The sequence below is a fragment of the Triturus cristatus genome, chromosome 1_2 (assembly GCF_964204655.1).
Source record: "Triturus cristatus chromosome 1_2, aTriCri1.1, whole genome shotgun sequence".
Lineage (NCBI taxonomy): Eukaryota > Metazoa > Chordata > Amphibia > Caudata > Salamandridae > Triturus > Triturus cristatus.
Genome location: NC_140580.1, coordinates 1,018,755,835 through 1,019,044,192, shown reverse-complemented (window position 1 = coordinate 1,019,044,192; position 288,358 = coordinate 1,018,755,835). Strand labels below are relative to the sequence as shown.

Here is a 288,358-nt window from a genome sequence, read left to right as displayed (position 1 = left end):
GTACCTTGGGCCTAGCTTATGGGTGAGTACCGTATGAAAAGGGAAGGTTAAAGCCTGGCTAGTGGGTACACTTGCCAAGTCAACATGGCAGTTCTAGACTGCACACAGGCTCTGCAATGGCAGGCCACAGTTACATTTACAGGCTGCTTATGTGGGTGGCCCAATCAGTGGTGGAGCCCACTAGCAGCATTTTGATTTACAGGCCCTGGACACACACAATGCACTCTACTTGGGACTGACTAGTAAATCAAATCAGCCAATCATGGAAACACCAATCCATAACAACAATTTACAAAGGGAGCACTTGCACTTTGGCACTGAACAGCAGTGGCAAAGTGCCAAAAGTATCTAGACCAGCAAAACGGAGTCCAACACACAGCAACAACGCAGGAAGCAAAGGCAAAAAATGCAGGGGAGACCCACGCAAATGGTGCCAGGTCTAAGAGCCTTTGACAATACCTGTGGCAGGAGGTATCATGACTACTGTGACTCCACAAATCATAACATAAGCTAAAGGACAAACTCCTCAGAGACCTAATGTCACCCAATTAAAGTTTAAGTTTGAAGATACTGTAAATGGTAACATGGGGATGGACTTCTTAGGACACTACAGTGAGAGTGAATTACTTTACATAAGTAAGGAGGTTGCAAGAGTGGACCGAGAGGCATATGCGAAAATGAAGAACGTGGCGGATGAATGCGGATTTGACATACAGCCAAGGATGTTGTGAAGTAATGTCTGGATTATGACAAGGAATTGAAGCGGTTAAAACTAAGGTTATTTGCATGTGAGGGTTTTGATTGAGAATTGCCTAATCCAGGACTAGATATTGGCCCCAGTGCAGGAATAAACATGAAGGGAGTCTTCATGTCACATTGAGCAAATACTCAAGGAATGGGAGGAGGTCGAGTAGGTATGCCAGGAAACCAGTGCTTAATTTGTAAAAATATTAAGTTCAAGGGCTCTCGCCAGGAGGCCACTACAGCTTTCACCACAGATTGTCACTGCTATTCTGCCAATGACATTAAAAACACAACTACTAACTATCACACTCCAATAAGTGTGACAATTCAGACTATTTCAAGCACCCAAAGCTATAAGAATGGCTTGGGCAGCAGGTAATAGTCATTTTTAATGTTTATTAAATTAACAATTCACTGTTGCTGTAGTCATCTCTAAATTAGCCAGACTACACCACCTTGGGCTGACTGTCATACGTGCCAGTATTGACAATTAAGTGCAGATGCCGAGGACTGGAAATCACAGGCTCCAACTCAGCACTGTAGTAAACAGCATAAGCGTTTTAAAGAAAGTTATCCCAGTTACATCTGTAACAAGGTCAGTCATTGCAAATGGGAATGTCACTAAAATCCTGATCTACCAATTATAGATGTCCAAGCTGAAAATTTCATGATGCAGGGAGACTTCGCCCAGTACCTAGACCCCCATTGGCAACTTCAAAAATCCCCAAACCAGGCATACCACAAAATCCCCTTGGACCTGTGAATATGCAAGCCCAACCCAGCAACAGAGTTCCACACAACTCATTTATACTTCAAACTGCACTGATTCCCATAATGTTTGGGAGCTCCACAGACTTCGTATAAGCCCAATGACGGTGCCTGAGAGAGTCGCAGAAGTGCGTGCTTAATGGAGGTCTAGAAGCAGATCATAGTGGCACATATGCGACTAGAGAAGTTAATCAACATCCTGTGGTCTTTTTGATAGACACTTTTTCAACTGTTAGAACAGTTGAGGTCCCAAACCTATCCTTCTCAAGAAAAGAAGTCCAAGTCAGAGGCATTTCAAATCAGAAGTGTACGAATCAGGTTACTGCCCCGGTCCCAGAGAAAATTGAGGACAGCACCAGTTTGTTGTCTGTAATTCGAATATTGTAAATTTGTTGGGATCTCAGTAATCTCAGTTGCGTCGTGTTCTGTACACAAGACGGAGTGGGTTTGAAAATGCTGACACTGAGTTCAAATTGCAGGCAACGGAATCTGTATTACTGTTATACCTTGTTCCTACGAAGAAAAACTTACATGGAGATCCGCCTAATGCAATAGTAATATGAGAGAATCTTCTAACGGATTCTGTAGTCAAATGTTTCTTCTTGCTCGACTTTCACTGGTGCATACCCTGGGAAGCATGTACTTGTGTAGTGAGTGTATGCAATTCTTTGTCTAGTGTTCTGCTTTTTAACTGTTGTAGGGACTCACTTCTTTTCACTTTTAGAAGACAAATATATGCAGGATTTCCTATTAAACTTTGCGGGGTTCTTTGTACCTTGATTTATACATCTATCCTTTAACTTTACAGATGTTTCAGCTTATGTATTTTGCTTTTATGTTCTTTGAGTAAACCTTTTCAATTTTAGCCCATGTCTGTCATTCTTACTGGGAATGAAACAGCCTAATTCTAATGTGTAAGATTTACCAAGCTCGAGACAGTTCCTCCATTAGGAATAGGACTCCCAGTTGGAAGCAGTCTCCAGATGTTATCAATCTGGCCTCTGTCCATGTGGATAGTTGCCCTGTCATGAAGAAGGGTAGTGGGTCACCATGGGGGAGCCGACCAGTGGCAAGGAAGGTGAGTAAAGCGGTGTCCCCATCGTCCACCTTGTGCAACGTTTCCAACACTGCAGGGGTGTCACCAGCAACACCCCAGGTTTGTGGATTGCCACTGCAGGACTGAGTAATCAGGCCAGTAGTACACTCTGGCTGTGAACTACTCTCACCGTGCCTAGCTTCTCAAGTCTGGCCCTATCAAGCCACTGGGTGACCCATTGGAGTTGTGCTGCAAAGATATACATCTCGAAGTTGAGCACGCCTAGGCCCCCTTCTTCAGATGGGCATCTCAGGACCTCAAAGGAGACCCTATGGCAGCCCTATCCAAGTCCCAGAGCAGCAAGTCTCACTGTTGGAACCACGAAAGGTGTATACTGACTGGTAGGTTAAGCAAGAAATACAACAGTTGTGGAATTAAGATAGTCTTAGAAATTGAGATCCTAGCCATTATGGGAAATTTAAAAGACCTCCAGAAACAGATGTAGATTTTAAGGGATTGGAGGCTCTTCCCCAGGTTGCCCTCCCGTAAGTCCTCCAGAGAGTGGAATATATAAATACCCAGATATTTAAAAGTAGAGGGGGCCCAGGCCAACTACTGCAGTGCCTCCAATGGCCGTTGGGTATCTAGCATTATCGGAAATAAGAAATTCTTGGCCTTGTTGACCCAGAGGTCAGAGAGTGTTGCAAATTCTCCTAGGAGATGCAGAGTTTTTCCAGCCCCTGTTGTGACATCAGCTAGATTAGGCAGGAGGCCGTCAGTTTAGAGAGAGATAATATACTCCCGACCCTTCACCTCTATGCTCATACCCACTCTCTCCTGTCTAAAGAGTCCTGCCAGGGGCTCAATAACCAGTGCAAAAAGGAGGGGGGATAAAGGGCATCCCTGCCTAGTGCCTCTGTGGATGTTATATTGCAAGGAGATAGTAGTGCTTATTCTGATACACCCCATCGGGGCAGAGTAAAGCAGTTTAAACCACTTGATCCAGCGCCCACTCAGTCCCATCCAGTGCATACCATCAAGTAAGAACTCCCACTAAATTAAGTCAAAAGCTTTTTCTAGGTCCACTGACGTGTGATCCCCGGCTGAGACCGCACCTTTGGTTGATACAGGACATGGTACTGCCTCTTGAGGTTGAGGGACGTGCTGCGGGAGGCAATAAAGCCATTTTGGTCCTCATTGATCATTATGGGCTTGTGAGGAAGCAGTTGGAGGGCCAGGACCTTGTTAAGAATTTGGAAGCCAATGTTAAGCATGGACTGGGGGCAAAATGCCATGGTGCGGTCGCCCGTGGACTTCTTCATGGGTGGATTCAGGCAGCGTTCTATGTTAAAAAAGGTAATTTTTATAAAATATGTGTGACAAATATTGTTTTTTCAGAGTTAGTCTATAGATACTACTTCTAAAAATGAAGCATCGCAAAATGTCTGAGGAACTTACCGTTATATTTGCACAAGAGCACTGACTTTGAGTGTGTTTAGTGCAGGCAGGACATTATTGAGAATCCTGTGTTCAAAGACTCAGAGTTCATTTTGGTCACCTTCCATGTGTTAAAGAAAGCGGTGAGTGTCGGCATATTGGGTGGCCATGTGACCCAAACTCATTGGCTGTTAACGCTCCATCTCATATCACGAACCTCTTTGGCCTGCTCCTGACTTCAACATCATTTAAGAATACGGTATATTTCATGCGGCCCAAATGGACATCTTTGATTGGCATTCATTCAAGTGTTACCTAAATGCATCTTCAACTCCACCCAATGTCAACATACCACTGTTTGATTAAACAAAAATTTGGTTTGATGGCAATTCGGTACACGTTCCCTCAAACAACTGGTAATAATGTTGATATGCGTCGCAAAGGCTGAGTGAAAATTGTAAATGACTCATCTCAGAATTGGAACTTGGTCTTCATGGTGGTGCCATCTTGATCAATGTTTCAAGATGGGGGCACGAGAATCCGTGGCAGACATTTAATTTGCCAGCAATTGAAATCTGTATGCTCATGCATGCTCCAGTAATGGCAGGTGATGCTATCATGAAGGTAGTTCATTTATTTATGCCAGGCATGTCCCCATCCAAATAAATGAGTGTGACTTTAGGATTAAGTGAACGCTAAGACTATGCTCAGAAAATCGAATTTAAAGCAGCTGCTGGTCGAAAGAAGACTCCTGCAGTCACGGATATTAGACGTAGTGGTACTGGGAGCACACAACTCAGCTCTACTGCCAATAGCACTCCTTGCTCAATTGTGAAATACACCAACATATGTATTAGGTAGAGGACTATTGGTACCCTCTAGCAACAGGAGTCCTTAATTTCCTTTTACGTCTTTTCTTGTGCTTAACGCAAACTCCTCTGTAGAAGACTGAACGAAGCTCTAACATCCACTTCCCCGGTTCATTTGTCATTAGTTCGGTTTCTTGGAAGAAAGCAATATTTATTTTTCTGTTGTTGAAAAGACCAGAGTCCTGTAATTCATTTAATGGGATTGTTCATTACATTCACATTCCAAAAGAGCAATTTCAGCAAATTAGGCATATCCTAGTCTGAGAGTGATTATTTTGTAGAGAGTCTTTGATTCCGGATGCAAGAGTGAACTGATTATTTATTCGTGCCAAAGCAATGATGTTATTAAATCCCCCCCTTGCTTTGGGAAAATCCCCTAGAAGGAAGGCAATTGCTGTAGATCGATCAACACTACTGTCTTTAAAGCTCTCATACTTGCTTCAGCAAGAATCCTATAGTCACCAGTGCCCTGATGAAACCAACAAAGGAAGTCATTATTTTTGACACTATTAGCGCTGATTGCAGCCTTTGATACCATAGCTCACCATGCTCTGTTAGCGAACCTCTCTTACCACATGGGCATCTCCCACACAGTTCTAGATGAGTTTGCATCTTTCCTATTGGAGAAATGCCAATTTGTTCAAATTCACAAAGCATCCCTCTACCTCAGCCAATTGTGGGGCTCCCACAGCTCAATAGTTGGAATTATTCTGTTAGTTCTATAGTCCTGTACATTGAGTCCAACGGTCAAATAACCTAATCAGTCCGCTATTGACAACGTATCATTGCCCACAGGCAAGCAGCGTGTAAAACATGTGTGTCGGTACCAGACATATCAGGATGTCTTCATCCACCTGGAGCAGAAGGCAACTAAAATTCAACTTCATCTCATCATCAGTGATGTCATTCCATCTCAAATACTCTCCTGGCTGCTCAGTGTGACTCTCAATCGCTTCGCTGGTCCATTCATCCTCTGTATCAGAGCCTACGGCTTCTTCATCATTTTCAATTCATCCTTCAGGAGCTATGTGGAAATGAAATCCCAAATAAAATAGTAACAGCCGAACCTTCTGTTTGACGTAAGTTAGGGGAGATGTGAGATACTTTACACCAGTGAACGTGTGAGTGCTTACAGCTCCAAACTCTACCCCAAGAAATCCTAAATAATTATCCTCAAGCCTCACATTTTGAACTATGATTCCATGACGTCAGCGGTGGCCAGGCAACCTGGATAAAATTGGGATGGCCTCACATTATCATTGGGTCAATGCTACTTTTTGGCTTAACGCAGGGCTCTTGGATCCTGATCGCAAGAGAATATCCTGCTATGGGTGGTGTAATCGAACATGGTGCTGAAATGGTGGGTCCCCTTCTCTTGGAATCCATGCCTCTAGCAGCTGAGAGGAGATAACAAACAGACAGATACAGCTGCTGGGGGCAAAGCTGTGTGCTTTGCTGCGTGACATGTATCTACAGGGCCTTTGATGTGCTTCTTATTGTAAAGTCACCTGGCACAACAGGAACACTAAACTTTCAAAAAAGTCAACCACAGGAAGAGGTGCAGCCTTTGTGGGGGCAGTATGGTAATATCGAGTTTGAAATATCGTCCTACAAACATATTGTATCCAGAATTTCAACTATTACAATATTATGGAGGTAAGATTGTATAGTTAAGTGTTAACTCATGTTGTGTTAAGTTTCTATTTTTATGGTTATATTGCTGCACTGCTGTCGTTGGTGGACAGTCAATTGGTGGGTACCAGTTTGGGATTCATATTTTTGCATTATAAGTTTATCTGAAACTGCCTGTAATTGGCTATGTGTTCCGTGAAGAGATACTTCATCTTTTCCCCTTGCCCTGAAATAATTAACCCCTTGAGTGCCCCGCCCTTTCCACGCCCTGTGCCGGGCGTTTCATTAGCGGGCGGGGCTCATGACGAGATAGTCTCGTCATGGGCACAGCGCAACCGCGGCCCATGACGAGACCATCTCGTCATGGGCACTCAAGAGGTTAATGTTTCACTCAAAATGCCATCAGAGCACATAACGCGGGGTGTTTGGCATCTGCAAAATCCTTCGATTGTTTCTAAGGAATTTTGAGAAAATGTATAAAAATCCAATGAATATGTATTTGCTGGAATCTCATGTGACTTTTTATGTTGGAGCATGCCTAGTGTAAAAAAGTCTTGCAGATGAAAATCGCATCAGATTATGACCAGAATGAGACTGGTTTGAGCAGGACTTGTCTTAGTCAGAGCAGGTGCAGAAGATATTAGCCCTTGCAAAATCAGTCTCTCCCCAAGATCCTTGACCCCCTAGGATTTTGACCAGTCTAGCCAATCATCTGGCACCTTCTATAATGAGGTTGTTTAACCTTTCTTTTCTGTGATAGTACAAACTGAATGGAAGTGAGCGCAATTATCTGTTTTTTTAAAAAGCCCTCTCTAAATCCTGAAGTCTTATCGAATTACAGACTCATTTTATTCTTACCCTTGCTTGCAATAGCCCTAGAAAGCCTCATCAACAAACAACTAATACCTTTCCTAGAAGAACACAAGATTTTAGACCTTATATGATCACCAGATACAACGGCGGACCTCTGGAACTGCACCTCCCACACAATTCCTTTCAATTAGAAAATGGTACACTTCATCCAAGGCATCAGTCAACATGTTTCCTTCAACAAAGTTAAACTTTATTTGGGGATATATCTATATGTAAGACGAATGTCTCCCTCGGGCAATGATTTCTCAAGAAGTCCCATCCGGATGATACTGGTCTCACGGTGCTTGTTTCTGGTCCAGGGAGGACATGGCTTGGCAGTTCGGGCTGGACTGTTCCCACAAAGAACAGGGTCAAGGCTGTTTTGCATTTGGCTGGGTCCAAAGTGGGGTGGTGTGGTGAGCAAAAGAATAATGGATTTAACCTAGATCCTTGTGACTGGGGGTGAATGATTGCATTGTCCAGCATTCCGTCCATCAATTGTTTCTTTTCCATATGGATGATAGCCACCTCATTTATCTTAGTAGTCATCCATTTCAAGGTAGGGTTACAATATCCCCCAACTGCAAGAAGTTTAACTATCTTGAACGAAACACGTTGTCTGTAACCATCTCTGTTTTTATGAAAAGACCTCAAAATGTCAATAAAGGAGATAATTAATATAAAAAAAGAAATGTGGACTTTGCGTTGTTGGGTGCACCATACTGTGTTTTACCTTTACAAGATTTTAGACCCTTCACAATCGGGTTTTAGAACGCTACACAGCACGGGGATGGCTTTGTTGGCAGTCACGGATAATATACGTCTCTCGTTAGATACAGGAACTCTATTCATGCTATTATTACTGAATTTATCTGTGGCTTTTGACACGTTCTCCCATTTTATTCTAATCTGCAGACTACATGAAACAGGTATCCATGGCAGAGAGCTACACTGGCTAGGGGAACTCCTATATAATCGCACACAACATTTTTGTCTTGGTCCTTTCAAATCAAGAATGATTTATATCAACAAAGGGGTTCCTCAGGACTCGTGCTTGAGCTCAAGCTTATTTATCCTCTATGTAGCACCACTGGCACAGACTGTGAGATCATGAAGTGTGGAGATCGAGCCATATGCAGACAATACTCAACTCCTCATTTTCTTTGGTCCTGATCCTGACAAAGTGAAAGTCCAATTTGCGTGATGTATGGCAGAAATTGCCAATTGGATGGCTAATATTTGCCTTCAATCAACAGTGTAAAAACTGGGATCATGCATGTCGGCGAAGACCAAGAGCTATAGTCAGCCCCCCGATCTTGGCCTATTCCCCTCATCTAAGCAAGTGGTAAAAAATCTGAGTGTAAAAATTGATCACACACCGTCCATGAGAGACAAGGTTAACTCTACATGCAGCATTTGTTTTGCCACAATGAGGCTGCTAAAGAAAGCTTTTCCCTGGCTCCCTTCGACTGCCAGGAAAACCCTCATCCTGACTCTAATAGTCAGCTGCCTGGACAATGGGTATGCGTTACTGATAGCTGCAAATGACACTTTGCTGACCAAATTTCAAGTTGTGCAGAATACAGCTGCATGGTTCATCTGCAACCTTCCAGCACAGTCTCCTTCTGCCCCCATATTAGAAAAGTTGTGGGTAGTCTTCAAGCTGTGCTGTTTGACACACAAGGCATTGTACAAATCCCTATCTGTTCTTCTGCATTCAAGACTCAGACATTGGCAGTCTCCTAGACAACTAAAGTCTTCAAATAAAGCTTTTCTGCAGACTTCTCGCATCTGTATGGTGAGATTCGGTGGCAATTCCATCTAATACTTGGTACCTAATCACAGGCACAAAATACCTATTCACATTCGTACCTGCCCTGATTGAAGTGTTGTCCCTGTGACGAATCAGGAGCAACACGGGTTCACTCACTGCTTAAGGGGAGTAAAAAATTAGCTAGCATTTGCGCCAAGAATTTTCAATTCTATTAAGGACACGGAGGTGAGGATTATGCTTCTCTTTCGTTTTATTGCCACTCACAGCAGCCAATGAAAAACGTTTTATAACACAAACAAACTACACATCCCATGATGCTTGTTGCTACATCATATCCTGTTAGACCCTATAAGAGTCAGCATTCCTCTTCCTGAGCCTCTTTCTTTGCTCAAACCTTGCCCATATAACATTAATCAGTCCAAACTGTCAACCTCCAACGTGGAAGAACCATAAATAAAGGAACCTATATGCCATCTTCAATCAGAAGAACATCTATTCCGTCTTACTTTCGGAACCTGGAAAGAAAAATATAAGAAACCCGTAACTTCTGATAAAACAGAATAAAGTGCCTACGGGTGGGCATTTATTACAACATTGTAATATAACCGGGTGGGATAATCCTCGCCTCCGTGTCCTTAATATAATTGAAAATTCTTGGCGCGAATGCTAGCTAATTTTTTATTCTATTACAGGACCGGAGGCTTCAGATTATGCTAGTTTAACGCTTATCAAACACAACTGTAGCTATATCATCCACCGGTTTATAATAAAATTGCTTAAACGTAGATTCTGATAACCAATCAGCTGGTCGCACATAATCTTGAATAGTGGAACCCAACATGAAGGTTTTGGATGCCATAGCACCCCTAACAGAATGTGCTCTGAACACCTGGACATCAATGCCTGCATCTTGCATAAATGACTTCAACCACCTGGCTATTGTAGCCACTGTCACTGGTTTATAAGGTTTTTGTAATGCAATCAGTAATTGTGTTGAATCATCTGGTCATAGTTTTGTACTACTAGGAAAAGCATGATATTCAATACTTCTTGAAAAAGTCTTTGTCCTGCCAGTAATGTTAAATAAGACTCCCTCCAAAGTAAATGCTCTACCTGTAAGGTCCAATGCTTTAACGTCTGATGAACGTCTGCAGATATACATAACAACATTGCCAACTTAGATGTCAACTGTTTCCTGGACAACAAACTATCATCCGGCCACTTGTCGAATAATGAAAGAACTACTGAAACATCTCACAGCGAAGAATATTTTGGCTTAGGGGGAATTTGCTACTCTGATTCCTTTTAGTAATTTACAATCTGGGATAAGACTGCCCTCACGGGATCCATGTGCTGTTCCATGCACCAATGAACTAAGCCTTTCCAGGCTGAAGAATATAATTTTTGTGTGGAAGGGGCCCAGGCTTGTTTAATGAATGCCGCAGCTTTGTCTGAAAATCCAGGCCATTCCCACAGTTGCCCGAAAGCCTCCATGCCATCAGGGACAACTGCCTCGAGGAATTAGAATGAATGGAGGGAAAGCATAATTCGGACCCACTGACCAGTTCTGGGACAGGGAATCGGTCGCTTTTGCTAACGGATCCGGTCTCCAGCTGAAAAACGTCTGCAGCTGCCGATTCCATCTGGACGCAAAAAGGTCTATCAGGCAGGGGCCCCATATCGCCTGTAACCACTGAAATATTTGAGGTTGAAGCAGCCAATCGCTGTAATCATGGAGGTACCTGGAGTTCCAGTCCGCCACTGTGTTCAATTGTCCTGGAATATATTCCGCAATGACTGAGATCTGTTGACTCAGGCAGTAATGCCAAAAGTCCTTCGCTATCTCCTCTAGTAGAGATGTCCTCGTACCTCCCAACTTGTTGATATGTCTCACTGCTGCGATATTGTCCATCCTGAGCAGGATACATTAAGAGACCTGTTTGGGGGAGAGGGTCCGGATTGCAAACGACCCCGCTAACAGCTCCAGGCCATTGATATGGAGATCTAACTCCAGGAATGACCACCTTCCTCCTGTAAAGACATCTCCACAGTGTTTTCCCCAGCCTCGACGGCTGACGTCTGACTCTTTAATGATCTCTAGCTGAGAGCCGAAAAGGGCTCTGCCGTTCCACGCCTCTACGTCTCCTAGCCACCATTGTATCTCTTCTCTCTCCTCCTGAGAAAGAGGCACCAGATCTGTATGAGACAGTCCTTTTTGGAGATGTTTGATCTTTAGTCTCTGAAGGGCCCAATAGTGATGGGGGACCAGAAAGATTGTTAGAATGGACGATGCTAATAGCCCCATTACTCTGGCAATTGTCCGTAGGGAAACTGTCTGCCTTGATAACACCGTTATGAGCTCCTTCTTGAGATCCCTCAATTTGGAGCATGGGAGACTCAGTTGGGTTGATTGGGGGTTTATGACAAATCCCAGAAAGTCCACCGTCAGAGACGGCCGCGGGGACGATTTGGTCTCGTTGATCACAAAACCCAGAATCTCTAACAGGTACACGGTCATTTGTAAATGTTGCGTGGCTGAGGTCTGTGTCTGTGCCGTGATGAGTATATCGTCGAGATACACAATCAAGCGGGTGCACTGTTCCCATAAATTAGCAATTACCGGTTTTATTACCTTGGTGAAGCACCAGGGAGCTGAGGAGAGCCTGAAAGGAACGGCCAAGTACTCCAAACATCTGTTTTGCCACCGGAACTGCAGGAAACGACAGTGGGGCTGAAAGATAGGAATTGTCAGATAGGCATCTTTTAAGTCCAGTTTGACCAACCAATTGTCTTTCTTTAATAAAGCCATTAAGAGATAATTGCCCTCCATCTTCAAATGCTTGTACGTCATAAACTGATTGAACTCCCTCAGATTTAAAACTAACCTGTGACCACCACCTTTCTTCTGTACCAAGAAAACATTGCTTCAGAAATCGAGAGGCCAGCTGTCGCAATAGGCAATTGCGTGTTTCTGCAGCAATTCTTCTATCTCTGCGTCTACAAAGGCACACTCTTGTGGTGAAAAAACTGAGTTGCCTCGGTTGAGTATCTTGGAAAGGGGTTTGATAGACCTCTAATTGGAATCCCTGAATGGTCTGTAACAGCCATTCGTCATGTGTTACCATTCTCCAGTTGTGAACAATAAACTGGAAACCCGCTTGGTGTCCGCCTCTGTTGAATCGCCTTCTGTTAAAGCGTTGTCTCATGGGGTAGAAGGTACCTCCCCTGGTGGAGTCCCAATCTCCACGACCACGTCCGTAGTCACCTCTGGGAGTACCTTGGAAATATTGGCAGCCTGGCGAGCGTCCTCTGCCTCGCCCGGCCCTGTTATAAAGGCGTGCATGAAAGACCCTCTTGATTCCCGACTGGACTTTGTCCAAGGAGGTAAGAGTGCTCACATATTTATAGACGTCTTTAACGGATCTGTCTCCAAAGAGGTTACCCTCCGCTAATGGGCCAGGTTCTGTCACCACTAATTCCGTCAAATTGTGTCCATCCTCATCAATAAGGATTTGCGTTTCTCCGTGGAGATGGCGCAGTTGGTGTTCCCCAATAGGCATATCGCTCTTTGTGTCCAGCCTGCTAACATATCCGGGTCCACAGGTATGGCGATTCTTTTGCTAATAAAGCCATCTCAAGAATTTAGCTAATGGCCCTGCTATGTCTAAGAGTTTGTCCTGGCATTCCCGCCAGGCACGGTCGATCCCTTTCTTGGGATCTTCCACAAATTTCTTAACAAAGGTGAGTAGACTTGTGTTCTTGTTGGGCGTCTCTGCCACCTTATCCGGAATATACGTCCGCGGGCATTCTAAGCGCAGTCTATTGCGCACTTCCTTGTCGAATCCCTTCCTCAGGTTAGCATGCAGATAGTCTGCTACCTCAGGTAATGGAGCCCAATCGGACGAGCGTGGATGCACAATATCCCCCGGATTGAATGTAAATGGAATATTAGGAATATCGGAGGTATTATATACTACTTTCTTGGATCATTTATTGGGGGGGCTCCTCATCAGTGGTGTCTATTCCCGTGGTGTCCTGTGTCTGTGTGCACCTTCTCTTTGCATTTTGCTTTACCACCACCGGTACTAGAGGGGTTGAAATAACCATGATCAGGAGCATTAGCCTTGGGTAATCTCGCGAGTGCATCAGCGTGTGGCCATGACCCTGGCTTAGGCTTGCCTGTTCTTCAGGCTGGGGGTCCGCAGGGACTTGAAATCCATGCTTCTTCGCAAAAGACTCCAGTTGCTTGGGGATGGGTTTTGAGACGGCTGCCAAGGCTTGCTGCACAGCACTAGGGACTGCCTTCTCTATGGCCCTGTTGACTGACTCTTGGACGGAACCATCCAGAGCGTCCACAATATTCTCCTCCAGGATAGTTTCCTGCTGATCCTCAGATTAGACCTCATCCTCCTCATATCTCACCCACTCTTCCATTACACAATCTTAAGGGTGTCTATGTATATTTTAGTGCAAAGTACAGGGTACTGGAGGACTCGGGGGGGGGAGTGAACCCCAAGCACACAATACATTTGAGTGAGGTACCTAGCTCCTCAGCAATGCTGTAGTTTATATTTTTCCAGCCCACCAGGGCGTAAGAGCCAACATTTCAATACCAGGAGCGTATGCTCACTCTAAGGGCCAACCTACTCTCACAGCCGGGTAGGCATACAAAGAAAACTGCTCCATGTAAAACTCGAGGCAATCTGAGCCTCGGAGCAAGCAGGGGATGCGCGCAATGTGTGTAGCCCAAAAGGCACACAAATGTAGCCTATTGGGCCACGCACGTCGGAATGTTATCGGCTCGATTCCACACTCAGCAACTGGGGTAACCCTTCGGCGGTGTGGGCACGAGAACGCGCAGTGATTAAGAGTGGGAATCTCTCAAAAAGCACAGAGAACGCTGCCGAAGACAGTGCGGTACCTGCGCTCCCGCCGGAGCGTCCTGATTGTTTGCCCGAGCGGGCTAAATGCTTCAGCGCTACTCTGCGCGCACCTGCGATCCACAAGGCAATCAATTACTCAAGGGCATATTGTAACCATCGCGCATGTATAACAAATAAAGAACTCTTGCATAAACATCACTTAAACATAGCACATAAGCATCGCGCATGTATAACGAATAAAGCACTCTTGCTTAAACATCGCATAAGCACAGCACATATAGATCTAATGTCAGCACTCAATTCTGCGTGAGCAGTAAAGAAAGAGGCTCAGGCAGAGGAAGTGCTGACTCTTATAGTGTCTAACAGGATATGATGTAGCAATAAACATCAGGGGATGTGTAGTTTGTTTGTGTTATAAAACGTTTTTCATTGGCTGCTGTGAGTGGCAATAAAACGAAAGAAAATCATAATCTGAAGCCTCCGGTCCTGTAATAGAATTTGTGTTTGACCCCTATGGTTTGGTCTGCAGTGCTGTGGTCCCGCGACCACGTGACGGCATTAATAAAAGGAAGCCCTGCGGACGTGACGTATTAGAGGACGCACAGTAGCCGGAGCTCCGAACGTGTAACCCGAGTCCGTGTCTACTAATTACTGCGCAGCGCAGCCTTATGTCATGGCGCACGCACACTGAACCCAGCAGGTGTTTAATGAGAGACTTGCGTTAACAAAACAACACAGATTTCCAGAAATTCAAGACCATGTCAAAAACATGGATGTTTTGAATGCACCACCTTTGCCTGTGCTGCAAGAAGCAAGATACTCATTTGGGAGTGAGTCACACGCTATAGATTAATACATTCATTTTTTAATTAGCAAGAACATTTTTATGTGAAGCAGTCTCCTTAAGCAGGCATTATGTGAAACTGTGTAATGTTACATTTCAAGCAGGGGCGGCTGGTGACATTTGAAAGTGGTAAGGCGTAAAAAGATTGGCATACTGCACCTTAGCAAGTGAGCGAAGCGAGCAAGCCCGAACATCCTAAGGGGGCTTCGTGGGGATTCTCCCCCCGAGAAAATTTTGAAAAAAGAGAGGAAAAATGGTGCATTTTCAAGCAAATTTGAAAAAGCAGGAAGGTTGATAAAGCAATTGTCAAAGTGCAGTTATTACATTAATAAAGAGAAGTCATATAACATAGGTAGCTGCTTATTCAGTATAACCACAGAGATTCATAACAGACTTCAAGATACAATGAATTCCTGAGTACCTCACTCATAGATTCTCCACGAGTCATGACCTGAAAGGAGCCGAGCCCCTTCCCCCCACAGCCCGCACCTCCCCAATAGGCCACCGCTGCAGAGAGAACAGGTGCCACGAAGGTGCATATGGAAGAAAAAATGGTCATGCTCGCCTTCTGTTGTATTCTGCCAATCGTCGATTGTCCCAAAACGTCACTCTGTGGGTGAGGTAACCGGTCTTACGCTTAGCCACATGCAGCAGGCCCCCACTTTCATGGCGAACTGTACGTTATTCAGGAGTACCCGGCACCCATGTCACGTCAGACCTCCTCTTCTCCACAAGTCACGACCTGAAAGGAGCCAAGCCCCTTCCCCCCACAGCCCGCACCTTCCCAATAGGCTGCAGCCGCGGAGAGTGCAGGTGTCACGAAGGTGCATAAAAAAATGGACTCGCTCGTCTATCATCTATTGTATTCTGCTAATCGTCGATTGTCCCAAAGCGTCCCTCTGTGGGTGAGGTAACAGGTCTTACTCTTAGCCACGCACAGCAGGCCCCCACTTTCATGGTGAACTGTACAGCAGCACATTTATTTTTATGGTGTGCACCACATGGGTGGTCTGTCCGCTTCACAAACCTCTTTAACATTAAATGGTAATACACCTTTAGTGTTACCTTAACTTTGCAGTAGACTACTCCTCGCTCCTCCTGTAGAAGAGACACGAGTTGACACCAGCACAAGGTCCGTCTGTGTGGTGCCTGCGAGTGAGTGCGAGTGACTCGTGACTCCGTGGCGCGGTGACGTGCCGCCGGAGCCGGACGCTGTAACGACAGCGTAGGAAATGGCCAATCACTACTGCATGGCTTCACATAAGCCACAGTGATTGGCCAAAGTGCAGCAGTGCCACCACTCACGGGTGGTAAGCATATGCCATTGCTTACCCGGCCTCAGGCTCAGGCTGCGCAGACCCTCAGCCAATCCTGGCGCTTTCAATGCAGCGCCACTGCGTCAGGATTGGCTAGGGGGGCATGGTTACTCCTCAACCCATTAGGCCTCAAGTCCCTCGCCAGTCGCTACAGAGGGAAGGTATTACTGTGCGGCATGTGCGCATTTCGGGCTGGTCATAAAAATGACCAGCCCAATTTTGGACATGCGCACTACTGCTGCACTGTCGGCTGTGCTGCCGCACTCACTCAGCTGCTGCAGCCCCACCCCCACGGGCCCCAACCCTTCAGCCAGCGCCGTCCAATTGAGCCGGGCTTGTCCTGGAAGTAGGCAGCCGCAGCAAGAAGTTTGTTTGTTAATGTTACGTGTTTGAAATTGTTTGTTAACTTAATAGTGAATTAAATTTTAGCGATGCGTGCATCCTCCAGGTTTAGTGGGGCAACGCCCCAACGCCCCAAAGGACGCACCGCCGCTGATTTCAAGTAATTTTGCGAAGTTCATATAATGCCAAATTCAGAAATGTTGTTGAATTTCCTCGAAATCATAACAATTTGGCACAGGCCTGTTGTCAATTGTGATAGAGGCATGACACAGGAAATGGAGGGCTAATCGCTCACAGCAGTTTCCCAAAAACATCCGGCTACCATTGTCCGGTGCATTCAGCATCTGGGCAGGCTAATTCGATGTGCCATGCATGCACAAATCATCTTGGCCTCCCCTAGTGCGCTTGGTGCATCACTGTGCCTTCCATTTTCCCCTGAAAGTCGTGCATCATCAGGCAGCAGCGGCTGGCTCTGACATGTTTAATGTCCCTCCACCCAAATCAAGGAATTGGCTCCTAGATGTGCTCATGCAGCTAGAGTTCCTGCAGCTTTCACCAACACAGTGGGGTGGTGTCGGGCCATCAGCTTGAGCCCTGAGGCAGCAGCACATGTGCACAGTCCTGCCCCCACCTACCTTGGTTTCCTGTATTCGTCACAGTCCAGGAAGTCTAGGTGTACCTCGAGCTAGGCTTAAGCCATCTGCCTGGTTTTGCTCCAGGTTTTCTTGGATCCTCGAGCCCAAAACGAGCCGAATACTTGTGCGGCTTCTGTCTGACACCCACACTCTAACCTTATGCATTAAGAATTAAGCACCAAGCAGGGGACGCGAGACAGATTCCCCTTTTAATGGCTGAGTTGCACAACGTGGAACCATAAAACCCGTGATCAATTCTGGCTTCCTCGCTTTATCAAATTGTGTGATCCTGGATAAATATTTTATTTCATAGAACCTACTTTTTACTTCGCTGTTACTTATGAGAACACCTTCCAATACATTAGTTCGGAAAATGCATTCCACAAAAACCTCATGTTTGTTTTAGTAAACTGCAATGATGTTCCTGATAATAAAAACAAGGCCGCATATAGGGTGCAAATGACAAGTGCCTTGCCTCTTGGTGCACCAGTGGCATTGTCGGTGGTAGACATGAGTATATCTATATGGCTGTTTAAAAACAATCACCTTCAATACATGCCCTTTATTGTACTGATATCATGTTATGTAGTAAAGTAAAACGCTTCTGCGTGTTCAGTAAATGCAGTTGTTTGAATTTGGAAGTGACTTCATATTTTGTTGCATGGTTTACATGCCAGAGGGCTTGGCCCGTGAACGGATTCCTAGAGCCAAGCCAGACACTTGGTTCGTCTCTGGCTCTGGTTGACCTCTCCCTGTTAATTTCTAGGCTCGCCCACCAATATAAGCCACCTTGCCATCCGCTAGGTATTAAATGGTAAATAGAAAGGAATTATATAGAGAAAATACTCATCTTGTTAGACCATTCAGCCAATGTTCTTGAGCAGCCATTTGTAGGACAAAGAGCCCCACAAAAGTTCAACAGAGTTCTTCCTTTTCCATATGTAGCACACAATAAGGGTCTCATTTACGAGGCCCTAGCGGCAGTCAGGGTGTCACTTTTTTGCTGCTTTGGTGACGCAAATGTGGCGCAGCATATTCACAAGGCCACGCAAAGCCACTTTATTTGGCTCTTAATGGCCTTGTAAATATGTGTCCCTTTCACGCAGAACACTGTATGAAAGGGGCATTGCATAGGTGTTGCTGTGGGTGTTCCCACACAACATCCATGAAATCTGAAGCATTCTGTATCTGCATCTGTAACAACGCGAAGCCTTTACTACGCATGTTATTACATTGCATGCGCTGTTACAAGGCAAGCGTAATGCGATCCACATCGTTGTGAGGAAACTGAGGCTCTTCCGTTTCCTCACAACGACGTGCACCAAGCACCGCCCCTCTGACGACGCTGGAAGGAAAAGAGAGGAATCACGAGGAGAGAGAGGTAAGAGGGGGTGGGTCATGCAGGGGGTAGTCTTTTAGGATTAAGGGTAGTGTTGTTGTGTTTGGGGAGAAGTGTTTTTAGGTTTAGGGTAGTGTCGTGGGTCGTGCAGGGTAGTGTTTGTGTGTAGGGACAGGAGTGGGGGTCGGGTGGAGGGTTGTGCAGGGGGCAGTGTTTTAGGGATTATGGTAGTGTTGTGGTGTTTGTGTAGTGTAGGGTAGTGTTCTAGTGTTTAGGGTAGTGTCGGGGGTGCCGTGCAGGGTAGTTTCGGAGTGTGGGGAGCGGACTGGGGGAAGGGGGAGGGTCTTGCATGGGGTAGTGTTTTAGGGTTTGGAGTAGTGTTGTGGTGTTTGTGTAGTGTAGGGTAGTGATTTAGGGTTCAGGGTAGTGTCAGGTGGGACATGCAGGGTAGTGTTAGAGTGTAGGGACAGGTCTGGGGGTAGGGGTAGTGTCGTGCAGGGGTAGTGTTTTAGGGTTTAGGGTAGTGTTGTGGTGTTTGTGTAGTGTAGGGTAGTGTTTTAGGGTTTAGGGTAGTGTCAGGAGGGTCATGCGGAGTAGTGTTAGAGTGTACGGACAGGTCTGGGGGAAGGTCATGCAGGGGGTAGTGTTTTAGGGATTAAGGTAGTGTTGTGGTGTTTGTGTAGTGTAGGATAGTATTTTAGGGTTTAGGGGTAGTGTCAGGGATGTCGTGCAGGGTAGTGTTGGAGTGTAGGGAGCGGACTGGGGGAAGTGGTGGTCGTGCAGGAGGGTAGTGTTTTAGGGTTTAGGGTAGTGTTGTGGTGTTTGTGTGGTGTAGGGTAGTGTTTTAGGGTTTAGGGTAGTGTCAGGTGGGTCGTGCAGGTAGTGTTAGAGTGTAGGGACAGAACTGGGGGGTGGGGGAAGGTCATGCAGGGGGTAGCGTTTTAGTGTTTATGATAGTGTAGTGGTGTTTGAGTAGAGTGGGGTAGTGATTTAGGGTTTATGGTAGTGTCGGGGGTTAGTGCAGGGTAGTGTTTGCGTGTAGGGACAGGTCTGGGGGAAGGGGTAGTGTCTTGGTGGGGGTAGTGTTTGCGGGATTAGGGTAGTGTTGTTGAGTTTGTGTTGTGTAGGCTAGTGTATTTGGATGTAGAATTTAGCATAGTGTAGGGGTATTTTTTAATACAAACAATGCGTGGAAAAAGTATGCAGGGTAAAGGGACCTGTTGTAATTTTTCAAAGCATTTCCAGGAGCTTGCTATCTAATGGTATGCGTAGAAATAAATTGCGTTGCAATGGTACTTGCGAACGAATAACTTTGTGGTAAAAGTATGCGTTGTTTTGCATTGCGGTGTATCGACATATATTCACAGTGCATTCCTGCCCTTTTCTTTTGACACAGGGCAGTGCAGCAAGATTCCTTGCGGCGCTGTACTGCACCAAAATATTATAAATGAGGCCCTGAATGAACACTAACCAACTTTATTGTTTCTCAAGGCTAGATGGTGGGAATAAGCCATCAATGCAGCATCCACCGCTACCATTCCTTAACCCCTTCCATGCGGGGCTGATTCCCCCGCGGTGCTGACTGCTGCTTGCGCGGGCGTGGTCATGACGGAACGGTTCCGTCATGAGCACAGCTCAACCGACGCTCATGACGGAACCGTTCCGTCATGAGCGTCGAAGGGGTTAAAAAGGGTTTTGCATCTTCAATATAAACACATTGAAAGAAAATATACTAAACATGCTTTATTTGTTGCACTAGTGATTTATCATATTAATCAATTTTGGATGTTATTCGCATCTGCTTCACATAATCTCTTTAGTGCTATTAAGACATTGTACTAACTACACAATTGCTCATGTTACTAATTAACTCCCGGGTTGTATTAAAACAAGTCAACCATGCTGCTTCTGAAGGGAATCAGGTATGTATAACATTAACATAAGGCATCAATAACAAGCCCCAGGAACGGCTCGTGGCTGGGAAAAAGAGGTGGGGGAAGGGGACGGGGAGGGGGGAATGGGGGACCACAGAGACAAATAGAAAAAAGTTAACAAGAACTTACCTGCGCCCTCCATGATCGTGTTGCGTCACGCTCTTTTGCTGAGCTCTCCTTCCCACTGCCAGGCTGCACAGGCTCCCAGCCTGCCAATCCTGAAGCTGCTCTCATCATCATGAAAGCAGCTTCAGGATTGGCTTGGGCACCAATGATTTGCACTCCAGGACAGACATGGAGCCTGTGCCTGCTCTCGCTAACTCCAGCAATGCAACTGGGGTTAAAGAGAGCATCATTGCGCATGTAGATTTAGCCGGCCTGAGACAGCCGGAGAAACCCACATGCGCAGTGAAGGCAGTGCCCAGCACTACCCCCCTCCCCCCCCCCAGCCTGTCACCACCCTGGCCCCACCCCACGCTTCGGCACAAAGTAAAAGAAAACGATAATAAAACGTTTCATTATTGTTTCATTTTTCACACTTTTAAAAGTGCTGTCAGTCGGGGGCTATGCTCCTCCACCATTGCGGAGGAGCCTACCCTCTTCTTAACGTAATTGTGTGACAGTCAAAGGGGAATGTGTGGTCAATAGAAAATAGTTCAAACTTTCTCTGGCATTCAATAAAACATGCACATTCTTTTCTAGGTATGGATGACACTGATAAAAAGAATTGTCACTACAACAGTTCACAAAGCTGCATTGATGATCCTTATTAATCTATTCTACATGTTTATAACAAGCCTATGGTCATTAAAGGTATGGATGTCCACAAATGCAGCACCGGAGATAAAGACCATCTGCCTACCGTTCTTAATTTTCCCAGTCCTGCGACTCCTTGTTGACCAACAGGTCTTCATTGAGGTGCTTGCATTAAAAAATGCACTGATATCTCTGAGTCTCTCCCTGGTAGTAAGATGGGGTTGAATTGGGGCTTTATGGTGTACCGACCGCAGATCTGTTCTCTGAAGAGGTAGAACAGGGCGCCTGTCTCTAAGGGTGACTGAGAAGGAGCAGCCTCTGTGCCCTCCTGGGGCAAGGGGCACTCTCCGTGCATGGGACACTACCGGGGCAAGCGATCGTTTCTGGGCGGGTCCGTGTGATGCCTGCCCAAGCTTGGAGAGGCATGGAAGGGAGTGTACCAGATGGAGGGTGTTTCCGAAATGTGCCCCCCACGAGACTTGGAGTTGCAGCCAAGACTTGCAGCCCGGGGCAATCGGGGGCCAAGTCTCGATGACGACTGCAGTGGCTGAGGTCGACCAAGATCCTTGGGGGGATCACTTTGGCTGAGGGCGGGATTGAGATCCCCCTGGTTCCGCTATGCCCATGGGGCGGCACCCACATTACACCCAATGGCGGGTCTGTCACCCTACTCTCCCCCGCCTCGGCATTGCCACTAATCCCCTCCATCCCTCCGGCCCATGCCCTGAACGCAGAGCCGGCCGGCCTTCAGGGGAGGCACTACACACTGCTTCATTGCCCATGGAGCTCTGCATCACTAATGCATGAGGGCTTCCTGGACAGAAGGAAAAAGCCATGGCGGTACCGCCAGGCTGAGCTCCTCTTGATCGAGAGTTGCTCCCCCGCCGTGCTGTAAGTTGGAGTGAATCCCCCTGCATCGCTGTTGCTCCGGGCAGCCACGGCATGCCGGTCCCGACTGCAACGGCGTCGAAGGCCCCCGGTTGGATCCATGGCTGTCATTGAGCACGGTGGCACCGGACACCCCTGCCTCTCTGCTGATGGCTGTAGTGGTCGGCCAGGGGCGCCCCTCCACCTGTGCCATAAGGAAGGGGGGCCTCAGCCTACACCCTACACCTACACCGTTAACCGGAGATCTTGCCATCGCTGACAGCGAATACGGACTGCAACACTGGATGGTGTCTACAATCTTTGTTCACACAGTCTTTTTTCCTCCCTGCCCACTTCAACCTGGACATACCCCAACTAGGAGAAACTGGGGTAGGACTACGACTAGCTCTCCAGCAACAGACAGCCATATTGGAGGCTCTCCCTTCCAGTAAGGGCAAAAAAAATAATGCTAAAGGTCTACTCCTTCTCGAGGATCTATAGGACTGTGTACACACACACGGGCAACCGATTACTCATTACATAAGGACACCAGAGTACGTGGATTACATACAGGATACGTAACAAATACATGCTACTAAACACAAAACAAAACCTAGATATAATCGACCAGTGTTGGCGGGAACTGAGCACAAAGAGTATTGGCAGGGAGTGAGAACAAAGAATATAGAAATAGCATAATGATATTATATAGCATAGGATGAAGATATACAAAGTGAACAGTATATACAGAGAGTAGACAAAGGACAGTATATGAATCGATATATGATGGAAGTGTACGCTGATCCATTTTCAGATAGATGGTGGACCTACAAACATGGTAGTCCTTTTGTCTGCAGCCATCAGGGACTGTGCCTCACACGCCTACATTATATGGGTTGCAGCAGAAACACATTCCAATAGCTGTGATCACTAACGGAGAGCGAGAGATAGTGGAATCAATTGCACTCTCCCACTGTGGAAATGTATACACAAACGGCAACCGATTACTCAAAGATTCTTACGGGAATAAATCCGGTTCCCTATTATGTCAGGATGTCAGGTGTAGCCTCGCCGTCCCAGAACCTTCTCCATCGATTAATCAAATGTCAACTGGTCCTCGCATTTGAGTTCCTATTACAGGGTACTAAAGAAGCATGTCTCAGATTTACTAAGATCCAGCTGAACTTGTGCTGAACGCCGCGCAATCTACATAAGGGAAACCTGGGGCTCGATGAGCACTGTTGAAAATGTACCACATCACAGTGTGAGCTCATAAATGTGCTTCATTCATGCCTAATAAGTCGCAATATTAGCTAGTGGTGGGGGCATGGCCTGGTGGACCAAGATATCGAACATGCTTTAGTAGGGCTCCTGCCCAATACCCCGACAATCCTCCACCATCCTGCACTTTAAGTGTCCAACCTAAGGCCACTTTACACATGTATGCAGTGGAAAGGTGACCTGGTGATGCACATACCTTTTATTCCTGGGCCTTCTGTTTAAGAAGCACAACTGGTGATGGTAGATTAAGTGGATCCCACAAGGGCTTCATTGTCTGGTAAGTGGTGGAGGCAGCTTCAGAGATCCAAGGAGGACTGATGGAGGTTCGGGCAGTGCCTGCACGTGAGTGGCAGTGGGAATTGTCCTCGTGGTGCAGTCCTGGCCAGCATCAGCATCAATGCAGAAGTTCCAAGTGAGGGGGAGAAGCGTGCTGTGGGCCAGAGCTCAGCTCCAGCCATGTGGAACTTATGACAAGGTTCATGGCCTTGTGAAGAGGAGGACGGAACCAGCAGTATTGGGCCGCATGGAGTACCTGGGCACCTGGACCACAATGGTGTCTGAAGTGATGGTGAGGCCCAGCCTGAGGCAATTTGGGAAGGGGGAGAGGAGGCCAGTCCCCCTTGCATGCCTTGATTGACTTAGGTGAAGGGCAACACCTGGAAGTGAACACCCGACTCCATAGTTACCTGATGTGTATTAGCAGTGTAGCATGTGCTATGTTCATTGACAGCGCATGGGGGCTCTGCGAAACAGCCCACATGCCAGGGACGTAAATACTTGCACATGGTCTCAGCCGAAATTAGGTGAATGAAGTCCTCCTTTAGGAGGGGTCACGGGGGCGGGGGGCGGTCAGCGCAGTATCTGGGTCAGTTGAAGTGGAGGCAATTCGTGGGCTCAAATGCATTTGATAGTATGATAGCCCAAATGGTGATCCCCTCTTGCTAAAAGACCACCCATGTCACAATAGTAGAATAAGAGATGTTGCTGTGCTGGACCAGGCCCATGTGAGTTGCCACGGTGCGAGGTTCTCTAGGACTACATAGCTCTGCACACAGGGCCTTGATCGCTCTTGGACCAGCTGAAAGAGCATGTCATCTGACCAGACTGATACAGATTATAAGCATTTTGTTCTTTCTAGTCAGGAAATGCAGGAAGTATTGACTATAAAAGATCTGCTCCTGTTTCCACGCAAATTCCATTGAAATATTATCCACCCCTTTCTTCCATGTTGACATTAGTTACACAAACCTTAAGCAGTTGTCGCCGGTGCAGGTAAGCGCAGTGGGGCGGGGGAGCAGGGTGGGGTGGTGAGGAGAGGAAGGCGACAAACGACGGAATAGGTTTTATTTCTTTATTTAATTTTGTATTCTGTCATCTGCTGACCACACCGCCTCTCCGTACTTACCTGCGGCAGCAGCCACTGACCTTAAATAAAGTAATTCTCACCCTGTAAGATCTACTTACATGTGGTGAAAGACAGTGCAGCAACTGATGTTCCTGCACCAAGTTTTATGAAATGGAGAGAGCAGAACATCTTCATGTCCACTAAGAAACGGCACTGTATTTCTCTCACCTTGCTCTGGTACACTTCAGGCAGGCTTGCATCACACATATACCCTTGCACCATGGTGAAAATGTGTGTGCCCGATGTCTAGAAGAAGTCTTGTACTAGCAGAATGCCATTTAAGTACAAAATACTATTGATAGAAAAGTTTAAAACTCCCACGTGGTGTGTTTGCTGTACATCACAGCACATGTGCATACTTGAAAGGTTTGGAGGAAAGGGAACATTTCTCCAAAATCACTCCTTTCTTGAGGGAGTGTACATTTCTGTAACAAAGACCTGTCTATCATTTTTAGTAAATAGAGCTTTGCATCAAAAACCATAGATGTTTCAATAAAATGTGCTGTAAAAAACATAGGTGGTTGACAGGGAACCCAAAGGAGCACAAAGGAACGCAAAGCGTTAGTTACTATGCATTACTTTAGTGCTAAATTCCAGCGCAAATCAGGATTTGCACTAGAAAGTAAAACTAAATTCAAGCATTTGATCCAGTTTTTATCATTGTTTGTGCCACTGCACTGACAGAAAGGAGTAATAATTCTGGCCCGATTAATTCAGACTATTATAATCAGATCCTTGCCTCACAGCAATAGTGCTGTTCTACCAGGCACAGATTCAAACTTAAGTAGTCATAGCTGAGACACTGTTGCCTCACTGTGTGTTAATGTCAAGGGTAATGAGGGTCTGAAAGATGGGAATAATTCTGAACTACCTATTACATCTTGAAATATTGCAGGCTTTGAACAGAAGATGGAAGACCCAAATTGGTCCCATTTCAGATTTTTCTCTCTCTCTCTGTCTATTCATGGAAATTTGGGCAAATACTGTTAGCCTTGCAGCTCTCGCCTGTAAGAGGGATGTCCTTCAGGGGCTTAGGGTCTCATTACGATGGCGGAAGGCCTGCCACTGACAGCTGGTCGGTGGCGGGCCATCCGCCATCGTACTGCTGTTTCCCCCGCCTTATTATTATGGCGGGGGAATAATTGGGTAAGGGTGGCAGTCATAAAGAAGACCTGCCATGGTTCTGACAGGCTGTCCTTTTCCGACCGCCTGTTGGAACAGAAACATAGCCCAACATTACGGTGGTGCCTTTCCTCCGTTCATTTTTCAGCAGACAACTCGCAGCAAAACGAATGGCAGAAAAGGATTTGGTGGCCCGTAGCGGGTCCCCCTTAATCTCTGGGGCAGGGAGATGTAGCCTGGGGGGCACCTGTGGTGCCCCCTACATATCCCTGCACCAAGTGGCAGGCACGGCATTGTGCTGACCGCATCCCCGCCACAATGCAAAATATAGGTGATGGGATTTGGGACCGGCCATCATCCGGACTGAAGTCCATTCGCCATCGTAATGAGCCCCTTAGTGTTTTGAGCCAAGTAATTAAAAAATGTGCGTAATTTATGCCAATTATTTAGACCTACAGGTAATTCAACTATTCCACCCAGAAACAAAGAGCAAAAATACGAACATCCGGATTTTTATTTTGGTGGTCGGACGTCTTCCACCAGGGCGATGAATTAAATTACTACATCGCCCTGGCAGAGGTTCCAACAGCCACATTTAGAAATGTCCCTCGGGGCAACGGAAATTTCTACCATTCATAGGAACTGCTGTAAAGTCAGTTCCCATGAACGCATTGTAACTTTGCTGTATGTTTTTTTTTTATTTTAAAAAACAAAGTCCCTAAATGGGATTGCATTTTTAAAAAAATTAAAAATCAATGCTCCCTCCCATGGCGAGAGGGCCATTTTTATGTATTTACTGCCCCTTACCGCTAGGGTTTTTCTGGCAGCGATGGGCAGTAAAAACATTTATAAGTCCACCCATCCAAATTTGGTGGGCAGATATATAGTCAATTCTATGTCACCACTTACATCTTACCCCAAAGGGCTACCGACGAAGTTTGACAATGGTGGGCACAGTTCAGTCTCACCTGTGGCCAAACTATAGTCCGCCCATATTTAAAAATATGGCGGGCATACCATTATGTTGGCAGGAGGGGTACTCTGTCATCGTTGCGACAGAGTACCCTTTCTGCTAACATTTGAATCAAGTCATAAATATGCATTATCACAAACTGTACAATTATTTGATTCACTTTAAGTATAACATAAAAAGGATCACACTGTTCTCATTGCTGGAGATTGTAAAACTATATTTGCCCATTGTCGTAATATAGAGAATGTGTTGTTGTTAGCCCTGGGCGTAGTGGGTGTAGCGGGGCTACGCGGAGGGCCACAGAGTTGAGAACAAACTCTGTGGAACTCCGCTACCCCATCCGCCTCCACCCCCCCTATTAACAATTAATTATAAATGACATAAAAGTAAAGAAAAACCCGGACTGTGGTGTCCCCGGGTTGCCCTCCTCCTCTTCCTCGCCGTCTCTGTGAAAACTGCACATGCATGCGCGCTAGCGCATGTGTAGTTTTCGCAGCGATGGCGAGGAAGAGGAGGAGGGCAGCCCATGGACGCCACAGTCCAGGTAAGTTGTTTTTCTTTATTTTTATGTCATTTATAATTAATTGTTAATAGGGGGGTGGAGGCGGGGGCTCGCCAACTCCGCTATGACATGGAGGGTGCGGAGATTTGCCTTCTCCGCGTTCTCCGCGGAACACGGAGGAGGCAAATCTCCGCACATTCCGTGGGCAGAGCGGAGGTCGCCGCCCGTGCTTAGTTGTTGTATTTTACAGCCCATATATGTTAAAAACACATAGGGGCATATCAACAACAACCGGCGATAATTATCTCTAAGCGCATTTAGCGCTAGGATAATTTTCGCCGGCTAGCGTGAATTTTTATCGCTGAGATAGCGTGCTATTAGCAACGCTCATCTCAATAGCGATAAAAATTCTCACGCTAACAGGCTAACGTGAGATTATCGCTGGAAACCCAGCGATAATCTCACGTTACCTTGTTGATAGGGACAGGCAAACTTAGCCATGATATCCTCCTTCCATAGGATATCATGGCTAAGTCAGAAAAATACCAGACGTAAAAAAGCAGCGTTAACCGCGGTTAGCGCTGCTTTTTTTGTCTCTAACAGGGTTAGCGACATTCTTGATAATAGGAGAAATGTCGCTTAACGACATTTCTCGTATTATTTTACTCTGGAACGCCCCCTTTGCATCTCATTAGAGATGCAAGGGGAAGCGTAGAGTAAAAGGGTGCTAACATGCAAATTTGCATGTTAGCACCCTGTTGTTGATAGGGCGCTAGTTTTATCTCTCCTTTTTTGGCTTTTAAAGCCAAAAAAGCAGAGATAAAGCCCTCGTTGATATGCCCATTTGTTCTGAGCAATCTCATTTTGAGCTTGATACTTACACAGGGCTGAGAGCTTGCAATGGTCATAAGCCTTCAGATGCAATTCCACATAAAACCAATAAAAAGGCAATTAAAGCTCTAGAATTTACTACATAAATATTAACATGGAAAGCAAGCATCTGGTTGTGGGTTCGGCTGTGATTGGACATCTTGAAATGGATCAGACCCCCACCCTTGTCTTAGCCTCAGCTTATATTTTCATGTTTATCTATATAAAAGATAAAGGCCTCACAAACTATAGATTTATTGCATTAGGCAGTGACCACCAGACCCAACGTTGTCTCCCTTCGGCTTTTCTCCACGGCACCTATCATCTATGTTTTCGTTTTTCCACAAGTTTTCCCTGTTACTTCTTCAGCTCATATCTGGGCAGTTTCACAGATATGATCACATCCTTAAATCTTACTTCATCCACTAGATCAACCTAAATTTGGAAAACCCTACTACACTTGGCTCCTGTGCCCTTTGCCAATGCCTCCCATCTGCGGATCATTAAATGCTACTCAATGGAATTAAGCTAATTTCATGAAAAAACAAGCAACCCGCATGATCATTCTCAGGAACTTGTAAATCCACCAATGCTCTCAAAGCTAGTGTGCAACCTGTGAGTGATCATGGGTGCTAATCTTCCTTTTACAGCAGGTTACCCAGTTGTTTATAGGTGTCTTCTAGACGATTTACAGTGTATGTAGCATCTTTCCTCATCTAGGATTCCCTCACTGGGAGCAAGCCATTATCAGTCCAGCCTTCCACATCTAGATTATGGCTATAAATTACCTATCAGTAAGAAAACTGATTATCTACTCTGCAGACTAGTGGATTCCGAATGTATATACTAGATGGGAGAGTTCCTATACATTTGCATGCACAGCAACATCACGGCTTGTCTGTAAGCCTGGTTGTCTGTGGCCAGATAAGTCTCATTCGAGGCCTCTGCCTTGCCCATCATTCCACTATGCTTCTAGAACAGTCTTTCTTCTACTCAAAATTGTACACGCCACCAAAAACGACCCTCATATCCAAACTGGTCACACTCCTGGAAATCCCTTCCTTCGGCAAGAGCCACTTTTACTGCAAGTTTTCCTCAGCCAAGACAGTTGAGCTCTCAAACTCACTCCCAGCAAGAATAAGGACCAACCACAACCACCTTGAATTGCAAAGACACTGAAAGACCCCATTAGCTACAGGTCAAACTAGACAAAGAAGGTATGTATTTATTTGCCAAACTCTTTTCATCTACACGTTTCAGCTGTATTTTGTCTCTATGCACATCTGCAAGTTTTCCAAGACATGATATGTGCATAACTTCATGGACATCATGTAGGGGTGACCAGGGATCGCAGTTGCGACACCTAGTTTCCCCCTTGTTACACCTAGCACTGCCCCTGCAGCCCTTGGCATCGGGTTGCGAAGACGCCATTTCGCCCCTCGCCCCAGATGTGACCTTCATTACAGAGACCTGCCTCAATCCTGCATCGGCCCATGACATCGCCACAGCAACACCAGTCGGCTGTAAGATGAAACTTCGCAATTGCATCAACAGACACTGAGGTGGCATCGCCATGCTTCACAAGGAATCGATCACCTGCACCATCAAGCGATGACAAAATCACGCCGATCATGGAACACATGAACTTTCAGCTCTGCACTGACAACAAAACCACCATCAAAGGCACCCTCGCATACAGACCGCCAGTACCACGAACCGGCCTCAGTGACCCCATTGCTGAATTCATCACCCAGCTTCCGATCAAATCCGAACACCGCGTCTTCCTGGGAGATCTCAACTTCCACCTGGATGACTCCACTGACACCAGCTCCTCTGACCTCCTGGAAAGATTAGACAACATCGGCCTCAAGCAGCTGGTCACTGACCCCACGCACAAAGCAGGACAGACGCTGGACCCCTTTTTTCTGTCCACAACAGAACCAGATACAGCCACACCTCAGAACTCACTTGGTCGGACCACTCCATCATACACTTCACCCTCACCAGACCTCCCTGCAGTGCCCCCAACCTCCACAGCACCCCCTACAGCAGATGGACCAAGGTCAATGACCAACAATGGGCCGACATCCTCAGCATCACACAGCCCAGTGGCACCATCAGCTTGGACCAGGCAGTAAAGAACGTCAACGCCTGGATCACCAGCTCCAGCAGCAGAGTCACCCCTGCCAATCCAGCCAAAATACACAGACCTACCAAACTAGCCAGCTGCTCCAGAACTCAGCACATTGAAGTGCAGGTGCAACCAACTAAAAAGAAGATGGCACACCAGCAGGAACCACACCGAATGAGGCACCTTCAAATCAGCCCTCAACAACTACCACTGCCAGCTCAAAGCCACAAAAAAGAAGGCCCTGACCCACCGGATCGAGACCAGTGCCAACCAAACCAAGGAAATCTTTTACCATTGTCAAAGAGTTCACCTGCCCATCAGCCACTGAAAAGTCGACCCCGCCCTCACAGGAACTCTGCGATACCCTCACTGACCCCTTCCACAACAAGATAGCAACCATCTATAGAAACTTTGGTTCCCAACCCTCCGACCTCCTCAGCAACTCATTGACCACCACTGCCGACCAACCACCTGCTCACCGCCTGGGAACAAATCAGCACACCAAACACAACTACTCTTTTGAACCCATCCACTCGGGAACACCCACCGATGCATACCCCCACAGTCATTTCAACCTCGGAAGAGATAAGATAAGGCACCAGCTCACCACTATCCTCAGCACCTCCATACCCACAGCCACCTTTCCCGATGCCTGGAAACACACAGAGGTGAGACCTTTCCTCAAGAAAACATCATCAGACCCCAGCAAACTCCAGTACTACCATCCCATCTCTCTGCTCTTGTTCCCTGCCATAGTCCTGGAGAAGGCCATCAACCTCCAACTCACCGAACACCTGGAGAGAAAAAACCTACTGGACCCTTCCCAATTAGGCTTTAAATCCAACCACAACACAGATCACTCATCAGGAGACATCCGCACCCTACTCGACAGAGGAGAATCAGCGGCCCTGATCCTGTTTGACCTCTCAGTGGCCTGAAACACCATCTTCCACCACATACTCATTGATTGATTATGCCAGATTGGAATCACAGACGATGCACTCAAATGGATGGCCTCCTTTCTCATGGGTCGCACCTAGAAAGTCTGCATCCCTCCCTTCACCTCACAATTCAAGCACACCATCTGTGGCTTATCCCAAGGCTCATCCCTCAGTCCAACCCTCTTCAACATCTACATGACTCCACTCACAGTCATCGTCAGATTGCACAACATCAGCATATTCTCCTACACCGATGATAGCCAGCTCATTCTTTCACTCTCATCGGACCCCACCTAGATGAAGACCAACTTCCACAACTGTATGAGGAACGTCTCAGCCTGCATGAAGGATAATTGCTTGAAGCCCAACATGGTCAAAACTGAAGTTCTGATCTTGGGCAGACACACTGCTCTCTGTAATCACTCCTGGGGGCCAGGGGAGCTTGGGCCCACCCCAATGCCGAAAGACCCCACCGCAAGCTTAGCATCATCCTGGACAGCAAACTCTCCATGAGATGTCAGGTCAACGCCGTCTCCTTAGTCTGCTTCCACAGGCACAGCATGCTCCACAAGGTGTTCAAATGGCTCCCTGTCAGCACCAGGAAACCAGTGATGCAGGCCCTCATCACCAGCCGACTGCACTATGGCAATGCACTCTATGCAGGCACCACCACGGAACTCATGCAAAGACTCCAGATGATCCAGAACACAGCCGCCAGACTGATCCTCAACTTGCCCATGAGGACCCACATTATCCAGTACCTGAAGGACCTCCACTGAATCCCCATCCAGAAAAGATGCAATCAATTAACAGCCTATAAAGCACTCCATGACCAAGGACCCACCTACATGAACCACTGCATGCACTTCCACCAACCTCCCAGGAATCTCCGTGCACCTCATCCTTGCACAGATACCACTCATCTGCCACTGCCGCTCTGGAGGACGTTCCTTCTTCCAGCTCACCGCCAAAGCCCAGAACGCCCTTCCCCCTCCACCATGCACCACATCCTCATTGACCCATTTCAGGAAGGGACTCAAGACCTGGATCTTCAACTGATATCTGCAGCACAGCGCCTGGATACCCTCTCGGGCGTAAGCCGCACTATACAAGTACAACCCGATTGATTGATTAATTGGAGACAGCCATAGTATTTGCTGTTTTTTCATTAACAAATTTTCCTACGTTCGCTGATGGAACACCCCTTGATGAAAATTAACCTACAACAAAGAACTATTTGTGATACGAAATCTTCACTTTTTTAGAGCAAAAAAGTCTTGCAGTGGAAAGTCAACGCCATATCAACGTCTATGTCGCCCCTCTCACAGCACTTCTAAGAAACATAGGGTTTATCCCCATTTCCTACACGGATAATACTCGGCTCCTCCTCACCTTCGACAAAAGCACCCCTAATATCGAAAGCATCTTCGCAGAGGTCATGAAAACCATAACATCATGGATGAGTAGCAACTTCCTGCAGTTAAACGCAGAAAAAACAGAAATAATGCTATTCAAAAACGCATCAACCAGCTGGTCACCCAGCTGGTGGCCAGAGGAACTAGGCCCCGCTCCTTTCCCAAAGTCAGTGGTTAAGAACCTTGGAGACCTAATAGATAGCAAACTCAACCTGGATGAGCACATAATTGCAACCAAACGGGCTTGCTTCCATGCACTCAGCTTGCTCCGCAAAGTCTTCCACTTCCTCCCCTGTCCCACACGCAAAACCCTGGTACACGCCCTGGTACTCAGCCGACTAGACTTCAACAATGCCCTGCTGATCTCTGTCAAGGAAACCTCCCTGAGAAATCTACAAGTGGTCCAGAACACAGCAGCCCGCCTAGTAACCAGTGCTCCCCACCGCACCCCCTCACACCCCCTTCTCCACAAACTACACTGGTTACCCATATGGAAAATAATTCAATTCAAAATATGCTGTCTGGTGTTTAAAGGCCTAAATCATATGGGACCAGCATACTTGGCGGACAAACTGGTCAGACATACCCCTTCACGTACCCTCCGCTCTAAAGGGAAAGGTCTCCTCACCGTTCCACACATAAAACAAACCAGACTAGGGGGCAAAGCGTTTTCCTACCTGGCCCCACAAATCTGGAACCAACTACCCTTGGACATCCGACAATGCACTAACTATATGACCTTTAGAAAAAAACTAAAAACTTCACTTTTCTAGTTCCTAGTCAATACCTCTACACATCCATAGCGCGGAGATACCCCACCCGGGGTGATTCAGGCACTCTACAAATGATATAAATAAATAAATAAAATAAATATCAAGACTTTGCACCATTTTGCATCACTTTGCAAGGCTTTGTGCCTGCGCAAAGTATTGATAAATCTATTTCCAAGTGTTGTGTCCCTCACTGGTAAGTGTTGTATGATGTGCGTTGTACAAAGAGGGCAACATGTCTATGTGATTTTTAAACATACTAACCTATTGTGTGCTATTCATTGCGGCTACTCTGACTCTATGATTTGGAAAATCTTCCCTTCAATGTAGCCAATCTGATAGCACCAACAATGAGGGTATGTGATGTCCTTTTTCTATGATGTCATAACAGGTCAAAGGGCATGTGATGTTACTTGTGCTACCCCGGGCAATTTGGTTAATTGACGTCCATGTACCACGCTTTACCTTAATCAAAACTCTCACAAAATCTTCCCACAAAAATCAATCTACTATAACCCTACATTCCACCAAACATGCATAACAAATAGCGAGGCTTGTACCCTACTGCTGAGAAGATGTCATCTTCCAGCATACTTCTCTGCTTTACACCATTTCGTTCCAGACAGCAGTTTAAAGCAGCAGCAGTAAGCTCCAGTGGCATAGCAAAGGTGCCATGGGCCCATATACAAGCAGGGGAAATGGATCCCCTTCACCTTGTTAGGTTGTAAAATAAAACCATGATTTGGGTCCACTGCACCTGCCACTCTCTTGATAGCCACGCCCCTGGAAAGTTCACTATAAAATACCCGGAGTCACCCTGTAAACCTCAATTAGAACTCCTTTTGCTTACCACGTAGGCTACAACACTCTGCCAGCCATGTGTCTTTAGTAAACAGCATAGGGTTTATTTATGAGCCCTTGCGTCACTTTTGCGCCGCCGGTGCGTCACTTTTTGTTATGCACTAGCAGGGTAAAAAATACGCCATGTTGCGTCATATTTACAAAGTGACACATCTAAGTAGATGCGTCACTTTGTAAACCCCTGCGCCACATTATACCTGCGCCATGTATAATGTATGCGGGTGGGCGTTCCTACACAAGTACGCCTCGTAGAAGTGACGCACTGAAATCTATGAATTTCACTGTGTCAGTTCTAGGACGCAAATGCGTCAATATCTTACACCTGCCTCACAGCAGGCGTAAGACTGACGTAGGCTCATTTGAAATGGGACTTGCCCATGTGTAGTGACCCATTGACGGAGTTGCGTCACTTGTGTGACACACTCCAGCAATGCGTCATTTTTGCGCATACAGATATGTCAGAAATACTGACGTATCTGTAACTCCTTGTGACATGATGCATCATACAGTAAATATGACGCATCCAGCATGTCGCATGGAGGGCGCAATGAAAAGTGACGCATTGCTGTTTTCACGCAGTGATGCGTCACTTTTAATAAATGAGGCTCCATGTTGGACAGAGCATGCAGATATTCTAATGTTCAGCATAAACACGTTTTTCAACCAAAGGGTCTGCTAGACTGTGAGGTCTTCCCAGATGACATGCTTAGTATTTATGGGGGATAAAACTGAAAGCGGCTGCTAATTACCTGCCAGCAGAATATTTCTTGACAGAAATGGAGTTAAAGTTCCTTTTCATCTGTCCTCACCGCAGTCATTGTTTATTCCAGCCGAGCAGTGTTCGGAGACTGCTGATGACAGCCGCAGGAGGCAGGGTGCCTGCAGGAGATGCTTTTAAAGCTACCCAGAATACTCAGGTCAGACTGAACTGCGAGATCTGCCCATGTGGGAATCCATGTCTGAATGTACACGGCCTTCAAAGAGGTGAGTCACAACAATGGCATCTTAAAAGACCCCCAGCCACCTCAACTTAAATTAGGGCTCCTGCGGCCAGATGTACGACCGTTTTTAGCGGTTGCAAAGTGGAAATCGGCCTGTCTGTGACCCCTAAAAAGGTGTGTGGAATGTACAAACCCTACTTTGCGAATCGGTAACATATTTTATCGACTCGCAAACTAGGATTTGCGACTCGCAAAATGGAATGGTCATATATCTGGCCCTTCATCCAGTGCTCTACTGCAAAAATCATCAAGCGATACAAATGCTCACATTTGATGTGGCGAAAAGTTTACCCAAATTCAGAAATTAATTTGTAACAAAAAAATAAGTGCCAAGGCCCTCATGCAGAGACCACTGCAGCTTACACCACCCACAACCCCTGCCAGCCAGGGTCAGACTGGGACAGAAAATAGGCCCAGGCTCCAAAATGAAATAAATGTAGCCCCTTTAAGTGAAGCGTACAGCTAAAACAAAGTGTCCCATATTTGCAAATCGGATCATTTTTTAACTTGTAAAGTCAAGCTGTATAGATGTTCTGCAAGGTTGAGGAGACTGCAAAAATTTGTGTTTCCTGCATGCAATGTTTGCGTCCACCACTGACCTGTCAGACCAGCCAACCAGGCACTGGCTGATTGACCTGTAGGAAATTCTGACCCTGCTGCCAGCACTGCCAATGACTACTAACCATCGCACTCCTACAAGTGTGGCAATTCTGACTATTGCAGGCCCCTAAGCTATAAGAAGGGTTTGGGTTGCAGCTATTAGCCATTTTTAATGTATATAGAATTAATAAATAACTGTTATTGTGCTCATCTCTAATTAAACAAACAGCACCACCATGTGGCAGACTGTTGCCAGTGTTTACAATTAAGTGCTAGTGCCGAGCACCTGAAACCACGGCTCAAATTAAGCACTTCCCAGGATTACACAAGAGGTAGAGGAACTTACAAATATAGGTGTGGTATTGTTACACCCACAATTTACAATTCAGTGGGGAGCTGTATTTAACAGGAGCAGAATTAACACACCACTCCGAATGGCAAACCTCAAAGGGGAGGATTCTGTGGTCGTGTTTTATTTTATTCTGAGTTGCCATATTAGGCAGGGTTGTATATTGAACGATCTGGAATTTCATGCATGTTGCCCACACAAGGTACACTAGGTTTACCTGGCATAAACAGAGTGAACTAACATCTGTGAAGAACACAATTTGCGCCTGACTTGGAATCTCATTTTGAGTCAATTTTTTTGTTGCTGAGCTCTATCTGAAAAGCTGAAAGCTGTGCCGCTGCTCTCAGTTCTAAGTGTTTCTATAAAATGTGAGGGCCGAATTTGAGTTTGGTGAGCCATAGGACTGCCAAACTCGCGGTGGAGGTGCAGTCGAGGTCAGTAACTGCCCCACCAGAGGTCTAACCACTGTATCACAAGTACAGCAATCAGACCTCCCTAAGACTGCTGAAACCGCCAGAGATCCACGATCCCTGGCGGTGGCATGGCGGTCTTGAGGCCACAGTATGCTTGGTGGTGTCACTGTGGCACCGCCAAACATAATATGAGTTTCCTTACCGCCAGCGGTCTGATGGCAGTTCTCACACAATTAAACTGCTGGCAGTGAGGAAACAAAGGGGGCCCTCCAGGGCCCCCTCTTGCCCCTGTGCATGGGGGTGCATGCAGGAGGGCACAAATTGTACCCCCCTGTGTGCATGCACCACTGTTCCTGCATAGCATGGACTGCACAGTCCATGCCTTCCAGTACGTGCATTGGCTGTCCCGCGGTGGTGCAGGTCCAAGGCTCACATATGAGCCTTTGTACTGCACCTCTGTGGGCCTGGCATGCCACCCACATGCCAGACCATGAAATAACTTGTAATATGGCAGGCAGGTGGCGGTGAGGTTTGATGGTGTTGGAGCAGGGCGGTGGCGTGGTGTCCCACTCCCTCACCGCCAAAATCAGGCCTTTAGTCAGGCTATTCAAAAAGCTAACTTATAGTTGTGAGTACATTTACATTTGTAACTTTCTCTTACTTGTGAGTAAATTTATTGTTTTTGGCTATTCACAAAATCTGAGTATAAGGTTAGGTAAAAGTGTTGACTTATATGTCTATATCCCCCCAAAAAGGGAGTGGAGCCTAACTTAAAAGTGTAAATTACTATTAAAAAAATAACAGCATTAAGTCTATCACCACACATGGCCAACCCCTTTTAGTGTAAAATAATGTTGATTTAAATAAAAAAAATTCAAATAGTTTAAAAATAAATATAATTTAGTGCTAACAATAATTAAACAAATAGTTCATATTTTTAATTTAATTATAAAATATTATCATAAAGTTTCTTGGAATTCAAGTATTATAAATATAACGTTATTACATATAAATCAAATAATTTGTATACATCACCTCTTATAAATATTAATGCTTAATAATTTTTAGGTCTCGCGCCTAGCGTTGCAGTGCGTAGCACTCCTCGCACAGTGAGAGACCTCTTGAAAGGGGTTTGAAAACAGCCCTAGGAATCCCACACACTCGTGCGTGTGCTTTCCCTTTTGGGCCACGATTTTGGCCTTTGCATGCATCTTTTTATCCAAGACAGCACGCAATTGGCCAAAGGTGGGCGCATTGCTCCACCCATGGCCTATTGGTGCCTGTAACATGCACCGCTGCCATGTGGTTTCAATTATCGTGCCCAGACACGCGATAATTGAAACCACATGGCAGCGGAGTTGCGCGCGCGTGCGCACCACTTGTTTACGTGGTTCCTAAAACTCAGGATTATCTTTTTTTTTCTTCATGGGCGCTCCCAGGTAAGGACTCTAGCCTGTGACGCACCAGTGGGTGCACACATTGTGGTCTAACTGAGAGCCCCGGTTCCTAGGACATGTTTTCAAGATTCACAATTTAACACCAGAGCACTTCATTCAAGCGTTGTTATTAATCTGCGGCTCCTTTCGGCCTCTCTCACTTCCTCCACCTGAATAAAGGCTTGGGGGGGCGCACGCCACCCTGAGGGCTGTAGCCTGTGACTTGTCCGAGCGGGGACATGTTTACATGGTTTTGGAGAGCGGTATTTGGGGTCAGAAAGGGCACAGGTCAGTTCCTCGCTAAAAACGCATTGCGCACATTGGCTGTTCCGGAACATTTCACCGAAGTCGCGTGAAGCGCTAGGCGTGCTCCGGCCCCTCCCTCGAGGTGCTTACTGTGAGCTTCAGGTGCTCCAGGAAGATGTCTTTCAGCTGGGCGATGCACTCGTTGATCCGGTCCCGCCTCTTCTTCTCGATTAGGTGGTGCGGCAGCTTGTAGGTGTCCTGTGGGCAGAGGGAGAGAGCGCTTAGCGAGGCTGGCTGGATGAGGGCAGCCTTCAGAGCTCTCCCTAGTCGGGAGTACTAGGGCTGCGAGCAAACTTGCGTGTATCATCCAATTCCTGTTGTTTTATTGATCAGAAAGTAGCGTTTTTAAGCAAAAACATTTTTATGTGCTAAATAATTTGGGGGACTTTTAAAATACAGTGATTAATTGGGAATTGAGAGCAGGCACACTGACACCTACTCACGCTGCACTATCATTCTCTTGCCTCGCCTTACCGCTTTTGTTTTGGGGAAGGCGGCGGCGGGCGCCATCTTGGGTGTGGGCTGGGGCTGCGCTCTAGTCGCGCTGGCCTCCCGCCCTCCCCAGACTATTTAGCTGTGATTTTATCGCCGCTCGCTGCCTTCAGAGCTCTCCCTAGTCGGGAGTACTAGGGCTGCGAGCAAACTTGCGTGTATCATCCAATTCCTGTTGTTTTATTGATCAGAAAGTAGCGTTTTTAAGCAAAAACATTTTTATGTGCTAAATAATTTGGGGGACTTTTAAAATACAGTGATTAATTGGGAATTGAGAGCAGGCACACTGACACCTACTCACGCTGCACTATCATTCTCTTGCCTCGCCTTACCGCTTTTGTTTTGGGGAAGGCGGCGGCGGGCGCCATCTTGGGTGTGGGCTGGGGCTGCGCTCTAGTCGCGCTGGCCTCCCACCCTCCTCACGTTCTATATAATGAGTACCATGTTCAGACGGCGCAGCGGGCTGGCGCAGCGGGCGCGCGCCGAAGCCGCGCCAAAGCCAAGCCCGTCTGCGCCCGTCCGCGGCCGGACACGGCCCAGGGCCATAACCCCTGCCCCCCGACTGATGTACTCTTCCCGGCACTTAAAAGAGTTGCATGTTGGTAAGATCTGTCCGACCTGTACTACGGCCCCCTTGAAAGATGCGATGGCCACTCGATTATTTGTGTGTCCAGGCTGTGGATATCTTCTCCCCCAATCCAGCATTCCTGTCCATTCTGGCCTACAGGATGGCAGGTCCTATGTTGTAGTGAACAGAGCTTTGCATGGATGTCGAGCTGCGCTCATCAATACGCGCTCACTTCCATGTCATAGCTTTTATATCAATGAATTTATCGTCACTCATGATCTGGATTTACTGTTTGCTACTGAGACCTGGGCAGATGCCGGGTCTGGTCCGGATTTCTGTAATGCTACTCCGGTTGGGTACAGTGTTGTCAGACATGATAGGCCTGTAGGAAGAGGTGGCGGCCTTGCTATTATCTTTAAGGATAAATATCGTACCACACTTGATCCTATAAACTCGGCTAACTGCGAATCAGCCGCTTTTGCCATTAGCATTACCCCCAAGCAGGCACTAAAGGGTGTCATACTTTATCGTCCCCCTGGCCCCCGTAATTCTTTTCTTTCCTCCCTTTCTGACCTAAGTGACAATATTATATGTTCTGATACATACACTATATTGGGAGATTTTAATTTTCACTTGGAAGAGCAGGACAACTCCGATACTGCCCAACTCACAGCTGACTTTTCCAACTTAGGGTTGCACCAACTAGTCAAGGGCATTACGCATCAAGCTGGACATTCCCTTGATGGTCTATTCACGAATGACCCTGGTATATCTGTATTAGATATCATCCCAATTACTTGGTCTGACCACAGGGCCATTATCTTTCAAATAGACATACGACCTGTTGCCCCTTTAGTCTCCAGGCCGGGAACCAGAATGGGCACTCGTGCCTGGAAAACTGCAGATATGCCTCAGATGCTACATTCCCTGGCTTCCTCCCGTCCTCAGGGTGGAAATACTCCGGCACTATCGGCCTCGGCTTTTCAGGACTGGATCCGAAGCGCCGCTGACCTAGTGGCCCCAGAGAAAATTACGAAGCCCAACAGAGTATCCCCCTCGGCCCCCTGGTACAATGAAGATCTTCGACTACATCGCCAACACTGCAGAAATCTAGAAAGGCGCTGGAGGAAGGTCTATTGCCCCATAGCCAGACAAACTTATAAAGATGCCCTTCAGATTTACAAAAAGGCAATCTTGGCCCGAAAAACCGAATTTTTCTCGGCACAAATTAAGACCGCTGCTAACTCGGCCAGAGAACTCTTCTCTGTTGTCACCAGCTTGTCTACCCCCCCTGTCGGGCCGGAAGTGGAGCCCTCACAGGCTTTCTGTAACGAATTAGCAGCCTTCTTTATCACAAAGGTTGCAGATATATATGCTTCCTTTGAAGATAACTCTAGAACTGAATGTAGAGGTGGTAGCGGGAAAGAAGCATTGTCTTACTACAACCATGACCATTTTCCATGCTTTCTACCCGCCTCACATGAGGATGTGATTAAAATCGTCTCTACCATCAAATCGGGCTCCCCACTGGATCCTTGTCCCCCATCCGTGATGTCAAAACTCACAGAAGTGATTTCCCGCCCTCTCATGGAGATCTGCAATACTGCTTTTTCGACAGGCCAATTTCCAAGTATATGGAAGAACGCTGTCATAAAACCCCTCCTGAAAAAACCTTCCTTAGATCCCACAGCTGTTGTAAGCTACAGACCAATCGCGTGCCTGCCCTTTCCTGCCAAAGTATGCGAATACCTGATGAATAGACAGCTCTCAGAGTTCGTCGAGACTCACCAGCTTCTCGACGATACGCAGTTTGGGTTTAGGAAAGGGCATGGAACAGAGACTGCCTTGATAAAGGCCTCTGACGAGATCAGGGTGATCATGGACCAGGGAGGGGCGGCTGTTCTTATCCTTCTGGATCTGTCAGCAGCTTTTGACACGGTCGACCATGCCACCTTGGTCGACCGTGTCACTGCTTTGGGGATTAACGGTTGCGCCAGGGATCTTATCTCATCGTTCCTGGCAAACCGTACCCAGACAGTAAAGTTGGGAGATTTCTATTCCCCTATCTCTGCACTCCCTTGTGGAGTCCCACAAGGCTCCTCGCTAAGCCCCATGCTTTTTAATATCTATGTAGCGGACTTGGCGAGGATAATAAAGGCCTATGGGATACAGCTTACATCGTATGCAGACGATACCCAGCTGGTGCTGGGCATCCATAAGGATGGTCTCACGGTAGCAGCCAACTTTCAGAAAGCTATGCTTGAGGTTAGTAGCTGGATGGCTTTGAACTGCCTTCGCCTCAATTCGGATAAGACCGAGATCATGACCTTCGGAAGACTCTCCCCTGAATGGTCCTTTGGTTGGTGGCCAGAAAAGCTTGGCCCTCCACCTGTCCCAGTAGAAAAAACCAGAAACCTGGGAGTGATCTTTGATAATAAGTTGGTTTTCGACCTCCACACCAACAAGGTTGTGTCGTCGTCTTTTTTCATCTTGAAAAAAATCAAGAAGCTGCTGCCTTATCTCCCGCCGTCAGCTGGGAAGACCCTGGTCTCTACCCTAGTCTTCTCCAGGATAGATTATGGGAATGCACTTCTCCTTCACACCCAGAAGCGTGTCACAACGAAGCTGCAATCTATTCAGAATGCGGCTGCTAGGATTCTTCTCAACATCCCTCGTCGCAAATCTACCACTCCTGGTATTCGTCAGCTTCATTGGCTGAGAGTGGAGAGCCGCGTCAAGTTCAAGGCCCTCTGTATTGCTTATAAGGCTGTACATGGCATTGGACCTAGGTTCCTGGTTGAAGCTTTCCAGCTGTACACTCCTAGGAGGCAATTAAGATCGGCCAATAACAGTCTCCTCCCGGTGCCACGCACAAGATCGGTCACCTGGGGAGACAGGCGCTTTCTTGTGGCCACTCCAAAACTTTGGAACCTCTTGCCACTAGCCATCAAAACTGCCCCGAATCTGATGAGCTTCCGCAGGCTCTTGAAAACATGGCTGTTTAATCAGTAAGAGGATGACTTGATGATAGATTCCAGTTGCTCTACAGCGCCGAGACACCTTCGGGTATTTGTCGCGCTATAAAAGTTGCGTAAATAAATAAATAAATAAATACACAGGGTGACAGGCTGAGTGATGCCCAGCAGGACATAACACATGCGAGTCTACCTCTTTCCATACACCAGTCAAATTTAAATACACTGTTACCACATATTCCCATACCAATAAACAACATATTCCCATACCCTAGTCACAACCAGTTTAAATTCCCCAAACATCCTCCCTCGATACACTGGGGTAAAATCTAAGCCTGCAGCTTCTTCCAGTATACACTATTACACTCCCCCGTTCACTGCCACACTTAGTGCCCGATGCGCCAAAAAACCAGAGCAGCAGTACTCTGCACTAGGGGGTTCACGTCTGACCCAAAGTTCACCAGTCCCAAACTGGAGCCCTCCGGGGTCAAGGAACAGATGTCATGGGTCTGGGGCAATTTAAACACTGCAGACTGTTGCACGCACGCTCGTGCCAATGAACACGTTCATTTGCCCATGAAACACCCGGAAGTGGTGATACATTTGTATTAAATATATAATAATGAATATAGAGCCACGTGATTCCCTGAGATCAGATATCAGTAAGTAAGCATTTGGTATCAAATCCATGCACCACACAACCAGCAGGAAGTGTGCACACAGACAAGACATGTATGTATAGAGTCAGACAGTGTCCGTGACACACCCACACAGGTGCATAAACATATGCACAGTGGTGCGCACACACCAGAACAGAACAGCCAGCAATTCCAGCAAAGAGGAAAACCTATTCCGAGCAGATACAGAGAGGGCTTATGCATGCAAAACGTATACACTAGACTGCCACAGTGAGTTAACACACAGAGCCACCAAGCACTCGAGGACAGGTGGAGTAGACAGGAACCCCCTCGGAGTCACACATGTGCGTGCAAACACTCCGGCGTACACGGGGGTCACCTATAGAAACCCGACGACCCACCGGGACAGTCACAACTGTGTTAATATACACAACAATGTACCCGAGTGTCAAAGGCGACGTTCCTCTGGACTTGCTCGATGTTAGAAGGGTCCACCTCCAGGCAGCTCCAAATCTGATTGTCGTAATGACACAGATGATTAGAGTAGCCAGGTGGGGGAAGGGGTGTTAGGTAGGGAACAGCTGGGAAGGAGATCTGTAATTAAAGTATTCAAGACGTAATTCAAATTTACCTGATTGAGCATTCCAACAATATGTTTTGCCTTTTGTTACAATAGTCACCTGAATTTGCCTGGGCTTAATCAGATGGTTTGTTGATTGTGGTGAAACTACTAAAAGAGAATCACAAAAGAACATACACAGGGTTAAGAGAACCTGCCACCATGTAAAACTCTGTTCATAAATTAAGCAGATTATCTATATAGAAAAAGGACAGAGACTGCGCACCTACCTATGTTTCCTGCCACTATAGCGTCATCTGCAAGCTGTTCTTATTATGTGGTTTGAATAAGGATGACTACGGGACCAGCCTCGCAGTCTTCTTTCAATTAACTTCTAAACGTAATTAGAACTATCCAAAAATTGTCCTTGTAAAGTTCAGGCACTTTCTTTAAGGTATTTGTCAATGAACATCAATTTGAAGTTTTCAAGATCGTGTCCTTTCAACCTTTCAAAATTATGGCCAAAATGTATTTGCTCAAAAATTATCCAAAAAGCTTTCATTGGCAAGAAAAAACTAGAGCGCTCTTACCCGAGTCTGCAGGGTAATACGCGCTCTGCTCACGCTATTCTCTGCACTCGAAATAACTGCAGTCAGCTGTTTGTCCCATTACCAGCGCAAAGTTGAATCCTCCGATACCGGCTTCCGATGTCTGGGAAAGCAGGAGAATAACGAGCCCTTGCGTCCGTGTGTCTTGTTTTCGCCTGTCAGATTTCATCTGAAAGTGGTGAGTTTTTGGATACCGAGGCGATAGCCTCAGTTTTTTAGTCGCTGTTTCGGTTGTCTTCTTGATGTGTGACGCTTTGTCACAGTTGAGGTTGGATCACAAGGTCAGCGCTGTGATGAGCCCTTGCGTCTGGGTGATGTTCCCTTTTATAAGAGGGACCCACCCAGACGAAGAGGCACGCTGGAAGGACGTCTGTGGGGGGTGTGGCCAAAGAGCATTTGTGAGCATAACGGTGGCATGGCAATGAATATACAAAAATGGCCAAAGAGCATTTGTGAGCATAACCTTGGCATGGCAATGATTATATAACAATTGACAAGGCATAATAAGCGGAAGTATCCTTTGTAAGTCTTTTCTCTGGAATTCAAGTTCAAAACACAACGAATCATGTTATTGGGGCATAGTTACACAGCAAGTTAGTTCACTGGGGCATAGTTACATGACACAGGCTTTTCTTCATGATGGTATGTACATCGCCTATGGCAAACCCACCAATAACGTGATGAAGAGATGACATGGTGCATTTTACCGCAGACCTTGCGGGTAGAAAACTCTTTGCGACAAGTGCAGCTGCCACAACCAACAGCTGAGCGGAGTGATGTGACAGCGCCCCTAGAGCCACAGCCCGTGACCATGACACCGAGGAAGGCCATGTGCGGGTTTGGAATAGAGCAACCACAGACAGGTGTTCGGCAAGTGAATGTATCCACGCAAGAAGACCTTTTTTTATAAAACTGTGTTTTGTCTCTGTAACCCATGTGTTTTATGTTAAAAATATTCCATAAAAACTCTTATTTTAATTTAGAAGTTTTTCATAAAAAAACAACTCTATGCCACTTAGCATTCCACTTCAAAGCGCTTCTTAATCGAAGGTTGTGAATAAATGGAGACCTGTATTGAGAAGTGTTAACCGTTTGCACCCCATTTGCCCCAGAGGTAACTAGACTGCAAACGACTGGACCTTGATAACTATATTATAATATCGGGAGAAGCGGCCCTCAGAGGTGTGTCCTAGTGGCAACTTTCAGACTCTGTGACCAAGAACTCTGGGTTTAAATGAGGGGTTTCTAAATGTGTCCAAAATGTGTAATCTTGGGCAAAGGACGCTATCACCCTGTTCTCCAGTTCCATCATCTGCCGAACGTGCAACTATCCAGATGTAACAGTGGCCGATAAACAACAGCAATCTTCCATAACCCACTAGTCAGTCAGTCAGAAAAACTTTATTCGGTTTTTGTTCTAAAACCATAAAAGTTATATAGACATAAAAACAATTTGAGTGAAAGTACATGGTTTAAAATGATAGCCATTTCCATAATTAGAATCAAATAAATAAATAAACACGCCTGAGGAAACAAACTTTATACATCCATACAAATCCTGGATTTAACAGAAGCTTTTAAAAACCCTACTATAAAAAATATACAGTCATCTTTCAGTAATTGCAGGAACAGAAGTGCCGGGCGAACCTGTCTAAAATTAATTCTTTTTAGAATAGGAACCAGAAAGTGTTTGCGAGGAATTACACAGGTGAGAAGTTTATTGACAGTGTTAAAGAAGTGCTGTCATATGGGGAGTTATGGGGGATGATTCCAGTGGAAGCCCCTCTCGCTATCCAGACTTTCAAGGGGCGGGAATGTGGTTATTTTCAAACAGCAATATTTTCAACCAGTGGCGTGACAGCACAGTACAGCACAAAATGCAACACTTCACAGTATACTTTTCATATAGCGCACTGCGAGCTGAACTGCCTCAAGGCGCTTGAGCTGTAGCGCTAGTAAAATGTTCCCTTTTTCTTACCTTACTGTCTGAAAGGTGTCGCATTTGTTAAAGTTAGAGCTGTCTGTGTTGAAAATGACAATGTTTTTACTTATGTTTGTTTATTTGCAGTTGAGTAATTATGTTTACATAGCACTATTGCCATTTGTATAAAAAATCTAAAGTAAAAAACATTGTAATTTTTAACGCGAACAGCTCTAACTTTAACAAATGCGAGACCTATTGCTTTGCAAATGCTTGTTGTAATTGAGGTGGGAATGGCATTTCTCACCTAAACTTTAGAAATGTAATTTAACTTATTATATTTGCATTAATTATGGATTTAATTCAATATTAAATCAATAGTGTTGCATTTTTTATTTTGTTCTACATTTGAAATAAATATATAAAATTAATTTTAAGTAATCTTTAACATGAAAATATTTGTAATATTCTTTTCAGATTTAATAAACTTAAAGAAATGTCCCTATACCTTACCATGCGGACAGCTGTGGCCCGAATGTAGTCTCTCTCTATGGAAAGTATAGGGAAAATAAATAAATTGTATATTGTTTTGCCAACCGTAATTGTGTACTAATTTGTAATATTATGACTACTGAGAGAGGAGTTGTTGCTCTGCCCAAAATTTGATTAGCTTGAACACAGGTTTTGATTGGACAGAAATGCAGTGGTCCATTGAAAAAAGAGTGCCTGTTTTGTGTCTTTTGTACTCTGAGAAAGCTTAGGTCCAAAGCAGCAGGAATGAGTTGGTTATGGTGTCAATAGACGTTTAAAAGTGGTTTGTCATTACACTGGATTAAGGATTGTAGACTGGTATTTTGTTGCAGGAAATCTGACAGATTGCTGCATCAATCAAAGTTGTTGGTGGTGGTTACCTCGTATAGGCAAATTCTGGGGTTAGAATAATGCACTTTGAGAATTCATGTTTTGCCATATCAATAAGGGTTGTATATTGTTTTGCCAATTGTACTTAAGTGCATATTTGTCATTTTATGACTACTGAGTGAGCTGCTTTGGCTCATCTCAAATACCGATTACATTGAGTGTATATATTTTAAATTGACAAAGTCCATGCTTCCATTGAAAAAGAGTGCTTGCACTGCACTTTTTGCCTTGTCGAAAAGTGTTTACTAATACAATTGAACTGACTTAATTATGGAGAGAAACCATTTAGAAAGGTGATAGGCCTGATCTATTTATTCTCAAACGTTCTGACAATGGAAGTAGGCCTTTCTGATTTTTTGTGAAAAGCATATGCCAAACTTCAATAGACCTTTAGGTTAAATTATCATTACACTGTGTTAAAGCTTGTAGAAATGTATTTTGTTACATGGATTCTCACAGATTACCATAGTAGGCAAGGTTTTTGGTGTTCAGTATTCCCTGTGAGAATCCCTAGGGGTAGCAGATCTGCAATCAGAGAATTCTTGTTATGCAATTTTAGTTATGGGTGTGTATCGTTTTAATAAACTTGAAATGTTCACATATTTGTAATTTTGTAACTAATGAGTGAGGGTTGGTTCCTATGCCAAATATTGACTACCTTGAATATATATTTTGATTTGAGCAGAAGTTGTGATGTTCCGCTAAATATAACAGGACTATGGCCCAGTTGTACTAAACAGTTTTTCAGTCGCAAATGCTCCGATTTGGAGTTTGTGACCAAAAAAACTTTTAGCAATGTACTAAACTCATTAGGAGAGTTGGTAACGTTTTACTGACTCCTAAACGGGTGTAGAAATGTATAAGGAATCAACATTTGGAAAGGATGTGTTGTAGGCATCCCTTCCAAATAACTACTCATATTCATATGCATCAATGGTTTAGGACCCAACTATGGCGGTTTACTATCGAAAAGTTACTGATCCCTAAGTTGGGCTGGTAACACATTTGCAAAAGGTAAAAGGTCTCATGGGGACCCCTTACCCTAGTGAATGTTAAAAGAAAATTGTTTTGGAGTAGGCATTGTAATGTGGAGCTGCATTAGACGGATGCTAGGACCGCCTCGGACCAGGAGGCATGGAGGGGCGGGATCTTGGCGGGGCCAGGGATAGCCCGGGAACGTACAAGGGCAGTTAGAGGCAGGTTACCGACAGAGGAGGTTGTGTGAAATAAACCTGTGTATTGAACCCTCACACGTGTCTGCGTAGTACCTCCGCCGACACTACAGCTGGCGACGAGGGTGGGATACGAAGCGCGTGGTGCATGCCCGGAGGGAGAAGCTGCCTGGAACAGTGACGTGAGAGGAGAGCGCTCAGGGCGGCAGTGAGGGCCGCAACGCGGGTGCCTACCCCGGTCGCTCATGTGGTGCAGCCTGTCGTGACTGTGCCTGTGGAACCGAGAGCCGGCGTGCGTGTGTGCAGCCGAAGTGTCTCCCCTCTCGGTGAGACTCCGCGTGGTGGTCCTGCGCATGGTGAAGACGAGATAACGATCAGGGTGCCCACCCCTATCGTGCGCTGCCTGGAACTGGAAGACTCGTGGTGAGTGTCTTCCCTAGCGTGCATGCGTGGAGCATTGTGCTTGGACTGGCTGGAGAGCTGTGGCCTGCGTGGAGAGATCGAGCCTGGAGGGGCTTGTGCAACTGAGGCGGCCATCTTTGAGTCAGGCGCCTGCACCTCTCCCCTGCGAGGGCATTCCAGCGGCCATCTTTAAGTCAGGCAGAGGCTGAGTTGAGCAACAAGCATTGACACAAGCAACTGCAAGCCCTGAAAATCATCAAGCATTGGTAACAATAAAGCGAAAGTAGCAACAAGCATTGACACAAGCAAGTGCAAGTTCAGAAAACCATCAAGCATTGGCAAACATTAAACGGAAAGTGGCAACAAGCATTGACACAAGCAAGTGCAAGCCCAAGCGAACCATCAAGCATTGGTAACAGTAAAGTGAAAGTAGCAACAAGCATTGACACAAGCAAGTGCAAGTTCAGAAAATCATCAAGCATTGGTAACATCACGTTGACAGTGGCATCAAGTAGTGGCGCATGAAATCGTGAGCCTGGACAATCATCAAGCATTGGTAGCATTAAAGGGAATCGTATCAAAAGCACCATCAACGGTGGCACACGGTCCCTGCCATGTCGACGTCACCGGTCCGCCAGTCTGGGTCTACGTCGCCCATTGCTGGGCAGATGGGCATGCTTGGAGTATCTTTCCTGCGCCCACCTGAGAAGTTGGTCCTTGAAACTGGTGGAGGCATGGCCTCCGATGAAAAGAATGGCTCGAGGACTTCAAGGATTTTATGAAAGGGTCGCAGGTGGTGGATCCTGGCCAACAGCTCATAGCGCTACGTAACCTGACAGGCAAGGACGTTGGGCAAATAATAAAAGATCTACCGGCAGCGGATGCGGCATCCTATGCCTCTGTGTGTGCGGCGCTCAACAGGAAATTCCTTCACAAACGTAATACAGACTATGAGAGGTACACCTTCAATCTCACTGCTCAAGAGAAAGATGAGCCCATGAGCTCATTCATCACCCACCTCAGACGCTTGGCTCTTTACTGCGAATTTGATTCCTTCTCGACAGAGGATGCTCTGCGCCTGCGGGTCATTGAGGGGTGCCAATCAGAATCGTTGAGAAGGAAGTTGCTAAAAAAGAGCTATTCCCTCGATTAAATAGAAGAGATGACGCGTGTGCATGACCAAGCGGAAGAACATGCAAAGAAAATGGAGGCTGGGAGAGGTGAGAAGCACGAGCAAGCCTTCAGAATTCAATTGCGCACCGGACTCAGACGCTCACCGGCGAAACACAGGCCGTCTAGTGACAAGAGGGCACAACAGTCGGTGCGTAGGAGACATCGCAGCTCCAGTCGTAATAACAGAAGGAGGGATCGGCGTCTCAAGTGCTACCACTGTGGGTGTGATTTTCCTCACACAGATGGGTGTCCCACCATGGGTCAGGAGTGCCGTAAGTGCGGAGGGGAAAATGACTTCGAAAATGTCTGCGGTAATCACAGAAGGCGCACATCAAGAGGCCATGACAGGGCGTCTCGATCGGCTGGCACCAGACATCAGGCCAAGGCAGTACGGGATCGGCGGGACTCATCAACGGGTTCCTCTCAGTCCAGTTGTCAGTCATACAAAAGTCACAGACAAAGGCACACGTTGTCTCAAGACTCCAGGTCACTATCGCCCATCTCGCAAGACAGTGACGAGTACGTATGCATGGTCGCGGATCCTGACCGACTCAAAAAGTATCCCCGACTCAGTATACAAGTAGGAAAACATCATACGAAGTTTGTCATGGACAGTGGAGCTTCCTTGAACTACATGCCAGTAGCAGAATACCAGCGAATCAAACCTCGCCCATCACTGCGCCCTGCCCATGTAAAAGTATATACATGGATGTCAAGAAAGCCACTCCCATGCTTGGGGAAATTTTCAACGCAACTCACGTACAGGGATCGGACCATCCCCGCACACATTCACGTCATCGAAGGGCCGGAAGCTGACTGTCTCCTAAGTCTTCCAACTGCGGAACGACTACGCCTGGTGGACATCCTGTATCGCGTGGATGATGAGCTTGATGTGACACTGAAATTTCCAAAACTGTTCTCTGGCTTGGGGAAGATAACTCGCTGCCAGATTCGATTCCATATCAATGACCAGGTAGCACCCATAGCACAGCATCACCGGCGGATCCCTTTCCACTTGCAACAAGCCGTTGAGCGAGAGCTACAAGAGTTGCTGGATGCGGATATCATCGAACGGACAGAGGGGCCTACACCATGGGTCTCTCCGGTGGTTGTCGTGCCAAAGAAGGGCGAACTTGACAAGGTGAGGTTGTGTGTGGACATGAGGGCGCCCAATACGGCCATTGAGCGAGACAGACACCCAGGGCCGCACATCAGTGATATGATTGCGGCACTAAATGGAGCCACGATATTCTCCAAATTAGATCTAAACAAAGGGTATCACCAACTCGAGTTACACGAAAAATCAAGGTACGTAACGACGTTTTCCACTCATGTCGGCCTGTTCCGATATAAGCGACTTAGCTGTGGCGTGTCATCCACGGCCGAAATATTTCAGGAAGCCATCAGGAAGGTCATCAACCACATTCCTAACACTCTTAATTACAGTGATGACATCCTCGTGTACGGATCCACCACACAGGATCATGACACTGCCTTGGAGCGAGTATGCCACACCTTGCTGGAAGCCAATCTCACTCTAAACAAAGATAAGTGTGAGTTCCACAAATCCACGCTAAAGTTCTTTGGCCACATCTTCTCGCAAGCAGCAATGAGACCGAACCCAGAGAAGGTGTCAGCGATAAATGATACCCCCAGCCCCCAAGATGTAGGGGACGTTCGATCTTTTCTTGGAATGGCTAGCTACTGTTCGCGCTACATCCAAAACTACGCGACAATCAGCTACCCGCTGCGGCAGCTCACGAAACAAGGGCACTCATTTCAGTGGTCAGCAGAGTGTGAACGGGCCTTTAAGGACATCAAGGCAGCTGTGGAGTCTGCCGACAACATGGCATATTTTGATCAAAAGAAGAAAACGGAAATTACGGTGGACGCCAGTCCAGTTGGGTTGGGAGCAATACTGGCTCAGTATGAATCAGAGGGAGACCAACGACACATAATCGCGTACGCGAGCAGGAGTCTGACGGAGGCCGAGAAAGCGTACTCACAACCAGAGAAGGAGAGCGTGGCTGTTGTCTGGGCCTGCGAACACTTTCACATTTTTGTGTACGGCAAACACTTTACGCTAATCACTGATCATCAAGCTCTTATTACCATCTTTGGCAATCCACGGGCAAAAATGCCCCCCAGAATAGAACGATGGGGTCTTCGCCTTCAAGAGTACACATATACCATTGTGCACAAGCCAGGCAAAGCGGAGAATCCTGCTGACTACATTTCTCGGCATCCCAAGGTAACAACACGATGCAAATCGTCGGTGGCAGAAGAATACATTTGCTTTGTGGCAGACCAAGCCCGGCCACCAGCCGTCCCGGTCGACGCCATCATCGATGCTACTCTGGAGGACGACACGCTGATAGAGGTGAAGAGGCGACTGCTACACAATGAATGGAGACATCTGGAAGGTAACGATAAAAACAGAGAGGCTGACAAAAGTGAGCTGGCTGCCTTCAGGCACGTGAGAGAGGAACTGTCAGTGGCCCCTAATGGGTTAGTGTTAAGGGACACTCGACTCGTCATCCCCAGAAGTCTCTGTCAGGGAGTAGTCAACTTAGCCCATGAAGGTCATCGCGGAATTGTGGCTACCAAAAGGTCTCTGAGGGAACGAGTGTGGTTCCCAGGTCTTGATGACATGGTAGAAAGCACGTTGAGAGACTGTCCTCAATGCCAACTAGTCAGTAGGCCTGATCCTCCTGCACCCCTGCAAATGTCCAGATTGCCGGAGGGGGTGTGGCAGCAAGTGGCAGTAGACTTCTTTGGTCCATTTAAGTCAGGACAATACATCTTAGCCATAATGGATGAATACTCTCGCTTCCCCATTGCTCACATCATATCATCCACCAGAGCTTCAAGCACGATACCTGTGCTGGATGAAGTATTTGCTGCATGGGGCATTCCCACAACAGTGAAAACAGACAATGGGTCCCTGTTTAATAGTCAGGATTTTGCGGACTTCGCCAAGCATCTAAACTTCAGACATCGCAAAATCACGCCTCTGTGGCCGCAAGCCAATGGGATGATCGAGAGATTCATGTCCATGCTAAAGAAAGCCATTCAGCAAGCAGAGGTGGCACGGCAAGACATTCAGACAGTGCTCAATGAAGTCCTACGGGCATACCGGAACACACCTCATTCCACGACGGGGAAATGTCCCGCCACGCTAATGCTGGGCCGGCCCGTACGCACCCGGATACCGATGGTTGATTGGCCTGACAAGGCAGTGTGTCCAGATTCGGACACTGATGACATTGCTCGCACGGACCAACTCAAAAAGGACAAAATGAAAACGTATGCGGACCATCGCAGGTGAGCTGCTTCATCTGGGATTCAGGAAGGTGATTGGGTCCTGGTGAAACAGGAACAGCAAAGAAAAACTGACTGTCGCGTCAGTGAAACTCCTCTGGTGGTCGTCAAACAAAAGGGGACCATGATCACTGCTGAGTCAGACGACAAGAGAATAACCCGGAAAGTGGCTCACTTCCAGAAGTGTAGCCCCAAGGTGCGAGAGTCTCTTGGTAGTCCCATCCAAAGGGAAACCAGTACTCGTGGAACTGAGACCAGCACTCTGACACCAGAAGTGGACTCTAATGAAGGAAGCAGTGATCGTACTGAAGTCAACAGTCGCCCCCGCCGGCACATCAAGAGGCTGAGTCGGCTGATCGAGGAACTGTAACTATGTTAATGTTATTTGGTATATACATAATGTATCCAGGATGAGTGCTTTGAACTTTGTTAAGAAAGGGGGAGGTGTAATGTGGGGCTGCATTAGACGGATGCTAGGACCGCCTCGGACCAGGAGGCATGGAGGGGCAGGATCTAGGTGGGGCCAGGGATAGCCCGGGAACGTACAAGGGCAGTTAGAGGCAGGTTACCGACAGAGGAGGTTGTGTGAAATAAACCTGTGTATTGAACCCTCACACGTGTCTGCGCAGTACCTCCGCCGACACTACAGGCATTTGTCCACAGGATGACTGCAAAGTCTCAAACAAAAAAACAGGGAAACACAGCCTGGTTTCCTTACGGAAATTAAACTACATTCATACGTAGAATTTTAGAATTTCACAGATTACTGTAGTAAATAAGGGTGTTGGTAGTGGTTACTTCTTTTAATAAATCCTGTGGGTAGAAGATTGCTACTGTGATAATTCTTACTAGACCCTCCTAGGAGGGTCTAGCATGTTCAGTTGTCTGTTAGATCTTTATAATAAAAAAACATTAAAAGTCCAAAACAAATACATAGAAAACCTTTAGATCAGTCCTCGTCTGTCTTTTCGAGTATCATACACAGTCTGCTTCTCCCCATGACAAAATATTGTAGGCAGCAATGAGTTAGCTAATTTCTGCCATTGACTTCATTGAGTCCATTGGCTCCTGTGAGTAAGCACATTTCGCCTAATCACATGTGCGCATCCTTCTAAAAGAAATGTGTTTCAGTATCTCAGCTGGTGGGAAGCCCTTTAGTTTTCTATTTTTACTTTTATGAGTCCCCTATAATTTCTGTTCTTCTCCTTTTTTTGGGCATCCTGCAGATAAAATTGACAGTTCTATAGGGCCACTCTTTTGCCATTCATCTGCTTCATGCTGCAATTGTGTGACCTCTAGTCCCAAAATGCAGCACGACCATCTTGGGCTGGTATTGTCCATAATGCATTGTTGTTTTATCGTTCTAAGATGCAGTTCAAACGTATAATTTTGGCCACCTTGGCTCAGTATTTAGCAGTGATATACTATACACTTTAGCATTTGAAGATGACCGTCCAGTGTGATGTTTACAGAAGGACTATTTTGGAATGCAAAGTGTATAATTGTTTTTACCGAACCATGATGGCCAACCCCTTGCTTCTTTCTAAACATGGCAGCTATGTTGGAACTTTAAAACCTCATTACACTGTGTATAATACCACTGTAAGATGGTCATGTGCTCCAATGTTTAATTTTATTTTTGTATTACAGGCAAATGCCCACCAAGTTTAGGTGCACACAAACGTTTGTTTTCTACTTTTACTATATCTAATTTCTCTCCACCTCTGGAAACGTGCATGTAGGTTTTTTTGCAGATGGGTAAGTGGGTGAATGTTAAAATGAGTCAGTGGGTGGATAAATGGGTGTATGAGTGCAAGGATGAGAGATTTTGTGAATGTTGTGAGACATGAAGTGCCTAAACACACTATTGGCATTACCAATTCTTGTATAGGATGGTGCAGGAAACCACCACTCCCACATAACTGCCCCTCCTGATTGCAATGAAGGGGAGGTGGCTAAGAAGAAACAATAGGGCAGACTGCATCTCCTTCTTCCTCTCTACAGGCCAGCTGTGCACTGCAGGGGGGGGGATAGGAAAATATGATGCCACTGAGGGGAGATTGGGTACAATGCTCACCAATGCAGCCCTTACAATCTGACAGTCATAGGCCCCATGCAAGCTGAAAACACACACCTCTCTGAAGCACTATCACTGTTGCCCTGAATTCTTGAGTGTTTCATTGTAATGCCTGACTAAGAGGCATATTTACAAGGAGCTTGTGCCACCGCTGCGTCATTTTTTTTAACGCAGTGGCGGCACTTTCTTTGTTCCATATTTACAAGGTGACATATCTAGGCAGATGCGTCACTTTTTGTCGAGATGCATCATTTACTTCTTTTGTCGGAATTGGCTGTGCCGTATTAGTAGTAATACATGCAAGGTAGGCGTACCTTTTTAAAATCCTCTGTAAAACTGGCGCAGTGGTATTTATGGCTTTTTCCAAAAGTTACGCATTGTCGGGAAGTGGCCCACTGCGCTTGAGATGTGTCAAAATTGCTATGCCTCTAAAACACGGGCTTAGGAATGATACATTGACTGTTGCAGAGAAATTTGACCAGCTGACGTGACCGAAACAGTGCACTCTGCAATCAAGTCAAATCCCATCAACAGGTAAGTGCAAACTTAAGGTAGGTAACACAGGAAATCACACATTACATAACATTAGTGACTTATGTCACCATACATAGGCATGGTAGAACACATAAGCACGCTATGCCCACTTGTATGTGTGACATCCAGGACCAATGTAATAGAGTGCAAGGTGAGTTTTTGTCTTTTTGACACTCTATTACATTGGTCCCCATACAGTAGGTTACTTGTGTCAGTCAAAAGTGACTCATCACCTTTTTTTTGTTGCATTGCTGTAGTTGCATCAGTTTTATGACCAATTACAGCAATGCTCCACTTTTGGGCTAGATGTCTTGTGGCAACCTTCCCATGGATACGTCTGAATTTCTGATGGATCCTTGAGACCTTGAACCATGGCGCCCCATATCGTAAATATGGCACTTCCATAGCGTTGTAAGGATTTTTCACACAGGTGCAAGAAATGTTGACGTATCACTGCCTTGGCGCAGTGATGCGTCATTTCTTGTAAATAAGGCCAAGAGCCTCTGGGAGAGAGATTAAACACAGTTGAATGTTCTGCACCCTAGCATAGCACTGGTATCTAGAAGCACTGCTCAAAACCCACAAGCTAACTGAATCACTTCATTTCATATACAGAGGAGCAACCAGTTCTGAGCAGGCATGGTCAATCTTCCAACAGTACTAAATAACTAAAGAAAGAGAAGGCTCAGGCCCGAACTCTTTTGGAACCTTTTCAGAGTTATGAATAAAAAATGTTTTTCACTGCAGGTGTTGAACGGAAAAGTACTTTACATGGTGATGGACATGCAGCCCTGCCCTGAGTGCCCGAACTGTAATGATGTCTGGATATCTGTTCTTGACTTTTTGTTGTCACAGGTGAACATGGATCATGCGTGTATGCCATTACATGGGCCTGTCTCATGTACTGCAGTCTTTTTAGACCGGGAGCGGCACCCAAAGCATTAACCTCATAGTGGCCAGGAGATAAGCAGCAAGAGCGCAGTGGGGACAGCATAAAGTGTAGTGATCAGTAAGACTGAACAGGGTTTTTTACCTGTGCCAATGGAGTGGAGGTTACAGACTATTTCAATTATAGATCCGCTGCTGTGTGCCTAACCCTCATATGGCCAATATCAGTTTGGTGTGTAGTGGTGTGCAGTGCGTGTATGTTATACATGTGCCTGTGAATGGTACAATACATGGGAGATGATGTGCAATGCAGTGCATGGGTTTTATATGTATGTGCTGGGTGTATGTGTGCCTGTGAATGGCACTATACCTTGATGATTTTGGGTTCCATTTTGGGAGACCCAGGGAAAACTGGAGGTATATGAGGCAGTAGAGGAATCCCCCCAGACAAATTTGTGGATTGCTGAAATCCCGTGATGTGTGTAAGACACACTGGAGGAAGGGAGAGCCAGGATCTTCGGTACACTTCAAATGGTTCTCTTTAATTCAGGGAGAGGTCTCATGAAGGAGATGGGCCTGAGAAGAGAACCATAAAGAGTAGAGCTGAGGCCCTTGGGTAACCTTGTTTTGATACACAAATCACTGTGGATGACATCCAGATGTGAACCACTAGTCAATCCCATGGCCTGTGTTGTGGGGCTATCAGATTTGGAGTCTCTCCTGCTGTGACAGACTGTTTTCCTGCAGAAGGGCAGAGGAGAGAGCACTTTTTAAGAACCAGACACCCAACATAATACATCAAAGACTCAGACTCTAAATCCCTTTTGGTCTCTGGAAATTAGGACTAAATGAAGGGGCGCTTGAGGAATCCAAAAAATTGTCAACTGTTAAGCAGCCAGTTGGGCTGTTCGAGAAGAAGCTCTGCAAGACTTCTGTTTGTGACCAGGACTTGGGTCCAAGGCCTGCCAGTATCCCAGCTGGGTGAGGGGACATCTTCCAGGGACTTCAAGACCACCTGCCTCTGGAGCCTGGAGCGACCCTGTATGCCAATGTGAAGAGTGTTGCCATGCGGATCAGGCCATAGCCCTTGTGCCCTTGTGCAGAACTAAGTCAGGGAACCCATATGCTGGGTGGGACCTCCGTGAAGATTTCTACTGTGCCAATCGGGCCATGGCATGTGTGCAGAGATGGTGTCCCATGTATGCTGGGGGGACCACCAGGACAAGGCAAGGAGTGTGGTCTAGTTGAGACTGCCGTCACGAGGAGGAGGCCAACCCTGTGACACAAGAAGGCCCAGCCCCAACTGAGGACCAGCACCATCAGCATTTCAGTACCCCACAACCTGTGGGTGGGGAGGATCCCGAGAAACTTACCATGCCTCAGAGGTTATTCGAGGACCCGACTGCTGCCTTTCTCACATGAAAGTATTTTAGATATGGGTTGTGAATTGTGTGGTGTTATAGGTTAGGAAATGAATTAAGTAAATTTATGTAATAATTAACATTTTTGTTTCTAAATGTTTTCTGAATAAAAAATATTTATTTGTTTGAAAATTATTTTTTATTTTATTTAATATAATATTTGTAGGTATGTGTCATATGCATTTAAAATTATAATATGCTTTTTTTTAATTTGTAATATGAAATATATTTCTATTTTAATTTTTCACATTTATATATATTTTTTGTTTATTTTGTTTTTTAAATATTGTGATGTTCTTCATATTTTGTTTGTTTTTAATTTTGAACTGACTGGAGTGAGAATATTAATTGTTACCCCTCTGCAATCCAACACCGTGCCTACTGTTGCACTGATTGGAGTGGGAATAGTACATTTGACCCCACCACTATCCAACACTTTCCCTACTGTTGAACTCACTGGAGTTGGAATAGTAATTTTTACCCCTCTACTATCCAACACTTTCCCTACTGTTGCACTCATTGGAGTGGTAATAGTAATTGTTACCCCTCAGCTATCCAACACTTTCCGTACTGTTAAACTTATTGGAGAGGAAATAGTAAGTTCAACTCCGCCGCTATCCTTCACTTTCGCTATTGTTGCACTCACTGAAGTGGGAATAGTAATTTTTACCCCTTACCCATCTAACACTTTCCTTACTGTTGCACTGACTAGAGAGGGTATAGTAAATGTTATCCCTCCGCTATCCAACACTTTCCCTGCTGTTGCACTCACTGGAGTGGAAATAGTAATTTTTACCCCTCTGCTATCTAACACTTTCCCTTCTGTTGCAGTGACTGGAGTGGGAATCGTACATTTTATTCCGTCGCTATCCAACACTTTCCCTACTGTTGCACTCACCCAAGTGGGAATAGTAAGTTTTACCCCTCGATTATGCAACACTTTCCCTATTGTTGCACTCACTGGAGTGGGAATAGTAATTTTTACGCCTCCACTATCTAACACTTTCCCTACTGTTGCACTGACTGGAGTGGGAATAGTAAATTGTATTCCTTCGCTATCCAACACTTTCCCTACTGTTGCACTCACTGGAGTGGGAATAGTAAGTTTTACCCCCCGCTATTCAACACTTTCCCTATTGTAGCACTCACTGGAGTGGGAATAGTAATTTTTACCCCTCTGCTAACTAACACTTTCCCTACTGTTGCACTGACTGGAGTGGGAATAGTAAATTTTATTCCTCCGCTATCCAACACTTTCCCTACTGTTGCACTCATTGGAGAGGGAATAGCAATTTTTACCCGTCCACTATCCAACACTTTCCCTACTGTTACATTCACTGGAGTGGGAATAATAATTTTTACTCCTCCGCTATACAACACTTTCCTTACTGTTGCACTGACTGGAGAGGGTATAGTAAATGTTATCCCTCCGCTATCCAACACTTTCCCTACTGTTGCACTCACTGGAGTGGGAATAGTAATTTTTACCCCTCCGCTATCTAAAACTTTCGCTTCTGTCGCAGTGACTGGAGTGGGAATCGTACATTTTATTCCGTCGCTATCCAACACTTTCCCTATTGTTGCACTCACTGGAGTGGGAATAGTAATTTTTACGCCTCCACTATCTAACACTTTCCCTACTATTGCACTGACTGGAGTGGGAATAGTAAATTGTATTCCTTCGCTATCCAACACTTTCCCTACTGTTGCACTCACTGGAGTGGGAATAATAAGTTTTACCCCTCCGCTATTCAACACTTTCCCTATTGTAGCACTCACTGGAGTGGGAATAGTAATTTTTACCCCTCTGCTAACTAACACTTTCCCTACTGTTGCACTGACTGGAGTGGGAATAGTAAATTTTATTCCTCCACTATCCAACACTTTCCCTACTGTTGCACTCATTGGAGAGGGAATAGCAATTTTTACCCGTCCACTATTCAACACTTTCCCTACTGTTACATTCACTGGAGTGGGAATAATAATTTTTACCCCTCCGCTATACAACACTTTTCCTATTGTTGCACTTACTGGAGTGGGAGTAGTAATGCTTACCCCTCTACTATCCAACACTTTCTCTACTGTTGCATTGACTGTAGTGGTAAATATATTTAAATAGTTTAATGTTTTAATTTAATAGATTATATGTTATTGGTATATATATATATATATATATATATATATATATATATATATATATATATATATATATATATATATATATATATATATATATATATATAACGCTCCAATGTTAAACAACAAAATGACCAGCACTCGTGTTAGTTTAAATCCCGGTTGGGATTTTATTCGTGCAAAGCAAAAACAGACGCGTTTCAGCCGTAGCTTTCGTCAGTGTCGCGTCTCGAGGCGGAAGTTCATATATACAACATTTCATCAAATTAGAGGAAGGACTCACTTACATGAGTTTAGTCGCCATCTTAGAATGTGCAAAATAAACATTATAACATTATATTCGCGTTATCTTTCTCTTTCCTCATCACGAAAAATGCCATTCTCAATTCATTATGATGAGATTCCCACAGAATTAATAAGGGATTTATAATAATCACAATCAAAATCACCAAATTATAAAGAATCAACATAATTTTGGAATTAAATCAAGATTAGCGTGATCAATCTCAATTGTCTCGTGAACAATTCATAATTCCTGATTCACGTCATTAAGCCCTAAATGGGCTGATATTGATTCATACCATCAGTTAAACTCTTATTCCTTTAGATTACAGTTGTATTATATTACCATTACCCTTATATACTTTTAATTCATAAAACATCATTTTTCAGTCCTCCCTAGTTTGTGCAACTTAAACAGATACAGTGCTGCTTGAATTATATGTTATGTTTACATTATAGATGGGTTATCAACTCTTCCCCAGCATTTAAGCCATTAGGTGACTTAGTCTGGAGTTCGATAATATATCTGGATTCCAGACGTCGTAAGCTTCTCTCTCTGTCTCCTTCCCTGATGTCATTGGGGATACAGTCTAGACAGAAGAATTTTAGAAGAGTTCTGTTACTATTATGGTGGTTGGCAAAGTGATGTGCAACAGGGTAATTCTCATCTTTATTGGCAATAGCTCTCTGGTGCTCCAATACGCGCATTTTTACTGCATTCATGGTGCTACCTATGTAGCGGTAGCCACATGGGCACTCTAAGCAGTATACAACATATGTTGTAGTACAAGTCATGAATTCAGTAATCTTATTGTGAGACTTTTTCCCAGGAACCTGATAGGTCAAAATTTTCTTACTGGTGCTACATGCTTTGCATTTCCCACATGGGAATGAACCATGAAGGTTCTGCAGTCCTGAAAAAGAGAGTGGTTTAGTTAAATGACTTTGTACTAGTTGGTCTTTTAGAGATCTTGATTTTCTAAATGTTATTTGTGGATGATCAGAGAGCTCATTCCCTATGATGTTGTCGGATTTTAGAATTTTCCAGTTCCTGCATAGTATGGCTCTTATTTTGCTAGCTGCTGACGAATAGGTAGTGATCAGTCTCAAACTACCCATATTGTCTTTGGGGAGGCAAGTATCCCCTAATAAGGCCTGCCTTTCCACTGTTTCTACTTTTGACTGGGCTGATTGTAAAACTTTCAATGAAATGCCCCTTGCTCTAAATCGTCTGATACTGCTGTTGGCTGCCTGGTCGTAATCTTGCTCCCTTGAGCTGTTTCTTTTGATTCGTAGTAGTTCCCCATACGGGATACTACTAACCAAATTTGCTGGATGACTGCTACGACCATGCAAAATAGAATTACCAGCCGTGGTTTTTCTATACAGGGCTGTTTGGATCATTTCCGATTCTACAAAGACCCTGATATCCAAGAAATGTACCTCTTTCTTACTCATTTTGTGAGTGAAACTGAGATTTAGGTCGTTTATGTTAAGGGCGGAAATGTATTCTTCTGCTGATATCTCAGACCCCTTCCAAATAATGAAGAGGTCATCGATATATCGTTGCCAACAAATCACCTGGTGCACCCATCCACTTTTGTCATCTGCCCAGGCCACCTGCTTCTCCCACCAGCCTACGAACAAGTTCGCATAGCTGGGGGCGAAGCAGGTGCCCATAGCCGTGCCCCTTATCTGTCGGTACTTCTGGCCTTGGAAAGTAAAAATGTTATTATTCAAACAGAATGAAATAAATTCAAGTAACATTTCACTATGTTCCAAGTGTCTTATTGAACGTTGCCCCAGAAAGAACCTCACTGCAGCTAATCCATCCTGGTGTCTTTTGTACATATTTTTTATATAATTTTAAAATTATAAAATAAATTAAAATGAATAGTTTCATAATTGTTTTAAAGTATACATATATATATTTATTATGTATGTGTTTAATAATTTTATTTGTTGTATTCATTCAAATATATATTACATCTATTTTATTTTATTTTAAAAATAATATTTAATATATTCAAGGTTTATTATTTTATCATATATATATATATAAACATCGAGATTTTGTACTACTATATTTTTAACATCAATACATTTTTTTAGATATTTTTATACTTACCTGTTTAAGTATAGACGGTCGATAGTTTTGAATTCTATATTTTTTCATCTATGTGTTACATCTATATTTTTTACATCAATATTTTGTCAGTGAACCAATTTCAACAAACCTTTTCTTTGGTTTACCATCCTTGGACCAACAGACAAAGAAAGAGAATGAATCAGAGATTTGAATAGTAATTTCTGAATTATCTTTTAATGATGTGACTTATAGTGCTACCAAATAATCATACTTTTTCTGTGTGCAAGGTTTTCATGAAAACATTTTTCTTTCTTCAACTCATGTTGATCTTTTGATCTCGTGGTCTTCCTGTTCTTCCTCTGTCATTCCTGAATTGCATTCCTTGACACACGCTGGCATAGTGATTTCTCCCATTGCATTTCCGACATGTCTGACCAAACGCCGGACACGGACCTCGATGTGGAAATTCAAGTCCGCACCTGTAGCACGTTCCTTCTGGTCGTTTCTTCACTGTGTGGTCATTTCAGTCTTTTTTCCATCCACTTGTGCGGTTATTGTTTGTCATTCGGTGTACTTGGTCCACTGATCGTTCCTTTCCTCGTTCCATTTCCTTTGCTTGTGCTGTCGCTCTTGCTTCTGCTCTTGCTAGTGATAGGATGTTTTCTAACGACGTTAGTTCCTTTAGAATTCTTGGGCGAAATTCCGTGTCACAGCAGCCCTCAATGATGCGCAGTCTGATAGCTTGTTCGTTATCGAATTTGTCGAACTCACAATGTGTTACGAGCTTTCGCAGTCTCGTTGCGAAATCATCCAGCGTTTCATCTTGTTGTTGAAAAGCAATCGTGAAGGTGTATCGTTCAAAATTGACATTTCTTTGTGGGTCAAATTTATTTGTCAGGCACGCCTTTAGTTTGTCGTAGGTGGTAGTCTCCTCTTTTGGCAGTGTCACTAGTAGGTCTTCAACCTCATCCCCTACTAGGTTTAGGAATAGGCGTAGTTGCTTCGCTGCTGTCACATCGGTCGCTTCCATGTACCTTTCAAAACGCCTGATCCATTTCTCCCACCATATTCCTGCTTGTGGCTCTAATTTGTTAAATGGTAATGGTCTACGATATTGCGCACTTTGTCTTTCTGTCATCCTTTTCTTTTATTGCTGCCTCTTTATTTGCCTTTGCCAAAGCTTGTTTTCTACTTCTGGTGTTTCTTTATTTGTCCTTGCCAATACTTGTTTTGTCACCTCCGGCCCTTTTATTTGTCTTTGTCAGTGCTTGTTTTCTATTTCTGGTGTTTTTTTTTTTAAATTTGTCCTTGCCAGTGCTTGTTTCCTCCTTTCGGTGCTCTATTTGGCACTTTTTTCTTTTGCCTGACCTCAAAATGGCCGTCGCGCTGTTCTGTCTTCTTATTGGTCTGTTTGCCTGACCTCAAAATGGCCGCCGGTGGTCTCGCGATACTTTTTCTCCAATCGGGGCGCTGCCTGACTTCAAAATGGCCGCCCGCTGTTTCTAAACGCTCATTGTCCCTCTTTCTGCCTGACTCCAAAATGGCCGCCCCTCTTCTCGCGTTCACTCGGCTTTCCCCAGTCTCCTTACCGGGTGGTGCAGGACAGTCTTCTTTCGCTTAATGACGGTCGGGGTGGGCTCCCGCACCGTCTCTCCTTGTGTGGCCGCACACACGAGCCAGTGTGGACTCCTGGTCTCGATGACGGTGTCCTTCGACGCAATGGACCGCCGCTCTTCTTTCCTCTGCTGGGCACACGATCACCCACCTTCGTCGGCAGTTGTCGTGTTCCCGATCCCACAGAACACACGAGAAGCCAGACCGTTTCAGGTATTCTTTATTTCTTTATTTCTTGTCTCGTGCGTGGTCCCTGACCTCTTGCCCTGAGGTCCTGTTTTGGAATGTCCTCGTTCCCCGTTGTCCCCTCCCCTCACCGGAACTGGTGTCCAGAGTCCTCTGGCCTCTGCCCTTTGCCCCAGGGTCCTAGTGCCCCTGGTCTGGGCATGACACTGAGCATGATAAACATTTTCAGGAACAAACACAACTAGTCTCTGACAGTCAAAATCATTCATAGCCAGGATGAAAGAAAGTGCTAATAAGTTCAGATTGGTTCTTCCTCTTTTGATCCTGGTACAAAAATATGGTTATCTTTTCACTTTCTTCCTGTGCATACTTTAGCAGTGAAATTTCAACCACAATATTGTTGGCCCTTTTCTCATTACTCAGTCAATCCTGTGTTTTGCAGCTTGAATTTACCTTGTACTTTGAACGTTCATCCTGTTTTTCATAATGCACAGCTGAGAGTTTATATGTGTGATCCTCATCATTGTTTTCCTAATGAACCAGCTCGACTTATGGTTCATGGTCAATTTGAACATAAGGTCAAGCAACCCATGAATCCCAAGATTTCTAAGGTCATCCTCAATTTTTGAGCCTTGGAAACACTATTCATCCGGTGAAGGTTTGTCGGAAAATTCTTCTGCAATTTATTCTTTCTTCTTGATTTATCATTTCACTTGGTGGGCAGGAGTATACTTTGTTAATCAGAGACCATTCTTGGATCCAAAGAGTCAGTGAGATGTTTACGTTGTTCCACATAAGCAGATGCGAAGGCAGCCTGCTTGGCATAAAGGAAGTATTCCTCATCTTCTTCTCCTCAGACTGTGGGCCACCTGGGGCCAGCTTTGGTAGCCACAATGGGTTTCCATGGTTGTGAGCTAATCTGCATGTGGTTGAGAATGTCAGGCTGAGACTTTGGAAAAAGGAGTATAGTGGTGCAGAGAGCCAGCGATGCCAGTAAGCTCCAGAGCATGATATCGGGTAATTGATTACTCTTCTTGCACCTCCCATTCAAAACAACAACATTTTAATGTGAAGGTGGGTTTGGTTAGAGTTATATTTTCTCCTAATCAAGATGGTCATCTTCTCAGTTTTTGCTGCCAGAGCTTCCTGGTCTAAGATGACATTCAACCATTTTCTTGTCAAGCCATTTCCTGTTCAACACATGTATTTGCTTATTTTTTCTACAGTTGTTTTTCCTTGTTTTTCTGCCTTTCGTAACTGTTTCTTTCTTACTGAGTCCCTCTTAGGAGAGATATGGCACATTTCATGTGAATGTAAACGTAGGGAGGCACTGTGGTTTCTGGTAGGAGTCATCCTAAGTATGAAAGCCAATAGAACTCAGTCAGTCAAATACTTTATTCGATAAAATAAATATCATAAAAAGACACATTTACAATAATAACCAATTTGGCAATTAAACACAATTTTTACACCAGAAAAATAATTTGCGTGTTAATGTCATAAAGCATAACCTGAAACAAGTGATTCAAACCTCAAATCCATATTTGGGCATTTAATAAAATAGTCAATAAATATTATGCTAAAAAAAGATTAAAAAGCTATGACCATTAGATAAGATCTAAGTAAAATGACAGCATCATTCATAATCAAAATACAACATCCCCATGGCCTGCCTTTTTCTTCTTATTATTGGACCGGACCGCTGCCACCCAAAAATTCGCAACATGAAAAATAGTCCGGACATTACTCATAAGTTGTAAATAGATAAGAGCCGGTCTAACCTGAGTAAACCCTGCATCTCTCAGCACTGGTAACAGATACCGTTTCCTAATGTCTGAGTAATACTTGCAGAACATGACAAAGTGCAAGGTATCTTGTAATGACACGTTGTCGCATTTGCAAGGCTCAGCATTATCCGGGACTTCCCAATTAGGGAAATCTCCCATGATATAGTGGATTAAATTAAAACGGAATCTAGTTAACAGAAAACGATGAAAGGGACGTGTAACCAGGTTCAGATAGAATTCCAGGTCTGGTAGGGTCACTAACCCAAAATGTTGTCTAACCAACGGCTTTTTCAATTCTAATTCCTCCCTTTCTGCTGATAGAAGATTGTCCCTGGACTCTTTTATCCAGTCTATGTCCATTTTCTTAATGGTATCCGGAGCCAGAAAAAGTCTGACCTACCAAGTTTTTTAAGAGAGGATTCAATGTATGCAATCCAAGGGATTTTCCTGGCTTTATCTAGAGATAAACAATCTTTCAATATTATGTGGTTTAAAGTTATCTCCTCGTTGAGCCAAGTCTTGAGCCAACATATTATCGGGGCCATTTTCACTTTGTCTATTACATAATCCAGCCCCAACTCCACATGTATCGAAAAAGTAGGTGTTGACTGTGGCACAGATAATACGGTTCTTAGGAATGTATTTTCCACCACTTGAATTTGATAGTCTTGTGAGCTGTACCCCCAAATCTCACAGCCATAAGTGGCTATTGCGAGACACTTTGCTTTATAAACCTTTAAAATAGCTTCCATGGGTCTAGCTCCAAGACGTTTTGAAAAGCCCATTAGGGCAGATGTTGATCTGGCGAATACATTTCTTTTTAATTTCATTTGCGGACCCCAGGACCCTTTTTCATCGAACAGGAGACCTAGATATGAAAAAATGGGAACCCTACTAACCTTATCTTTCCCACATACAAATGTCATCATTTTTTTCTTTCTACTTTGTTCCCCAACAATCATTACATGGGATTTTTTTGCGTTTATTTTTAAATCAAGTAACTCCATAAACTTATCAAACTCGGATAACAATTTATTTAAACCAACTCCAGTACGGGCCAGTAAGACCGCATCGTCGGCATAAAGGAGAACGGGTACAGACAAATCTCCCGCTCTTGGGACATCTAACGATGCTCCCTTTAGGGCTGGTTCTAGTGCATTTATATATAATGTGAAGAGTAGGGGTGCTAAAATGCACCCCTGCCTCACCCCTCTTTTTGAGTTAAAATACTTCGTACACCTCCCATCTTGTGTGACTCGAATAGTAGCAATCAAACCACAATGGAGGTCAGCTAGAAAGTTTACTAATGCACTATCAATGCCCATTTTTAATAAAATTTGCCACAGCTTTGCCCTATTTACTAGGTCAAAAGCCGTTGAGTGATCCATAAATCCCAAATAGAGGGAACCATTTTTAGCTACAGTATACTTACTGATGAGGAGCTGTAAATTAAGACATTGGTTCAATGTGCTCCTTTTTGCTCTAAAACCATACTGTGCGTTTGATAGGATCCCTCTACCCTCCAAATGATCTGTCAACCTAGCTAAAATTACTCTACCTAATATCTTAACGGCAGAGTCAATCAAAGAGATGGGCCTATAGCAAGATGGATCATCCCTTTTTTAAAAACTGGTATAATGATAGATTTTGACCAGGAAGTAGGAAATGTATTAGACCTAGCAGCATTAAAAACATTTGGCAAAACCCTTGCCCAGAATCTGGGGTAACTTTTGTAAAGATCCGCTGGGACCCCATCTGGTCCTGGCGCCTTGTTTATCCTGGTCTCTGAGATAGCTATAGCTACTTCAGTTTCCGTGAAGGCCTCTAATTGCATTATTTCTGGGTTATCGATCACTTCTTGTGATCTCTCGGCCCTATGACTTCCGTAAATTTTCTCGAAGTGGGCCGTCCACCGGTCATCCGGAATGTTACAATCAAGACGTGAATTGTCTTCACCAGAAAAAAAAGGCTCATTGATGATTTGCCAGAATTTCCCACTATCCCTAAGAACCTCCCGTGACAAAAGTTTATCCCAAGCCTCATCCTTAATTTGATTTTTCCTATCCTTAATAGCCTGTTTATAGGACTTCCTTAGCTCTTTAATTTCTTCTCCGATTCTTGGGGAACGCTTTAATGCTTTAAGGAGTGCTGTATGTGCCCTAGTACAAGTTTTATCAAACCATCTTTTCTCTTTGGAGATGGATGTGGAGTGCGTTTGTACCGTCAGATTACTATTAATTTGCTTACAGATGGAATCAAAGGCCTCCATAATCAATGTACTCGGTACGGTATTATCCAGACAAATACTAACTTCCTTCTCTGTATTGGACAAAACCTCCCCCATGAAGGTTTCTGGAATTACTTTTGTCCATTTCAATCTCCTACCCTGGTCAATTGGTTTCACCTCTCGCCTAATTCCCGACATCTCAGAGACTTTAAAACCTAATTGTGCCCCCGGGACCATTTCTAAAATAACAGGGTTATGGTCACTAAAGACAGAGAACCTCACCATATATGATACAACTCTAATTAGAACTGGCGCAGACATAAAGATATAATCAATGACTGTGCCTCTGTCCGTGCCTTTTTAGGTAGCTGCCCTCGGGCCTCCCTCAGTACATCCAGATTCGTAAAGATTTGCGGTGGCCAGAAATTTCTCAAGGGCCTCTCCTTGCAGGGTATGTTCAAAGTGTACTAGAGCTGAATATGGGAGACCCTCAAATTCATCAAAGACACATTCATATCCACATGGGTGTATGTTAAAGTCACCCATAACAATGACCTCAGCCCCTGGATTTTTAACTTTATATACCACTAAAAAGTCCTCTAGGCACCATAAAAATTGGTTTAAACACTCACTATCGTGAGAATTATAAAAATTAACCAGTAATAATTTCCCAAAATGTGGTCGGGATAACTCCACTGCCAGACAATTGTGGCAGCTCATGTCAATCTGTTTTAAAGAGCCTTCCAGATTCAGGGAAAAAAACATTGCCAAACCGCCCTTTGCTCTACCAAACTGGGCATGTTTAGCAGGGATTAAAAAAAGTATATACCCATCTATGATAAAATTAAGGTTTGTATCCCATGTTTCCTGGAATGCCAGTATATCATAGGGCTTTATCTCTTCTAGCCAGGACTTATCACCACACTTACTTTTCAACCTAGCTATATTCCAACTTAGAATTTTACAAGTAGGTTTTTGGCAGTCAATATTAGCCTCTGATCTTTCTGAAACACTTGTATTTTGCACTTCAACCGTCTCCTCCTGGTCAGGGGCTACATTAACCACTTTCTGAACACGAGTGTCAGCTAATCTTTCTGAGACAATTGTGTTTTGGACTTCAACCATCTCCATCTGATTGAGGGTTACATTAACCACCTTCTGAAGGTGAGTATCATCTGATCTTTCTGAGACGTTTGTATTTTGCGCTTCAACCACCTCTACGTGATTAAGGGCTACATTAACCACCATCTGAGCACGAGTATCATCTATAAGTCAATCGCAGTCTTCCAGGCCAGATAGCGCATCATATCTATTGCTCAGCTGTATCCTCCCACCGATACCCCTCTCTTTTTCCCATCCAAAATTCTGTTTACCCCCCCCTCTCCACATTCTCAACTGCATAAAAGTAAGATAAAGGAAGGGGATGAATAGAGGGAACCTTATCATCTTGAAACCATTCACAAATGTAATCCACCACCCTCCGGTCCCTGAAATTGATAACTATACAGTCTCCCTCTACTGATTTTTGTTTATGCCCCACCCATCCTACTCTTCTTGAAAAGAGAATTTCTGCAGAAACATGAGTTGGTAACGGGCGGTTCTTATTGAGCCAGTAAATACACTTATTTCTTAGCTCCTGGTGAGATTCCCTCTTACCCTGGCCTAATGGAGGGGCCCCCACCAGGACCACTACATAAGGTGCGGACTCTGGGGGAAGCTGAATGTTTGGTAAAGAAGCTTCATTATAGCCCCTTTCATTTATACGCAATACCTCCTTTTGTAGTTCAGGTTTACCAGGCTTTCTATATGGCAACATTCCATTATCTTCAGAGAGCTCAGACCTTGGTTGATTGTTAGGGCCTGATACAGAACTATTTTCCCGGGAATTTGTCAGATTTCCGGATACAGATTCTTTGTTTGTCACTATAGACTCCTTTACGACTAAGGGGGGGTTCTCTACTCTATTTATTATATTGGGTCCCTTACCTCCTCTCCCAGCCTCTACTTGATTTCTGCCTAAACCAGTAACTAGGTCTACTTCCCTGCCCCGTGATGAGACTAGTTGCAGTTCAAGGCATACTAATCTAGAGTCTATTGAGTCCAAACGTGCAACTATTGGGGCCCAAGATTTTTTAAACAAACATTCCATTTTTGTCCAGAAGGAAGGATCCAGCTCGCTAACACTCCTCTCCCCGGCAGAATCGTGGTTGTCCCCGTTCTCACACGTAGAGCAGGTATTTCCGAGATTATGTGAAGAACCTTGGGGTACTGAGTTATTGGGTCTAAGGGCTTCCCTAGATTTTATCTTCTTCCCCACGGTCTGAGTTTTGTTACCTTGACGGAACCGTTTCAATTGGGGGGCATGTTCAGTCCTGGACAGCTTCGCTTTTGCCCTGGTATTTGATCGGGTCTTAATACTCGGAGAGCATACATCTTCAATAACCACAGGGATCACAGCATCGATGTTTTTATCTATTACACAGAGGGTAAGGGGCGGCTCATTAATCAGTGGTCCTGCTTTTTCCGGTAGCCCCCGCATCCCCCCTTCTGAAGACCCCAAGGACATCATCGAGTCTTGAATATTAGTCTGACAGAAGTCCGGAGACTGGGCTTCAGCTAACATCCCCATAGATGATCTTTTATCAAAGGCAATGTCGAGAGATAGCCTTTTTTCTGTAACTTTAATGTCCTTCGCGAGTGCTGAAGAAACTCTCACTAAAAAATTATCCAGGGTGCCCATTAGTGCTCCTCCTGTCAGCCTTCTTTTATCTTTAATATTTTCATTACTGGCCACTGGTATGGCAGTCATTACGCCAGCGATAATTTACCCTCCCCAACGTCAGCAACAATTACCTGCACAGGGTCGTATGATGGTCCACTCACTAACCTTAGCAGTAGTCGCAGGTGTTGCAGATGAAAGAGGGTAGGCCCGAACGGGCCCGCCCTTGGCCCGGGCTTGGCCCGGGCGCTGCCCGCGCCCGTCCCGCGCAGCGGGGCACTCAGGAAGCTTAAATGCAGCCCGGGCGCTGCCAGATGACGTCAGCGGCGTGCGCCCGGAGCAAAGAACACTGGGAATTGAAGTTTCGAAGGGCCGTTCCCCTCACGGCGATGAAAATAGCTGGAAAGCTGTGTTTTTAGCTCCAAGTCGGGCCGTTCCCCTCACGGCAGTCTTCACAGGTAAGTCTTAAGGCACCAGGGCACCAGGGCTTAAAAGCTTAAGAGCGCGTCCCCGAACTCCTTTGCATTCACTCTGCTTGATTCACTTATATAACACTGTGAAGCTATTTACCAATTTCACACAACCCCTTAAAGAATGTCTGGGTGCACATCTAAGGTGCTCTGGCACTTCGCACTCAATAAATCTCCTGAATCCAAGTAAAATTGACACCAGAATGCTTACTACACACACTTGCTGCATGACACAATGTATTTTTAATTGTATTTTTACATGCTTTACGATTATATCTCATTAACTTCCATACAAGTTCCATGACAACTCCTGCTTCACTTTCGTTTTTAGAAATCATATTTTATTTGGGTTTCTGTTTCAAATTCATATGTACTTCCAATTTGTATAAAATTTATTTCCTGTCATTTTGTTGCCAATTCCCAAATCATTTTGCATTGTCTCGCGTCTTCATTACAAAAATAATCCTGAAACAGAACATTATGACTAAAGCATAACCAACAATTCCAATTAAAGTGTCCTTCCTTTTACTTCATTATTTAAAAACATCTTCTTGTCCGAAATCGTTTTATAAATATATTTTTTTAATTCTGTCCTGGGAGTAGTTACTCTTTCTTCAGAACATCTCAAAGTAATCAAGAGATATCTTGACTGAATCCTGCTCTGGACCGCTATCGCTCTCTTTCGCCCCTCCATGACGAATAGGTCTATGGAAGCGGCCTGGCAAGTTGCCAGGACATGGCGGTGGAGTGAGTGCAGAATAATCCACTAAGATAGGGCACATCTTGGTTTATTGATCCCCTATGTGTTTGTACTCTGAGATCTTGGGCATACGAGCATTGCAGAAGAGTTCCACGATCTTTCTCCAACTACTGAAGTCTACATACCCCTATCAACAACTCAAGGGGCACAGGGATGTCCTTACACCAGAGTCAGGCACCGACATTTTCACTGCTGTGGGTGCCAGAGTGATTCCTTTAACTGACTCCACATCATCTTTGCTTCATGAAAGCTTTGAGATTTAGGGATGTGCTGTGGATTTGGGATGGCAGCGGTGCTCAGTGAGGGTGCAGCCTCATCTGCAGTCCCTAGTCACACCGTGCCAATCAATTGGTATTTCCCTATCTGTTCCTCTTGGCTGGATTTCATCCAAAGAGTTCATGTGAAGTCAACTCTGGTATCTTGACTAAATTAAGGAAAAAGATGAGCTAATTTGAGCCCCTTGTCTTTCTATCAGGACCAGTGAACCCATAGGGAGGGACTTGTATGGGGGCATCAAAGATCTATTTCAAATTGTGGCATCAAACATGGTAGTGCCACAGGGGAAGTGCATTTTTGCATGAGACACTGATAATTCTTGTACTGTTACTAAACGTCATCAAATCCAATACAGTTTCTCAGTACAAAATGCAGGTCACAGTACTGAGATAACTCCAAGAAATGCCAGCAACATGTGCACGCACATTTAACAAGAATCCATCAAAGCACTTCATGGCGTTTACTCCACTCCCTCCACTGGCACGTGACATGGGTACACTAAACCAGCTGTCAACATGAGGGCTCATTACAAAATACCACCAATCTAGAGAGTGGTTCCTTCCCATGTGCTAGTAATTGTACCTGATTGGATAACCAGGGGTCTGCACGTTGCCGCACTTCAGCTGTCCACGTTGCTGTAGTCCTTGCTCTCATTACGCCTGATTACCTGAATAGGGCTGTGTTTCTGGTTTGCAGACTCCTTTTTTATCAAATTACTTTTAAAAGTGTGCCTAATTGTGCCAAGAATGACGTGCATCTAATCGAACTGCATTTTCTATAATCTGCTAAACTGTGACTTATGATGTACACACGATTGTGTGACTTAATGGCCTGACTCCCTGAAATCCAATACATACAACATCCTGGATGGAGTGTTCAGCCAGCTATGATGTAATCATGGCTGTTGTTGTGCATAATGGACATTGTGACTCACACTGCTGATTTAAATGTCTTCATTTGCATAATATCGTTAACTCATTTGAAATTTCTTTTCCGTTGCTCGTCTGGTTCACTGGAGATAAATTTGAGGTTCTATTTAACAGTACATTACATAGAACAAGATACTTATCTATCTCATGACCACAAAAATAACATAAGGTTACCTGGAAACGTATGCTTACAATGAGTTTGGTACTGCAGTATTTTGAAAAACAAACATTTAGGGATATAAAAAATGATAGCTGCGATCTCAACTGCCGATAATACCTGGTGACATGGAGACGGAATCCCTAAGTCTACACTGGAGGGTTTGCAGGGGCAGTCTTTCTTTCACCCCTCCTGCCTCTTACGTACTCGATCATGCCAGTCTCACTGGTTAGGACTACGTATCCTCAACTGGTACCCTATCTCACTGTCATTTTAAAGTTTTGTCTAGGGAAACCTTCAGCATTCTCGCCATCCTGGTGTAATACAAAAATCATAAATAAAAAGTACACACGCACGCACGTGTTCACGCACACACGCAGTTAAACTGCAGTTATGGGTACCAACTAAAACCAAAAAAACACTTAATTTTGCATATTAATATTTAAACCACAATACAGACTGTAATAATTTACCCTTGATTGACTTAACCAAACCCTCATATTTGTTCTGTAAGCAAAAAAAGAGACAAATTGTGAATACATTCAAGTTTATGTGCATATTAAAATCGCGTTTCTGTCAAAAGAAGTACTGGTTAGAATAAAAAGGGTTCATAAGTCTACTGCTAATTCTTCCGTCACATTTAAATCATTTGGGTCGCGTGTATCCAAATTATATATTCATACTCCAATATCCTTCATATTTTTTTTCTCTATCTCCACCTCTTACATCATTTCGGATCTGTGTTATTCCAAAACAAGCATTGAAAATGCAATAGGTCTAGCCCTTGTTTAAGTTAAAGCAAATCTGTTTGTAATTAGGTGGCTTTTTAGCTTTGCTTTTATTAGTGTTTTTCAAACTCTCATGTACATAACATGCATATGTATGCATGCATTTATATTTGCATTTATATAGATATGCAGACGTATATATATGTTTATATATGTATGTATGTATATAAATATACACATACATATATAAATGCATATGTATATATATATACATATGTATGTGCATATGTGTGCGCGTAGAGAGGTAGCGAGAGGTAGCGAGAGGTAGAGAGAAGTAGCAAGAGGTAGAGAGAGGTGGAGAGAGGTAGAGAGGTAGAGGTAGCGAGGTAGAGGTAGCGAGGTAGAGGTAGAGAGGTAGAGGTAGCGAGAGAGAGGTAGAGGTAAAGAGGTAGAGGTAGAGAGGTAGAGGTAGAGAGGTAGAGGTAGAGACTTAGAAGTAGAGAGGTAGAGAGAGAGAGAGCGGTAGAGAGGTAGAGGTAGAGAGAGAGGTAGAGGTAGAGAGGTAGAGGTAGCGAGGTAGAGGTAGAGAGGTAGAGGTAGCGAGAGAGAGGTAGAGGTAAAGAGGTAGAGGTAGAGAGGTAGAGGTAGAGAGGTAGAGGTAGAGACTTAGAAGTAGAGAGGTAGAGAGAGAGAGAGCGGTAGAGAGGTAGAGGTAGAGAGAGAGGTAGAGGTAGAGAGGTAGAGAGTAATAGAGAGAGAGGTAGAGAGAGAGGTAGAGAGTAGAGAGTGAGTAGTAGAGAGTAGAGAGTGAGTAGTAGAGAGAGAGTAGTAGAGAGAGAGTAGTAGAGAGTAGTAGAGAGTGAGCAGTAGAGAGTGAGTAGTAGAGAGTAGAGAGTGAGTAGTAGAGAGAGAGTAGTAGAGAGTAGAAGAGAGTAAGAGAAAGTAGGAGAGAGTAGGAGAGAGAAGAGTGTAGTAGAGAGTAGTAGAGAGTGAGTAGTAGAGAGTAGAGAGTGAGTAGTAGAGAGAGAGTAGTAGACAGTAGAAGAGAGTAGGAGAGAGTAGTAGAGAGTAGTAGAGAGTAAGTAGTAGAGAGTGAGTAGTAGAGAATGAGTAGTAGAGAGTAGTAGAGAGTAGTAGAGAGTAGTAGAAAGTAAGTAGTAGAATGTGAGAGGTAGAGAGGTAGAGGTAGAGACTTAGAGGTAGAGAGGTAGAGAGAGAGATAAAGGTAGAGAGGTAGAGGTAGAGAGGTAGAGAGTAGGAGAGAGAGAGGTAGAGAGTAGAGAGTGAGTAGTAGAGAGTAGAGAGTGAGTAGTAGAGAGTAGAGAGTGAGTAGTAGAGAGAGAGTAGTAGAGAGAGAGTAGTAGAGAGTAGTAGAGAGTGAGCAGTAGAGAGTGAGTAGTAGAGAGTAGAGAGTGAGTAGTAGAGAGAGAGTAGTAGAGAGTAGAAGAGAGTAAGAGAAAGTAGGAGAGAGTAGGAGAGAGAAGAGAGTAGTAGAGAGTAGTAGAGAGTGAGTAGTAGAGAGTAGAGAATGAGTAGTAGAGAGAGAGTAGTAGAGAGTAGAAGAGAGTAGGAGAGAGTAGTAGAGAGTTGTAGAGAGTAAGTAGTAGAGAGTGAGTAGTAGAGAATGAGTAGTAGAGAGTAGTAGAGAGTAGTAGAAAGCAAGTAGTAGAATGTGAGTAGTAGAGTGTGAGTAGTAGAGTGTGAGTAGTAGAGAGTGAGTAGTAGAGAGTAGAGCATAGAGAGTAGTAGAGAGTGAGTAGTAGAGCATGGAGAGTAGTAGAGAGTTGAGCGTAGAGAGTAGTAGAGAGTAGTAGATCGTAGAGAGTAGTAGAGTAGAGCATAGAGAGTAGTAGCGAGTAGTAGAGAGAGAGAGTAGTAGAGAGAGTAGTAGAGAGAGAGTAGCAGAGAGTAGTAGAGTGAGTAGTAGAGTGTAGTAGAGAGTAGTAGAGAGTAGTAGAGAGTAGTAGAGAGTAGTAGTGTGTGAGTAGTAGAGTGTGAGTATTAGAGATTGAGTAGTAGAGAGTGAGTAGTAGAGAGTGATTAGTAGAGAGTAGAGCGTAGAGAGTAGTAGAGAGTGAGTAGTAGAGAGTAGTAGAGAGAGTAGTAGAGAGAGAGTAGTAGAGAGAGTAGCAGAGAGAGGTAGAGAGGTAGAGAGGTAGATAGAGACAGGCTCTGAAGATGAAACCACGCCTCTGTCTCCGAGGGACATCTGTGTCACTGCCCCAGGGCAGCAGCTCTAAAAGGAAAGAACGGAAGTCAAAGCACAGCGAGGCCAACAAAGGGAGAGGCAGGGCTGCTTAATGGATCGGGGAGGAGATGGGGGGCTATTCTTTCACTGAGCACAACTATGCCTTGGCTGGGGTTTAAATGACGCTACTCGGGAGTAAACACAAAAAAAACAAAAAACGAGAGGAAGAGGGAGTAAAGACAACACAGACAACCGGAATGGCAGGAGTAAGACAACACGGAAAACGCGAGGGGTAGAGGGGTACAGGAGTAAAGACAACACAAACAACAGGAGGGGGCGGGAAGAAATTGAACAGGGACAATGGGAGGTGGGGGTCTGGAAAGGCAACACAAACTACCACGGGGAGGGGGCCGGAGCAAAGTGTACACGGCTAACGGGAGGGAGCAAAATAAACGGGGACAGATAGCGCAACAGGAAAGTTACAATGCAAGCTGAGGCATGATGCAATTTAGCTGTGACCCGGAAGCACGTTAAAGGTCCAGCCAGGTGGTGAAGTCAACAATCCAGTGACATCTCGCAAACGATTTTCGCTTAAAGCTCAGTGTGCCCCTCTGAAGCAAGGCGCCCTTTGCCGGGGTCCAGCTTGCACATGGCCAGACACGGCTCTTGTGTCACACTTGGCATGGGAACCTTGCCATCTGTTGAGGGGTGCATTCCTGCTCAGGCCGAGACCTAAAAATCCCCTTGAGGGTGAGGACAGAAGTGAAGATCCCGACCCGCTTACAGCCCTAGGTGCAAGTACTAAAAAGTGCAAGGACTCTACCTTTCAATCTATAGAAGTGCATGCACTGAGTACCCTTGAGTACCTACCCATTTAAAGCACTATTATTGAGAATGTTTAGTAAGCTAGACACCATGACATACAGGTTACACAGATCTGAAGAGCTGGGAGGCTTCCTTGCAGATCTATTCATATTTTGAAGTCATTGCTCTATGCACTTAAGTAACAGAACAACGTAACACCACTATCCCCCCTCCTTTGCCCGCAAGCACCAGCCCTGTGGACTCCTGCAACAGGCGCTGGTGAGCTGAGGTCTGCAGGTTTCGTGTGAGCACGAGGAACAGGAAATGTTCGAGGTTTTTGCACATGCCGCTTACCTCATCATAACTTCTGGGTATCTCTTTGTACGGAGTAGCTCATGGATATAATATTAGGACGAATAGTCTCCTCTATGGGGGACAGTTGTTTACCCAGGCATGTGGGGAAATTTGAATCATAGTCTTTTACCAACGTCCCAGGTCTCTGTCTGCCCAAGGAGTCGAGGTGTGATCTACTCCAATTTGCCCTTGCCGAAAAAAATGTCTGTAGGAGTACCATTGCTGCGAAGCCAGATGTCTCTGGTTGTCACTGCAAATAAGGATGTCATCTGCGTAAAATGTGGTTTTATCTACGAGACTCTCTGGCCAGTGGAACCCTGTGACTCCTGAGAGTCTTATCATGCAAGCTAAGGGTTCATTTGCCATAGCGAATGAGAGGTGTGAGGGGGTCACCCCTGTTGCATCCCTCTCTTCATATAAATAAATAAATAGCCCTCTCCCCCGCTCTAACCCCAGCTCGCAGGCCAGTGTATAGAGCGCAAATGTAAGCCATGAAGCTTCATCCAAAGCCCATGGATGAGATTCAAATCCAATTGATAACGGAAAATGAGATACATATGCTCACTTTTAGAAACAAAGTGTTTTTCGAGATTACCAAATGATAATGCATGGGCGGTGTGTAAGCCATTGACAGGGAACATTGCATTAAAGTTGTGGCATATACTACGTCTAGCCGCTCTGTGGCATAAAGTATTTGCAACGTTTCTGGCTGCATGAAGCAGAAAACCAAGAAGGCTGCTTCCGTGTTTGTGTTTGATAGCTTATCTCGGTTTCACAGTCAAAAGCCCAACATTGAAATGAGAGGTGTAACGAAACTAGAGGTCCCCCCTGCCCCTTGACTCCTCCATCACCCCACACACACACACACACACACACACGCACTGCGGGAGCCTATGTTACACCACAGAGTCATTACCTCTGACAAGATGTCTGCTGGAAAACAAGTTCACAAAAAAAAGTGCGCATGCTGATAATATACCTACTGTGTCACGCCACGGGTAAGAGATCCAATCCCGCTGGGTGTGGTTAAAAGGAGACAGGGTGGCAACAAACAATGATTGCCATACCCTCAGTGCAATCATTGTCTTTAGCATAATTTGTGACGTCAAATGACGCGCACGAATCAAAGCTGAAAGCAGAGCTAGGACGAGGCTTCTGGAATCGTATCGATTCCAAGAAGCCTTGTAAGACGAGTGCAGCGCATGCGCTGCTTACGTCACGAGACCTAAAAATGATACATTTTTAGTCGCCAGAGTGTTTTTGGTTAAAATGACGAGCCAATGGATAGATATGTTTTCTCGTGTTCTAATATATAAGTTTTTTTCACAGGGACAATTGAGGAGCCTATGTATATTTTAGGGCAAGGACTTTCAATTATAAAAATAAACTGTACACTCAGATTCCCAAGAAATCGTCATTTTCATATATTGTTTGGCAGTTTGTGTGGAGAGGTCAAGTCGTGCGGAAGGCCCCTGTGCCCTCGCGTATGACCGCTCTTTACTCCCCGCCATTGCTCCCGCATTGGGCGATTCAAAGCATGCCAGCCAATTGTTGACGCGCATTTTGCCTGGCTTTTCCTCTCCTGCGCCTGCAGAACCCGCCCTCAGTAGGCGTTTATCGTGAGCCTTATGTGGTCTGTCTTCGCCTTCCCGGCCGATGAACACAAGCATGCTTGCCATCGAACAGCAACAGAGAACAGACACAAAATGAAGCACATGTCAAAACAACCTGGAAAAAGCAAACACTCATAGGAAATGCAAGATTAAGTAAAGCATGTGAAATGTAAGGAGGAACAACGTGGTTACCTTAATGCTTTTACACTCATTATTCAGAAATCAATGAGTGTTTTTGCTTGAAAAGTTGAGGAAATTACTATAGGGCCTAGAAGGGAACCGTTTCAATGTCCATTGCTTATATCCTTACAAAACGTAAGCAGTTTGGTTTATAAAGACCACATCCCTGGACACAGATAAATTAAAATAAGGAACACAGCTTATAATGAACACATTAAACGTTTTCCACTCTACACATTAACTAGGTATTGCAGTCCCTTCAGGAATGCTGCGCTTCCCCAACTAATGAAACCAATGCTGGTCAAATAAAGACGAGAAAACAAAAGTAGCGCTTCACTGGTAAACTTTGTAAAGTGGCGCTTCAGTGTGTGAGTGTGAATACAACCAATCTGGCCACTTTGAGACCACTATGTCTTGCTTTCTTTAGCTATTTATTTCTTGTATTTTAAACCTTTATTTCCTCTCTTATAAATGAAATTACAGCAATATCTCGTGAGAAATGCACATGCGCGAGAAATGCACATGAGCGGGCGCCCGTGCATGCGCATTTGTGAGGAAGAAGTCGGCGATAGAGCAGGAAGAGGGAGCCCCGGGATGCCGCAGCTCAGGTAAGTCATTTTTAATTACTTTTAACATGCTTTTATAGATTGTAAGGGCATTTAAAAGAGGGCGGGAGGGAGGTGGGCAGTGCGTAGTGGGGCTACGCGGAGTGTGCGTAGATTTGCCCCCACTTTGTGATGCCCCGCATAGCCCCACTACGCCCAGGGTTAGTTCTAACTAGTGCCTAATTTTGCTGATTAATACAGAGATTAAATGTATACAACAATTCTTGCCACCGGTCTGAAGCAGGTGCTCCACACTCTCATACACCTTGATCGATGTGGCTTTAATGCCACACCGTAGCACAAGGCACTGTCTGAGACTCCTCCATGAGGCCCTTGCTCACCGTCACTTCCTCTCTCCATACTTAGCTCTAGTGCTACTCGACTTTGAAAAGGTCTTCAATTAAAATACGGTCGACTGGCACTACTTGGGTGTGCTAGAGAGAGTGGGTTTTGGCCCCCATTATCGGAAAATGATGGGAGTCCTTTACTCCAACCTGTCAGCCAAGGTCCTCATAAATGGGGCACTATCGGATTCCTTCCCCATTAGAAGGGGAACCCGACAGTGGTTCCAGCTCTCCCCTCTCCTATTAGCTCTAGCAATAGAGCCTTTGGCGTGTCTTATTCGGTCTGATGAGTGGATACTGGGATGGCGCTGGCAGGGCTCCCTTGAAGACCTGATCACCCTATATGCAGTTCATGTCCGGCTCTTTCTGGCTAACCCGGCCCAATCCGAGCCACCGGAATCAAGCTATCCAGGTGTCAGGGCTGTGGTAGGCGCAGCTAGATTTCCGACATTTTACATACACCCTAGGAGTCAGGCTGGTCTTTTGGTAGGTAGGCGTAGAAAGGTTTCAGTTCGATCGCTTACTGCCTTCTTGCGATCCCCCCCCTCCCCAAGATGGCCGCTGGCTGGTACATCTGCTTTCCAGTTATTTTCAGGTTCATGCAGCGGTGTAGTCTTTTCTCAGTTTTGAAGTGCGCGAGCGCGTCCTCAGCGCGGCGCACTTCAACCGTCAAAATTGGTTTGACAAGACGGAGTTTCCTATCGCTCCGTATTTCTTAGGAATCAATCCCCGTCAAGATTCAGGCAGTCAGTTCTGAGAGAGCCTACTTCCCCTTTAGGTTCCTTCCCAGCCCCTAGTCTTTTGGGTTCCAGTTATTTGTTCCCTCACCTCACCTCAGGAGTACAGTTCGAGTTTCTAGTCACAGCTTGAGGTGAAGAGTCCAAATTCCCTTCCTGTTCCACAACATCTCGACGGACAAGAAGAAGGTAGAATCAATTCTCGAGCTTGCCCTGCTGAGAAGTAAGTGCTGATTTTTTCCTATATCTTGTGGACTCAGGAATCCACAGAAGGCTTTTGTGACTTTCTATCAATTTAATGAGAGAAGAGTCAATCTCACTGTTGGTGAAATCATAGCGGCAGTGAGAGAACAGAGATACGCTATTGCAGAAAATACACAGAGCTCCAGAACATTTTCAGAAAGAAAAACTAGAGAGAAAGAAGTCGCAAGAAACAAGTAAGGGCTACATGAGACCTTGCAAGAGATGCAGCAGAGCATATATAATATATATATATATACATATATGATTTGAACTTTCAACCTTTGTTTTTCTGCATCGCTCTGGAAGTAGAAGAAAGAGTAGTCCGCAAGAGTATTTGGTGAACACTTATTTTGAACAAGACACTATCTTCTAGTAGAATACAGGTAACGACGGACTTCTAGGGGAGGTGGTGTGGAAGGGACATTAGGTAGATCAGGTTTACATGTGTTTCTATTTGCAGGAGTGGTACCCACCTTTCAACTCCACTACTCACCCATTAGAAGGTATCTACTAAGCACGAGCAGAGAGCGCCAAGACACAGTGTCAGGACAGGTACAGTAGGTTAGAAGTCATGTCATATAAGTGTAGAGAGAGTGGTAAGAATTGTTGTTAAGTAATTCTCGTTGCAGGAATCGGAAGACAAGATCCGAGTCCAGTCCAGGAAGAAGACGCAGTGTTGTCTCTCTTTTCTGTCCAATTCCCCTTTCCCCCTCTCTGCTGCTCGTGAGCCCTGGAGCTCGCGGTAGCGGAGTGGAGGAGTGGAGATCAAGCATCGGCTCCTGTGGAAAAGGCACAATCGACTCAGGTACCTTGACAGAACCTTGACAGATTGAAGTGCCCGCAATTAAAATTCCACCCGAGCACGATGGCTGAGGGAATTGATGTAAAGGCTCTAGCAACGGTGTTAGATAGTATACAGAAACAGCTAAGTGACACCTTGGAAGATAACAAGTCCCTGAGAGAAGAGGTTAGGAAGTCTGCTCAAGAAGCTCGTTATTTGCGTCAGCAGTTTGACGAGTTTTCCGGTGGTCCTCATTCCTCAGTAAAGGAAGATAAGCCTCCTTCTTTTGCTCCTGCCCCGTCTGCTGTAGAACTCACTACTCAGGTAATTCATGCTATCTCCCCGACAATTCCATTGGCAGCTCCAGAAAGATTTAGTGGGGACCCACACAAGGCCCAAATTTTTCTCACACAATGTTCCTTACACTATCTCTGTCGGCCAATCATTTTTAAGGAAGATCAATCTAAGGTGGCTTTCATGCTGTCGTACCTGAGTGGAGATGCTGCTGCCTGGTCTATGCCCTTGGTGAACAACAATGATTCCGTTTTGTATGATTTTGAAGGATTCAAGAGAGAATTTTTACGGATTTTTGACAGAAGAGCCATCTCCCAATCCACGGATAATGAGCTGTTAGATCTAAAGCAGGGGAATCGTGAATTAGTGGCATACCTGGCCCAATTCAACAAACTAATTGTGGAAACCAGTTGGCCCGAGGAAAAACGAGCTGCAATTTTCTATCGAGGTCTAAAGGATGAGTTAAAGGATGGTCTATCACAGATCCCAAGGCGTCCCACTGAGGTTTCTGAATTAATTGACTTAGTCCTACAGATTGATCAGCGACAAAGTGAAAGAAAGAATGAGAGACGTAAGGAATTTAGGAATGTCCCGCCTCGGTTTGACAGAATAAAATCAGAGGGATCAAGGTTAAAGGAAGCTGTGTCAGAGGATGAGCCTATGCAAATTGGTTCTGTAAGAGGGCCACTGACGAAGGAAGAAAGGGAGAAGAGACGATTGGGCAAGTTGTGCATGTACTGTGGGAACTCTGGTCATTTTGTGCGGGAATGTACAAAGAGGCCCAAGAACAATTTTGGGTTAAAAGATCGGCTCCACCAGTAGAAGGGGTTGCCCTGGTGGAAGCGAAGGAACAGTCAACTCCAGAACCAAAATTAGTGGCGAATACCTTGCAATCATCGGCGCCACATTTGATCATATCTGTGCAAATAAGATTTGGAGGTCGGATCAAGGATGGGATTTCAGTCATGATTGACTCAGGGGCAACTGGAAATTTTTGCGACATAGGTTTTGCCAAGTCTCTCGGAATCTCCTTTTTGAGAAAGGAAAGGCCTGAGCCGGTCCGCGCAGTGGACGGAACGAGCTTGTCCTCCGGTCCTATTGTGTATGATACTGAGAAGATCCTGTTGAGTGGACCCGGACAACATCTTAGTTCCTTGCAATTTAGTCTGATCGACGCTCCGCAATTCCAGCTGATTTTGGGTCTGCCTTGGCTCACTGAGCATAATCCGCAAATTGATTGGGCCAGACGTTCGATTTGCATGAACTCTGAGTATTGTCTACGTCATTGCTTTCACACGATTCCAGATCCCCCAGAAGTTTCACAATCCCAACTTTTAGCAAGCTTCCCCAAGACAATTTGTGCGCTAGACACCCAAGAAATTCCACTTGAATACGAAGATCTGGCCTCTGTGTTCGATGAAAGAGAGGCAGAACGTTTGCCACCTCATCGGGAGTATGATTGTCGAATTGAGCTTGAGCCAGGAGCCTCCCTTCCCTGTAGTCGGATTTACGCATTGTCTGAAGCGGAAAATGCCCATCTCAAGGAATATCTGAACAGATACCTGGCCAACGGTTTCATTCGCCCTTCCCAGTCACCGGTCTCGTCCCCACTTTTTTTCATCCCCAAGAAAGATGGCCAATTAAGGACTTGCATAGACTACCGCGCCCTTAACTTGGTTACCAAGAAGAACCGTTATCCGCTCCCCCTGATCTCGGAGCTGTTGGACCAGGTGAAAGGAGCGAAAGTTTACTCAAAATTGGATTTGAGAGGGGCTTACCATTTGGTACGTATGGCAGAAGGCGAAGAGTGGAAAACCGCCTTTCGTACCCGTTTTGGTTTATTTGAGTACCAAGTCATGCCATTTGGCTTATGCAATGCTCCGGCTGCTTTCCAGCATTTTTTGAACGATGTTTTGCGAGAATTTTTAGAACGCTTCGCAGTGGTTTACATAGATGATACCTCATATTCTCTGCCAGCGAGGAAGAACATATCCAGCATGTCAGATCCATTTTGAAGAAATTGCTTGAAAATCAACTTTTTGTCAAACTGGAGAAGTGTGTTTTTCATACGACTCAAGTTGAGTTTTTGGGATTTGTGTTGTCCTCAGATGGAGTTTCGATGGATGAGTCTAAGGTGCGAGCAATCAAGGAGTGGCCTTCTCCGCGTTCAGTAAAGGAAGTACAGAGTTTCCTTGGATTCGCCAATTTTTATAGGCGATTTATCATCAACTTTTCTGAGCGAGTTTGTCCACTCACGAGATTATTGAGGAAGAAGACCAAATTTGAGTGGAATGCAGAAACGGAATTAGCATTTAACGAGCTCAAGAAAATCTTTGTATCATCTCCAGTCTTACTCCACCCGGATCCGGGAGAACCATTTTTTGTGGAAGCAGATGCCTCCGATTTGGCCATCGGGGGGGTTTTGTCCCAGCGTCATAAGCAGACAGGTCAGCTACATCCAGTAGCTTTTCGCTCTAGGAAGTTGTCTGCGGCTGAAATCAATTATCCCATTGCGGATAAGGAACTGTTGGCAGTCAAGGATGCCTTCACTGAATGGAGACATTATTTGCTGGGAGCAAGGCATGTGGTGACGGTATTTACTGATCATCGGAATCTCCAGTTTTTGAAATCTGCCCGTACCTTGACTCCACGCCAATTGAGATGGTCTTTATTTTTTGCAGATTATGACTTTGTTTTAACTTACAAACCTGGATCGGCAAATGGGAAGGCAGATGCCTTATCTCGCCTAAATGTGAGCGCCGACAACAAGACTGCTGAAAAAGGAGTCATAATTCCAGCAGAACGGATAATCGGAACACTCTCCTACTCCGACATAGAACAGAAGTTACCAAACTTGCGGTCTTTGGAAGAAGTTAGAGGTTGGACGGCTAAAGGGAAGGAATATCAAGTCAAGGATGGAAGACCCGTCTACCAAGACAAGTTGTTTGTGTCAAGTCGGGAGCTGCAAGAACAAATCATTGAACACTTTCATGACAATATGCTGGCCGGGCACAAGGGAGTGAAGAAAACTACAGAACTGATTAGAAGAGAGTTTTGGTGGCCAGCAATGGAAGCTCAGGTGCGGCAGTATGTAGCTACTTGCGAGTCTTGTATCAAGGGAAAGACACTTAGAAGGGCTCCCCAAGGGTTTTTGCAGCCATTGCCCCCTGCCCCGTACCCGTGGCATACTATTTCAATGGATTTCATAGTGGATCTACCTTCCAGTGAGGGTCTATCTGTCATTTGGGTTGTGGTGGACCTTTTTTCTAAGATGAGTCACTTTATCCCTTTAAAGGCCCTCCCAAATGCTACCCAGCTGTCCAAACTGTTCACACAGCACATTGTCAAGGCTCACGGAATTCCAAAGGTCGTTATCTCCGACAGGGGTCCTCAGTTTGTCTCTCGTTTTTGGAGATCCTTTTTGAAAAGATTGGGTGTAGACTCTCTTCTGTCTTCCAGTTTCCATCCTGAGACTGATGGACAGACCGAGAGAGTGAATCAGGAGCTGGAGCAGTTCCTGCGCCTGTTCTTGATGGACCAGGAGGGAGATTGGCCAGACCTGATTTGGGCGGCAGAGTTCGCTTATAACAACGCTGAGCATGCTTCCACAGGTTACTCTCCGTTTTATTTAAATTCTGGTCGTCATCCAAACGCTTGGGTTGACAAGGAGTCTAGTGATGTTCCTGCCGTGGAGACAGTGGTTCAGGATTTACATAAGGCCTATCAATTAGCTACTAGAAATCTGTCTCAGGCTAAGATTTCCTACAAGAAGCAGGCCGATAAGAAGAGACGTCCAAATCCAGTGTACAAAAAGGGAGATCTAGTCTGGTTGTCTACTAGAAATTTACGTTTGAAGGGGAACAGAAAGTTTCAGCCGAGGTACATGGGTCCCTTTCAGGTAAACAGAATGGTGAATCCAGTCAGTGTGAAGTTATGTCTACCTCCTAGGTTGAGGATACATCCAGTTTTTCATGTTTCCTTGCTTCAGCGTAGTCCAAAAGGGGTTAGGTCCAGAAATTCACCTCCCCCAGTTTTGGTACAGGGGCAGGAGGAATTTGAGGTGAAAAGAATACTCGACTCTAAGGTTCAAGGAGGGCAAATTTTCTATCTCGTAGATTGGAAAGGTTGTGGTCCAGAAGAGAGATCTTGGGAGCCCCAGTCTAATATCCATGCTCCACGTTTGCTGAGAGATTTTCACCGCACACACCCCACTAAGCCCAAAGGGGTTAGGGAGGGGGTTTTGGTGGGAGGTACTGTCAGGGCTGTGGTAGGCGCAGCTAGATTTCCGACATTTTACATACACCCTAGGAGTCAGGCTGGTCTTTTGGTAGGTAGGCGTAGAAAGGTTTCAGTTCGATCGCTTACTGCCTTCTTGCGATCCTTTAGCGCTTAGGATTCAGGTACACCCCCCCTCCCCAAGATGGCCGCTGGCTGGTACATCTGCTTTCCAGTTATTTTCAGGTTCATGCAGCGGTGTAGTCTTTTCTCAGTTTTGAAGTGCGCGAGCGCGTCCTCAGCGCGGCGCACTTCAACCGTCAAAATTGGTTTGACAAGACGGAGTTTCCTATCGCTCCGTATTTCTTAGGAATCAATCCCCGTCAAGATTCAGGCAGTCAGTTCTGAGAGAGCCTACTTCCCCTTTAGGTTCCTTCCCAGCCCCTAGTCTTTTGGGTTCCAGTTATTTGTTCCCTCACCTCACCTCAGGAGTACAGTTCGAGTTTCTAGTCACAGCTTGAGGTGAAGAGTCCAAATTCCCTTCCTGTTCCACAACATCTCGACGGACAAGAAGAAGGTAGAATCAATTCTCGAGCTTGCCCTGCTGAGAAGTAAGTGCTGATTTTTTCCTATATCTTGTGGACTCAGGATTCCACAGAAGGCTTTTGTGACTTTCTATCAATTTAATGAGAGAAGAGTCAATCTCACTGTTGGTGAAATCATAGCGGCAGTGAGAGAACAGAGATACGCTATTGCAGAAAATACACAGAGCTCCAGAACATTTTCAGAAAGAAAAACTAGAGAGAAAGAAGTCGCAAGAAACAAGTAAGGACTACATGAGACCTTGCAAGAGATGCAGCAGAGCATATATAATATATATATATATACATATATGATTTGAACTTTCAACCTTTGTTTTTCTGCATCGCTCTGGAAGTAGAAGAAAGAGTAGTCCGCAAGAGTATTTGGTGAACACTTATTTTGAACAAGACACTATCTTCTAGTAGAATACAGGTAACGACGGACTTCTAGGGGAGGTGGTGTGGAAGGGACATTAGGTAGATCAGGTTTACATGTGTTTCTATTTGCAGGAGTGGTACCCACCTTTCAACTCCACTACTCACCCATTAGAAGGTATCTACTAAGCACGAGCAGAGAGCGGCAAGACACAGTGTCAGGACAGGTACAGTAGGTTAGAAGTCATGTCATATAAGTGTAGAGAGAGTGGTAAGAATTGTTGTTAAGTAATTCTCGTTGCAGGAATCGGAAGACAAGATCCGAGTCCAGTCCGGGAAGAAGACGCAGTGTTGTCTCTCTTTTCTGTCCAATTCCCCTTTCCCCCTCTCTGCTGCTCATGAGCCCTGGAGCTCGCGGTAGCGGAGTGGAGGAGTGGAGATCAAGCATCGGCTCCTGTGGAAAAGGCACAATCGACTCAGGTACCTTGACAGAACCTTGACACCAGGCTGAAGAGGGTGAAACCCCGAAACCGGTCCTAGGATGCTTGTTTCCGGTCCAGGGAGGATCTGGCTTGGCAGTTCAGGCTGGACTGTTCCCATGAGGCACAGGGTCAAGGCTGATTTGCATATGGCCAGGTCTAAACTGGGGTGGCATGGTGAGCAAAAGAATGATGGATTTAACCCAGATCTCTTGACTGGGGGTGAATGTTTTCATTTGTTCTGCATTCTGTCCATCAATTCTGTGTCCTAAACTTACACTACAGGCGCCCCTCTGGTGTGGTGCCTGGCTGCAGGAGGTTGGGACATAAGCAGGCTTTCAGAAATGGGACCTGATAGGCATCACTCACTTGGGAGATGTATGGAGGGGAGAGCATTTGACCTCCTTCCGGGAGCTACAGCAGACATATTCCCTACAATCAACGCAATATTACAAATACCTCCAATTTTGACATTTCCGACCACATGCGATCCCAGAATTTAGTCTGCTGGAAGCTAAGGTCCTCATGGGGAATCTTGGGAACGGGGGAATATCCCAAATCTACCGATCCCTGATTAACAATCCCCGTCCACATTAGACTCCCTGAGGACACGCTGGGAGCAATGGATAGGCCCTTTAGAGGAGGAAGACTGGAGGGATGAATTGATGGCTCCTAGGGTGCTAACCAAAATGGCCAGGCTCCGCCTCATCCAAATTTATTATCTCAATTGTGCATATCTTCTCCCTGTGAGGCTGCACAAAGCGGGCGTCATCCCAATCCGAAAATGCCCACGCTGTGAAGCGGAACCAGCTAATTTTTATCACATGGTCTGGTCCTGCACATGGTCTGGTTCTTTCCAAATACTGGGCGTCGATTGTGACTGAACTGAGTGACATACTGGGCTGGGTGATCTCCCCTAGTCCTCTCGCCCTTCTCCTGGAGGTGTTGGAGGGGATGGATGGTTCCCATGGCAACACATTTTTCCTCAGGACAGCCATACTGGTAGCCAAAAAAGACTTTGCTGCGGCATGGAAGGTCTCGGCATCTCCCTCTATCGAGAGGTGGTGTAAAGGAGTGGACTGGTGCGTCATCCAAGAAAAAAACGTATATGAGGAAAGAGGCTGTTCAGCCAAACATGAACGCAATGGTTGGGCTTGCTGAACTGATCTTCCACAAATGATGGTTGGGAGGGTTGGGGGGCAATACAGGTCTTATCTGTTATGTGGCCAGATTGGGGAAACCCCTGAGAATGCACTGAAATGTCTTATATGTCACAGTGACGCAATGTTTATTTTGTTGCTCATAAATACCAATAACATGTTTTTTTTTAAAAAAGATTTAAACAAATCAAGACACTTTACTTGGTGATTTGCAAATCATAAATATTTGCTGAATCCCGATTTTCACTTATTTTCTTTTAACACTAAATAGTTTTATCAGTAGAAGTTCATGTCATTATTAACACCAAGTTTTAGTAATTTATTTGTGACTGTATGCTCCAAACTTCACCACCTCTAGATACCACACCCAACTTGACCACTCTCCTGCTCAATAGGCACGGCTCATTTGCTCTACTTGTTCTTTGTATCAATTCGGATAAGACCGAGATCATGACCTTTGGAAGACTCTCCCCTGAATGGTCCTTTGGTTGGTGGCCAGAAAAGCTTGGCCCTCCACCTGTCCCAGTAGAAAAAACCAGAAACCTGGGAGTGATCTTTGATAATAAGTTGGTTTTCGACCTCCACACCAACAAGGTTGTGTCGTCGTCTTTTTTCATCTTGAAAAAAATCAAGAAGCTGCTGCCTTATCTCCCGCCGTCAGCTGGGAAGACCCTGGTCTCTACCCTAGTCTTCTCCAGGATAGATTATGGGAATGCACTTCTCCTTCACACCCAGAAGCGTGTCACAACGAAGCTGCAATCTATTCAGAATGCGGCTGCTAGGATTCTTCTCAACATCCCTCGTCGCAAATCTACCACTCCTGGTATTCGTCAGCTGCATTGGCTGAGAGTGGAGAGCCGCGTCAAGTTTAAGGCCCTCTGTATTGCTTATAAGGCTGTACATGGCATTGGACCTAGGTTCCTGGTTGAAGCTTTCCAGCTGTACACTCCTAGGAGGCAATTAAGATCGGCCAATAACAGTCTCCTCCCGGTGCCACGCACAAGATCGGTCACCTGGGGAGACAGGCGCTTTCTTGTGGCCACTCCAAAACTTTGGAACCTCTTTCCACTAGCCATCAAAACTGCCCCGAATCTGATGAGCTTCCGCAGGCTCTTGAAAACATGGCTGTTTAATCAGTAAGAGGATGACTTGATGATAGATTCCAGTTGCTCTACAGCGCCGAGACACCTTCGGGTATTTGTCGCGCTATAAAAGTTGCGTAAATAAATAAATAAATAAATAAATAAATAAGATAATTGGATTTTCACAATCCCGATGAATTCAGTGATGTAACATTGATGGCATCACCCCCACTTTGAAAACTGTTCCAGCACGACTGCCTTTTTGTCTTTTTTTGCTTTCTGCTTCTTGCCACTGTTTGCCTCTCTATTGGTTGTCTCTACCTGTCTGCTTATTTTGTCACTCTTGTTCTGTTTCTGCTTGCTCTTTATGCCAATTTCGTTTTTTGCGTGCTCTCTCTTGCATCACTCTCTATCATTCTGATTATTTTTCCTTTCCCACTCGAAGCTCCTCCCAACTTATTTAGTTTTTCTACTGTCCATTTTTTATGTGTTTCCACTTTTGCTCTTTATGCCTCCTTTGTTCTGTTCCACTTTTGCTCTTTGGACCTTCCTTCATTTTCTGTCAGTAGCCTTCGTCTTGCTTTTTCCCTCCCTCTGCTCCACCGGTGCTCCTAAACTTGTTACTGCCTTCTTGCCTTCCCACTCTCCTGACTCCCACAACCCCTACCTGGATCAACTTAATAGAGACTTCCTTGCAGACCAGCCATTATGCAGGTGCCAAGTGTCCTTAGACGCACCTCTGACATACCTGTGACTGGTCCTCCAACCAGGCCAGGGACTTTCAGACTCCACTACTGTGGTACAAAGCTTCTTCCCCACTCCTCCTGCTCCTTCTCCTGCCACTCTCTTTCTATCTCTGTTTGTTCTGCCCCTTTTCTTCCCTCAGGTTTGTTTTGTTGACTTCTTGGTGCATTTTTATTGTCTTTCAGTTGCTTTTTTGTGTCTTTTTGATATCTGTTTTTGTCACTCATGAAACTATTGATCATTTTCATTCATTCTGTTCTCTTTTTTACTTTGCCATTCTCGCTCATTTCCTATAGTTTTGCTCTTCATTCTTCCCTTTTCCTGAGTTGCCACTTCTGCTCTTTGTGCCTCCTCTGTTCTACTTTTGGCCTTTGGGCCCTAATACTTTTTGCCTTCTGTCCTTTTTTCACACTTAGTTGCCTTCTTTCCCATCTTTCCTTCCCTCTCCTCCCCAAACACTTCTTCCCTTGATTCTTACCTTCTCATTTTCCAGCTATTCAACTTTTTGTGCCCCGACCACTGTCTCCTGCTCTCCTCCAACCTCTCAGGGCCTACTTAATGGCAACTGTATGTGGATTTGCCCAGCGGGCTTGCAAATGATGCATCAAACATGCACCAAAGGCAAGCCTTTCTACACTCGTCCACACCCCCCTGTCCATGCTTACTATCAGAAATCCTGGTCCTATCACTGCTACCCTCTGCAGCCCTCTGCACATTCAACCCAAGCAGTCGCTCTTGACTCTGCTGCCATGCTGCACCTCACAACACTGTGAGAGCTTTCTTCTGCGGCTCCTGCAAGTTTTCACACACATTGCATCACAGGGGATGAAAGGGCTACCACACTCACTGAACACTGGCCGAACACAACAGCAGACTTCCTGCATCCATCAACAAATTCAATAACTGGATCTCTGCCTGCACTTAAACCCTAGCCCCCCTCAAGCACAGCAAAGCTACAAGATTCAGACCTCAAGCCAGTTGGTATAGGGAGGAAATCAGGATGATGAAACGCCACTGCAACCAGCTGGAGCACAGAGACAGCGTGTAGACGAACACCTTCAAATCCACCCAGGCAAGCGCCGGACCACCAAACGTACTGCGCTTGCAGATTACATTGGTGGCAGCATCAACAGAAGCAAAGATATTTCTGCCATTGTAAAAGATTTCACCTCACCAGTGGCCTACCTCTAATAACATCACCCTCTCACAGGACCTCTGCAAAAGCTGTCAGAATTCTTCATGCACAGAAATTTGACCCTAAACCAAACCCAACATATCTTGCAACACGACTCCATGTTTTAACGACCGTGACCACATGGCTCACCATCACCTTAAATTAAACCGCCATCACACAGTCTATGAACTCTGGGCCCCATCGCTCTCCTGCCCCCAACATGCCTTCAACACAGAGCATCAATCCATCAGTGAAGTGTTCACACCTATCCTGAACACCTTCATCTCATCAGTGACCTTCCCAGACACATGTAAACATGCCACAGTCCTCCTCTACGCAACAAGCCCTCTCAGACCCATCAATGCCCATCAACTTCAGACCGATCTCCCTGCTACCATACCCGGTCAAAGTCCTAGATCAACAGATGCCTTGCCAACCATCTCAGCAGCAACCAAGTGCTCAACACCACACAGTTTAGTTTCCGACCTGATAGAGGCACAAAAATAGCCCTCCTCGCTGCTACTGGATGTCTCCATAGTTTTTGTCATGGATTCCGAACCAACCCCATCTGATGGTTGCACGAGACTGGAATCCATCAACCCATTCTCCACTGGATTTACAACTTCCTGACTGGTAGGACAGAGTCAGTCCACCTGGCCATGTACTCTTCGGATTCCCGCAATCTCATTGGAATACAGCAGGAAACATCACTCAGTCCTGCCCTCTTCAATGTATACATGATCCCACTAGCAAGCATCATCTGCATATGCAACATTGACATCATTTCCCACACTAATGAGACACTACTCACACTCTGCCCCTTGGACAAGACTCTCAACACCCGGAAAAATTCACTGCCTGAATGATCAAGGTCCCTGACTGAATGTAGACCAACTGCCAAACCAGTTCAGAATTACAATTGTCAAGTTAAACTCACTGTCAAAGGGGAACGTTTCTGTTTGTATGTCTTGGAACTGTTGGGACATTGGTGTTCTCAAGAAAATTGGCATTCTAGCAACTTCACAGATACCGTTGCTAGCCACCATAAAGTTTAAGATTGCATGCCTTGATCAACTCTTTAAATGCTGTTTGTAAGGTGCTCACTGGTGTGCAAACTTAGGATGCACATCACCAATTAAAGAGCTGAGAACCTCAATTGACAGGAGCGGAGAGGATGCCATGGCTTGGTAAGTTAAATGGTTACAGTGAGCAAATGGCTCAGAATTCAAATCCCTGCTAGGTCAACTCAAACTTCCACACTTAAGAGGAAGGTAAGCAGAGTGCCATTTTAATAACATCTGATTTTTAAGTAACACTTCTGTTATTTCTAACATCTGTAAATCACAGATTTTAATGTTACTGAATTTACCCTTCATTACAGGCTAAGTTGGGCTATTCAAGCTGTAGACAAATGGTATCAATGTCAGGACTGTACTCTTTTGACAGCCTCAGAAGCCTGCAATTATCTCAGACCAAGGAATCTGTCTACATCCTCCTCTCCAGTAGGGTGCTTGGTGCATGAGGCTCAGGCTGACATGGAGGATTTGAGACTTCAAAGACTGTAAGAGTTTCCAAACATAACAGGTGGAGGCTGCCACCCAATCTGTAACCGTCAACCATCACCAGAGTCCACCCAATGGCGTGATGAGATTGTGAAAAGCTGGCCTGGTATATGATGTCCACTACTGTAAGTGGGCACCTTGCACCAGTCCAGACAACCCTTATGGTGATTTAAGAGGACTTAGACAACCTTAAAAAGCTCTTTAACTGGCAGCTGTGGAAAGTGGCCTTCAGGCTTAGTCCAGAAGGAGTGTAAAGCATCTTGTTTTACCAGAATGCAATCTTATAGTATAGATTAAGAAAAAAACGAACCACACATTGTATTTATAAAAATATGTTTTTATTATAATATACTCTCTAACAAGTCTAGAAATGTCCTACCCAGACATAATCACAATGCACACAATACTTTGCAAATAAACACAGTAAATAGCACAGAATACACAGTGGACCACAGGGGGGACCAAACCATATACTAAGAAAGTGGTATAAGAACCACAACTCGGGTCAAGACAGTGTTTAGAGGATAAAGAAGCGCTGGGGACCCAACGAACCACCCAAGGTGAGTAAATAGGGACCCCACGGAGAGCGTGTGCAGTGGGGGAAAACAGCTGCGTGCTCCGTACAACTCTACGGGTAAGTCACGGCTGGATTTTTAAAGATTAAGGATTAAGGATCCTTCCCAGTGGACCCTGAAGAAACCCCATGAAAGACAGAAGGTTGGAGAGCCACCCCACCCATGGATACCCTTGTACCCACATTACCTACTCCAGGGAATACGTGTGAAGCGGTGTCAGAAACTGCTGTTGAACCCAATGGAGGACTTCAGGGAAGTGCCGCTGCTGAAGGAGAAAGTGTCTGGTGGAATCTGAAGATGAATTATAGATGAAAGGTACCTGCAAGCAGAGGGGACAGAGTCTATGTCACTCAGGATTGACCAGGAGACTTGGAAGACGAATGCCTTCCAATGTTGGGTGTTGCAGGATGGATGACAATTACCTTTATTCTGCAGCTGTGAGGACCAGGTGACACTGAGGATGACCAGGAACCAAGCACAAGCTGTCACATATGGGATGTTGAGTGATGCGGGGTCGGTGTCCGGCGGGAGCACCAACAAGCCTTGGCAAATGCAACCAATACAGAAATCAAAGAAGGTGCAATGTCGGGACCAACAATGTCCAGGGGACTCACCAAAAGCAGAGAGTCAGGGCCAGCCCGAGCAATCAGTGGAGCCTAAAAGATACAAAGGTGACCCTCAAATAGACCCACAGGATGGTGGCACTGGAGTTGCGGGAGGTCCTCGAGCAGCTCACTAACCGATGCAGGCCATGATGCACACGATGCGCTGTGGCTGAAGATTCTGGTCACTGGAGGTGCTTGAGGTTGGGGCTACTTGGAGCCTGAAGATCTTCTTGGAAGGAAGCAAACACGCCTTTGCAACTGCAAGTTGAGGTAGGGCACAGGGGTTCGATTATTGCAACCCTCACGAGCGATACTGGCCTTAAACTTGGTGAGAGGGCAGGGCAGGCCTCATGAGCTGTGGAAAACCACCACCTGCATGCAGAACCTTAAAGACCTCATGATCCGCATGCTGGTTGACTTAGTTGTGGTGCCTCCTTCACTCCAAGGGAGATTCTTTCAGGTGTCTTTGATGCCCACAGGCCTTGGAAGGTTCCTGTATGGTGCATTGGCACAGACGATGCAGCAGACTGGAAGGGAGGCGAAGTCGGGCACAAACGAAGTCCAGCGAAGTCGAGAGTGCCCAGATGGTAGAAGTAGAAGTGATATCTGATCTGAATATTGTTCCACGACCAATCTAGGGACCTACACCCACAGGTAAGCCCTTAAGTACCCTTAGCAAATCGTTGGGACGATCCAGGGCAACCTCCCAGGGGAGGGTCTGGACAGGGAGGAGGTTACTCCCCTGTCCTTTGTCCAGTTTCGCAGCAGAGCGGGAGCTCTCCCCCTGTCGTGAGGAAGACCCGTGAGCTGAGGTGACTAATTACACTTCAAGCACCAAGGTCAAAACATCAACACTGGTCCCCCCCCCCGTGGGCCTGCACCCGTTATCATCCCTACCCCATCCATTTTACAGATGATGTTTCTCTATGCACCTTTCTTGAAAGAAATATGAACAATACTTTGATAAACCCGTAAGGGATAGGCCCGGATAAGGAACTGGTTTGACTAAAAAACATAGCCAGTTCTTGTGTTGTACAAATTATTGTAATTTAACTCTACATTGGATGTAATTCAAAACCCCTTCTATTCTACTTTATCTGTCCTACGCATGAGCACACCTTCCTTTCCCTCCTCCCCTTTTAAAGCAACCTCTTTATGTATTGAATATGATGATTTGTTTATCTTCCCTTTTTTTTTTTTTTGTCCTCAGCTGCCACACAGGTTTCAATATACAATCTTATAGGTTTACACACATTGTGCTGCCTCAATTACAATGACTGGTTGGAGCAGTAATGGAACGAAGAGCTCACCCCTCAGCAACAATGTTTCAACCAACAGAGATCGCTAATATAAAACCAGAACAGGGGTTACTAAAATCCGGCCAAGGTAGTAATAATAGCACCTAGAAATGGCTATCCCCTAGAATGGGATTAATGGCTTAATCATTGTACCTGGGGGAAAAAAAAAGCCCAGATACTCAATGGACCCAATTCCGAAGATGCCAAAAGGATCTTTTATCCGGATTACCGGTTCTAGCCAGGTCCAATTTAGAGACCAACAGAATGGAAGCATACCAGTCGTTAATAGAAGGAGATGAAGAGTCCTTCCACTTCCTGCATATCTCCCTCCTGGTGAGCAGTATGATGTAAAAAATAAGCTTTTTTGCCGAGGAAGGGACCCCTTGATAGAAACCAAATATTACTGATGTAAGGTCCAGGGTGATGTTAACACCAACACAAAGTGAAAGAGTCTTACTAATGGCTTCCCAGAATGGGGACAAATGCGGGCACTCAAAAAACATATGAATGTCAGAAGCAGCCACCAAACCACATTTCGCACAAGCCACACTACTCCCCACAGTAAATTTGGAGAGACGAAGGGGTGAATAATATGCCCGATGAATGGTGAAAAGATGGTTCCTGCGTAACCATGCAGGTTTGACAATGTCCCACATCAACGTACAAGACAAATTCCAAAGGTGTTGTAGATCGGGATTGGTGACATGCAAAGACCAAAGGTCCTCTGGCAATGAAAAAATTCCATCCGTTTCCTCCAGGATTAAATTGTACCACTGCGAAATCTCCTTCTTGGCAGGCAGTTTATCTGCCAAAAGAGTTATAAGATAGCTATATGCACCCAGGGGATATTTACCACCATGTGGTGGTTGAACAGAATATGCACGAGACCAACTCGAGATTTGGAGATACTTAAGCCTGGAGAGGTTTGGACCAATTTTAGTACAAAGATAATCCCAGGGTAACAAGTCACCGTCAACGAATAGGTCACCCCACTCCTCCAGTCCAGCTTCTCTCATAGGCATAGCTAGTGCACCCCTCAACCAAGATGGACCGTCAGGGAGATCCCACAGCGGTATCCTGCTTCCATAGTATCCAACTTTAATGGCCTTAGACAGCTGGGCCCATATTCTAGCCATACCCCATAACATTTTTTATTTAATTTTTTTGAAAAACTTGGGGTTTCCAAATTTAAAAAGAAACCCTGACTGGCTTACTCCTTCTACATCCAATAACGTAGAATAAATGGACCCCACTCCAGAGCCTACTGGACTTTTTAGTAGAATCCTAGCGTGAGATAACTGGAAAGCCCAGGCATAAGCCTGGAGGTCAGGGGCAGCAAGCCCTCCTTTTTCCCTACGCCTCCTGATTTTTTTCCAGGAGATTCTTGGAAGATGTTTATTCCAAATGAAGGTACTAATGTCAGACTGCAATTTTCTGATAGAGGCGGGATCAAAATATAGGGGTATTGTATTAAACAAAAAAGAAACTTTGGGCAAAACAGACATTTTAACAAGGTTGACCCTGCCCAGTAGGGAGAGCGGAAGATGGGCCCAGGCTTGGACCAGCTTACGACATTCTTTTGCAACTTTTGAAAAGTTAATAATAGTGACTTGATCGAGATCAGCTACAATATCCAAACCTAGATACCTCATCTGACTCCTTGGCCGGATTTCAGAATTCAAAGTACTTTGGTCAATATTCCAGGTCATCATCTCGGTCTTTAAAGTGTTAATTTCATAGCCGGAGACCTTCCCGAACTCCGAGGCCAACTTAAATATTGCTGGAAGGGCCTCATGTGGTTCAGAGGTATATATAAGGATATCGTCGGCATAAAGGGCCACCTTTCTCTCCCAACCCCTGTATGCGAATGCCCTGATGTTAACACTATATCTTAAAGTCTGGGCAAAAGGTTCAGCATACAGATCGAACAGGAGTGGGGAGAGAGGGCAGCCCTGTCTGGTGCCCCTCGAGATGTCAAATGGGTCAGATAGAATACCGTTAACCAATACACGGGCACCAGGGCTCCAATAAAGAAGACCAACTGCCCTACGAAATCTACCCCCCACGTCGAATTTTGCCAAGGCCTCCGACAGATGATTTGTTCATCTTAGGAGAACTTGTGAATAAAACAGTTCCTTCTAATTTGATTTAGTGCCAGTATATCTATTGAGAGTGTACATGTTTTTCTTGCTGAAAAGTATCTGTACTATATGACTATATGCAAATGATAGGCATTCATAATGTGTTTTTCGAATTAAGAATACGCAACAATTCAATTGTATGACAAATCGGTCCAGGACCAACTGTTTTTCTATACCAATCAATACCCAGGTCCGTGGACTTTGCTTTTGAGTTACCCCATTATATATAATGGTCCGAGTCTAGAAGGCTGGCACCGGGAACACTGAGAGCCTAGTTGAGGGCTATTCCAGTGCTTGAAATCATATCATTTAAGGTGTGGGGTTATAATTCCAACATGTTTGATACCAAACATTATAGGATTTGTTGCAGCCATTTTCGAGATGGTCATCGCGTAATTACGCGGTGCCCATCTATATTGTATATGGATGCTTCACTGACAACCCAGGAGAATGGACTCCGTGGGCTGCAGGGGTGTCCTGCTCATGCAGGGGCACCCTCTCACTTAGAACCAACTACCCTGCATTCAGGATTGCAAAGGCCTGCTATAGGGGTCACTACAGGTTTTAAGTGCAGTGACCCTAGATATAGGAAACCTATATCTTTATTAAGTGGAGCTAGCACCATTTTACACAAGCTGTAATGGCAGGCCTGTAGTTCCATTGTGAATCTTCTCCCATGGGTGGCAGAATGCATGTTTCAGCCAACAGGGGTCCTCTAGGGTAACTATGCCCTGGCTGCCTTAGTACCATATACTAAGGACTGATAAGGGTACTCCAGTATCCAATCTGGGATGTACCTAAGTACTCAACATACCAATTTAAGGGAGAATGCAGGTAGACTGAGGTCCTGATTAGCAGGATCCCAGTCAGACTAGTCAAAACCAGCTTAGCACCAGGCAAACAAGTGGAGGTAACCATGCAGAAGGACCCTACCTTCCTACAGAGATGTACTGTTTATATTTGCCCTGTAAAAGGCTGCAGGCAAAGAGATGAAGCGGTGCATGCATTGGCTTCAGTAGTGGAATGTGGTACATCGATCTCCTTCCTTTAGAGAGGTCCATTTCCACCCAAGCACCAACATGTTCACTTCGTGGCACTACACCAAAACAGATACGAAACAGCATTGTTGGCATCTCGAAAGCACAATGTTTAATGTATCCTTTTGGGCTTGCATGAGCTTTTAGTTACATGCTTTGAGGGATTACCAAAGTAATAACAATTGATTGGCTATTCTGCCCCAGGTCTCCTAACGTTCAGAGCAGCTATTAGCATTATTAAACTGAACAGAAATTATTGAATTGAATGAAGGATTGGCTGCACACTGAGATCTGGACCAGTAACCTTTAGTTTGTACAGAGATCAATCTATCAGATGTACTGGCCTATTCAGCTCTCTTACAAAAAGCATTGAATCATGCAGTTTATAAATGCAAAATCCAGAGCACATGAATACTATCCTACAACTATGGAGATATATTTAACTTTAGGGTGTACTTTTCAGCATAAGTGTTTTGCATCACATAGGTACAGTGGCTCGGGAAACAGAACCATACATTTAGCTAGAACAACATTAACCTCAATGCTGGCGCTGAAGCAGAAGGAATTATTTTTCCAACTCTCAAGAAAATAATGACTGGCGGGATCCGTGACGAAGGAATGTTGATTCAGCCTCTTCTGGTAGCCGGTAATGGCTGACACGTGAAATCTAATAGCAAAGCTTGTAAGGATTGAATTCATACAAGTGGCAGCGGAATTGCCTTGATGTATGAGTGTAAAGGCTCGTGGCCTCCACAAAAGCACGATTTGTTTTCCACGAGAGCCCTGAGCGTTCTGGAAACAAGACATCTCCTCATCCTCTTTGAGGACAAGGCAAGAAAGGAAAACTGACACAACTCAGATATATGAAACTAAGCCAGATTGTGTAAAATATGGAAAGTTTGAGAAGCTGAAATCAGTTCAACCATACCTGTAATTATGGCCCTCGTAAAGAGAGGCCTGGTTTTTGATGCTGCAATATTCGCATCAATAGATGCCAACGCCGAATTTATGAGATGCAAAAATGGGCACTTATTTCGTGGTCTAGCCATGAAATGGAGCATAAAGTGATGATTCAGGTGCTTACTGCCACAAATTCAGCATGCCCTGGTAATTACCAGTTACATTTTTCTCCATTTCAATTCCGACAGGTTTGACCGACCAAAATTTAACGTGAGGTGCGTTTTCTATTGTACCAAGTAGTACAGGAGGCGCTAAAAAAAACAAAACTCCTCCTTTCGATAATCTATGGATAATTATCTGGCCAATAGTAATGAGGGCCCATGTGTTTCTGTTTTGCAAAATGAATAAAGAACATTTGCTAAAGAAGACTTAGGGGCAGATTACGAGTTTGGCGATCTGCCTGCAGCACTGGAATTGCTGCGCTGCCAGGAAGACCTCCAAGCCCGTGGTGCACCCATCTGCCAGATTCCAACTTGAAACCCGGGCGGGCGGTGCTGCGGCGGTCTCACTTGACAGCGCCCTCAGCACGTTCCTGCAGAGTATGGCATGCACCATGATATGCATGCCACACAGTGCAGGAAACGGGGCTGCAATTCCAGGGGGGCAAAACATGCATCCCAGGCGCAGAAGAAGCTGGGGGCTCTAGCAGGGGCTCCTGTTAGGGCCCCTTTACTTGCATGTCCGCCACACTTTTCATGGCAGACACACCGCCATTAAATGGGCAGTGAAAATGCAACGTGGAATATGCTTTGCGATGCCGGCACGGCACCCCCAGCGATAAAAATCGACGCTAGCTGGCGATAATTATCCGAGCGCTAAGTGCGCTCAGCGATAATTATCGCCGGTTGTTGTTGATATGCCCCCTTGTTCCTTAACCTGAAAACAACCGGGTGGAGTCTGCCACCCAATCTGTATGTCACCAGAGTCCAGCCAATGCCGTAATGATATATACTGTTTATATTAAAGGATGCTTGAAAGGTAGTAAGGCTTCTCGAGCATGAGCTATCTAAATGCATGCCACAAAAAGCAATGCCAAACTGCGCACTAACATTTGGAGACCCCCCTATGCTTTTGTGATGTGATCTATTCAAATAGGTTGCAGTGCAAATGTACAGTCGTAGGGCATCACAGAATGATCAACCACATGAATATTAATTAGGCGGGTCGTTATTTGCAATCCCCTGTGATTGGCTGCAAATGCAAGAATGTGGCCTGCAATGAACAGGATATCACCATCACTGCGTTTGTATTCCCATGGGCAACTTTTTTTGTGAAAGCAGTCCATGTTCCTTAAATAAACCGTGGTGCTTTTGAAAATAAGTTTTTTCGTTGGGCAAAACATCAGGGGAGCAGGCAGTGCTCCCCTGGACTGCTGCCCACTCCCTCCAAAGTTGTGGACAATACTCACAAAAGGGAGGGTGCTCCAAACAGACAACTTCTCCTTTGTAAATCAGTTATGACCTCCTTCAAGGTGCCGATAACATATCAATGGTTTGTGACCTCAGCGGATACTTTCCACTGCAACTCACGATTCTAAGGGGACACTTCTTTCATGTGCCCTCATAATAGTGACTCAAAATGGTTCAGGAATTGTAAAGGCTTGTACGACTCACAACATGGATTTAGAACATTGAAAACAGTCTTTTTGTAGTTGCAAACTCTGTACATTTATGAATCACAGGGTGTGCAAATGCATAAGGGCTTTGTACATCATGCTTCAATTTTTTGAAGCTTTAGTACAAAAAATATTTAAGGTTGAAGCAGTAAAAATACTGATTGAAGTATCGGCAAGAGGAAAGAGATAGTATCTAGACTGACCTTCATGGTTTTTGATTTGCTGCAAATGCTGTATTCACAGATTTACGAAGAGTTTGTAAGTATGTCATCTGAAGTATAGGGGATCATCAGCCCATTCATTTCACGATGAATTGATCATTGTGTCAATGTCTGGGGGGTTGAGAAACATCAAAGTCAAATGTTCGCACTGGCGTTATGGTCACTCTGCATGTTTTGATAAATGTCCAATTTTTCTCCCAGGGTCTTTTGACACCTCGTTAGTTTGTCCTGTGTTTTGGACATTCATGCACAAGGAGTTGCAGGGCAGGGCGTCAGCCAAGTTATGTCATAGCTTGAATGTATTCTTAGGTATAGCTGGATGTAATCATGGTTCTCGTGGATGTTGATGTCCATGCTGGTCAGTAAATTGCACAGGGATTAGTGCAGGGTTCACTGATGTTGTCTAGGAATGAACTGAAAGATCTACTGAGCATAGTGTTATTGATTAATTTTGTTGGCCTTTATGATTTGGTGCAGAGTTGATGGTGAAGTCAGTACAATCGAACATCTGTGGGGAATGTCAGGTCACACTAAGGGGGGGGGATTATGATGTTGGGCTGGCCGTATCGTAAATGGGACCAACCGACCTCCGGTCCCGCCCGTCTCATTAGGATGCTACCAAACACTGTTCGGTCGCATTCTGACATTTCCCTATGGGAGCATACATTACGGCTGTACACCTGCCATAATACATACTCTCATAGAGTAATGGGAGGTGTTGTTCATCCCTGCACCCCGTGGCAGGCACCTCAAGATGCCTGCCGTGGGGTATAGGGATCAACAGGGGGCACCAGTGCCCCCTCAGCCCTCAACCGGAGGCTACACACACAAGGAGGCCCTGCTAGGGGTCCCCAAACACACTTTCTGAAATGGTTTCCATGTCGGGCAGGCCGGCATGGAAACCATGTCGGAAACCATGCATCGTAATCCCAAGGGCAGAAAGGCCCGCCCTTTGGGATTACGAGTCGGTTCCGACTGGCTGACAGACTTCTTAAGCCAATCGGAAGCCAGCCGGAATGACCAGCCGGTTTTAATTCGGACCAGCTGATACATGATCAGCCGGTCGAAAGTGAAACCGACAATGGGGGTTGGAAATCCTCCGACAAGAGGTCAGAGGCTTTCCGACCTCCATCGTAATAGGCCCCTGAGTGTTAAGGTTCAGATGAGGTTCAGTGCGCTGCCTCTGCAATAGGTTGATTGTATGATGTACTGTTTGGTTTGTTGGGTGGTGGTTCACAGATGAGATATAGTGAGATGGTTTGTGTGGGAGTCATGTGAAAGTGTAATACTAGGATTTCGATGGTTTTGAGTGATGATGGTTAGCAGAGGGAGAAGGGCCATGAAGATGGAAGGATTATGGTGGCACCATCTCTAGAATGTTATTGGTGTGCCACTGTATGCAATGATATAGTTTTGCATGGCAGGCCATCAAAGACGTGAGCGATGGTTGAGTTGAATCTGGTTTCTGTAATGAAAATAGGCTCTGTATGGGTGGTGGTGCCTGTAGAACTGCTGAGCATGTGTGTGCACCTGTACTCTGAGATTTTACTGTGAGCTGTGATAAGTGGTATGTTGATAAGGTTGCATAATTGTGACATATGTGGTTACACTGCATGCAAGGACAAGATATCTAACAGCTGTGCTGTGAAGTGGTTGTGATTATGCACATGAGTGTAGAGATGAGTGGTTATGGGAGTGATGATATGCAAGAGCTGTGGACCAATGCCCTTACAGGGCCTTAACACGCCCACAATAGAGACATACCAATCCTCATTATCTCCTATTCAATAATGTCCTAGTGTGCATTTTTGCATCGAAAATGAGTTCAGGGGAGAGACCGCCCTTCAAGCTTGATTGGAGGATTATTGAGCTGAAATAGCTGGTCACTTGACAGCTGGTAGGCAGTAGCTTCTGATGTGCATAGGAGGTTTTTTTATGTCTCCGGTTTAACCTTTTCAGTAGTCATGGAGGCAGGGTAATGGCTCTGCAAAGTAGGTGGAATTATGGTGACCTGGAGAAGCAGATCAGTTGACCTGTGCTGCGAGGTGCATGCTGGGACACAATGTTATAATGTATCTACTTAATTTTAAGTACCTTAATATCTATTTATTCCTGACTGTAGTTAGAGATTGACCTATGCGGTTTAGTAGGTCTTGGCATGTTTGTGGCGTTTGTGTTTTCTGGTTATTACTTTTTGCGTGCCGATAAGTAAGAGCATGACTCCCCAAGCTGATTCAAGAAAGGGTGGACCAGAGCCTCAGGTCACACGATACTGCTTATGCATGCTGGTGGTGGCTTTTCTGGCCTCTGGCCAAACACTTTGCAGTTCATTGGCGGAAGATGACTCAACAAGTTGATTGCAGAAAAGGCAGGCCATAGGTCCAGATCATGTTAACTATCTATCTATCTATCTATCTATCTATCTATCTATCTATCTATCTATCTATCTATCTATCTATCTATCTATCTATCTATCTATCTATCTATCTATCTATCTATCTATCTATCTATCTATCTATCTATCTATCTATCTATCTATCTATCTATCTATCTATCTATCTATCTATCTATCTATCTATCTATCTATCTATCTATCTATCTATCTATCTATCTATCTATCTTATCTTATCTATCCATCTATCTATTTATCTATCTATCTATCTATCTATCCGTCCGTCCAGCCATCCAAACCCACCCATCTATCTATCTATCTATCTATCTATCTATCTATCTATCTATCTATCTATCTATCTATCTATCTATCTATCTATCTATCTATCTATCTATCTATCTATCTATCTATCTATCTATCTATCTATCTATCTATCTATCTATCTATCTATCTATCTATCTATCTATCTATCTGTCTGTCTGTCTGTCTATCTATCTATCTATCTATCTATCTATCTATCTATCTATCTATCTATCTATCTATCTATCTATCTATCTATCTATCCATCCATCCATCCATCCATCCAACCCTATCTATCTATCTATCTATCTATCTATCTATCTATCTATCTATCTATCTATCTATCTATCTATCTATCTATCTATCTATCTATCTATCTATCTATCTATCTATCTATCTATCTATCCATCCATCCATCCAGCCAACCCTATCTATCTATCTATCTATCTATCTATCTATCTATCTATCTATCTATCTATCTATCTATCTATCTATCTATCTATCTATCTATCTATCTATCTATCTATCTATCTATCTATCTATCTATCTATCTATCTATCTATCTATCTATCTATCTGTCTATCTATCTAACTATTTATCTGTCTATCCTCCTGCTATTTTTTGCTTCTTTCTGTATCTATCTACAGCTGCTTCCTGCGTAAATCTATGTTTCCATATTCCGGTTTTATCTCTCTCTCTCTCTATCTATGAATATCTATCTAGATCTATCTCTGTACCTCTATCTACCTATCTTTCTTTATATTTCTGCCTGCATCTGCCTCGGTCTGCTTCTAACTGCCTCAATCTATCTGTTTGCCTCTATCTAGCTGATCCTATCGTATCTAACTATGTATATCTGTCCCTCGCTCCTTCTGTCATTGCTGTAGCTCTGTCAAAGTCTGTCTGTCACTGTCTCTATCCTTCTGTGTGTCTGTCCCTTTTTGAGTGACTGTCCCTCTGCCCTTTTCTGCATCTCTGTCCCTCTCGCTGATCTCTGTGTCTCCCTTTCGTTTTAGACTCTGCCTCGTTCTCCTCGCCCTCCCTCTGTCTTTCTCAATAGAAGCCCCTTTGGCTGCCAATCTGATGAGCGTTCCGGGCACAACCTGGCCCTGCACCAGCCACGGCCGTCTGAAAAATACCAGGGCCTCTGGTTGCACACAGTTTCCTGGCTTCCAAATCCACAAAGGGAATATGTGAGCTTTAGGAAGGCTTGGAATGGAGAACAAGTAATATCTTCACTCGCCCTCCATGAAAAATAAGCCCACCCATGAGGGTGGATGGACAGGCCCTTAACTCTCCACCCACATAAGTGACGTGAGTGAATTTCATATTTCAGATCTTAAATGGGTGGACTTTTAAAATTAATTTAATCCTAGCATCAGCATCTCTTGAACACAGATCCTTTGTTTTTTTTGCTTAGAGCGGTGGGATTAGAAAATTATTTTCAAAGCTATGTCAGAACGGTGAACTGCCTGCACCCCACAAGCTTGCACCTGCAGCACAAGGCCATGGTCGTTTCCCCAATGGGCTCACACTTTTAACAGTTCCCTTGTTTCCACAGAGACGTGTGTGAACTGAACTTGTCTCTGTTGTTTCTGCATCAACTATCTACTGCCCGGTCTGTCCATTTGTTTCTTTTGCTGTTATCTTTCCCATTTTGCTTCCAAAACAACAATAAATTGAAACGGTCTTACTTAAAAAACCTTTAAAAGTTCATGAAATTTCTTTATGCTGATGTGCTTTGAACTGAGAGACATGTGGTCGTATGTTTAAAAACGATTGCCCCAAAAGCTACCGGTACTTTATTTCAGCTCTTTTCTACAATCGCCTACTGCAGTCCTGCGTGGTATACTTTTGCACTTAGAATGTTTTTGTGACCCACTTCAGTTTTATTCTGTTTAATGATAATTGCCGCCAGGAGATGGGGGTATTGAATCAAGCAAGTGCTCTGAAAGACCATGAAAGATCCAATTGTCTTTTAAAAAGGAGCTATTTAGGTAGTCCTTAATTTAACCTGATGGTTTCCGATTATCAGCTCCGGCACTTAATTGACAACACTGGCACTTATGGCAATCTGCCACATGGAGTCGCTGTCTGTCTAATTTAAAAATGAGCAATTCAACAGATGTTTATTTCAGTTCAAAATGCATTAAAAAGTACTATTAACCCAAACCATACTTATAGTGTTGGGAATCTGGAATATTCTGAAGTGTCACACTGGCAGGAGTGTGATGGCTAGCAGTGTGTTGGTACTGTCATTGGCAGCGCTGTCAGGGGCAATGAGTGTTGCAAGCTGCTGTGGCCCTGGCACTTATGTTTGTACAAATTAAGCACTGTCAGGTGTTGTGAGTCAAAACTAGCCCAACATGGGGTTTGTAAAGCTGATGAATGGGATTTTATTAGTGTCATACCTGTGGTTGTTCACTATTATTACTCATACTTGTCTAGAAGACTTATGTTTAAAATAAATTGGAATACTGGTTTAAATTGTAATTTTGTGTGGGGATCCGGTTAGTGGTTCTTGTGCAGCTTTTATTCATAGGGTTACGTGAAAGGCCATTGGGGAAATAATATTGGCAGCAATGGAAAAGCCGTCTGAAAAACTGTTTCTATCTCACCAAGTAATCACATGGGCTTTCAGAAGCAGAAGTCGAAGAGGAGTTGCCCAATAGGTAACAAAAGAAATATATGTTAAGAACTTTGACGATAATCACGTTGTCAGGTTATCAAAATCTGTACTTTAAAAGGTAGTGAAATTGCGAAACAAGGAAAAATATAACATATTATGAATTGTTTTTGTGACCAAAAAGTAAACACATCACAAGACAAGCAATGGCAATGCCAATAGGTCTGTCTTTAAAGGAATGTTTATATAAATTCGAAGCATTACAAGAAAACATCATGGGAATGGATATCTATTTGTGTGGAAGCAAAGAACTGTAGATTAACATTGGTGTAGGCTAGAAGGTCAGGTGACAGTTGCACTGCCAAGCCAGGCCTAAACTTCCATGAAGGTTAATGACTGACCTCCTCCCATCTGATGATCACAGCTGTGTGGAGGACAAGATCTTTTTTGTGAAAGCAACAGTGGCGGCTCGCATTGGTAATGCTGTGGGGCGGGACGGGCTGGGTAGTGGAGTCCAACATACGACAGCAGATATTTATTTATATATTTACAGTTACCATTGCCGTCGTATGTCGGACTCCACTACCCCCCCACCCAGCCCCGCCCTCACCCCTCCTCCACGCCCCACAGCGTTACCGCTGCAAGTCACCACTGGAAAGTAAACAACTTATGTCCAATCAAAAGGTACTGTGAATCACAGCTGTGGGCATTGAGGGATTCAGGGGACCAGGCAAGAATGCCTTGGATCTCTGACTGCTCTCGCCTGTGTATCTTTGTAAAGTGCCACTATGCTGGCAATGCAAGCCCTTTACGCTTAAAGAAATAATTGATTTACTGACACCTTCCTAAAGTGAATGCATAGGAGGTCCACTGCCTCTGAGACAGGATTTCTTTTAATGTTGGTGACTAGACTATTTGTGGTGTGCAGGACTCATGCTCGTAGTGGGCACATTTGCATATTTATTTCCTTGCATTTTATGTGCAATTCTTGTGAGAATGATGGGTTTAATGCAAGATCATCATTTTTATCATCTGTTCATGAGTATACATTCCATCACATAGTTTTTTCTCTCTAATGTCCAGTTTCCAGTCAATTGTTTGGCAAACATTTGTGTGGTATGCACTTGCATACAAAAGGCTTTTAAGATACAGATGCCAATAAAGGTTTTTCTAGTTTCTGTTACCCAGTGATTGTTCCAAGTGTAATGCAAGAGGCTGAGGCACACATCCGGTTCCATAGTTTCTGTGAGACACTTTTTTCAAAACAGTTTTCCCACCTATGTAGCCAGTGGAAGTAGAAATAATGCGAGAAATTACATGAGCTATGTGTTAGTTAATATTCGTGATCCATGGGATAGTACACTTGTGCAGCATAAATTACTGAAAGGCCTAACTGATAAACCTGACATTGTGCAAAAAAGAGCCCAGATGATTTTGCTAATGATATGCAAACATAGCGTATGTGATGCGACGTGGCCAATCATATGCTTGGCCCATTATTTTATCAGGACAATCCACCATAGAGTCTAGGATTATGTTATTGTAATTGTATTGCATTTATATAGTGCTTACTACCCCCGACAAGGTGTCGAATCCCTTTTCGGTGAGGAACACGCTACTCCGGAACCCATAGAGGATTAGTGGTGAAGTAGTATGGTGAAATATGAAAGTAATTTGAGTGGTGAATATGTTAGTCAGTTATTTGAATTGAGAAGGACAGTAGAGGGATAGAAGAGGGAAAAAGGTTTGCAATTATGTAGCGCTTGCTACCCTTGATGAGGTGTGCAGGACTCATGCTCGTAGTGGGCACATTTGCATATTTATTTCCTTGCATTTTATGTGCAATTCTTGTGAGAATGATGGGTTTAATGCAAGATCATCATTTTTATCATCTGTTCATGAGTATACATTCCATCACATAGTTTTTTCTCTCTAATGTCCAGTTTCCAGTCAATTGTTTGGCAAACATTTGTGTGGTATGCACTTGCATACAAAAGGCTTTTAAGATACAGATGCCAATAAAGGTTTTTCTAGTTTCTGTTACCCAGTGATTGTTCCAAGTGTAATGCAAGAGGCTGAGGCACACATCCGGTTCCATAGTTTCTGTGAGACACTTTTTTCAAAACAGTTTTCCCACCTATGTAGCCAGTGGAAGTAGAAATAATGCGAGAAATTACATGAGCTATGTGTTAGTTAATATTCGTGATCCATGGGATAGTACACTTGTGCAGCATAAATTACTGAAAGGCCTAACTGATAAACCTGACATTGTGCAAAAAAGAGCCCAGATGATTTTGCTAATGATATGCAAACATAGCGTATGTGATGCGACGTGGCCAATCATATGCTTGGCCCATTATTTTATCAGGACAATCCACCATAGAGTCTAGGATTATGTTATTGTAATTGTATTGCATTTATATAGTGCTTACTACCCCCGACAAGGTGTCGAATCCCTTTTCGGTGAGGAACACGCTACTCCGGAACCCATAGAGGATTAGTGGTGAAGTAGTATGGTGAAATATGAAAGTAATTTGAGTGGTGAATATGTTAGTCAGTTATTTGAATTGAGAAGGACAGTAGAGGGATAGAAGAGGGAAAAAGGTTTGCAATTATGTAGCGCTTGCTACCCTTGATGAGGTGTTGAAACGCTTTATCGGCAAGTAGCACGCTATTCTGGAACCCATAAAGGATTAGTTGTGACTTAGTATAGCCAAATATGAAAGTATTTGACTGTTGGATATGTTAGTTAGTTATTTGGATTGAGAAGGAAGAGAGAAGAGTCTAGTAAAAAACGTTTGATGTAAGTTTGTAGCCTTAGGAGGGGGTTTGGGGAGAGTAAAGGGGAGATGGAGGAGATTTAGTATAGGGAAATATAAAATTATGTTTGAGTGGTGGACATGTCATTCTGTTTTTTGGATTGAAAAGGAACAGTGGAGGGATAGAAAAGGAAAGGATGGATACAAGAGGGAAGGGTCTAGATGTTATGCTACAAATGCTTTTATGCTTACAACACTATCACTATAACCTGGCCTCTTTGCACTACCCGTGACTGCTATCTTAGGACAACAAACTGTTATTTGGAAAAAAGAAACTCTTTAGTGTTTCCTGAATTGTTTAAGACTAGTGACACAGTGGAACATGATAGGCAATGCATTGCACAACAAAGAGGAGAATATTAGGAAGATTTTAGCCATCTGATTTAGATGTGTTGGACCATTACCATCCTCATAAATGAAATACTATCTCCAGATAAGGCCCGATTAGTTAGGTAGAAAACATTGAAGTCATCACTGTGACTATTTGGCAAACAATGCAGCGCTAGAGATTGGTGAGGCATGTGCATAACAGGGGAAGCTCATCAAAGAATACCAGGGATGTGCTGCTCTATTCTGAATTTTGCAACTGTAGCACAAGATATTGAAGTGCATTTGAGCTTGAACCGTAGCATTATAGAAGAAGGAAGCACCAGGACTATCACCACAATCACTATTTTGGGAAATGGTCAAGACCTAAAACAATTTTCTCAACATTCTCCAAATTAATCTTTGGCTGTAGCTCAGATTTGTGCCTTCAACAAAATATATTTATTCAACAATGATGCCATTCGATGTTTAGCCAATTTTGAAACAGAGAGACATTGCCGATAAGGATCAAGCCACAAAGCAGGGTCTCCAAAGTTAAGTTGATAGGGGTAAGAATGAAATTAGATTATTTGGTATGGTACATTGGTGAGTTATAGCTAATGATGTGTGGTGAGTGAGGTAACAAGACCGTGTATGGAAGTGTGCGAGTGAAATTAGTTGAAAGGTGGTGCGTAAGAGTTATTTGTGAGTTAAAAGTATGGCTTACAATAATATGAAAAGCGGCGCATATATGAACATTTTTAAAGACAAGCATAAGTTATGAATTTGTCATGGTTGTATAGTTAAACGTGTTTTCCACAAATAGCATAGAAATCAGTGTGTAAGTAGCGCATAAATTATTTTTAAAAAACGATAACTGTAGAATTTCTAATGTTGGTGGAGCTTAATGTGGGTTTGTATACCAAACCTCAATAAAGTTTTGCTAACTATAACTGACGTGTCACCCTCTTTTTTTGTGAGTTTCAATTTTTTTTTTAACAATGTAATTAACAATTATGTGATAGTTGTCCAGTTTAGTTTAGTAGAGTGGAGCGTTATTAAGTGAAGTATGGTACAATATAGTGGCGGATAGTGTTGTAAAGTGAACTCTGGTTCAGTATATTGTGATTCAATGAAGTGGAGTAAAGTGGAAAGAGGTATAGTGGTGTAGTTTTATAGTGGAATGCCATATAGCGGAGTGGCGTAGATTGGAGTTGCATAGAATGGAGTGGAGTACAGTGAACTCAGATACAGTAGTGTGGCGTTTATTGTAGTGGCAAAGAGTGAAGTGGTGTACAGTGAGATAGAATACAGTGGAATTTGGTAAAATGGATGGACACCCTGCAAGTATTGTAGAGTGTATTTGCATACACTGTAGTGGCATGTAGTGTAAAGCTATACACTGGAGTGTTGTACAGTTTAGGGGCCTATATTGAAATATTGTGTGCTGAAATAGTGTTCAGTGGAGTGTGGTACAGTGGAGTGACATAAACTGAAATAAAGTACACTGTAGTGGGGTATACTGGAGTGCTATAGATTGGAGTGGGGTAAAATTGAGTGGTGTACAGTGGGCTCATGTAAAGTGGAGTGTGGTACAGTGCAGTGTTGTAAAGTTACATTGGATAACATGGAGTGGTGTATATTGAGTGCTGGACAGTGCAATTATGTTAAGTAGTATACTGTAGACTACAGTGGGGTACAGTGTAATACAGTACAGTTCAATAGCATATAGTTGAGTAGCATAAACTATAGTGTGATAAAGTGCAGTATAGTAGAATTTAGTAGTATTTAGAGTAATAAAGGTGACTTTAGCGGTGTTAACTGTTTAGACGTGCAGCTATATAGTGGAGTAGTATATAGTACATGATCAAAAGGGTGGATCAGACTAAAAACTGGAAGCTGGTGACGTTGCTTATATATCTTTGCTCTTTGCGCCGACGGGTCATGAACTCCTATGAGATCACCATGACTGTTCAGTATTATAATATAGAAAGTCACAATATATAAGCTGAAAGGGGCCAGAAAAGGAGCAATGTTTGCTGTAATCTGTCTGTTTCTGAAAACAAGCTGCTGACGTTATATAAAAAAAGGCAAAACATGCAATAACACTTTTTTCTAGATATGAATGTTTAAATATTGACAAATAGCTACGTATTATAAATATCTACTATGCCATAATCAAACAACTTACAACTCCGGAATATGTTTTGTTGCCGCAAAACAAGAATTCGATAAAAAAAAAAGGGAACCTGCATCACAGAATGGACATGGATAAATAACTCGTGAAAAAACAAAACTAATCGAACAACGGTGTGGTTTATATACTTTTTGGTTATTGAGTAGTCTATGGAAGGAAGATGTGGCACCGCCTATTTAGATGTCACGTTTTATAGTTTACACGTGCTCACGTTTTATCTGTTTAACTTGTGCAGGTGTTGGGAAAAGTTACAAAATGTGAAGCTATAAAGGTTTCGATTTCCATCGTAACACGTATAAGGTCCTTAATATGTACATACGTTGGAGAGTTTAAAAACTGTTACCCGGCAAACTGTGTCATTTGCATTCTCATGATTAAAAACATCTAAATGCAAGACATAAAAAAAATATCGTTCACATTAGAAGAAAAAGAAATACGTGCTAATATTTGTCATCCTTATGCTGTGAAATAAAAAAAATGCCAGCATTTGTAAAGCGTACACCTCCCCTCGGAAAGGTGGGCTGGCGCTCGGGGGCATTGGAAAGATTAAGCAAGGTGTTGCCCACAGTGAGATAGTAGGGGCTAACATGCTGTTCGAGCCGGGAATCGAACTGTGAACACTGTTGTTCGAAGTCAAGTATTATAAGTGCTGCTTCACACTTTTACTACACTTATATGTTAATTACTGCTAATTAAGTTGTAAACACTGTTAAATTATAAGTAGGGCTTCCTGTTTTCTGATTTTACTGAGTTTTACAGATAAATACAGACAGAAAACTATTTATTTTCCTCTCTGTATTTATTTTAAAATGTGGATAAAAACGGAAATTGGGTTATTTTGTGAGCGATTCTAAATGCTGTCAGTCATGACTACCAGGCCAATACGTCTGTCATTCTAAAAGTAAAAGGGTTAAAACAAAAAAAGAATTTTAGTAAAGAGCCTGCACATTTTAATATCAGGGTTGTGCATATTGTATCATCTGAGGGTGTTTATATGACTGAAAACTGTCAGTCCTTCGAGTGCACATTTATCAAACAAATAAATGTGGAAATATACTCATTTCAGATAAATTTTTACACAAAACCCAAAATATATATGGGTAAATACAGATACAATTATTAAAAAATATATGGATAAATACAGACGGAATTGCCCAAAAAATAAACACCATAAAACCAAGAGCAATAATTATAAGTTATAATAAATTACTGTCAAGTTAGATTTCACTATAAAAAGTATACACATCTTTTTAAAATTTACTTAAAAAACATTATACGTTATAGGGACATTGTAGTTAGAAATTAGCATTTAAAAAACCTTTGAAATTCACTGAAAAAACCATAGGTTTCAGGGGCGTTATAGTTAGCTGGACATTTCACTCGTACAAAACCATGTAATTTCCTCCGTTATAATAAGTTCAGCTAACTATAACTCGCGCCCCTGCAATGCACTGCTCATGACATCACATATTACATCATTCATGGCATGGTCAGTGACATCACTGATGACATCTCAAATGACATCACTGATCCTTGTGATACTCTGATGCACCTCCTCACACCCTAATTTAACCTTTGATACACCCATTCTAAAATACAGATTACCATTTTTGAAACCATAGAGACACCAATACCAGTTACTACATACCCACTCACTGATTCTTAGGTCTACACACACATCCACTCATTCACCCATACAATCACTTATACATGCAGTCACTCCTCAATACAACACTATCATATGCAGTCATACACCTATTCAAACAGTCACATACCACCACTCATCCATGAATTTACTCACAGACCTAGATAGTCATGTAAAGAATCAATCACACTCCCATTTACTCACCTCTACAGTTATACACACACCACCTCACTAATTCATACAGATAGTAGTGCATACTTACTCTCTTATATAATCAGTGATACAAGTACACACTCATCCATACAGCCACTTTGGTAATTACTCACTGTCACATATAGTTATTTATGTACACCATCACTCACTTAAACTGTCTTTTACATATATAGCTACTTACATGTAGCATTGAGATCTCCATTCACTCACAAACACACCCATACACACACTCACCCGGTCATAGAGCTGTTTCCACATGCAGTCTTGAACCCATACACCCAGTGAATCAACTAGTCACACATCTATGCACAGAGTCACACACCTCCAACCCACCCACACACACACTCAGTCTCCCATACAAATACTCAGGCAAACAGTCAATAACCCATATCAACTGTCATGTAGCTACTGGCTAACCCATGTACTAGCTTACACAACAATAGACACACTGATACAGACATTCACACAGTTTAGTCACTAATGCATGCATTCAGTAAGACACGTTTAATCAGTCACTTATACAATCAGTCACACACCTCGTAAATCCTTCCTCCAGACACTTATACACCCACTGATTTTTCAATACAGCTTGGCATATATATAAAGAATATTTAAACTTTACAGAAAACCACAGTCACTGGATGATGTCATCAGTGATGTCATTTGAGATGTCATCAGTGATGTCACTGACCATGCCATGAATGATGTAATATGTGACCTCGTGAGCAGTGCATTGCAGGGGCGCGAGTTATAGTTAGCTGAACTAATTATAATGGTGGAATTTCTAGGATTTTGTACGAGTGAAATGTCCAGCTAACTATAACGCCCCTGAAACCTATGTTTTTTTCAGTGAATATATATATGTATCCTTCCAATACTTCCACCATATCAGCAGAAAATACTCAGACCCCTTGCAGTCTGCAAAATACATTTTTAATGGCTTCAAATGACACGTTTCAGCTTTCGCCTTGATCACGCTCATAAACAGGCAATGGTATCGTAATTCATTTTAAACAGTGAAAGTAACAAAAAATAATCAAAAGACTACACCCATAAAATGTGTTCAAAGGCCAGTGCATCCACCGCAGCCATTTTAGCATGGTGAAAAACAGTATGCCACTAATATCAAATTCATATCCATCAATGTCAAAAATATATTACAAGATGCCGACAGATATTTGCCACAAACAATAGAAATCAAATGTAATCATTCTATTGCAATATATGCTCATTCCTACAGGGAAACACGTTTTACATATTACAATACTCACCGGTATTGGATTTTAAACAATGTTGCCAATATAAAATAAATTGTTGAATACATCCATGTTTCAGGATAATCGCCTAAACTATTGGCACATGGATTTCATATAGCCCAAGTGGGCATTGTCCAACCAATACCCATAGTGGTTGAAATTACAGTCCTGTCCAGTGCATCCACGGCAGCCATTTTAGCATAGTGAAAAACAGTGTGCCATTAATATCAAACTCATATGCATCAATGTCAAAAATATATTACAAGATGCCGACAGATATTTGCCACAAAAAATAGATATCAAATTCAATCACTCTATTGCAATATATGCCTCATTCCTACAGCGAAAAAAGGTTTACATATTACAATATTCTTGAAACAATATTAGGAAAAGTACTGGAGTCTGGGAATAATGTATATATAAGTTTCCGACTCTAGTTCATGCGACAGTAGTAAAAGAGTAGGCTTTCAGAGGGGATACATTTACTATTGCCACTCCAAACAGGTCAACAGTAGTGAAATTATTGGATTTAGGAGGAGTAAGATTCACTATTCCACCTCCTGCCTTTGCAACAGTAGGGAAAGCGTTGGTCTTCAAAGGGGTAATATTTACTATTCCCACTCAAATCTGTGCAACAGTAGGGAAAGCGCTGTACTTCGGAGGGATTAAATGTACTATTCACACTACAGTCTGTGCAACAGTAGTGAAAGCGCTGGACGTCGATGGGGTTACATTTATTATTCCCACTTCGATCTGTTCAACAGTAGAGAAAGCGTTGGACTTCGGAGGGGTATGATTTACTGTTCCTACTCCAGTCTGTGCAACAGTAGGGAAAGTATTGGACTTCGGAGAGGTTGAATTTACTAATTCCAGTCCAGTCTAAGCATTGGTAAAGAAAGCACCTCACTTCAAACCCATTAAATATTTTAATAACCCTATTAATTTAGAACTAATATAAAACTCTTAATATGAATATAATTAAATAACCCAAAAAAGTGTATATATAAAAAATAAAAATAATCAAATAATTAACTTGATTATTAAACAATGTAATAAATAATTATTAATTTAAAACATTGTTATTTATGTATTACTTAATTAATTTCCCACACTATACCCGTACAAACATAGCAGCCACATAAGTATAACACAATTTGCATAATTGATAATTATTAGTTAATGAATTCTTACTTTATTTAGGTCCCACCCAACACCCCTACAAACATAGCAACCCACAACTAAAATATAACTATAATAAAGCAGTATTGCATAATGTACATAATTAATTATCAATGTAATAACTAATAATAAATAAATAAATAATTGTTAATTAACTTTATACTTAACTTTCCATCCTACATCCCTACTAAACAAACAGCCCACACCTAAAATGCACCTAAAATTCAAATTCTTACACAATTGACATAATTAATAATCAATTAAATATTAAATAATAAACACATACATAAATAGTAATTAATTATTACCTAATTAAATTCTCACCCTAAACCCCTTCCACCCTGCAGCCCGCACCTAAAATATAACATACAATATATAATCATTACACAATTTACATAATTACTAATCAATTAAATAATAAATAATTTGTAATTGGTCATTAATTATTACTTAATGAACTTGCCACACTATACCTCTACAAACCCAGCAGCCCGCACCAAACTTTATGATTAATGATCAAAACAAGTATTAATAATACATTCATAATTATTTATTAATTAAGTATTCCTTAATTAACTTCCCACCTTACACCCCTACAAACCTAGCAACCCACCACAACACTTAAAGTTACCATGAACAATTAAATAAAAATGTACATTTCACTTGAAATTGCAAACCGTTTTTAAAAATTAAATAACAATTATATAAACAATAATGACACAAGAAATTATATATCAACTAAAACACATTAAGATAATCAAAAACAATATTTTTTATAACTATATAATTGAAAACAATATTAACAACAACTATATTCTTAACAACGATATTACTTACCTGAAAAAACTATATTCCTGGCAATAATATTTCTGCACCAGGATATTTTTGTATCACAATATTTTTTTCCCAATATTTCTGCCGCCTGATATTTACAACTCAATACTCTGTCCAAATAACGTGGTGCTCTGTGTCACTGTACATTGGATCCAGTGCGGCTTTCAGTCACTAGTAGATGTGCAGCTCTGTTTGGCTCTGCTACACTAAGCATTGGATCCGTTGACACTTTCATTGAGGAGTTGCATGGGTCTCTGGGACTCTGCATCACTCTTTGTTGGATCCAGTGACACCTTTCAGTTAGGCTTGAAGAAGTGCACTCTGACCCCAGCCAAGGATCGAGGACCATGATGACAACACTTGGGGGGGCTTACTCCTACAGACGCCAGCAGAGGGGGGCAGGTTTGATCCAGTTGGGTCTGGTCAGCTGAGAAGTAGGAACTGCCTCTGGAACTTGTTGTATCCCTGCAGTCCACACAGGAGGTCAGCCAACTGTCCCTTGGAGTCACGACTGGAGTCCTGGGTTCAAGGCAAACAGGTCCAGTCTTCCTGTAGGTCTCAGAAAGCAGGGCAGCCCTTCTGAGTCTTCACAGGTTCATAAGTGTCCTGAGTGAGTTATGAGGCTGCTATTCTTATACCCAGTGACAGTCTGTAGTGGAGGGCAAACCCTTTGTCTACCACCGAAACCATTTCTGGTCAGTTACTCCTCTGCCTTTGGGTTTGAGGCCATTCTGTTTAGAGAGACAAAGAACAGGCAGTCCTAAGTGGAAGTTGCATCTGCAAGTGACAAGGTAGGCACTCCCTGAAGTCAGGAAGGAGCTGGGTACAGCCTCAGGTTACTCTTCGAAGCTCAAGCAGGATCTGGGTTCAACCCCTAGACCATCCAGATGAGGAGGGGCACACCTCCTTAAAAAGAAATTGAAGAAGGAGACCAAATGCTAGATGGAAGAAGTATGCTTCATTCAGGAATACTTCCAGTTAAACTGTAGTGATATGACTCGTGCTCCAATCTACTTGAGATACATTTCTGGAAAAGTATACATATATTTAATTAAAAAGATAAAATATAGTTTTTAAGGTTCTGTTAGTTTGCGGCCTGCAAAATCTTCGCACCAACTTACAAAGGAACCCAGCATACCCACAGAATATGAGAATGTAGCTGTTCCCTTTCTTCATAAGAAACAGTAATGTTTTGGAAAACCCAAAACCACACTCTTTGGCATTGTTTCTGCGAATGCATTTATGTGTTTATAACTGAAGCACTCTACCAAAACGCTCTTTGATGTTGCTCTTCTAAAAAGTACCCAATCAACTAAAATATTCCAGTGTTGTGGGTTAACAGGAACAAGAAAAATGCTCTGTACATAGAAGAACCAAACATTCTGGCACCATTCTCGACCACGCTGTCTTTTGTCAAGCACCTCAGGAGATTGTCTTGTAAACTTGGCGCACTTGAAGTAGTGAGTTCAGTGGACTGACGCTGAGAATTTCTCGCCAGATCTGACATCGAGGATTTGCAGACTCATCTAGTTGCAAAGAGCATTTAAGAAGTCAAACATTCTTAGAATGAGGTCATCACAGGACATATGTCAATTTTGTTAACAACCGTCTTAAATTAATTGCTATGGTAAAGCGTGCATGTAATGATTCTAATTTTTTTTAAACATTGTAATCTGCTACTATGACCTACCATTTATTTTGCCATTGAAGGAGTTCCAGAAGTTTGTTTAAAATGGAACGGCGATTAGATGTTTATTTGTTGTTCGGCAACATCGGCTTGGACAATGAACTGGGGGGATTTGACAATAAATGCCCTTCAGTGGACGTGGCCTGTGTACACTGTTGTCTGTAGCTTCCAACTGTTCCAAGGAGCAGTAACATTTGAAAAATATTAGGACGTGTTGGCAATCGGCCTAGCCAAGACCAGAGATTGAAACTAAAGAGTGGATTTATCAACATTTTACACCACTGCAAAGTCACGCAAAGCAGCACAAAGTATTGATATATTGCTTACCTTCCAGCATACATTTTTTTTGCTCTGGACAGTAGCATCAATGTAAGGTAAATACCACTTTGCCCTACTTTGCCCCAAGGGTCATTCCTTGGATTGTACATGGATGTTTCCATGGGAAAAGCCCTATATATTAAAATTGGGTGACACAGCTTTGCAACAAAAAAGAAAAGTCCTCATTGAGATATGTACTAAACTAGGAGAAATATGTTAGCATTTCTCCTACGTTTTCACACCTTGTATAGACGCTGCACTGTGCAGCACACATCCAGGCCCAGATTGTCATTGAGCTACATTTTTGGCACAGCCCAGACGCAAAATGACGGTCGAGATTTACAAAGCCACACAAGGCCAATTTATATTGCCTTACTGGGCTTTGTAAATGAAAGTCACATCATTCAGCGCATTGCTTAATCTGCATGGGGTAGGCGTAACATGAGTGGAGCATGGCTGTTCCCATGCATCCACCCATGTATTTTTACTCCAACCCAGATTTAGTAAAGGCAGTAAACCAAAATGGTGCCCCCATTTGAGAGAGGTGTAACAAGGACAAATATATTAATTTCTCCTTGTTACCTCCGCTTTCCATGAGTGCTGCATTATGCAGGACACAGAGAAAGGGGAATATGCCTCTAAGGTTTGCTCTATCCTTCCTGCACGAAAACAATCCTGAACCCATAATGCAGGCCCCCCCCCCCCGGCATCATTGCGCAAAGGTGGCTTAGTTGGTACTAGGTAGCTCAAGCACAGAAAGAGGCTGAACAGTGTCATTTCTTTATAAATATGGAGCTGTTCAGCTCTCTCCCATTCCCACAACACATTGCAGCAACTTATGGTGCGTTGCATGAACTTTTAGTAAAATTTCCCCTCACTATGTAGGAATTTTTTTAATTAGCCTAAGCATGGAATTTAGATCTGGAAGCTTCCCTTCCAGTTACAAAATCTGTTCCAGACATCACACATGCGCCTTTGCAATAGGGTGCAAAGATGTGTGAGAGGCTTTAGACAGCCTGAAGGAGCACCTGTGCCACATAAGAGAGCAGCAGCACCATCTCCTAGTAGATGTTATGATCAGGGTACACTTTCCCTGGTTGAGCCATGGTGCACCTTAAAACAAGTGTCCTGAGAGCAAACAGGGAAAGTGCACCCTATTATGGTGAATATGTTGCCCCCAGGGCAATGACAAACTCGAGTTGCCCTGTGGGCAGCACTTTCAAGTGAAATGCGGAGCAGCTTCTTTAAAGCTTCTACAAGTTTCACATTGCTGGCAGCATGCCGCCTGTACTTTTAAGAGGGAAGAGAGATCCTCTTCTGCCCAGATTGAGTAAGCGGCTGCATCTGCCTCCAAGGGGATGTCTGATGGGGGTCCTCGGGGCCCCGTTATTCCCTCCAGATGTCTGCCTTTAGGAGGTGCACTGAAAGTGAGCCACCTTTTTGTGGCACACTTTCAGTTTGCTTCCTAAAGGCATATTTGCCTCTGCACCCACATCCATAATACGGCACGGGTGCAGAGGAAAAGGGATTCCCTCATTTGCATGGGACCATGCATCCATGCAAATGAGGGAATGCCATCTTGAGACAGAGCTGTTGCTACGTATGCACCAGCGCTCTCAGTATTACAGAGGGGCACACAAGTGTCTGTGGCCCCTTCTGTAATACCAAAATGCCCTGGGGGCACACAAAGTGGGAGCATATGCCCATTGCGCCTAGTGGCACTTTCATAAAATGGCCTGAGAACTACAACAGGGGGAGAAAGAAATGCTGGCAAGCAGTTAGAGCCAAATGTACCAACAGTGGGAATATCGATTTGCAAATTGGGATTTTCTCTGACTCGCAATTAGGAAATCGCCTTTCTTAATGTATTAAACTTTTATTTCTAAATTACTGATTCTTAGTGGATTTCAAACTGACCTACCTCATTGTTATACCTGGCATCTTTTGGCATGGTTTCCACTGCCTTTTTGCTTCTGGCCTCTAGTTTTTGTGTGCTGGACTTTGTTTTTGCTGGTGTTTGGATTCTGGCACTTCACCACTGCTGATCAGTGCTAAGGTGCATGAGCTCCGCGTCTAACATTTATGGACATTTGGTTTCCCCATCATTTATTGTCAACATCGGCACTTGTGCAGTCTGCCACAAGGTGACACAGTCTGGCTAATTCAGAGATGACCACAACAGCAGCCAATTGTTAATTCATTATACATTAAAAATGACTATTTCCTGCTGCCTAAAGGCCTTTTTATAGCTTTGGGGCCTGAAATAGTTTGAATTGTCGCACAGGAGTGTGATGGTTAGTAGTTGTGTTGTTACTATCATTGGCAGCATGGCACGTGCAATGTGTGGTGTAAGCTGCAGTGGTCTCCTGACGAGAGCCCTGGTACTTATTTTTTTACATAGGCACTGGGTACCATATAAATTGTGTCTAGTACCTCGTGCTGTACTCCAATGTAGGGAAACAATCACGTGTTGGTTTTGGAATCAATTACACATACGCCTTATAACAGAAGCCTTAGATATGTACTCTTAAACATGTAATAATTTAGGCAATAGGTTGATAGAAAAGCAGTCGCCAATACATGCTTGAATGACCACCTTCATCCCACTAGTGTCCACATTCATCACTGTGAGTTCTTTCCATTTTCATCTTCTAATTACTTAGTCTTGGGTTGCTCTAGTTGAGAGATGTCCATCGTAGGTTCAAGATAACGGGATCCATGATAGATTTTGAGGAAAACCACTTGAAATATGAGTTCATTTGAAGTCATTGTATTTTTAGCTGCTGTACCAATGTTGAACACTCTTTTATCTTCTAATTTTCCTCACAGTCCCACGTCCTACCAATAGGAGATTGGCCCATACAGTAACTGTGAGATTTCACAAGACAATGGTTTTGAAAAAAACAGCAGGGCATGGACAAAGCAAGTTGTATTTTGGTCAGAGTTTTCATATAGGCAAAGTCGACATGAGAGTGACTTTGCCAGCGACATAATTGATTAACATTCATGGTCACTGGTCAGAAAATCTATCCTACGCTTTCTTTTCATGCAGTCCCTGTTCCAAAGTTCTTTTTGGTGAGGCTCAATCTTGAAGTCTTCCCAAGATAGGACCTCATGTATATTTCAACCTCTTCTGGGTTTACCCTGTTGGGGGTAGGTCCCATCCTCCATGAGTGAAGTGGGAGAATCACAGGAGCATAGGGCATTCTTCTCCAGGTGAATGATCTGATATCCAGGTCTCTCCACCCTTAGACCATGGGAGAATGAGTGAAGATCTGGTGCAGACATTGGCCTTGGAACCCTTATCTGACCAGAGCTGGGGGCGCACTGCATGGCATAGGGGGATTTACTGAATCCTGTGGGATCATGATACCTGTATAAAAGATACATGGTGATGGAACAGGCAGAGCATACAAACGGTCTCTCCACTTTGGTGCACTAAGGGGCTTCTCATATTAGCTCACCAGTATGTTTTCACAACACAGATTTCACTGGGAAGCAGAGAAACCCCCTGTGTCACCAATTTAGTGCATGGTAGTTAGAAAACACCATCAGGTGGGACACATTATTTTCCCGTCTTAGACACATTTTTAAAGACTTCCCACTTCCTTTGGACTATATGGTAGAGAAGGTTAAGATTAAACCGTACCTCCTGTGCAAAGGATCAGCATTCTTCTTTTTGTTGAAGCGAGGTATCTTGTTTTTCTAACATGGTGTTCGTGGTTTTAGGACTCTGGGCACTTTAGCACTGGATAGTAGTGCAGAGTGCGTGTGCTCTCTGCCCTCCATAGGCTAACATTGGGAACTCCCCCCCTTATGGGATAATTCCTAAATAAAGCAAAATAAGTATGGCGTGTTTGGTATGTGTGGAACGGAAATGATACATGCTGCGCAATGGTGTGCGCAGATTTGTTTTTACTATTTTAGGAATGCCACTTTTAGAAGTTGGCCTTTCTGTGTGCTGTGTGCCTGCCTGCATGTCGGTTTCTAGAAGTGACCGGGGCTAGTGAAGAGTGGGTGGCTCCAGGGAGGCAGTGTCAGGCTGAGTGGGATGTCTGCAACTAGAGTAGTGGGTGGAGGAATCCCCTGTCCCTGAATAGGTCTGTGCCTGCCCTGTACAATGCTAGCTCCGCCCCCTACTAACACCCCTTCCAGTGCCAGTTGGGACTGGAACTTCCAAGACCCTTCCAGACACCCCTACGCCCTAGACCCTTCCAGAAACTTCTGCACCTTTCTAGACGTAGGGCAGAGAGGTGTATAAATACAAGGGCTGTGATCCCATGTAGTTGTTGTGCTTGTGCTGACTTGGAGGGGACACTGTGCCAGGAGGAACCACCGTGGGACTCTGCTTGCTGGCCCCTGTGCCCAATTTGGCCCCTCTGCCTTTCTACTGGACTGGAAGAGACTTTTGCTGGAGTAAGGACTCCTGCGCCAGGAGGATTGCCACCTTACTGAGTTTGACTCCTCCTAGGAGCTGTTACTCTGTTTTGGCTGAGCTGCCCTCTGCCTGCTGATCCTTGCCCAGCCTGAGCCCTTGGACTGTGCTCCAGGAGAAGGGGAGCACTATATTTTCATCCCTGGAGCTCTAGAACCCAGCACCTTGTGAGCGCTACAACTTTATTCCAGCTCTGCCTGCTTTCTAGTTCCCAGTGAGCGCTTTGAATGCCTAGGAGTTGAGGAGCTAGAGCCTGCAGCGCAATGCTGCGAGGGAATCCCCGGCATGTGGGATCCCCCCTGCGCTCCTGAAATCAGCTGGAGCCCACCCTGCATAGGTGCCATTTCGCGGGTTCCCACCCCGCATCCACGCTTATGTTTGACCCACGGGTGCCCATCCCGCTTTTTCGTGCTCTCTAGCAGGTGCCTACCCCGCTTTATGCATATTTTAATTAGCGGGAGCCCACCCCGCGTTCTCTGCATTTTTTTATTTTTAAAAGAAAGCGGGTGCCCACCCTGCGTGTTCGCGCTCTCCAGCGGGTGCCCACCCCGCATCTGCCGTTATTTGGAAGCGGGAGCCCACCCAGCGTTTCACCGCTGCGGCCCGACCCGCCGAGAGGAGGAAGTCAGGCAGGCTGTGGGCAAGGCCTGCCCCGGAACCAGGAAACTGCCGGGTCCCAAATGGGGCTCCCGTGAGCTGGTGGGAGCCACGCGCCTGCCACCCAAGAAGACCGGAGCCTCGTAGGCTCCATCCGCTGCTCTACAGCCCTTCCCCTCCTGCCAGAAGGGGAGGAAGGCCTGCGGAGATTGCCAGTGATGAGAGGAGCTGCCCACCAGGAGTCCTGCTCCTGCCTGCAAAAGAAGAGCCTGGGTGAAATCTGGAAGAAGGCCAGAGAAGCTGCAGAGAAAGGTGAGCCGGCTGCAGCAAGAGGTCCCGGACTGCCGGTGAGTGGGGGCTGCATCCCAGGCATTGGAGGTGCACCAGAGGGTCTTTGCATTGTGCACGGGTGGTGCCAGGGTTTGCTGATCTTCACAGCGGTGCAGCAGTTGCGGGCCATTGCAACGTTTGGGCATTTTTTTTAACTGCAGAGTCGCGGAGTGGGGCTCCAACGTGCTCAGTTCTCCTTTTGCTCATCTCAGCTGCACCGCAGTTGCGAGCAGCTGCACTGTGGGGGCAAGTTTGAACTTTAGAACCCTGGAGTGAGGCTCTTATGTGTACAGTGGTGCCAGCCAGTCCTCCATTCGCAACACAGCTGCACCGCCGCTGCGGGCAGCTGCAACATTGGGCAAACTTTCCTTTTTGAGTCCCAAAGTGGGGCTCCAACTTCACACTTTTAGCGCCACATGCTTTTGAGTCCCAGAGGGGAGCTCACATTGGACACAGCTGCACGTTGGTGCATTTTTAACTATTGAGTCCCAAAAGAGGGGCTCCCACTTGCCAAATGTGATCTATGCCCCATGATTGCGGTATAATGTATTTCAATGCCTAAGTAGGGTTGGTGTATAGTGCCTCCATGTTGATGTTCTGCACAATGTAATTTTCATGCTCATGTGTTTAATCCCAAGGTGACGTATGCTGATATGATGCACATTTATTACTTTTACAGGTCGAGCCTAGCGCAGCGCGCATGCGTTGCTCTATGGGAGGCTTCATGTAATCACTCTAAACTTTTGTGTGTGGGTATGACTCCCCCCATGCATTTGGTTGGCTGTTGGCTGTGTCAATTTGAAATGGGAGGCTGCAAATGGCTAAAGGTGGGCGCATGTCCCATCTCTTTTGCAAATGTTCACTCCCACAGCGTTTTGCTTGCGGGAGCGAGCAGCGGGGCGCAGGGTGGCAGCTGCATTCCTTACATTCCTTGCAGCGCGCACCACTCGCTGCCTTTTTTTTATCGTGGCCCCCGGCGCTTCTTGGAGCCGCCACACGCATAGCCCACTGAGCCTCCGGGGGCCTGCATTTACAGGGGCTCTTGTTAGAGTTTCACATGCACATTTTACTTTGTAACCACGGTCATGCAGTTGGTAGCTCTGTTAATGTGCCTCCTGCAGCACAATTCCTGCGCGCATGCACCACTCACGGGCTTGTTACTCTATCTTGATTTGGGAACCTGTGTCAACATGTGATATTCATATATACGTCCCTTTCCCCCAAAAAAGACTGTTAGTGTCACCCTACTGCAGCCGCCAGACCAAATGAAGCACCGTGGCTCTGTCGAAAGTAGAAAGGCAGGGAGTGGCGCTTTCACTCGCACACCTCTCACGCTCATTTGCAGCGAAAGCAATCTGCGTAAACACAGGGGAAGAAAGACATAACCCGCCTTGCCGGATCTTCTAAATATGTATTTTTATTTGTTTTCTGTTCCTAAGACTACATGCGCATTATTTCCCTTGGCCTTCTTTCGTCAATCCCCTACTCCGCCTCGTGCATACCACAAACACCCAGGGCACAACTCAGGGCATGGGTTTGCCATTTAGTTTGCAATTAAACTCCTTTGAATTAAAAAGTCGCCGATATCTTAAATCAAGAAGGCAGATGTCCTAGCTTGGCATTGCACACCAAAAGAAATGTAGTAGATAAAACATGGGACTATTGAATTGGAAACTTCTCTGCAGTGCCACACATTCTTGTTTTCTCTGCTGTGATTTTCCCCTTATGAATTTAAAGTGGTTGTTTAGCCTTTAATTTTCTCCAGGTTATAAACTAGTTGTTTTATGCCTTTTTTTGTAACCATTTTTAAGGGTTAATATGACTGCTGCAAAGAATGTGTACCACGCAGATCACAGCAGTGTATGTTATGTGTAGAGCTCTGTGGGTTTCCGCTTTTCTCTCAGGGATCCTTTTGTTACTGTGCAGATCACAATCTACAATAGTAATCTAGCACAGTAAGCTAAGAACTGCCATCAAAGAGTTGCATGCAAACACACTCGTGCATGCAGTCATCTATTCAAACACTTAGGGCAGGATTACCAAACATGCCAACGGGTTTTACTCTTATTTGTATTACAAACTTTCTCACAAAATTCAAGATAAAGCCAGGACTTAGTGCGGCATGAAAAAACACTTATAAGGCCCCAATGGCGAGACCTATTGGCTATGCCAATGCTTGTTTAATTAATTAACAGTATGATATGTGTGTGTTTGTGTGTGCTTCGTGGTTAAACTGTTGCCTTGTCCAATATTATGTGCGTGATTCGGTAACGTTTTTGCACAGGGGGATGAATGCTAATGCATTCCCTCTGAGCAGTGTATTTTCTGGGGGTGCCATGAACTCGTGGACTTTGTATTCCTGCTCTTTGCTCAGACTTGGGTGTCTCTTTGAGAAGACCATCTTCGCGACTGTTGGAAGACCTGGTCGCCTTCTGCTGCTTTACTAAATTTAGGGACCATCTCTGTCCAGTACCCGACTTGTGTTTTCCACTGGCACAACAATCACTTCTGAAATGGATCGGTAGACGCGAAGCTTGGGGGGGTTACGTCAGTTCCATTAGAAGCAGTTTGTATTCAACATGTCTCCCTTGCCGTGCTGTATGTCACTGCAAAGCGCTCTTGGGGACTTCCTACACAACCTGCAGTCTTTGACCATGACTCATCTGCCCTTTGACCCCCTCCGTCCAGGCTCTTGGCAGTCCATCAGGCCAACACTCTATGAAGCCATTCCAAATAAACCGACATTTAATAAATGACTGAGCGAGGAGAGAAAATGTTTATTTTATCGGAAGGAACAACTGAAAAAACACTCCTCTGTTTGGCCTTGTGTTTGTTTCCAGCTGCTGATATTTTCCTTCAAATTCTGCCCCAGGCATTTCAAGCCATCCGCGGGCGGTTGTGGGTGGAGGAGAAGTGGGGAGAGGGTTGTTTTGGGAACTAGCTAGTGGTATTAGCCAAGAGCATCTACTATGTACTTATAGAGGCCAACCCTCTTCATCCATTAGTTTGTCAGTGTGTCATTCATATTTTGTTCCGCCCACCACAGCTAATACCCACTTCAGCCATTGACTTACTTACCTTTCTGTGGGTGACAGCATTTTGTTCTTGCACAATGCACACTTACACAAAACCTACTCCTCTTTTACAGTTTTATAAAAAACCATTTACAAATATTGGCAAAAGCCACAAATTGGTGGCCAACTCCAAACCTATTGGCTTTGCCACTGTTTGTTATAGCGATTGTTTGGCCTCTGCCACCAGCATGCTTGGTGTACAGAGAGGCGTGCACAAGAGCAAATACTGGGAGCTTTTCTTGCAACTGAACCTCGTGCCCTCAGGTAGACTGGCATGAGCTGGCATTGATGTATTGTGCATTAAAGTGGAGTTGTCCTGGATTTCGAGCTTCATGCCATGGACTGGAGTTTTGTTGGGGTTGAGGCCATATGCTAGCGACTGGAGATTTTCTGTGGAGGACGACATTTGGCTTAGGCTGGAACTTTGCTGAATTTGAGGCCTCATTTTATGTGCTTGAGCGGTTCTTGTATTTAAGGCTGCATCATTGAAGTGGATCTGTGCCGGAAGTGATGCATAATGCTAGTTTTTAAGGATTCAAATCTATGAGGTTGCAGTGCACTTAGATGTGAGTAGAAAGAACAAATGATGGATGAAATGTTGAACAAATCACAGTCACAGTCACAGATCTTGGTTTAATCCATTGTTCATTTGCTCACCACGCCACCCCAGTTTGGACCGAATTATTCATGAACCTGCTCCCCACAGGAACATTCCAGCCCAAAACGCCAAGCCAGGTCCTCCCTGGACCAGAAACAAGGATCCTGGGACCAGCTTCAGGGTATCACCCCTCATCAGCAAGGATAGCTTAAATCCAGTGGCACAATGAGCATGGGATCCATGTCGTGGCATACCCTTCCCATTTAGGGCGACAAAAGCAAAGGACTAATGATGGAGGGAATGCTGAACAAATCAAACATTCACCCCCAGTCTCAGATCTGGGTTTAATCCATAATTTGTTTCCTCACCATGCCACCCCAGCTTGGACCAAGCCATATGCAAATCAATGTTGATTCTGCCCCCCAAGGGAACAGTTCATCCTGAACTGCCAGGCCAGGTCCTCCCTGAACCGGAAACAGGCATCCTGGGAATTGTACATAATGACCCACAAAGGGTGTATGTCAATCACAGTAACCAGAATGCATTAATAGGTGGATGAAAGGAAAAAGCAGTCAAAATAAAATAGCAAACCCCAGCATGGGACCCAAAACGATATTTTTAAGTTCGAAAATCAGGACACTCAAAGGCAACAAAAAGACTTTCTCTTATAAGGTAGTGCACGAACAACAACCCGTCACAGCTTCTATTTCCGAACGGTAATACTTTTAATCACTTTGGTCTGTAAATATACAACTAGCACTCAGAGCACATAAATTTATGTTTAAAGGCATGTTTGCATTTTTGTGTTGTTATACTCATGTAAAAAACAGAAATCATAAAAAGGAAAAAAAACACTGCGAAAAACACGTATACGAACATAGGTGTAGGACTGACCATAACTCACCCGTAATCAAGATCTAGGGTTACTGAAATGCGTTGGGAACATTTGAGGGAAATTAAACTGCTACAGACCTCAATAGGCAAAAAAATACAGCAGCCACAACCTAACCCATGAGTACAACTTTGTTTTTCCTAGAGCCAAGGATTCTTGATATATATAGATGACATATCTATCTATCTATCTATCTATCTATCTATCTATCTATCTATCTATCTATCTATCTATCTATCTATCTATCTATCTATCTATCTATCTATCTATCTATCTATCTATCTATCTATCTATCTATCTATCTATCTATCTATCTATCTATCTATCTATCTATCTATCTATCTATATATATATATATATATATATATATATAACCTAAAAAACAAACGCGCAAAACGCGAAAATGGGGCAGGGTAGAAACACCCTGACCCCCTAGGCCTGCTCAGGGGGTCCCACAAGGACCCCCAGGGCCCAAAAAATATATTTTTTTTTTTAAATCGGCAAAATGCGCGCAATGTGCGCGGATCTTGCCGATAAAAAAAAAACGAAGCGCGGCCTCCCGCGCTATATTACTTATTAGCCCCCGGTGGGGCCAAATCCCGGGGGCAATAACATAGTTCAAGTGGGGGGCACAAAGGGGCCCCCCAGCCCCGGGGTCCGCCACCCCTGGGGCTTTATTATAAATTGTATGGGGGTGCTTGAGCCCCCACCACACGCCCCGGGGACCGCCACCTCCCCGGGGCACTACATTTTTAATTTGGGGGTCCGTTATGGACCCCCAAGCCCCAGGGACCACCACCACCCGGGGCTTTTCAAATGATGGGAGGGGGGCCGCGCGGCACCCCTCCTGGAGCCCTTGATGGCCCTGGGGACCGCCACCCCCCAGGCCCGGCTCCTGCAGTGTCCCGGAGTGCCCACCCCTGGGACACTGCCGTTTGCAATGACAGGGCGGGAGCCTCGCGGCTCCCACCCTGTCATTGCAAACTGCTTTGCTATTTGGAAGAGAGAGCAGGAAACCTGCTCTCTCTTCCAAATAGCAAAGCAGATTGCTTTTCCACATGGGGAGCAGCATGTTAGCTGCTCCCCATGTGGAAAAGTAATGCCGGCCACCCTCCTGCAGTGTCCCGGAGTGCCCACCCCTGGGACACTGCTGTTTGCAATGACAGGGCGGGAGCCTCGCGGCTCCCACCCTGTCATTGCAAACTGCTTTGCTATTTGGAAGAGAGAGCAGGAAACCTGCTCTCTCTTTCAAATAGCAAAGCAGATTGCTTTTCCACATGGGAGCAGCATGTTAGCTGCTCCCCATGTGGAAAAGTAATGCCGGCTCCCGCAGGATGTGGGGAGACCGTTGGGGGATTGGGGACCCCCCCACGGTCCCCAACGGAGTTAGCCCACCAGGTACCTCCAGTAAGTGCCACGGAGCTGAGTTGCAGAGTGTTGTAAAAAGGGGTGTGGCCTCTGAACACCTGTCTGCAACACAGCCTCTTGGCGCATATAGAAGGTACCTGGAGGAATTAATTCTCTAACTTAAAACGCGCCAGAGGGCGTGTTTGCACACATGTGAACTCAGGCCCCACCCCCTCCCTTCACCACTGTGCAAACGCGCCCTGTGGCGCGTTTTAAGTTGGGGAATTAAAACTCTTTCAATACTGAGGGTCCCTGAGGGCCAAATAGCCCAACAGGTATCTCCAGTATGCACCAGGGAGCTGTGTTGCAGACAGGTGTTCAGAGGCCATGCCCCTTTTTACACCTCTCTGCAACGCAGCTCTCTCGCGCATACTGGAGGTACCTGCTGGGCTAGTTGGCCCCCAGGACACCTCAGGATTGAAGAGGAATTAATTCCCCATTTTAAAACGCGCAACAGGGAGTGTTTGCACACATGTCACCTCAGGCCCTGCCCCCTTCCTTTACCATTCTGCAAAAGTGCCCTGTGGTGCGTTTTAAGTTGAGGAATTAATTCCTCTTCAATCTTGAGGGGTCCCTGGGGGCCAACTAGCCCACCAGATACCTCCAGTATATGCAAGGGAGCTGCGTTGCAGACAGGTGTTCAGAGGCCACGCCCCTTTTTACACCTCTCTGCAACACAGCTCTGTTGCGCTTACTGGAGGTACCTAGTGGGCTAGTTTGACCCTAGGGACCCTTAGGATTGAAGGGGACTTAATCTCTCAACTTAGAACAGTGACAGGGCGCATTTACACAGTGGTGAAGCGAGGGGACGGGGCCTTACGTGATGTGTGCAAACACACTCTGTGGAGCATTTTAAGTTAGGGAAAAAATTCCACTTCAAACCTGAGGGACCATGGGGGCCAAGTAGCCCACCAGCTGCTACCAGGAAGCGCCACTGCGTTGCGTTGCAGAGAGGTGGTGCAGGCCGTGCCCCTTTTGACATCTCTCTGCTACGCAGCTCTGTGGCGCTTACTGGATGTACTATGAATTCCGATTTACTCACCTGTTATCAGGAGAGACCTCAGTGCTACCTCTTTGAGCACAGTACTGATCCTGAAAAGTAATTCTAACCATGCTTACCAGTAACTTGAATTTCCTTCCATAGGCTAACATTGACTGGTTTCACTTGGAAATTCTTCTAAGTGTGGAGTTTTGGAACTTTAAAATTTTCACCTAAAATCATCCGAAGAACCAATTCCGATTTACTCACCTGTTATCAGGAGACAACCCAGTGCTGCATCTTTTAGCCCAGTACTGACCCTGAAAAGTAATTCTAACCATACTTACCAGTAACTTGTATTTCCTTCCATAGGAATCCATTGTCTGGTTTTCAGCAGAAAGGTTTCTAAGGGTCTATTTTCACAAACTAAAAAAAAACCTAAAAAAATCGCCTGTATGACTTAAACGCATTCTTTCAACTGTTTACAGTAGATGCACCAGTGCTGGATCCAGGATCTACTACTGAGTAAGAAAAAGTAACAATAACACTACTTACCTGCTGAGTGAATTTCCTTCAATATGGTAACATTGACTGGTTTCACTTGAAAATTCTTCCAAGTGTGGAGTTTTGGAACTTTAAAATATTCCTATAAAATCAGCAGAACCACAATTTCCGATTTACTCACCTGTTATCAGAAGAGACCTCAGTGCTGCATCTTTGAGCCCAGTACTGATCCTGAAAAGTAATTCTAACCATACTTAACAGTAACCTGAATTTCCTTCCATAGGCTAACATCGACTTGTTTCACTTGGAAATTCTTCTAAGTGTGGAGTTTTGGAACTTTAAAATATTCACCTAAAATCATCCGAAGAACGAATCCCGATTTACTCACCTGTTATCAGGAGAGAACCCAATGCTGCATCTTTTAGCCCCGCACTGACCCTGAAAAGTAATTCTAACCGTACTTACCAGTAACTTGTATTTCCTTCCATAGGAATCCATTGTCTGGTTTTCAGCAGAAAGGCTTCTAAGTGTCTCTTTTCACAAACTAAAAAAAAAACTAAAAAATCGCCTGTATGACTTAAACGCATTCTTTCAACTGTTTACAGTAGATGCACCAGTGCTGGATCCAGGATCTACTACTGAGTACGAAAAAGTAACAATAACACTACTTACCTGCTAAGTGAATTTCCTTCAATATGGTAACATTGACTGGTTTCACTTGAAATTTCTTCCAAGTGTGGAGTTTTGGAACTTTAAAATATTCCTATAAAATCAGCAGAACTACGAATTCCGATTTACTCACCTGTTATCAGGAGAGATCCCAATGCTGCATCTTTTAGCCCCGCACTGACCCTGAAAAGTAATTCTAACCGTACTTACCAGTAACTTGTATTTCCTTCCATAGGAATCCATTGTCTGGTTTTCAGCAGAAAGGCTTCTAAGTGTCTATTTTCACAAACTAAAAAAAAACCTAAAAAATCGCCTGTATGACTTAAATACATTCTTTCAACTGTTTACAGTAGATGCACCAGTGCTGGATCCAGGATCTACTACTGAGTAAGAAAAAGTAACAATAACACTACTTACCTGCTAAGTGAATTTCCTTCAATATGGTAACATTGACTGGTTTCACTTGAAAATTCTTCCAAGTGTGGAGTTTTGGAACTTTAAACTATTCCTATAAAATCAGCAGAACTACGAATTCCGATTTACTCACCTGTTTTCAGGAGAGACGTCAGTGCTGCATCTTTTAGCCCAGCACTGACCCTGAAAAGTAATTCTAACCGTACTTACCAGTAACTTGTATTTCCTTCCATAGGAATCCATTGTCTGGTTTTCAGCAGAAGAGTTTCTGTCTATTTTCACAAAATAAAAATATACCTTAAAAATCACCTGTATGACTTAAACGCATTCTTTCAACTATTTACAGGAGATGCACCAGTGCTGGATCCAGGATCCACCACTGAGGAGGAAAAAGTGATGATAACACTGCATACCTGCTAAGTGAATTTCTTGCTATAGGATAACATTGAGGATTCTATGTGAAAAAGTTTCTGTCAACTTTTAAAATACAATAATATTCCTTAAAAATCACTACTGTAACCAAAAAACGCTTTTACTCAACTGTTTACAGGAGATGTCCAAGGACTGAATCTAGGATCCAGTCCTGTGGTTAGAAAAGTAATCCATAAAGTAACTAATTGCATTTAACTAGAAATTCACATTGAGCTCAATGGTGCATTGTGTTTGAAATTGTGTTGCCCATTGCAACAACTGTAACTACTGTACTTAAAAGTCTTTTGCCTATTTGCAAAGTATTTAAACTAAAGTAATTCATTCTGAGAAAGTATATTTTGTAATGTAATGTATAATGTAATTATAATGTAATTTAAAAAATAAAAGATCTAAAAATAAATAGTTTTAAAAAATTTAGGAAATCAGTATCAAAAAAAGCAATATAACAATTAATACATTTAAAAATTGTCATTTACAAAACCTTTGAAATTCACTGAAAAAACCATAGGTTTCAGGCACATTATAGTTAGGAATTAGCATTTAAAAAACCTTAGAAATTCACTGAAAAAACCATAGGTTTCAGGTGCGTTATAGTTAGTTGGACATTTCTCTCATACAAAACCATTGAAATTCCCCTGTTATAGTTAGCTCAGATAACTATAACTCGTGCGCACGCAATGCACTGCTGATGATGTCACATATTACATCACTCATGACATGGTCAGTGATATCACTCATGACATCACTGATGACATCTCAAATGACATCACTGATGACATCATCCTGATTGGCAGACCTCCTCTCATCATAATAGAACCTTTGATACACACACTCAAAAATAGAAACTAGCATTTTCAAATGAATGGACATAGCAATACCACCTACAACACACCAATTCAGTAATTCCAAGATCCACACACATATCCACTCATTCACCAATAGTCCTATACAGTCACTCATACATGTACTCACTCATCATATGTACTTATAAACCTATACATCCTGATACACAGTGACACTCATCCATAGAGTTACTCAGACACATAGTCACACATGCAAACAAAGTATCAAACATCCACTAAATTGCATATATACAGTTATACACACACCACCACACTTACTGCTACAGAAACTTACACATACTTACTCTCTTAAACAATCACTTATAGAAACACAGACTAATTTATACAGAAACCCTTCCAATCTCTCACTCTCACATATACTCACTTATATACACCAATACTCACAGATGCTAGTTTAAAACATATGTAGTTACTCATAAATACACTATTGAGACAGTCATTCACTCACTAACACACCCATACACACACTCATCCACCCATACAGTGCTGCACACATGCTGTCTTCAACACATACAAACAGTGAGTCACTCATTCATTCATCTAGGCACTATGTAATACCCCCACCTAACCATACAGACACTCAGACACTCAAACTGATACTCAAAAAAACAACTAATAACCTATATAGACACTCATGCAGCTACTCAACAACCCATGCAGCAACTTATACACAAAGTGAGGGACTGATACAGATATTTACACATTTAAAGATTACTTACTAACCCATGTATTCACTAAGATACACTTAATCAGTCAGTTATTCAATCAATTTTCCCCAAAGAAATTCATCCATTTAGACACTTATATACCCATGTATTCTTCCATCGACCTTGAGATATACATATATAAAACATATTTGGTTTTCAGAAAAACACACATTCACTGGATGATGTATTCACGGGAAAAAAACAAAGATTACAGGAACATTATATTTAGGCTCAGATTTCACTCGTACAAAAGCATAGAAATGGTTATAGTTCCCTGATCTAACTATAACTTACACTGCCGAAATGCACTGCTTATGACCTCACATATTACATCCCTCATGACATGGTTAGTGACATCACTGATGACATCTCAAATTACATCACTAATGACATCATCCAGTGAGTATGAATGTTTTATAAATGTTTCTGAGTGTTAAAGATATATACTAAGATACTACAAAACTTAAATGAGAATAGTTTGTATACTAGTAAAAACTGATACTATTTGTAACACATATTAGGTGAGTGGCTGCGTGACTGTGTGTATCCCTGTGTGAGTAGGTGTCTTAGTGGGTCTATGGGTTAATGAGGGGATGTTTGGGTGAGTGAGTGGCTTTGAGTGGCTGTGTGAGTGTCTAAGATATGAGTAAGTGACTGTGTGTGGGTGAGCGAGTGGGTGTGTCAGTGGAGTGTGGGTTTGTGAGTGGGTCAATCAATCATTCAAGTTTCTCATAAAGCGTGACTACTCACCCGTAAGGGTCTTAAGGCGCTGAGGGGGGTGGATCTGCGGTTCAGATGAAGAACCAGGTCTTGAGTTCCTTTTTTAATTACGGCAGCAATGGTGATTGCCTGAGGTGCAGAAACAAGGAGTTCCAGGTCTTTGCAGTGAGGCAGAAGGATCTTCCTCCAGCCGTGGTCTTGCGGATCCATGGGATGGTGAACAGGGCCAGTTGGGTAGAGCGGAGAGGTCTGGGGGGAGTGTAGAAGGAGAGACAGTAGTTGAGGTGTGTAGGTCCGGTGTTGTAGAGGGCTTTGTAATCATGCATGAGAAGCTTAAAGTTAATTCTATTGTTGATAGGTATTCAGTGAAGATCTCTCGGGTGGCCGGCGAGGTGGCGGTGGTATGGGTTGTTCAAGATAAGTCTGGCGGAGGCGTTCTGGATAGTCTGCAGTTTCTTTAGGAGTTTCTGGGTGGTGATGGCGTAAGGTGCACTGCCGTAGCCGAGTCTGCTGTTGAAGAGCACATGGGTGACCGTTTTCCTGGACTCTATGGGGATCCACTTAAAGATCTTTCAAAGCAAATGAAGCATGTGGAAGCAGGAGGATGAAACAGCATTAATTTGGTGGTTTGTTTAGAGTGAGGAGTCCAGGATGATGCACCTGCTGAGTCCTGGCTCACTACTGGTTGGGGAATACATTTCCCTTGGCTGCTGGAAAGGCAGCTCCCTCCATGCAGGAGCAATCTGTTTCATCTTTTTCCCTGCCCGCATGTCTGCGGGCAGGGAAGGAGATGAAGCCTCCGCTTTCAGTGGGCAGGAGCACGTTTACAGCTCCCGCCCGGTGGAACCAGAGTGTTTACTTTATCTTGGTAGTGCAAAAGGAAATAGCTATGTCTTGGGGGTGGGAACCCTGGGACATAGCAGGAGCAGGCCCTTGAGGGTGGGGGTCCTCAGGTCCATGTATAAATACAGGTGGGGGGCCATGCGCCCCCCCTCCTTTGTAGTTTACAAAGCAGCCCTGGGGAGGTGGTGGTGCCAGCGGCTGTATATGACCCGGGAGCGGGGCCCAGCAGCCCCCTCTCACTTTAAAAATGTTAGTTTGGCCCCGGGAGGTGGTGGTCCTCAGGGAACTGGGGGGCTGCGCGGCCCCCTAATACAAAATTAAGCCCAGGTAGGTCGTGGTCCTCTGGGCATAAAAATGCCCAAGGAGGGGGGCCCTGTATGCCTCCTCCTTTAATGTTTATATATCTATGCACATGACCCCGGAAACTGGCCCACCCAGGCCTATTTCCAAAACAAGCGCTGGAACCCGCGCTTGTTTTTTGTTTTTTTTGCCGCAAATTATTGAATTTCACAAATTTGTGGCAATTTGGTTTAAAAAATGCTTTTATGCCATGGCAGGTTGCCAGGGGTCCCCAAGAACGAGGCTTGGGGGTCAGGGTATTCTTGCTCTGCCTACTTTTCTTATTTTTTTCACAGTTTAGATGCTGAGTCCCAAGATGGCACCCAACGCTTCTTGGTTGAAGTGTTGGGAGCCAATCAGAGCTCTGCATTTCCCTGCACGAGCTTGTCATTTTTTAAGAATATTTGCGGCTACAGATATAGAAATAGGATTTCCTTTGATTTCTCAAAAACTACTAAATGTATTTACACCAAATATCAAAAAGTGTGATCTGTGTAACCAAATCTACCTTTCTGTCAAATTTGGTGTAATTCCGTCCAGCAGTTCGGGCTGTAGGCGTGTTCAACGGTCCTATGAGAATTAAAATGGAAAAACACCGTTTTTTAACCCCCCTTTTTCTAAGCCTCCGCTTCACAAATCGTTCCGAAACTTTATGTGCACAGCAAGACTCACTATGACACTTTTTGGGGAAAAGATTGTGAAAATTCGTGAAACGGGGCTAAAGATATAGGCAAGTCAAAAAATGCTTTTTCAATGGAAACATGACTATAGCTACCTACTGGTGACCACCAGTAGGTAGTATATACATGTACACATATATATGTATAATGTAATGTAATGTTCTTAATTAATAAATATATTTCAGTTTTATATTTGTATTATATTGTTAATATATTAATTTTAATTTGTAATCATATTTTGGAATTTTATAATGTGAAAAATAATGTACACTTTTTTATATATTTGCTGCTGTTGCTGACTTTGGAATGGAAATAATAAATCTGAACTCTCCAAAGTCCAACACTTTCCAAAATGCTGCTTAGTTTGGAATGGGAATCCAAAGCTCAGCACTGTTTCTTTTGTTGGTGTGAGAATAGTAAATCTGGCCTCTTAATGGTCTAAATCTTTACCTCATATTGCTTATGATGGAGTTGAAATAGTAAATGTGACCCTTTCATAGCCCAAAGTCGTCCCTACTCTTGCTCCTGTTGGAAGGGGAATAGTAAATCTGGCTCATCCTAAACCCATATTCCTACTGTTGCTTCGGTTGGTCCTAGAAAAGTAACTTTCAAACCTCAAAAGTCCAACAGTTTCACTACTGTTGTTTACATTTCAGTGGGAATATTAAATCTGACCCCTTCAACGTCCAACACAGTTACTAAAGTTGTTTAAGTTGGAGTGGAAATGGTAAATTTGACCCCTCAAAAGTTGAAATCTCTCCCAACTGTTTCTTATGTTTGAGTAGAAATAAGAAATAATACATCTGACCACTTCAAAGTTCAACACTTTCCCTACTGTTGCTTAGGTTGGAGGGGGAAGAGTAAACGTGATGCCTCCAAAGTCCAAAACCTTCTGTACTGCTGCTTACCTTGGGATCGAAAGAGTAAATCTGATCCTACAAAATTCAACACTTTCCCTACTTTTGCTTATGTTGCAGTGGGAATAGTACATTGAACCCCCCTCAAAGTGCAACACTTTTCTTACTGTTGCTTAAATTAAAGTGGAAATAATAGATTTGACCCACAAATCTCTAATATTTTTCATGTGAAATTAAGTTATTTTAACTTATTGTTTTAATTATGTATTTTTGTTAAGTAATGTTTTTCATTTTAATAATTTTATTGTCTATGGATTTTTTAAATATTTGATATATACGTTTTCTAATGAGTGTTCATTATTTTCAAGTATTTTATATCTTTATTATTCTTGTTTATTTCATACTTTATTACCAGTGCAGGTAAGACCAGTGGTGGGGGGGGGGGTGGGGGTGGGGGGGTCGACAGATGACTGAATAGGATTTATTTTCCCTATTCCATCGTCTGCCGACTCCACCCCTACTGCCCCGCCCCGCCCCTCTGCCCCACAAGCCCACTGCGCTTTCCTGCACCGGCCGCTGCAGGTTGTTTCAATTAATATATATTTATTTTATGTTTGTAAGTTGTACAATTTTTATTTGTTATAGTGAATGCATTTGGAAATTATATTTTTTAAGTACATTTTTGTAATTTAACATTCTGTTTAATATTAAAATTTGTATATACTTACTTATTTTGGGAACTTAGGTGCTGATTATGATGGCGGTAAACCCACCACCGACGGCCTGTCGGTGGCGAGTTCACCGCCATCATGAGGTCATTTCCCGCTCGCTATATTATAATGGCGGGCAGTACCGTGGCGGTCAGCAAGTCCAACTGCCACACATGCGACTGGCTCCTTGAGCCCGCCGGTGCTGCGGAGGCCCTCGTATTCCCTGAAATGGCGGCGGTGCCTACCAGGCACCGCCGTTGGGATTACAATGGATCATCCCCGTCAGCCTTTCCATGGCGGTTCATCTGCCATGGAAAGGCTGGTGGGGATGGACATTGGGGGCCCATAGCGGGCCTCCCTCCATCCAGGGCCCTTTCTTTTGGTGGTTGGAGGGCACTTTTTGTGCCCCCATTTCCCTGTACCATGTGGGAGGCACCGCATGGTGTCTGCAACGTAGTGCCGGAAAATGTAATAAAGAGCCTTTTTAACATTCTGATGGGTGCTGCAGACAGCATCACCCACGGCAAGCTAACCATGGCAGGTGCGCTTACTGTGGTGGCGATCTCATCGTAATTCCCCATGTGGGACGGCCATCTTGTAGACGGGCAGTCCAACTCGGCGTGACCATGGCGAACAGACTGAAGTCCGTCTGCCATCGTAATCAGCCCCATATTTTTGACTTCTATATTTTTGTAGTTGATATTTCATCAAAGACAAAATATGTAAAGTTGACATCTTTGTGCTTAGCAATTTAATGGCAATTTTTTTTGCATTTCGATATTTTATTATACACCGCCCAAATCAACATCGCTGGAGTGGAGCTAAGCTCACATTTGTGTCTGCATGTCATGAAGTTGTGTGAAACTGTTGTGCTATTTTGATGGTGAAGATGGCAGCAAAGATCTCCTTATGGCGGCTGGAAGCTGCAAATATGGCATTCCTCATTTCTTTTTGTCTGTAGCACTGGTAACACTTGTACTGTTCCTGATGGGCAGTGGCGTAGGAAGGTGGGTGCAGTGGGCGCGGGCCTCCCGGGGTGTCATCACTGAGGGGGGTGACAAAATGGCAACAATTAGTGTTTTAAACACATATTTTTGCCATTTTGTCAAGCAGCGAGTGACAAGAAATTTTCCACACAAGGTGCCACCTGACCTTGCTGCCACTGCTGATGGGGTGGAGCTGTTTAGTTTCCTGAGGTCATTTTCTGCTGGATGAAATACTGCTGGCATGCGCGGCGTCCTGCTATAAACTGAACTTGAGCGTTGCTCGAACTTGGGGCCTCCTGGCATTCGTGGGGTGCTGGGCTGTTATTTGAGGCCTATTGCTGACATTTCAGTGACATCACAGATGACCTCGAGTTCACCCGGCTGCTCCCCCCTCACCAATACCCTCGCGTGTTTTCGTTAACGTCTACATTTCCGCTCCTGAGGGTGAAAGGTCGCAGGGGGTGGTGATGTCACATATGTCTCCCATTGGTTTGCAGTAACCCGCTCCAGGTCCCTGTAAATCACGGGCTGCCAGTTCAGTAAGCTGTTCTTCCTCTGGGAGAGGTGTGCGAGGGCCCCGGGGGCACTCCCGGCTCGCAGAGCTGCCAGGGCGCACGTATATGATGGAACCATTAAAATGTCAGACTTGTATAAACACTCGGGGCCAGTGGCGAAGAAATGAGAGAAAGAAATAAAAAAAATTGAAGTTCATGTTTCTTTTCTAGTTTAATGGTTGTCTAAGAGAAGTGGATTTTACGTTTACAGGAAACCTCCTGGTGTGCGATGGAAAGAACATTGTAGTACATTCCTGTTTAATTATTCTGCAGACTTTCTAGGGCGATCTGTTGACTCTTTGGTAGCAGTTTCACTTTGTACGTCAGCAATGACCTCACCTAGACTCTCCCCAGCGGGCCCTTTGAGTTAAAGGCGCTGGCAGTCACGATGGATTTCCACTGGATGGACGCTGACAGGACCTACTCTTCTACCCCTACTGGGCACCCAGTAGTAATGTCTGTCCAATGTAAACACTTGTATTGGCACATTAGCGAAATCCCAAACACAAGTGGATTGATGACTTTATTGACTTCTTCTGCATTTAACACGCAGTCCGAATCAGTTTTTTTAATGTCGCAACAGGCAATCTAGGGTGGTTTGAGAGATTCTTCAAGTGCCTCCAAGCACCTCTTTACAATCTAATGTATGATGAATTACAAGGTGCTTTTTGATAATTCGAACAAAATCTGCCTTAACCAGCAGCGCAAGTGACATAAAAGTGTGTTATAAAATTACATGCAAACTTGCAAAGTCAGAACTAGGAGTAAGGTAAACTCGAGCAATACATTTTTGTTCATGGATGTCAATTTACCAAAATGTCAAGGGTATCAGAAGTGACATTCCTCACCCTTGACCTCAGCGACATCACAGTCAACGTCAGATGACGTGATTCTGGATCCAGGAAATGACTCCACATAACCTTTGCTCTGATATCACTCGTCCTGATATCACAATAATTACCATCACTGAAAAAGAGAAAAGGTATCTTTAAATCACAGAAAGAATTTAAGGAACAACAGTGATCATGTCCATCTGGACTAATTCATATGGATGATATATTGAATATGAAATACATATCCAGATTAAGAGTCTTTTTTAGAGTTTGATGGACAGGGCACTCCATTATTAACAGGGCCAGTATCAATCTACCCAAGTGGTGGTTCTCCTGCTTCATTTAGAGTTGGCTGAATACTTCTGATGCCAGTGGCAACCTTTGACCGACAGACCGACTGGCAGTCAAAGTACCGAGGCCCACTGGCAGTCAAAGTACCTAGGGCCACCGCCCTCCTTTTTCGTGCAGACATTATGATGTATTGTTTCCTGTTTCAGACCAACAAAGGAAGTCTGGAGGTCCTCAGAGAAAAGCAAATACATTTTTCCTACACGCTGGGAGAAAACTCATGATGATATGTGAGGTTGTTTTTTTAATAAAATAGAAACATTTCCTGTATCATCTCATGAAACTAGGCACCTACACAGCAAAACCTGCAAGGGAATCACCATACGCCCCTGCTGTTTCCCACATAAACAAATACAATTTAACTCTTTGTTGGAGTACACAAATGAGGCCTATACTTTATTCACTTCCTCATCCTTGTTGTTTAGTGTTGACCGTCAAACCAGCCTGTGAATTGGTAGGCATTGATATACAAAATAATAATTATGATGAAACAAAAGACCTTGAAAGTGACCTTGAAGAAAAAAAGGTAACAAGCACTGGTACTTATAAGGAGCAAGCAGGAGCAGGCAGAATGGGCTATAGTTGTAAAGCAACATCTCATGCAATTAAGTGCATTTACAGGCATGAGGGTGGAAGGATACACAGAAACTGCCAATAGCCTTAGCTTAGCAAAGATGTGACTAACAAAGTCCCCAATCCGTGGCTGAAAGAAGCTGGTTGAAGAAAGTCATTAAAAAAAAAAATCCAGATCCAAAACCTACTCTCTCTATCATTTGCAAAACATCAATTTGATGGTCGGCAGGTCAAGACTCCAGACCTAAAATTTTCTCTGGGTTTGGATTGGATAAGAACCATGTGAGGGTCAACATTTACCTAAGGTTGGGTAGGCATATGCTCTCAGCATTGAAAGCTGTTGCACTTTTCGAGGCATGGACTCCAAGTATAATAGCTTTATAGAACTGCAACATTTAGGCAGCGATGAGCTTCTTGAGGTGAACATGATTTTGTTTTTTATTTCCATGTGTAACGAGTTGTGGTGAACCCATTTTCTCTATTTCAGTGAAGGTTATGCTGCTGTGTGCACTGCAGATGTCCTATGTGAGGAATGGAAGAAGAAGAGACTGTAGGCAACATGCATAGAGCTTGAGAACTATTAAGGTCTGTGGTTTTAACTAGGACAAGAAATGGCATAGCTCATTGGTCTGGTTGTTCATCATCTATGCTGCCAGGTACAATTTTCCAGCTTTTTAAAGGGATGTGTGCACTGCAGAAGATACTGCTGCTTATGTTGTCAGCCCTTTAGGCTTGCAGTGCTGGTTATTATTTTCTTGAGATGAACCATTTGTGTGTGTGGTAGATTTTTTTAATGAAGTTGTCTTTGGCTTTTTGCTCTATCTTTTGCTACACCTGTTTGGTCTCTGACAGATAAGGTAGCTTTCCCTATATGTGCTGCACAAGGAGTGACTTCACTGCGGTACTCATGAGCTTGTGATCACTCTTGTGGGGAGTGTTTGCATTCCATCTGCCTATGCTAAGCTCTTCTGATTTGTGAAGCAGTAACAGCTGTTTTTTGCGTAGGGCTCTTTGAGGGGAATTGATGTCACTTTACATTCTGGGGGAGTAGCATGAATGCAATCTAAAGGGAATTATTCATGCGTGGTTGGATCTGCATAGCGCACGGAATGTTCGAAAATATGTGTGCGCTGGTGGTCACCAAAGTCTATTTAACACTTCATTTGACTGTCACCGAGACAGAGAAAGATGAAGTGTTTGTTTCTTTTTGTTTGTTTGTTTTACCATGAAGGGTAGTGCCACTGTTGCTTGTCTGCTTTGTGTGTTCTATATTTGGGGTGAGGAGGGGGGTATATTTTCCATGAAATATATTTTTTTAAATATTTGAAAAAAGATCTCTTTTTCCCAGGCTCTTGACTTTGGGAATTTTGCAGTGCGGAGGCTTCGCATAGTCAAACATAAGGAAAATATTCATACTCCAAAGAAATTGAGCAAAGCGTCATCTTCTCTGATGTATGCGTCAAAGGCTTGTTAATTGTTTGAAAACTAGTAATGTTTGTAAATCGACACCATACTGAGATGCACAAGGCACCTGGAAATTAAAAAATCTCTTGAGGCTTTTAGTGAAGTGCTTATGCTGTACCCGCTCTGTATGATCGAAGGTAAGAAGGTTTGATGGGGGCAAACGTGTCACCCTTCAAAAGAGTGCAGATATTTCCCATGCGTCATACATATATCCAAGGGCATAATTATTCAAAAGTTTCGTCACCATTGCACCAGTAATGGGGTGCAAGAGTGACACAACTCTTAAGTTAGATGTACTATGCTGCGCCATGTGTGGCCTTGCATGGCTTGATAAATCTAGAGTAACGGAACAAAGCGCAAATCGATGTGTTGCGTAACTCTGCCACAGGGAGGCGTTCCATGGGTGGAAGGCGGGTGTTCCCACGCATTCAGCCATGGATTTTGGTACATTGCAGATATACCATTACTGGTAGACCCGGGAATATGTCAAAATGCTACACCTTCCCAGCTGAGGCATAATGAGGAGAAATATCTTTATTTCTCCTTGTTACTTCCTCTTTCTCTGTGACACAGAGAAAGAGGAAAATGCCTCAGGGGAATGTTTTTGTGCAGGAAGGTGTCCTTTTTTCATAAAAACAATACTGTTTACAACACAAGCACTCGTGCACCATGCTGCAAGGGTATCTGCATTGGCGCTTGGTAGCAGATTGTGCACCAGCCCAGGGAAAAGACAGGAATGCGCCATGTTATGTTAAATACGGTGCATTCCTGCCCTTTCCCGATCACGCAGTGCAGCAAGGTGGCTTGCTGTGCTGCGTGATTTTTTCCTAAATATGCCCCACAATTTGTGCAAAATTTGTCATACTATGAAAAAGGTGCTTGAGCAGTTGCTTTCATGAACATTTAATTCTTTTAAACAAAAGTCTTGTGAGATACCCGCTCAATGTATTTTCAAAACAGTTAGTAAAGTTAAGTAATAAATGTTGCTAGAAATGTGCATGCAACACACCTAGTTTCAACCTAGTTTCAAAGTTCCGGCAAGACATCTTCTTTAACTAGCCTCACAGGCTGAAAATTATGTAAACAAGCATTTGCAATGCAATAGGTCTTGCATTCACACGATTTTGAGCTATTGGTATTGTAAATGACAATGCCTTCTATTTATGTTTTGGGTTTTAAAACATAAATACAAGGCATTCTCATTTACAATGCGCCGTAGAAGCAACTAAGCTCCCAAGGACGTCAGAATGGCCACGGAGCTGCTCCTCGCGACAGTCGAAGAAGGTAAGCATTAAGCGCATTACTCGGCTCGCGCACTGTTTTTGAAAACAACGCGACAGTTAAACTGCCCAATTTCATGCGCGGCGAAAAAAAGAAAAAAAATGCCGAAAGAAACTATAAAAGTTAAAATCCAATACATAGCACCTCAGTAGACGTGTCCAATGATGGCACAAGGCAGCAATCCTCATGGCAATAACTCCACCGATGCTTACTCAAAGGTCCTCTTGGCATATAAAGTGGGAGAAAGTCTACTCGAAGACACCCAATACTTCAAACTTGGGACACATCAACCTTCCCACGGTCCGCAGTTTCAGAGGCATCACCAGCCTCTGCATCATTAAATCAGAGTAACGGCTCACCAGAGGTGTCGGTTCTCCCCAGAACACAGCTCGCTGCCGCCAATTCCCCAGCACACGTCGCTGCTGCCAATTCACGGTGGGGGGGGGGGGTTGGTCAGTGGTTGTGGTAATGCACACACCTCTGGATCTAGCCGGCTAGGTTGCACCGTACAACAGCCTTTCTGGTTGTCTGTCAGCTGAAGGGGTGCACCAGGTGTGGAAATGTGCTATCACTCGAGCATACAGACAGGTTGCTGCTGAGTGAGTCCCTTCACGGTAGCGATTTATTTAGCGCTGTGAGCACTGATAGTGACCTGCCTCCTCTCCAGTATTTCACACCCTCCCCTTAATGCCTATTGTGTCCCAGTGTTGATGGGCCAATATTGTATACGTACAGAGGGTTGAAGGAGGAGTGGGCATGTTCTACCATCGACATGAACCATGCTCCCCTCACCCCATCCAGCGTTATATTTTAAAATTTCTATTTTTCTGGTTTCCATTTCCCTCTTTTATCCTTTATGCTTCTGGTGGAGGCCTATGCCAGTGGGTATAGGGTAGTTTGTAATAACTGGACTCATGCACTGTGTTGCTAGCATAATGCTTCCCAAACGTGTTCGCAAGCTTTTGGTTCACTGTGTAGTCAGGATATTAGGTTGTTTGATGCTTGTCCGTTTATGACTTTTGATAATTAACACGGACAGAGTCTACACTAGATTGAAAAAATTCCAAGTCATTTACATGCATTGATGTGCTTTATAAAGAATTGATTTGGCAAAAAAAAAAAGCCTAATTTCACGTCTTTTCCGTCTTGCATCTCTTTGAATTCTGTCAGGCAATGTCCTGGCATCTGCATAACCTGCTGAGAAGGTAAGGCCAGAAGGGCACCTGCTACTTTATTATGTCTGCCCTGGCCGTCAAGCACCTAGACGTGTCATATGGATGGGGCTTGAGCTGGCCCATAAAGCCGGACACCTATGAATGCACAAACATGAACGGGGAACAGGGAATTTACATTGATCAGAAATACTGTGTAACACCCAATAGGATGTGGTTAATGCCTCAAATTCACAGGCACCGAACCAACTGTGCTGCCTTCTGTGTTGCATCACCAGTAAGTAGATCTCAAGCTTTGAATTTAAACGCACTTGGCAGAAGGGGTACATTGTTTTTCTGCTCAAAAGCTTCTATTTTAAAGTGACACTGTTCCTACTTACCCCATCCCTCAAGAAAACAATTTTACAACACAATAAACGGGGGTGGCTGGCATGGCTAACAAACAGAGAAAAGCAGCACAATTACTCAGGAAATGGCCACGTGCTTCCCTCATTAAATGTACCTGCGGCCTACACTCCACTGTCTCAGCCCTTCATGGAACCCTCTCGCTACTTCTGAACCACGAGACACCTCCGCCAAGCGCTGAAGATGGCGGGGACACGTGCTCATTACAAATGTTACCTCTCACCAGTACCCTAACTGCCTTTGGGACACGGGCCTTCATTCCCATGAGTCTTCCTGGTCCGAAAGGCATAGGATTTAGGGTTGTTTTTTAAAACCGTATTTAGTCAGTGTCGCAGCAAGCGTGTGCCGCGAGGCTAGTTCAATATAGAAAACCGGGGGTGCCAGTTAGGTCTGAAAAAGCAATCTTAAACAACTTCCAAAAATATAATCTATAAAAGAACCGTCAAAGCTTGACACAACTAGCATAACTGACTTGACACAGTGAACATCTACTTTGCACAGTCTTCTGGCGGAAAGAGGGCATCATACCGTTTGTAAAAGGGCGCTTCCTGGAACAAACGGGGGTGTGATCTGAAACAAACAGCTGGCTGTGTCCTACTGTCAGAGGTATCCCACAGCTACGTACCTGGCCATTTTTGATGACTGCAGAGTGTGTACTACTGTCTGGATCCCTGTCTATGCCACATGAAGTGGCATACCTAGCCCTTGCGTTGTGCCTGCCTGCAGCCCTTCCTCCTTTTGGGACAGCCCGTCTGGACTAGATCCTCAGCTTCACGGCTTGTTTAGATAACACGCATACTTTAGATAAGAAATTGCTGCACGACAGCTGTGAAGCAGACGATCCAGGCCGGATGGGCCGGATGAAAAGGGGAAAGGGCGGCAACCAAAAATGCTCAGTTCCTATCGGAGGCCAGTGTTTTACATAACCGATGACTCCAGCCAATGAAATTCAGAGGCGGGGCTTCAAGTCCCCTTCTGAAAAATCCTCATCTACAATATATCTCGCCAGAACGAGTAGCGCATGCGCCCTGCAACGCTAGGCGAGACCTAAAAACAGATGAAGACAAAAATTATGCAAAATGCATCAGGCCGAATAATTTGGGCTAATGTGAGATTAAGCCTTTAAAAAGATTTCATTGGGTCTACCAATATACAACCATGAATCTCTATGAAAATATCACCTATGTATTACAGAGCACAATAGTTAATGCCTTAGTATAAATCTGAGAGCCCAACGACACCCAATGAAAGAGGGTCTGTTTTAAGGCACAAATAACCTCTTCCCTTTCCCCAGGTGTGAGGCCCACAGTAATCATGTACTCTTTTTTGGCTCAGAGCTACGCAGAAAAACCCTGCATAAACGTGTCCCATGGGCCTCCGCACGGGGTTATGTTTTCAGTGATTTACTGAATGGTCGATCAGAGTATAATAGCTGAGGCTTAAACTATTATGCCTATGGAGGCGAGAGTAAAACAACTGCTATCCCAGGCATTTTAATTTATATCTTTAAATCCAGTGAGAGTTTGTAGTATAGCGAACCAGACAACATTTTTATGGCGTCTATTTTTCATCTGTTTTCACGACCAACATGCGTTTAAATGAAACCGTTCTCCCAAAAAATAAACTCAAACCCCTCCCAAGAGGCGAGTCACCTCCCCTTTCCTTACCCATTTTCAAAACTGCGCTCATTGACCCTTCACATATGCCAAGGACAACTTGCTTGGTGCCAAAAAAGTTGCAGTTTATTAACACATAAACATTTCAACATTTTCCTCTTCTTTGTCATACATAACATTTGTTGATTTAGTTAGCAATTTTGCCATCATATCTTATTTAGTCCGTTCTTGTCTGTTATCTGTTTTTAGACAGATCACTTTTCGGGAGAGGGGCTCAAGTACCAAGGCCACTGTTGCACGGTGTTAGGCTTCAACTTGCTACCGATTTGGTGGGTGTCTGTCCGGACTCGCCTGGGCTGCAGGTGCCATCCCGCTTGCCTTCAAACCCATCTATCTTGACCCCTCCCTGCTCCTCCGGGTCCCTGCCGTCTGGCATCCTAAGGACCCCATGAGAGCACTTCATCTATCCAGCCTGCGGCTTAGTTTTAACCTCTCTCTCCTTTGGTACCCCTGCCATGAGGCATACCAAGGGCCCTGCGGGAGCCTCCCATCTACTCTGTCTGTGGCTACTGGCCACTATTGGCTCCCTCAGTGCCCCTGCTGTGAGGCATCCAAAGGACAATGCATGAGCCTTCCATCGATTTTGAGCAATTTCTCACTTTTTCTCTCCTTCTAGGTTTTTTTGGCCACGCTACCTACCGTTTTACCGATCGGAGGGAGCTCCCCCCTTTCCCTGCTATGCTCGCCTCCCATTTATGGGAATCCCATTTGTTCTAGCACCCCCACAATGTTGAGCGGGAACATATCCATCCCCACCACTATTAGGTGCACCCCGTCCTCCAGGTGGTAACCTGGCGACCTCAGGTTTATGTAGCCGTGTCTTACAAACCCCCAGCCCTACATATCTTTGTCATCGTAATATTCAGTTTGCGCCTGGTTTTCTCCACTGTCCCCAGGTCTATGGCCCCCCTCCAGGACTCCATAAGCTGGAAGGGTTGAATGCTCAAGGGGACCTCTTGCCCACTTCTTAACCACCTCCATGGCTTGTGGCCAAGACCAACCTGGGGCGACCAATCGCGGTCACCCCTTTTTCCCGGGCTTGCACCCTGGGGGGGTTGGGGAGGAGGCTACCCGCCTCGAGGCCGCGTTTGTCCCGGGCCCCCATTGTGTCCGGTTTTTTGGCTTCCCCAGCCCGCGTTCCGTAAGGAAGGTGGTATGCCTATTTTATTGTTTTGAAGAAAAGATTAACAGTTTGGAATGTGGCTCTGGACGGAAACCAACACCATGGGGTGATAAGGACTTAAACTGTCAGGCGGTGTTACATAGAAGCTACAATGTATAATAATACCTCTGAATGGAAATGATGCAGCTCCACGTCTAGACTATCTCTGATAGCGGGTACTATCAGTTTACCAACTCAAGAAGCGTGAGCAACTTGCAAAGCTTTCTAAAATCATCCTCCTCCAGTTCATGGGAGTATACATTATCACCCAACCTCACGATGGACGAGAGCACAACACCTAAACCTATCACCACAGGCCAACTCATAATAGAGTGCAATGTATCTAATAACCACTGTTATGGCGCCAGTTCCGCACATTCAGTCACAGCGCTTCACATCATTTTGAAATCATTCCTCACTTTTATCAGTCTTGGGAATGTGAAAGTGAGTTTGAAGCATACTTTCCATGTGACACGCGTTCTACGGTACTTTTTGTGCATGCAGACATTATGAGTGTCGGCGGTGCACGAAAATATTAAATTCCTATAACACGCGCACTGCAAACTTAACCATTCTCATGCTTAATTTGAGCCGGTGGTTGCCTGTGCGCAGCACCCAAATTTAATTCTCAATGACGGCGTTTATGTCAGTGCACCACAGGCTGACGCTTTTTTGTCTCATTTTAAGATGAGCACAGCAACAGAGTCTTTAATATTTCAATATACAATTAAAAAAGAATAATACCTGCTCCCCAAGCCATTCTTATGGTTTTGGGTGACTTGAAAACAGTGATTAATATAAGCCGGTGATTTCCGACACTTATGACAGTCTCTCAGACGGTAGAACAACAGTTATTTATTAATAGAATGCACGTTAAAAACAAATGACACCTGATGCCTGAGCCATTCTTATAGCTTTGGGGCCTGGAATATTCTGAATTGTCAAACTTGTAGGAGTGTGAGGGTTAGTAGTTGTGTAGGTACTGTTGGTGGTCCACTGACAGGGCAATAGGTGGGGCAAGCTGCAGGGGCCTCCTGACGAGGCCCCCTCACACTTATCTTTTTTTTCCCTTACAAATTAAGGAATTTTCGCATTTGTAGGAGTGTGATTGCTAGTAGTTGTGTTGGTACTGGCTTGCAGGGGAAATAGGTGGTGAAAGATGCAGTGGCCCCTGACAAGGGCCATGGCACTTACATTTTTACAATGTAAGCACTGCCCAAGGCTTGTGTCACATGCAGCTCAGCAAAGATACATATTGTGTGCAACAGGAAGGGTAAATCTTGTATGTAAATCTGCAAGGGTAAATCTTTTGTTGATACGGTGGCGAGGTGGGAGAACATTCATGGAGCGCAATTAATTAATCATAACTGTATTGTTAACAGGATGGAATGAATAAACCTTGATTTAGATTGTATCGGAGATTTTCTGTGTGATCCATTGCGTTTTATTATCCATTTAGTGAATTTTTCTGGAAGTAAAATGAGAATCACCACATTATTAATTTGCACATTGATGCATTATTGCAGTGCACACAGCCTATACTGCAAATGCTGAATAATATATTCCACTTAATGTACACAAATAAGTACTATATTCAGGATTCCAAACATAAATTAATGAGGTTTGATGTAATATTCTGCCCTTGGAAGGTCGCATTAATAGCATTAGTTTGGTCTCCCCCACAGGGAAAGGAAACAACTGGCAGCTGACCATGAGGAGCAGCTGCCAAAACCAATGCAGCCTCTTTAGAGGGCAGTGGTCACTCCCCCATCAGGCGGCAGGCTGGTGCAATACCTCTCCATCGCTGGAGAGTGCAGTGCATCCAACAAAAGAAGACTGCGCTCCCATGTGCTGTACATTTGAAGCGCTCACCCGGCGCTGGGCCTCTGGCCATGAGTTGAATGGCCAAGTGCAGCGCGCATCACAGACAAGTACCTGTTACTTTCAAACAGGTTCTCCACACGCTGGGAGGCAGGCAACTCCAGAAGCGCTCAGCACGTACTGGTCACATCAAGTGGCAGGGGGCACAAATGATTCTCCCCACACGCAGGGCTGAAAAAATAAAGTGCTCCTCAGGCGCTTTCCTTCACGAAAGGTGAAGAACAGTCCAGTCCTTTTCCTGCTCCAGACAGGAGCAGCAAGTGCAGGCCGACCCACCCCACACACATCAGGGGCAGCGCTCCTCACAGCGCTGTCCTTCCAGGCAGATTCATTTTAGATCCAGCATGGATCTTTTGAAGTCTTCTATCTTCCTGAGACTTCCAACAGGAGGCAAGCACACACAAGCAGTATACCACAGCAGGGCAAAACGAGTCAGTGTTTTTCCTCTCTCTACAGACAGAAGCAGCAACTGCAGGCCAACCCACCCTTCACACAACAGAAAAGGTAGCGCTCCTCGCACAGCTCTAGAACTCTTCTTCTTGGGAGGGTCCTCTTGTTTCCAGGATTGATCTAAACTTCTGGGGTTTATGGTCTCATACCTATATCCCATTTTCTCATTTTAGTATTTGTTTCAAAGACTCTCAGCTCAGTACAAACCAGTTCTGTCCTCCCTGCTATAACTTGACCACAGGGGATGGAGACAGCCTATTCAGGTGCTAGTGAAAACTCCTCTCTCCACTCTAAATGCAGAAAGGTCTATTGAGCCTTTCTATGAGTCAGGCTGAATAGGTGGAGAGTAGTTTTCAGGGCTGGGGGTTGTGGTTGTTTTCAGGGCTGGGGGGAGGGAAGTTTTTAGGGCTCGGGTGTGGGTAGATTTTAGGACTCAGGGGGGGGTCCGGGTAGGGCTTGGGATAGGTCAGGGAAGTTTATAGGACTGGGGGGGGGGTTCAGGTAGTATTTAGGGCTTAAGGGGGGGGGGGGGTCAGGCAGTTTTTAGGGCCTGGGTGGCTATGAAGTTTTTAGGGCATAGGGGAGGGCGGGTTCGTTTTTAGGGCATTTGGGGAGGGAGTTGGTTTCCAGGAGGGAGGAGGTAATTTTAGGTCCCAGCGCAGGGACTTGGGTGGCCATTTGAGGGCTCAGGGCAGGGATCAGGGTACTTGTTTGGGCTTTGAGAGCCATTTTAGGGCTCTGGGCAGAGGGTTGGGGAGAATTATGGCCTGAGGGTGTTTTAGGGATCAGGGGTTTGGGGGTTTACAATTATCTAGTCTTAACCATGCTTAAACCTTTGTCATACATGCCTTAACAATGCATATTTAATTCTAAAGGCATGCGTGGTAATGGCATATGCATGGTTAAACTTGCATGGTTAAGACTGCGTGGAAGCAGCATGCCTGCTAATCGTATGCGTGGTTCCATCACACAACCTGTCTGAATGGACCTGACAATCTTAGTTCTGCGGGTATACTGCCATTCTGGGTTCTTCAACTCGAAATTGCAAGGTGCAGGAGATAAATTACCAGACAAAATTGTGATATCCTTACCTCTTGCCCTGTGCCATTCATAATCAACCCCTTAGTGTTCACGCAGAACGGAGCATGTTTTTGCATTGTCAGGCAGATGGTCTTAGTCTGAGAGTACGCTCCATTGCAAACCAGAACAGCACATTCGGTTACGCAATCCAGTGTCATACTCTTGGTGGGCCAAGTCAAGAGTGATGTGGGTCTGTTCACTCTACACGTTGCAACCGTTGACCGCATAGTGTACAAGCCAGTTGATGAATATATGTTTAGTCACTTCCAATGAACGCCACAAACGCAAGGATCCTCTCAGAATGGACATCATGGAAAAAAAACCTGGTCAGATAACACTGGCCGACACCCTACACATTTCATCTGCTCACTGCACGGCCCACAGAGGTTGTCTGGCTTAAGAGACATTGAGCCTGTGTTTCATGCCCATCATTTCAGACATTACAAGTCCAGGAGCTATCAATCTCCAGCCCAAACCCGAAATCCTTTATCCAGTAAAACTAAGGAAGGACCGTGAAGCTCGTTGTGCTCCTGTCCTGTAATCCATTTCCCATTTGCCCAGACCACGATCTGTTTTTCTGCTCTTGGTTTGATTTATCACCACGAGAAGGAGATGGAGAGGGTCAGAACATTGAGTGAGGTGCACCTGGTAGTTCCATACACATGGACAGAAACCAACAGCACGCAGCCCTATTTGGGAGAACAGTGTGTGCAGCGTCCCCATTGAGCGCAGTGGTGCTGGAACAATTTTCAACGTGGGGGTGTTGGCATCAACATTACATCACTGAAGTCATAGGGATTGTGAATGCTGACAGGTGGCTGCATCACCGAAGAGCACATGTTGGGTTGGACAGGTCTCTCACTATGGCCAACCTGACATGTGTACCTGAGCCTTGAAACAGCACTCTGTTAGGGAGCCAGGAGGAATACAGCATGGCTACCCAGGCCTCCTTTGGAGCACTGGGTAGATTGTATTGCTGCATGGAGTGACCTTTATTAAAAACATGAACTTTGAAATATTCACTGCCCCTCCCCCACACCACCAAACAGAAGATGCCATGTGTGAGCCAACAGGTAGGTCAGTTGTTAGGTACCTTATATGTAGTATCTGTCGTTATTACACATGGAGTAACATTAAAGTCTATTAAAAGATACACAAGAGAGATTGTATAGCACACATCCTAAAAAGATTAACTTAAAGTGTTCTCATATTCGAAGGCAAGTGAAATAAAGTAAATGTCTCTGACCATTCATTTGGGTCAAGCAGGGAATTTGGAATTTATGGCAGTGTACACAGGCTATACTGCAAATGCTGAATAATAGATTCTCCTTAATGTACACAAATAAGTATTCTATTCAGGAACCCCAACATAAATTAATGAGGTTTGATGTATTATTCTGCCCTGGGAAGGTGGCATTAATAGAGGCATTGGAAATGCTTGTTCTTATATTCCGATGTAGTCTTTACTTTGTTTATGATGCATTGCTTTCAAACAGTGTGTGTTTACACAGTGAATGCCATGCATGTCATTTTGCTTTTATTTTACTTTATTACATTACGATAACACTATTGTGAAAATAAAAAGAGGATTACTGTTAAAAATTGGGTTTCTGTTTGGCTAGAGTATGCACCTAATCCAGGCAGAAACGACCACTCTAGTTAGGGTAAGGAAGTTACATACCCAAGATAACCCCTACTCACACCCTTGGTAGCTTTCAGAGCAGTCATGCTTATCCCAGAGACAATGTGTAAAGCGTTTGCGCAACACATGTACACAGCAGTGTCACAATAGATACACCACAAAAGAGACTCCACACCAGGTTCCATAAAATATCTCATATATTGTATATAAATACATAGACCACAATCACACAAATCATAAATCACTTTGCCAACTAGGCAAGTGTCATAATATCACAGTTAGTGCAATAAGGTAAAGACTTAAATGTTGCACACATCATCAAAATACCATCACTGTCCTCAAATGATACTCGTTATCCTGTCTGTAAAAGGTATGAGCACAACATACTTCATAAATCAGGGCACAAAAGACGAAGCAGTTGGATAATGCCAACAAACATATGAATCACCTAATAGCATCAGGGTTACATAAATCACAACCGTTAGCCATACCATGCCAGCCCTGGGTAATGTGGGCAAACAACATGTATCCGAAAATCAGGGCAGAAAATGCAGATCAGATTAGTAGAAAACACATGAATCCAAATATCATCATGAACACATAGGGTGCAGGGTCCCTGCACTCCTACAACACTTTAAAGGATAATTCCAAATGAACACATAGGGTATCGGAACTCCTGTGTGCCCTTTTATAATGATTAGAGCAATTTTCCTTGTGCTTAGAAAGCACTTCTGTGCATTTTAATTATGGTCCCTCTGGACTGGAAAGGCAGTGACAAGTGCTGCCACTCAGCGCCCCCGCAGGTTGTACCAACACGGTGGGAGGGCGCACAATCACGTCGATTCACAGAGAGACCGTTTTCGGTCTCCCCGTAGGGAAAGGAAGCAACTAGCAGCTGACCATGAGGAGCAGCTCCCAAAACCAATGCAGCCTCTTTAGAGGGCAGTGGGCACTCCCCCATCAGGCGGGAGGCTGGTGCAATACCTCTCCATCGCTGGAGAGTGCAGTGCGTCAAACAAAAGGAGACTGCGCTCCCATGTGCTGTACATTTGAAGCGCTCACCCAGCGCTGGGCCATCTGGCCATGAGTTAAATGGCCAAGTGCAGCGCGCATCACAGACAAGTACCTGTTACTTTCAAACAGGTTCTCCACTCGCTGGGAGACAGGCAACTCCAGAAGCACTCAGCACGTACTGGTCACATCAAGAGGCAGGGGGCAGAAACGATTCTCCCCACACGCAGGGCTGAAAAATAAAGTGCTCCTCACACGCTTTCTTTTACAAAAGGTGAAGAACAGTCCAGTCCTTCTCCTGCTTCAGACAGGAGCAGCAACTGCAGCACTCCTCACACAGCTCTCCTTCCAGGCAGATTAATTTTAGATACAGCATGGATCTTTTGAAGTCTTCTATCTTCCTGAGACTTCCAACAGGAGGCAAGCACACAAAAGCCCTTGAAGACCTTCCGAAGCAGGATACCACAGCAGGGCAAAAAGAGTCAGTGTTTTTCCTCTTTTCACAGAAGCAGCAACTGCAGGCCAACCTACCCCTCACACAACAGAAAGGGTAGCACTCCTCACACAGCTCTTCTTCTTGAGAGGGTCCTCTTGTTTCCAGAAGTGATCTAAAGTTCTGGGGTATAAGGTCTCATACTTATACCAGATTTTCTCATTTTAGTATTTGTATTGTTTCAGAGTCTCTCAGAGTCAAACCAGTTCTTTCCTCCCTGGTATAGCTCGGCCACAGGGGATGGAGACAGCATTGTGCTAAGGAGACACAATCTATTCAGGTGCTAGTGAAAACTCCTCCCACCACTCTAAATGCAGAAAGTTCTATTCAGCCTGGCTCTGAGTCAGGCTGAATAGATGTGGAGTAGTTTTCAGGGCTGGGGGTTGAGGTTGTTTTAAGGGCTGGGGGGCAGGGAAGTTTTTAGGGCTCGGGCATGGGTAGTTTGTAGGACTCAGGGGGGTCTGGGTAGTTTCTAGGGCTTGGGATAGGTCAGGGAAGTCTTTAGGGCTGGGTGGGGGGGGGGTTCAGGTAGTATTTAAGGTCAAGAGGGGGTTGGGTAGTTTTTAGGGCTCGTGGCTGTGAAGTTTTTAGGGCATAGGGGAAGGCGGGTCAGTTTTTAGGGCACGCGAGGAGGGGGTTGGTTTCCAGGAGGGAGGGGGTAATTTTAGGTCCCAGTGCAGGGACTTGTGCGGCCATTTTAGGGCTCAGGGTGGGGGGCTGAGGTTTGGGAGAATTCTGGCCTGAGGGTGTTTTAGGGATTAGGGGTTTGGGGGTTTACACTTATCTAGTCTTAACAATGAATAAATCTTTGCCATACATGCCTCAATGACGCATATGTAATTGTAAAGGCATGTGTGGTAAAGGCATATGCATGGTTAGAACTTGCATGGTTAAGGCCGCGTGCAAGCAGCATGCGTGGTAATCGTATGCGTGGTTCCATCACACAACCTGTCTGAATGGACCTAACAATCTTGGTTCCGCATGTATGCTGCCATTCTGGGTTCTTCAACTCAAAATTGCAAGATGCAGGAGATGACTTATCAGACAAAATTTTAATATCCTTCCTTCCTGCCCTGTGCAACTCATCATCAACCCCTTAGTGTTTATGTTTATGTTATGTACTTAAAGTGTTCTCAGATTCGAAGGCAACTGAAATAAGGTAAATGTCTCTGACCATTCATTTTGGGTCAAGCAGGGAAGTTGGGGTTTATCCCAGGTTTTCTGGTGTGCAATTTGCAGCCACTACCTGAAAGGAAGAGGTGTGGTGCCGCGGCCATGGTGACTGACTCCGGAATCTGGGGATCACGGTTCGATCACCGGCGGCAGATTAGCCCAGCACCATGTGACTCTGGGCAATAGCTTGCTTAATCTTCCTGACGGCCCCCAGCGCCTAGAGACACCTACGGGTGATTGCTCGTGCTTTACAAATGTGGATTATTATTATTATTATGCAGAACTGAGCATGTTTTTGCATTGTCAGGCAGATGGTCTTAGTCTGAGAGTACGCTCCATTGCAAACCAGAACAGCGCATTCGGTTACGTAATCCAGTGTCAAAATCTTGGTGGGCCAAGTCACAGAGTGATGTGATGTTCACTCTACACGTTGCAGCCTTTGACCGCATAGTGTACAAGCCAGTTGATTAATATTTGTTTAGTAACTTCCAATGAACGCCACAAACACAAGGATCCTCTCAGAATCAACATCATGAAAAAAACTCTGGTCAGATGACACTGGCCGAAGCCCTACACGTTTCATCTGCTTACGGCATGGCCCGCAGAGGTTGTCTGGCTTCAGAGACATTGAGCCTGTGTTTCATCCCCATCATGTCAGACATATTACAAGTCCAGGAGCTATCAATCTCCAGCCCAAACCCGAAATGCTTCATCCAGTAAAGGTAAGGAAGGACCCTGAAGCCCATTGTGCTCCTCTCCTGTAATCCATTTCCCATTCGCCCAGAGCACAATCTATTTTTCGGCTCCTGGTTAGATTTATCACCACGAGAAGGAGATGGAGAGGGTCAGAACATTGAGTGAGGTGCAGCTGGTAGTTCCATACACATGGACAGAAACGAACAGCATGCAGCCCCATTTGGGAGAACAGTGTGTGCAGCGGCCCCATTGAGCACAGTGGTGCTGGAACAATTTTCAACGTGGGGGTGTTGGCATCAACGTTACATCACTGAAGTCATAGGGATTGTGAATGCTGACAGGTGGCTGCATCACCGAAGAGCACATGTTGGGTTGGACAGGTCTCTCACTATGGCCAACCCGACATGTGTACCTGAGCTTTGAAACAGCACTCTGTTAGGGAGCCAGGAGGAATACAGCACGGCTACCCTGGCCTCCTTTGGAGCACTGGGTAGATTGTATTGCTGCATTGAGTGACCTTGATCATAAACATAAACTTTTAAATAATCACTGCCCCTCCCCCTACACCACCGAACCGAAGATGCCATGTGTGAGCCAACAGGCAGGTCAGTTGTTAGGTACCTTATATGTAGTATCCGTCGTTATTACACATGGAGTAACATTAAAGTCTATTAAAAGATACACAAGAGAGATTGTATAGCACACATACTATAAAGATGTACTTAAAGTGTTCTCATATTCGAAGGCAAGTGAAATAAAGTAAATGTCTCTGACCATTCATTTTGGTCAAGTGGGGAAGTTGGGGTTTATCCCAGGTTTTCTGGTGTGCAATTTGCAGCCACTACCTGAATGGGAGATGTGTGTCAGAAGCCACATCAAGGGTCGGCTGGTTGTTCCAAAGATGAGCAAGGAATCTGGATGGAGCCTTCTGTGTCTCGCTGATGGCTAAATCCCCAAGCTGTTTCATTGCAGGGATGCAGGAAGCTTGTGCGCACTAATCCTTGCCGCAGGACCTTCACTGTTCCAGTAATGAGGTTCAGAAAGCTCCTTCACTGGTCCCCCGGTTTTTACTTGCAGCTCCAATGCAGTCATGTGCATCCCCCTTATGACACAACTCCTGGCTGTAGTGCCCCAGTGCTCCTGAAGGGGGGTTCAGAGAGTTCGGCCCTGCTTCTCAGCTTTAGCCTGCATGCAGTTCCAAATCAGGTGTGCACACAGCCTCCAGGCACGAATCCAGGCCTGTAGTGCCTCCTAACTCCTCCAAACCCTCTTCTTATTAGTGGGTATGGCTCGCAGCTTTGCTCCTTGGATGCTGACCTGTAGCCACCAAAAGCGGTCTTCCAAATCTCTGCCAATGACCTTCAGTGTCACATTCTAATTGGCTAGTTGGCCCCCCTCCCCCCAGTACTTGACATGTGCACCCCACCCACGAGAACGGCATGCGCCCCATCTGCTTGTGGTGGTGGCATCACAGCCCTCAACGAATACAGCACCCTATGTCCAAATACAATGCTTGCAATATTGTCCTGCAGCAGTTCCTGGTATTTTTAGTTTAGTATATTTAGAAGGGCAGCCGTGACAGACGCCAGCTTTGGCCTTAATTCACTTTCAAAATGTCAACAGCTTCAAAAACAAGCATTGGCATAGCCAATAGGTCTCGCCTTTGGGACCTTATAAGTGTTTAGCCATGCAACAGCTGCATAACTAAATACTTATAAGGTCCCAAAAGCGAGACCTATTGGCTATGCCAAGCGGCCCTGCGGCCGCGAAAGTGAAAATGATCGCAATCGCGATCACGATCAAAGATCAAAGCGGCCCTGCGGCCGCGAAAATGAAAGTAATTGCGGTAAAGCGTGGCGCGCGCGCCCACGCACATGCACTGTAGCTCTAGGCTGGCCTGGTAGCACTTTTTGGAGCCCTCTCAATAAGTCTCGCCAGACCAGCGCATGCGCTGGGTCAGGCGAGACCTAAAAAGAGTAGTAAAACCAGCGTTCTGCATTGTAGCTTGTAATGCTTGGGTCTAAGGGTCTGGCAAGGGAGAGTCGGCTTGCAGCTTAGCTTACAACTCCGACCTTGCCCCTTTCGTATTCTGAACACTGTTTCACACCTCTCCATCCTGAAAGCAATGCCTGGCAACCCATGAGCCCCGCACATGCTCTGTTGGTTAACAACGTGAAAGGACCTGGCCTAACATCTGAGATCATGTGAGGATACGTTAATGGTGGCCCAAGCCCCAGCAGCCCTTAAAAGCTGGTGCTTATGCACCCATTGTAATGCTTGTAGGGTCTAGTGTGTTTTTGTAAAGTTCTGTACAGCACATTCTGTATAGTTTAGGAAGGCTTATATAGTATTTCAGGTTGGGTTAATGGGGGCCACCTCAAGGTTTTGTGGTGCCATAGCTGCGCCCCGTTTTGGGACATGTTATTCAGTTCTTCCGACAGTCACGACCCCAAAGTTATGTGATCAAATTAGGCGGCAGGGTTGACTAAACTATATTCCAAGTTAAGGGAAGTATGTAGCACTTACAATAAAGAACTCTGCACATGCTGTGATCGAGACCCATCACAAATCACATCACTGATGACGTTAAATATTTCCTTACCATTGACATTATGAATGACATTGCTTCATTTGTTTGTTTGACGTTTTAAGTTTGTTTTTCTTGGCAAAAATAGTGTGAAATCTTAAGAAGTCGATGGGGGGGGGCTTAGTTATGGTTCTTGCTTTCTCACAATTTTTTAAAATTAATATTTGCTTTCAAATGCACAATTTTCCCCTCTATTTTAAAAAGAAAATTCTCAAGGGGGTTAGGAGTACCCTCCACAAATACTCCTTATGCCAGTCAGGCTCACTCACTACCTAAACTCATCCTCAACCTTTGCGTCCCAACATTCTGAAATGTCACCAACCGCCACTGAGGAAGGGTGTGGTATGTAGCTCATGGTGCATTTTAAAGCACACTGTCACAAATATATTACTAAAGCATGGTGTGATACGCCACCATCATTCACAGACAGCACATTTTCCATAGAAATGGCCACAAAATTTACATTGACGTGAAGTTTTAGTGATAAAACTATATAGTGCACCAGCAGTAATGTGTAGAAATCTATTTTTAGCAAATATTGACCATTTGTACATCACCAAGTAAAGAGCCTATTAATGGGCCCGATTCACAGAACTAACTTAAGACAAAATCCTAAACTTACTACCATTTTGGTATTCACAGAAGGCACTTACTCATTTTGGTATTCACAGAAGTCACTTACTCATTTCGGTATTCAGGATTTTGTCTTAAGTTAGTTCTGTGAATCAGGCCCAATATCTTTATTTCTGTCACACTTCAGAATTACAAAACAAAATGTGCTATATTTGTGCTTCACCAAAGTCTGAGATATTTTAAATATTTCTACAGTTATTTTATGAGCATTTAAAGGAGCGTTAGAAAAATACGAAATTCACACAAACTTTATTTTCATATTACCTGTACCCTATGAAGATTATTCACTTTGTAAAATCCTCTAACTGCAGCCAAAGAAAGAAATGCAAAAAACAATCTCCATGTTAAAAGAATGAGCAGCAATTTATGTGGAGACATAGCCTGACATTTGACCTCTATCTCTTAATGCACACCAAATGTGACAAGAGAAGCATAAAATGTAAAGGCATCTTTATTGTTCATTCACCTTCTGAACTCCAGCATGATTATTTTTGGGTGCCCTGGAGGCGTACTTCCAGTGCCTAGGATCGATGGTTTATACCCCAATGCAAAAGCCTATTCAAGGGACATTGAAATATGGGGGCATATTATCAAGACAGGCGATAAAATTATCGCCGCTTTAGCGGCAGAAAACTGCCACTAAAACGGCGATAACGGGCTTGATAATATGCTCTATGGAATTCCAATTGAAGCCCATGTTAGATGTGAAGGACATCTAACATGGGCTTCAATTGGAATTCCATAGAGCAAATTATCAAGTCCATTATCGCCACATTAGCAGCAGTTATCGCCTGTCTTGATAATATGCCCCGTAGTGTCTGAAGTCCAAGCACCCTTGAGTCTACCATTATCCCATTTCATTTATTGACATGTTATTGAGGTTTACTGAGGGTGCATTGCAAGGGAACAAAGCATGTATGAAGCACCCAGGGACGCTTACTGGGAGGGTCTGACGGAGGTAGAGAGCTCGAGCCTTCACCACATTTTACTCAGCTTGTGAGGTGTTTACCAGACACACTGCATTAATATCCAAAGTGAGGCACTGGGACTGGATGAGACAACTGGCCAGGTAGACAGGCTGGGTTAAGAAAGCGTTTGGAATGATTTAGTAGAAGAAAAACGTGTCTTCCATGTCTGGATTTTATGAGAAGGAGAGGGTCAGGCATTTACTTTTGAGTAACAGATAAAGAAACTGCAGGAGAAGACTTGGGCATTGACTTAACCTCCAAGTGGAAGTAAATAGCGCTGGTGGAAAAGGATAGGACAGTACTTTAGACTCCCAGTGGCAGGCAGTGACCCTCTAGAAAGAAGGGGCGGCTAGGAAGAGGATGGGCCAATGATTTGACCACTCAGTGTTAGAGGGTGGTCCTATAGGAGGACAATCATTGATAATTATGCCTCGTGAACATTATTTAAACTCTCACATTTTGCAACCAAGTTGCGTCACCAGCATCAAGCAGGATGTCTCGGAGCAAACACAGTGTCCAATTCAACCTCCTAGTCTTAGTGTTTAAAGATGTTCTTGCCACAGCAACCATCTGCCTCTCACAACTCCTCAGCCAGCAGACTTCAACAGGTTCCCTCCACACTGCCAGACACAGGTACAACCCGCTGATCACCTAGAAACCACCTTGACCATCCTCAAGAATCAGGTCAGTTGCCTTGCTTGGACCCTAATACAAAAGCAATGCTGGACTTCCATTACCTTAACTAATCTGAAACCCCCTTCACAGTCCATGTCTTCTGCCAGGAGAACACTACCACCTAAGATTCCTTAGTCTGTAACTCGGCCTAAACTCCCATAGTATGTTACTCCGCCTTAGCTCCCATTGTCTGTTACTCGGCCTAAGCACCCAAAGTCTGTTACTCCAACTAAGCTCCCAAAAACCTGTTACCCCACCTAAGCTTCTATAGTCTGTTACTCCGCCTAAGCTTCCATTGTCTGTTACTACACCTAAGCTCCCTTAGTCTGTTACTCCGCCTAAGCTTCTGTTGTCTGTTACGCCACCTAAGCTCCCAAAGTCATTTACTCCGCCTAAACTCCCATAGTCTGTTACTCCGCCTAAGCTTCCGTTGTCTGTTACTCCACCTAAACTCCCATAGTATGTTACTCCACCTAAGCTTTCATTGTCTGTTACTTCGCCTAAGGTCCCATAGTCTGTTACTCCGCCTAAGCTTCCATTGTCTGTTAATCCGCCTAAGCTCCCATGGTCTGTTACTCCGACTAAGCTTCCATTGCCTGTTACTCCACCTAAGCTTCCATAGTGTGTTACTCTGACTAAGCACCCATTGTCTGCAACTCCGCTTAAGCTTCCATTGTCTGTTACTCTGCCTAAGATCCCATAGTCTGTTACTCCGCCTAAGCTTCCATAGTCTGTTACTCCGCCTAAGCTCCCATAGTCTGTTACTCAGCCTAAGCTTCCATAGTCTGTTACTCCGCCTAAGCTTCCATAGTCTGTTACTTGGCCTAAGCATCGTATTGTCTGTTACTCGGCCTAAGCTCCCATAGTCTGTTACACCTCCTAAGATTCCATAGTCTTTTACTCCACCTACGCTCCCATAGTCTGTTACTCGGCCTAAGCACCCATAGTCTGTTGCTCCACTTAAGCTTCCTTGATCTGTAACTCAGCCTATGCTCCCATAGTCTGTTACTCCGCCTAAGCTCGCATAGTCTGTTACGCGGCCTAAGCTCCCATAGTCTGTTACTTGGCCTAAACTCCCGTAGTCTGTTACTTCACCTAAACTTCCTTAATCTGTAACTCGGCCTAAGATCCCATAGTCTGTTACTCGGCCTAAGCTCCCATAGTCTGTTACTCTGACTAAGCTTCCATTGTCTGTTACTCCACCTAAGCTCCCATAGTCAGTTACTATGACCAAGCACCCATTGTCGTTTACTCCGATCAAGCTTCCATTGTCTGTTACTCCACCTAAGCGCCCATAGTCTGTTACTCTGCCTAAGCTTCCATAGTCTGTTACTCCGCCTAAGCTCCCACAGTCTGTTACTCCGCCTAAGCTACCATAGTCTGTTACTCTGCCTAAGCTTCCATAGTCTGTTTCTCCGCCTAAGCTTCCATAGTCTGTTACTTGGCCTAAGCTTCCATTGTCTGTTACTCGGCCTAAGCTCCCATAGTCTGTTACTCCTCCTAACCTTCCATAGTCTTTTACTACGCCTACGCTCCCATAGTCTGTTACTCCGCCTAAGCTCCCATAGTCTGTTACTCCACCTAAGCTTCCTTAGTCTGTAACTCAGCCTAAGCTCCCATAGTCCTATACTCCGCCTAAGCTCCCATAGTCTGTTACTTGGCATAAACTCCCATTGTCTGTTACTCGGCCTAAGCTCCCATAGTCTGTTACTCCGCCTAAGCTCCCATAGTCTGTTACTACACCTAAGCTTCCTTAGTCTGTAACTCGGCCTAAACTCCCATTGTCTGTTACTCCGCCTGAGCTCCTATAGTCTGTTACTCGGCCTAAGCTCCCATAGTCTGTTACTCGGCCTAAACTCCCATAGTCTGTAACTCCGCCTAAGCTTCCACAGTCTGTTACTTCACCTAAGCTCCTATAGTCTGTTACTCCTTCTAAGCTCCTATAGTCTGCTACTCGGCCTAAGCTCCCATAGTCTGTTACTCGGTTTAAGCTGCCATAGTTTGTAATTCCGCCGAAGCTTCCACAGTCTGTTACCGCACCTCAGCTTCCACAGTCTGTTACTCAGCCTAAGCTTCCACTGTCTGTTTCTCTGTCTAAGCTCCCATAGTCTGTTACTCCATCTAAGCTCCCTTAGTCTGTTACTCCGCCTAAGCTTCTGTTGTCTGTTACGCCACCTAAGCTCCCATAGTCTGTTACTCCGCCTAAGCTCCCATAGTCTGTTACTCTGCCTAAGCTTCCGTTGTCTGTTACTCCACCTAAGCTCCCATAGTATGTTACTCCACCTAAGCTTCCATTGTCTGTTACTCCGCCTAAGCTCCCATAGTCTGTTACTCCGCCTAAGCTTTCATAGTTTGTTACTCCGCCTAAACTTCCATAGTCTGTTACTCGGCCTAAGCTCCCATAGTCTGTTACTCGGCCTAAGCTTCCATTGTCTGTTACTCCACCTAAGCTCCCATAGTCTGTTACTCTGCCTACACTCCCATAGTCTGTAACTCCGCCTAAGCTTCCACAGTCTGTTACTCCACCTAAGCTCCTATAGTCTGTTACTCCGCCTAAGCTCCTATAGTCTGCTACTCGGCCTAAGCTCCCATAGTCTGTTACTCGGTTTAAGCTCCCATAGTCTGTAATTCCGCCGAAGCTTCCACAGTCTGTTACCGCACCCAAGCTTCCACAGTCTGTTACTCAGCCTAACCTTCCACAGTCTGTTACTCCGCCTAAGCTTCCACTGTCTGTTACTCCATCTAAGCTCCCTTAGTCTGTTACTCCGCCTAAGCTTCTGTTGTCTGTTACGCCACCTAAGCTCCCATAGTCGGTTACTCCGCCTAAGCTCCCATAGTCTGTTACTCCACCTAAGCTTCCATTGTCTGTTACTCCACCTAAGCTCCCATAGTCTGTTACTCTGACTAAACTTCCATGGTCTGTTACTCCACCTAAGCTCCCATAGACTGTTACTCTGACTAAGCACCCATTGTCTGCTACTCCGCTTAAGCTTCCATTGTCTGTTACTCCACCTAAGCTCCCATACTCTGTTACTCCGCCTAAACTTCCATAGTCTGTTACTCCGCCTAAACTCCCATAGTCTGTTACTCGGCCTAAGCTTCCATTGTCTGTTACTCCACCTAAGCTCCCATAGTCTGTTACTCCGCCTAAACTTCCATAGTCTGTTACTCCGCCTAAGCTCCCATAGTCTGTTACTTGGCCTAAGCTCCCATAGTCTGTTACTCGGCCTAAGCTTCCATAGTCTGTTACTCCGCCTAAGCTTCCATAGTCTGTTACTCGGCCTAAGCTTCCATTGTATGTTACTCGGCCTAAGCTCCCATAGTCTGTTACTCCTCCTAAGCTTCCATAGTCTTTTACTCCACCTACGCTCCCATAGTCTGTTACTCGGCCTAAACTCCCATAGTCTGGTACTCCACCTAAGATTCCTTAGTCTGTAACTTGGCCTAAACTCCCATAGTATGTTACTCCACCTTAGCTCCCATAGTCTGTTACTCGGCCTAAGCTCCCACAGTCTGTTACTCGGCCTAAACTCCCATAGTCTGTTACTCCACCTAAGCTTCCTTAATCTGTAACTCGGCCTAAGCTCCCATAGTCTGTTACTCCACCTAAGCTCCCATAGTCTGTTACTCCGACTAAGCTTCCATTGTCTGTTACTCCACCTAAGCTCCCATAGTCTGTTACTCTGACCAAGCACCCATTGTCGTTTACTCCGCTTAAGCTTCCATTGTCTTTTACTCTGCCTAAGCTCCCATAGTCTGTTACTCTGCCTAAACTTCCATAGTCTGTTACTCTGCCTAAGATCCCATAGTCTGTTACTCGGCCTGAGCTCCTATAGCCTGTTACTCTGCCTAAGCTTCCGTAGTCTGTTCCTCCACCTAAGCTCCCATAGTATGTTACTCCACCTAAGCTTCCATTGTCTGTTACTTCACCTAAGCTCCCATAGTCTGTTACTCCGCCTAAGCTTCCATTGTCTGTTACTCCACCTAAGCTCCCATAGTCTGTTACTCCGACTAAACTTCCATTGTCTGTTACTCCACCTAAGCTCCCATAAACTGTTACTCTGACTAAGCATCCATTGTCTGCTACTCCGCTTAAGCTTCCATTGTCTGTTACTCCGCCTAAGCTCCCATAGTCTGTTATTCCGCCTAAGCTTCCATTGTCTGTCACTTAACCTAAGCTCCCATAGTATGTTACTCCACCTAAGCTTCCATTGTCTGTTACTTCACCTAAGCTCCCATAGTCTGTCACTCCGCCTAAGCTTCCATTGTCTGTTACTTCACCTAAGCTCCCATAGTATGTTACTCCACCTAAGCTTCCATTGTCTGTTACTTCACCTAAGCTCCCATAGTCTGTTACTCCGCTTAAGCTTCCATTGTCTGCTACTCCACCTAAGCTCCCATAGTATGTTACTCCACCTAGGCTTCCATAGTCTGTTACTCGGCCTAAGCTCCCATAGTCTGTTACTCGGCCTAAGCTTCCATTGTCTGTTACTCCACCTAAGCTCCCATAGTCTGTTACTCCGCCTAAACTTCCATAGTCTGTTACTCCGCCTAAGCTCCCATAGTCTGTTACTCGGCCTAAGCTTCCATAGTCTGTTACTCCGCCTAAGCTTCCATAGTCTGTTACTCGGCCTAAGCTTCCATTGTATGTTACTCGGCCTAAGCTCCCATAGTCTGTTACTCCTCCTAAGCTTCCATAGTCTTTTACTCCACCTACGCTCCCATAGTCTGTTACTCGGCCTAAACTCCCATAGTCTGGTACTCCACCTAAGATTCCTTAGTCTGTAACTTGACCTAAACTCCCATAGTATGTTACTCCGCCTTAGCTCCCATAGTCTGTTACTCGGCCTAAGCTCCCATAGTCTGTTACTCGGCCTAAACTCCCATAGTCTGTTACTCCACCTAAGCTTCCTTAATCTGTAACTCGGCCTAAGCTCCCATAGTCTGTTACTCCACCTAAGCTCCCATAGTCTGCTACTCCGCTTAAGCTTCCATTGTCTGTTACTCCACCTAAGCTCCCATACTCTGTTACTCCACCTAAACTTCCATAGTCTGTTACTCCGCCTAAACTCCCATAGTCTGTTACTCGGCCTAAGCTCCCATAGTCTGTTACTCGGCCTAAGCTTCCATTGTCTGTTACTCCACCTAAGCTCCCATAGTCTGTTACTCCGCCTAAACTTCCATAGTCTGTTACTCCGCCTAAGCTCCCATAGTATGTTACTCCACCTAAGCTTCCATTGTCTGTTACTTCACCTAAGCTCCCATAGTCTGTTACTCCGCTTAAGCTTCCATTGTCTGCTACTCCACCTAAGCTCCCATAGTATGTTACTCCACCTAGGCTTCCATAGTCTGTTACTCGGCCTAAGCTCCCATAGTCTGTTACTCGGCCTAAGCTTCCATTGTCTGTTACTCCACCTAAGCTCCCATAGTCTGTTACTCCGCCTAAACCGCCATAGTCTGTTACTCCGCCTAAGCTCCCATAGTCTGTTACTCGGCCTAAGCTCCCATAGTCTGTTACTCGGCCTAAGCTCCCATAGTCTGTTACTCCTCCTAAGCTTCCATAGTCTTTTACTCCACCTACGCTCCCATAGTCTGTTACTCGGCCTAAACTCCCATAGTCTGGTACTCCACCTAAGATTCCTTAGTCTGTAACTTGGCCTAAACTCCCATAGTATGTTACTCCACCTTAGCTCCCATAGTCTGTTACTCGGCCTAAGCTCCCATAGTCTGTTACTCGGCCTAAACTCCCATAGTCTGTTACTCCACCTAAGCTTCCTTAATCTGTAACTCGGCCTAAGCTCCCACAGTCTGTTACTCCACCTAAGCTCCCATAGTCTGTTACTCCGACTAAGCTTCCATTGTCTGTTACTCCACCTAAGCTCCCATAGTCTGTTACTCTGACCAAGCACCCATTGTCGTTTACTCCGCTTAAGCTTCCATTGTCTTTTACGCTGCCTAAGCTCCCATAGTCTGTTACTCTGCCTAAACTTCCATAGTCTGTTACTCTGCCTAAGATCCCATAGTCTGTTACTCGGTCTGAGCTCCTATAGCCTGTTACTCCGCCTAAGCTTCCGTAGTCTGTTCCTCCACCTAAGCTCCCATAGTATGTTACTCCACCTAAGCTTCCATTGTCTGTTACTTCACCTAAGCTCCCATAGTCTGTTACTCCGCCTAAGCTTCCATTGTCTGTTTCTCCACCTAAGCTCCCATAGTCTGTTACTCCGACTAAACTTCCATTGTCTGTTACTCCACCTAAGCTCCCATAAACTGTTACTCTGACTAAGCATCCATTGTCTGCTACTCCGCTTAAGCTTCCATTGTCTGTTACTCCGCCTAAGCTCCCATAGTCTGTTATTCCGCCTAAGCTTCCATTGTCTGTCACTTAACCTAAGCTCCCATAGTATGTTACTCCACCTAAGCTTCCATTGTCTGTTACTTCACCTAAGCTCCCATAGTCTGTCACTCCGCCTAAGCTTCCATTGTCTGTTACTTCACCTAAGCTCCCATAGTATGTTACTCCACCTAAGCTTCCATTGTCTGTTACTTCACCTAAGCTCCCATAGTCTGTTACTCCACTTAAGCTTCCATTGTCTGCTACTCCACCTAAGCTCCCATAGTATGTTACTCCACCTAGGCTTCCATAGTCTGTTACTCGGCCTAAGCTCCCATAGTCTGTTACTCGGCCTAAGCTTCCATTGTCTGTTACTCCACCTAAGCTCCCATAGTCTGTTACTCCGCCTAAACTTCCATAGTCTGTTACTCCGCCTAAGCTCCCATAGTCTGTTACTCGGCCTAAGCTCCCATAGTCTGTTACTCGGCCTAAGCTTCCATAATCTGTTACTCCGCCTAAGCTTCCATAGTCTGTTACTCGGCCTAAGCTTCCATTGTATGTTACTCGGCCTAAGCTCCCATAGTCTGTTACTCCTCCTAAGCTTCCATAGTCTTTTACTCCACCTACGCTCCCATAGTCTGTTACTCGGCCTAAACTCCCATAGTCTGGTACGCCACCTAAGATTCCTTAGTCTGTAACTTGGCCTAAACTCCCATAGTATGTTACTCCGCCTTAGCTCCCATAGTCTGTTACTCGGCCTAAGCTCCCATAGTCTGTTACTCGGCCTAAACTCCCATAGTCTGTTACTCCACCTAAGCTTCCTTAATCTGTAACTCGGCCTAAGCTCCCATAGTCTGTTACTCCACCTAAGCTCCCATAGTCTGTTACTCCGACTAAGCTTCCATTGTCTGTTACTCCACCTAAGCTCCCATAGTCTGTTACTCTGACCAAGCACCCATTGTCGTTTACTCCGCTTAAGCTTCCATTGTCTTTTACTCTGCCTAAGCTCCCATAGTCTGTTACTCTGCCTAAACTTCCATAGTCTGTTACTCTGCCTAAAATCCCATAGTCTGTTACTCGGCCTAAGCTCCTATAGTCTGTTACTCCGCCTAAGCTTCCGTAGTCTGTTCCTCCACCTAAGCTCCAATAGTATGTTACTCCACCTAAGCTTCCATTGTCTGTTACTTCACCTAAGCTCCCATAGTCTGTTACTCGGCCTAAGCTCCCATAGTCTGTTACTCGGCCTAAACTCCCATAGTCTGTTACTCCACCTAAGCTTCCTTAATCTGTAACTCGGCCTAAGCTCCCATAGTCTGTTACTCCACCTAAGCTCCCATAGTCTGTTACTCCGACTAAGCTTCCATTGTCTGTTACTCCACCTAAGCTCCCATAGTCTGTTACTCTGACCAAGCACCCATTGTCGTTTACTCCGCTTAAGCTTCCATTGTCTTTTACTCTGCCTAAGCTCCCATAGTCTGTTACTCTGCCTAAACTTCCATAGTCTGTTACTCTGCCTAAAATCCCATAGTCTGTTACTCGGCCTAAGCTCCTATAGTCTGTTACTCCGCCTAAGCTTCCGTAGTCTGTTCCTCCACCTAAGCTCCAATAGTATGTTACTCCACCTAAGCTTCCATTGTCTGTTACTTCACCTAAGCTCCCATAGTCTGTTACTCCGCCTAAGCTTCCATTGTCTGTTACTCCACCTAAGCTCCCATAGTCTGTTACTCCGACTAAACTTCCATTGTCTGTTACTCCACCTAAGCTCCCATAAACTGTTACTCTGACTAAGCATCCATTGTCTGCTACTCCGCTTAAGCTTCCATTGTCTGTTACTCCGCCTAAGCTCCCATAGTCTGTTACTCCGCCTAAGCTTCCATTGTCTGTCACTTAACCTAAGCTCCCATAGTATGTTACTCCACCTAAGCTTCCATTGTCTGTTACTTCACCTAAGCTCCCATAGTCTGTCACTCCGCCTAAGCTTCCATTGTCTGTTACTTCACCTAAGCTCCCATAGTATGTTACTCCACCTAAGCTTCCATTGTCTGTTACTTCACCTAAGCTCCCATAGTCTGTTACTCCGCTTAAGCTTCCATTGTCTGCTACTCCACCTAAGCTCCCATAGTATGTTACTCCACGTAGGCTTCCATTGTCTGTTACTTCACCTAAGCTCCCATAGTCTGTTACTCCGACTAAACTTCCATTGTCTGTTACTTGCAACTCCAATGCAGTCATGTACACCCCCTCTTATGACACAACTCCTGGCTGCTGTGCCCCAGTGCTCCTGAAGTGGGGGTCAGAGAGTTCGGCCCTGCTTCTCAGCTTTAGCCTGCATGCAGTTCCAAATCAGGTGTGCACACAGCCTCCAGGCACGAATCCAGGCCTGTAGTGCCTCCTAACTCCTCCAAACCCTCTTCTTATTAGTGGGTATGGCTCGCAGCTTTGCTCCTTAGATGCTGACCTGTAGCCACCAGAAGCAGTCTTCAAAATCTCTGCCAATGACCTTTAGTGTCACATTCTAATTGGCTAGTTTGCCCCCCTCCCCCCAGTACTTGACATGTGCACAGTGCACCCCAGCCATGAGAACGGCGTGCGCCCCCTCTGCTTGTGGTGGTGGCATCACAGCCCTCAACGAATACAGCACCCTATGTCCAAATACAATGCTTGCAATATTGTCCTGCAGCAGCTCCTGGTATTTTTAGTTTAGTATATTTAGAAGGGCAGCCGTGACAGACGCCCTGCTTTGGCCTTAATTCACTTTCAAAATGTCAACAGCTTAAAAAAAAAGAGTAGTAAAACCAGCGTTCTGCATTGTAGCTTGTAATGCTTGGGTCTAAGGGTCTGGCAAGGGAGAGTCGGCTTGCAGCTTAGTTTGCATCTCCGACCTCTAGCTGCCCCTTTCCGTATTCTGAACAGTGTTTCACACCTCTCCATCCTGAAAGCAATGCCTGGCAAGCCATGAGCCCCGCACATGCCCTGTTGGTTCACAACGTGAAAGGACCTGGCCTAACATCTGAGATCATGTGAGGATACGTTAATGGTGGCCCAAGCCCCAGCAGCCCTTAAAAGCTGGTGCTTATGCACCCATTGTAATGCTTGCAGGGTCTAGTGTGTTTTTGTAAAGTTCTGTACAACACATTCTGTATAGTTTAGGAAGGCTTATATAGTATTTCAGGTTGGGTTAATGGGGGCCACCTCAAGGTCTTGTGGTGCCATAGCTGCGCCCCGTTTTGGGACATGTTATTCAGTTCTTCCGACAGTCACGACCCCAAAGTTATGTGATCAAATTAGGCGGCAGGGTTGACTAAACTATACTGCAAATTAAGGGAAGTATGTAGCACTTACAATAAAGAACTCTGCACATGCTGTGATCGAGAACCATCACAAATCACATCACTGATGACGTTAAATATTTCCTTACCATTGACATTATGAATGACATTGCTTCATTTGTTTGTTTGACGTTTTAAGTTTGTTTTTTCTTGGCAAAAATAGTGTGAAATCTTAAGAAGTCGATGGGGGGGGGGGCTTAGTTATGGTTCTTGCTTTCTGACAATTTTTTAAAATTAATATTTGCTTTCAAATGCACAATTTTCCACTCTATTTTAAAAAGAAAATTCTCAAGGGGGTTAGGAGAACCCTCCACAAATACTCCTTATGCCACTCAGGCTCACTCACTACCTAAACTCATCCTCAACCTTTGCGTCCCAACATTCTGAAATGTCACCAACCGCCACTGAGGAAGGGTGTGGTATGTAGCTCATGGTGCATTTTGAAGCACACTGTCACAAATATATTACTAAAGCATGGTGTGATACGCCACCATCATTCACAGACAGCACATTTTCCATAGAAATGGCCACAAAATTTACATTGACGTGAAGTTTTAGTGATAAAACCATATAGTGCACCAGCAGTAATGTGTACAAATCTGTTTTTAGCAAATATTGACCATTTGTACATCACCAAGTAAAGTGTTTCTTTTTGTTTGGAGCCTATTAAAATCGTTATTTCCATAACACTTCAGAATTGTGCTATATTTGTGCTCCACTAAAGTCTGAGATATTTTAAATATTTCTACAGTTATTTTATGAGCATTTAAAGGAGTGTTAGAAAAATACGAAATTCACACAAACTTTCTTTTCATATTACCTGTACCCCATGAAGATTATTCACTTTGCAAAATCCTCTAACTGTGCAGCCAAAGAAAGAAATGCAAACACCAATCTCCATGTTAAAAGAATGAGCAGCAATGTATGTGGAGACATAGCCTGACATTTGACCTGTATCTCTTAATGCACACCAAATGTGACAAGAGAAGCATAAAATGTAAAGGCATCTTTATTGTTCATTCACCTTCTGAACTCCAGCATGATTATTTTTGGGTGCCCTGGAGGCGTACTTCCAGTGCCTAGGATCGATGGTTTATACCCCAATGAAAAAGCCTATTCAAGGGACATTGAAATATGGGGGCATATTATCAAGACAGGCAATAAAATTATCGCCGCATTAGCGGCTGAAAACTGCCACTAAAACGGCGATAATGGGCTTGATAATATGCTCTATGGAATTCCAATTGAAGCCCATGTTAGATGTGAAGGACATCTAACATGGGCTTCAATTCAATTCTGCTTGTGAGATGTTTACCAAACACACTACGTTAATATGGTGTTTACCCGACACACTGCATTAATATCCAAAGTGAGGCACTGGGATTGGATGAGACAACTGGTCAGGTAGACAGGCTGTGTTAAGAAAGCGTTTGGAATGATTTAGTAGAAGACAAACGTGTCTTCCATGTCTGGGTTTTATGAGAAGGAGAGGGTCAGGCATTTAAGTTTGAGTAACAGATAAAGAGACTGCAGGAGAAGACTGGGGCATTGACTTAACCTCCAAGTGGAAGTAAATAGCGCTGGTGGAAAAGGATAGGACAGTACTTTAGACTCCCAGTGGCAGGCAGTGACCCTCTGGAAAGAAGGGGCGGCTAGGAAGAGGTTGGGCCAATGATTTGACCACTCAGTGTTAGAGGGTGGTCCTATAGGAGAACAATCATTGATAATTATGCCTCGTGAACATTATTTAAACTCTCACATCTCGCAACCAAGTTGCGTCACCAGGATCAAGCAGGATGTCTCGGAGCCAAAGACAGTGTCCAATTCAACCTCCTAGTCTTAGTGTTTAAAGATGTTCTTGCCACAGCAACCATCTGCCTCTCACAACTCCTCAGCCAGCAGACTTCAACAGGTACCCTCCACACTGCCAGACACAACCCGCTGATCACCGAGAAACCACCTTGACCATGCTCAAGAATCAGGTCAGTTGCCTTGCTTGGACCCTAATACAAAAGCAATGCTGGACTTCCATTATCTTAACTAATCTGAAACCCCCTTCAAAGTCCATGTCTTCTGCCAGGAGAACACTACTGTGAGAAAGTGGATTATTAGTTGGGGTGCTTGTGAGACATCACCAAGTTATAATGTCAAAATTCTGTGTCAGGTCCAGTTAGGTTACTTTAATTTAAACCTTAGGTCAGTACTGGTTAGCTGAAGCGCAGACCAGTCGGGCTTACCTCACAGAAAACAAGTGTTATACCAGGATCAAAACAGTTAATGAATCAAAAACACAACACAATAAAAACAGCATACATTTTACTGAGCAAATACACACAAAAACAACACAAATCGGATCAGGGGAACGAAAGATATGATTTTTAGGAATTTTAGAGTTTTCTATTGCCAAAAAGCTCAAAGAGCCAACTGTGGATTTCGGGTCACCCTTAAACAGAACAAAGTAAAAAGCTAAGACCGACCACGATGGAGCACGGGTCAGATAAAGGGCCAGGTTCATCCCGGTGAAAGTTTACCCTCTGAATTAGGGCCTGATTTATATATTAACGGAAAGGGTACTCCGTCACAATAATGATGGAGTTCCCTCCCTGCCAATATAGTGATCTGCTCCCCTCACTTACATGCAGGTGGACCTTATGGTTAATCACAGCGGGGACTACTCTGTTTCTACTGTGAATAATCCTGTCCGGTGGCCCAGGGGAGTCAGGGCCATCGGAGAAATGGCTACATGTCGCCCACCCAATTTAGATGGGCGGACATGAAGTCATTTTTTATTGTTCCATACCGCCAGGTAGAAACAGGCGATAAGTAACAACAAAACCATTCTAATGCTCCCCTCGCCATGGGAGAAGCCTCTCTTGCTGAGAAGATTTTCTTTTAAAAAAGAAAATTTTGTTTCGGAGTGTTCTTCCTAAAAAGAAAAAAGGAATACGGTTTGCTACAGAATTGCGTCCTTCTGATGTAGCCCTGTATCAAATAGTAAAATGTATTGACAGGAACCACTGTGACAGCAGTTCCTGTCAATGCCTTTATAAATGATCTCCTGCTAAGAGGCCGTTTATAAATCTGGTGGGCAAAGTATTATCGGACTGGCGGACTTAAAGTCCTCTGCCAGGCCAATGGAGAATACTCCATCTGCCAGAACATAAATCAGGCTCTTAGAGCCAGATGTATCAAAGAATTGTTATGCGATTCTCAAATAGAGATTTTTAGAGAATCGCTATTTGAGAATCGCAAAACGAGATGTATTTGAAAAATCAAAATCTTTTGCGATTCCTTAGCATTCCTTAAAAGCAACTCACAATTTGTGAGTCGCAATTAAGAATTGGCTTCCCACTCATTGCTATGTGCCAAGAGGCCCTTAGGAATGAATGGGAATTGCATGCACAATTTGCGAGTACCCAATAGGTACCCGTCAATTGCGCATGCAATTTCAAGGGTGCAAGGGTTGGCATACACTTTTAAAAAAAACAAAAAAGTGCTTTTTACTAGGAAATCACAATTTACCACCAACTTTAAGTTGGTGGTATTTGCGATTCCTTACAGCAATATCGCAATTTGTGATGGCTTCAAGAATAGCATTTAGGGAATCGCAAATTGCGATATCCTAACTGCATTCACCATTTAGGTAATCGCAAATAATTGTGATTACCCAAATTGCGATTAAAACATGTTTTACATTGCAAATCCGTTTGCGATCGCAAAAAGCATTGATGCATCTGGCCCTTAGACTCTTTTTCTGCAGTATTTGTCTTGTCAGTGGAGCGGGCTGCCAGCTGAATCCAATGGAGTGCTGATGACAGCGGAGTGATCCTCGGCATTGGTCCCTGTGAAATACTCGACATAAGGACATAGAAACTTTTCGAAGTTGAACTACTTACAGCAGTGCAAACCACCAAGTTGAATCTGACTGGCGATGCACGGTTTGGTGATAGTCCCATGGTTGCTTCTGGTTTTTAGTTCAGAAAAATGTTCTTTGTCTCTGCTTTTGCAATCTTGAAGAGGACAGAGTCACTTTAACACCAGCCAAAGTCTAAAACATTTTGGGCACCACTTTGTGAGTTAGAACTTAATTTCCCAGAAGCCACAATCAAGTTACAGGGCAAATACAGATGGAAGTGGTCAGCTGGCCTCTTCTTTGTAGGCTTTTCACAACTTATGTGTTCCTGGATCTAGCTTAACAGGAGGCTACCCCAGGGAAGTGCCACAGGCCTCTGCAGCCCCTCTGGCACAGGGTGGTCCCTAACCATTCAATTGGGGGCCAAATTCAGCCCATGAATATGATATATTGGAACTAAAAGGCCCCTCATCATATTCTACCGGGGGCCCCACCATTTGCATTACACCACTGGGCTAGCCAACTAGCCCATGGAGTCCACTCTTCTGTCCTAGGTTCAAGTGGGAGCAGGTCCATCCCTTGGGGTTTATCATTACAGGTAAAAAAGCAGGCTCAGTCCGTCTTCTAAGTTCCACCTCTTCGGTTCAGTAGATGCAGTCCTTCTTCTGTTTTCCATAGCTCCAGTAATGTTCTGAAGGAAGAAGCCAGGGGTGTCACTATAATTCCTTGCACTAGTTTGTTGGTGTGGGGGACCCCTTGACCAATAGCAGTGATATTCCCACAGACATCCCTACCCACTTTTACATCACTTCCTGGCAGTTTGGCACTAAGCAATCCTACAGTGCATCTCTGTGCCCAGAACCGCCCTTCCCTAGGTGAGAACTATGGGCACACCCCAGAGGATTGTCTAAGGAAATGAGGAACACCTGCCCCCGTAAAACCTGTTGTGGGACTGGGTCCCCCCACTGGCATTGGTGCCACTTTGGCTACTTAGCACTCACCCCCAGTCACAGATCTGGATTGAATCCATCATTGTTATTTAGCTCACTTTGCCACTTCAGTTCAGACCCAATGGCAGGGACAGGCCTAGGTGTGTGTTACATCTGCATGGGACAGCGGCTGCCCTTTTGAAGCCTGTAGAATTTCTGGCCACCTCAAGGTCATCCTGTCAGGAGGCAGTCTTACCCCATCCCAGCCAAGGCTATTTTGTTGTCTTTATTGAGAGCAATCCACACCTTCCAGCAGGCTGCCAGGTGACAGTTGGGGATTTTCTATGAAAGGGCTGCTAGAGGCTTTAAGCAGGAAACTGCCAACTTTAAAAAAGAGTCACTTTAAAAATAGAAACTTAAATATGACTTTGCCATCAGATTGGATTCTAAATTCCTATTAGTTTGAGTACTTGAATCGTGATTCTAGCTAGTCTCAAATCGAAGTTATACATTATAAGGTGTTCTAATGTAACCCAGTGCTCTTCTATAGGAGAGCCGGCCTTGCCGCAGCGAAACATGACAGTGGAGTTTTCAATGCCAAAGCATGTAAACCCTAGGTACACATGCGCTACTTTTTAAATACCATGAACCCTGCCCAATGTGCACTTTGGCCTACCGTATAGATGACTTATAGGTCTTAAAAGGGAAGGTTTAGGCCTGGCAAAGGGGTTGTCCACTAAGCACCCAAAGTCTGTTACTCCAACTAAGCTCCCAAAAACCTGTTACTCCACCTAAGCTTCTATAGTCTGTGTAGGAGAGTAGGGTCTGCTATCCTATGGTCACCCCAAATTTTTGCTTTTTGCTTCACTGGTTTTTGACATATTGAGGCTGTGGGCCTGCTAATCAGACCCCCAGCCTGCCGTTCTCTCTAACTAAATTGACACTATGCACCCTAGGTGCATAACCAATTGGAATTGGATCACCCTGTGAGCCCCTGTACCAGTGTACACTAGGTACCCAGGGTATTGGTGTGTCTAAGGCCTACCAGGGGCTGAAGCATGTATTATGCCACCCCTCGCCTGGCCTAGCAATTTGACACAACTGGCTGATCACTCAGTTGGGGTAAGTTGGTGTAACCACCTCTTACTTAGGTGTAGTATACCTATACCTAACCTTAAATGGGACACATGTTAACCTATAAGTCACTCCTATGGCAGGCCTTAACAATCCTGAAGGCAGAGTGCTTGGTTCCATGTGAGATTGTGCTCTGGCATGAGCTGAGCCTGTCTGCAGTGGTCGGAACAACTTCCTTCTACCGTTTCCAGATATCGTCTTACCATATACTCTTAAGTGCATTATGAACCTCGCGGTTAAATGCTAACTTTGGTTTGGCTTTATCAAAACATGTCGAGTAAGGTGTCATACGAATTGGAATACTAACCCCTCGCCAATTCTGGCGACGGGGTTAGCATTCCACCCTTCTAGAGGGACACGACATGTACAGTACCTGAAACCCGGGTGAAATCAGACATAGTCACAGCTCCACAAAATGGATGCTGCCACCACAGACACAAGTCTGCCCTCCTGCTGCTGGGAGTCCTTCCAGCTTGGGAGACGTGGACAAAGGGTTTCCTGCCAGGGGAGGTGCGTGCACCATCCCAGACAGGATTTTGTGTATTGGTCAGGTAGGGCTTGAATGGAATCAGACATGCCTGAGGCTCACAAGGAGCCTCGGTGCATATGCCAGTTCAAACCGGTCCCGGGGCACACCAGCCCTGGACCTGGGGCGAGCTGGACAAAGGATTGGGGGTGTAACCACCCCCCTTCCTGGTTCCACCCTTAGGGAGGGACCTAGCAGGTAGTCCAGCCCCTAGAATCCGCTTAAAGGTAGGAGCTGTGTCCTAAGACTTCAGACATCCTGGAATCAACTTACTACAAAGAAGAAGACGGGAACTTCGACGCTCTGCTGCACAGAGGACAGAAGGAAATCTCCCCTGCCTCCCGCCGGAGCCCAAGCCCAGAGCCCGACAAGACCTGGACCTCCAGACCTCTCACAGCCCAATTCACAGTCCTTGCAAAGAAGGAACCCGCGGAGGCACCGAGACACGTGGAGCCAGCCATCTTGAAAGACCCACGACAAGCTGCAAGCGCGACAACAGAGGCTCCCTCCAAGTTGTGCTTTGGGTCCTGTGAAGCCCAACATCCGAGAAGCATCTGCACCAAAGGTGAGCCCTCCAGCATCTCCACGATCTGCGTGGGGCCCCTCTGCACTTTGCATCTCGACGCGCCTGCCCGGTCCCTGGCCCGTTGGCTAGTGGCCATTTTGGCGACGAACCTTGAAAACTACGATGCTGGTCTGGCTGCTCCAGACTGGGTCCTGCTGCTCTCCAAAGGAGCAGCCCCTCTGACCTTGCTGGTCAGAACAATCAGCTTACTCTATTTTCCACGACTCCTGCCTTTGTCAAGGCTTGTTTGCTTCTTTCGAGTCGCCGACACCGCCGACAGTGAGAGCCTGCGTGGGACAGCTCGTGAACCGACTCCTGGACGTCGTCGACCTTCAGGGACCACGTGGCTGCGGAGACAAGCTACACTTCATCACCTGTTTGCACCCGACATCGCCTGGTACCTACCTGGTGCCACGCCGGTCACTGGCTAGTGACTGTGAACACTGTCCCCTCTGCTTTCAGGTCTTCTACAACTCCGATCCACTCTTGGATCCACCGCATCTCTTCTGGACCTGCCGCCTGCAGCATCTTTGTCGTCAGGCTCCATTGAACAGATAGACGAAACCCGACGCACTTCGAGACCTATGCACCCGCTTCCTGTAGGTGAGGTAAAGCTGGCACTCCGGTGCGCAAGTGTAGAGAAACATCTCTAGTGTCTGTGTTTTAAGTCTTAAGTTCGTAGTCCATCCAGAAGACCCTTCTAGCAGTAACTTTTGAACTTTTACGCACCCATTGAAAACCTATGGGAGCACTCGTGTAACTTTCCTCACTGCACATGCGACCCGTGGACCCCCTGGTCACTAACTGAAGTTAGCTCCTTGTAGGCCCAGCGATCCTAGAGGCCCTAGGCCTTTTTCCTTTCCTAGTCGTGGTCCTTATACCACTATTTTAGTATATGGTTTGAGTGGCCACCAGGGCCCATCCATATAAAGTGCAACTTCTGTATATTGTAATACTTTCTTGTTTAACGATTTGTGCTCCTGTGCTCATAAAGAGTCCAGGGGATACTTTGAGTAATAAATACATATATATTTTGAATATATATCTGTGTGGTGTCCTTTCATTGGTATAAAGGGGGGTTACATATGGTAAAACAGCTTGCTTAACACGCTTTAACGAGTTTAGCCTCAAAGACTGCTTAGCCTACGCTACCACTAGGGCAGCTAGTCCGAAAAGGTTGACTTACAACCACACCATAAGGGTTGCTTGGCATGGTACAAGGTGGTCACTTTAACTAGTGAACATCATATACCAGGCCAACTTCTCACAGTCTGTTACTCCGCCTAAGCTTCCATAGTCTGTTACTCCGCCTAAGCTTCCATTGTCTGTTACTCCACCTAAGCTCCCTTAGTCTGTTACTCCGCCTAAGCTTCTGTTGTCTGTTACGCCACCTAAACTCCCATAGTCTGTTACTCTGACGAAGCTTCCATTGTCTGTTACTCCACCTAAGCTCTCATAGTCTGTTACTCTGACAAAGCACCCATTGTCTGCTACTCCGCTTAAGCTTCTATTGTCTGTTACTCCGCCTAAGCTCCCATAGTCTGTTACTCCGCCTAAGCTTCCATAGTCTGTTACTCCGCCTAAATTCCCATAGTCTGTTACTCGGCCTAAGCTCCCATAGTCTGTTACTCGGCCTAAGCTCCCATAGTCTGTTACTCCACCTAAGCTTCCTTAGTCTGTAACTTGGCCTAAGCTCCCATAGTCTGTTACTCCGATAAGCTCCCATAGTCTGTTACTTGGCCTAAACTCTCATAGTCTGTTACTGGGCATAAACTTCCATAGTCTGTTACTCCACCTAAACTTCCTTAATCTGTAACTCGGCCTAAGCTCCCATAGTCTGTTACTCCGCCTAAACTCCCACAGTATGTTACTCCGACTAAGCTTCCATTGTCTGTTACTCCACCTAAGCTCCCATAGTCTGTTACTCTGACCAAGCACCCATTGTCGTTTACTCCGCTTAAACTTCCATTGTCTGTTACTCCGCCTAAAATCCCATAGTCTGTTACTCTGCCTAAACTTCCATAGTCTGTTACTCCGCCTAAGATCCCATAGTCTGTTATTCGGCCTAATCTCCCATAGACTGTTACTCCGCCTAAGCTTCCATAGTCTGTTACTCTGCCTAAACTTCCATAGTCTGTTACTTGACCTAAGGCTCCATTGTCTGTTACTCGGCCTAAGCTCCCATAGTCTGTTACTCCTCCTAAACTTCCATAGTCTTTTACTCTGCCTACGCTCCCATAGTCTGTTACTCGGCCTAAACTCCCATAGTCTGTTACTCCACCTAAACTTCCTTAATCTGTAACTCGGCCTAAATTCCCATAGTCTGTTACTCGGCCTAAACTCCCATAGTCTGTTACTCAGCCTAAGATTCCATTGTCTGTTACTCTGCCTAAACTCCCATAGTCTGTTACTCAGCCTAAACTCCCATAGTCTGTTATTCCACCTAAACTTCCTTAGTCTGTAACTCGGCCTAAACTCCCATAGTCTGTTACGCCGCCTAAGCTCCTATAGTCTGTTACTCGGCCTAAGCTTCCATAGTCTGTTACTCGGCCTAAACTCCCATATTCTGTAACTCCACCTAAGCTTCCACAGTCTGTTACTCCACCTAAACTTCCACAGTCTGTTACTCAGCCTAAGCTTCCACTGTCTGTTACTCTGTCTAAACTCCCTTAGTCAGTTACTCCGCCTAAGCTTCCACAGTCTGTTACTCTGCCTTAGCTTCCACTGTCTGTTACTCCGCCTAAAATCCCATAGTCTGTTACTCCGCCTAAGCTTCTATAGTCAGCTAATCCGCCTACACTTTAATAGTCTATTATACTGACTAAGCTTCCAAAGTCTGTTACTCCTACTAGTCTTCAAAGTCTATTATCCTCCCCTCACTTAAATGAATTTAGTACTTTCCATCATCCGTGGCCCTAATTAGCACAAATCCATATGTGAATATGTAATAATGTTGCTATCGGAACATGCTATAATTGTTATGCCTTCAATATGCTCTAATTCTACAACCTCGTTATGTTTTCCCAACATATGACTCCCTTTTTTGGTTCCTATAGATCACGCTACCACCTATGACTTCACCTAAAATGTTGTTGTTTTGTGCTGCGCTCTGTATGAAACGTGTATCCAAATAAAACGTGTGCATTCATATAGATGATATTATTGTTTGCATTTCGTACAAAAGTGAGCAGGTCGGAGCTTTTTGAAATCTGGGTTTATTTCTAAAAGGTGAAGCAATATGCCAGACTCGAAAACATTATTAATTTGTTTTTTTCTGTTCTTAATTGATGCTCTCTTTTTATCAGTGCACACCAATACTTTAATTGAGATTATCATTCTGTTGTATTTGCGCTGGTTCCCACCAATCAAGCTAAAGAGAAGAACTTAATTATTTGGTTCCAGTTTTAAGTGTCTTCAGATGTAGAAAGTGTTTTAGAATGTTGCATTTCACATTTTGTGTTTCATGTACATAAAATTTATTAATCTACTAATATTGTGTAATTTTCTAGACAGTAGGAGACCCCTGAGTAGGTAGGTGGTGGACCACCAGGGCCCACGGACCACACAGGTTAAGATCCGCTGCTCTAGTGGTTAGCACAGCACTCACTGTCCAATAACGACAGTGCTTCAAGCACTATGTGTACCCATAAGTTATTCTTGATTCTAAACTTTCTCAAGTAGCCCCTATCTAAGAAATCACCTTTGCTCTTTGTTCATACTTAGCAGCGATTTATTGTAACCTTCCCAAAAAAGCACCCAGCACAGCTCTGTCAAACAGCTGTGCTGTGACACTCGTCTAAGGCATCCAAAGAGACAGCTCAGCGCTAACTGGAAAGGACTGAGAGCCTCCCCTGCTTCCCTCAGTTCCTGCTCCTTCTCCAGAAGCAGGAAGCTTCCCTGCACTCTTGCACTCCCTGCGCGCGTGACCTCTGACTCCTGGTGTGGGCGGCTTGCCAACAAGCTGGACCGGATATTAATGAGTCTAACGCAGGCTCAGACCAGTGGCGTAACGAAAGTTGAGGGGGCCCCCCTGCAAGGTACACGGAGGGGCCCCCGCTCCGGATTTAATCCTGAGGTCTCAGGCCTGAGTACTGTGCTGATGGGGTTCCCTGCAGCTCGCTGGACCCCGCACCGCGGGGGCCTGTGTTACGCTCCTGGCCCCGTCACCTCTCCAGCCCTGCCTCGTCACCTCTTCTGTCCCGTCACAGCTCCTGCCCCATCACTGCCCCTGCCCCTTCAGTCTCAGTGAACAACATTGGCAAATTACACAAGGCCGCAAGTTCCCCACAGTACTCTGTTTGGGGAAAGCTCCTCTGTAATCACCAACTATGATCTACTGGCTCCAAGTGAGTCACTGGCCTCTAAGGTACTCACTCACACGATATGCTAAAGGCAGACGGAGCATTGTCGTTCAAAAGGGTATAATCAGTCTCAGTCAGAATGACAATGGGCCTGTCTACAGTGTGTGCAAGCTCAGTGAGGGGCTGCTGCAGCCTCTGGAGTTCAGCAGAGAAGTGCGACCTGGCCCCTGAGAACTTTTAATCTCCTGGCGCTTCTCAGGGGAATAGCACATCTCGCTGTAATTGATCTTCAAAATTACGGACAAAAGGCGTCCGTAAAAGGAATGATTACGGACAACGGACATGACACCAAAATGAGGGACGGTCCAAGAAATTTATGGACGGTTGGTCACTCTAACTCAGAGTTAACAAACTTTTCAAATAGCTCAGTTTGGAATGTTAATAAAGAAATAGGTCTGAATGTAATAACCAGGGGGATATTCACAAGGAAGTGGCGGAGAGAGGCGTTAGCCTTCTTGGCTTAACGCCTCTCTCCGCCACTTCGGAAACACAAGGCTGCACCATATTCACAAGGATATTGTGCAGCCTTGCGTTTCTCTCTGCGATGGCGCTAAGTTTCACAACTTAGCGCCAACGCAGGCACCCTTGCACCAGAGTGCAAGGGTGTCTGTAAGCAGGGAGGTTTGTTAATGTGCAGGTGTCCCTTCCTGCACATAAACCTAAAATGCCAGTTTGTAACTTACATGTGTGCTGCTTCATGCAGCACACAAGTTACAAAAGAGCATGTTTAAAAAGTTTGTTTATGTACAGGAAGGGACACATAAACAAACCATGGCATTTTGCTTTTTCTATGTGTGCTGCACAAGGCAGCACTCATGGAAAAAGCAAAAACGAGGAGAAATAAAGCATTTCTCGTTTCGCCAACTTAAGACCAGGGTGTTCCTGGTCTTAATTTTGGCGCTACCTCCTATTTACGCTGCCCTTGTGAATAAGGGGCAGCATTAAAATCAATGGGTGTTGCGGTGGAACGCACACCACAACACCCACTGCACGCCCCTTTCACGCTAAACACAGCGTGAAAGGGGCCTTATTCACAAGGCAGCTTTAAGCCACGTTAAGTAAATAAGGCGAGGCCCCTGCTGAAAGTGACGTTGTGGTGGTGATAGGGGCTTGTGAATATGCCCCCAGGGGTGCAAGGGTCGGAGGGTGAGCCTGATTTAATGGTATTCATTGGGGATCCCGATGTGTCTGTAGTTATAGGAGGATATTCAGTCAAATATAATCTAGGCTTATAGGAAGTAACTTGACTCCCTGAGCTTCCACAAACTGTTACAGTCTAATCAAAACTGGACCACATTTTTAGGATTTTATCCTTAAAAATATTGTCAATCATTACATAAGTCCTGAGAATGATTGATTGTGTTGGAGCCTCATTAATATGCATTTTGTGGAGAGTTTGTTTCTGTATTTTTGTAGCACTGTCATTTAAGAGTACATTTGGATGGATGAAAACAGAGTAAGAGATAAAGTAAAGAATTGGAAATCTAAATCATGTAAACTAGACCCCAAAAAATACATATATTACATAAAGGGCCTTCCATCAATAAGTGTCCATATTCTCTTCAGTTTTCATTATGTTTTTTAGCCTTTCCCTCTCCCAGCTCTTTAGAAGCGGATGGCTCAGCTAACTTACACTGAAAGCAACCCATGGATATGTATCATGTATCCACAACCCATAATACCACACTTTTCTTTCCCTCTGCAAATCGACATGGTGGATTGATTTTCATTTAGTTACAGTGCAGCGTGTGCAAAAAAAAGAGGCAAGACTGAACAACCAGCACTTTGAATGACGCGTGTGCAGACGCCGGGTTACGTCACACGCACCACAACCATAGCTGCCAAGGTTTCAGACTGCTTATGTGTGACATTTTCATAATTCCATTGTAATTATGAGTGACATTCAGCGAATATGAGTGACACTTTCTATCGAGCAAAATCAAGGAATGAAGACGAGGGAAACGTTTAAATAACGGAAACTACACCCATTTGAGCAACAAGAAACTCTAAGATCTTAAAAAGGCTTGCAAAGCACCTAAATGTACTGCAGACAGCGACTCACTGCAATGCAGAGCTCTCAGCTGTACTAACTTTACTTATGAAGCTTAACACAATTTTGTGCAGACTGAAGACAGTGCCATTGCTGAAAAGTAGAGCCCTCAGCCATAGCTGCCAGGTTTTCTGCTGCCTCATAAGCGACATTTAAATGTTTTCAGTGTCCTCATGAATGACATTCCAATGCCATAAGTCACACTATGAGCGAGACTTCATTGCTAGAACAAATGCATTCTCACCCGCATTGAGAAACTATAGAAATTACTTTTTTGTGTGCAATGTAATGGTCTAGAAACGCCCATAATAGAGATCAGCATCTTTCATTTTCTCATTTAAGGGCAATATCTTAAATCCTTCTTTCAATAAGATAAATCTGAATTTTTAAAAGAGTTTGTTCTGAAGAAAAAAATGAATGGTGTTGTTTAGAGACCGCTTGAGTTTGTGTCCCCTGCCCTTTTGAAAATGTTGAAATAATTTATGCAGTATGGTGACAAAATGAGAGGGGTGCAATGTACAGCAGGCAAAACAGTGCTGTTCTATTACAGACCAGCACAATCACCAAGGGGCATATGTATCAAGCCCTTTTCCCGTTCACAAAAAGGACGATTCTCAGAATCGGCCCGTTTGCAAACGGCAAAATGCCTTTTGGGATGTATCATCCCAAAAGGGCATCGCAAATTAGAGAATCACAAATTTGCGATTCTCTATTTTGCGATTGCATTTAAGGAATTGCAAATTGCGATTCCTTAAATGAGATGTAGCAAGCATCCAAGTTGTGCGATTACTCCTCAAGAAAGCGCAAATTACCACCAACTTCAAGTTGGTGGTAATTTGCGATTTCTTTGAAAGATGCACTTTTTGGCATTTTTCAAAGTGTCATGTGGCGCATCATACATGCCCTTAGGGCATGTATGTGCGCCACTTGCACACACATGCTCCTTTCAGGGGTGCATCAGGGTGTCCTTATGACATCCTTGCACCCTTGAAATTATTCTCAATTTGCGATTCTCTAATTGCGAATCGCTAATTGAGGATGTCTTCCCATTCATTCCTGGCCCATAGGAATGAATGGGAAGGTATTCCTTAATTGCGATTCGCATTTGCAAATCGCAATTAAGGAATGCCAAGGAATCGCTAACAATTTGCGAATTTTTACTTGCATCTCGTTTGCGATTCCCAAATAGCGATTCTCAAAAAAATCGCTATTTGAGAATCGCAAATAGAGATTTTGATACATATGCCCCTAAATATGTGCTAATCTGCCCATTCGTTCTGTCCTAGCATTGCAAGGTGATGGTTCAAACTTAGGTAACAGGGTAAAGGAGCAGTGCTTTACAGAGTGCAACTTGAGGTAATGGAAATAAATGCCACCTTGAGAGATCAGCACACTTGCTAACCGGAACCAGCTGGATGCACTGAAGCTGGTCTAGTTCTCCCCACTCTTTCGGTCCAATTTACCACATCCCATTCTCTCACTTGCGCTCTCTTCCCTTGCTCTTTCATCCACTCTTCCTTTCTCAAACTTCTCTCACTGTTTGCTCTTCCTCCTCTTCCTTTCTCTTCTCTGCATGCTCCTTCCTAGCGCTTCCATCCATTCTTCTCCTTTCTCACGCTGTTCTCTATGCCCACTTTTTCTCCTTAACTTTTATTCTCTCCCCTGTATTCTCTGTTCATCTGTCTCCCCTCCATCCACTTTCCTGTTTCTTCTATATGTTTCTTTTCTACTCGATTTCCTCTTTATTTGTTCACCTTACTTTCACTTCTTACTTTTGTTGCACACTTTCTCTCTCTCTCACTCCTCCATCCTCGCTATCTTTCTCTCATGCTTTCTTACCTAGTTCTGTCCTCTACCCTCTCCTTTGATTTCTCCTACATCTTTTCTTTCTCACTCCTTTAGTCTACTTGTGCAGCAGTGATGGCACTGCTCACTATAATCTGTGGTGGGCTAGTACATTGGTTGGTTCATACACCCCAGCAACAAACTGCAGAGGCACAAATAAACAAAAAACACCACTGCCATAACCACTAACCTTTGACTCAAAGATCCTAATTTCATTAAAAAAAATTATTCTAACCTATACTGAGAGGACTTTTTGGTCTCTCCATAGCACTCAAGTGAAAATGAAATGCCTTTCTGTATTTGAAGTTAAAGGCATTGAGTAAATTTAGTAATTTCTATAATACACAAAAAAAGCATTGCATTTGTTAGTTTCTCATTGTTAATCGCTCCACTCCAATTCCCACAATAAAAACGTCTGCATTTTTCGTTTTTTTTTTGTTGTAATATTTCCTCACCAGTACTTTAGTAGCCATAGTTCATTCAGGCCTAAACTCCTCGTCTGCATTGTTGGATTAAAATGAAACATCCCTACGCTCACGGAGCGAGGCCTAAAACCTACAGAGCTTCTACACTAGATGTGCTGTTAAGTGAACAACGAACTCCCAGATTTTTAATTGCTGACTGTAACCAGTATTTAAGGAGACAGGCCTTTCTGCGTCCCCGAAGTAGTAAGAAAAGTGAGCACTGCAAACCGTAAAAACAGCTGCTGGCAACAGGGAAGGTGCCACCCCCAGGGGATTAATGTACATATGCAAAGGGAACGAACTACAGAGGCCCCATGATAGGGTCCTGCAGGGTCCAGCGCGCAGTTCTACTTAACTTGCAGGCTCAGGCAGCCTCCTAAAATTGAATTATTATTAATGTTGTAAATCGACATCATAATGTCGGAAAGCAACATGAATTGTCAGACCTGAATTTCGGATGGGACGAGAGGGTTCTCTTCTTTCATCACAGCATTGTGGAGGCACTCGGATTTCTAGAGATCTTCCCTCTGCACAGATGACCGTCTGACCTCTTCTGCCGAGTGCTCTGTGGTCCCGCATGATGGGGCAGCAAACTACGGGCGGCACACAGGCTGGAAGTAGTGCGCCCAAGAAACATTAATGCCCGCGTTTATTTGCCGCATTTCTACTAGTGACTCTTCCTGTTGGAAAATAGAGTCACGTGACGGCACGTAACGTGAGGCCGCCGCAAGTAATATCATATTGCCAGGACTGTACTTGTGGCTGAAGCGGAGTGCCCTATTAAAAGCGCTCTCGTTTGGGTTGACACTAATGTCAAGTCTGGTTTATGTATTTGAGACGAGAGGAAATATGCCATTTCGTGATGCATTTAATTTCTTTTTTTTAAAAAACACAAATGTTTGCCTAGGAAACAGGACATATTTTACGGGCAGTGTTGCAGGAGTTGTGTTCTGATGTCAGTAGGCATACGTCACTGGGCAGTGAGGGGGCCCCCTGGAGCTTGGGGGCCCCCCCGCACCGCGGGGGCTGCGGGGGCCTGTGTTACGCCCCTGGCTCAGACCTACAGTAGCCGAGGTAAATGAGGGCCTCCGTCACCAGGGATTACTTCTGACATCAACTTTATGAATCTGAAGGCGATTAGGACAGGAAGGAAAGAGGTTCGACGATGATGTCATGCGTTCCAGGACTTCATTGTGAGACCATCGCTGTGTCTCACTCTAAACGCGAAGAGCGCACTGCTGCTGCCTGCTGTGCAAAAGGGACCCGCTCACGAGCAGAATGTTATGAAAATACCAGGATCACACATGCGCTGATAAGCCCGCGCGAGGCAGCTGTGCCTCATCTGGGTAAAGATGTGCTGGCTGTGGGGTGGCAACGCCTGGGTTACTACAACAGAGCGGCAATCACAGGCGGATGCAGGAGCTTGGATGGGAAGGGGCAGAGAGAGTGATGATAGGCAACCGGAAGAATTTGATGAAGATGATTTGCTTTACGAGGTGATCGGTTCTCTAACCTCTTGCCAGTGTGTGCCTGTCTGCTGCATTGATGCTGACGCGGTGTGCTTAATTTGCGCCGGTGGATGCAGTTAGTGGGCAAAAGTGGTTATTATCTGGGACTGAGCTTAATTTTAACATCAGACTATCACCCAGAACAAGAGAGAAAGACAGAAAAGGGAGGAAGGAGGAAGAAGAGAAAGATAGGCAAACACCAGCAAATGGAGAAGGTAAAGGATGAAAAGGAACTGGAAAGAGTGAGGTCAAGTGTCGGTGGCGGAAGGTATGAGGTAGAATCAGGACTAGGGAGCATTGAAATTCATCAACCATAGCTTTCTAGAGAGCAGGTTGTGGGCTCCTAGGCTCCTAACAAAAACTTTGGGCTTTGGCTTTTATTGTTTTACAAATTAAGCACTGTTGACACCTGAGCCTGACAGGCTGTCTGACTGTTGTGTATTACATAAATCTGCCTCGGGCACCACAGTGGGCACCGACATTTGCTCTGCCAAGTGAGGCAAAAATAAGATATTGCTTTCTGAAATGGCCAATAATGCAGATTTTACACCAGTCTTTGCATTTTTCAAATTTGACCTGCATGGTCACTGCAAATGTAGATACACAATTGCATAATAGAAGAGCTGTGCGGGCAAGTTCGTTACATGGCCCCTCCAAGACAGTGACTAGTGCCGAGTTTGCCACTGTAGTTAGTTATAGCAAAAGGGACGGGCCCTAACCAAGTCTACTGCATCCAAAAGCAATCAGACTTAGAAAACTATTACGCTTTTTTAGAAGAACCCTCACCCACCAACCTAGTTGGTGGCCTGCTTCATCATCGGTGTTGTGTATATATGGTTGCTAAGTAACTCGGCATGAACCCTTCATTCTTTACTCATTATAGAGTGCATGGTCCGTGCCGTGCTCGTTGGGACAATGGTACGTTGGAGATTGATGGCTCTGGATGCTCCCCGGTGATGTTATAATATTATTGGAATAAACTACTTTTACTTCTACTTCTGGATGCTGCATTACTTAACAATTGGCGACAGAGGACTGTACAGCATCACCCTACGGACCTACGTGTAGATTTTGGATATTTTTTTAAGTTTCAAATTCTTCGACAAGCATTTTACTTGACCTTGAACATTTTCATTTCGAAAATATTTGGTCAATGAATGCCTACTTGTGGAGTTGCAGTGTCTAATAAAGCTACGCTTGAGTATTTTTTTTTGTCTAACTCCAAGTTGCTTTTCATTCAATCGTCTCTTCTGCATTTTTCGAAAGCTTACCGTTGCAGTTAAGAGTGGATGACGCCTTCGGAATCCTGTGCTACCGTGGAGTAAAAAATTAGCTAGCATTCGCGCCAAGAATTTTCAATTCTATTAAGGACACGGAGGCGAGGATTATGCTTCTCTTTCTTATTTATTGCTACTCACAGCAGCCAATGAAAACTTTTCTTATGCAAAACAAACTACATTTCCCATGATGCATGCACCACATCACTTCCTGCAGAGCCCCATAAGAGCCAGTAATACCGGAACCAGTCCTCTTTCTTTGCTCCGAACAATAAGTCCATTAATTATAACAAAGTTCAACAACAGCTTCCAACGTGGAAGAAACCAGACCAGCTGGGAAGAACGTCAACTTCAAGCAGGATTACGACTAATCCATCTTCTTTTCGGATCCTGAAAAAACAGAGATAGAACAACCCGCAACTTCTGTATGATCAGAGTATATATGCAAAACCGGTGGGCAATAGTTACAATACTGTAATTTAACCGGGTGGGATAATCCTCGCCTCCGTGTCCTTCATAGAATTGAAAATTCTTGGCGCGAATGCTAGCTAATTTTTTATTTTATTACAGGACCGGAGGCTTCGTATTATGCTAGTTTAACGCTGATTAAAAACAACAGAGGATATGTCACCCCCCGGTTTATAATAAAACTATTTAAACGTTGACTCAGATGACCTATCTGCAGAATGCATGATATCCTGTACAGTAGAACCCAACATGAAGGTCTTAGAGGCCATAGCGCCTCGAACAGTATGTGCACCAAAGACCTGAGTATCTACACCCGCTTCCTGCATAACATTTTTTAGCCATCTGGCTATAGTAGCCGCAGTCACAGGTTTGTACGGTTTTTGCAGAGCAATCAACAATTGAACAACACCACCAGGCCTAGTAGGCCTGGTACATTCTTCATAAGCCCTAAGGCATTGGACCACACAAAGTTTAGCATTGTCGGGAAAAGCATGATAATCCACACTGCGTGACATGGTTTTAACCTAGACGTAATATTAAATGAAACTCCCTCCGGAGTAAATACTCTACCTGTAATATCAAGAGCTTTAACATCCGAGGAATGTCTACAAGCCGCTAGGCAGAGCAACATGGCCAGTTTGGCCGACAATTGTTTCCTGGACAACATATTGTTGTCGGGCCATCTGTTAAACAGTGACAGAAGCAGCGAGACATCACACAAGGAAGAATACTTTGGTTTGGGCAGATTAGCCACTCTGATACCCTTTAGCAGTTTGCATATTAAAGGATGCATTCCGACAGGTTTGCCCTCGATCTGAGAGTGGCCTGCCGATATGGCGGAACGGAAATTATTAACAGAGCGATACGCTAAACCTTTCGATGCTTTTTCGGACAGGAAGTTTACAATAAAGGGTAATCCTGCCCCCACGGGATCCACATGCTGTCCCATGCACCAACCAACCCAGGATCCCCAGGCTGAAGAATAACGCTTCCTGGTAGAGGGGGCCCACGCTTGGTTGATAAAGCCTGAAGCTTGTTCCGAAAATCCTGGCATTTGCCAACGCTGCCTGAAAGTCTCCAGGCCATCAGAGACGATGCCCCGATAGAACCATCGGGTCTTTCTCTCCATGAGGGCCCTGGAGCATCGTCGAGGACCATGGGATCCTCCTGGGGAAGTCGCAACTCGCCTCCAGCAACAACGGGAACCAAGGCTGCGACTTCCACAAGGGAGTCACTAATATCACTTCTGCTTTTTGGCGCATCACCAGAATGAACACACGAGGAATGAGAATGAAGGGTGGAAACGCATAATTCAACTTCTGAGTCCACTCCTGCACAAAGGCATCCATCGCCAGCGCCAATGGGTCCGGCCTCCAGCTGAAAAACTTCGTCATTTGACGGTTCAGCCTGGAGGCAAACAGGTCGATCTCGCAAAACCCCCATATCTCCTGCAACCACCGGACCACCCGTGGGAGAAGTTGCCAATCGCTGTAGTCCCTGAGGTGGCGTGAGTTCCAATCCGCCACCACATTGGACTGACCCGGAATGTATTCTGCTATGACTGAAATCTGATGACTCAGGCAATAGTGCCAAAAGGCCTTCGCTATCTCCACCAACATTGAGGACCTCGTGCCCCCCAGTTTGTTTATGTACCGCACCGCCGATATGTTGTCCATCCGAAGAAGGATGCAACATGAGACCTGCGTGGGAGATAGTGTCCGGATCGCAAATGATCCTGCGAAGAGTTCTAGACAATTTATGTGAAGATTTAACTCTTCTAGGGACCAACGTCCCCCTGTGGAAATATTTCCGCAGCGCGCTCCCCAACGGCTGGCGTCGGATTCTATGACCACCTCCGGTAGAGAGCCGAAAATCACTCTGCCGTTCCACGCCTCGACGTGGGCCAACCACCACTGCATCTCCTCCCTCACTTCTTGGGACAGAGGGACTACATCCGTGTATGAAAGACCCTTATGCAAGTGCTGAATTTTGAGTCGTTGAAGGGCCCTGTAGTGTAGGGGTCTCGGAAATATTGCTTGAATGGACGAGGCAAGAAGTCCCACTATCCGGGCAATCCCCCTGAGAGAAACCATTTGTTTGATCAGGAAGGAGCGAAGCTCTTTCTTGATATCCCAAAGCTTGGAATTTGGAAGACTGAGCTGGGCCGTCTGAGAGTTTATGACGAACCCCAGAAAATCTATCGTCTGCGTGGGGCACAGAACCGATTTTGGTTAGTTGATCACGAATCCAGGTTCTGCAAGATACGAATGGTCATGCGCAAGTGCTGAACCGCCAACGCCTGAGACTGCGCCATGATGAGCATGTCGTCCAGGTAGGCAATCATGCGAACCCCTTGTTCCCTGAGGTAGGCTACGACAGGTTTCAGAACCTTGGTGAAGCACCACGGTGCTAAGGAAAGTCCGAAAGGAAGGACCAAATATTCGTACCACCGGTTACGCCATTGAAACTGAAGGAATCTGCGATGGGGACGATATATGGGAACGGACAAATAGGCGTCCTTCAGGTCCAGACGGACCAACCAGTCCCCCTGCTTCGATAGGTCTGCCAGCAGATGGATGCCCTCCATCTTGAAGTGCTTGTAAGTCATATAGTGGTTGAAATCCTTCAAATTGAGTACCAACCTGTAACCACCGCCTTTCTTCTGCACCAAAAAATATTGCTGCAGAAACCGCGAGGGCCCTCGTCGCAAGGTGCTATCGCGTGTTTCTGCAGCAATCCTTCTATTTCTGAATCTATGAAATCGCACTCTAGTTGGGAAAAAGAAAGCTGTCTGGGCCGATGAACATGACAAGGAGTCTGAAAGAACTCTAGATGGAACCCCTGAACTGTCTGCAAAACCCATGCGTCCTGCGATATTTGAACCCAGTTGTGATAAAACTGCTGAATACGTCCCCCCAATGGAAGAAGAAATAAGTCTGGAGCGCTCACCTGAAGACTCGGTATTCTGGAATCCTCCCCGATAGGATCCCTTGTTAAAGCGTCGCTTGTTGAAGCATTGCCTGGTGGGGTAGAAGGTGCCACCACGGGTGGAGTCCCACTCTCCCCTGCCACGTCCAAAGTCTCCTCGCTGAGGACCATGGGAAAATTGACGGCCAAACGAGCGTCCCCGGCCTCGTCCGGCCCTGTTGAAAACCCCAGCTTGGAATACACGTTTGATTCCTGCCTGAGCCTTGTCCAGGGTCGTGAAGGTGCCCACGTATTTCGCCACATCTTTGACTAAGCGGTCGCCGAAGAGGTTTCCGTCCGCCAAGGGACCAGGCTCCGCCGCCGCCACCTCCGTAAGGTTAGAGTCCATGCGCATCAGGATGGACTTCCTGCGCTCCGTGGAGATTGCGCAGTTGGCATTACCTAATAGGCAAATTGCCCGCTGGGTCCAGCCCGCTAATACATGGGAATCAATAGCGGTTCCCGACTCCTGCGCCTCTAGAGCCATCTCCAATATCTTGGCCAGGGGACCGACCACATCAAGAAGCTTGTCCTGGCACCCTCGCCTGGCGCGATCTATACCCTTCTTGGGGTCCTTGGCGAACTTTTTAAGGAAAGTTAGTAGACTGGGGTCAATTTCTGGTGTTTCCGCCACCTTGTCCGAAAGATCCGGTCGGGGACATTCAGACCGCAGCCTGTTGCGCACTTCCTTGTCAAAGCTTTTGCGCAGATGCTCATGTAGGTACGCTGCCACCTCCGGGGTGGGCAACCAATCAGAGGACCTAGGGTGAACAATATCCGAGGGGTTGAAGGTGAAAGGCGTAGGGGCCGTCTGTGGAGTCTCCACATTCTTAGCCTTCCTAGATTTCTTCTTGAGAGGGGAATCCTCCGGGGTGTCTGATGAGGGGGAACCAGGTTCCGAGTCGGTATCCTGAACCTTCTCTCTCTCCATCTCAGGACGCAGAAGTGACGAGTAAGAGGCAGAATGAGGCCATGACGTAGGCCGTGGCTCTTCTGTCGGAACTTCAGCTGGGGAAGTGAAGCCATGATGCTTCGCGAACCTCTCCAATTGCCTAGTAATAGGCTTCAATGCAGTCGCCAATGCCTGCTGCACAGTTCCTGGAACTGCCTTCTGCAGGGCCTTGTTGACAGACTCATGTACGGAAGCGTCCAGGGCCTCAACAATATTTTCCTCGATGGAAGGTGTACCTACTTCCTCCTCGTATAAGGTGTCATCCTCCTCATAGTGCACCCAATTTTCCATGGTGGAACCAAATTTATAGACGTACTTGCTCATAAGGCAATAGTAAGGACGAGTAACAGGGGGGGAGCCAACCCACAGCACCACAGCACCGGTACCTAGCTCCTCAGCCAAAGCTGTCACTCAATTATTACAGCCCACAGGGCGTAGTGGAGCCAAAAGAGCAAGAAAAAGTCCAAGGAGGTGTGCTCCCTCCAGGCCCAGGTCGTTTTTGCAGCCAGCCAGGCGTAATGGATGCTCTCTGAATGGGACTCAGCCTGGAATGGCCAAAAATGAAAGAAAAACGTCAGAAAACGGGCATTTACGACGTGCATAGCCCAAATCCTACCAAAATAGCCCAATTGGGCTACGCACGTGGAAACCGAAACAAAAGCAACAGTGACTGGCTCCCAGCGCACCAGCTTATTAGGGGAGCCTTCGCGCTATGCTCATAATTGAATTACACCCACCGAAGGTGAGGCGGTACCGTGCTGTGCAATTAGGACGCGTTCAACGCGCTGCTATGTAATATGCAAGATGCGCTTGCAAAAATGCCAGAAATCGGCGCGATGCACCCACGCATCGATCGCCGTATACAGGGACCTCCGCCAAGCCCTGAAACTGCCCCCGCTCCCAGTGGGAGCTCCGTAGCGCCAAGGGCGCGAAATCCGGCCCGCCCCGCAAAGTAGGGCAGTATAGCTTAAATGCAAAGCGGCGTTAGCAGCAAATAGCGCATCAAACATTATATCAAACATTCATTATTGCAAAATCGGAAGCTCAACTTTACTGTCTGCGTGAGCAGCAAAGAAAGAGGAATGGTTCCGGTATTACTGGCTCTTATGGGGCTCTGCAGGAAGTGATGTGGTGCATGCATCATGGGAAATGTAGTTTGTTTTGCATAAGAAAAGTTTTCATTGGCTGCTGTGAGTAGCAATAAATAAGAAAGAGAAGCATAATACGAAGCCTCCGGTCCTGTAATAGAATCTGGAGTGGCCGATGTTGTGACAACGCTTCCCTCTTCCATCTTCAGAATCCTGAGTAAACACGGAATCTGAAGCTACGAATATTGCGCATTCTGTCGTCAGTGAACGTGAGTCAACGTCATCTCGTTTCTCACGTAACGCACCGCCATCTTGTTTTCTTTGTGTCTGCTAGCAACTCATTCCGTTCACAGCGCTTTGCTCATTACTCTTTTCTCTCACCAGAGAACCATCACGCTGGAATTAAACGGAGGCATTTGCGGTAACATTTCGCACATATTGCTATTATTTTCAACAAATAGTAGTGGAAGTTTTCACTATGAAGATTTTACTCTGTTTTACTCGTAATCAGTGAACAATTCCCTTTACTAATACTTTTATTATTTTGCTTCAAGATATTTAAAGGGTGAAGATTGGACACTGTTTTATTTATTATTTACTGAACTATTTCCTTCATATGACATTTATTGTTCTTCTTCAACATGTCTACTCAACATTACAATCTCGCTCCTCCTCTGTGTTTTTGGCCTGCTGGTTCTTCTCCATGCATGAAGTGGCCTGAATGGAAAGTGTACTTTATTAATTATATTGACACTCTTGATGTTCAAGGAAAAATGTCTCCAGCTCACAAAAAAGGAATTTTCTTGCACTCTGTTGGACCTGAGGAGCTTAAAGCGTACAGCCAAATGATAAGAGTCAGTGGGGGTAGTGAAGGAAATGTTTTTACAGCTGCTCTTAATGATTTCGATCGTTATTTTTCTCCTAAAGTATTTATTGGCATTACAAGGTACAAGTTTTTTCGGAGGAAGCAGAACGCAGATGAATCCATTGACACCTATGTTTCTGCTTTAAGAACTCTTTCTCTCGACTGTTAATTTGGTATTTTGCAAAAAGATCTTATAAGGGACCGAGTAGTCATGCATGTTAGAGATTCTTCTATCCAGGATAGATTGTGGGTTAACGGAGACTCCAAATTAGATGATATTTTAGCTATAGTTAGGAAAGCAGAGATGTCATGTACAAGTGCGAAAGAAGTCAGGGTTGAAGAGAAAGATAAAGTGGACAAATCAAGTTCTCTTGTAGCTAAAGTACCAGAGTCATCTCCAATACAAAAAAGCAAAGCACTTCAAATGAACGTAACACTTTCCCTGACAAGGACAGGTTTATTTGCTACAGATATGGCAGCAAATCTCACTTAGCTAACAACAAACTTTGTCCTGCCATAAAACAAAAAATTTCTGTATGCAGACTTGTAGGACATTTCTCTAAGATGTGCAGAAAAGCGAAAGGTGGTAAAGTTAAGTGTGTTGATGAGAAAGACCCAGGTGAGAGTGATAGTGATAACAGGAGTACACATTTTGAAAGGACATGCTTGTTAAATATTACAAACTCTTAAACATTGATAATTTGATGATAAAAAAAAACATTTGCAATATGACTATAGGTGGTGTAGAGATACAAATTTATGCTGATTCGGGCTCTACATATTCTATAGTAAATGAGAATGTTTGGAAGTCCAAAGTTGCAGAAGAACTTGGGCTCAATTTGGATGCCCCTGACATCAATCTTGAAGGGTATTCAGGTGAAAGAATTGATATTATTGGGTCCTGTCTACTTATTTTCAGGTTCAAAGACCGTGATTTTGTGGCAAGGTTGTATATTTAAAAAAAAGGGCCGTCTGTCCAAGGAAAACGTAATATTATTTTTAATCCTAATAGCCCTGATCCCATCATGGTTATGGGAGATTCGGAAGAATATAGTAAAAGTTTGTTGGACAAATATCCTGAAATTTTTAGAGATGACATTGGTGAGTTAACACATTTTAAACACAAGATAATTGTGAAGGATAACGCTTGTCCTAAAATCTTTAAGGCTAGGAATATTCCCGTAACTGTGAGAAAGGAGGTAGAAAAAGAACTTGGCAAATTGGTGGAGAACAATGTGATTGAGAAGATTGATTCTTCTGAATGGATTTCCCCCATTGTCGTAGCCAGACGCGTCAATGGCAACATCAGGCTCTGCATTGATTTGCGCCACTTTAATAGCAATATTCTGGTCGACCAATTTCCGTTACATAGGATTTCTGAAATGTTGGCATTAGTTGGTATGGCAAAGTTATTTTCCTGTATTGATCTTTCTGCCACCTACCATCAAATTGTCCTTGATGAAATTGTGATGTACACTGCATTTGTTACACCCTTTGGATGATATCAATTTAAAAGAATGCCCTTTAGTCTTGCGTCTGTGGCGGCCGTGTTCCAGCGTACTATGCATAACGTCTTTGGGGATTGTAAAAATGCAGTGCGTTTTCAGGACGATATCCTTGTGTTTGCTAACAACAAAGTTGATTATGATCACGCCTTAGATTCGGTGTCGGGGAGATTATCGTCTAATGGTCTGACTGTGAAGCATTCAAAATGTAAAGTTGGAGTTACGTCTGTGACTTATCTTGGTCATGTACTGTGTGAGTATGGCATCAAACCCAAACCTGAGTTAGTTGAAGCTATTCGTTTGGCACCTTCTCCTACTTCAAAGTATGATGTAAGATCATTTTTGGGATTAACTGAATTCTACGCTAAATACATACCGAACTTCTCATGCTGGGTGTTCAATATTAGACAGTTGCTAAAAGTCAAATGCAAATTTGAATGGAGCGAGGAGTGTGAGAAGGAGTTCAAAGATCTAAAATATGCCATTGAAAATGCCACAGCCCTCAATAGTTTTGATCCTCTTCTTTCTTGCATTATTTCTACGGATGTCAGCTCCAAGGGTTTAGGGGCGGTGCTTGCACAGAAATTGGAGATGGGTAAGGAATCCATCATTGCTTATGCCTCTAGAACTCTCACACCTTCTGAAGAGAAATACTCAACTATCAAAAGGGAGACTTTCGCTTGCGAGTGGGCTTTGGAGCATTCTAGGGTGTTTGTTTGGGGGAAAGAATGTCAGATCCATAGCGAACATAAAACCTTGGTGCGTTTGCTCACTACTGACGGTATGATGAATGCCTCAGCAAGAATTGCCATAATGTCCATGAGACTACAAGATTTTATTTACAGAATTGTATATGTTCCCGGGAAAGAGAATATCACTCCTGATTTCCTATCCAGACTTTCCTCACCTCTTAGAGAGCATGTCCATAATCCCTTCGGACAATTTTCAAATTGCTCTTGTACATGATGAGGGTCCCCTACCCATCAAGAAGGAAGTGTGTTCTGCTGAATATCTAAAAGATCATACTTTGCAAAAGGTTCAGAAATATATCCTTGAAGGCTGGCTTTCCAAGAAAGATATCTCCCCTGACCTTTAAGGCTTCTGGGAGGTAAGAAATTAATTATCATTCACCAATGGTACCATTTGGAGGGGAGACAGAGCTATACCTCCTACTGGTATAAGACATATGGTTGGTCTTCGTGGTCATGAGGGCCACAATGGCATTGTAAGTACTAAACAATCTGTCAAAAAAATTATTTTGGTGGCCAGGATTGGACATTTTTGTGGAGCGCATTGTTAGAGATTGTGTCACCTGCGCCAATGCTGACAAGTCTTTAAAGACACTCAGACCAAATATGGGTGAACACTGTGTTCCCAATGGGCAATGGGAAACTATTGCTATGGATATTATGGGTCTCATAGGTCCAATGAACAAGTTCATTATTGCTGCCATTGATATATTTTCTAAGTGGCCTGTTTTAAAGATTGTAGAAAGAGGGAACACTGATACTGTATTGCTAGTTCTAGATGAAATGTTCACAGAGGAGGGTTTACCTATCCGTGTAATCACTGACAACGGAGTTCAATTCATTTCTAACAAGGCCAAGGACTATTTTCAAAAGGTTGGTGTCATACATTGTACCACTTCTGTGTATAACCCTAGTGGCACTGGTATCATTCAGAGATTTAACAAAGTACTGAAGAGCCCCATACAGGTCACTGGAGTGGATGATGACAAATGGAAATTTCATGTGATGAAGACCATGTGGAAGTACAGAACTACTCCTAATGATATGACTGAGTGTTCCCCCCTTTGAAATCATGAGGGGTAGATTACCAAGGACCAAATGTAGCCCTTCTTGGTTAGTAACTTCCACCAAGAGCCGCATTGATCTAGATTTGGTTAAGAAAAAGATTGAAAAACCTCATATAGTCAATAAGCATAGACTTGACTTGAAGGGAGGTTCTAAAATTGATCCAGTTGCCCAAGTTGGTATGCTGGTTAAAGTAAAAAAAACCTTGGAAAGTTCCGAAGGGTCAAAGCCAATATATGGGACCATTTACTGTGAAAGATGTTTTAAAAAATTCAGTAAGACTTTTCAATGGCAAGGTATGGAATCTTACCTGAATTGCTGTTCTCAAGGGTAACAAGAATTTGTATCGCGACAAATGTATTTCTTCTAGACACAAGTTTGATGATGAGGACATTGTTAATAGTAGTCCTGTGGTTTTGGAACATAGTGGAGAACAGAGTATTCTTCTGTTTCCACTGTGTCCACGGATGTTGGCACTTCTCATGTCAATGATTGTGCATCTGTTCCTGAATTACTTGAAACCAAGCGTTTACGCAAAAAACCTGTATGGCTTTCTGATATTGTTACTTGCATTAGGGATAAGTTGTATAAATGAATTTTTCTTTCATTTTTTTCTTCTCTCTTTTCTCTTTTCTCTCTCCTTTCTTCTATTCTCCTTTTTTTTTGGGGGGGGGTAAAGGGGGAAGATGTGTTGTGTATATATGGTTGCTATGTAACTTTGCACACAGACCCTTCATTCTTTACTCATTCTAGAGTTGTATGGTTCGTGCTGTGCTCGTTGGGACAGTAGTACGTTGGAGATTGATGGCACTGGATGCTCCCCTGTGATGCTGTAATATTCTTGTAATAAACTACTTTTACTTCTACTTCTGGATGCTGCATTACTTAACAATAGGGTTCCCACCTAGGGTGCAGAGTGCATCCTAGGTGTGCTTCGATGCTTGATTAGAGCGGAGCGGGTATTGTTGTGAAAGATAGTGAGAAAAGTGAATTTTAAAATTGTCTCATGGATCCCCCTCTCTGCCAGGAGAAACTTTAACAATGGGGTCCTGGGACAAGGTTAAAAAACTGAACGCGGATGTTATGAGATTTAAATGATCTTAAACATCCTTGGGTTGGTCGACATGTTTCAGCCAATATCCTATAGATTACCAGGCTTTCTTCAGGACCAGAGGTGAAAGGGCCATGGAAACACGGCCTTAGTGTAGTGAAAGTACACACGCTAAGGTGTACCTATTATTAGAGGGTGAACCAGTCACTCACGTTTTTTCATCCAGTATGCTGTATCTGTAAAAGAAAAATGCCACAATGATCAACAGTATCCATAGTATAAAAGTTATCGAATGCAGTGTATACAGTCATATTATCCATGTTTAGTTTTTTAACCTTGTCCCAGGACCCCATCATTACAATTTCTCCTAGCCTAAAGAGGGATCCTTGAGACAATTTTAAAATTAACTTTTCTCACTGTCTTTCACAATAATACCCGCTGTAATCAGGTGTTGAAGCACTCCTAGGATGCACTCAGCACCCTAGGTGGGAACCCGCTGATGAGGAACCCTCACCCACCAATTAAGCTGGTGGGTGAGGGTTCTTCTAAAAAACGTAATAGTTTTCCAAGTACAATTGCTTTTGGATGAAGCAGACTTGGTTAGGACCCATCCCTTTTGTTATAACTGATTACCCAAGGAAAAAGGACGTTCCATAAAGTCCTTGCTCTGTTGATGATATTAGCACTGTAGATAGTCAGGTGGAGAGGCCAGCAACGAGGGGCCCTTCTCATCTGCCCAGGACGTCTGAACAATGAGAAAGGACAGCAGGTCTATGCCACAACATTGCCTCTGCTTAGTTAACAAGCACACCAGCAGGAAAGATGTGGGTGTACGAGGTGGACGTTTTTTCCCTTTGAGTTCACTGGAGGATGAAAGGGGGGATTCAAAGCAGCTGGTGGATTAAGGTGTGCTGAACCACGTTCTAGGGCCTCAATGGTTAAATCGGCACTGAGTGGACCAACGTTTACCATGGTCCTCCTGCCTAGGGTTCTTCTGCAACAATAGACTCAGTCCTTCATTGCAAGTAGTGACGTAAATCCTCATCCGTTCACAAACAGGAGTTTGCCCATACATTGACATTACGAATTGAGATGTAATTACAGCAGGAGGTAATTACCATACACTCACAATTTTTGCCAGTCATATTTCACTAGGAGAAAACCAGCTGAATAGTGCCCTCTGAAAAATGTTCAGAAGAAAATAAAAACTTGCAGTGATCAGTGCTAAAACAGTTTTCACATGCTAAGCCTCATTCTGATGGGGGAAACTCGTTAAACGGTGGTAATAATTGTACCTTGTAAATGCCATTGTTCGAACAAAAGCCCTCTGCATGGCTATAGGAAGCTATGCTACCCTATTTTTGTACTTTTCTGAACTCCCCAATGCTAGTTTTCTCCCCTCCCAGTGAGAACAAGACCACATGTGCCAATGGGCAGACTCCGGCTTGACTCGCAGTGACAAGATATCATAGTTGGACTCTTATGTTTAGGGAGTACCTAAAGTACACCCATCTCTTCGAGGATGACTACCATCCCTGTATGCAGGCTATGGTAGACTGTCAGTGGTGGTAGCATGATCTGTAGTTGGAGAGAGGCCTTTGCATCTGAATCTGTATCCATATGGACAGACAATCTACCATCTCCCTCAAAGCACAAGCCCTCATAACTGCAGTCTGTTGTCACCACCATATTGGAAAATGCATGGAGTTTTCCTAAGCATGTTTGCATGTAGAAATGGGTGCATGCTATAGTTTTCATCTGTGCCTGTCCAAGTGAATTTAACTCTGTGTGTGCACTAATTTATGACTACTGCCTGCCTGTGTGAGCTTTTCCAGGGACCATCCTGGACCCCTAGAGCCTGCAGGTATAATATCTCCTGTCTCATTCACAGAAGTCATTGTTCTTTGCTGGTTGAGGGTGGTAGCACCCACCACCTTCCGCCTGCAGGATGTTCCCTATCAAAGTTAGCTCCACCCTCTTGTGTTTCCTGCCAGAATCTGCATTCCTGAGGTGCTTGGTCTCCTTTTCAAGACTATATCTATTCCAGCTGATCAAAGCAAGGCTGAAATGCTGCCTGACTGTACCATGTGCTGAGTAAATCCATGCATTTTTTATGTTATTGCACCGGCATAATATCGCATAATGTCAGGTAAATCAAACTAAGCTTGTAACATAAAATGCCTGCAATTTTGCCATTACATCGCACTGCATGAACACGATTTAATTCGGGTAAACAACGTATTGTTGGAACACTGCAATGACACTCCAAGGCTTTCCAGAACGGGAGTGCCAAAAGTACAAGCTGTTGATTGATGCTGGGAAATTAAGAGGCAAAGCATCATCCTTCCATTGGCTGCAGTCTCTGCTGCTGCATAATCTGTCCTTAGATTTTTGCATCATTTGGGACTATCAAGTACGTTTTGGATGGGCTGGTAAAGAACAGGTGCCATCTTTGTTTTCTTTTTTTTGAACTGACGTTTCTCTTCCTGGAAAGGTCAGCAGCCTGGACTATGGTATGCAAGGCAGGCCCATGTGTGGAGCAAGAAACAATGAGTGTAATGGCAATACTGTGTACTTTCCTGTCTAGGATCTAGTCTGCAGTACGTCATTGATTTAATAGATTTCAACATTCTCGCTGCTGCTGTAGTAGAGATAATTTAAGGCCTGTTGATTGCCTTAAAAACATGGCAAATTTGGGGTGTTTTGTGTCCGTATGTGTCTGTTGCTGGCTGGTGAGGGGCGTATTCCAAAAGTCTAGGCCCAGACAGCCAGCCATTTTCCTTTGTTCTCTGATGCCTTCTTCATCATGTACTTGTCCACCTTTGTGTGTGTGTGTTTGTGTGTACACATGTGTTTGTGTGTGCATGCTTGTGCTCGCAGGTGTGTGTTTGTGAGTGAAACATGCTATTTTAATGTGCATTTTCTGAACCTTTTACAAGTCTTTGGCTGGGGTAATTGTTTCAGAGGACTGTTTGTGTTTGGATATATTTACTTTTTTATTTTGACCCCTTGACTGCTAAGCCTATTCCCCCCCGGAATGCTAAGCCACATTTTTGCTTTTAAGTGTACTTCATGCTTACGCATTCATACAAATATTTCCACATAAGTTATGCATGGCAAATTCGTATCCTTTTTTCCAATATCCTAGAGTTTCTAAAGGTACCCAGAGTTTGTGGAGTTTTCTTTAGGAGACATAGAAAATAGCCAAAATATAGGTAAATTGAGTATTTTCTTTTTGTTTTAGAAAAATGGGCCAAACATGCTGCACAAGAAAGCGTATTCCCGCCCCCTAAAAATGGTATCAACAAAAGACTTGCTGTGCTTGCACCACTATCTACCCAGGTTTCAGGAACAAGCACTGTTGTATACAAACACTATGGAGGATATTCTCAAGAACGTGCGATAATCATCGCCAGAATAGATTAACGCAATCTCCCACATCGCCGTCTATCGCGGGCAAAAAACTCCGTTAACCTCACATTCTCAACATGGCGGTAACATGCAATAGTGTTCCGATAAAGTGTCAAATGTCTGCGATAACATTATCAGGATGGCGACACAAATCCAAACCCGAACGCGAAAAAACTTGCGTTGGGCCCAACGCGATGACAAAATCAGCGATAAGCTGTGCCAGACCTGCAATTCACACACGTCAGGCGGGAAAAATCACTATAAAAGCAGAAAAAAACCATAACAACTGCGAAGCACAATGGAGGTAGCCGGAGCAGGAACAGAGGACGACCAGAACCCCACAAGCCTTCCAGAGGCGCTGGATGGGACCTCGGGGTCAGGGAAGGGCATGGGCAAGAAGAAGAGGAAGACGCGGTTCAGTCTGCAGGAAAATAGGATCCTGATAACGGAGGTGATAAAAAACCATCAATAACTGTTTGTCACCTCCAATGTATCATTGGCGACAAAAAATGGAATATGGCAGTCCATCGTGGACAAGGTGAATGCAATCGGAGTGCTGAGGAGGACAATGGAAGAGGTCAAGAGGCGCTGGAATGATGTGAAGCGCAAAACCAAGCAGAAAATCGGCAACAACCAGAAGGCAGCAATGCAGACTGGAGGTGGGAGTCCAGGTCCATAGGAGGAGCTGGACGAGATGGAGGAAATGGTGTCCACAGTCATCAGTGTGGAGACGGTGGCAGGAGTTGGGGGACCTGACACTGCTAGACAGGAGCCGACACAACAGCAACAGGGTGAGTAACGACCTGGGACTGGGGGGATGGGAGGAGATGGGCACAATGGCACACATGCAAAATCAAGCAAAGCACAGTGCACACCCACAATTACTCTTGTCCCTGATTCCCTTGGCACACTGCAGCACACCTAGAAACTGCAAGATGGCCCCCGTCGACTATGTGCCCTGAGTGGGCCCTCCCCACACATCACTAATCTCACAACAAACCCATGCACATGTGCTGAACCCAGCAAAGCTGTGGGTCCGTGACCCACACTGACAATGCAAGTGACACTGCATGACAATCAGCATGGCTGCAGTCCCATTATCATGACATGGTGCACGCCACAACACTGAGGTGGCTGAGTGTGGACCACATCCGTAAAGGAGCAGGTCACACTCTGACACATCCACGTGCACGAACAAACCCTGATGTCAACAAGACATCTGTGGACAAACCATGCCCAAGAGTCCCAACTCCCACCAAAAGCCCAATTTACCCAAGTCTGCAACATCTCAGCACTGTATGAGCACAGAATTGAAAGAAACACCGCCTGAAAGGCCAGCAAAATCAGAGCTGCAGGGGCCACTCTCCCACGATGCAGCAAACACACATAAGAAGCAGAGCACATCAACATTGACAACAATGTGGTACACACTGCAACACGTTCACAACAGAGCAGAGGAAACAACTGCTGCCGCTTGTGTGTAGAAACTGGCCAATCACATCTGGCATAGCAGGGAAATGTGAGATGATGATGTACAAGTATAAACACACATTCGTGATGTTGTCGAAATGACCACTGTCCCGCATCAAATAGGCAGCTCCTCCCAAACAGTCACAATGTACATTGTCATGCAGTCTGTATGTAAACTTGTACAATGCATCCACATACATGTGAACACAATGTTAAACTGCATCTCCCCTTCACATTGCAGAGGGAGAATCAACACCTCCTGCAGAGCAGACCCAACAACTCTTCACTAATGATGAAGAGGAGCTCCCCACCTTCGACACCGACGCCCTCCATAAGTTCATAAACACCTTCAACACCCCACCCCCAGGAGCAGGGCAGCCCAGCTGCATCGAGGAGTCCTCAGCCCCTGCAGAGACCACACAGCAGGAAGCACCTACCACCACCGCTGTCCCCAGGACCCACACAATCAAACACATGGCCTTCCAATAATGTGTGTTAGGGTGCCAGGAGAAGATGGCTGATCAGGTGTGGGTGGGGTTCGACTGCATGGCAGCCACACTAGATGCCATACGTGGGTGTCTCACAGTCCCAACAGACACCCACAGTCTGCTCCATGCTCTCCAACGATCCATGGATAACATCGCTGGAGTCCTGACTCAGAGACAAGGGCAACTGTCCAGTCAGAGTGGCACCAGCGGTGTCATCCGGGAGTTGAGACACATGCGGAGGACCATGGAGAACATGGAGCGGGTGCAGGCGGAAAGAATGGCTGCCATGGCTGCACACCAGCGTGATGTAGCTGGGATCTACGATGCCCTGCAGACCCTCATCATGGCATTGCTGCCACAAGGCCTGGCGCAGATGACTGCTGCTGCTGCTTCGACATCCACATCTCCGCCCCTGATGTGTCAGTGCCACACAGTACTGGAGACAGAACACCACCACCCACATATGAGGCACATGAAACATCAGAGGACGAAGATGCGGATGATCCTGGCATACTGGTAAGAAGGAAGCAGTAGCATTCATCTCCGCCATATGGCCTGTTTCTGCTCAGTTCTGCCCTCTGCATCATCACCTTACACTGTCCCCCGATGCACTCTGCGACACTCACCTTGGACCTCGACATGGACTGCCATATTCTGTTTGGTCACCAATGACACAGCTATCAGATTGCGGATTGAACTCTTCCTCTTCCGATGTACTTGTCATTCCCTGAAGGACTCTGGCTGGCCCTCCATGGGCCAACAATGTAAAGTGGGGTTTGCATGGCCCTGTACTTCTCCAGCGACAACACTCCACTGAATGCGCATTAAACATTCAAATTCACACAGATGTGTCATGTCCATGATCATTCAAGGGTAAAAGTATGGATGAATGTAGGGTCAGTGATTCCCCCTTATGTCCATGTTGCTCATGTTGTGGGACTTGAGTCATAGGGTGCAACATTGCCGATTGCGGTCTGGGTGGCGCCGACACTACAACAGAGACACACGCATTAGTTACTTCCTTGTCCAGGCCAGAACAGAACCATGCCCAGAGCCCAGGGGTCATTGTTCACACCCTTACGCTGGACTGGCATACACCAGGCCAGCCCACTCCGCTTAAGCTTACAGGGGAGGACGACAACGCTACATGTCCCAGGTCTTCCCTGTAGCGATCTGCTGATCACAGGTCTAGTTGTCAGCATGCCACAGCCACTCCCTGAGGGTTGGTTTACACCCACACCACACCCATCCAGCACAGGCATCACAGGATATGTGACCCTGCCAATTAAACATGCTGGGCGCACGTGCTCGAGGCCATTTCCACTATCTATCGGAGAGTGTCCATGTAGTCATTATTTATGCATGAGGGCCTAGGGCCCTGCCACATCACATTCCCCACTGCCGGAGGTGACATGATGGCGTCCGCACCACACGACTCAATGATAAAGGGCCCATGACTGTCGGTGCACAGAGTTGGTGGCAGCCGAGGCACTTTGGCCGGCACAGGCCTACCCCCACGAGACGGTGACTTGCCGTGCACAGAGTTAGTGGCAGCCGAGGCACTTTGGCCGGGACGGGCCTACCGCCACGTGGCGATGACTTGCAGTGCACTGAATTAGTGGCACCAGAGCTGAGCGGGTGTGCAGCCTGCGATGATGCGTAGGCCTCGATACGCCGTCCTGCCAATCAAGATTCAATCTGATTTGTGAGCCCAGCTGGACAGCGTGTACGTCGAAGGCAGCAGGCTGCACAGACATGACTCCGTGGCGCGGTGCAGCAGGGAGCGCTGGGGGGCTGTGGCACGGAACCCAGCTATTGGCTGAGGAGGTTGCACCAGCACATGGTGGGCCCTCTAGGAGACACGCCGGTGGCGACAGGTGAACATTGAGGCCTGGGTACGCAGGGTCAGGCAGTCATCAATGGGCGGCTGACTGGTATGGGGACCAGGGCTGGGGTGCTTGCGGAAGACAAAGGAATCATGCACACTGCCTGGGAAGTTTGCGACAACAATGGTGAATAGGCCCCAGTGGTCCACTTTTGCCTGCACATTGATGGAATGCGTGTGGTTTCTGTTGCGGTGATTGTGTGCAGTGTCAGCAGGGGGCACAAGTAGTACATGTGCTGCAGTCAATTGCCCCCAAAACGTGCGGGAAGCCTGCTATGGCGTAGTTCCCTTGCTAGGTCTCCAGCTGTTCCTGCGCAGTGTGGGGGAAGTGAAGGTGCAGGGGTGTCATGCTTATACAAACCGTGATGCTTACAGGTATGATAAATCCTGCCTAATGAGACCGTAACAGAAGTTTGTGTGGTCGTAACCTTCCTTTTCTTTACTACTAAGGTTACGACCACACAGACTTCTGTTACATTCTTTTTGTGCAGGATTGATTATACCTGTAAGCATTCCGGTTTGTCCAACTGCAAAACACTGTACCAGATTACATTTGTGACTATACGGACGCTTGATCATTGTCACCATTTATCCAACAGGTTTCTGAATACGGACATTCAGAATTTGGAGTTGTGTTGGGGTGTTCCAGGACCATATGGAGTTAATTGGATCCACAAGTTTCCCTGATGAAGTTCCCCATTGGGATAGAACGCGTTGGCTGATGTTTTTGTGTTGTTAATTTATGTTTTTGTAATAAAAACTGTTTTCCACTACTGTTGACTACTGGACTTCACGACCTGGTGCACACCCATTTCAGTAACTACAATCTTGGATCTGGAGAACAGAAGCGCCAGGCAACAGCTGGGGTTGGGGTTGGTTGTAAAGGAACACTACGAATTGGGACTTGCGTGTGGTGCGGGTACAGGGGCCTGCCGTTGCTTTTGTGGATATGCATCCAAGACATGTGTGAGGTAGTTTGATATGGCTGGCTGTGAGACTCCTCCGACTCTGGCATTTGTTGGTTGGAAGGTACCAGAGGTCAACAAGTGCAGCACAAGTGCAGCACAGCCTGCAGCTTTGTCTGCGGAGGGATGTTGGTTGTCCGCTGTGTTGGTACCGTCAGCCTGTGGGCAATGTGGGTCAGGATGCGGAGAATGTTTGTCCTTTTGGGACTGTGGTGGGCAATGACATCCTCTGGTATTGAGTCTCTGAGGCCGGTGCGTTTTCGGAAGGTCCACTGTCTTGTTCTGCGCTGCCTTGGTGGTGGTGGTGGGTGTTGTGGACCTCTTGGGTCTCCGAGCTGCATGATCAGTGTCTCCATGACATGTGTTGGTCTTCAGATATGGCTCTGGGCTGGCCTCCCTTTTATACTGCAGGTAGTCGTCCTGCTTTACACTACTAAAATATTATAGTATTAGAACAGTGGCCCTTAAATGCAACAGTTAAGTAAACAGGATAATTATAGACTTGAATCAGTACTATAATGCGAGTGTCCAGCCGGACAATCAATTTAATAAATCAAAAATGAACCCATGACAAATACATTTAGAACAAAAATATATCAGGCAAGACGGGGTAGCTTGTGGAATATTGAGCACAATTTCTAACAAGCTCAGACAAACAGTAACTGCACATTTTTTATCTTGTGCGATTAACGTTCAAACTGTTTACATTAGTCTACGACGTTTCACTCCTTTAAAAACAATAATAGGATCATCATCAGGACAGTTAAGGTGCAAGCCTGAATCAATGAAAATAGCCTGGATATTGCTTGCGGGAAAAGGATAGCTGTACACGGACTCAGGAGGGGGCGGAGCCGCAGTAATGATGGTTCTTTGGATAAGGTGGTGAAGATATTCAGGCGTTTTTCAGCAATACGTGATAGTATATTCAATAAATTAGCATGTGGCAATGCACAGAATGATGTGAGATCCGATGCTCAATAGCTGGGAACCCAGTTTTTAAAGGATCGAAACGTCATCGACTAATGTAAACAGTTTGCACGTTAAACGCACATGATAAAAAAAGTGCAGTTACTGTTTCTCTAAGCTTGTTAGAAATTGTGCTCAATATTCCACAAGCTACCCCGTCTTGCCTGATATGTTTTTGTTCTAAATATATTTGTCTTGTGTTCATGTAGGATGCAGTATTGTGTCCCACGTAATTGCCACGTTTGTATTTTTGTTCTTTGACATTTTTGATTTATTAAATTGATTGTCCGGCTGGACACTCGCATTATAGTGCTGATTCAAGTCTGTAATGATGCTATTTGCTTAACTGTCGCCTTTAAGGACCACTGTTCTAATACTAAACTGTTACCCAAGGTCCTTCTTTACCTTCTGGGTTCCCTTGTTTTTGTAAAAGTATGTTATACTAGTAAAAGGCAGGTGTTAAATCCCTGCTGCTAACACGCCTTATCGTCTGTTTTTGGATCGCATCGCAGATCTGGCTGGTTGTTAAGGATATCACGAAGTGGTGTTTTCTAGTGTTTTTGCACGGGAACGCCTACTCTGCATATCATAAGCGTTAGTTGTCGCTGTCATCCGTGGCGATGTTTTATGCGGAAGCTATAGCTGGTAAACTGCCGATATCGGCAGTTTGCACCAGCTTGAGAATGGGTTAATAATTCTTTTGCCACTTTTGCTGTGCTAATGTGCCGATAACTCGGTGATAAGTCCTTGAGAATGTGCTCCTATATTTTTTACTACTCTTTTTGCCTTTTTCTAAGTAGTAGTCACTTAACCCTAATCTTTGTGGTTTCAACCTACTGACAGTTTGTTGGTGGAAACAGTTGAAAAAGCCATGGGTGATCCCAGAATGCTATACATTTCTGATAAGTAGATGACATTCTGCGTTTAGGAAGGGGATGTTTGTGTAGATCCCTGAAGATTTTTCCAAAGAAACTAACTGTTGAATTGAACGAATGCAAATTAGTAAGAGAAACAGTCATTTGTGACAACATTTTTATCTGTAAATTCTGGTCACAACAGCACTTTGTGAAAGCAATACACCATTATATCTGACAGACCCTTCTGGTTGCAGCTTTATGTAGGGTTTGTATGTTTCCGAAAAATAAGAGATACCCAGAGCCAACAACTGAGTTGCACCTTACAAAGACTTTCTGTTGTGTACAGACTATACATCAATTCATATGGTAAAATAAAAAGAATAAAAAATGGGTATGAAGGAAACCTATGTCTTTCTGAAATCTACACAAGATACTGAGTTTAGCAACAATGCTTATTTGTGCACCCCTGAATTTGGTTTTATCCGTATTTTTAGGTGATTTAGAGGCTATTTTGCAAAATGTTTTCTTTCCTGCTCACTGGTTAACATTTGGAAGCCATAAATGCATAGAAATTCAATTGCTAATAAGTGTTCTACTATCCTCTGTTCCCACAGCCTCCCGATAAAAATGGCACTCCACTTGTGTGGCTGGGACTATTTTTTGCCTGCGACACAAAAATGCCCTAAAACACGACCTGGAGACATCATATTTACCCAGCAGAATCCATGTTTTTTATGTGGGTATCTGCACATTTTGATCCTTAGCTCAGCTGGCACCCAGGAAAACCTACTAAACCCACACTTTTCTGAAAACTAGATGCCTCTGGGAGGCCAGGGTGGCATGACTTGCATGGGTCTCACCGGGTTTTCTTACCCATAAACCCTTCCAAACCTCAAACATTGGATAAAAATACACATTTTCCTCACATTTCTGCGAGGGAAACATCTGGAATCAGCGGGGAACCACAGATTTCTCTCCACCTAGCATTTCTCCACATATGCCAGTAAAAATGGTACCTCGCTTGTGTGGGTGGGCCTATCGACCGTGACAGGACAGTGCCAAAAATACAATATATATACATATATATATATATATATCTATATATATATAGATATATATATATATATATGTAAGTGTGTATATATATATTGGGTGGAATTCATTAACAATATTGCCGCTCAGCCCTACACAGAAATATTCCACACAAGGCAGAATGAGGGTATTGTTCTGTTATTTTTGCAAACAAAGCATTGATGAATCCGGTACTACAAGTGAGGATGCAGTGATATTATTTTGACATCTGCAAAGTATTATGGACATTGAAGTCCTTGAAAGAACTGATTGCTACTACACCTTTAAAACCTTTCTAAAAGACTTTCTAAGGTTTTTTTAAATGCTAGATTCTAACTACACCTACATATGTAAGGCACATGCAGAAAGAGGAAGAAATGCACAGAAAGGAGCAAGAGAAGTGCAGAAAGAGGCAAGAGAATTGCAGAAAGAAGTAAGGGAAGTGCAGAAGAGGCAAGAGAAGTACAGAAAGAAGCAATAGAAGTTCAGAAAGAGGAAGAATGGTGCAGAAAGAAGGAAGAGAGGCCCAGAAAGAAGCAATAGAAGTGCAGAAAGAGACAAAAGAACTGCAGAAAAGGGCAAGAAAAGTGTAGAAAGAGGCAAGAGAGGTGCAGGAAGAGGCATGAGAGGTGCAGAAAGAAGCACGAGAGACACAAGGGGACCTCATCGCCCCACCACCAGTGTACCAAGAGGTGCTTTTGCAGAGCGGTGTAAAAAAGGGCATGGCCTCCATTCCACCTCTCAGCAATCCCACTGTGTGGGGCTTACTAAAGGTACCTGATAAGCTAGTTGGTCTCAGTAGCGACGGGGACTTCATCCCCCACCATAGAGCGCACCAGAGGCACGTTTGCAGAGTAGTGGTGAAAATGGACTGGGCTTCCGGAGAGTTGCGGTTTATCTATATATTTTTTTAATTTAGGAAAGGGGGCTGTGTAGTCCACCTTCCCTTGGCGGTTTTGGGCCCCGGGAACCCCATCCCCTGGGCCTGACCCACTTAAAAAAAAATAATAATAATTGAAAAGTTAGGGGGGCTGCATGCCCCCCTCCAGAGGCCGATACATGCCCGAGAACCCCAACCTCCAGGGCTGGGCCTTTTTATGCTTATTTTTTTAAAGGGGAGGGAGACGTGAGGCTCCCCTCCCCCAGTCAATGTTGGCCCTGTGACCCCATTTACGAGCCCCAGTCAATGTATTTATTTTTTTAAATACTTTTTATTGGAGGGGGGCTGAGCGGCCCCTCTCCCCCAGGCCATTTTAGGGCCCCGGGGACCTCATCCCCTGGGGCATGGCCACATGGTTGGGGACTGTGGGGGGATCCCCAATACCCCCACGTTCCCTGTCGGCTACCCACCTCCTGCGGAAGCCAGCATTGCTTTTGGGCAAAGAGAGCTGCTTTTTTGGTCCATCGGGGTCCCTGTTGGACCCCCTAAGCAGGCCTAGGGGGTCAGGGTGTTTCTACCCTCTGCCCTTTTTCGCCTTTTTCCTTGTTGGCAGCCAATCAGATCTCAGGCACGAGATCGGGAGGGTATGTGGATCATTTGTGCCCATATATAGATATCTGTAAATATTTACATTTCTTAAAAATGACAGAATGGATTTACACCATTTAACACAAATAATACACTCTGGACAAAGTGCTACATTTCTACCAAATTTGGTGTAATTCCGTTCAGCAGTTCAGGCTGTAGCTGCGTCAACAGTTTCCTATGGAAACTAAAATGGAGAAAAAGCGTTTAAGGACCCCCCTTTCTTTCAACCCCCGCTTGACAAATCACCCCAAAACTCACAAGACAGGAGCTGACCTGAGAGCCCCATTAGTTTTGAAAATTTCGCAAAGATTCGTCAAACGGCGCTAAAGATATTGGCAAAAGAAAGAATGCTTTTCCTATGGAAACTTGGTCCTAACCATAACTACCTACTGGCAATCGCCAGTAGTTAATATATATATATATATTACCTACTGGCGGTCGCCAGTAGGTAGTTATAGTTAGGACCCCTTTTCCATAGGAAATCCGCAACATTCTATTTTGAATAACTTTGGCGCCAGTCGACGAATCCTCGCGAATTTCTCAAAATAGGTGGGGCGCTACGCTCCGCTCCTACCCTGAAAGTCTCGGGGGGATTCGTCAAGCGGGGGCTGAGATAAAAGGGGGGTCCCAAAACGCGTTTTTCCCATGCATTTTTCCATAGGACCTTTAGACAGAGCTACAGCCCGAACGGCTGAACAGAATTACTAGAAATTTGGCAGAGAGGTAGTCCTCAGGGCAAGGAAGTGCCTTTTGTAGGTTTGGTGTAAATCTGTTCAGTAGATTCTGAGAAAATAGCCTTTAAATCAATATATATATCTGAGCCAGCTTACGGTACGCTTACCGTAAGCTTACCGTACGCGTACGGTGGCGTGCGCGAGCGCGATTCTGATTGGCTGTTACATCTAAGTAAACATTCGAATCGGTCGAAACCAGGAAGCGGCAGCCGCCATTTTCTCTCTCGCACTCTGAGGGGGGGGCTGTAAATAAAGGCAAAAAACATATAAAGGGGCTGTTTAGACAGCGCCCATGCACATAGCCATGTTAGTTGAGTCCTCAAAGGCCAAAAACGGTAAATTTTTTTTTTTTGAAAATTTCGCCGATTACGCTTACCGTACGCGTACGGTGCGCTTGCGCTAAAAATTTAAATAAATAAAAAAAAACTCTCTGTGCATGGCATATTATTGTCATCACTTACAAATTAAATTTAACAGATTACCTATCACAAGGAAGCGCATAATATGTCCTCCATGTGCGCACGGTGCGTAACGTGGGCACGCGGTGCGCGTAGCGCACTGCGTGCCCACCTTGCGTGTACGGCACTAACTGCGTAAAGTGGGCGCGCGGTGCGCGAAGCGCACCGTGCGCGCACGGAACGAACTGCGTTAAGTGGGCGTGCACGCCACGAATGGCGTAAAGTAACTTAGCATTTAAAAAACCGTACAAATTCACTGAAAAAACCATAGGTTTCACACACGTTATAGTTAGGAATTAGCATTTAAAAAACCTTGCAAATTCACTGAAAAAAACGTAGGTTTCAGACATGTTATAGTTAGCGGAAATTTTACTGATAAAAAACCAATGAAATTCCCCCGTTATAGTTAGTGCAGGCAACTATAACTCACGCGACCGCAATCTTCTGCTGATGACATATGTGTCTTTATGAAAAAAAAATATTTCTAATATATGTATAGCTAAAAATTTATGGAAGAAGACATGGGCAAATAAGTGTCTAAATACAGTATTAGCATCAGCAGAGGATTGCGGTCGCGTGAGTTATAGTTGCCTGCACTAACTATAACGGGGGAATTTCATTGGTTTTTTATCAGTAAAATTTCCGCTAACTATAACATGTCTGAAACCTACGGTTTTTTCAGTGAATATATATATATTCACTGAAAAAAACATAGGTTTCACACATGTTATAGTTAGCTGGACATTTCACTCGTACATCAGTGATGTCATGAGTGATGTCACTGACCATGTCATGAGTGATGTAATATGTGACGTCATCAGCAGTGGATTGCGGTCGCGCGAGTTATAGTTAGCTGAACTAACTATAACGGGGGAATTTCAGTGGTTTTGTACGAGTGAAATGTCCAGCTAACTATAACATGTGTGAAACCTATTTTTTTTTCAGTGAATTTGCAAGGTTTTTTAAATGCTAATTCCTAACTATAATGTGTGGTAAACCGATGGTTTTTGCAGTGAATTTGCAAGGTTTTTTAAATGCTAATTCCTAACTATAACGTGTTTGAAACCTATGGTTTTTTCAGTGAATTTGCAAGGTTTTTTAAATGCTAATTCCTAACTATAACGTGTGTGAAACCTATGTTTTTTTTAGTGAATTTGCAAGGTTTTTTAAATGCTAATTTCTAACTATAACGTGTGTGAAACCTATGTTTTTTTTTGTGAATTTGTAAAGTTTTTTAAATGCTAATTTATGTATGTATTATTATATTTTTTATGTATTTATTTCACAATAAACTACCTATGTATATAGTTATAGATTGACTGTATCCTGTAATATGGAATGGCTCAGCTCTTTTTCTTTTAATTTGGATAAAGTTGAACAGCATAGTTAATATCTTCTATAAACTTATAAACAGTTTAAAATGTTTTTTTTTTGTAAGAGTTTTTAATAAAAAAAAATTCCGGTGCGCGCACCATGCGCGCACCTGCAATTTCTTTTATTAAACGAAATGATTTTTTTGGATTTACGAGGTCCTTTAGGGACCCCCTGAGAAGGTCTAGGGGGTCAGGGAGTGTCTTCCCTGCCTCCTTTTCATTTTTTAGAAATCGGGTTAAAAGTAATTCATTTCTGATATGTGCGTGCACCGTGCGTGCACCGCGCAATATTTATAAAACTTTTTTTTAGGGACCTTAGGGGTCTTTCATGGTCCCCCTGAGAAGGCCTAGGGGGTCAGGGACTCTCTACCCTGCCCCCTTTTCACGTTCTCCACTTGTGTTTTTAGCTCTCTTCTGCCTCTAAAACTCAAAATGGCGACTGGAGGATGCACCCCGCGATTTTTTGAAAAAAAAAATAATGTTTTTTTCACCCTTTGGGGTCCTTCAGGGACCCCCTGACAAAGGCTAGAGGGTCAGGAACGCTCTACCCTGCCCCCTTTTCACATTCTCCACCTTTCTTTTTCACTGTCACACACAAAATGGCGTCCAACACTTCCTGATTTCGACCGATTGGAATGTAGACTGACATCTAACCACCAATCAGAATTACGCTCGCGGACATTTGGTGTGCGCCCCGTGCGAGCACCGTGCGCGCACAGTGCGCGCATATAGATATTTATGTACTTTTAACTGCAATTTTCTCAAGAACTACTGAACAGATTGACACCATATATGCAAAAGGCACATGCCTGACCTGAGGACTACCTCTTTGCCAAATTTCAAGTAATTCTGTTCAGCCGTATGGGAAAATGCATGGAGAAAATGCATTTTGGGACCCCCCTTTTTTCTCAGCCCCCGCTTGATGAATCACCCCGAGACTTTCAGGGTAGGAGCTGAGCAGAGAGCCCCATTAGTTTTGAAAATTTCACAAAGATAAGTCAACCGGCGCCAAAGTTATTCAAAATAGAATTTTCAGATTTCCTATGGGAACTCGGTCCTAACTATAACTATCTACTGGCGACCGCCAGTAGATAATATATATATATATATATTCACTGAAAAAACCATAGGTTTCAGGGGCGTTATAGTCAGCTGGACTTTTCACTCATACAAAACAATTGAAATTCCCCTGTTATAGTTAGTTCAGCTAACTATAACTCGCGCGCCCGCAATGCACTGCTGATGACGTCACATATTACATCACTCATGACATGGTCAGTGACATCACTCATGACATCACTGATGACATCTCAAATGACATCACTGATGACATCATCCAGTGAATGTGTGTTTTTCTGAAAATTACATATGTTTTATCTATGTATATCTCAAGGTCGATGGAAGAATAAATGGGTATGTAAGTGTCTAAATGGATGATTTGTTTTTGAAAAATTGATAGTATAACTGACTGAGTAAGTGTATCTTAGTGAATACATGGCTTAGTGAGTAATGTTTAAATATGTAAATATCTGTATCAGTCTCTCACTTTGTGTATAAGTGGCTGCATGGGTTGGTGAGTAGCTACATGAGTGTCTATATAGGTTATTAGTTGGTTTTTTGAGTATCAGTATGAGTGTCTGAGTTACTGTATGGTTCGGTGGGGGTATTACGTAGTGCATAGGTGCATGAATGAGTGACTCACTGTTTGTATGTGTTGAAGACAGCATGTGTGCAGGACTGTATGGGTGGATGAGTGTGTGCATGGGTGTGTTAGTTAGTGAATGACTGTCTCAATAGTGTCTTTATGAGTAACTACATATGTTTTAAACTAGTATATGTGACTATTGGTGTATATAAGTGAGTATATGTGAGAATGAGAGATTGAAAGAGTTCCTGTATGAATAAGTATGTGTTTCTATAAGTGATTGTTTAAAAGACTTAGTATGTGTAAGTTTCTGTAGAAGTAAGTTTGGTGGTGTGTGTATAACTGTATATGCAAGTAAATGGATGTTTGATTCTTTAATAGCATGAGTGACTATATGTGTGAGTAACTCTATGGATGAGTGGCGTTGTGTAACAGGATGTATAGGTGTATGAGTACGTATGATGAGTGAGTACATGTATGAGTGACTGTATAGGATTGTTGGTGAATGAGTGGATGTGTATGTGGATCTTAGAAATACTGAATAGGTTGTTGTAACTGATATTGGTATGTCCATTGTTTTGGAAATTTTAGTTTCTATTTTTGAATGTGTCTATCAAAGGTTATATTAGGGGGAGAGGAGGTCTGCCACTCTATCACAAGGATGATATCATCAGTGATGTCATTTGAGATGTCATCAGTGATGTCATGAGTGATGTCACTGACCATGTCATGAGTGATGTAATATGTGACGTCATCAGCAGTGCATTGCGGGCGCGCGAGTTATAGTTAGCTGAACTAATTATAACGGGGGAATTTCAATGGTTTTGTACGAGTGAAAAGTCCAGCTAACTATAACGCCCCTGAAACCTATGGATTTTTCAGTGAATTTCTAAGGTTTTTTAAATGCTAATTCCTAACTATAACGTGCCTGAAACCTATGATTTTTCAGTGAATTTCAAAGGTTTTTTAAATGCTAATTTCTAACTATGCCTACAGAGATAGGACATTTGAATAAAGAAGAAAAAACGCACAGAAAGAAAAAAAAGAAATGCAGAAAGAAGCAACAGAAGTCCTCAAAGACGAAGAAAAGTGCAGGAAGAAGGATAACATGCAGAAAGAACAAACAGAAGAGCAGAAAGAAGCCTTGTTGCAAAATCATCCTGTACCCTCAATTTTTTCAAACGCATACTGGTGGAAACTGAGTCTGACTAACCAGTCCTAGAGCCAGTGCTATGTTAAAAGACACTCAGAATACAGTGAAAATACCTACATACACTAGGGAAAACTATGCGTTGGGGTTCCACTGTGATCAGCATGACCTCCTCTGTAAGCCCCTAGTATATAATAGGGCAGGGGATTAAAACTACCTCTTAAAACGCGCCACAGGGCGTGTTTGCACACGTCACCTCAGGCCCCGTCCCCTCACTTCCCCACTGTGTAAATACGCCCTGTGGCCATTTTAAGTTGGGAGATTAAGTCCCCTTGAATCCTGAGGGTCCCTAGGGACCAACTAGACCACTAGGTACCTACAGTAAGCGCCACAGAGCTGCGTTGCAGAGAGATGTAAAAAGGGGCACGGCCTAGTCCACCTCTCTGCAACGCAGCGCAGTGGCGCTTACTGAAAGCACCTGGTGGGCTAGTTGGGCCCCAGGGTCCCTCAGGATTGAAGGGGAATTATTTCCCCAACTTAAAATGCGCCACAGGGCTTGTTTGCACACGTTAACTCAGGCCCCGTCCCCTCCCTTCACCACTGTGTAAACACGCCCTGTGGCCGTTTTTAGTTGGGAGATTAAGTTCATTTGAATCCTGAGGGTCCCTAGGGTCCAACTAGCCCACTAGGTACTTCCAGTAAGCGCCACAGAGCTGCGTTGCAGAGAGGTGTAAAAAGTGGCACGGCCTAGACCACCTCTCTGCAACGCAGCGCAGTGGCACTTACTGGAAGCACCTGGTGGGCTAGTTGGCCCCCAGGGTCCCTCAGGGTTGAAAGGGAATTATTTCCCCAACTTAAAACGCGCCACAGGGCGTGTTTGCACATGTTACCTCAGACCCCATCTCCTCCCTTCACTACTGTTTTAACTCGCCCTGTGACTGTTCTAAATTGAGAGATTAAGTCCCCTTGAATCCTAAGGGTCCCAAGGGTCAAACTAGCCCACTAGGTACCATCAGTAAGCGCCACAGAGCTGCGTTGCATAGAGGTGTTAAAAGGGGCGTGGCCTCAGAACACCTGTCTGCAACGCAGCTCCCTGGCGCATACTGGAGATACCTGTTGGGCTAGTTGGCCCTCAGGGACCCTCAGTATTGATGGGGAATTAATTCCCCAACTTACAACTGGCCAGGGGGCGCGTTTGCAGAGTGCTGCAAGGAGGGGGCGTGGCTAATTTACTGGCCCTGGGGACCCCATCCCCCAGGGCCTGCACCCTAATTTTTTGTTGTTGAAAAAAATAAATTTGGCCATCATAAGGCCTTAATCGGCCCCGGGGACCCCAACCCCCGGGTCATGGCCTTTTTATTTTTTAATTCTTTAGGAGGGGGCTGCGTTGCCCCCCTCCTCAGGCCACTTATGGCCCCGGGGACCCCATCCCCCAGGGCCGGCCTTTGTTTTTTATTATTTAAAAAAATATATATATTTATAGAAACACCTAGGACATGCTGGACAAACCGTACGTACCTATCCCCATGACGATTTGTGTGATATTCATTAAAAGGCGACTATGTATAGAATGAATCCACATGGAATGTATTTACACCGCTAGTGAAGCTCTGACGTGTCTGACGCCCTACCGTGCCTAATCCCGGCGCCCCCGCCGGTGGGTACACTCCAAGTAGACATCCTTGTCGTTTATTTATACAAATATGGGTAGCTATTGACGGGAACATTTAATATACACGCACACCAAGCCATTCAAAGGGGATTCGACAAAAATTCGACCAAACTATGCAAGAAACCCCCCTCACGGTTAATAAAATACACTTCCACCGCCGGATGTGTAATACTTTTTATTTTACTCTCTGGAAAGGAGACAAACCTCACTTGAGAGTCACAGCGTGCTCCTGGCTGAGCCCAATGCTGTGTTACACCCTCCTGTGCCCGTCGAGTGCTTCACACCTCTGTGTTGTATTCCACCAGCTAGTGCGTATGCTATGACACTCTCTAGCCCATGTGCACTGTAACACCCCCCCGTGAATATGTCATGCCACACTTGCCTTCGCACAGGTTTTATTGCCCCATCTAACGTGCCTTCCTCGATGCCTATGTTATAACGCACAGCGCTATGTCATACATATTACAATCTGGGATCCATATCTTTGTCACAGTGCATGTGCAACATTACACTCCCCAGCACATATTTTATATTACAACTTTAGAGACTAATTAGGTTACACAACACTGCCCTGTGCATATTACACTCCAAGGCGCATATCGCATAGCACGCGCTAGTACCTGTGCTATCTCGCGCTTTCCAATGAATCTGTCATTCCGCACAATGTATTGCATATTATATTTCACGCCCCGGTTCATCTTATATCACACTTTTTGGTCCATAGTTTATACCATATACTATATCTAGTTTTCATTTTCAATCGTGCTCTCAGGACTATGTTCTATATAACACTGCATCCACCTACCCTTTTCACGGGCATTACATTTTGCGATGGGGGGTGGAGGGTCAGGGGGTGTTTCCGCCAAGTGAGCCCGGAGTCACAGTCACAAACGTCCTCTTCTTCCTGAATAAAAGTGAGATTATGCTGCATACTTGTTCATATTTTAAGTAGTTCGCACAGACACACATTTTAAAAACAATAAAGTTCCTAATACCCACCTTCTCTGAACAGTTAGCTTGCTGCCCCATCCACCTCCTCCCTATCCTCTGTTGTCTGAATCCATGGACTAGCCTCCTCCCTCCTGCCATGCATGGTCTGATGTGCTGCCACTGCCCTCCATTTAGCATGATGTACCAGTCCACTCCTCCTGCCCTCCATTGCCCAATTATATGGCCCATCATTGACCTCCTGCTTAGCCTCTGTGCTTAGCTTGCTGCCCCTATTCTCCTTCACCCTGCCCTCTGATGTCTTTGTGCATGCCCCTGCTCCATCCTTTTTGCCCACCATGTTCCATGGACCTGCCACTCCTATCTACTCTGAGTGTTCTGTTGAGCTGCCACTCCCCTCCCACCTGCCTAGCATTGTCAGATGACTGTAACCTGTCCCTGTCACCTCAACCCTGCCTGTCCACATGCCATGCCCCTATCCCCTTCCTCCTGTCCTCCATGGTCCATTTTACTGCCACACCCTTCTGCCCTCCCTGGTCTGTTGTGCTGCAACTGCTCCTCCTGCCTGCACCGCGCGGTCTGTTGTGAGGCCCCTTCCCCTGAACTCTCTTGTCTGTGCCCAGGTCCTGACCCTCCCTTTTATCCTCCATGGTTCTTTGTGCATGCCCCTGCACCCTCCTTCTTGCCCATCATAGCCATTGTGCTGCCACTAACCCTCCCGCTTGCCATGCATGGTCTTCTGTGCTGCCATGGCCCCTCCCACCTTCCCTGTGTGGTCAGCTAGCTGCCCTTGACCCCCTCCCACCTTCCCTCCATGGTCTGTGGGTATGCCCTCATAGTCTCATTGTTGCTCTCCATGGTGTGTCTTGTTTCTAGTGCCCATCCTGCCTGACCTCCATGGTCATCTTGCTGCTCCTGTCCTGCCCCCTTGCCCCCAGCTCTCTGTTTCCATGTGCAGACCCCTATTCCCTCCCTCCTGGCTTGTCTGTTCCATTGCAATGCCGCTGATCCATCCCTCCTGCCCTTTATGGTCTGTTATGCTGCAGCTTTCTCTCCTGTCTGTCCATTATGGTCAGCTAGCTACCATTGCCTCTTTCTACTCTGTTCTCTGTTGTCCATGTGCATGGTCCTGTCCCCTCCCTATTGCTTTCTATGGATTGTTGTGCTGTACTCCCGTTCGCATGCGCTGTGTGGTGTATTGTGCTGCTGCAAACCTTATCCGAGTCCATGTCCCTACCCCAATTCCTCCTGCCTACCATGATCCAATGTACTATACTTGCGAACATTTTGAACTTGGTAAGAGGGAGATTTTGAAAAAAAACTGGGGTATTGATATTCCCCTTTGAGTTACATTGAAAAAGAGGAGATTGTAGACAGGAGACAGATCAAATAAAGCCCATTTGAGCTTAAAAACTTTGGACGTTTCCTGGCTGAAATGGGTCTGTTGGCATGTATGGTTGTACTACCACTGCCTTTTCCTTCTGCCCACAATGGTCTATTATATTGCCACAGCCTCTCTTGCCAGTCCTGTATTGTTGGTTTGCTGCTCCTGCCCCCCCCTTTCCACTGCCCTCCATAGTCTGTTGTGCTGCCACTGCCCTACCTGCCTGCCCAGTGTGGTCAAATTGTTGCCTCTGCACTCTCCTACCTGCCTTCAATTTTCAGAGTCCGTGCCCCTGGCCTCTGCCTCTCAACAGTAACCCAATGAACAACTAGATTGCTAACATTCTATATTTATTACAAAAGTGTGGAACGCCTGACGTCATCTTGATGTAATCAAAACTGTAATACCTAGAGTATTTCCTTTAGAAATTACATATATGAGAGGGTCTTATTTGCATCAAAATTATGGTTAGTGCTCTAAAAAAACTAAAATGACATATTTTCTGAGTTTTCAAATAACGACAAATAACTTTTAAAATGTTTGTAATCTTTATGTTTTTTTATCCAGTTGACCACTTGATTAAATGTTGCACCTAGGGGAGAGGATGTGGTGTTACTTCCAGAGCTGCAGACTTTGCAACTGGGGAACCAGGTTGGAGTTTCTGCTTCAGCTCAACATTCTGTGATTCTGGTCAAATCACTTAATCTCCCCATGTCTACAACCAAAATGAATTTGATCTTGTGTGATGTAACCAATGCTCATGTAAAGCACTCCAATACCTGACAAGTCTGCACTATACAAAACTGCAAATACACCAAAAATAAGTGTTTTGCACACGTCTGTCATTGGGCTACATGTGGGCTACATGTGGGTGATATTTGGGCAGCATTTGGGCTCTTTTGTCTCTGGTGGCCATCTTGGGAGATTTATTTGTTATGAAGTTTCCTAATTTCCTCATTTACTGCAGTCTCCTCAGTAGGAAATACTTTCAGTTTTTTACTTTGGTTCCATCAAGAAGGCATTTCGATGTGTCACACATTTGCCATAAATTCTGAATGTTAGCACTCTAGTTGCTCATTAGATCACTGTAGTAAATCTACTGCTCACCAGGGAAGTCTGCTGCTGGTATTCAAAGTGCATGTTTCAGTCTGCATGTCAGAATTTTTTTATGAAATAGAAGAGGATTTGAGAAGTCAAAATGTGCCCTAATTTTTCTTTCTGCAGCACTAATAATAATTTCAATGGTAAAATGAACCCCCTCATTTTGTTCCTTTGTAAATTAAATGTTTTAAGTGTTACCACTTTATTCCAATCAAGATGGCTTCAGGTGTGCCATACTTTTGTCATAAGTAAGACTGTTAGCACTCTAGTTGTTCGTTAGAACACTCTGGGACATTCTGTCATTGGGCTATACTTGGGCTACATCTGGGTGATATTTGGGCTACATTTGGGCTCTTTTGTTTCTGGTGGCCATTTTGGGAGACTTATTTGTTATGATGTTTCCTAATTTCCTCATTTACTACAGTCTCCTCAGTAGGAAATACTTTCAGTTTTTTACTTTGCTTCCATCAAGAAGACATTCAGATGTGTCACACATTTGCCATAAATTCAGAATGTTAGCACTCTAGTTGCTTATTAGATCACTGTAGTAAAGCTACTGCTCACCAGGGAAGTCTGCTGCTGATATTGAAAGTGCATGTTTCAGTCTGCATGTCAGAAGTTTTTAATGAAATAGAAGAGGATTTGAGAAGTCACTCAAAATGTGCCCTAATTTTTCTTTCTGCAGCATTAATCATACTTTCTATGGCAGAATGAACCCCCTCATTTTGTTCCTTTTTAAATTAAATGTTTTAAGAGTTACCACCTTATTCCAACCAACATGGCTTCAGGTGTGCCATACGTTTGTCATAAGTAGGACTGTTAGCGCTCTAGTTGTTCTTTAGAACCCTCTGGGAAGCTGCAGTAGAACACAAAGGAATCAACTGGCAGTCTCTGCCCTTGTTGGATGTACATGTTTTACTGAGAATGTCAGACTTCATTCTCACGTGACTGAGAAAGATAATGTGAATTTACAGAAAATAAGCTCTCAGTTTAGCTTATAGATCACCTTCCAAACCTCTGTAGGAAAAGCATGAGAAAATAGTTTTCTCTCAAACATGATTCATGATATCACAGCAGAAGGCTTTTCACATGGTAAAATCGCCTTAGAACACACCACAATTCCTAAAATGAGTATGGTACCATCAACAAATGATTTATAATGTAACTAAAGTCTTAAAACCTTCTATTAACGGCAATGGTTTTTAATGAGGTGCTATCATGTATATTGGTTCCAAGATGGCTGCCAACACTTCTTGGATGAAGTGCTGACAGCCAATCAGATCTCACGATGAGATGTGTGGTTAGGCTCCGCCCAGATATATATGTGATTTTACTTTTGATTTTCTCGGGAACTACTGAACGGATTTACACCATTTACGCAAAAGGCACATGCCTGACCTGAGGACTACCTCTTTGCTAAATTTCAAGTAATTCTGTTCAGCCGTTCGGGCTGTACCTTCGACTAAAGGTCCTATGGGAAAATGCATGGGGAAAACGCGTTTTGGGACCCCCCTTTTTTCTCAGCCCCCGCTTGACGAATCACCCCGAGACTTTCAGGGTAGGAGCTGAGCGGAGCGCCCCATTAGTTTTGAAAATTTCACGAAGATAAGTCAACCGGCGCCAAAGTTATTCAAAATAGAATTTTCAGATTTTCTATGGGAACTCGGTCCTAACTATAACTATCTACTGGCGACCGCCAGTAGATAATATATATATATATATATATAGATATGGCTTTTACCGCACTGATGAAGGCGAATGCTGAAACGCGTATGCGATTAAATAAAGCCTCTTTGCAATACCTCGTGAGTGCACCTACTCCATTCGTAGTTGTTGTGTAACAGAGCAGGTTTCCATCCCCTGTTAACTTGGATGCAGCCGCCGTGTGTTCGGCAGCTCTGGTGGAAGCGACGTTGGAATTTATTTGAGCTGCCAGAATCGCCGCCGCAAGGCCCTGTCTATCAAAAAGGTTGTGGCTTATCCAAAGCCAGGAGTGCCGATCCATACGACGGACACCTGCAGTAAGCCGACAGTTGACATCCGGCGGCAGGTGAGAGGTGGTGAGGACACAGGGAGAGCGAAAAGGACCCAAAAAACAACGGAAGGACTCCATAACAATGGTTATTATAATCCTGACATTGGTCTCTAATGGTTATTGTCACCGAACTATATTATGAACATTAAAGTGAACGGCACAGTACCACAAACTCCAAGGGATGTATGTGGCAGTCCTCCCATTGGCCACAATTCAACCAATCAGACCACATATTTGTTTTAATGGTCTGTTGCTGTGTCAGAGAAAGTATGGCTTTTACTGCACTGATGAAGGCGAATGCTGAAACGCGTATGCGATTAAATAAAGCCTCTTTGAAATACCTTGTGAGTGCACCTACTCCATTCATAGCTGTTGTGTAACAGAGCAGGTTTCCACCCCCTGCAAACTTGGATGCACCCGCTTTGTGTTTGGCAGCCCTGGTGGTAGCTGCATTGGAATATATATATATATATATATATATATATATATATATATATATATATATATATATATATATATATATATGTGTAGAAAACGTCCCTTCAGGCAGCAGTCAGAGCTCCTTTCACAGCATCCAAATGCACAGAAAGACACAGCACCGCTAAGGAGGTAATTTTCAGGAAGAAATAATTTATTTATTTAACCATACCAGCACCAAGGTGAAAATGGCCTACGTGTTTCAGCTGCAGCCTTCGACAGGGCCATAGAGAGATTGTGTAGAGTGTACCTTTTAAAGGGGCAGAAGCCCCTACCCACACCTCAACAAAAACGTTATTAGCACAATTGAGACACAAGCCAATATGATATACAGTCAAGCATTATAACTCAAAAGCCATCCACTAAATCTGAAACGACAATCATTTCATACACAGGATATTGCTCCTATAACAATTATGTATTAGATCATTTCTACAATATTCTATTTCTTATTTATTGTAATCGTAAATTTATTACAGATCAGGTCAGGGGAGAGAGAGATAAAACATTTTGAAATGATAAAGATAAAGAGAGAACGGGAATGGTGAAGTACCCATTTCTAAAAGGAAGGAAATAAATAATTCCAATCTACAGAGCTCTGTCATAATTTCTTGAACTTTCTCTACTTTTTCAATTACAATGTTTTCAATGTTCTCCTCAAGTATAAGCGCAAAAATGTTTATGCCCCAATAACTATTGCATTATTGAATTTAGGTTCCACACTACAAGGAGCACAAAAGAGTTCCTCTCTATTGTCATTGAGTGTAACAAAGGAGGTATTCTCCAGCATTTCTACTTGGTAACAGTCCCCATTGTCAATTTATTAACATGGATTTTGCAAGCAATTGATTGTTGCCCATTTCTGAAGAAGCTGCCCTTAGAATTCATAAAGTGCATATGCATTACCTCATTAAAGTGCATGATGCTTTCAAACATTTCAATTTAGTAATAGTCTCCACTATGAAATTGTTTTCATAAATTGTTCAAGCCATTGAATTTGAACCATTTCTGAAATAGCTACCCTTAGAGTTTATAAAGTGCATTATGCATTGTTTCACTACAAAACTTGATGCCTAAACCTTATATAGTTCTATGATCTCACTTCCCACCATAGAAACATCACACATTGCCCGGATTGAACTACCTATCATTCCATGAAACAATTGATCTTACAATTTTATTAAGTGCATTGAAGTTGTTCCCAAATAAGAAATTTAACTTGGATTCAAGACAAGTCACAATAAACACTCTTCAATGAGAAATTATTGCACATTGCCCATAAGACGATAAATTACCACACCCATAGTACAGAAGTAGTCATGAATTCTACTATCATCCAATGCACAAGGTTCTTGTGTAGCTGAAATATTTTGCACCACATATAACCATCTTACAGTGTCAGTAAGAGATTATACCAACACCCAAGATCAATAAAGTGCTATGTGCCATGTAATCCTCTAAAAGTTGGGAGACGAAAAAAGTTCAAAGTATGACAGCCTCCTTTATCTGTCAAAGTGCAATGTGCAAAATGACAAAACATGGGAGACATATAAAAATATATCAAATATGTGAAGCATGATACACAATGATAAGAGACTTTGCATCATACAAAAATTCTAAAAAAAACAGGATATTACTCAACTTCTTTTTTCCTTCCATCTCATTTCTCTTGTCAGGATCAAAGAGACTCCTTCAACTGTGAAGAAAAATAACAAATCAACTTAATATAATTTCATCAGAGACCTGTTAAGAAACCTTTTCCATTTATCGATTTGACACCATGTGGGAGGGAGAAAAGGGATGGAAAGGATGGGAGGACATGCTCCCTAATGTCATATTACACGATGTTCCATATACACTCACATGGTTCAATCACGGTGTACCTATAGCTCTGCATCTGTATTTAATCCCCACGGACTTTCTGTGCCCATGGAAAGTATCCACTTTAATTCAGCTCTCCATAGTTTCATCTCCCTATTACCTCCTCTTGGATTCACAAAATTCCGTTGGATTCCATAGTATACACATTTTCAAATATCCCAATTGTGATGCTCCCAAATATGTTTTGAGATAACACATGTGTAATCTTTCTTTGCAACAACTTAAATGTGCTGCAGTACTTGTAGCTTAATTATATTGATTGTACGGCCTACATATGCCATCCACCAGTCACATTCCAGTACATACACACCATGTGTACTCTCACAGTGGATATGTTCATTGATCCTCCTTGATCTACCATCAAGCAATTTTACTTCTGTTCTGGTATCTTCTCATTTACAGGCTTTGCACTTTGTACATTTATGGAACCGACATATTTTGGGAAGTGTCCAACCACTAGATTTTTCTTGGTTTGGCATGGAATTTTGAACCAAGTGGTACCCAAAGGAGCGCATTTTCCGATAGGTTATACTCGGGTGATTTTGTACAATATCGTTAAGATCCCCATCTTGCTCCAAGATCTTCCAGTTGTCAGTCTTGTTTTTACTTCCTTCTCGGATTTACTGAAGTCCATGATGTATCTGATTTTATACTCTCCCTCACCATCCACTAACTGCTTCCTCTTCGGCAGCAAGAGGTCGCTCTTTCCTTTTCTTTGGTTCTCCTTAGAGCGTCCTCCAAGACTGATGCTGGATAACCACGTCTCAAAAATCTCTGTGTCATCTTGGATGCTTGTTCCTTAAAGACGTTTTCCTCTGAGCAATTCCTTATCACTCTAAGGAGCTGACTGTATGGAATGCTCCATTTCAGAGCTTTTGGGTATGCACTATTGGCAAACAATAAATTGTTTCCACTAGTAGGTTTTCTAAACACTTTAGTGCAAATTTTGTCTTTGGATACACACAGTTGGATGTCAAGAAAGGTGAGCTCTGTCTTATTGATTGTATAAGTAAATCTGAAGCCTTGGGGATTAGTATTCAACAATTCCAAGAAGGTGATTAGTTCGGCTTCCTCATATTCCAATAACAGAGGTCATTGATGAAACAAAGCCACAATGTGAATTTTTCAAACTCTCTGCTCGTTCTCCTGCCCCCACTGTTTTCGTTTCCCAAAAGCCAATTGCAAGATTTGCATATGTTGGGGCAAAAGAATCCCCCATTGCTGTCCCTTGCTTCTGTGCACAGAATTTTCCATCAAAGATAAAAATATTGTTCAGCAGGCAAAACTCCATCATCTGCAACAACATCTCTGTGCTGCTCAGCAAGCTCAGTGAACAAGACCTTAGATAATGTTTACTTGCTGCCGAGCCGTCCTCATGTTTATATTGACGTATATAGGGAGACAACATCTACTGTGGCCATGATTTAATTCTGTTTCCAAGGGGTGTCATTGATTCTATTAAAAATATATATATTTATTGCTTCCAAAACCCAATTGAAGCGCACACTCTGGGGGAAATATGCTTGCTAGATGTAATTTATTTCAGTTACGCGTTTTGACGGCGAACAGTCTTGATCACACAGTGAATCGAACCAGATAACACATACACATAGAAAATTGACTAAAACAGTGTTGAATGTAATTATTCGAACTTCTGTGGCAGCCATCTTACAGTTTGTTAATTCTTACAAAGTTAGTACTGATGCAGTGCCTCAGTGCTAAATACGTTATTTACATGCATATGAAACGAAGGCTATAAGGTATTGGAGCAAATGGTTACACACTCTCTCACTACATGTATAATCCAGTGTTCTGCCCTTCACACAGTGTCATGTAGAACACACACCAACAAAAGTGGCAGCCATCTTAGAACCTGTCACTGATGCACTTTGCAGTCGAAATGCATAACTGAATTAATTTACATCTAAAAAGCATATTTCCTCATGAGTGTGCCCTTCAATTCGGTTTTGGAAGCAATTAGTAAGTCTGGCGTGCTCTGCCGGCACAGTGCACCACCTACCTATGGGCCCCTGAGATTGGAAGGAGCTCTTTGCTGACAAGGATATTTACATAATCCTCCACTGGTCGGCCGTCGCTTACAACACAAGAAGATATTTGCCAAAATCACCTACTGGATCCGGAGAAGTGTACGACTGTGGCCCAGAGGTAGGTGGGACCTGGTTTGAGGTGTACTGGGGGGGCAGTTGACGGGTCGGAGGACCCAAACTGCTTTGCCCTCTCTCGTCCGCATCGGTTAGGCTCACTCATGTCTCTGGTTGGCAGACTGTGGTACTCTGCAGCTACAGTGTTACCAGCCAAGAGAGCGAGATGAAGACACGTCTGCGGATACTCCACAGCACACTCCTAACACTCTATCAGGCTGAAAGACAGGGCTATTTTTTGAACTCGGATATAAACCCCGGGGATTATGACAGCGTGCAAAAGACACAACATGTAGACATATGCACATGATCCAGAGAGAAATCTAGAGAGCTAGTAGAAGATACCTAGGTGGGAGCAGCGTTTCAAAGTCGAGACACGCTTTCAGTACACTCTGGACATGACATGTTGGCATACTGCAGATCAATGCAAACCCGAGTTCCACACTTCTTGGAAAACAGCAGTGTATAACAGTGCCAGCATGCTGTACACACATCAACAGATGGCAATAGGAACCCTCTATTCATAGATAAGGGTGGGGTATGCATGGCTTTTTCATATTACCAACAAAGGTTATACTTTATTAGAACATACAGAGCGTTAGCACCCATCAAAATTCACTAATACGGATGAAGAAACAGAAAGGAGGATGGCAGCACAGAGTCTGTTTGCATGAGCCCACAACAAAGGTCAACCTAGTAAAGGAACTAATATCGAGGACACTACTCTACAAGTCAAACTCAAGAAATGAGACATTTTTTAAAAATCTGAGATATCAAAATGGTGGGAAGCTATATCTCTACAAGACTACATCGATGAGGAGATGGTCCCTTGGGGCCTTAGAATATGTACTACTCCATCATACAAATCTCTGAATCCCAAAAGGCTAAAGGAATGGGCAGAAAAGTCTGTCAAAAGCTCAAAGAGTATGTTGGTCATATTAGTAAAGTACGCCTGGCAAGACAGAGTCAATCCTTCAAGAACTCAAATTGATGGAAGAAGACCTGAAGCAACACAAAGAACAGGATATGATCAAGAAATTTGTGGAAGACTTGAAAATCAAACTCAAATAATATGAGAATGATATTAAGGCACGCAAGCAAAGAAAATTTTGAATTTGGATGTCTTTAACCCCTTCAGTGCCCATGACGAGCTGGACTCGTCATGGGCTGCGGTGGCGCTGTGCCCATGACGAGTCCAGCTCGTCATGAACTCCGCCCGCTAATGTTAAGCGCGGCACTGGGCGGGGAAAGGGGCGGGCATGCAAGGGGTTAACCTGACATTTATTTATTTTTACATTACAGGAGTAAATGCAGGGGCCCACTCTTGGTTGGAGGTATCGACATTGGTCCCTACCCTTTTCTGCAGAATCACGTCTTTGTGGTGAAAGGTGCACAGCAGATAAGACTGTTTGAGCTTTCTTTAATCATTCTTTAATTTTGTTGTATTTAATATCGAGTGTGTCACTTTAATCCTGTTGGTTATGACAGATAACGCATACTTAGAATTGTCGAGTACATACATGACCACTTGGCACTCAATATGCCACTAACATACAGTGAAAAGAGATGCAAATGTATCAATAAACCATGATGGGTAAATATGTGTATCAGGGAATATCCTTCTTTCTAACCCTCCCTCGTGCTCCGAAGCCACTTGGCATACACACTGCAATTTGAACAGGAATAGATTTTAATATCAAGATCGCAACAATAGAGGTACTGATTAGCCACTCGGCATTTATAATGAATGTACATTTTGTTGCAGAATATGATGCGGAGTCACTGTACATGCACTAGTTAATTTACATCATACCAACATTAGAGGTTCATGACACTGTGAGAAGGGCAGAACACTAGATTATACATGTCATGATGAGAGAGTGTTTAACCATTTGGTCCAATAGCTTGTAGCCTTCATTTCATATGCATGTAAATAACGTATTTGGCACTGAGGCACTGCATCAGTACTAACTTAGTAAGGATTAACAAACTGTAAGATGGCTGTCACAGAAGTTCGAATAATTACAATAAGCACTGTTTTAGTCCATTGTCTATGTGTTCTATATATACGTGTTATCTGCTTCGATTCCGTGTGTGATCAAGACTGTTCACAGTTGAAACATGTAACTGAAATAAATTATATCTACTAAGCATATTTCCCCCTGTGCACTTCAATTGGGTTTTGGAAGCAATTACTAAGTCAGGCGTGCCACGCCGACACAGAGCACCACCTACCTACGGGCCCCAGAGATCGGAAGGAGTTCTTTGCTGACAAGGATATTAGCATGTTAATGGGGGGGCGGACAAAAGATTGTGAACAAAGCGTATATACAGATTACTCATTTGTAGCTTTTGTGAAAACCTGAATTCTGGTTATTATAAAGTTGTGGGAGTAATCAACCGGTGAACGGTGAATGGTGCTCAAGGCACCGTGTGTCCTATAATGTGCAAAAACTATTCAAAACCAAATCAAAGGAAAATTCCTAGGAGTAACAGCACCCAGTGTATTGTTAGTAGCACATCTCCACTGCACACATCTTGGGCAGATTGTTGCCCGTAGATAACCACTGATACGCAGCTTCTGTCAGGAGGTGCTGGGAATGGTAAGGGCAACTAAGATCAGGATATATATGGATCACAGGCAAGTGCTTGAATCATAATTTCAATTAGTCCCCAAAACAATAGACTTGGAAAGGGGGCTATAGTTATTTTAGTATATCCTAGATCTACAGGGTTTCCCGTGTGGGATAAATTCCTGCATAACCAATACCGTAGTTTTGTCACAACATAATTGAGAAGTGAAAATACGTGAAATGTGTGAAGGTGATAATAAAAGGCAAAATGCAAACATATAAAAAAGGTAACACAAAACGATAGGGAAAAGCAATCAACAGGACTACATGTAGTGTCAATCCACATCATGTGAGATATGAGATGTTACACAGTACTCAGGTTACATACAGATAAACATTAGCATACAATTCTTTAAAGCCTATGAATGGACGAGTCGCTTATCTTTGCATACCGCAGATGCTGGTTATCACCATGGCAACAAAATCCCTTACATTTATCTTACAAACTCATCTGTTATAATCAAAAAGCATTAATGTCAAATGTATAATGAATGGTGGTATAGCAAGAAGTAATGTGATAATAACTTGCGGTGGGAATTTTTCATGTCCACAAATGCAAGTGCGTCTCACCTGCCTATGTTACCTTACTATAAGATGCCACTTTCCTTTTCTCTAAATTTGGGCTTGTTGTTACTAGGCCTAGGTGGAGTGTGCAAAGTTGAGCTATGCAGAACTCCGTGAAGTGGTCACAGAACTCCAGCACGCTGTGCATAGCTCCGTGATTGAGCGGAGTTGCCCGGCATGCCCATTCGCATTGCCTTTCCACGTCAAATGCAGTTGCCCGGTGTGCCTGTTCGCATTGCTTTTCCACATCAAATGCAATGTGAAGTTCATCCTCGCGTTGGTAATGCATGGGAACGGCACCACACGGTTCGCATGGGTGAGGCCATCTTGTTTTCTCTTCTGTTGATGGTGCTGGGCCTATTTTTCAATCTCCTGTTAATCCTTTCAACCCCTCGCCCTCCTAATTAATCTACCCCTAATTTTTATTTCTTATATTAGTGCTTGTTTTTGTGTCTTTGTGTTTTGCTTTTTTCTAATTTTTGTTGTTCGTGTCATTTGTAAATTTTTTTATTTCCTTCCTTCCTTCCTTCCTTCCTTCCTTCCTTCCTTCCTTCCTTCCTTCCTTCCTTCCTTCCTTCCTTCCTTCCTTCCTTCCTTCCTTCCTTCCTTCCTTCCTTCCTTCCTTCCTTCCTTCCTTCCTTCCTTCCTTCCTTCCTTCCTTTCTTCCCCCCCCACCCAGTGCCATGTCAAAGAAGAGCAAACAAAGGGAGCGGCTGCACCTGACTTCCTCGAAATGCAAGCAGCCACCTACCCTGAGAACGGTGGCACTGCCAAGGTGTGCAGCCCTGGGCTATCTTTAGGGAGGTGGAGGTGGCAGCACTAGTTTCTTTGATGCAACGACACCTCCCCTTCATGCTGGTAGCAGGCCTTGCAGTGGATACCCCTTGCGGGCGCGTCAGCTGTGCTGGAAGAGGGCTCATCGGGGTGTGCTGTACACCAGCCAGGCTCAGCACACCATCCAGCAGCTGACGCACCGCTGGGCAGATATTCTAGACTCGGACCAGGACCTGCTCAACTTCGAGAATCTGGGGCTCATGAGTATTAATTATTTGTGACCCTGGGCAATGAACTTCACTCTTGAAGATTGCGGAGATTTGTAAACTATGCATTCCATGGCAAACACGTGTCTGTTCCTCCACGTAGCGGAGTCAGTTTCTAAACTGCACCCACAAATGCTTTGATAAAGCAACTTTACATGTTAAAAAGCAGATAACCAATTCACAAAAGTGGACTTTGACATTGAAATATCAGGCCAGGAGAGAGGTGATGATTTTGGGGTCCCTCCTAAACTAGGGGGAGGACCAAGAGTCCCTCACGAGTCAAATGCAAAAGTATTGAAACCCTTTTATGAAGCTGCAGTTCAGCTCTTTGTAGAATTTATAGTATTAGCTCTCAGCTCAGGGTTTCAATGCTTTTGTATTTGACTTGTGAGGGACATCTAGTAACGACTAGTGGAACTGCAGCTTGATGTAATAATTTCAATGCTTTTGCATTTGACTCATAAGGGACATCTAGTGACCACTAGTGGAACTGCAGCTTGATTCAATGCTTTTGCATTTGACTCGTGAGGGACACCTAGTAACTGACGAGTTGAACTGCAGCTCTTTGTAGAATTATTTTGATATTGGATACTATAATATTTACTGCCCACTGCTAATCTTGTCCCATAATGCTTTGCTTGGCCTTTGGTTGGGATTGTATTTTTGCCCATATTAACTGTGCTTGGGGTGGTCCTAAGAGGATGGGACCATCACTGAATCGTTCAGCAAGATGTGCTCTGTGGGGCATATTTACAATAACTGGTGCATCCCTGCAAATCAGCAGGGATGCGCCAGTTATTTTGCGTCACGGCAGACACCTCTTGCGCCACCATGGATGTGCTGCCACACCATGGGGCAAGAATTGACAGATGTGTGACGCATCTGCTGCTGTAAAGGTGACGCATTGCTGGAGTCGCGTCGCAAGCGCGATGCAGCTCCAGCAAGGCTCGGGGTGCCCCTATGCCTAACATGCTGCGTCAATCCTTACGCCTGCTTCAAGCAGGCGCAGGGTTTTGACGCAGCATGGCCGTAAAAGTGACTGAGTGAAATCTTGTAGATTTCCCTTAGCCACTTTTAGGAGGCGTTCCTGCACCGGAACGCCCCCCCCCCCACGCCGGAACACCCACATGTGGCTCAGGGCTTTACAACGTGACGCATCTCCCTAGATGCGACACGTTGTAAATACCCCGCAGCGTGGTGCTGTGTCACAAAAGTGACGTAATGGTGGCGCAAATGTGGCGTACGGGGCTTGTAAATCTGCCCCAGTGTTTTCAAGGCATCTGCTTGGTTCTCTCCCTAGGTTAGGAAGGATCCCAAAACCATCACCTCTCTCACTGCTTGCTAAATTATCACTTTTACTTTTGTGAAATGACTATATGCATTTTTGCATGTAAAGACAGAGATACTTGTTATTATACCAAAATTATATGAGGTCTCTGTTGGCGGAGCGAAGTTGGGGAATTCACAGAGTTTTTATTCAACTTCGTGGAGTTCTACGTAGTAGTACTCTGCCAACTACGCCCACCCTTAATTATTTGTTGTGTTTTACAATGCTATCATTTTTTTCCGAAAAGCATGCTGCTCACAGATATTGATGTGATCCATTTCAGCTAGGCAGGTGCTCTGAGCTACCTAATCGTACTCATCAGCACTCGCTTTGGCTGATTAATTTAGAGGCCATTGCAGACTCTTCTGTCCTCCTGACACCATAGTGAATCAGTGAAAGCAGTGAGTTAGCATTCTCTGTGACTTTTTTTATGTAGGTCATACAGTCCCAAGCTATTTCACAGTGATGTGTAGTATGCATCTACGCATGGTAAAAAAGAGAGACTGAGTTGGTCCATAAAGGAGTTGAGAAATGAGAATAGAATCAAAGATCATTCATTGCAATCCATTAGTTCCAAATATAGTTTATGTTAAGGAAATTTGAAATAGGATTTTAGGATTAGTATGGCCAACTCAACAATAATTGATAGACTTGATACTGTTACTATAGCCGATCTGTTTTAGATTAGTACAATTTGGCTACTTTTGCCTGCCATAATAATTTTATGGAGATTAACTGTAACACTGTTTTATTTTTTTTATCTTCTTCATTTCTTACATCAGCACCAAATGGCAAGGAGAGTGGCAGTGCAGAGACGGTTCCGGGAAGAGCTGGGAAGGAGTTGCCGATCACCAGCGCCACTGCTGAGGGCTCTGCTTCATCTAGTAAGGTTATTACTTATTATTTCCCTAATGTTGGGTTTTATTATTGTTGTGGGCTTAGGGTAGAATCTTGGGGTATTGGAATGTTGGTGCTGGGTTCCAGGATGGGAGTTGCTGGCGAGAAACAAAGTTGCTCTGACACCCTTACCTTCCATCTTCCTTTCATGTGGTGGCAAGAATGGGATACGAACCCACGTGTGCTAAGCACAATGGATTAGCTTTCTTACCTCAGGCCACTGTGATACTTTTACATGTTTTGCCTTGTTTATTTTATTATACTGTCTCCTTTTTTTCCAACTCCCCTATCCAATTTTTGTTCAATTCCTGTTATCTCTGCATTATCTTTTTTTCCTTATTTCATGTTTTTTTGTGGTAGCTGACTTCTTCTGGTCGGTACTAGTCTCTAGCTCACTTATGTTCTTTCCCTCTCCCCTATATATCTTGTGGTAGTTTAAGACTAAGAGCATATTTTTGGTATTCTACTGTCTACTGTAAAGACTTCAGGCCCAAGTAAGCTAGTATTATAAAAAATATTCACCATGTATGTTTGTAGAGAAGGCTTTCGTTTTCTTGCTCATGCTCTAGCTAACTAGTTAACAAGAGAGTGGCCATGGTCATGGACCCCTGCCAAATGTTGTGCTGTGTAATTCATTTATACAGTATGCTAGCTGTTTCCATGACAGTGCAGCATGGCTGGAAAGTATGAGGTCCCATTGCATTTTCCAACCAACACCATATGTCTTTCATTGGTCTTTATTCCACCCCTTAATTGTGCTTCAATGGCTCAGAGTCATCATAATCATCATAGGATGTAGCTCTGCCCCTCTATTATGAAAAGATTTTGGTTGGCTTCACTACCTGGCATTTCTAACATTGTTTACCAACAAAAAATGCCCAGAAAGATATTTTTGTTATAAGATACTGCAGTGCCAACCAAACTGCAGTGATGTATTGCGGTTGTATTTTTTTTGCTTGAATAAATTAAGGTGAGGCATATCTGGCATCTAAACATGTGAACGTTTTTTTCTAGCTACACAGATCACCAGTGCCATCGGCTCAACTGATGCTGCAGGAGGAGAAGAAGAATCAGTTGAAGGGGAAAAGGGGAAGCAGGGACAGCCGGTGGTAAGTCACATTGCTTGCTTATTGACAATTACTAATATAGTCACCAGCTACAAGGGTGTAGTCGTGAGTTGTGATCAAAAACACCTCACTTTACCAGCTGCAATGGTGGTTGCATTATGGCCTTTTTTATCTGCGACTCAGCAAAAGCTCACATAATGAACACTAACAATGATGGCTTGAGGGAAACAAGACAGTAAAAGGATAGATGGGTGAAAGGCTGGTTGAAAGAAAGGGTGGATACTGAATGGATGGTTTGGAAAGTTTGGTGAAAGACTGGATAAGAGAAAGTAAAGCTTAAATCATGGTGGCTATGGGTGCATAAAGAAGCATGAAGGGATGAATGAACAATTGGATTGCTTAGATGAATAAGCAAGTGGGCTCTTCAGAAGAGGGCATGCTCCTCACCTACTTCTGTTACTTTGTTGTATGTTTATCAAAGCTATGGTTCAAAGTGGGGGGTATTTTTTAAATTCTTGTTCTACTCCCTTGACTCATGTATTTGTTAAGCGAGGCAGATATGTGTCCCACTCATCATCATTCATTCCCCCCTCCCTGCCCATGACATTTTGCCACACATGACCAAAGTGCAGTATGGTTCAATTTGTGAGTTTTGGCTGTGCAATGTGCATCTGCTTCAGTAAATGCAGCATTTACAAAGTTTTCAATGCACTGCAAACCGAACACACAAGGTGTGTTTCCCTTCGCTCACTCAGTCACCTCTTGGTACTTCACTCCTTTAGTCTTTCCTAAGTTCTTCCACCTCAGTGTACCAAAACATTGAAAAATCCATTCTTGGCATGTGTTACCAAAATATAGTTCATGGTTTCCCATAACAGATTTATTTTCTGCCTGTTAAGATTTTGCCCTTTCGACTTTTGTCAACTACAGTGACTGAATAAGCCAAAGCTTAATAGTCACATGATAAAACAATGAGCAGTGACACCCTACTATTCTATATCAAAGCTCTAGCTACACGCTGAATCCCTGTAACTAACCCTGAAATACAATAAGTAAAGTTTACTTTCCTTACTGCCCAGCAAATAAATTTGTTGGAAATAATTTGTGGTGGTGGTCAAGGCCAGTGAGTAAAGTGGGAATAAGTGCCTGATTTGATTGCAAGTTTGGCGTATGGGATACTCTGTGGCGAACGTGCCAAATGCAATCTATACAGTTCTCTCCTTTCACTGCAGTGCAGTGCATCGTTTTCCCCAACGTCTACTTACAGCCGGACAGGATAATATCCACATTTTATATGTGAGGTGTGTGACGTAGTATCTTATTTATTATTCATCTGCCTCTTTGGACTCAGGGTAGAAAGTGAGAGGCATTTGGACGAAGCAGGGCCATTGGAATTAAAGATCGATAATTGTCAACTATGGCTGTCCCAGCTACAGACAGTAGCAAACTACTCAACTCTCTGACTAGCATGTCTCCATTAATTAAGCACAAAACAACTTGTTCTCCATAGTGCATAATGCCTTACTCATTAATTGGCAGTATATTTTTATTTTGCAACACAAAGTGTCTGTTTAGTTACTAGAAAAAACTTTAAAACAAAAACAAATCACTATTTTTTTAATCCGGTTTTATTCTGCATTATTACTTTTCTGCCACACAGTCAGTGCTTTTTAATGTGATGCATGTGTGGATAAAATACAAAATTGGCCTTGTGACTCACCTAATCATAATCACATCAAATTCCATTGGCCCTAGGAGATCAGCAATCTATTGCTACAGTGCCACCCACTAATTTCAAACAATTGTTTGCACAGAGCATTATGTATAATTTGTCTTTTTGTTTTGTTTTACTCAATATAGTTACTCCTGCTGGTCTACCCGTACCAACCACCAGGCAGGAGATAGTGGCCCGTCTGCAGCGGCAGAGGCTGGACCTTATCTAGAAGGAATATGAGTGGCTGGTGGCCCTGAAGAGGTGGAAATAGCTGATTCTGCACCGGGCCTTAGTGCAGCCAGTCACCCATAGCCTCCAGTCTCCCCGCCATTCCATCACCAGCACCGTCACCAGCTGTCAGGTGCCCTGACTGGAACTGCAGCTGCCCCCCCAGCTCTGACTGGACATTGCTGCAGTGCATTCTGCAGAGACTGGACCGTATGAAAAGCTGGGTCGGCAGGATAGTGTAGAGCCTGGACCAGCTACATCCCCAAATGTACAATGCCCTCTTTAGTTTCTTTTGGTAGGAGGAACTTGTGGGTGGAGAGGGTTGGAAGGGAGTTGGGACAGTTTTTTTTAATTTTTATGTGTTGGACATTTTCATGGACATTGGTTGTGGAATGATGATGGGTCAAATTGCTTCTGGGGAGGGTTGGACCTGTTGTGGGTGGAGAGGGTGATTTCTTTTGTAAAACAATAAAGGGGAAAACTATATTTCATCACAAATTTATGCCTGAGGTAGTTTTTTTGTGTTTTACCTCACCTTTTTACGCAGCTTGTTTTTTAAAATCTGCTCATAAAAGTGTATACTGTTTAGTTATAGTTAGCTATATACCTCTGTAACTATCCTGACCATTAGGGGGATGCTGCCATGACAGAAGGAAGGTAAGATTCATAAGCAGTGTATGAGAGGCAGATCAAAAAAACAAGAGGACTCAAGTTTCACTTATGCCATTAGTGCAACACACACACCCAGCAGCATTTCCCAAATCAATGTCCCTCTCTTCATTCCACATAGCTGAGTACTAGGCCTCAGAGTCATGGTTTCCCTTTGAAGTCGATAACTTCTTTCATCTAGCTGTTGGTGAGGTAGTCCTGCCTTGAGTTCTTCCATCCTCCTCCTGACTCCCATCCCAGTCCCTGAACTGAGCAAGAAAGACATGTAGTGGACTGCTGTTGAAGAAGAAGTAGTGAAACAGAATTATATTATTTTGTATATGTTTTTGTTGTTAACTAAAGTGACTGGTCTGGTCTCTGAAGAATCAGAAAAAAGGAGTGGACCCTGTAAGTAAATCTTGCTAAGTGTGAAAGGGTCAATCACCTTCAGAAAAAATGATCGACCATCATTCGGGCCCCAAACATTCCAAACAATGTAAATCAAGTTTACAATTTACATTTGAGCACCCTCCTTTACTGTCTGCCACCACATGAATCATCAATAATCATGGACAATCACTCAATATATTACTCATTGGTGCAATAGTTATCTGTTTCAATCCAAGCATGGTGTGAGGTACACAATTATATGTCCTCTTTGATGCAAGCAACAGATTAAAATTTGGCAGGCTTGTAAATCAAATGTTCTTCTGGGGAAGCCCTTATAGATGATGAAAAAACGAAGGCTAAGAGTGGGTAGTACAGGTTAATTTTCGCTAAGTAAGTTTGTAAAGGCCAATCACCTTAAGTAAAAATTATCACCCATCATTCAGACCCCAAACATTGCACATCTTTTAAATCATGTTTACAAATTATAGATGAGCAACCACCCTCACTGTCTGCCACCACATGAATCAATCATCACTGACAATTACTCAATAATATATCACTCCTTGGTGCAATTGTTACTTGTTCCAATACAAGCATGGTGGTAGGTACACAATTGTATATCCTGTTTGATGCAAGCAACATATTGTAATTTGGTAGTCTTGTAAATCAAATGATCTTCTAGGGCAGCTCTTCTAGGTGATGTAAGTTTGTAAAGGCCAATCACATTCAGGCCCCAAACATTGCAAATCATCTAAATCAAGTTTAGAAATTACAGTTTGAACACCCTTCCTCACTGAATCATGAATCATCACTCACAATCACTCACACATTGTACATTAGTTGTAGTTACTTCTTCCAATCCAAGCATGGGTAGGTGAGGTAGTAGGTACACAACTGTATCTTTGTTACAAACAACACATTGGAATGTGGTGCTGGCACTCTTATCAATCAATGATCTTCTGGGGCAGTCCTGCTAAGTGATTTGAAAAAAGAATAGGCAAGCACGGGAGGCAGACATTGTCTCCAATGTCAATATATGTGGCAAAATAATGGTGGGGCAGCATAAATCTGACACAAACATAATGTTCAACTAGCTGCTTTTTCATTTTGCAAAGAAAGAAGTTCAACGAGAAATAATTATAAAGTTCAATGGGGGTACTGACATACTCAGTCGGGAAGTAAAGTTCATCCTCAAACTTAGGGGGTTCACCCAGTAGTTGGACAGCTAACACACTTGATTCTGCCCAATCCTCTTTCTCCTCCTGCGGTGTTTTAGGAATGGTGTAATTGTATGGTATAAAATGTTAGTTCATTCTGATCATGGTCAATCTCTCTACATTTTGAGGTGAGAGACTTGTCCTTCTCACTGTAGCAAATACACCAGCTGCACTGGACACACACTCAGCAGTCACACTGGCTACAGGACCAACCAGATACTTTATTGCCAGCTTGCTGAGCTCTGGTCATTGGCAGATCTTCCCATGCCAATAGATCAATGGGTTTTGATCCATATAGAACTTTTTTGGATCATTAAGATACTCCTAGAACATCCTCTCAATGGTCATTGGTGCTGCCACTTGCTCAACCTTTTTTGCCTTAGCCTCTACACTGGACTTGCCACTTGAAACCAAGCCAATGCAGAGGTTGGGTCTGATTCTTCTGCTGCTATTGTTGCCAGTGTTCTGATTGCTAGTATTGGCTGCTGTGAGACAAAACTACCCTCTCTTGAAGTTGATGGCAGCACCCGAGGACTCCAGCTTGCGCAACAATCCACCTCTTGCATTTTGAAGCATCCACTTCAGAAAAAGGAATGAAAGTGGGCAAAATTATTTTGTACCATGGATCAAGTAGCATGGCACACATGTACTCTATTGATAAGATGATGCCATGTTGCAGCCTTGCTTTACAAGCTAAGCAAAAGATTAAACGCTCAACCAAGGCTTCTGTGTTTTCGTTCACACCTGCGAGTATGAACTTTTCAGACATCTTCTTGAGCTGGTCCTGTAGCAGATGCAACAATGAGATAGCTTGGCCTATTGTATTGTTCTCCTTGCTAACTTCTCATGTGAAAACTTCAAAAGGGAGTAGCGTCTGTGTCAGGCATTTGACTAGGCACCATTTGTCCATGGGTCATCCATGGTCATAGTTTTTCCAATTGCATCCCCTCCTCTTTGAATGACATAGTCATTAATCTGTCTGCACTGCACAAACAGACGTTGCAACACCTGACCTTGGGTAATCGGGATGATAAAGAATTTAATTACGTATTTGGCCAAATTAATAGTTTTCATAATTTTCTAGATATCATCACTGTGATGTTGACAGGAGACTGTTGCATGTTTTAGATTAACTTATTGATGCATGAAACTATTGAGATCTATGTGAGCATGAACACTTTAGCAACAGGATGCACACGTCAGTCTGGCGATCGGTTTTAGTCATAGTACTCTGAAATAGTGATCTGCAACAAAAATGTGTGTTTAAACAAATGATACGCTGTATTTTTACCTTGTATTATAATTTATTGTATTTGTTTATTATATTGTGTTCATGACCATATATTGGTCGAATAAACTAAACTAAACTAAATGTTGCAACATGTAATAGGGGTTTAATGGTACTCTATTAGCACGCTGAATAATACGCAACTGCTTCAGGGCTTTAAAAGAATGGCTGAAATGATGGTAGATGCAGATGGTCAGTATGTTGTTGACTATGTCTTCTTTTTTGAGAAAGTCTTGCACCACTAGGTTGATGCAATGGGCCAAACACAAGGCACTGAAATAGCCACCATCTGACATGGCCTTGACTGTGTTACTGCCATTGTCCGTGGCAACAAATCCAGTCCTGAGACCTTTGGGTCGCAGCCATTCATACACTTTGCTGTTAAATTCCTCCAAGATGTTTACAGCCATATGTGATTTCTCAAATAGCGAACATGGGCATTGTTGCATGCCGTTGAATGCTCTTAAAACTTTCTTTAGGGCCAAGACCGGTAGATATCTTTACTTTACCCTCACAAAAAATATCCATTGTGCAGTGATCAGTTGCTAGAAAAGTGGTCTACATGTTGGTCGTCAGATGGATATTGTGAACAACACTTGTCTAACCAATTGCAGCAGATCATGATAGAGCAGCAACTCTGGTCAAAAAGATCCAACTTAGAGCCTTTTATTTTGGGCAGATGGCTGCTACAAATTCCAAGAATCCCACTCCTTCCACAAAAGAAAAAGGGAAGAGGCCATTTTTGCCAGCTACCCATGCAAACGAGCCATTGGGTGGTTGCGGTCGTAGGGCCCCTCCTGCCTAAACATGCCTATAATAGTAGCCTGTATTTCTTTCTTCTTTTCTGGGGCCACGGACACAGGCACCCTTTGAGAAGTATGTGGTCACTGATTTTCATGGTGGTGATGAATACAGGCCCCAGCTAGGCCCGCAGGACACAAGGGTTTGCTCTCCTGTAATGGAATCTATAAGGAAGTTGGCACGGAAACTGCAAAGTACAAAGACAGCATTTATTAACCCTTAAGGGTGGTCCTACAATCCACACAACACTCTTCAGTATTGCATAGAGTAGCACAAAGAACTTACGTACATGGTCCCCTTTTATACACAATAGAGGGGCTCATAAGTGGGTGGATACAACATGAGGTCGAAGAACATTACCATTTATGGTCATTTTCGATACTGAATCAATATGTGGGCGGAGCTAACACACTCCTTGAGCCCGCGAAAACATGGTCAAGCAAGGCTAACTGATAACAGATGTGGTCAAGTCTGGGCATGTGCCAGATGGACAAAGGAGCTATTTATAGACTGTTACTAGGCAGATTACAAGAGCAACTAACACAGAGGTTGGACTCTTCTCGTGGGGAACACGTGGAAGCATAACAATACAAAATGGAGTCCGAACTTCGGTCAACATAACGGAGAAAACATGATCTAGAGAAGGGAATTAATGTCTTTAGTAAATGCTTAATCACATCGTTGTTTCAATTTACAACAGACGACCCTTTCAGCATTTACTGAAGACATCCGGTTTATTAGGATAATCATCATATATGTCAATTGTCATCATTTCTTCAACTTCGTTAGCTAAACGTTTCTGGTGAGCAACATCGGCAATAGCTTTCTTATCAGGGATACAGAATGATACACATAATGAGCAGAGCAAGGGACCACATTGAACACAGATACAGCACGAAAACAGAACCGCTACAATAATGCAGAGACCAGTTAGGACCTTCCATCCCCAGGCAGTAATTAGCGCCCAAAACCATCCAGAGAAGGACCAAGTGCCGTTTTCTGTATGGATCTCAGCTGCAATTTTATGCAGTTTATTGATGGCATTATAAACTGATGGCGTATGATCAGGGATAAACACACAACAGCCACTTCCAATAATTTTACATGCTCCTCCTCTGTCAGCTAGTATAACGTCTAATACCATACGATTCTGCAATGCAACAATTCTAGTAATTTGTAATTCCTCCGTAAGATTCCCAAGAGCAGCAGCAGTCTGATTTGTCACAGCTTCTACCACTCTTGTTAATCTTCGGATCTTCCTACTGTTCAGGGCAGCTCCAACAAAGAAAAACAGTCCTAAGTTAAAATCAATATACTGCTGCAGACTGGTATCAGTCTGATCTACATCGTCAATTGATAAAGTACGTTTATACCTATTTACAGTCACATTATTCAATAATTTCAAATCCTTATGATAAGATGCGGGTGCTAGGAATACAGGAGGTAATAGAAATGATACATAGCATACCCCAGACCACCCAGCCGGCAAACGGTAATAACCTTTATTTCCACACACAAAGTACGTATTATGGGAGGCTAAGAAGGTACTATTGTTCAACCCATCAATGTTCAGAACAGTAATACAATCACTAACACCAACAGGGATAAAACCCACACTCTGGACACACAGGTCCGCTTGAGCTTGTGCTACTTGAATCACAAATTTGTCCTTTCCCACAGTGTCTCTTGTGTTCGTGAAGATGTAGGGAATGGATTCATTGTCTGGTCGATACTCTTCCCACTCCCAAATTGTCCCATTCGCTTGTGGATACCCATTTTTATCTTGATGGCATTCTTTATTGAGTCTGAAGAGCAATCGTCCCACTGTCGGTTTCCGAGTGGCAAAAAGCAAAGTATACCATGCTCTACAAGAGCCATTATGAGAGAAAGGAAGTGGTATAAATGGCGTTCCTCCTTTCTTCTGATGAGCTGGCATCATCCCACATATCCAACAGTTCGTAGCATTCGTAGCAACGTGGGTATGATGCAGCATCTGGATAAAAGTGTTGTTCAAGTAAGACTGTCGATGCTTCAACTCTTGATACGGTAATGTATAAAAGTAGTGCTCCTCAGGCACCGGAGTTGTCAACACAAGAATCTTCCGAGCGGGAGTTACATCCTCCACGAACCATGTGGTTATCCCAACAATGGCTACTGTCAACATGAACCCTAAGGCACAAAGGATTTTCTTTTTCTCCATGTCAAAGTAAAAATAAAACCCAATATCTTCCTGAAACTAAAAGTCTGTCAGAACTCTTCCCCTTGGGCAGCGGTTGATTTCTTCACCAGCGGGCCAAGACGGGTGTCGCTACACTAATGCAGGGCTGATCCCCCCCCCCTTGCCTCATCGGCTCTCCGTTTCACTAACCCAAGGGCCGTTCTGACAGTATGTCCCGGTACTGGAAAACTCACTTCCTTGGTCGAAGATGATATCGCCTTCCTCCAGGAGTCGCGTGGTCCGGAAAGAGCTCCTCAGTGGCGTTTGGCTCCGCAGCACGGCCTGTCTCTGCAGCCAAGATTTCTCGGTGATCGGTCAGCACGGCAGGTTCCACCAACCCGGGCGGCACCTTCCTACAGTGCAGGGAATGGATCCAATTCTTCCTGTTGGAGACTCGCACAGCCGTCCTCGTCGCGAGGAGGACCTGCTCAGGACCCACCCATCTCGGTTCCAAGCTGTTTGTTCTGTCAAATATTTTCACCATCACGTGGTCACCAGATCGGAGACCATGTCCTTCACCGGTAGACCGATCAGGGAGCGCCTCTCGGACCTGTTGATGAATAGAAACCAAGTTATCCGTTAACTGTGCCAGATAATCGTTCATCATTACACAAGGTACATCATACACAGCCTTAGGTTTTGGTGGACCCCAAATATTCATTGGGCGTCCGAAAACAATCTCGTACGGTGTAAGGCCAGTTCGAGAGTGCGGTACCGATCTAATTGACAATAACGCCAGTGGCAGAGCGTCTGGCCAAGTCAAGGACGTCGAAGCTTGAATTTTAGCGATCTTAAGCTTCAGTGTACCATTATACTTCTCGACTAGTCCTGCAGACTGAGGGTGGAATACCGCGTGAAACTTCTGGGTGATGCCCAGGCCCTTCAAAACGTACTTTATGACATCCGCTACAAAGTGAGGCCCATTATCACTCCACAGAAGTCTACAGACGCCATATCGAGGGAAGAACTCTTTCAGCAGCAACTTCGCAGTAGTCATTGCAGTATTGTCTTTCGTAGGGTACGCTTCAACCCATTTGCTGAAAGCGCAGACCACTACTAGAACATACTTCAGATTATTACAGCGCTCAAGCTGGATGTAATCCATCTGCAAAACCTCGAAGGGTGCAGTAGGTGTCACAAATCCTCCTGCCGGAGTTCGAGTACCCTTTCCTGGGTTATACCTCAGGCAGATCATACAGGTCTGCACCACCCTCTTTGCCGTGCTAGCAATCTCTGGATGCTCCCAGACTTGGGTAAGCAATTTCACAATTGCGGAAGCTCCAACATGTGCTAGCCCATGTGCCATCTGAACCATAGGTTGTACAAAAGCCGTGGGTAATTTCCATCTATCCATCTGCTTGTTTCTCCAGCAGCCCTCGTCATCCAGTTCTCCCTCGCTGGCCCATTGTTCCCGCTCTTTGTCAGAAGCGGTCGTTTGCATTTCTCGCACTTCCTCCTTCGCATCATGCCATCTTTCCACCTGTGACTTTACTACATACATGGCAGTAGTACCGGGCTGCATCGCAGTCTCCCGTGCTACTCGATCCGCTAACGCATTCCCTTCCCCAACTTTATCAATTACTTTCCTATGGGCGCTACACTTAACGATGGCAATTTTCTTTGGGTATGTCAGTGCAGTTAAAAGATTATGAACTAACTCCCCATGCATTATCTGTACCCCATGTGACGTTAAAAACCCTCTCTCCTTCCAGAGTAGGCCGAAGTCATGCGCTACTCCGAAGGCATAGCGGCTATCTGTATAAACATTCACACATAGTCCTGTACTGAGCTCACATGCTCGTGTTAATGCTATCAGTTCCGCTGCTTGAGCTGATTTCTGTGGTATGCGTGCTGTCTCCACTATCGTTTGCAATGTGGTAATCGCATACGCTGCTGAAGTCGTACCATCTGGTAGCTTCAGGCATGATCCGTCCACCCACAGTTCTCCATCTACATCTGTAAAGGGCGTATCCTGGAGATCAATACGACCCTTTGTTTGTTCCTCAGTTACGAGAATACAATCATGCGCTTTCCGCGCCTCAGGCTGGGTTTCGGGGTATGGCAACAATGTTGCCGGGTTTAACGTTACGCACCTTTTTAACGTAATATGAGGAGCCAAAAGCGTGAACTCATATCCCGTTAAACGGGCACTGGTCAAATGCTGCGTCTTTGTTTGATTAAGCAGGGCATCGACAGCATGGGGGACTAATACCAACAGCTTATGAGATAACACAATTCCCTCACTTTGGCGTATTGACACAGCTGTCGCCGCAACCGAGCGAAAACACCCTGGTAATGCTCGGGCGACAGGATCAAGTACAGCCGAAAAATATGCACAAGGGCGCTGCTTATCGCCGTGCATCTGCACTAAAACTGACAATGCACATCCATCTTTCTCATGCACATACAACGAAAAGGGCTTTGCATAATCAGGGGTCCCTAACACTGGTGCTGAACTAAGGGCCTGTCGTAGTTGCTGAAAAGCAGTATCACACTCATCTGACCAAGGGATTGGGATAGGCGTGTCCTTTGTCAAGAGGGCTAACAATGGCTTAGCTATGTGCGAAAACCCCAATATCCACTGTCTACAAAAAGAAACAAGGCCCAAAAATGCACGCACATCCTTCTGTGTGGACGGTCTCGGTGTGTCCAAAATTACTTGGATACGATCCGGTGTGAGTGCACGTCCCTCCTTAGACAAAAGGTGACCCAAATAAGTCACCTTTGGTCTACAGAATTGCAATTTCTTCCTAGATACCTTATGATTGTGGGATGCTAAAAAGGAAAGTAAGGATAACGTACTTTTTTCACACAACTCCAGGGTGTCAGCCGCCAGCAAGATGTCATCGACATATTGAATGAGGGCGACCCCCTCGAGCAGAACAAAGGAATCCAATTGTCTTTTCAAAGCCTGACTGTAAATGCTAGGGCTTTCTGTGTAGCCCTGGGGGATCCTACAAAAACGATAAGATCTATTATTTAATGTAAACCCAAAGAGATATCGGCTATCAGGGTGAATGGGAATGGAAAAGAAGGCATTCTTCAAATCGATCACGGAGAACATAGTCGCCGTAGGTGGTACCAAAGTAAGTAACGTCGTGATATCGGAAACCACTGGGTATTGAGGTATCACGATCTTGTTCACTTCTCTCAAATCAATTATAAACCGATAAACTCTGGCATCCGTATCCTTTTTCAGTATGGGAAGAATCGGACTGTTACAAATGTTGTAGGGGACTTCCTCCACTACCCCTACCGCCATTAAATCCTGCACTATCTGTATGAGAGCCTCCTCACCCTCCTGGGAAATACGGTACTGTGGGAGGCGTGGTAACACCGCCCCCTCCTGGACGCTAATGTGGACTGGTGGAATCACCATGTGTCCCACATCAGTATCCGAAGTTGCCCACAAAGCACGAGGGAGGGTAGCTAACAGCGCATCCTCTGACATCGCACACATTCGTTCTGATCGGGGGTAATTGTCATTCAATATTACCCGTACACCAGCAGGGGAACAGCGGATCGTAGCCCTAAAATGCTTCAACATATCAAGACCCATAATGTTGTCCGGTGTGTACGGGGCAAGCAGAAACGGACAGGGTGCAGAAAAAGAATCTACCTTAAACATGAGGGGCTGCGAAAGCGGGCTTCGGGAGAGTGTACCGTCAAACCCTACCGATGTGACCATTAAGCCGGATGGGGGAGCCCCCGGAACCAATTGCTTAGACAGCGCACTACGTGTCGCTCCTGTATCCACTAGGAACTGATCAGTAGAGCCCAAAACCTCAGCCGATACATAAGGACCCTTCTGATCGACCGGCACCTCAACTGATTCTAACCCCCATCCAACGCATTCCTATGCATGCTGAGAGTCATGGTACCCCGACTGGTCAATCCCCGACACTTGGTACTGATGCTGGCGATCGAAAACATTTGATCTGTCTCGGTGCTGCCCAGCAGAGTCAAAACGAGCCTGTTCGTTAGAATTCCCTCGAAAGTTCGAGAAACCCCCTCTACCTCGCGGGCCACCGTGGGTATGCCCCTGACGCGATGCATGCAACACCGGGCAGTCCCTAGCCCATTGACCCGATTGCTTACAATACGCACATTGGTTCCTATTCAAATCAGATCGGCCCGAGGGAGGACCATAAGATCCTCCCCTACCTCTATTACTACCCCGTCGGGGCGGGCCATAGACTTGTTCCAACATCACCTTTGTTTTCAAATCTTTCGATTTCTTTTCCTCCTGGCCCTTTGCTTCTTGCTCCTGACGCTCATAATACTGGGCGATAGTCAGTAGGGCCGTCGGTGTAGCGGAAGACCAAGAACTTTCACTCGCTTTTAAACGGGCCGCAACTGCCGGCAGCAGATTAGCCACTTATTTATCCGCAAAAAGGTGGCGGCCCGTGTCGTCAGTAAGCGACTGGCCACTAAAATCATGAAACGTCTCCTCAAAGCGCGTAAAGAAGTCCGCAACTGACTCGTCAACTTTCTGTTTACATGCAGCTAACATATTCCAGTCAATCTTTTTAGGGGGGATAATTGTCTTCAACTTAGCCACAATAGCAGCAGGGAGATCTAAAATACTCTGGGGCGGTTTCTGCGCGGGCTTCCGCTCCCTATCCTCATCCTCAAGGTCAGACCACCGGGCCTTAAAGGCAACTATATCATCTACCTTTCGGACAGATCGCCACATATCCGGTGGTAGAATAAGGCCAAAGAACAGGTCTATATCTGCTAAAGTCATAACGCAAGAATTCAAGGCCCCCTCGACTTCTTCGTAGAAGGCCGCTGGATTCTTGCGGGGGTCAGGCAGCGCATTCTTTAATGCCATAACATCAGCTCTATGCCATGGAGTATAAACCCAATTATACACAAAATATCCCTTAGCATCGGTGGAGGTAATGTCCGAGCTAGTCCCCGCTCCTTTAGGAGGAACATACAAAGGCGCCGCTTCGCGCATTGGCTTAGCATGCACTAGATCGCTCTTATCTGATTGAGAGGTGGATGAGTGGCCTTCTGCGGTACACGAATCCGACTGCGTCTCCTCCCCTGCTCGTTGGCGCGCTTTTTCCTTATGGGCCAGCACCGCGTCCCGCAAGGCGAACAGCCGCCGAGCCGTATCAGGAGCCTTAGAGGGAGAAAAAACACCATCATGCAATGCTTTAGCATCCGATGTCACTTCTTCAGGCTCAAAGACACTAGAATATTTCCGAAAAGCAGCAATCACTTCCTCAGCGAAATGACTCAAAAAATACAATCTCTCTCTATCCTGCCACGACCCCCACGTATCGAACAATTCATCCACGGACACCTTACCCTTAAGTGCACGGAAGGAAATTTGCCGAAGCTCAGCCATATGCTCAGCCGATAACGTGGACCGCGTATCTACCTTACCCGGACCCGGGACAGAATCTTGTGGCCTCGGAGCAGATGCGCCAACATAAGGGGGCGGAGAGCGATCTAGTAAATAAAAATCATCATCAAGATTATTAAGGACAGGATAAAGTGGCTGCCGAACAGCATATTGACCCGAGACTTGCAGCCTACGCTCTTTCTCTTGTCTCTCCGTTTGTTCTTTGTCCTCCCGACGCCTCGCTTCCTGTGCCCGCACATGATCATTCTTCCGTTGTTCTTTATCGAACAGCGCTTTCTCACGCTTCTCTCGCTCACGCACCTCCTTCACCCACAACCGCACACACTCAAACATATCCTGACGAGCATGCCGCTTACACATACACTGTTCCACATACTCAATCTTACGTATATCAAACGATCCATACAAAGGCCATCGTAACTCAGGGTCTTTTTTAGTATATTTCCTCCATACTGTGCTGTACATTATGGAAGAAAGACCATGCTTCACATACATATCCCTATTAGGAGACCCCTCTGGGGGAGCTGGAGCAGATTCCTCGAGGTTCAACCGGTTTCCGAAACAGCAACACCACTTACGGAGTGCGCTGAAAGCAGGCATGCTCAGGAATAATGCAAAATATGCAATATTATAGAGAAAATGGCACTTAATCGTTGCGCCGTTCAAAGTTACACAGCTCCGGAGAAATCTCTCCACATTACCTGCCTATATGTGTTGCAACGCATATATTTTCACAAAGACAAATACAAAATATGACTAGTCATCACAAATCAAACTCAAATAGCCGGACCAGGCTTCAAAAACTCGGAGCAAGTACCGTACACCGGTTCTTACCAATCAAGAGTCCAGATTCCAACTGCCAAGCTCCACAATCGCCCAAACGGCTTTCACGGCAGGACCGACAGAAGAGGTCTCAGTCGAGGACCGGCGCCACCCAGACGGTCAGCTCGGAAGGGAAGGAAGAAAAACCTCGGGATGTCAGGGCTAAGACGCCGCTGGCAGTGATCACGTCCCCGGCCAAATTCCTCACCTTCGTCGCGACCAGTCCTTTGAGCATCCGAGTCGCCGATGAGCCCCACGTGACGGGCGCCAATTGATGAATACAGGCCCCAGCTAGGCCCGCAGGACACAAGGGTTCGCTCTCCTGTAATGGAATCTATAAGGAAGTTGGCACGGAAACTGCAAAGTACAAAGACAGCATTTATTAACCCTTAAGGGTGGTCCTACAATCCACACAACACTCTTCAGTATTGCATAGAGTAGCACAAAGAACTTACGTACATGGTCCCCTTTTATACACAATAGAGGGGCTCATAAGTGGGTGGATACAACATGAGGTCGAAGAACATTACCATTTATGGTCATTTTCGATACTGAATCAATATGTGGGCGGAGCTAACACACTCCTTGAGCCCGCGAAAACATGGTCAAGCAAGGCTAACTGATAACAGATGTGGTCAAGTCTGGGCATGTGCCAGATGGACAAAGGAGCTATTTATAGACTGTTACTAGGCAGATTACAAGAGCAACTAACACAGAGGTTGGACTCTTCTCGTGGGGAACACGTGGAAGCATAACAATACAAAATGGAGTCCGAACTTCGGTCAACATAACGGAGAAAACATGATCTAGAGAAGGGAATTAATGTCTTTAGTAAATGCTTAATCACATCGTTGTTTCAATTTACAACAGTGGTGTAGCCACTCTATACCATGGTGTCTTCATGTGACTCCAAGTCTAGTGCCATTGTGAAGTCACTGAGGCGAGTGATTCTGCTGGTGCACTGCGGGGGACAGGGCTGCTTTGTGTGAGGATGTCACCCTCTTCTTCCTCTTCATCACCTCCCACCATAATTGGACTTGTAGCTGATGTTCCCCAGATCTCCTCACTTTCACCACCATGACCACGTTCAGCAATTTTTTTTAAGGTGCTCCTCCCACTGGATTGCGTGGTGTTTTTTCATATGGGTTTTTGGCGTCTAGTACCGTAATGTGAACCAGGCTTACCTCAATGAACATGTGTGTTGCAAATGCTGCATAATGCAATGTGCTAACCATAAAATAGTCCCAGATTGGGGAGAAGTACTTTCTATTGGGCAACTGCCAAAGCCTGAAGAAGAACTGGATGTAGGCAGGCGTGTCATTGATTGCCTCTCTGAAGCACATACTTCTACTGAGGTAGTGGTTAGTACATATGAGAGCTAATGGTTCTGCCTGTGCCACATCCATTGGAGCAGGTTGAATAGCAATGTCGGACTCCTCTGTGTCACCTTCCTCAACAAAGAACACATGCAAGCCTATGGCAGAGACACACTGGCTGGATATACAAAATTGCTGCCAGCCACATAGCCAAACAACAACAGAAAGCAAGGAGGCATCTGGAAAAAACAACATATGCAAGCCTATGACAAAGGCATGGTGACATATACAAACAACAACAGCAAGCAAGGAGGATTGGGTAACAAAGAATATATGCAAGCCTATGGCAATGGCAAACCGGCTGAATGCACAAAATGTCTGCCAGACATTTGGCCAAACAACAACAGCAAGCAAGGTGTCATGGGGAACAAAGAACACATGCAAGCCTATGGCAAAGGCACACAGGCTGGATGCACAAAAGGACTGACAGCCATATGGCCAAACAAAAACAGCAAGCAAGGAGGCATGGGGAACAAAGAATAAATGCAAGCCTATGGCAATGGCACAGCGGCTGAATGCACAAAATGTCTGCCAGACACTTGGCCAAACAACAACTGCAGGCAAGGAGGCATGTGGAACACAGAACACATGCAAGCCTATGGTGGAGACACACTGGCTGCATACACAAAATGGCTGCCAGCCACATGGCCAAACAACAACAGAATGCAACGAGGCATCGGGGACAAAGAACATATGTAAGCCTATGGCAAAGGCATGCTGGCTGGATGCACAAAATGGCTGCAAGTCACATGGCCAAACAACAAATGCAAGCAAGGAGGCATGGGAAACAAAGAACATATGCAAGTATATGGCAAAGACACACTGGTTAGCTGCACCAAATATCTGCCAGCCATATGGCCAAACAACAGAAAGCAAGGAGGCATGGAGGTAGAACACATGGAGGCATGGTAACACTGAAGAAAGCACTACCAATAATTCAGCAATGCCAAAAATGAAAATCAACTGTGCTATAACAATCTTACAACAACACACATTCTCCCAAGGCATCAAATATTACCCCACATATACACTGTTTGCACACACAAAAACAAGAAATACAAAAATGTAGACCAAAAGACCTGCTTGCCTTTGTGAGTTACTGGAAGGTGACTGCAAGAAAACAATGACTAACCTCTCCCTGTGAAGAGCTGAGCCCTGCTATTTTGAAGGCCATGTGTGACACAGCCTGATAAACAGCTCTACCTTGGAAACAGGCAGTTCACCAGGAAATGCAGTCTGGAGTAGGATAATGTCTGGGACCAGGGGAAGGTTGTTACCTGCTAACAATGCTGAGTGCGAGGCTGTTCTGTCACTGACCTCATCCTGACATGGAGACCCTATCTCCTCTTTAGATGCCCCTGAGGCTATGGGAACCTTCAACTTCAACCCTTGCTCTGACTTGGCATCACCTTAGTTCTGGAACCATTTGAATTATCATTTTAACCTAAGAATTTCTAGTGATATTGTCTCTTGTTATGTTAGTAATTTTTTTAAGTGCTCATATTACTCCAGCTGGAGTGTCCCAGCGCTAGGATTGCTACCCCAGCAGGAACAGAAAGAGGACAGAATTCAACACAAGAAGCTAAAGAAGAAGTTCGAAGAAAAGAAAAAGTGTAGTGTACCCGGAATGGCCGATGCCAGGGCACTGTGAACTAAAACAATTTGTTTTTGTTTCCTGAAAATGGCCTCCACAGTTTCTAGTCTCAGGTGCAAAGGAAGGGTGTTCCAGAACCTGGAGGCTCTAAAGCCAAAAGAACAGCCACCCACCCGGGCTTTCTTGGTCCACGGATTTGCGGCAAGCGCTACATCCAAGAATCTGAGAAAAAGGCCACGTGAATAGGGTTTCACGAAGTCAAGCAAGTGGAGCGACCCTCTGTTGTTAAAGATTTTGTGACAAAGGCACATAGCCGTAAAAAAGATGCATTTTTCCAGTGAGAGCCAGGGAAGTTACGACAAGGCCGAAGACACATGTGCTCGTCCCGAGAGCTTCAGAAGAAAGCCCTATCCTAAACCTCTGTGATAATCTAGTCTTTAGATTTATATTGATGCCATTAGTGGCCATAGTGGGTGCTTCAGACCTGTGGGTGTCCCCAACACAAGAAAATCTTGACAGCAATTGTGTGGTTTTAAGATAATGTACAGGTCACTAAAACCAACCATCATTATAAGGGATGTTTCGAGTAAACTGGCACCCTCATCAGCTCTAGTCTCCTACTAGTTGTCCAGTTGCTACAAGACTGTGGACTTCTGCTGATAATGCCGAGCGCCAGACAGCAGAGAATGGGCGCAAGTCACCTTACCAGACCAAAGAACAAAAACGTAAAATAAGATTGCTTTACTGTAAAATTTATGGTGGCTATTTTGTTCTTTGGGCAGCAGGGGTAGCCATCTGGGCTTTTGCTAGAATTGGTAGCAGTTGCATTAAAACATTCCTGAACCCACATTAAATACCACAGACGCTAAATCACTGCAAACAGAATCCTAAAAACTATTACATTAGCCTTTAAAGAGAATCTCCAAGAACATTGGTTCTGCTACTCTGTTTTGATCTCTGGAATGATAGAACTAATTGCTGGGACTTAGAAAGGTGATCTTGAACATCTCTCATAGACTAACATGAACAATAGGGTGCAATCTTAAATATTATTTTTGAACTAAGCCACTAGGAACTTTATTACTGTTTGCAGTCAGATCTCGGCCCAGGAAAGTGATTGAAATTAATAGTGTTTGTTCTCATACTATTTTTATTTTGGAAGTTTAATTATCTACATTACAAATGTCCTAAAGCAATCAATCTTTTTTTATTGTTTATGCACAAAGTTTTCTTTGCACACTTTTATTGCTGCTCTCATGCTTGATGGGTAAATACATTTCTGAACAGTATTTATGCATGCTGAGTAAGCAGGTAGTCAGCAGCACATGTTAATCCTCACCACAGACATTACATTGAGACAGACCTCTAGCTGTAACAAGCTGTGCTGCGTATGTGTGTTATGTGCAGTCCCTCTCACATATCTAATCATCAGCAGCAAGTGAAATATAATAAGCACGTTCACTCGGGCAGCCAGCCATCCAGCATCCGCGGCCTCGTAACTGCCTGTGAAGGGCATAACGCTGGACCCTCCTCTGAGGAAAATCTTTATGCAAGGCCCTGTCACATACTACAAGCTACTCAAAACGTATTAACACAATTACAGCCAAATAGCCTAGGCGGTTTATGCAGCGCTGCAGGTGTTTGCATGTAAAGTTGTGTTCAAAGGAAGTCAGAGCAGCAGACTCACCCTTTCACGCTCCTGGCTTCAAATGCATAAGTAAATCACTGTGGGTAATACACCAATGGCCATTTGAAGTTCTTAAAAGGAACAATACAATGGCATTGGCTGCCACTGCGTGGCAGACTGAGGCTGAGATTCAGTATGGAGGTTGTTCAGTGGCTCAGCTGGACAAAGCTCAAGTCCCTGGGCTCACTTCTGTTGCTAGCTTTTTAGTCAACCCTTGGCCACCTGCAATCCTTCCTTCACCTCCCGGATTAAAGTCTTACTGATACGCCCTACCTTGGGGTGCCCTCAGCTGGATCTGTCAGAGAGTATCCAAACGCAATATGCGGCCCGCTGCATTGCCTTGAGCTGAGTATGGGCCAGCGCATAAGCATTGAGCTTCATCACAAGGCGGATGGGCTGGGACTCAGAAAGCTTCAAGTTCTCTCTCAGCCGTTGGTTATTAAAGAGCAAGAAGAGCAGCCGGCACAGCACCATTGTGAAGGCAAAGCTAAACCCTGCAGAGAGCACACACGCCTTCTGCCTCCTAATGCCTAATCATACACCACGTGCTATCAACGTAAAAGAAAGACATACAATCTAGAAAGAGAAAATGGACAAGGAGCGGTACATGTAGAAACACAAGATGACTATTACATTCTGCTAGTGCTAACGAAATCTCGCACTGTAAAACTATGAGCGCAACCAATGAACTCTGCTCCACCAGTGGTTGGCGGAGTTTTTGGCAAACCACGCATCAAATGGAGTATGGAGTGACAAAGCTCCGTTAACTCCACCGGCAGTGTGGAGTTTACTGCCCACTCTTAAAACCAACAAAGTGAGGCAAACAAGCAATCTGATGCTCCAGGCAGAATTTTGGCAAAAAGTTTTTTAAAGTCCCAGTTTTTGTAGTTTGGACTACAGGAATACACTCTAACACCAGATAAGAGTCCAGGACCTTGTGGGGAACCCCCTGTAGGGGTTAGGACTCACTCCAACAGAGTCCAGCAGCAGGGTTCCAGGGCAGGGCCAGTAGGAACTGGTCAGTTGGACAATTCCAGGGAGAGGGGACTCTGGAAGCTTGTTAGGTTACGGTAGCTCAAACAGGGGGTTATTCAAATGATCCTTAGAGTCTCTTCTGAGGTCCTGGGTTCAAGGCAAGCAGGTCCAGTCTCCCTTGAGGTTCTTTAGACAGCCGGGCAGCCCTTCTTCTGATTTTCTGCAGGTCCAGGAGTGTTTTGAGGACAGTTTATGGGGTCCACAGTTATGTCCAGTGTCAGCCTGTGGGTGGAAGGCAAGCCTCTCCTACCCCTAACCCAGTTCCAGTCAGTTCCTCTACCACCACTAGGCTTGGTGCCAGTCTGACTAGAGGGCCAAAGGAAAAGCAGGCCTTGGTGTAAGCTATATCTGCCAGTGACAAAGTAGGCATCCTTTGAATCTCATGAAGGGGCTGGACAGAGCCCCTTTGGTCATCCTATCAAGGGAAGAGTCCCATTCTAACTCCTAGGGCTATTTGCCCACTGCCTGGGAGCAATACACATCTCACCACAGGGAAGCCATCAGGGGTCAGGTGACAGCTGGACACTGACAGTAAAGCCTTTTAGGTATAGGCAAGGAAATGACATTGCAAATTTGATCAAACATCTCTACTTCTTATATAGACTTGGTGCTCTCTTAGGGCCTTCACCTCTAACAAACACTTTGATCCTATCCTGAAGAAGTGATATGCCATAGGGATCCTTGGCTATGTTGATATCTAAAATATTGTTTTGTCTTCCCATAAATCTGCGCTCTACGGGCCAGATGACTCAAGCGTTTTACGGTTTGCGAACGGTAAAAACCTTTTGGGATGTATCATCTCAAATGGCATTCACAAAATAGGGAATCACAATTTTTGCAATTACCTATTTTGCGAATGCATTTAGGGAATCTTCTCTTTTACTAGGCCTACATCACTTTATTTGCATTTAAGTTATACACCAAAGTAGCACAAAAGTTATACAGCACGCACCATACAAGCATCCTCATTCACACATTCCTAGGGCTCATTACAAGTGGCCTATTCTTTTCGGATCCCAGCACAAACTACTGTGGCAAATACCACATCCCTTGGAATTTTTCACCAGGTATATTTCAGTAGTTGAAATGTACTACATTTTACTGGGAGAAGAAAATGTCTGAAAAATACAGGTACAGGCTGATTAAAGTGCACAAAACAGCAAAATCCTCATGTTATGCCACATTTTAAAGGACACAACATGTAATAGGCGATCATTATCACTTCTCCGGGAGGGCCACTTGTAATGAGAGTCACACACAGGAAGTAGCAACCACAGCAATAATCCTGATCCGCTAGGCCACTTTTTTTCTAATTATTTGCTGACAGTTCTGAGCAGTTTACTGCTGTGCCATCAGGCTGACAGTTTGGACCACAGTGGTTAAATCTGTAAATGCTGTCAGGAAAAGCACTGAATGAAACGTAATCTTTAAAGTGCAAAGAGGAAAATGGATGGAGTCGTAAACATGCTCTATAAATTCTTCTGTCATATGTATATTCTTTCAGAAACTGCCCCAGTGGACAGTGATATATAAAAACACATGGAGAGTGTGCACAAGCGAAGTAAACGGTTCCACATCACTGCTGTGCAATATTTCTCCTGATGACAGATCCAAACTGTTACAGCACCTTAGTTCCCTATAAAGTGTGTTCAGTTGCGTGCTTTGGAGGCTCAATCTCTCGGTTCTCCAGATGTTGCAGCCATCTTCTCGGATTGCCTTCCATAGTATTTTAAAGCATCAGACTCAAACGTTTCTAAGAAATGTGACTTGTTCTCCTCTAGGAAGCTTGGCTTCTCAGGTGAAGACATCTTGGATGTGGTCTCTCTAAAGGAGTTCCACAAAACATTTCTTGGATGAGACTCATGACTCACTGTCAGTCGCCTTTTTGAGAACTGTGATGTATGATGTGAATCCTCATTTTCTCCCCACCATAACGCCATCATCACCCTAATGATATATAATGTCCTCTAAATATATTAGAGTTGGGCCCTGTTATTTTAATTTGTCTGGAAGTTCACTTTCTCTTGCAAATTACATCAAGGAATGTGTGTGTGTGTGTATATAAAATTATTAGAAATCCAAATCCGCTTCTCCGGGAAATTCATGATCTGATTGCAGTATGTTTATGTTTTGAGTCGTTAAGTTTTAAACTCTTGGAACAAACTCGCCGAAATACATTCTTCAAAAGTAAATCACCTTGACCCTGTTCTCCAGTGACTAAAGTGCCATTATCCATCAGGCAGTTGCTTTTAGAGGTAGTACAAAAATTGGAGGATCATCAAGCTGACCCACCTACTTGACACATACATAAAGGTAAAAATAATTAACCCTGGGCGTAGGACTACGCTACGCTCGCGTAGTTTGCGCAAATACGCGCTACGCGAATTGCACGTAGCACAGTGCAAAAATGCGTAGTGTAGCGTAGCGGGCATTTTTTGCTTGCTCGCGCCCTCAACATCAAGTTGGCGACCGCGAGCGAGGAAAATAACATCCCGGCGAGACTTTTTCCTCGTTCGTGATCAGCAACATCAAGTTGCCGATCGCGAGCGTGGAAAATAAACCTCCCGGCGAGATTCTCAACGCGGGGAGGTCAGGTTTCTTATTGCGAGTGGTTGCGTATGATTGCGACCGCTCGCGATGAGAAACTACCAGTCCGCGTTGAGAAATTTGCCGCTCGAGTACAAATCTAGTCGAGCGGCAGAAAACGACAGCTTGCACTGTTCAAGATGCCGTTTGCAATGATTGCACAGTGCGGACAAGCATCCTGCACTGTGCAATCAGTGCGAACAGCATTTTGCACAGTGCACTACGCAGCTCGCGTAGCTTGCGTAGTGCAAAGTGGACTTCGGGTAGCTACGCGTAGCGCTACTACAAGAACTACGCCCAGGGTTAAAAATAATATAATAACATTATAATAATTGCTGATATATATATATATATATATGTATATATATAGATTCAGTGAAAAAACCATAGGTTTCACACACGTTATAGTTAGGAATTAGCATTTAAAAAACCTTAGAAATTCAGTGAAAAAACCATAGGTTTCACACATGTTATAGTTAGCTGGACATTTTACTCGTAAAAAACCAATGAAATTGCCCCGTTATAGTTAGTTCAGCTAACTATAACTCGCGCGCCCGCAATGCACTGCTGATGACGTCACATATTACATCACTCATGACATGGTCAGTGACATCACTCATGACATCACTGATGACATCTCAAATGACATCACTGATGACATCACTGATGACATCATCCAGTGAATGTGTGTTATTCTGAAAATTACATATGTTTTATATATGTATATCTCAAGGTCGATGGAAGAATAAATGGGTATATAAGTGTCTAAATGGATGATTTGTTTTTGAAAAATTGATTGTGTAACTGACTGATTAAGTGTATCTCTCACTTTGTGTATAAGTGGCTGCATGGGTTGGTGAGTAGCTACATGGGTGTCTATATAGGTTATTAGTTGTTTTTTTGAGTATCAGTCTGAGTGTCTGTATGGTACGGTGGGGGGTATTACGTAGTGCATAGATGCATGAATGAGTGACTCACTGTTTGTATGTGTTGAAGACAGCATGTGTGCAGGACTGTATGGGTGGATGAGTGTGTGTATGGGTGTGTTAGTGAGTGAATGACTGTCTCAATAGTGTCTTCAGGAGTAACTACATATGTTTTAAAATAGTATATGTGAGTATTGGTGTATATATGTGAGTATATATGAGAGGGAGAGATTGAAAGAGTTCCTGTATGAATAAGTATGTGTTTCTATAAGTGATTGTTTAAAAGACTAAGTATGTGTTAGTTTCCGTAGAAGTAAGTATGGTGGTGTGTGTATTACTGTATATGCAAGTAAATGTATGTTTTATTCTTTATTAGCATGAGTGACTATGTGTGTGAGTAACTCTATGGATGAGTGGCATTGTGTAACAGGATGTATAGATGTATGAGTACATATGATGAGTGAGTACATGTATGAGTGACTGTATAGGACTGTTGGTGAATGAGTGGATGAGTATGTGGATCTTAGAATTACTGAAGAGGTTGTTGTAACTGGTATTGGTATGTCCATTGTTTTGAAATTTTTAGTCTCTATTTTTGAATGTGTGTATCAAAGCTTATATTAAGGTGAGAGGAGGTCTGCCACTCTATCACAAGGATGATGTCATCAGTGATGTCATCAGTGATGTCATTTGAGATGTCATCAGTGATGTCATGAGTGATGTCACTGACCATGTCATGAGTGATGTAATATGTGACGTCATCAGCAGTGCATTGCGGGCGCGCGAGTTATAGTTAGCTGAACTAACTATAACGGGGCAATTTCATTGGTTTTTTACGAGTAAAATGTCCAGCTAACTATAACATGTGTGAAACCTATGGTTTTTTCACTGAATTTCTAAGGTTTTTTAAATGCTAATTCCTAACTATAACGTGTGTGAAACCTATGGTTTTTTCACTGAATTTCTAAGGTTTTTTAAATGCTAATTCCTAACTATAACGTGTGTGAAACCTATGGTTTTTTCAGTGAATTTCTAAGGTTTTTTAAATGCTAATTCCTAACTATAACGTGTGTGAAACCCATGTTTTTTTCAGTGAATTTGCAAGGTTTTTTAAATGCTATTTTTTGTTTTTTTGCTTCATTTTTTTCAAACATATTTTTAATTTAATTTTTTACCTTTTATAAAGACTATGCTTAATTTTTTAAAATCATTAAATATTTATTTTATATAAATTTTTTAAAATAAACAAGTGACATTTATTTCCAGATTCTTTTTTTTTTTTTTTTTTTTTTTATAGTACGCGTACCGTAAGCTCACGGTAAGCGTACGGTTTACGCACCGTCCGTAATCTATCTACGCTGCTTGCGTATAGTTGCGTACTTTGCGTAGCGCGCGTACTGCGCGTGGGACGCGTGCGCGCTTACGCAACACGCGCACGTTACGCGGAAGTGCCGGGAAATGACTGTTATGCGCATGCGCGCAAGCGCGTGTCTTTTTTACGCGCACGCGTACTTTTTGCCGTAAGCGTACCGTAAGCGTACCGTAAGCGTACGGTAGGTCATGTGATCTTGAAACACAACTTTTGATTGGTTGAAACTACTTTCAGTTCTAGAACTCTCCTACACCACACCCATTCCCCTCATTTCTGCTTGTGATCCCTTGGGAGAAGGAGCTGGTTTGTCTTTGGGATACGATGGCAGAACAGCAGAGCTCTTCTGAGAGTGAGGCTAGCACCAGCAGCACTGTCTTGAGGCAGAGAGCGAGGAAAGTAAAACCTTCTTATGTTTGGGATTATTTTACTTTTCCAGAAGGCCAGCAAAAGGTGAATGCACCCTTAGTTACTTGCAAGCTGTGTCAGCGTGTACTTTCTAGAGGTAATCCTGACAGGAAGTATTCCTTTGGGAATCACACCATGATGAGGCACCTCAAGGATGTACACAAAAGGACACATGCTCAACTTTTTGGAGGTAACTCTTCAGAAAGACGAGCCAGTACATCCACAGCAGCTCAGCCTGGACCATCACCTGCAGAGCTTACTCCTTCTTCTGCAGCTCAGGTGAGCCCTTCATCTGTGGGGGGAGAATCTCCTTTTGCTGGCCCTCTGGAAATGAACCCTCGATTTCGGAAGGTTGATATTCATTGCACATTTTGTAAAGCTCTAATTTGTTATAGGGAGACCAGTGTTTCCCTAGTGAATAACAAAATAGATCAGCACATTTGTAGCTTTGAATGATTTTCCCATGGTTCCTTTCCTCTGTCCCTGCATGAACACAACGGTTCTTTTAAGAGCCAACCTTATCTTTCATCTTTTTTTTACATTTTTTTTAAAAAACTTTTTTTTTTTTTTTTACCGTACGCGTACGGTAAGCGTACCTTTTTTTTTATTTTTTAAAAAAAACACTAAAAATCATTTTTCACATTACAAGGTCCTTGAAAGACTACAATTATTACTATTGACTTACCATACTCACTGAAAAAAATATTTATTCATTTGTTTTTTTAAAAAATAGTTTTTAAAATGGTTGTAGTTTACGAAAATTTTCTATATCGATCTGAAAAAAAAGAAAAAAGTATTAATATCTTTAAACCATTTTATAATACAGTACACATATTTACATTTTTTACCAAAAAATATTTTTGCCTTATTTTTGCTGTTTTCAGAATATATTGCATTTCACTATAAATTGTGAAAGCAATTGCATTCATCATTTTACAGCGGGCAAAAAAAAATAACAATCTCAAAGATTGTATTAAAAAAGCCCAGAATCTCTTCTCACTTAAACTTATCATTACAGAAATGCATATTATTCTAAAAAAATATCATCTAAAAACAATACTTTTTTCTTTAAAATACCGTCTGATATTTTTGTTTCAGGAGTATAATCACAATATTATATCTCAAATAACTCCAAAATACATCTGATTTTATTTCCTTTAGGCCAAATTGTATTTTTTTTTTTTCCCTGGAATAAATTTCCAAGGGAAAACCATTAAAATTCTAAAGTTTAATCTGTCCAGATCTCACCGATTCTCTGTAACATTTTGGTTCACAAAAATTTTTTGAATAATTTATTTAGTCCACAATAGAATTGCTTACTTTTCCACATGGCCAAATAGTAATTTTTTAAATCATTTTTGTAAAAATTTCCAATGGCAGTCCAATAGCATTCCAAAATTTAAAATGTGCAGAAGTTACCGATTATCTCTAAATTATTGGTTTTTCAAAATTGCATTAAAAATTTAAAAAGTCCACATTACAATTGGTTATCTTTCCTTTAGGCCAAATGATAATTTTAAAAAATATTTTTTCTACAAAATTGCAATGGTAATCCAGTAAAATGATAAAAATATTTTGTCCACATCTTGCCAAGTCTCTCTAAAATTTAGGTTTCAGAAAGATTAGATAGGAATTTGCTAAATCAAAAGGCAAACGTTGTTTGAAAATCAATTGGGAATCATTACACAGTGTCCAGCCTTTTTCACATTTAAGATAAACTGTGTAATGTCCAGAAGTAACAGTAGGTCCATCATGGAAAATTATTGCAACAGTTACAAAAGTTTTTCCTGAAATTGATAATTGCTGTCCTGTAAACTTCTTTATTAAAGTATCCAATTTTGAACCATCAGCTCTACATCGTTGCATCATTAAAATTACATACTGTCCGTATTCCCTTAAAATTAATGTTGAAAACATGTCAGAATTACACTCACCACATTTCATGCTATGATTAGCATCTTTAACTAATTTTGCAAAAGTGACTGTTTTACTCTCTGGCAATGTCAAATAAATAAACCTTTCATTATCAACAATAGAGCCACATATATTATAACAATTTTCACAACTATGTTCCCATTTATAAGAGAGACCAAAAAAAATGTCAATGGGAACTCCTTCTTCTTCCACTACCTGAAGAAAAAACAACAAGAATTCCTGTGCGTCTTGCTGTACATTTTGAGAAAACTGTGTTCGTCCTGAACATACATCTAAAAGTTTTCTAATGTCAGTAGCACTTTCTATTTGAGTTTTATCTTTACTCAGCTTTTGAAAAAGGAGACTGAGCTCTGAACAGAATCTTTTTCCCTGATTTACTATTATCTGCTCTTGCAAACTTTCCAGATAAAATACAACATTCAGCACTACATTAGCGTAGCAGTTGACACCAGAGCTATTTTCAAAATGACATCCTACAACCTGTTCTTCATTTTCCTTATTCTTTTTGCTTGCAATTACATCACTCCTCTTTTTTTTCCTCTTCTCTACATCTTCATTACAGATATTCTCATTTCTCCTTTTACGAGAAACTACACGTTTCTCCAACACAGGATACTGACCTAAATGAGGAGCATAGGTTCTTCTTAATCTATTATACTCCTTTACACAGTTTGTATCAGCACTAACTTTTGAATCATCAAAGTCAATCATGAATAAACCTGATAATGTTTTGACTCGTGACAAAGCTACATATGCCATACCTTCTTTGAACACAGTTGAACCAATGTTCACAAATGCACAATCTACAGTCAATCCTTGAGACTTGTGGATAGTTACAGCATATGCTAGTGAAAACGGAAACTGCTTCCTACGTACATATAAGTCTTTCACAAGCATGAAACGAACTGAACAACGACAAATGTCTTTAACTTCCTCTATCTGATCAAATTTTATTTTTAAACATTCAATTCCATCTTTTTTCTGATAATTAATAAAACCCACAACTCTTCCCATCGCTCCATTCACTAAGCCTTTTTCAACATCCAAATTTCTCCTTAAAAACACTCTACAGTTCATGCAAACATATAGATTTTTTTCTAATCCTGCTGTTTTGGAGATATTCTTCTCTAGTGAGTCCAATTTATTTTTCAGTTTGCCTGTTACTGTGACAGTAATTCTTCCATCCTCAATTTTGTCCACTGCTTCCAATTTCATGATGTCTTCATTTTCCAATTTCAAAAGCTCCTCATTAAATATTGAGCATTCACGTAGAGTTGGCATTAAGCAGATGACACTTTTGTTTTCTGCAATATTCTTGTATATTTTCTCTGCAACTATTTCTTCCTTTGGAAATAAGTTATGTAGCAGCCGACTCTGTAATGCTTTTTTGCCAACTTCTGTGAGTAGTCCAATTCTGATATCTTTCAGAATACTTCCATATTCTTCATCGTTTGCTTGCCTCATATTAGTTGTAAGTTCCTTGTACTCAAAGAAGGACCAAATATTTGTATTTCCAATGCTTCCCAATGACTTCTTCGTGTCTTCATGTGTCACAGTATTAAACACTGGTTGTCCTTTAACTGGAGTAAGTTGCAAAAGATCCCCAAAAACTATGACGTGTTTTTCACCAAATAACACGTCATAGTCTGTCTTCAAAATTTGCTGCATTCTTAAATGCACAAAGGCAAGCATTAAGTTTGATACCATGCTCACCTCATCAATAATGAGAACTTGCATCTTCTTCAATACTCTTGACACTTCTAAGGATGCTTCTCCAGTTAGCTTGTTGAATTGTATTTTGTTCTCATGCTCCACTGGTAACATTAGCAAACGATGTAAGGTGATTCCTTTTATGTTATATGCTGCTAACCCAGTTGGAGCAGTAACCACACAAGACAAAGTAGAATCCGTTTTTTGCTTTAGGTAGCTTCTGATGACTTTAATTAGGAAACTTTTTCCAGTGCCAGCTTGTCCGCTTACATACATCCTGATTGGATGAAATGATGTGCATGAGCACTCTTTTTTGATATGTAGAAATCCGTGATCAATTTTGTTTTTGATCTCTTCATAAATTTGTTGCTGCTCTTGATTCAGTTGTCTTTCCAAATTTTCTAAGTCTATAAATTCTTCTTGAGCTTGATTCATAGCCGTTTCCACTTCATTCATGGCTATTGATGCTTCATTTTCAACGATTGGTTGTCCTAAGGGATCTTGACTGTATGTTCCTGAACTTTGGCTGTCCTGAGAACTGTCTCTAGCTATTTCTGCTGCAATTGTAGTTTCCTGTTCAATTTCTTCATTTAACATTTGCAGATAAGTTGAGAATGTACTGCATTGTATGCTGTCTTTGCAAGCATTAAAAGAATCTTCATAGCTCTGGAATTCTCCCAGTAGTTCATCCTCTGTACGCCATGGTTTAAACAACTGTAAAAGAGCCAAGTAGTAAAATTCTTTCTTGTCGGTAGTGTCGCAACTCAGCTTCCGGTGATTTATCAAACTTCCTTTGGTTTGCTTCACCAAACATCCTTCTTCACCAACAACTTTATATTTTCCACTGTTGATGTCTTCTGCAGCTTTCCGTGAATAAATGTAGTTCTGCAGCACTTCATAGAGACACATGTTCTCCAGATGATGACTTCTCTTGGGATAATATGTGTCCAACATGTTTGTTTTCAATATGTCTGTACTTTCTGGGTCATTCTCAGCCAAATATTCAATTTCTCCAACAGATTTCAGTACCCGATTTCTCATTGCTGCAAGGCCTAAACTTGCCCAAATTATTCTTCTTGACTTCGAGTAGAGACTTGCAGAAGATAACCTATCTGAACATTCGTAGGATCCAATTTCTCGATGCGATAACATCTTCAAACTAAAACTGTACAGCTTCTTACTGACAGTCTTCTCGTGAGAAATCTCTTCCCACATTTCCTTCAATTCTGTTTTTTCTGATTTCGTAATGTAAGACGTTACATATCGAGCAACAGCAATGGAATTGTCAGCAACATACCGTATATCCATGTTAGCGTTCCACATGGATAAAATGACTGGGTTGTAGTCATTTATATTTTTTGATTCTTCTTTTCTTTTAAGGTTGTAGGTATTCTTAGGTGATTTTCTTGTGATAGTATGTCTCACAGCTGACATAAAACTGTTGACTCTTCCATTTGTAAGAACAGGTCTAGGAAATCCAAATCGACATTTAGTGTAGTATTTTTCTTTGCTCTTGTATTTCCGTCGACAGTATTTTCCACACCGATGACTTTGGAAACGTAGAACTTGCTCCTTTAACTTGTTCTCTTCTGTGTTTTTAGGTATAGCACATGTTGCATATTCTTCAATGTAAGATAACACTGCTTCATCAGTATCTGTTCCAAACTTTGGGGCATCCTTGATCCACAGCAGCATATGAATATGAGGAGCACCTCTTGCCTGGTACTCTTTTCTCCAAAAGAAATCCACTACTTCTCCAAGGGGTGGATTTTTTTTATTGCAGATGAAGGACATCATAGCCTCAAATCTATGATTGAAATATCTGCAAACATTAACCGGATCCAATGAGCACAGTTGTCCTGCTGTCTTGTATTCGATGTTTTCAATGTTTGAATTGGCCTCTCGTAGAAAATCCAGTAAATCATCCCAAGCGTACTCGGCGCAGCTTAGGGTAAGGAACCATGTTGGTGTTCCTAAGTTGCGTAACATGCATTTTAGTTCACCATGGCGTCGGTACCAATATTCATTTGTCCCACGCTGACAAGCCATCAGATTGATCAGTTGTGTTTCCAAATGATCATCTCGGTGCTGCACTTTCTCCATAAAATCCTTAGCAGACACATTTTGTAAATGTACTCCACTTTTTAAAATGTGATTTACTGCATAAGACAGTGCAGACAAGTCGCTTTCAAATAAAAGATGGAACAAATAAGGGATACTTTGTCGAAATCTGGGATCTTCAGCATATAGTCTTGTAGTCCGATACTCAGAAGCTGGAATCTGTTCCGGACGTTCATCGTATCGTCCTCCTTTTCCTTTAGGAAACAGCTGGGGAAAACATCGAGCTTCCAAGCTCTCCTCCCATACACTCACGGGATTTCCTTTTGCTTTCTTCATCTGAAAGAGATCAATATTGTCTCCCATAACTTCTTTCGAATGGAGAGGATGTATGCTAAAATGTTCATAAATTTCTTCTTCCTTTGACTTGTCCACTTTTTCAATTTGTCCAGTTGGTGTTTCTGTGTCTCCTTGTAAATCTTCTTCTTCTTCTTCTTCTTCTATATAAATTGATTCATACCATTTGTTATTTTTTTTCAAATACAAATTTGCTCTTTGTACTTTCCGCACATCTACCAGCTCCTGCCAAATCTTCTTATTCTTTGTAGGGACACCATTAACCAGAATAATTAATGGTTCAGTTTCCAAAGTATCTGCATCAATAGTTTCCATATTTTTTTTCAAATCCAAGGGCAAATACACCACTCTACCTTTTAAACCTCTCAGTAAATCTGAAGGAGGTAATTTACCAGTTTTGGGCTCCATACGTACTATGGTCTGGAACGGATGAACACATTGAATGAGTATAGACTCATATGTATTTAATTCAGAAAGTTCAGCAGGAATAGCATCCAATTCTAAATTATTATGTACAGCTCTGGTCGGCATTCTATTTTCCTCTAACTTGTTGTAGCAGTATTTGCAAATACGCTGATCTTCACCCAATTCAAAACAATTTTCAAGAAATATATATGTGGCAAAATCCATCCACTTATAATTATCTTCATTTTCACTCTTTCTGTAGAGATCAACATTCCTAGTTTGTTTTCTATAATGAGTTCTGCGGCAACAAATACAAGTAACATTTGGTCTTTCATTAGAGACTATTGCAAATTTTGTTATGTGATCATTAAATGTGTTACTTACAGAGGGTTCTACATTCTCTTCCACTTCTGCCTCATTTATTGTGTCCTTCTCTGCACTGTTTTGTTCAGGACCAAAGTAACAAAACTGAATTTCATCAACAACCTTCTCTACATCTGATACCGTTCCTCGGAACAGAGCCCTATTCAATTCATTTAACTTTATTGCTGGACTTTTGGCAAAATACAACCGTCTCACAAACTTTCTCATTTCAGTATGATGAACAGCCAGCATCCTAAAATGATGGAAAACACTATTGCACACTTTTCTAGATAGACAAGCAAGAGAATGACCCTGCAAACCAGTATTCTCTCTCACTCTGCATGGATCCAGACTTTGAAGCACCTTAATCTTTTGTTTTACACTTTTTTTACTATATTCTCTTAGAAACTCTCGAAATCTGTCAATAGATTCCTGACGCACAGTGCAAATACTACTACAATTCCAAGTGTACACTGGGGCTTTAGGACGTCTCCCCATTGCCTCATCTGCCATCACTTGTACCTCATCTCTTGGAACCATTATCTCCTTCTCCATTATGCAACCATTTTTTACTTCGTATGAACGACCTCTGGTGTCAACTGCATGCAGCAAACTATTACTTTGAAAATAGCTTTCTTCATTAAAAAAAGGTTCACTACTTGAACTATGCATCCACTTTCCTAAAAACACTTTACAAAAGTTTGTTCTGTTCACTACTCTTTTGCTTTTGCTTTGTGATTTCAGTACATTAACCATTTTATCTAATGTACGCATCCTATTCAAAATTAATATGAATAGTTTCCTTTTTAATTCTAATGCTTTTGCTGCAATGGCTTCAATTTCTTTTTTTCTCTTATAATATTTAGCCTTTTGCTTATATTTCTTTATATCCTTTATCAAATTGGACATAACTCTTCTCTGAAACATTTTTCTACGTATCTCTTTAAATGCTGTTTTTCTGTTTATGTTAAACTTTTCAATTGCAGAAGGTATATTTGCATTAACTAAATCCTCAATTTTTTGCTGTTCTGTAGGTTTTGTTACATTTTTCCGAGAACAGACATTTTGTACATTTTTGTTTGTTTTCAATATTTTGTTTAGGAATTGTTTTTTTTGCTTACCAGAAGATTTTTTCTTTTTCCCAACATCAGCATCTTCTACTAACTTTGGTCCTCCAGTTGTCCTCAAATATAGTTTTTTTTTTAGCGTTTTTTGAACTCGAGATTTTGTAGGCATCTTAAATTTTGTTCACTGTTCTTCAGCAATACCTGAAAAAAACTAAAAAAAAAATCCTTTATTGTATTTAAATATATTACTACATTTCTTTTCACAATAGTCACAAAACGAAATTTCTTTGCCATTTTGAATGCACACAAACTGCTCTTTTTTTAAAATTTATTTAAATGCACATGTCCAAGCTTTTTTTTTTTTTCAGATCACCACCGTGTGTATTCTCTGTGACTGCCTACACTCCAGCAGGGGCCACCAGCCTTAGTGATGCTGAATATATTTGCATTACAGACTTAAACCTGAAAACCCCACTCGCTTCTAATTACTGTGCATGACTATACATGGCAAGCACATGGGTGTGTGCTAAGCCTCTGCTTCTTCCCCCAAAAATTCGCTCCTCTTTTCCATCTACTGCAACTGTGAAATCACCAGAGCAAGACGCAATAAATTTCTGCCTATAATTCTTCTATGCACACAGAGTCATGTTTTCACATTAGTGCCAAAACGAAATTTCTTTGCCAATTTGAAAGCACACTTACTGCTCTTTTTTTTTCGGGCCAAGTGAAAATCTCTTTTTACACTTTGAAATCACTTTTACAGACTGACACATTCTGAAACCTTTTTTTAAAATTTATTTAAATGCACATGTCCAAGCTGTTTTTTTTTCAGACCACCACCGTGTGTATTCTCTGTGACTGCCTACACTCCAGCAGGGGCAACCAGCCTTAGTGATGCTGAATGTATTTGCATTACAGACTTAAACCTGAAAACCCCACTCGCTTCTAATTACTGTGCATGACTATACATGGCAAGCACATGGGTGTGTGCTAAGCCTCTGCTTCTTCCCCCAAAAATTCGCTCCTCTTTTCCATCTACTGCAACTGTGAAATCACCAGAGCAAGACGCAATAAATTTCTGCCTATAATTCTTCTATGCACACAGAGTCATGTTTTCACTTTATTGCCAAAACGAAATTTCTTTGCCAATTTGAAAGCACACTTACTGCTCTTTTTTTTTTGGGCCAAGTGAAAATCTCTTTTTACACTTTGAAATCACTTTTACAGACTGACACATTCTGAAACCTTTTTTTTAAATTTATTTAAATGCACATGTCCAAGCTGTTTTTTTTTCAGACCACCACCGTGTGTATTCTCTGTGACTGCCTACACTCCAGCAGGGGCAACCAGCCTTAGTGATGCTGAATGTATTTGCATTACAGACTTAAACCTGAAAACCCCACTCGCTTCTAATTACTGTGCATGACTATACATGGCAAGCACATGGGTGTGTGCTAAGCCTCTGCTTCTTCCCCCAAAAATTCGCTCCTCTTTTCCATCTACTGCAACTGTGAAATCACCAGAGCAAGACGCAATAAATTTCTGCCTATAATTCTTCTATGCACACAGAGTCATGTTTTCACATTAGTGCCAAAACGAAATTTCTTTGCCAATTTGAAAGCACACTTACTGCTCTTTTTTTTTCGGGCCAAGTGAAAATCTCTTTTTACACTTTGAAATCACTTTTACAGACTGACACATTCTGAAACCTTTTTTTTAAATTTATTTAAATGCACATGTCCAAGCTGTTTTTTTTTCAGACCACCACCGTGTGTATTCTCTGTGACTGCCTACACTCCAGCAGGGGCAACCAGCCTTAGTGATGCTGAATGTATTTGCATTACAGACTTAAACCTGAAAACCCCACTCGCTTCTAATTACTGTGCATGACTATACATGGCAAGCACATGGGTGTGTGCTAAGCCTCTGCTTCTTCCCCCAAAAATTCGCTCCTCTTTTCCATCTACTGCAACTGTGAAATCACCAGAGCAAGACGCAATAAATTTCTGCCTATAATTCTTCTATGCACACAGAGTCATGTTTTCACTTTATTGCCAAAACGAAATTTCTTTGCCAATTTGAAAGCACACTTACTGCTCTTTTTTTTTCGGGCCAAGTGAAAATCTCTTTTTACACTTTGAAATCACTTTTACAGACTGACACATTCTGAAACCTTTTTTTTTAATTTATTTAAATGCACATGTCCAAGCTGTTTTTTTTTCAGACCACCACCGTGTGTATTCTCTGTGACTGCCTACACTCCAGCAGGGGCAACCAGCCTTAGTGATGCTGAATGTATTTGCATTACAGACTTAAACCTGAAAACCCCACTCGCTTCTAATTACTGTGCATGACTATACATGGCAAGCACATGGGTGTGTGCTAAGCCTCTGCTTCTTCCCCCAAAAATTCGCTCCTCTTTTCCATCTACTGCAACTGTGAAATCACCAGAGCAAGACGCAATAAATTTCTGCCTATAATTCTTCTATGGACACAGAGTCATGTTTTCACATTAGTGCCAAAACGAAATTTCTTTGCCAATTTGAAAGCACACTTACTGCTCTTTTTTTTTTGGGCCAAGTGAAAATCTCTTTTTACACTTTGAAATCACTTTTACAGACTGACACATTCTGAAACCTTTTTTTTAAATTTATTTAAATGCACATGTCCAAGCTGTTTTTTTTTCAGACCACCACCGTGTGTATTCTCTGTGACTGCCTACACTCCAGCAGGGGCAACCAGCCTTAGTGATGCTGAATGTATTTGCATTACAGACTTAAACCTGAAAACCCCACTCGCTTCTAATTACTGTGCATGACTATACATGGCAAGCACATGGGTGTGTGCTAAGCCTCTGCTTCTTCCCCCAAAAATTCGCTCCTCTTTTCCATCTACTGCAACTGTGAAATCACCAGAGCAAGACGCAATAAATTTCTGCCTATAATTCTTCTATGCACACAGAGTCATGTTTTCACATTAGTGCCAAAACGAAATTTCTTTGCCAATTTGAAAGCACACTTACTGCTCTTTTTTTTTCGGGCCAAGTGAAAATCTCTTTTTACACTTTGAAATCACTTTTACAGACTGACACATTCTGAAACCTTTTTTTAAATTTATTTAAATGCACATGTCCAAGCTGTTTTTTTTCCAGACCACCACCGTGTGTATTCTCTGTGACTGCCTACACTCCAGCAGGGGCAACCAGCCTTAGTGATGCTGAATGTATTTGCATTACAGACTTAAACCTGAAAACCCCACTCGCTTCTAATTACTGTGCATGACTATACATGGCAAGCACATGGGTGTGTGCTAAGCCTCTGCTTCTTCCCCCAAAAATTCGCTCCTCTTTTCCATCTACTGCAACTGTGAAATCACCAGAGCAAGACGCAATAAATTTCTGCCTATAATTCTTCTATGCACACAGAGTCATGTTTTCACTTTATTGCCAAAACGAAATTTCTTTGCCAATTTGAAAGCACACTTACTGCTCTTTTTTTTTTGGGCCAAGTGAAAATCTCTTTTTACACTTTGAAATCACTTTTACAGACTGACACATTCTGAAACCTTTTTTTTAAATTTATTTAAATGCACATGTCCAAGCTGTTTTTTTTTCAGACCACCACCGTGTGTATTCTCTGTGACTGCCTACACTCCAGCAGGGGCAAACAGCCTTAGTGATGCTGAATGTATTTGCATTACAGACTTAAACCTGAAAACCCCACTCGCTTCTAATTACTGTGCATGACTATACATGGCAAGCACATGGGTGTGTGCTAAGCCTCTGCTTCTTCCCCCAAAAAATCGCTCCTCTTTTCCATCTACTGCAACTGTGAAATCACCAGAGCAAGACGCAATAAATTTCTGCCTATAATTCTTCTATGCACACAGAGTCATGTTTTCACATTAGTGCCAAAACGAAATTTCTTTGCCAATTTGAAAGCACACTTACTGCTCTTTTTTTTTTGGGCCAAGTGAAAATCTCTTTTTACACTTTGAAATCACTTTTACAGACTGACACATTCTGAAACCTTTTTTTTAAATTTATTTAAATGCACATGTCCAAGCTGTTTTTTTTTCAGACCACCACCGTGTGTATTCTCTGTGACTGCCTACACTCCAGCAGGGGCAACCAGCCTTAGTGATGCTGAATGTATTTGCATTACAGACTTAAACCTGAAAACCCCACTCGCTTCTAATTACTGTGCATGACTATACATGGCAAGCACATGGGTGTGTGCTAAGCCTCTGCTTCTTCCCCCAAAAATTCGCTCCTCTTTTCCATCTACTGCAACTGTGAAATCACCAGAGCAAGACGCAATAAATTTCTGCCTATAATTCTTCTATGCACACAGAGTCATGTTTTCACATTAGTGCCAAAACGAAATTTCTTTGCCAATTTGAAAGCACACTTACTGCTCTTTTTTTTTTGGGCCAAGTGAAAATCTCTTTTTACACTTTGAAATCACTTTTACAGACTGACACATTCTGAAACCTTTTTTTTAAATTTATTTAAATGCACATGTCCAAGCTGTTTTTTTTTCAGACCACCACCGTGTGTATTCTCTGTGACTGCCTACACTCCAGCAGGGGCAACCAGCCTTAGTGATGCTGAATGTATTTGCATTACAGACTTAAACCTGAAAACCCCACTCGCTTCTAATTACTGTGCATGACTATACATGGCAAGCACATGGGTGTGTGCTAAGCCTCTGCTTCTTCCCCCAAAAATTCGCTCCTCTTTTCCATCTACTGCAACTGTGAAATCACCAGAGCAAGACGCAATAAATTTCTGCCTATAATTCTTCTATGCACACAGAGTCATGTTTTCACATAAGTGCCAAAACGAAATTTCTTTGCCAATTTGAAAGCACACTTACTGCTCTTTTTTTTTTGGGCCAAGTGAAAATCTCTTTTTACACTTTGAAATCACTTTTACAGACTGACACATTCTGAAACCTTTTTTTTAAATTTATTTAAATGCACATGTCCAAGCTGTTTTTTTTTCAGACCACCACCGTGTGTATTCTCTGTGACTGCCTACACTCCAGCAGGAGCAACCAGCCTTAGTGATGCTGAATGTATTTGCATTACAGACTTAAACCTGAAAACCCCACTCGCTTCTAATTACTGTGCATGACTATACATGGCAAGCACATGGGTGTGTGCTAAGCCTCTGCTTCTTCCCCCAAAAATTCGCTCCTCTTTTCCATCTACTGCAACTGTGAAATCACCAGAGCAAGACGCAATACATTTCTGCCTATAATTCTTCTATGGACACAGAGTCATGTTTTCACATTAGTGCCAAAACGAAATTTCTTTGCCAATTTGAAAGCACACTTACTGCTCTTTTTTTTTTGGGCCAAGTAAAAATCTCTTTTTACACTTTGAAATCACTTTTACAGACTGACACATTCTGAAACCTTTTTTTTAAATTTATTTAAATGCACATGTCCAAGCTGTTTTTTTTTCAGACCACCACCGTGTGTATTCTCTGTGACTGCCTACACTCCAGCAGGGGCAACCAGCCTTAGTGATGCTGAATGTATTTGCATTACAGACTTAAACCTGAAAACCCCACTCGCTTCTAATTACTGTGCATGACTATACATGGCAAGCACATGGGTGTGTGCTAACCCTCTGCTTCTTCCCCCAAAAATTCGCTCCTCTTTTCCATCTACTGCAACTGTGAAATCACCAGAGCAAGACGCAATAAATTTCTGCCTATAATTCTTCTATGGACACAGAGTCATGTTTTCACATTAGTCCCAAAACGAAATTTCTTTGCCAATTTGAAAGCACACTTACTGCTCTTTTTTTTTCGGGCCAAGTGAAAATCTCTTTTACAGACTGACACATTATGAATCCACCATGTGTAACTACAACAAAAACAATTCCCATTTCTATTATTCATTTCTTAAGTTACCACATACATCCCCTCTCAAACTGTAAACTCACCTTTAAATTTAGTTAGTTGTGAAAGAAATGTGTCACTCAAACAGCAGATTATCAGAGCCAGGATCTCTGTTCTGTACACCTCTCTCCTCTCAGCAGAACCAGATAATGGCAAACTTTCCCTCTATTTTTCCACACATATACATGTAAGTTTCAAATCTCAGTGCTTCCCCCTTTTTTTCAAATGTAATGACACATTTCTATTGGTTGAAAACCAACCCTTTTCCAAAAGTACCCTGCCCCCAACTTGACTTCTGCCTAGTACCCTTCCCCCAACTTGACTTCTGCCTGCTACCATAGCAACAGCTCATGGAACACTGCTGTGTGCAGTTAGGTCAGAAGTTCGACACACAATGTTTCAATTCCACAGAGCAAGAGTGCTTGACTTTTCAATCCTAACTGCAAATCCATAGTACTGTTCTTTGGTTACACATTTTTTTGTACCAATACAAAACATGCTTCTATTAATTTTCACATACAGCCTAGTTTTTTTTCTAGAATGGTATGAAACAGCCAATCAGTTCTTTTTGTTTTGTAAAAAATATGTATGCCTCCATTTCCAAACTGTCTTTATTTTCATATTGCCATTCTACTGAAAGACACCTCCTGAGTGCATCCAGTTCTCCTTTGAAGATGTTCACAGTGTGGATTGTAGGGCACAGCTATGTCTTCTGGAGTGAAAAGTTTGCAGAGAAAACAGATATGGTGAGAGACCTTGCTTTGCCAAATGTAGACATTAAATGGATTGGTCAGAGAGGGTTAAAGTGGCACCAATTGATGCCATTGGTGAAATCCTTCATGCAAATCCAACACCCTGACCTCATAATAGTGCACTGTGGTGGCAATGACCTAGGCACTTTGACTGGGGTAGGTCTGGAAATGCTTATGAAGGACACCTTTGCACAACTGTTTACACTTTTCCCTAAAACTGCCTTTGTGTTTTCCAACATATGCCAAAGGCAAAAATGGAACTGGTCCAATCATTTCTGTCCACAGATTGACAAAGCAAGAAAGCACGTCAACAAATCTGTTTCTGCTTTCCTCCGTGACTATGGTATGGGTGCCATTTACCACAACAACTTGCGTTACGACATGCAAGACATTTATAGAGGAGATGGTGTGCACTTCAATGATGAAGGGAACAGAGTCTTCCTCTTGAACCTTAGACTCTGCATCGGTACTTACTTGTAAGTACCACTAAAAAAATGACTCCATAAACACAACAGCTCTTTTTAGAGCTCCCTAATTTCTAAACTCTTAAATCTGATTTTCATTTATTTATTTTTATTTTTTTTACCGTACGCTTACCGTGAGCTTACCGTACGCGTACCCCGTGATTTTTTTTAAAATCAATAAATGTTTTTTTTGTACTTTTCTGTCCTTCTTTGACCCCCTTACAATTGTTAGGGGGTCTGTAACTCTCCTCATTGCCCCCTTTCTTTGTTTTCACTCTTTTTTTTCAGAGTGAAATACACAAAATGGCGGCCGCCGCTTCCTGGTTTCGGCCGATTCGAATGTTTACTAAGATCTAAGAGCCAATCAGAATCGCGCTCGCGCACGCCACCGTACGCTTACCGTAAGCGTACGGTAAGCGTACCGTAAGCTGGCTCAGATATATATATTGATTTAAAGGCTATTTTCTCAGAATCTACTGAACAGATTTACACCAAACCTACAAAAGGCACTTCCTTGACCTAGGGACTACCTCTCTGCCAAATTTCTAGTAATTCTGTTCAGCCGTTCGGGCTGTAGCTCGTTCTAAAGGTCCTATGGAAAAATGCATGGGAAAAACGCGTTTTGGGACCCCCCTTTTATCTCAGCCCCCGCTTGACGGATCCCCCCGAGACTTTCAGGGTAGGAGCGGAGCGTAGCGCCCCACCTATTTTGAAAAATTCGCGAGGATTCGTCGACCGGCGCCAAAGTTATTCAAAATAGAATGTTGCGGATTTCCTATGGAAACGTGGTCCTAACTATAACTACCTACTGGCGACCGCCAGTAGGTAATATATATATATATATATATTCACTGAAAAAACAATAGGTTTTAGGGGTGTTATAGTTAGCTGGACATTTCACTCGAACAAAACCGATGACATCATCCAGTGAATGTGTTTTGGTTCGTTATTTAAATATGTATTATATATATAGCAATTTGCATTGAAGTATGAGTGGATATATAAATATAAATATCTGGATGAGGATTTAGTAGCAGTGTGATTGACTGTTTACTTGACTAATTTATAGTGTCTCACTAAATATATTGGATAGTGACTAAACTGTGTGAATATCTGTATCACTTTGTCAGTTGTTGTGTAAACTGCTGCACTAGTTGGTTACTAGCTACGTGAAAGTCTATATTATTTATTGATTAGTTAACTGAGTATTTGTATGGGAGAGTGAATGTGTCTGTGGTTCGGTGGGAGGTGTGTGACTGCCCAAAGATGTGTGAATAGTTGATTCAGTAGGTATATGAAGTTAAAACTACATGTTATAACAGTTGTTTGGGTGAGTGAATATCTTTATGGGTGTGGCGATGAGCAAATATATGTCTCAATGGTACATGTCCAACAAACTAGAAAAATAAAAGCCAGTGTATGTGTCAGTTGTTGTATATAAATAAGTATACATAAGACTCAGTGATTGTATGAGTGACTGTATGGATAACTGTATAGTTGTAATAGTGATTTTATAACACACTAAGTATGAGCTATTATCTATATGAATAGATGAAGTGGTGTTTTTATAAGTGTATAGCTAAGTAAAAGTAAGTATGATCCATTGTTTACATACGTGAGTAGGACGACTTCATAAGTGATTAGGATGTGTGCTGGTGTGTAATGTCGATATAGGTGTATAAGTATATTTGATAGTGTTCTATTGATCATTGACAGCATATATGAGTGAATATATAGGTAAGTGATTAGATGTGTGTATAGATCTAGGAATCACTGAGTGGGTGTTTAGAAACTTGTATTGGTGTGTCAATGGTTTTAAATCTGGCACTCTGTATTTTACAGTGAGTGATGAAAGGTTATACTAGTGTATGATGAGGTGTATCTGATTGTCACGTGGATGATGTAATCAGTGATGTCATCAGTGATGTCATTTGAGATGTCATCAGTGATGTCACTGACCATGTCATGAACGATGTAATATGTGACATCATCAGCAGTGGATTGTGGGTGCGCGAGATGTAGTTACTACAAGTAACTATATCGGAGGAATTTCAATGGTTTTGTTCAAGTGAAATGTCCAGCTAACTATAACACCCCTAAAACCTATTGTCTTTTCAGTGAATGTCTAAGGTTTTTTAAATGCTAATTCCTAACTATATCAGGCCTGAAACCTATGGTTTTTTTCAGTGAACTTCAAAGGTTTTTTAAATGCTAATTCCTAACTATATCAGGCCTGAAACCTATGTTTTTTTCAGTGAATTTCAAAGGTTTTTTAAATGCTAATTCCAAACTATATCAGGCCTGAAACCTATGTTTTTTTCAGTGAATTTCAAAAGTTTTGTAAATGACAATTTTTAATGTATTAATTGTTATACTGATTTTTTTATACTGATTTACTACATTTTTTAAACTGTTTATTTTTAGATATTTTATTTTTTTAATTACATTCTACATTATGTTATGTTATGTTATGTTAATTGTAGTTTGTAAAGCGCTTAATACCAGCAGGTCTCTAAACGCTGAGAGCAGAACTACGGAAGTGCCAGGGCGTGAGAGTATCGCGAGCTGGGGCATTAAGCCCAGGCTTCCATGAGTAGGAGGGTCTTTAGTTTCCTCCTGAAGGACAGGAGACCACTTTCAGTGCGCAACTCGCCTGGCAGTCTGTTCCAGATTTGAGGCATGAGATTGGAAAAGGCTCGACCCCCTTTCGTGGAGTAGCGAAAGCGTGGGCATTTTAATAGACCCTCTGTGGAGGACCTGAGAGTACGACTGGGGGTGTAATTGTCAGGCGTTCCTTGATATATTTGGGGGCTTGCCCAAATAAAGCCTTATGTGTAATGCAGAGGCCTTTAAATTTGGCCCTCTGCTTGATGGGTAGCCAGTGGAGTTGCTGGAGTAGGGGGGAAGCCCGAGTGTGTCTGGGTAGTTTAAAGATCAACCTGGCTGCATCGTTCATAATCACCTGGAGTCTGTGCAGTAGTGAAGTTGGCAGTCCAATATAAAGAGAGTTCCCGTAGTCGAGCCGGGCCAGAATTAGGGTGGACACAACAGTTCTCATTGATGAGAAAGAGAGGATGGGGGAGAGTCTCCTCAGTCGCCTGAGTAAATTCACACAGGTCCCGAAGACGGACGTGATTTGGTTTGACAGGGAGAGGTTAGCGTTAATTTTGATTCCCAGGCTTTTTACCATAGCAGCTGGTGCGGGAATCGCACCCAGCTCGTCAGGCCAGAACTGGGGGTTCCAAGGGTTGCTGTAATTGGTGATAGCTAGCACCTCTGTTTTATCTGGGTTGATCTTGAGTGAGTTAGTGGTCATCCACCTGACCACAAATCTCAAGATGTCTTTAACCCTGTCGTGGGCTTGAGGGCTGTTGTCTATTTGGACAATAATTTGTGTGTCGTCCGCATAGTTGAAAACTTGGCAGTTCATTGAGGCGAGTTTCTTCATCAGGAGTCTTAGGTAGATGTTAAACAGGAGGGGGGATACTGCCGATCCCTGCGGAACACCACAGGGGATAGACCCCCTCTCTGATGTCAGATCCCCGATCTGAATTTTGTGGGTGCGATCTGATAAAAATGACTCAATCCAGCGGAGGATTGACCCTCCAATGCCGATGTCTCTTATTCTGTCCAGGAGTTGAGAGTGATTGACCGTGTCGAATGCTGCCGACAGGTCAAGAAGGACTAGGACACAGGGTTTTTTGTTATCTGCTCTGATTCTGATTTCGTCTAGTACGGACAGCATCACCAGTTCAGTACTGTGATGAGCCCTGAAGCCGGCCTGCCTATCCTCCAGCAAGCTGTGGGTCTCCATAAATCTGGAGAGGGTTAGGAGAACATATTGTTCCAGTATTTTAGCTAGGAAGGGCAGCTGAGATATGGGTCTAAAATTTTTCATATTAGAGACGTCCGCCCCAGTCTTTTTGAGGAGGGGAATGACTCTAGCTTCTTTGAACTGAGAGGGGACTTTTCCTGATACCAGCGAAAGGTTCATCAGGGCAAGGATTTCTTCCTCAATCGCTGGGAGAGCAAGTTTAAAAATCCTTGGTGGGCAAGGGTCTGATGGTGAGCCAGATTTAGTTTTTGTTGTGATGCCTCGCAGTGTCTCCAGGTCAAGGGGCTGAAAAAAGGAGAGCAGCTCAGCCCGCTTTTCTTGTGTCTCCACCTCTGTGTTAAGGGGGCGCTTAAGAGGAGAATTTTTAATATCCATCAGGATATCTTGGACTTTTTCCAAGAAGAAGGATAGAAATTTGTTACATGATTACAATACAAAATATACTTTCTCAGAATGAATTACTTTAGTTTAAATACTTTGCAAATAGACAATAGACTTTTAAGTACAGTAGTTACAGTTGTTGTGTTGCAATGGGCAACACAATTTCAAACACAAATCAACATTGAGCTCAATGTGAATTTCTAGCCAAATGCAATTAGTTACTTTATGGATTACTTTTCTAACCACAGGACTGGATCCTAGATTCAGTCCTTGGACATCTCCTGTAAACAGTTCAGTAAAAGCGTTTTGGTTACAGTGGTGATTTTTAAGGATTATTATTGTATTTTCAAAGTTGACACTTCGAAACATTTTCACATAGAATCACCAATGTTATCCTACAGCAGAAAATTCACTTAGCAGGTAAGTAGTGTTATCGTTACTTTTTCTTACTCAGTGGTGGATCCTGGATCCAGCACTGGCCAATCTCCTGTAAACAGTTGAAAGAATGTGTTTAAGTCATACAGACGATTTTTTAGGAATATTTTTAGTTTGTGAAAGTAGACAGAAACTTTTCTGCTCAAAACCACACAATGGATTCCTATGGAAGGAAATACAAGTTACTGGTAAGTACGCTTAGAATTACTTTTCAGGGTCAGTGATGGGCTAAAAGATGCAGCCCTGGGTTCTCTCCTGATAACAGGTGAGTAAATCGGAATTCGTAGTTCGGCTGATTTTAGAGGAATATTTGTCCGTTTAAAAAATGGACACTTAGAAACTTTTCTAGTGAAAACCACACAATGGATTCCTATGGAAGGAAATACAAGTTACTGGTAAGTACACTTAGAATTGCTTTTCAGGGTCAGTGCTGGTTTAAAAGATGCAGCACTGGGTTCTCTCCTGATAACAGGTGAGTAAATTGGAATTCGTAGTTCGGCTGATTTTAGAGGAATATTTGTACAATGGTGAAGGAAGGGGACGGGACCTGAGGTGACGTGTGCAAACACGCCCTGTGGCGCGTTTTAAGTTGGGGAATTAATTCCTCTTCAATCCTGCGGTCCCCTGGTGGCCAACTAGCCCACCAGGTACCTCCAGTATGCGTCAGGGAGCTGCTTTGCAGAGAGGTGTTCAGAGGCCACACCCCTTTTTACAACACTCTGCAACGCAGCTCCATGGCGCTTACTGGAGGTACCTGGTGCGCTAGTTGGCCCCTAGGGGACCTCTGGATTGAAGAATAATTAATTCCCCAACTTAAAAAGCGCCACAGGGCGTGTTTGCACACATATCACCTCAGGCTCCAACCCCACCTTCACCACTGTGCAAACGCGCCCCGTGGCGTGTTTTAAGTTGGGGGATTGAGTCCCCTTGAATCCTGAGGTCCCCTGGCGGCCAACTAGCCCATCAGGTACCTCCAGTATGTGCCAGGGAGCTGCATTGCAGAGAGATGTTCAGAGGCCACGCCCCTTTTTACAACACTCTGCAACGCAGCTCAGTGGTGCTTACTGGAGGTACCTGGTGGGCTAGTTGGCCCCTAGGGGACCTCTGGATTGAAGAGGAATGAATTCCCCAACTTAAAACACGCCACAGGGCGTGTTTGCACAGTATCACCTCAGGCCCCCCCCTACCTTCACCACTGTGCAAACGCGCCCCGTGGCACGTTTTAAGTTGGGGGATTAAGTCCACTTGAATCCTGAGGTCCCCTGGCAGCCAACTAGGCCACCAGGTACCTCCAGTAAGTGCCACGGAGCTGCGTTGCAGAGAGGTGTAAAAAGGGGCATGGCCTCATTATACCTCTATGCAACGCAGCCCCCTGGTGCATACTGGAGGTTCCTGGTGGGCTAGTTGGCCCCCAGGGACCCCCAGTATTCAAGGGGAATTAGTTCCCCCTCTGCAAACGTGCAGGGGGTGCGTTTGCAGAGTGGTGTAAGGAGGGGGCATGGCCTCCGGCCCGATCCCGTCTTTTTTTTTCTTCTTTTTTTTAGAAGGGGGGCTTTTTTCTTTTCTTTTTTTTTGGCCCTGGGGACCCCATCCCCCAGGGCCTGCCCCCAATTTTTATTTATAAACAAAAAATCGGGAAGGGGGTTGCCTGGCCCCCCTCCAGAAGCCATAATTTGCCCCGGGGACCCCATCCCCCGGGGCATGGCCCTTTTTTAAAAATGTTTTACATTTTTTATGGAGGGGCGCTGCGTAGCCCACCTCCTCTGGCCACTTAAAGGCCCCGGGGATCCCATCCCCCGGGGACGGCCATTGTTTTTTGTATTTTTATTTTTTAATGGTGGCGGGGGGCAGCATGGCCCCCTCCCAGACCACTTATGGCCCGAGGACCCCATCCCCCAGGGACTACCCTCCGTTGGGGGCCGTGTGGGGGTCCCCAATCCCCCCACGGTCCCAGCCGGCTCCCCGTGTCCTGCGGGAGCCGGCATTGCTTTTTCACATGGGGAGCAGCTAACATGCTGCTCCCCAGGCGGAAAAGCAATCAGCTTTGCTTCATTGAAGCGAGAGCAGGTTTCCCTGCCCTCGCTTCAATGAAGCAAAGCTGTTTGCAATGACAGGGCGGGAGCCGCGAGGCTCCCGCTCTGTCATTGCAAGCTACAGTGTCCCGGGGGTGGGCTCCCCGGGACACTGCAGGAGCCAGCCCTGGGGGGTGGCGGTCCCCAGGGCCTATACAAGGCTCCAGGAGGGGGGCCGCGTGGCCCCCTCCCACATTTACAAGTTGCCCTGGGGAGTGGCGGTCCCCGGGGCTGGGGGGGCCTGAGAGCCCCCCCACCCCAAATTATTTCAAGCCCCAGGGGGTGGCGGTCCCCAGGGCTGGGGGGGCTACAGCCCCCCCACCCATGATCAAGAAGCCCCAGGGGTGGCGGTCCCCAGGGCTGCGGGGGGGCCGTGAGCCCCCCTGCATATACAGTGTTCGAACCCCAGGGGGTGGCGGTTCCCGGGGCAGTGTGGGGGGGTTTGGGACCACCCACACTTTTTTTTTTACTCCCGGGGGCAAATTAGCATATTCAGCGCGGGAGCCCACGCTGAATTTTTTTTCTATCAGGAGGATCCACGCATCCAGCGTGCATCCCCCCGTTTAAAAAAAATAAATAATTTTTTGGGCCTTGGGGGTCCTTGTGGGACCCCCTGGGCAGGCCTAGGGGGTCAGGGTGTTTCTACTCTGCCCCCTTGTCACGTTTTGCGCCTTTTTTTTGGTTTTCTTGTGCCTCGGTTCAACCGAAGCACAAGATGGCTGCCAACACTTCCTGATTCAAAGTGTTGGCAGCCAATTAGCATACAGCTCATGCTCGGGAGGGTGCGCAGATCCTCCGAGGCCATAGATATATATGTATTTTTAACTCAAATTTTCTCAGGAACTACTGAACGGATTCACACCATTTAAGCAAAAGGCACGAGTCTGAACTG

At 44.1% G+C, this 288,358-nt stretch overlaps 1 protein-coding gene and 1 long non-coding RNA gene across 2 annotated transcripts; both read right to left on the bottom strand.

Annotated features, from left to right (window-relative positions):
* Positions 1-62,829: 62,829 nt before the first annotated feature.
* LOC146868612 (uncharacterized) lies at positions 62,830-189,982 on the bottom strand. The gene is made up of 3 exons (XR_014966310.1): positions 189,800-189,982; positions 142,576-142,729; positions 62,830-65,735 (listed from the first exon to the last, which is right to left on the bottom strand). It is a non-coding gene; the product is annotated as an uncharacterized LOC146868612 (long non-coding RNA).
* A 40,162-nt stretch (positions 189,983-230,144) lies between these two features.
* LOC146868611 (uncharacterized) lies at positions 230,145-279,696 on the bottom strand. The gene is made up of 3 exons (XM_085624137.1): positions 279,572-279,696; positions 271,794-273,827; positions 230,145-230,162 (listed from the first exon to the last, which is right to left on the bottom strand). Exons 2-3 carry the CDS (start codon positions 273,783-273,785, stop codon positions 230,145-230,147), a joined length of 2,010 nt encoding a protein of 669 aa, XP_085480263.1. The 5' UTR covers positions 273,786-273,827; positions 279,572-279,696.
* Between the last annotated feature and the right edge of the window lie 8,662 nt (positions 279,697-288,358).

Bases quoted from the DNA above. Each gene is read 5' to 3' on its own strand.
- LOC146868611 (XM_085624137.1), bottom strand. From the start codon at position 273,785: ATGCCTACAAAATCTCGAGTTCAAAAAACGCTAAAAAAAAAACTATAT.